The sequence below is a fragment of the Leptodactylus fuscus genome, chromosome 4 (assembly GCF_031893055.1).
Source record: "Leptodactylus fuscus isolate aLepFus1 chromosome 4, aLepFus1.hap2, whole genome shotgun sequence".
NCBI lineage: Eukaryota > Metazoa > Chordata > Amphibia > Anura > Leptodactylidae > Leptodactylus > Leptodactylus fuscus.
The window spans coordinates 216,251,338-216,539,695 of NC_134268.1; the positions used below are offsets into that span (position 1 = coordinate 216,251,338).

Sequence of the window (288,358 nt, forward strand, 5' to 3'; positions counted from 1 at the left end):
AGCCTAACTACAATATTGGGTTCTGAAACTACCTGCACTGATTACTTAGGAATGGTGGGGGCTAGAGAAAAATTCCAACTGTGCTGGAAACAGTGGAGCAGAGAATATTGAAGGGCACAAAGAGTAGAAGTTTGTAGAGGAGGTGAAAGGTCCTCTTTAAGCAATGTTGTCCCTGGAAATATCCTGCCCAGGCCAGAATTGCAGGGGCTCAGGTAACCATTGTGGCCAATAATTAGTCTTGGTGGTTACATGTTCATTATAGATGCTATGTCACCGACACCCAACATGTGACCACCGAGGCCATTGATTGGTTACAGCAGCTCCATGTTTCTCCTCTCTGACTTGTCACCCCTCTGCAGCCGACATCCTCTCCAAGTGATATAGTACTTCTGTGACTGACCTGCACAGACACTGGACATCTGCTATGTAGTGACTGCAGATAAGTGATATAGTAGTTCTGTGACTGACCTGCACAGACACTGGACATCTGCTATGTAGTGACTGCAGATAAGTGATATAGTACTTCTGTGACTGACCTGCACAGACACTGGACATCTGCTATGTGAGTGACTGCAGATAGGTGATATAGTACTTCTGTGACTGACCTGCACAGACACTGGACATCTGCTATGTGAGTGACTGCAGATAGGTGATATAGTACTTCTGTGACTGACCTGCACAGACACTGGACATCTGCTATGTAGTGACTGCAGATAAGTGATATAGTACTTCTGTGACTGACCTGCACAGACACTGGACATCTGCTATGTAGTGACTGCAGATAGGTAATAGATAAGCAGTGACACTGTGAAGGTTATAATAATGTAATGTATGAAAAACATTGTTATTGAGCAGCTATAGATCCAACCAGTGCTCACATTACTGTATGAGTCAGGCTAGGTTCACACTGCCGCTCTTCAGGCCGTTGTTCTGATTGATTGACAGCTGCAGACAGTTCACCCTCCATTTGCATCCATTCACTGTACTACTACACACAAATTGGAAACTTTCTTCCATCCAATTTGTTATTGTGTTGAACAGAAGATAGAATCCGAGGAGAAAGAGCAGATATGATGTTCTGTATGAATCCCAGCTCTTGCAGGATGTGACTCTTACCGTGACTGACAGGAGGCCCGCTGAGACACCGACTCCCAGGGGCCCACCAAATCCTGAAGTTGCCCTGAGGCTGGTTGTCCATGTTGATCATGTGATGTGTATGGCCAGTCTTTCTTGGTGGGCTATGGTAGTGAAGCAGTTCATTTCAGTATCGCCGTGGTCTAGGACAGTGAAGGGGTTAATGTCAGTATACCTCTTGGTTTAGAACAGCTAAAAGCTTAATTTTAAAGGGAACCGATCAGCAGATTGTAGGCACGAAAGCCAAGAATAGTATCTGCACGAAAACAGCTTTTATTCCTTATGTAAATTGGCTGCATAAAGTCACCGGGGCAGAGACTTAGCATTAGAAGTAACTCAGCCCCGAGTCTTCCCCTCTGCTGTGAAGGAGCCTCAGCCTCTCCGACGTCAGCTCACTGGTGCTTGTAAATCCTCTGCTTGCACTGACATCACTCCGGTGCATTTGCTAGGATGCCCTGAAGCCTGGAATATTTTTTTAATTTTTTACACCTCCCCTGGACCTCCACCTATTATACCCGGGGTCTGATGCGATAATTATTTACCACAATGCATACTGCAACAGCCATTCTAGTTTGTGCCGAGACGAGTCCCAAATTATTCAACTGAACAATTTGGAATATTCTGGTGGAATCCAATTTATTATGAATGGATTCGCCCATAGTGTTAAGCATCACTTACTCTCCAACTAAGGACAACAATGAGGTCTGGTCTGCAATGTGAGCTTGATCCCCTCTGTCCTGTGAAAATGCAATCATGGCTCCATCGCCTCACTCACATTCTGGAACAGTGGACAACTTCTAGAACAGCAGGGCCATCTAGGTCCCAAGCACTGGTGCTGCATATTGGACTCTGCAGCCTTGGCTGTTGGCATCTCCTCCCTTACTTCAACAAATTTAGAGTGGCTGTGTTATTCATACATAGGGAGAGCATGCCCATAGGGTGAGCGTACCCATAGGACAATGTTAGCCTTCACACTGAGTATATGCTCCGCTTATTCTGAGCAGAGTGTATACTTAGAGTGAAGGCTCCGCTGTGGTTCCATAGGAATGAATGGAAGCAGCCGGCACACATCCTTAACTCCCTGCGCGCCGGCTGTGTCCATTCATTCTACTGGGAGACTAGCTAACATCTCTAGTAGCTACTTACTTGCAGAGATGGCTGGTCCAGTGCCCGGTGTTCTCGTTCTTCTTCGCCTCGCTTCCCCCGTCTCCCAGGTTAGTGTTAAAGAGCTAGGAAAAAGGGGGGGCTTGTGGCTTAGGAGAGTGTAGGCAGGTACTGGGAGGGGAAACGTCACGTCTCCTCGCCCTGTACCCGCCCACACTCTCCTAACCTGGGAGGCGGGGGCAGCGAGGCGAAGAAGAACGAGAACACCGGGCACCGGAGCAGCCATCTCTTCAGATAAATGGACACCAGGGGGGACTAAGTAGCCAGAGGATTAAAAAAAAATCACTACACAGTGTGGATTCTAACAATTAAAGCGTTCACTTGTTAGATTCCATGCTGTATAGTGAATAGGAGTGTTTTTAAAATCCGATCTCTGATTTGTAAAAGAGTCCCATTGACTTGCATTGGGATTGGAATTGGGATCGAGATCGGGTTCGAATGAAAAATGATCGGAAATCGGATTTAAAAATCGATCCTGAAAAGTCAAGATCGGCTCAACCCTAGTTAGGACTCTACAAAGAAAATGTATTGCAGGCCATGGCTCCTTTCAGAAATAATTGCTAAGGTCCCTAGGATAGTCCGTAAATATTTGACCAGTTGGGAACCAACAGGCAACTTCCTCCTATATAGTGCATGGAACCGAATGTAGATGACTCTGTGCCTTGTATAGTGGCGTCGTATCAAATCCCATCGAGCTCCCCACTGATCCGTTATAGGCTAGGACATGAATCGTAAAAGACTGACCAATCCCTTTAAATCTGAACTGTTGTTTATTTGCATAAAAGAAAAAAATAAATTTACAAAAAATTCTATGTGTTGTCAGAAGGCGTTGGTGTGCGGCCCTCGGCAGTCGGGCACACTTCCATCCCCCGTCCTCTTCACGGGCTCCTATAACATTATAGTATAGCAAATTCCATTTGAATATAATCACTTCCAATAGAGTAGTATAATAATGCCTGAATATTTCATGAGGCCGTCAAGGAAATATTGATATCTTATAGTCCTTAAATTCTTAATATTGTGCTAAGTAAAATAAATGAGGTCTTTTAAGTATTTCATAGACTGAAATAGCGAGAAAATTAGGGAGAAAAGCGTTTAGGATGAAGAATCGCTTCTGCTGACTCCTTCCATTTATCCATTCATTATATAAGAAAAAAAAAATATATATATATCTACATTAATTAGGTGGAAGGCCACCCTCGTGGAAGGGGAGGAAAGTGGAACGAAATTAATACCAAACAATTGAACAGATTTATTAAAAGTCAAAGTGAGAATAGAAATGATGGAAGGATTGTAAAGAGGAGAAGATCTGTCAAGATTAGGATTATATTTATTTTTTTATTATATTATATTCTTGAATTTTAATATTGCTATTTTTACTATTATAATTATTTCATTTTTTATTACAATTGTTCTTGACTTATTGTAACTATTTTACTATCATTATAATTATTTAATCTTTTGTTACGCTTTATTTTTGACTATTATTATCGCTATTTTTATTGGGCCTCATCATGTGTGGATGGCACGCCAACGTCATGATTGAGTCATGATGCCATTTTGCCCCACGTGACACTAGGATATGTGACATCGGTGAAACGTAGACACTGGAAGGGAAAATGGGACACCCAGGAGAGATGACTTGACTTCGGCACATCGTACTGTAGGGTCTGAACAGTAATAATTAGAGATGAGCGAACAGTAAAATGCTCGAGGTTCGATATTCGTTTCGAGTAGCCCCTCAATATTAGACTACTCGAATCGAATATCGAACCCTATTATACTCTATGGAGGAAAAATGCTCGTTTCAGGGGTAGGCAACGTTCGATAAATTTATACTTACCAAGTCCATGAGTGAGGGTCGGGCTGGATCCTCCGAGAAGTCTTCTCCGTGCAGCGTCCCCGCGGCGTCTTCCGGCTCTGAATTCACTCTGCCAGGCATCGGGCCTGGGCAGAGCCGACTGCGCATGCCCGCACTACAAGCCAACATGCGCAGTCGGCTCTGCCCAGGCCCGATGCCTGGCAGAGTGAATGAAGAGCCGGAGGACGCCGTGGGGAAGCTGCACGGAGAAGACTTCTAAAGGTAGGAGAAGAATTAGCGTTGATTGGCTGACTGTATAGCATTCGGCCAATCAATGCTGGTTCTGCATCGAACTTTTACATTCGAACAGCGAGTGGTACTCGATCGAGTACGAGTATTTAGAATACCGTAGTATTCAATCGAATACCTACTCGATCGAGTACTACTCGCTCATTTCTAGTAATAATAGGACTAATAGAACCGAAAACAAATCTTGTGAGGTTCGCCCATCTCTATGCTTAGATGTACCACGAGAGAAGTTGTCAGGAGTAGGTTAGTGGTTAGGGTTGAGCGATCGGGATCGGAAAAGATCGGATTCCAATTCCGATCTTTTCCCGCGGGATCGAGGTCGGAGGTTATTTCCCACAATGCTTGGCTACTGGCCAATCATTGTGGGAAAAGCTAACAATGATTGGCCAGTAGCCAAGCATTGTGGGAAATAACCTCCGAACTCGATCCCGTGTGAAAAGATCGGAATCAGAATCCGATCTTTTCCGATCCCGATCGTTCAACCCTATTAGTGGTATGACCCCATGATGTTTGGTTACCCTGATGTGACAACTCATAAATAGGAAGGCCTTTTGTACCTTTTCAGGAGACAACATTGGGCGAGTCTGTTGTGATGGTCAACCCACACCATCCCAGAAAGCAACTACTGTGTCCCAAGGAACAGAAGATCTAGTCCATGTGACAGGTAAGGGGTCTCACCTATGGGAACAGGAGTGATGCCAGCCAACTCGTGTGTAGGCTCCAGTTGAAAAACAGTTATTTCCCAAAGTGTGCTTTACCTTGTATGTGTGTTGGCCACATGTCTTGTGCACCTACAACCAAGACTAGGAAAGTTTTGATTCGGTATACAAGAACATCTCGTGGATTTCCTTCACCACCAGGTCTGTGCGGGGATCAGGTCAGCCACTGGCTGGGCTATGACAGCTGACTCAATATCTGCAGAAAACCTTGAAGATCTAACAAATATTTAGCAATTTTTTTTTAATGGGTTTCATGTCACTTTAATTCTCAAAATAGAAAATATTCCATTAGAATCTGGGTGTAGGAGCCGAGCGTCTCCCTGGCAGAGGATGTGTTGTGATAGTGACTGGTTCCCTCCGAGCCCACAGGCGTATGACACCACCTCGGGCAAAAATGAAATGGCGTTTCAGTTCTATCTGTAAACACCGGACTCTGACTGCTATGAAATGTCAGTAAATATTGGCGTCTTTAGGCTACAATGTGGTTATAAGAAAAAAACAGGAGCATTTACTCAGTGTGAAATTGAATGGACTCAGAGATTAGTTGCCGCTTACAAGATGTATTTTCCTCTCTGCTACATTAATTTTTATTCCGGAGTGTTATAAAGCGGGGTATTATATCTTTTATTGACATTAACATAAGAATATTTTCATTGTCTGTTGAATTTGTCTTTCATTTCATAGGAAGGTTAGAGGAGGATTTCTGAAACAAAATTATACACAAAAAATTACCATAAGTAGAAGATTCTTAGTGGGGTCAGGAACCAGGAACAAAATTCAATGCAATCGTGATCTGTCCAATTTCAAAGAGTCAACTTGGATACCAAGTTGTGGAGGAATCTTACCGAGGGAAGTTCTACAACAGTCGAATGATATTTTCTTATACTTGCCAACCTTGATGTTGGGAAAATAGACAATCCTGGCCCCCGACCACAAAAGCCTTATACTAAACCAAGTTGGACCATGCACCATGTTTTATAAACTACACCTGCAGGACATGCACACATTTTCTAAAAATTAGGTGCTGTCTCTGCAAATTTGGCAACAAAGTTTACTATTTAGTCCCAGTAGAGTCTCATAAGCTCCATTAAGAGGGTTGTCCATGAATTACATAATCTACAGAGGGGCCCGGGGCAGCTGTCCCATTGCCCACTGCCAAAGTCTGTTTTGCATTGTGCCTTGGTCCCCAGAAGTCCCACGTGTCACTTGAATACTGAGACCAATCAGGGGCCTCAGTGGTCACTAAGAAGGCGACGTTGATGTCACTCATATACATCACCAGCACCTGTCTCAGGTCTTGTGACGTGCAGGGCTCCCAGGGACCGAGGCATGGTACGCGACCAAATGGACTGCTGTAATGGACAACGCAGCCTTGGGAACGGATGAGTATGTTTGGTTTTGTTTGTTATGTCTTACCCCAACCCCTTCGTAGTTTGTCCAATTCCTGGACAATACCTTTAAAATGCCAGAAAAAAATAAGGCAGCTTGTGGTAGTATTTTTGCCATTAAAATGGTAGCCAACATGGATGAAACCGGATGACTCATTAGCCAATGTGGTTTGTCAGGCACCATTGGTGTCCATCATGTACCACATCTGATTCTGCCATCAATTTTCATCATGGAACACAACAAGAAACTGGTCAACACTAGGGTTGAGCGATCGTGTTCGTAAAAGATCGGATTCCGATCGGCGATCGAGAAAATTTCACGATCACGATCGGAATTCCAAACACGATCTATTTAGGTGGGATCGAGATCGAGGATTATTTCCCCACTATTTCCCCTTAGCCTTCACGCTGAGTATATAGTGTATACTCAGTGTGAAGGCTCCGCTGCGGTTCCATAGTAATGAATGGAAGCAGCCGGCACACAGCCTTAACCCCCTGTGCGCCGGCTGCCTCCATTCATTCTAAAGGGAAACTAAACTAACATGTCTCGTAGCTACTTACCTCCAGAGATGGCTGCTGCGGTGTTCTTCTCGCTGCCGCTCCACGCTGCTCTTCTTTGCCTCACTGCCCCGCCTCCCAGGTTAGTGTTTAAAGAGCTAGGAAGGCGGGGCTTGTGGCTTAGGAGAGTTTGGTCGGGTACAGGGCAGGGAGACGTGACGTCTCCCCTCCCAGTACCCGCCCACACTCTCCTAACCCGCCCACACTCTCCTAACCTGGGACGCAGGGGGCAGCGAGGAAAAGAAGACGGCAGCTGGTGCGGCAGCGAGGCGAAGAAGAACACCTGAGCACCGGAGCAGCCATCTTTGGAGGTAAGTGGACACAAGGGGAGACTAAGTAGCCAGAGGATTAAAAAAAAATCCTCTGGCTACTTAGTGATTCACTACACAGCCTGGATTCTAACAATTAAAGCGTTCAATTGTTAGATTCCATGCTGTATAGTGAATAGGATTGCTTTTAAAATCCGATCTCCGACAAATAAAAAAATCCCATTGACTTGCATTGAGATCGGAATTGGGATCGAGATCGGGTTCGAATGAAAAATGATCGGAAATCGGATTTTAAAATCGATCCTGAAAAGTCAAGATCGGCTCAACCCTAGTCAACACAGATTATTTAAGGTATGCTATATGGTGGGGAAGATTCACAGAGAGAATAGTGATGGATCGGTGGTGATAGCCCCTGGAGCGAGGTCTAATCAGGAAAAGAAGCAAGGGTCATCTCCAAGATTTCAGACAGATTAAGATACAGTCCAAGCGTTGTCCGGAGCAAGACAGGTCTTAAAAAAAACTCAAGGGAGCAGGGGTAGTATTCAAGGGTCCAGGCAGGAATACAGATAGTAGCAGTCAGGACCAGAAGTACTGCAAGCATCAAGTCTAGTCTCCAAGGGACAAAATAGAAATGTAGGAAGCAAGACCGAGGTCAAGAACAGTCAACAAAATAACAATCTAAAAGTATCAAGGGTAGTTTTCAGGGTTCTTGGCAGAAATAGAGTTGGTAGTAGCCAAAAAGGAAGATTCCCTCAAGCACCAGGTGTAGTCTCCATGGGACAAGTCAGAAACATAAGAAAACAAGGCCAAGGTCAGGAACAAAAGCAACAAAATAGAAATCCAACAACACCATGAACATAGAATTTAGGAAGAAAGGACCTTAATCACCAGGAAACCTACTTTGCAGAGTGAGGGCACAACTTGGGGCACCCACTAAGTACGAGAACAGGAGCCTACAGCGACGGTATGACAATCACTCCCCAGCTCCATTCATTTTAATGTAACTATCGAATCTCTAGAATTCCCAATTAAATAAATGAAGTGAGGGCACATCACCGCTCCATTGAGACGACGGAGCAAAATACCCCCATTCTTATGATCAGTGGGAGAACCCAGCAGTCTGACCCCACCAACCTGCAACTGATCCTGGAGAGTAAATGAATTGCACAGATTGGAAAACATACAGTCCTATGAAAAAGTTTGGGCACCCCTATTAATCTTAATCATTTTTTGTTCTAAATATTTTGGTGTTTGCAACAGCCATTTCAGTTTGATATATCTAATAACTGATGGACACAGTAATATTTCAGGATTGAAATGAGGTTTATTGTACTAACAGAAAATGTGCAATATGCATTAAACCAAAATTTGACCGGTGCAAAAATATGGGCACCTCAACAGAAAAGTGACATTAATATTTAGTACATCCTCCTTTTGCAAAGATAACAGCCTCTAGTCGCTTCCTGTAGCTTTTAATCAGTTCCTGGATCCTGGATGAAGGTATTTTGGACCATTTCTTTCTACAAAACAATTCAAGTTCAGTTAAGTTTGATGGTCGCCGAACATGGACAGCCCGCTCTCAAATGATCTGAAAACAAAGATTGTTCAACATAGTTGTTCAGGGGAAGGATACAAAACGTTGTCTCAGAGATTTAACCTGTCAGTTTCCACTGTGAGGAACATAGTAAGGAAATGGAAGAGCACAGGGACAGTTCTTGTTAAGCCCAGAAGTGGCAGGCCAAGAAAAATATCAGAAAGGCAGAGAAGAAGAATGGTGAGAACAGTCAAGGACAATCCACAGACCACCTCCAAAGAGCTGCAGCATCATCTTGCTGCAGATGGTGTCACTGTGCATCGGTCAACAATACAGCGCACTTTGCACAAGGAGAAGCTGTATGGGAGACTGATGAGAAAGAAGCCGTTTCTGCACGTACGCCACAAATAGAGTTGCCTGAGGGATGCAAAAGCACATTTGGAGAAGCCAACTTCATTTTGGAAACAAAGATTGAGTTGTTTGGTTATAAAAAAAAGGCGTTATGCATGGCGTCCAAAAAGAAACAGCATTCCAAGAAAAACACTTGCTACCCACTGTAAAATTTGGTGGAGGTTCCATCATGCTTTGGGGCTGTGTAGCCAATGCTGGCACTGGGAATCTTGTTAAAGTTGAGGATCGCATGGATTCCACTCAGTATCAGCAGATTCTTGAGAATAATGTTCAAGAATCAGTGACGAAGTTGAAGTTACGCCGGGGATGGATATTTCAGCAAGACAATGATCCAAAACACCGCTCCAAATCCTCAGGCATGGCCATCCTCAGGAATGGCCATCCCAGTCCCCAGACCTGAATATCATTGAACATCTGTGGGATGATTTGAAGCGGGCTGTCCATGCTCGGCGACCATCTAACTTAACTGAACTTGAATTGTTTGTCCAAAATACCTTTATCCAGGATCCAGGAACTGATTAAAAGCTACAGGAAGCGACTAGAGGCTGTTATCTTTGCAAAAGGAGGATGTACTAAATATTAATGTCACTTTTCTGTTGAGGTGCCCATACTTTTGCACCGGTCAAATTTTGGTTTAATGCATATTGCACATTTTCTGTTAGTACAATAAACCTCATTTCACTCCTGAAATATTACTGTGTCCATCAGTTATTAGATATATCAAACTGAAATGGCTGTTGCAAATACCAAAATATTTAGAACTAAAAATGATTAAGATTAATAGGGGTGCCCAAACTTTTTCATAGGACTGTATATACAATGCCCAAACAGTAAGTTATTACATTAAAAAATTATACAATAAACCCCCCGAACTGGCACTATTGCTGAGTAATTGCCCCGCCGCGCTTGTAATATCGCCCTGTTATAAAGTGTTACATTTATGTTTGCAGCCGCTGCATCTTCCAGGAACGCTGCGACTGTAAGAATAAAATAAGGCCTCAACATCAATTTCTATTATTATAATTGCATCGTGTATTGCGGCTATAAATTATCTCGGTACAGAAGCAATCTTCACTGTCATGTGCTAATAGAAACATATAACCCCGCCGTAGATCTCCCCCAAATACCCCATTTATTTCTTCTGTTATTGGGAAATGATTTTAATCGCAGATTTACCCGTCATCATATGTTACTTTATACCATTAACCAAAATATTCTGTCCAAAATATAAAAAAAATCTCAGGAAATAGAAGAGCTTATATCTGACAGAGGCAGTATTATAGTGGTAACAGTAGTCAGGGCGCAGTATCATAGTAGGGATCTGGTTAGATTTCTAATTGTAGGGAATTTATTTCTTGTACAGTTTCTATGATGATGGATTCACGACTGGAACTGGTGAAGATGTTTTGGTGTCTGAGACCTGTCACAGCGCTGTATATGATTTACACCGCTAGTTCTACAGCTCTCTGTTATCAACCGGATCCTGCTATTTTCTGATATTTACTTACATTCTTGTACATAGGAGGCAGTATTATAGCAGTTATATTCTTGTACATAAGAGGTAGTATTATACTAGTTATATTCTTGTACATAGGAGTAGTATTATAGCAGTTATATTCTTGTACATAAGAGGTAGTATTATAGTAGTTATATTCTTGTACATAAGAGGTAGTATTATAGTAGTTATATTCTTGTACATAGGAGTAGTATTATAGCAGTTATATTCTTGTACATAAGAGGTAGTATTATACTAGTTATATTCTTGTACATAGGAGTAGTATTATACTAGTTATATTCTTGTACATAAGAGTAGTATTATAGTAGTTATATTCTTGTACATAGGAGCAGTATTATAGTAGTTATATGCTTGTACATAGGAGTAGTATTATAGTAGTTATATTCTTGTACATAGGAGTAGTATTATAGTAGTTATATTCTTGTACATAGGAGCAGTATTATAGTAGTTATATTCTTGTACATAGGAGCAGTATTATAGTAGTTATATTCTTGTACATAGGAGGTAGTATTATAGTAGTTATATTCTTGTACATAGGAGGCAGTATTATAGTAGTTATATTCTTGTACATAAGAGGTAGTATTATACTAGTTATATTCTTGTACATAGGAGTAGTATTATAGTAGTTATATTCTTGTACATAGGAGCAGTATTATAGTAGTTATATTCTTGTACATAGGAGCAGTATTATAGTAGTTATATTCTTGTACATAGGAGGTAGTATTATACTAGTTATATTCTTGTACATAGGAGTAGTATTATACTAGTTATATTCTTGTACATAAGAGTAGTATTATAGTAGTTATATTCTTGTACATAGGAGCAGTATTATAGTAGTTATATGCTTGTACAGAGGAGTAGTATTATAGTAGTTATATTCTTGTACATAGGAGCAGTATTATAGTAGTTATATTCTTGTACATAGGAGCAGTATTATAGTAGTTATATTCTTGTACATAGGAGGTAGTATTATAGTAGTTATATTCTTGTACATAGGAGGCAGTATTATAGTAGTTATATTCTTGTACATAAGAGGTAGTATTATACTAGTTATATTCTTGTACATAGGAGTAGTATTATAGTAGTTATATTCTTGTACATAGGAGCAGTATTATAGTAGTTATATTCTTGTACATAGGAGCAGTATTATAGTAGTTATATTCTTGTACATAGGAGGTAGTATTATAGTAGTTATATTCTTGTACATAGGAGTAGTATTATAGTAGTTATATTCTTGTACATAGGAGGTAGTATTATAGTAGTTATATTCTTGTACATAGGAGCAGTATTATAGTAGTTATATTCTTGTACATAGGAGTAGTATTAGAGTAGTTATATTCTTGTACATAGGAGGTAGTATTATAGTAGTTATATTCTTGTACATAGGAGGTAGTATTATAGTAGTTATATTCTTGTACATAGGAGCAGTATTATAGTAGTTATATTCTTGTACATAGGAGGTAGTATTATAGTAGTTATATTCTTGTACATAGGAGCTGTATTATAGTAGTTATATTCTTGTATATAGGAGTAGTATTATAGTAGTTATATTCTTGTATATAGGAGTAGTATTATAGTAGTTATATTCTTGTACATAGGAGTAGTATTATAGTAGTTATATTCTTGTACGTAGGAGTAGTATTATAGTAGTTATATTCTTGTACATAGGAGCGAGCAGTATTATAGTAGTTATATTCTTGTACATAGGAGCAGTATTATAGTAGTTATATTCTTGTACATAGGAGCAGTATTATAGTAGTTATATCCTTGTACATAGGAGCAGTATTATAGTAGTTATATTCTTGTACATAGGAGGCAGTATTATAGTAGTTATATTCTTGTACATAGGAGCAGTATTATAGTAGTTATATTCTTGTACATAGGGGGCAGTATTATAGTAGTTATATTCTTGTACATAGGAGCAGTATTATAGTAGTTATATTCTTGTATATAGGAGGTAGTATTACAGTAGTTATATTCTTGTACATAGGAGGTAGTATTATAGTAGTTATATACCTCTGTATAGGAGCAGTATTATAGTAGTTATATTCTTGTACATAGGAGTAGTATTATAGTAGTTATATTCTTGTACATAGGAGGTAGTATTATAGTAGTTATATTCTTGTACATAGGAGGTAGTATTATAGTAGTTATATTCTTGTACATAGGAGCAGTATTATAGTAGTTATATTCTTGTACATAGGAGTAGTATTAGAGTAGTTATATTCTTGTACATAGGAGGTAGTATTATAGTAGTTATATTCTTGTACATAGGAGGTAGTATTATAGTAGTTATATTCTTGTACATAGGAGCAGTATTATAGTAGTTATATTCTTGTACATAGGGGCAGTATTATAGTAGTTATATTCTTGTACATAGGAGGTAGTATTATAGTAGTTATATTCTTGTACATAGGAGCAGTATTATAGTAGTTATATTCTTGTACATAGGAGGTAGTATTATAGTAGTTATATTCTTGTACATAGGAGGCAGTATTATAGTAGTTATATTCTTGTACATAAGAGGTAGTATTATACTAGTTATATTCTTGTACATAGGAGTAGTATTATAGTAGTTATATTCTTGTACATAGGAGCAGTATTATAGTAGTTATATTCTTGTACATAGGAGCAGTATTATAGTAGTTATATTCTTGTACATAGGAGGTAGTATTATAGTAGTTATATTCTTGTACATAGGAGTAGTATTATAGTAGTTATATTCTTGTACATAGGAGGTAGTATTATAGTAGTTATATTCTTGTACATAGGAGCAGTATTATAGTAGTTATATTCTTGTACATAGGAGTAGTATTATAGTAGTTATATTCTTGTACATAGGAGGTAGTATTATAGTAGTTATATTCTTGTACATAGGAGGTAGTATTATAGTAGTTATATTCTTGTACATAGGAGCAGTATTATAGTAGTTATATTCTTGTACATAGGAGTAGTATTAGAGTAGTTATATTCTTGTACATAGGAGGTAGTATTATAGTAGTTATATTCTTGTACATAGGAGCAGTATTATAGTAGTTATATTCTTGTACATAGGAGGTAGTATTATAGTAGTTATATTCTTGTACATAGGAGCTGTATTATAGTAGTTATATTCTTGTATATAGGAGTAGTATTATAGTAGTTATATTCTTGTATATAGGAGTAGTATTATAGTAGTTATATTCTTGTACATAGGAGTAGTATTATAGTAGTTATATTCTTGTACGTAGGAGTAGTATTATAGTAGTTATATTCTTGTACATAGGAGCGAGCAGTATTATAGTAGTTATATTCTTGTACATAGGAGCAGTATTATAGTAGTTATATTCTTGTACATAGGAGCAGTATTATAGTAGTTATATCCTTGTACATAGGAGCAGTATTATAGTAGTTATATTCTTGTACATAGGAGGCAGTATTATAGTAGTTATATTCTTGTACATAGGAGCAGTATTATAGTAGTTATATTCTTGTACATAGGGGGCAGTATTATAGTAGTTATATTCTTGTACATAGGAGCAGTATTATAGTAGTTATATTCTTGTATATAGGAGGTAGTATTACAGTAGTTATATTCTTGTACATAGGAGGTAGTATTATAGTAGTTATATACCTCTGTATAGGAGCAGTATTATAGTAGTTATATTCTTGTACATAGGAGTAGTATTATAGTAGTTATATTCTTGTACATAGGAGGTAGTATTATAGTAGTTATATACCTCTGTATAGGAGCAGTATTATAGTAGTTATATTCTTGCACATAGGAGCAGTATTATAGTAGTTATATTCTTGTACATAGGAGCAGTATTATAGTAGTTATATTCTTGTACATAGGAGCAGTATAATAGTAGTTATATTCTTGTATATAGGAGCAGTATTACAGTACTTAGGTTTGTGTACACAATGGCAGTGTGACAGTACTTTTATTCTTGTACACAGGGATGAAGGGAAAAAAATCTTCTGAAGTACTGTAAAGGGAATGTGAATTCTCTGCTCTTTTCTGGGGAATGATGTTAGTCAGTTCTAGTCTAAGATAAAAAAGACTCAGTAAAATGTATTTACTGCACCTCTTATGGCAATATCAATAGTGAGTGGATTTTTGCATTAAGCCAACATTGCTATGGTATAATAAACATTCTGCTTAACATTTGGATAGTTAAGGTCGCTCCATGTGAAAGAAGATGAAGGTTCGACATTGTGGAGGATACGAGTGCATTTATAAAGCACATATTAAAAGGACATTTTCAGCGGCCGCTTTTATAGAGAGTGAATTAGACATTGCCGTCATTCGGCGTCTTAACTCCCACGGTCTATAAAGAGTAGAGGATGAAAGTGGATGAAAATACAAGGTAACATGATAGAGTCAAGGTTTTGGGGAACAGAAGAATGAAGAAAGATGGCCTCTTTTGTAGAGTAGCACATTGAAGTTGGTAGGAAACTGGGTTCACCTGTGGATTTTTATCTCATTATCATTTACGGTGAGACCCTCTTCTAGTGCCATTAGGGCCAGAAGATCTCAGGTTTTTGTTCAGTCTTTTTTGTATTAAGAAGCTTTATAGATGGTTTTTCTATTGAGAGCCATTTGGATGGACTGACACGTCACGCAGAGATGTCTGCAGAAATTTGCATCTTCTCATAGGAAGGAAGCAGGCGAGAGAAGCTACGAGTGGAAGGATGGATGATGGAAGAAAACCAAAATGAGGAACGGCAATGTTATGAGGGTATATAATAATATTAATACATTTTTATTCATATAGTGCCAACATATTCTGTAGAACTTTGCAAATGATAAGGTTCACATAAAGACAACTGAGGAAGGTTAGTTTGGTAAACCGTTGTAGTGACTGGCACAGACCGTAGGTATCATTGTAGTGACTGGCACAGACCACAGGTATTGGTGTAGTGACTGGCACAGACCAGAGGTATCAGTGTAGTGACTGGCACAGACTGGAGGTAGATGTGTAGTGACTGGCACAGACCGCAGGTAGATGTGTAGTGACTGGCACAGACTGGAGGTAGCGGTGTAGTGATTGGCACAGACCAGAGGTATTTATGTAGTGACTGACATAGACCGGAGGTAGTGGTGTAATGACTGGCACAGACAGGAGGTAGTGGTACAGTGACTGGCATAGATCAGAGGTATCAGTGTAGTGACTGGCACAGACCAGAGGTATCAGTGTAGTGACTGGCATAGATCGGAGGTATCAGTGTAGTGACTGGCACAGACCAGAGGTATCAGTGTAGTGACTGGCACAGACCAGAGGTATCAGTGTAATGACTGGCACAGACCAGAGGTATCAGTGTAGTGGCTGGCACAGACCGGAGGTAGATGTGTAGTGACTGGCACAGACCGGAGGTATCGGTGTAGTGACTGGCATAGACCGCAGGTATCAGTGTAGTGACTGGCACAGACCAGAGGTATCAGTGTAGTGACTGGCACAGACCAGAGTTATCAGTGTAGTGACTGGCACAGACCAGAGGTATCAGTGTAGTGACTGGCACAGACCGGAGGTAGATGTGTAGTGACTGGCACAGACTGGAGGTAGCGGTGTAGTGATTGGCACAGACCAGAGGTATTTATGTAGTGACTGACATAGACCGGAGGTAGTGGTGTAATGACTGGCACAGACAGGAGGTAGTGGTACAGTGACTGGCATAGATCAGAGATATCAGTGTAGTGACTGGCATAGATCGGAGGTATCAGTGTAGTGACTGGCACAGACCAGAGGTATCAGTGTAGTGACTGGCATAGATCGGAGGTATCAGTGTAGTGACTGGCACAGACCAGAGGTATCAGTGTAGTGACTGGCACAGACCAAAGGTATCAGTGTAATGACTGGCACAGACCGGAGGTATCAGTGTAATGACTGGTACAGACCGGAGGTATCGGTGTAGTGACTGGCACAGACCAGAGGTATCGGTGTAGTGACTGGCACAGACCAGAGGTATCAGTGTAGTGACTGGCACAGACCGGAGGTATCGGTGTAGTGACTGGCACAGACCAGAGGTATCAGTGTAGTGACTGGCACAGACCGGAGGTATCAGTGTAGTGACTGGCACAGACCAGAGGTATCAGTGTAGTGACTGGCACAGACCAGAGGTATCAGTGTAGTGACTGGCACAGACCAGAGGTATCAGTGTAGTGACTGGCACAGACCGGAGGTAGATGTGTAGTGATTGGCACAGATTGGAGGTAGCGGTGTAGTGGCTGGTACTGACTGGAGTTACTGTTGTAGTGACTGACATAGACCGGAGGTAGTGGTGTAATGACTTGCACAGACTGAAGGTAGCAGTGTAGTGACTGGCACAGACCGGAGGTATTGTTGTAGTTACTGGCATAGACGTTTTTTAGCTTGTGATTTGCTACATGTCACCTTAGTCTACAGAGAATGTCTTGGTAAACAAACAAACAAAATATTGGCCTATTGGAAGGAAGGTGTAAATTAAAAAATAGGTGTTATTCACTAATCCATTGCCCGGTACTCTCTGTGGGTCTGTGATATGGTTCCCCAGTGATATCATTGTCAAAAATGGCCCCCGTTACGATACCGGTATAGATGGCTGGAATCTGGTGGCCAGATGAAATAAGCCAGGAGCAGATAGGTAATGAAGAGTAGTAGTTCTAGGTGTGGCTGGAAGTGGAGATCGCAAGGGTAATGTAGCAATGGAGCAGAAATAGTCTGGGAAAGACAGTTCTGAGGAAACTGGAACAAGTCACAATACTCGAGAAAAGGCTGTGCTGCCTCATGGTTATATATAGGCCCAAACAGAAAACAAGATGGCGTCACACGTGTCCGCTGCAGCCATTGACTGGTCATACTGGTCAGCGGTGGTAGTCGGTTATACCAGAAAATTTGCAGTGCTGATGTAACTGACCACTGAGAGCTGTGACTCGCAGCCACGGCCACGTGGAGGCCACTAATATTATTGCTGGTGCACTTAGAATGGGAGATTAACATCAAGAATTGGGCCCTGTCTCTGGGATGGAAGGGCAACAAGGTAGAGAGTGACTTTTTATTTTTTACTCTTTTCCGTCCTCAGCATTTTTTATTCAAATTTGTATTCAACATAATTTTTTGGCATCGCAGTTTATGAAATTCAGGATGATTTTTAAATTCATCCAATTTTTTTAATGGGAATTTTTTTTACTGTTTTTATGTTTTTAATGATTTTTAAAATTTTTTTAAAGAATTTTTCTTGATTTTTTTTTTTTTTTTTCAATTTTCTCTTCCACTGGTTGGGACATCATGAAGGGAGGCAGAGGAGGGTCCGTGGGGTATTCTTCCTCCTCTGATAACCCTTCCCGATGTTGCGCCAGGTGATGAACACTAATATAGCACTGCTGATTTGGACTAAGAATCCGGTTACCCACTACACCACTAAGCCTTGTATACGACCTTCCTGTGGAGTGGGAGAATTTCCAATGTATGCCCCTGAGCATGACCACCGCTCTGCTTCATCGCCACACTACCGTAGCTCTGCTACATCACTGCACAAGTATGGCTCTCCTTCATTGCTGTACTACCACAGCTCTGCCATATCCACTGTCACCCAGCATTGCTACACACTGGAGTAAAAATTTATAGTGTAACAGTAACACACTACAAACTATGCTGTCCCTGAAAAAAGTGCCACGGTTACTCTTAGAGATGGTCGAATTGGTTCCCTTCCTTCACTCCTTTCGGGCCTCCTTGCAGCGTCTAGTGCTCTTCTATGATGTCACTGATGCACCGAACTGTGAAATATGAACTTGGAGGTTAGGACTAGGATTGAGCGATCGTGTTTGGAAAAGATCAGATTCCGATCGGCGATTGAGAAAATTTCACGATCGTGATCGGAATTCCGAACACAATCTTTTTAGGAGGGATCGAGATCAGTGATTATTTCCCACAATGCTTTGCTACTGGCCAAGCATTGTGGGAAAAATCTAACAATGTTAGCCTTCACACTGAGTATACGCTCCTCTCATTCTGAGTGGAGTGTATACTCAGTATGAAGGCTCTGCTGTGGTTCCATAGGAATGAATGGAAGCAGCCAGCACACAGCCTTAACCCCCTGCGCGCCAGCTGCGTCCATTCATTCTACTGGAAGACTAGCTAACATCTCTATTAGCTACTTACCTACAGAGATGGCTGGTTCGGTGCCCGGTGTTCTCATTCTTCTTCTCCTCGCTGCCCCCACCTCCCAGGTTAGTGTTAAAGAGCTAGGAAGAAGGCGGGGCTTGTAGCTTAGGAGAGTGTGGGCAGGTACTCTGGAGGAGAAACGTCACGTGTATCCGCCCACACTCTCCTAACCTGGGAGGCGGGGGCAATGAGGCGAAGAAGAACGAGAACACCGGGCACCAGACCAGCCATCTCTGCAGGTAAATGGACATCAGGGGGGACTAAGTTGCCAGAGGATTAAGAAAAAAATCCTCAGGCTACTTAGTGATTTAAAAAAAAAAAATCACTACACAGCCTGGATTCTAACAATTAAAGTGTCCAATTGTTAGATTCCATGCTGTATAGTGAATAGGAGTGTTTTTAACATCCGATCTCCGATTAGTAAAAAAATCCCATTGACTTGCATTGGGATCGGAATTGGGATCAAGATCGGGTTCGAATGAAAAATGATCGGAAATCGGATTTCAAAATTGATCCTGAAAAGTCAAGATCGACTCAACCCTAGTCACTGGCTAGGCACACCAAGTGTCATGACATCACCGTGACCACAGACAAAGAGAATATGGGGAATGTGGTGAGGAGAGTCTTAGTGTTTTTGTGTTTTGATCCATCATACTATGTGAGCAACTGAAGGGGGCCATTAAATTGTGGGGGCACTTGAAGGGAGACATTATACTGGAGGGGTATATTAAATTGTGGGGACAACTGAAAGGGGGCATTATATTGTGAAAGGCAATTGGAGTTTGCAATTAAGCTTGGGGAAACAGGAGAACATTATACTGTGGTGGGCAACTGGAGGGGGACATTAAATTGGGAGCCCAACTGGAGGGGCCATTAAACTTGAGGGGGCCATTAAATGGGGGGAACTGGAGGGGGGCATTATACTGTGGAGGGCAACTGGAAAGGGCAAGAAACTGTGAAAGCAGTTGGAGGGGGATATTATACTTTAGGGGCCACTAGAAGAGGACATTATAATGTGGGGCAACTGGAGCTCCTGCACCTGATCGCTCAGTGCCGAGTATTGTTTGAAGCTTCAATCAGTCCCTGAGTTGGGGTGATTGTTCCTAATTGGTTCTATATTACTGCTGCACTGCACGTCCCAGCTACTACCTGTTGTACTATAGACCCTGTTTTTCCTTTTTTTGAAGACATGGAACATTGTGTCTTTTATCGCTTTTTATTTTGGATGGGAACAATAAAAGATACATTTGATTTTTGATAAATCTGGATCTTCCTTTTTCACTTGCTTCTGGTTTCTAGTACCGCCATGATAGATTCAGGAGCCAGTGGAAACTTTATAGACTTTTCATTTGCTAAGAAGCATGGGATGAAATTTCAAAAGAGGGTTTAATCGGTGGTGTTGGAGATGGTGGAAAGTCTCCACCGTCCTACGATCCGTCTTAGGAGGGATATTTCCATCTTTGGTCCTTGTATCTGTAGCTCTCAGTTCTTGAGCTGGATCGGGCTGATCACCTGGAGGCGCTGCACAGAAAGGGCCACAGCAGACTCTACCTGATCAGGAGGCCGAGGGCCTTCGGAGTCCAGGGGACACTTCTTAGGGCCTTCTTCAACTCTGTGGTTGCCTCAGCCATCTTTTTCGGTGTGGCCTGCAGGGGGAGCAGTATATCAACCAGGGACAGAAATAGACAAACAACCCAGATTCTTCCATTAACATCGCAGTGATTTATAGATGAAAATGTCACATAAATGCCACAATGACCCCGGAAAGAAGCTTAAGCAATTCCACACATATAATAAAATAGCAATGATAAAATCCATCCTCACTATGGCTTTTCTATAGGTGACTACTATTAGAATAAGCCCTAGGAACTCTTTGCCCTTTTCAAAAATGGCTACACAACAATACGCTGCAGTATGCTGATAAACGCTGCCCTCTTTAAAGATGGCGGCTCCGGCGCAGCGTCTCCGCATCACGTGCCCCAATCCTGTTCTTTTGATTGCAGCATGTTTTCCTAGTCACGGGGACGTAGTAAGCCATATGGTCTGGAGAGGCGGGGCCGCGCCTGCGCAGTGACTTGGTTGATGTCTGGCCCTATTGTGCTGTGTATTGGAGTGTGTGACCGGCTTTCTGCTCTTACCTGTGTATTGTGACGTCCGTCCCTGCAAGTGAGTGATATACCGCACACATGTGACCGCTCGCCGCCTCCCACCGTACACACGAGGCGTCCATTCATAGCTATATCATGTAGCCATCTACCTGTATATATGTAACATACCTGCCGGGATCCAGAGGTCTCAACCTCTGCTACACATGGGATGAGCAGTGTCCGAGTCATGTGTACAGCTATCCGAGTCATAAACTGATACATATATGATATGTGATACATATATGGTGGGTGTATGATATGTGGTACATATATGATGGGTGTAGGATATAGGGTGTATGATATGTGATACACTATATCCTACACCCATCATATATGCACCACATATCCTACACCCATTATATATGTATCACATACCACATACACTATATCATACACCCATCGTAAATGTATGTGGTATGTGATACATATATGATGGGTGTAGGATATAGTGTATAACATATCATACACCCTATATCCTACACCCATCATATATGCACCACATAGCCTACACCCACTCACCCATCATAAATGTATCACATATCCTACACCCATCATATATGTATCACATACCACATACACTATATCATACACCCATCATAAATGTATGTGGTATGTGATACATATATCATGGGTGTATGATATGTGATACATTTATGATGGGTGTAGGATATGTGGTGCATATATGATGGGTGTAGGATATAGGGTGTATGATATGTTATACACTATATCATACACCCATCATAAATGTATCACATATCCTACAACCATCATATATGTATCACATACCACATACACTATATCATACACCCATCATAAATGTATGTGGTATGTGATACATATATCATGGGTGTATGATATGTGATACATTTATGATGGGTGAATGGGTGTAGGATATGTGGTGCATATATGATGGGTGTATGATATGTTATACACTATATCATACACCCATCATAAATGTATCACATATCCTACACCCATCATATATGTATCACATACCACATACATTTATGATGGGTGTATGATATAGTGTATCACATATCATACACCCTATATCCTACACCCATTATATATGCACCACATATCCTACACCCATTCACCCTTCATAAATATATCACATATCATACACCCATCATATATGTATGACATACCACATACACTATATCATACACCCATCATAAATGTATGTGATACATTTATGATGGGTGTATGATATGTGATACATATATGATGGGTGTAGGATATGTGTTACATATATGATGGGTGTAGGATATGTGTTACATATATGATGGGTGTAGGATATGTGTTACATATATGATGGGTGTAGGATATGTAAGTTATAGGGTATATGATACGTAATACATACATATATGATGGAAGTAGGATATAGAATATAGGACTGGCACTTGTGATACTTATGACACCCCAATTGTTTATGGATGAGATATGTTATACATAGTACAGATATGTCCAGGGAATATGAGATATATATATAATATAGCACCTACATGTCTTTGGCAAATTACATGTGGACAGATGCTGTTCTCTCATCAGGATTTATCTTGACTTCATTCAACTGTAGCAAATCCTCAGCTGTGAGAAGTATTCGGTTTGAGCAGGTTTTTTAGCCTCACAATATTAATGCTTTTTTTCGTTGACAGCAAGCAGAGGTCCTTCATGAGGTGATTGCATAGTCCTAGGATCTGCCATACCTGTATGACTGGTAGGGGTCTGACCCATGGGGCCCCACTGACTGTATCAGGGCACTGTGCTGTATCGGGGGTAATATCCCTGATGATAATAGTTCGGCACAGACTATGTAACTTCTGTTGGGAATGCAAAATGTGCAAAAAACCGGCAATGGGACTTAGTGGCAACAAAAAGTTGCAGCTTCACCGTGCCAGAATTGACCATGGACTTCAGAAGAAGGATTAAGACGCCATCCAAACCCCTTTAACAAGTCACCGCATCTAAGGCCTTAGTGCCTTGGTCTCTAACAGAAGAGATTGTACTGTATATGTGACACTACCCAGTGTCCGATCGGCCCACCAGAGTACCAGAGGATCCTCCTGGGGGGCTCAGGCCCTAACACAGTAATGGTCTAGCAGGAGACACCCACATTAGTTGGATACTATGGTCTATTCATAAAGGTTCTTAATGAGCCTCAAAAATAATTTTCTTTGGTGGGCCCAAGGAACCTCATTCCAACACAGACACCTGCTCAATGTCTGTATAGATATTCTCTATAACTATGACTGATGATCCCTGAGTTTTAGAATTGTCCCACCAAAAGTCTGCACCTCAGTACGATGAACCTTCCTGGTATTTCCCATCTGGGCAGATTCTGGAACCACAGGTGGGTTTGGACCCATAGGTTGTGTGTATCTGCCCCATGATATATGCAGTCCTGGCAGAAGTTGGCTTGGGGTTGGGTGGAGGTTCCGGGAGGACTAGACTATACGTTTGATGACCTTCCGATCTCTGGTGGCCAACTTTTCTAAGTTATGGAAGTATCAGATGAAGACCAAGTTGTTCTGGTGAGTTATGACAAAGATGGGCCAAATACTGTAGACTGGAGCCACCAGATAGACCACACCTGGAGCCAGTCTGACATTTTTAGGTCAGTCAGAAAGCACCTTCAGAAAAAAAATCAAAAAGTTGAACACTAGTAGGAAACTTCTCAGAATGTTTCTGGTCAACGGTGGGATTCAGAACTCAAAAACTGGTTTGGACCCATAGGTTGTGTGTATCTGCCCCATGATATACGTAGTCATGACAGAAGTTGGCTTGGGTGGGGGTTCCTGGAGGACTAGACTATACGCTTGATGACCTTCCGATCTGTGGTGGCCAACTTTTCTAAGTTATGGAAGTATCAGATGAAGACCAAGTTGTTCTGGTGAGTTATGACAAAGATGGGCCAAATACTGTGGACTGGAGCCACCAGATAAAGCACACCTGGAGCCAGTCAGACATTTTTAGGTCAGTCAGAAAGCACCTTCAGAAAAAAAAAATCAAAAAGTTGAACACTAGTAAGAAACTTCTCAGAATATTTCTGGTCAACGATGGGATTCAGAACTCAAAAACTGGTTTGGACCCATAGGTTGTGTGTATCTGCCCCATGATATATGTAGTCATGGCAGACATTGGATTGGGTGGGGGTTCCTGGAGGACTAGACTATACGCTTGATGACCTTCTGATCTCTGGTGGCCAACTTTTGTAAGTTATGGAAGTATCAGATGAAGACCAAGGTGTTCTGGTGAGTTATGACAAAGATGGGCCAACGACTGTAGACTGGAGCCACCAGATAGACCACACCTGGAGCCAGTCTGAAAAAAAATCAAAAAGTTGAACACTAGTAGGGAACTCCTCAGAATATTTCTGATCATCGGTGGGTTCAGAATTCAAACACTGTAAGTGAACATACCTTGAGTCAATGGTGGGGCAAACGTTATTAGAGGTGATATTTAATGGAAGGTTTGTGTTGACCTGAGGCGCAGTAACAAAACCTCATGTCTCATTGTATGAATGTCGATTCCGTTCTTGGGCATGGAGCATCGTGTAACCACAACATACGATATGGCTTTGCTTTGCCCTACAGCCCTAACCCCTCGGCTCTTCCCATCGCTTGCCGACTCATTACTCATATATTGCATTTGCGTTAATACAATAACCTTGTATCTGCAGAATTGTGTATTTAATGTGATGATGATCTGAATTATTGCATGGACAAGCCGCTAATAAGGATACAGTCAATGTAATACAGCGTTAAGGGCACTCCCCAAAAATGGAAAAAAATCCCAAATGTGAGTCCTTGAAATCTCGTCTTCTGTCAAGTTGTATTTTTGGTATGTCTATGGTGTATTCAACCTAATCCTGATTGAAGTTGAAGCTCTGCCACTAGAGGTCTACAATAAATTTGACCTTCGCTAGATCTCATTCAATAGTGTCAACTTTTGGCTGCTTGAAAAGAGAGACCCAACTCAACCATATTCCCCTTTTCCATGAATTGTGTGAACCCATATAGATCACCCTACCAATGTGTCCTGAGCAGTAGGTTCCTGAGTACGGAACACCCCAATGTTTTTATCACCTTTTGCTGGACCTTTATGGCCTAAACGGAACCTTGCAATTTTTGACATGGGTGCCATGGCCTCAAACTTAGGGGGGAATCTGTTTTGGTACCCAAAAAGTGGGCTAAGAAGTGGGAATGACTTTGGAAAGGGAGCAAGGGAGAATAGGAAGGCCTGAAATGTTCTTCAGGGTTCATCAGAATCGCCCATAATGGTGGGGAAGTCTAGAACTTGCTTCTTCGCACTTGTCTTGGGAGTTCTTATTCTTCCAGACTTTTTCTCCCATTTTTGGTCTCAACTAGGGTAGGGTTTGCTCACATTTGCAACTTTGTTTTGGATTCCTCCGAAGCCCCATTAATTATAGTTATTTCTAGAAAGTTGTGGGTCAACTCTGAGTCTGTACAACTTTTGATCCAACTTTTGGCCACCTAATAATATGAGGGGGGGGGGGGGTGTTGTGTGACTACTTAGAGTATCGTTGGGACAACCCCTTGGATATCATAGAGAGTAGACCAACACTTGGGAGGTCACAAAGTATCAGCAGCTCCAATTCTGGCATACCTACATGATTGCCATGTAATACTACTTTTGCCCTGTAGTGGCCACTGCAGCGAAAGTGTATGGCTCACCACAGATTTCTCTGGCGATCACTGCTGATCACATACAGAGATCACTTGATCTCTACTTCATTTTTTTTTTTTTTTTTTTTTTTTTGTATTTTCACCTTTAGCCTGTCCAACGACCCAAATTGTTGAATAAAATTTCTGACTTGACAGAAGAAGACATCTTGAGAACTTAAATTTGTTGTTGATCTTTTTGTTTTTTTGGGGGGTAATGCTGTTTAACGCTGCTTTATCTGTAATTTTTTATACCTGTCTTGGTGATAGCCCTTAAAATGAAGTGTCAGCATAAAAGAAACAGATCAAATATGTCTGCCGCTGGGCAACGGTGGTGTCCTCGTAGGTATATATATTTTTTTATTCATTTTAATTAAGAAATTTTATTGGATGCCACGTTTAATCCATGAAACAAAAAAACCAAAACGAAAAATTCCAAAAACAAAAACCAACTTTCGTTACAGTGGACCGGAGTTCGAAAAGACGACAAGTGAAGCCTTTGGCAACCTCCCTTCTTGAAGCATTGGATTATGATAGCTCAGATGACAGTGATTTTAAAGTTGGAGATGCCTCAGGTATTTTTTCAAAAATTTTTTCTCTAAAACTTTGTTCATTACGTTGCTTGGTAAAGAGTCGAATGGTGAAGATTTTCTGATTTACCGGGATTTTCAAAAATTTGTACTGTCTGAAAAGGCCAATTTTCGATCTGTTTGGTATAAGTCAGCGGGTTACAAGGGCATTTACCTTCAGGGCTTGTAACCTTGTAGCGCCTAGACTGGGCCAATGCTGACACTGTATATACCCGGGCTATCATTTCTTGCCTAAGCTTTCATTTGTGTCTAATGATAAAGTTGATCTTGGCTATGTTTGCCGCTGTGCTTTTTAGTCTAGCATGCTGTGGTGTTTTTATATCACTGTAGTACCAAAGAAGAATGTTTTTGGAAAAATAATGTCAAATTTTACAGAGTAAAGGTGAAACAGGTCCTCCATCGATTCACAAGTCTAAAATTCCATATTGCTCTTAGAACCCTTTTACAATGGGTGGGGACTCTTGCTCGGTACATTTCGATCCAAAAATTGAAGAGTATCCTTGCCAAAAACCATATCTTGGGGTTAGATTTCCCCAAATATACAAGTCCCAGCCACCTGTACTATAGGACATCTTCATGTCTACATCTTCCCTAGCTTAAGAACAAAAATTTGATCAAATTCAGGAAAAGTGATGTAAAACCTGTACTAACCTCTTCATCTCACCCACAACTCTGGTGGTTCCAGCCTTGCTCTGGTTATTTTCTGCATCCATGATACTGTATCTTGTATATGTCCCTATGACTGTGTAGACTAAATGACTGCAGGAGGCAAACTGGGAACGGTTTGGGCCATCCGAGCATCTGCGGGTGTTTAAAGAGGTGAATATAGGTTTCTTTCGATAGCATTTCCTGCACTTGGACAATTTTTTTTTTATTTTTTTTTTAAAAAATCCCAGTTAACCCATAACATGAAATAAAAATCCCTGTTCTAGGATAAAAAGATAAATAAAAATAAGCATAGTATAAACAAAACAAAAAACAAAAACTCCCCTCCCCTTATCGAGCAAATAACAATTGTACCAAACACACTGGGCAAATTTAGTAAGCTAAATATTACAGAATTTTTAATTTATTAGTACCAAAAAAAAATTGACCTACGTTTTGTGTCCCAGAATTTTTGCGTTATTGGGTCCAAAACATTGACCCTTTTATTTTTGACTTGCTCAAAAATGGCCATGTTAAATGATTGGGCTTGATGAAACGAGACATGCTCACGTCTTAACCCTGTCTGAATATTCTTGCGCAAAGTAAACCAACTCATAGGTGGTGTAAATTTAGACTAGACAGAGCGGGGTTGCCAAATTTTAAGCCTGCTTAGGGTAAGTTTGCAGTATCTAAAAATTAGACAAAATTAATACATTTTCCCCATTTCTTTAAAAAATATTTAGAAAAAAAAAAAAAAGCGCTTACATAGATGCCTCCACCATGACTCCACCGGCGTCTAACCAGCAGTGTTGTAGATGACCAGCATAGTGGATAAAATGTTACCAATTCCCATCCATATGTTGTAACTGGAACCCCAAGTGCAAACCGACCCACAGAACTGGCCATGGTAAAACTTGAGCAGCCGAGCTGTCCTACATGGACATGCCAAAACAACCCCAAAATGATACTTGCAAAATGTCCCACAAAAACCAAGACCTTATACTCCTGCCTAAAGAAGTTATTAGTTGAGATCCAAAAACTTTGTATGGTCCTAAATACCAAAAATTTCTGGCTAAGACTCCCAATGTTCGCCGAAACCAAGAGGCAGAAGCTGTTATCTCGGTGCTTAGCTCGCCTCTCCGGGCAAGTAGAACAAAGCCATTCAGAGCTCAGCCCAACATATCTGCCCCTTTGTTTCAGGGATCATTGGCAGTCTCGATGCCTAAACCCATCCAACCTTCTAACATGGTACAGTGAGTTCCATGATAGACCCCTTTAAGTCAGGTCTAGTCATCACACCTATTCCTCAACGCCAGGTTGGGGTATCCACCAAATGTTCTAACACTGAGGAACCTTCTTGGCAACTCTCGATGGCCATCAATAAAAACTTTTTGAGAACTGGTTTGGCTAGATTTCGCCACCGAGACCTCTGATCTACAAAACATTGATGTGTTTTTTTACGGGTCTGTTTTCTACTTGTCGGACATCGTGTATGTGTTTTATTTACAGATTCTGAAGGGAGCATCCTTGGTAGCGACGATGGGTCAAAAGACAGTGGTGAATGTTCAGGCACCGACTCAGAAGACAGCCTAAAGGACGACGACATGTCTACAGTTGTTCCCGAGGAAGAAGAAGAAAGGAAGGCCCCTGAAGGAGAAGAAGCAGGGACCGGCTACAGCCGAAATGAAGACAAAGCTACAGACGAGCAACCCGTTAAAGACGCGACGAAGAAAGACGAGACCGACAAACCCCAGAAGAAGAAGGAGGCCGACGTCACCCCTGAAGACCAAGCGAACGAACCCAAGAAATGGAACCTGCGAAGGAACCGGCCAATGCTGGACTTCATCACCATAAATGAGTTAAACGCCATGGATGACTATGACAGCGAAGATGACAATGACTGGAGACCCACAAGCGGCAAGAAGAAAGGAAAATCGTCTACCGGGGAGGGCAGCGATGGGGAGGACGATGAAGAAGAAGATGGAAGCGAAGAGGAATCAAATCACCATGCCGGCAATAAAGACGACAGCTGCAGTTCAAGTGACGAGGAAGGGAAGAAGAAAAAAATCAAGATTCCCAGTAGGAACAGCGGCGATGATGAGGAGCTGACGAATGACAGCTTGACATTGTCTCAAAGCAAAAGTAATGAGGTAATTTATAAAGTGTCCTGACAGGTTCATCAAGATGTGAAAACTCCGAGTGCGAGGAGCCGCAGAGACATCTCCTCGTAGATTATTACCTGGATTTCCTTTGTAGGGCCGTTTTTGAAATTTGAGATTGAGAAAGGCTTCATGTTTCCACTCGAAATCCAAAAAATGACCAGTTAAAGGGGAATTCTCTTCATCGCCTCCAAAAATTAGCAATTAAAGGGGTCACTGAAAATCCAAAAGTATCTAAATTTAAAGGGGCATTTACACCAAAAAATTAGCGATCGGAGGGGTATTCTGTTCATTTCCACCAAAAATCCAAAAATTTTCTTAATTTCCAATGAAAATACAAAAATGGCTGATTTAGGCTAAGGCCGCATGCGGCGTCTTGAAGCAAAAAAAGCGTTGTGGGCAGTGGTGTAACTAGGAATGGCGGGGCCCCATGGCGAACGTTTGACATGGCCCCCCCCCCCCTGATTGACGCCTGCCAACCCCTACCTACCGACCCCCCCCCCTGCATTCCTACGTTCTCTGTTATACCCCATAGTGGCCCCTGCACACAGTATTATCCCCCATAGTGGCTCCTGCACACAGTATTATGCCCCATAGTGGCCCCTGCACACAGTATTATCCCCCATAGTGGCTCCTGCACACAGTATTATGCCCCATAGTGTTCCCTGCACACAGTATTATCCCCCATAGTGGCCCCTGCACACAGTATTATCCCCCATAGTGGCCCCTGCACACAGTATTATGCCCCATAGTGTTCCCTGCACACAGTATTATCCCCCATAGTGGCCCCTGCACACAGTATTATCCCCCATAGTGGCCCCTGCACACAGTATTATGCCCCATAGTGTTCCCTGCACACAGTATTATGTCCCATAGTGGCCCCTGCACACAGTATTATCCCCCATAGTGGCCCCTGCACACAGTATTATCCCCCATAGTGGCCCCTGCACACAGTATTATCCCCCATAGTGGCCCCTGCACACAGTATTATGTCCCATAGTGGCCCCTGCACACAGTATTATGTCCCATAGTGGCCCCTGCACACAGTATTATGCCCCATAGTGGCCCCTGCACACAGTATTATGTCCCATAGTGGCCCCTGCACACAGTATTGTGCCCCATAGTGGCCCCTGCACACAGTATTGTGCCCCATAGTGGCCCCTGCACACAGTATTATGCCCCATAGTGGCCCCTGCACACAGTATTATCCCCCATAGTGGCTCCTGCACACAGTATTATGCCCCATAGTGTTCCCTGCACACAGTATTATCCCCCATAGTGGCCCCTGCACACAGTATTATGCCCCATAGTGACCCCTGCACACAGTATTATGTCCCATAGTGGCCCCTGCACACAGTATTATGTCCCATAGTGGCCCCTGCACACAGTATTATACCCCATAGTGGCCCCTGCACACAGTATTATGTCCCATAGTGGCCCCTGCACACAGTATTATGTCCCATAGTAGCCCCTGCACACAGTATAATGTCCCATAGTGGCCCCTGCACACAGTATAATGTCCCATAGTGGCCCCTGCACACAGTATTATGCCCCATAGTGTTCCCTGCACACAGGATTGTTCTGGACTCTGGACACCCAGGAACAATTATTATACTCTTTTCAGAGGGGATTCCCACATAAAACCACTGTCACTTACCTATCCCTGGCTCCTCTGCACTCCTCAGTGTTGTCGGCCATCCTCGATGACATCCGGAACGTCACATGACCCAGGATGCAGTCCCCGGTCATGTGACGTCAGGGACGTTACAGTAGTAGGCCTGAAGCCTGTCTGGAGCCCGGAGCGGTAAGTAACAGTGTTTTTAATGTTCTCTTACCACTCCTGGGCCTCCGATCATTATACCTGGGGGTCTGAAAGGACTCCTGAATATAATAATAGTGTTTGTGGGGCCCACAGCGTCACTTACCGATTTCAGCCCCTGCCATGATCGGTAAGTAAATAGGGCCTGTTAAAAATAGGGCCGCCTTTTAAGAAAAGAAAAAAAAAAACAGCAGTAGCAGTTGTTGCCGGGCCCCTAATGTCCCGGGCCCTGTGGCAGCCGCTACCCCTGATACCCCGGTAGTTACGCCACTGGCTGTGGGGAGAAACCATGGCAGCAACGCATTGCGGAGCTTCCCGCAGCGCTTTAGACAGAAACTTTGCAGAAGTTTCCTCTGCAAACTTTCTGTTTAAATTATACTTGTGAAGAAACAGACGACATTTCCGTAGGTTAATGGACATGCTGTGATTTCCAAAAATTTTGGAAATTGCAGCGTGTCCACAGCACGGTTTTTACCCCAAAGTGGGCGTGGGATTTAATAGAATCCCATCCACTTTGCCCAATTTTTTTTGCAGTGTTTCCGCAGGGGGCGAATCACGGTGTTTACGCCGTGTGGGGACCCTGGCCTAAAGGGGTATTCTCTTCATTTCCACCCAAAAGAAATTGTATTCGGAGGGGTATTCTTTTAATTTTCACTAAAAATCCAAAAATTTCCAGTGTAAAGGGATATTTCATAATTTCAACAAAAAATTCAAAACGGATATTCGCTTAATTTCCACCGAAAATCCAAAAATGACCGACTAAAGGGGTATTCTCTTCATTTCTACCGAAAATGACTAATTAAAGGAGAACTCTCTTCCACTGAAAATCTAAAAATTATTCAAGGGGTATTCTCTTTATTCCCACCAAAAATTTAAATCTTACCAATTAGCGGAATATTCAGTTTTACCAAAAATCCCAAAAATTATTGATTAAGGCCGAGGCCACTTTTCCCTATGCTTAGCCTCGGCCCAGTGTTCTCTTCATTTCTGCTGAAAATCTACCGGTTAAAGTGGGATTCTCGCCATAAGGGCATAGCCATTTGATATACTAGAGATACTTTATGGGTTCGGGTCCCACCTCGGAGACCCTCTCCTAGGGAAAGAACAGGGGTCCGGTGATTTCGGTCAACCCTATCCATTCAGGTCTATAGGCATGTTGGACCTGCCCCATCCCGTGGCTTTGTCACTAATGTTTATCCTGGGATTAACCCTTTAAAGAAGACGTTGCCTCTCTTGACATGTCTGTTATGGCATCTTTTCTTAGAGCACTGCATTGAGCCGTTCCTCTGTTATTCCTCCTGGAAAAAAAAAATTGCCATCTTGTTGTACATATGCAGCATGACACTGTCCAGTTAGCACTGGTAAGGACGCACCTCTTTGCTAGGCAAAGTTGTAGCACCCAATTAGCTCATGCATTACCAGGAGGAATAACAGAGGGAAAAAAAAAAAAAGTTTGATCTTCTTACAAATAGAAATTGCAGTCTCGGGATCTTCGAGGATCTCGGTGTGACTTCACTCATTCGCGTTCACTCACACTAAAGTAGTTGTGTCCAAATTTGGCCCAGCCTTAAGGACGTGATACCGAGACAAATACCCGGGTGACCCTAATCCATATTTTCTGTATAGGGGAATACAAGGTATTGTTACTTATTAGTGCGCCCCATCCAAATCCCGACCCGATGATGACTACTTTGTCACTTGTTATGGACTTCTAAGGAGAATCTGTCCCTCCTCTTTAGGATTCCCCATGAGACAAGAAGTCGGGATCATCTTCCATCATTCTTCATTATGCCGTTCCTCTGCTACCACTCTGGGAAATTTAGGCATTTATTTCCATTTCTCTGATCAAAGGGTTATTTCCTTACAGTCTTATAGGATATTTTCAGAGTGTGCAGGGACACCCCCTAACTGGTAGCCCCTAGATGTCACCGTATTGATCCATTTCCAGGAGGAATACAAGAGGTACATCACACTTGCAGCATTAATCAGGAATAGATGTATTAAAATGGGCACGTCAGGTGAGCGGACAGGTATACGGAAAGGGTTTACCGATGACCTAACCTTATAGGATCAGTGGGGGTCCGATACTGAAATCCCCAGCCGATGAGCTGTGGCCTGTTTGCAGCTCAGTCCCATTCAAGTGAATGGGGCTGAGCTGCAATATCAAGAACAGCCACTATACAATGTACGGCGCTGTTCTTGGTAAGTAGTGAAGAGGTCGCAGCACTCTCCCGAACCCTGATCTTTTCAAACAGCGGACCCATGGACGTCCAGGGGTATCCGGATCCCTGTAAAGACACCTCTTAAAGCTCAGTCATCCATTAATAAATCCAGTAAACCCCTTTAAGGGTCACACAGGGTGCACAGACTGGTGACTAACCATTTTCAATCTACTCATGTGAACACCTAACATAACACCTCTATAGATCCACCACTGAGCCATCATTACATCACTACTGACAATAGATGATGTCACAACTTGTCTCCTCCCCCTAGAAAACTCTCCCATAGACCTCAATGAGTCGGCTCCAGTCTATTGCTACCTATGGCCATGACCGTGCTGTAAAGCAGGTCACTAAATGCTGTTGACAGATCAGAGGAGAAGCTCAGACAAGATGGCCGCCCCCATGATCATGGACAGGAAATAAAATTAAAAAAAAATTACAATCAGAAAATAAAAACAGATTAGATAAAAAGTGATGTCATAGATTTAACCCTGGCAGATCTGACGGGAGTGAACAAATCCATAGGTAAAGCCAGGACAGGCATCAGAGCGCTGGGGGGATGACGTCACCGGTTTATCTGTGACAGCTCAATGTGATATATACCGCCGCGTGTAACATTATGGCGCATTTCTAATTTCGTTTCTTGAATATTTAATAGGATTCGCTGATCCTGGAGAAAAGTGACAAGTGGTGCTCGCAGAAAATGGATCACATATTAATATGCTGCGTGTGTCTGGGGGACAATAGTGAAGACGCCGATGAGATCATCCAGTGCGATAACTGCGGTATAACCGTACACGAAGGTAACAGCCCGCGCTCGGCTCCTCTATTAAAGGGATTGTGTGGGATGTTAAAGGGATATCCTGACATATTGCCTAACACAATAACATGGACGTGTGTGGGGGTCTGACTACTGTAACAGTCCTCCAAGTCTGAGGGCAGAAGCGGGGACATGAAAATAAGCAGTGACAATAAAAGTATAAAACTTACTCTATGAAAAAATAATAAAACGCAAAAAAATCCCAGAGGTTTCTTTCACCACATCATAAGGGTTGTTGTAATACACACAGTGATGTCACAGTACAGGATAATACACACAGTGATGTCACAGTACAGAGATAATACACACAGTGATGTCACAGTACAGAGATAATACACAGTGATGTCACAGTACAGGGATAATACACACAGTGATGTCACAGTACAGAGATAATACACACAGTGATGTCACAGTACAGAGATAATACACACAGTGATGTCACAGTACAGGATAATACACACAGTGATGTCACAGTACAGAGATAATACACACAGTGATGTCACAGTACAGGGATAATACACACAGTGATGTCACAGTACAGAATAATACACACAGTGATGTCACAGTACAGGATAATACACACAGTGATGTCACAGTACAGGGATAATACACACAGTGATGTCACAGTACAGAGATAATACACACAGTGATGTCACAGTACAGGATAATACACACAGTGATGTCACAGTACAGGATAATACACACAGTGATGTCACAGTACAGGGATAATACACACAGTGATGTCACAGTACAGGGATAATACACACAGTGATGTCACAGTACAGGATAATGCACACAGTGATGTCACAGTACAGGGATAATACACACAGTGATGTCACAGTACAGGATAATACACACAGTGATGTCACAGTACAGAGATAATACACGCAGTGATGTCACAGTAGAGATAATACACGTAGTGATGTCACAGTACAGAGATAATACACGCAGTGATGTCACAGTACAGAGATAATACACACAGTGATGTCACAGTACAGAGATAATATTTTGTAGCCCTTCTTTATTACCTGTATTTCGCCATCATATTCCGCAGCGCTTTACATACATTTTACAGTCACTGTCCCATATAGGGATCACAATCTACATTCCCTATCAGTATGTCTTTAGTGTGTGGGTGGAAACAAAGTACCTGGAGGAAACCCACACAAACATAGGGAGAACATACAAACTCCTTGCAGATGCTGTTCTTTCTTGGATTCGAACCCAGGATTCCAGTGCTGCAGTGCTAACCACTGAGCCCCCATGCTGCTCTAGCCCTGTGTGTGCAGTGCCGTATCTATGGCTGTAGTATAGAGGGTGGAGTTGTGGATACTTGCTGCTTATCTTGCTCCTTATCCTATACCTTTCCCTATTCCTGCTCCTTATCCTCAATTCCCCCTATTTCTTCTTATTCTTTGTATACATAGAGCAATATACCAGATTTTCTTGATTAAGTAGAGCCGTATACATGGGTCACATACATTCTATTTAAGACGCTGTTATCTGGCAGGATCAGTCTTGAGAATAAAAGCCTCCTCCTTGACCTGTCACTCAGACAGATCTGTTTGTGCCAAGTGGCTGGCTGTGGCCTGTCATGGCGCAGAGACCCAGCCGCGTTGTCACTCCTTTTGACATCTTGATTGCAGCGTGTCTACAGAAATATGCCTTGTGCATGTTCTCGCTCATGTCAGTGTTCTCCGGCGTCTCTGCTTGTGTGAGACGTTACTCTGTAACCTCCAGGAGCTGAATAAGTGCCGCGGTGCGGTGCTGCAGCGCAGGAAGTCCCACGAGTGCACAACAGCAATATGGCAGCTGCCACGTCTCCAAGATCTGACCTCATGGGGTTTCTTAAAGAGGTCCTGGTTGGAAGATTTACTGAAATTTTGTTTATCTGCTAATTGTAAAAGTTTGATAAACTGGGACTTGTCTTTGGCCCAAAATTTGCATTGCAGTGTAAATTTTACAAGATATGAAATTGAAAAAAAGGAAAAATTCTCCTGAAGAAACCCCTCCACCCAAAAAAGAACATGTCCTCCTTCCCTGCCACCTCTTGTCTTCAAAAACTCAACACTGTCATAACCAAATTCATCTTCTTTCCATCATGCCCTTTACTGTAACCGCCCACCAGACTTATCAATTACAGTAAATGGCTCCATATTTTCTTCAAGTCTCGCTTCCATATACCATAGTCTTGCTATATACCATACAGACCTGTATATACCTCCATGTCCAGCCATATCTCATCTTGTATCCAGACTACAGGTGTAACATCTGTGGTAAATGTACTGCTATATACCATACACAGCCTGTATATACCTCCATGTCCTGCCGTATCTCATCTTGTATCCAGACTACAGGTGTAACATCTGTGGTAAATGTACTGCTATATACCATACAGAGCCTGTATATACCTCCATGTCCTGCCGTATCTCATCTTGTATCCAGACTACAGGTGTAACATCTGTGGTAACTGTACTGCTATATACCATACAGATCCTGTATATACCTCCATGTCCTGCCGTATCTCATCTTGTATCCAGACTACAGGTGTAACATCTGTGGTAAATGTACTGCTATATACCATACAGAGCCTGTATATACCTCCATGTCCTGCCGTATCTCATCTTGTATCCAGACTACAGGTGTAACATCTGTGGTAACTGTACTGCTATATACCATACAGATCCTGTATATACCTCCATGTCCTGCCGTATCTCATCTTGTATCCAGACTACAGGTGTAACATCTGTGGTAAATGTACTGCTATATACCATACAGAGCCTGTATATACCTCCATGTCCTGCCGTATCTCATCTTGTATCCAGACTACAGGTGTAACATCTGTGGTAAATGTACTGCTATATACCATACACAGCCTGTATATACCTCCATGTCCTGCCGTATCTCATCTTGTATCCAGACTACAGGTGTAACATCTGTGGTAAATGTACTGCTATATACCATACACAGCCTGTATATACCTCCATGTCCTGCCGTATCTCATCTTGTATCCAGACTACAGGTGTAACATCTGTGGTAAATGTACTGCTATATACCATACAGATCCTGTATATACCTCCATGTCCTGCCGTATCTCATCTTGTATCCAGACTACAGGTGTAACATCTGTGGTAAATGTACTGCTATATACCATACAGAGCCTGTATATACCTCCATGTCCTGCTGTATCTCATCTTGTATCCAGACTACAGGTGTAACATCTGTGGTAAATGTACTGCTATATACCATACAGAGCCTATATATACCTCCATGTCCTGCCGTATCTCATCTTGTATCCAGGCTACAGGTGTAACATCTGTGGTAAATGTACTGCTATATAACATACACAGCCTGTATATACCTCCATGTCCTGCCGTATCTCATCTTGTATCCAGACTACAGGTGTAACATCTGTGGTAAATGTACTGCTATATACCATACACAGCCTGTATATACCTCCATGTCCTGCCGTATCTCATCTTGTATCCAGACTACCGGTGTAACATCTGTGGTAAATGTACTGCTATATACCATACACAGGCTGTATATACCTCCATGTCCTGCTATATACCATACACAGCCTGTATATACCTCCATGTCCTGCCGTATCTCATCTTGTACCCAGACTACAGGTGTAACATCTGTGGTAAATGTACTGCTATATACCATACAGACCTGTATATACCTCCATGTCCTGCCGTATCTCATCTTGTATCCAGACTACAGGGGTAACATCTGTGGTAAATGTACTGCTATATACCATACAGAGCCTGTATATACCTCCATGTCCTGCCGTATCTCATCTTGTATCCAGACTACAGGTGTAACATCTGTGGTAAATGTACTGCTATATACCATACACAGCCTGTATATACCTCCATGTCCTGCTGTATCTCATCTTGTATCCAGACTACAGGTGTAACATCTGTGGTAAATGTACTGCTATATACCATACAGAATTGTATATACCTCCATGTCCTGCTGTATCTCATCTTGTATCCAGACTACAGGTGTAACATCTGTGGTAAATGTACTGCTATATACCATACACAGCCTGTATATACCTCCATGTCCTGCTGTATCTCATCTTGTATCCAGACTACAGGTGTAACATCTGTGGTAAATGTACTGCTATATACCATACAGAGCCTGTATATACCTCCATGTCCTGCTGTATCTCATCTTGTATCCAGACTACAGGTGTAACATCTGTGGTAAATGTACTGCTATATACCATACAGATCCTGTATATACCTCCATGTCCTGCTGTATCTCATCTTGTATCCAGACTACAGGTGTAACATCTGTGGTAAATGTACTGCTATATACCATACAGAGCCTGTATATACCTCCATGTCCTGCCGTATCTCATCTTGTATCCAGACTACAGGTGTAACATCTGTGGTAAATGTACTGCTATATACCATACACAGGCTGTATATACCTCCATGTCCTGCTATATACCATACACAGCCTGTATATACCTCCATGTCCTGCCGTATCTCATCTTGTACCCAGACTACAGGTGTAACATCTGTGGTAAATGTACTGCTATATACCATACACAGCCTGTATATACCTCCATGTCCTGCTGTATCTCATCTTGTATCCAGACTACAGGTGTAACATCTGTGGTAAATGTACTGCTATATACCATACAGAATTGTATATACCTCCATGTCCTGCTGTATCTCATCTTGTATCCAGACTACAGGTGTAACATCTGTGGTAAATGTACTGCTATATACCATACAGAGCCTGTATATACCTCCATGTCCTGCTGTATCTCATCTTGTATCCAGACTACAGGTGTAACATCTGTGGTAAATGTACTGCTATATACCATACAGAGCCTGTATATACCTCCATGTCCTGCCGTATCTCATCTTGTATCCAGACTACAGGTGTAACATCTGTGGTAAATGTACTGCTATATACCATACAGAGCCTGTATATACCTCCATGTCCTGCCGTATCTCATCTTGTATCCAGACTACGGGTGTAACATCTGTGGTAAATGTACTGCTATATACCATACAGAGCCTGTATATACCTCCATGTCCTGCCGTATCTCATCTTGTATCCAGACTACAGGTGTAACATCTGTGGTAAATGTACTGCTATATACCATACACAGGCTGTATATACCTCCATGTCCTGCTATATACCATACACAGCCTGTATATACCTCCATGTCCTGCCGTATCTCATCTTGTACCCAGACTACAGGTGTAACATCTGTGGTAAATGTACTGCTATATACCATACACAGCCTGTATATACCTCCATGTCCTGCTGTATCTCATCTTGTATCCAGACTACAGGTGTAACATCTGTGGTAAATGTACTGCTATATACCATACAGAATTGTATATACCTCCATGTCCTGCTGTATCTCATCTTGTATCCAGACTACAGGTGTAACATCTGTGGTAAATGTACTGCTATATACCATACAGAGCCTGTATATACCTCCATGTCCTGCCGTATCTCATCTTGTATCCAGACTACGGGTGTAACATCTGTGGTAAATGTACTGCTATATACCATACAGAATTGTATATACCTCCATGTCCTGCCGTATCTCTTCTTGTATGTCACCTGGTCAAAGAAAACCTCATGTCCCCCCTTTAAGCGTCTTACTCCTTTAAACGCGCTCGGCCCTCTCCACCGCACCAGTAACATATACATTTATTGTCACTCTTGTCACCGCGTGAACTGACAGATAATTCTGCGCCCATTTTGTGTTCCCAAAAGCAATTACAAGGGTAAAATCACAACATATAATTTGAGGGAGCAGATGAATAAAGAACATTTGTGTGCCGGACAAATTAATATCAAATAGTTCAATTTATGTATTCATGTTTCATTTCTTTTATTGAATGTTAATATTTCCCAATTACTTTTCCTTTTTTTCGTCCGTGTTATTTTGTGCTTGAGAGGAAAATAAACGCTTTTCAACCTCCGAGCGAAATATGTTTTCATTCGGGGGAAACTGTGTTCTGGTTTGGTAAAAGAAAAAAACATAAAAAATAACAAAGTAAATTACTTTTACTAAACCTTTAACATTGGCATTTATTTATTTTTATTTTTTATTTATTTTTTTAAATTTGAGATGTGAAAATGTTTACACACCGACCGCGGGGCGAGAATTATGTTCTGTGACGTCCACTTTAATTTTAAGTGCATATTTACAATTTTACAGTTTACATATAGAATCTATTCATATAGGTAGAATGTTCTGTCACTATGTAAATGCATTGTATTACTTACCTTGTACTGACCCTTATTATACTCCAGAGCTGCGCTCACTATTCTGCTGGTACAGTCACTGTGTACATACATTACATTAATTATCCTGTATTATACTCCAGAGCTGCGCTCACTATTCTGCTGGTACAGTCACTGTGTACATACATTACATTACTTATCCTGTATTATACTCCAGAGCTGCGCTCACTATTCTGCTGGTACAGTCACTGTGTACATACATTACATTACTTATCCTGTATTATACTCCAGAGCTGCGCTCACTATTCTGCTGGTACAGTCACTGTGTACATACATTACATTACTTATCCTGTATTATACTCCAGAGCTGCGCTCACTATTCTGCTGGTACAGTCACTGTGTACATACATTACATTACTTATCCTGTATTATACTTCAGAGCTGCGCTCACTATTCTGCTGGTGCAGTCACTGTGTACATACATTACATTACTTATCCTGTATTATACTCCAGAGCTGCGCTCACTATTCTGCTGGTGCAGTCACTGTGTACATACATTACATTACTTATCCTGTATTATACTCCAGAGCTGCGCTCACTATTCTGCTGGTACAGTCACTGTGTACATACATTCCATTACTTATCCTGTATTATACTCCAGAGCTGCGCTCACTATTCTGCTGGTACAGTCACTGTGTACATACATTACATTACTTATCCTGTATTATACTCCAGAGCTGCGCTCACTATTCTGCTGGTACAGTCACTGTGTACATACATTACATTACTTATCCTGTATTATACTCCAGAGCTGCCCTCACTATTCTGCTGGTACAGTCACTGTGTGCATACATTACATTACTTATCCTGTATTATACTCCAGAGCTGCGCTCACTATTCTGCTGGTACAGTCACTGTGTACATACATTACATTAATTATCCTGTATTATACTCCAGAGCTGCGCTCACTATTCTGCTGGTACAGTCACTGTGTACATACATTACATTACTTATCCTGTATTATACTCCAGAGCTGCGCTCACTATTCTGCTGGTACAGTCACTGTGTACATACATTACATTACTTATCCTGTATTATACTCCAGAGCTGCGCTCACTATTCTGCTGGTACAGTCACTGTGTACATACATTACATTACTTATCCTGTATTATACTCCAGAGCTGCGCTCACTATTCTGCTGGTACAGTCACTGTGTACATACATTACATTACTTATCCTGTATTATACTCCAGAGCTGCGCTCACTATTCTGCTGGTACAGTCACTGTGTACATACATTACATTACTTATCCTGTATTATACTCCAGAGCTGCGCTCACTATTCTGCTGGTGCAGTCACTGTGTACATACATTACATTACTTATCCTGTATTATACTCCAGAGCTGCGCTCACGATTCTGCTGGTGCAGTCACTGTGTACATACATTACATTACTTATCCTGTATTATACTCCAGAGCTGCGCTCACGATTCTGCTGGTACAGTCACTGTGTGCATACATTACATTACTTATCCTGTATTATACTCCAGAGCTGCGCTCACTATTCCGCTGGTACAGTCACTGTGTACATACATTACATTACTTATCCTGTATTATACTCCAGAGCTGCCCTCACTATTCCGCTGGTACAGTCACTGTGTACATACATTACATTACTTATCCTGTATTATACTCCAGAGCTGCGCTCACTATTCTGCTGGTACAGTCACTGTGTGCATACATTACATTACTTATCCTGTATTATACTCCAGAGCTGCGCTCACTATTCCGCTGGTACAGTCACTGTGTACATACATTACATTACTTATCCTGTATTATACTCCAGAGCTGCGCTCACTATTCCGCTGGTACAGTCACTGTGTACATACATTACATTACTTATCCTGTATTATACTCCAGAGCTGCGCTCACTATTCTGCTGGTTTACATCGTTAATGTCTTTCTCTTCCTTCAGGCTGTTATGGTGTAGATGGTGAAAGTGATTCCATTATGAGTTCGGCTTCTGAGAACTCTACAGAGCCTTGGTTTTGTGATGCCTGCAAGTGCGGAGTGTCCCCGAGCTGTGAGCTCTGTCCAAACCAAGATGGTATATTTAAGGAGACCGATGCAGGAAGGTGAGACTGATGTTTTTTTCCCCTCATGCTTTACACTGCATCTCTGCTTATTCTAGCTATGTATGAAGAAGTGACTGGTCAGGAGTTGGGGTTCTTCTTGGTGATCCCCTCATGTAAGCGAGCGACGTGCTAGGGTGCATTAGAGTATAATGTTACATATATAGTAGCATGAACCGAACATTCCGTGTGTGCATGTAATCTATTTTGTCACCCTATTTGCCTTGTTGTTTGTGTCGGGCCGCTCGCTCTTCTGATGTAGATTCTGCTCCTCGCTCACTGTCTACTTCAACATCTGTCATCATAGCTGTAAGTGAAATAGATGAGGAACTAAAAGGCAGGATTATTCTTCTCTGATTACCCAATTTGTCTTAATTACGAGATTTTGGACCATGTGGCACCCAAACAAGCCAGCAAGGCGATGCAGTAAACAGCTGATGGCACATCTGCCCCCGAACTGGAAGACTCTGCCCTGACTGCTTTTTATTTCACTGAAGTCTTGAGATGCGGTTCTAGTAACATTAAATAAAAAAAAAAATATAATAAAAAAGAAAAATCAGTTGTTTAAAAAAAAAAAAAAAAAATCCCCAAAAATTCAAAAGAATAGAAAAAAATAAATAAAACTATTAAAAGAAGAGCAAAGGCTAAAGAAAATAAGGTAAAAATAGCAAAAGTCTAAAAGAACAAAAAAAATTAGGTCAAAAGCTAAAGAAAAATAAATAAAAAATGAGCAAAAAAAATATATTAAAAAATTAAAAACTTACCATATTTTTCGGACTATGAGATGCACTGGACTATAAGATGCACCTAGGTTTTCGAGGAGGAAAATAGGGGGAAAAATTTTTTTTTGAAGCACGAAATGGTACAATATTTAATATATAGGAGTTTTGCCACATTGACAGGTGACCCTGCAGCTGTACGGGGACGCATAGAGCGTTTTTTTGCGGGGTCCGATGTGCTTTTTAGTTCTACAATTTTGGGAAATGTTTATTGCTTAGATCACCTTTTATTTAAGTCAGAGGCAAAACGGTAAAAAAAACCCCCGGCGGTTTGGCACTTTTGATTTTGATGTTCACCGTACAGGAAAAATATTAGCAGAGCGGGCATTTTCGGACACAGGGATTCCTAATGTGTATGTGTTTCACAGTAATTTTTTACTTTTATATGTATTCTTGGGAAGGGAGGTGATTTAGAACTTTTATTTATTTATTAGTTTAAAAACAATTTATTACTATCCCCCCCCCTCCCCCAGGGGACTTGAACCTGCAGTCATTTGATTGCAAGTCCCATAGATGGCAATACAAGTGTCATCTATGGGAGATTCTATACATTACTATTGCGGCTGGTCATGGACCAGCCGCAATAGTAATATAGAAGTGACAGGCCTGGGAGCCTTCAGTAGGCTCTGGGCTGTCACCAGAACAGGTCGGCTCCTACGATATCGCCACACAGGAGCTGCCCTGCAACTTTACAGGTATGGGGTCGGTGGGGACCGGCCCTGGGGGTATTTTACACTTTGGGGGGAAGGGGGGTTAAGTTTTTATGTCCACAATTAGAATGCATTCTTATTGCGGGCATTAGCTGCGGGCCTCCGCGCATAGCGGAAATCCGGTTGCTGTGGCGGACGCTCTGCAGCAGAGCGGCCGCCATGACAGATCCAGCAACCGCTATAATAGAAAGACGGATGCTGGGGAGAGTTTTAGACGCCGACACAGGTGCCGGGGCCTGCGGCATCACTACACTCCTGTCCTGCAGGAAGGCAGCAGTTTGGCGATGCTGCAATTCCGCTCTGCTCCTCCACATTCGGACTATAAGGCGCACCCTCATTTTCCCCAAAAATTTTTGGGAAAAAAAGTGCATCTTATAGTCCGAAAAATGCAAAATATATTTTGCACGTGTATTATGGCTTGAGTAACAGCAACGCATGATGGATTCCATTCATTCCCAGGTTACATTATAAAAAAAAAAAAAAAAAAAAAAAAAAAAAATTGGGAAAAAAATTAAATAAAAAATATGAAACTCCATTTACACGCCTTGTGGCTTTCGTTGGTAACCGCCATTAGCAGTGCTCTAGAACTGTTCCTGGTGACGTCAGGGTTCCCGGTGTCTGTAATGATGTGTGCAGCCATATTAATGTGAACAGATTGCAAGAAATTTTAAAAAAAAAAGATAAAAAATAAAGCAAATCATATTAGATTCAGTTTCCAACCGTGCTTGATGGACCGCACCGACTTTGGTGCTGCGGTGTGATGTGTCCTATTGCCGGCAGTGCCGTTCCAACCAAAATAGATTGGAATCACAAACAAGACCGTATTAAAAAAAATTCATAAAAGACAAACAAAAAATAAAATCTTGACTCTGTTTACCTTCATGGCCATGGATATTAACACCATCTGTCGGGCCCTGTTGCACAAAGAGTCAAAAAGAAAATGGTAAGACAAATTTTAAAAATTATGGAAAAAATTTGAGTAAATTAACAAAATGTTTCAAAATAAAAAAGACAAAAAGAACAAAAATAAAAAATAAGGCAAATCATATTAGATTCTATTTCCAACCATGCCCGATGGACCGCACCGACTTTGGTGTCGCGTTGTGATCTGTCCTTTTGCCTGCAGCACCGTTCCAACCAAAATAAATTGGAATCACAAACGATCGTATAAAAATTTTTTAATAAAAGACAAAACAAAAAATAAAATCTAGACTCTTTTTACCTTCATGGCCACGGATATTAATACCAGCCATCAGGCCTCGTTGCACAAAGAGTCAAAAAGAAAATGGGAAGACAAATTTTAAAAAATTATGGAAAAAATTTGAGTAAATTTAACAAAATGTTTTAAAAAAAAGAGCAAAAAAAAATTAAAAAATAAGGCAAATTGTATTAGGTTCCGTTTTCAACCATGCCCCATGGACCGCACCGACTTTGGTGTTGTGTTGTGATTTGTCTTTTTGCCTGCAGCGCCGTTCCAACCAAAACAAATTGGAATTACAAACAAGATCGTATTAAAAAAATTTCATAAAAGACAAAACAAAAAATAAAATCTAGACTCTGTTTACCTTCATGGCCACGGATATTAATACCAGCACAAAGAGTCAAAAAGAAAATGGGAAGACAATTTTAAAAAATTATGGAAAAAATTTGAGTAAATTAACAAAATGTTTCAAAATAAAAAAATTCAAAATTGTAAAATTTGTTAGGAAAATAGCATCTTTAGCTTTTAGTGCGGGCAGGACACGCGGGAAGCCATTGGAAGAAGGTCAGTATGAAGGATTCAGCCAGCTGGTAGGTTTATCACAGTAAACTCCTACGGAGTGAAGCAGCATTTAATATACCAGCGGAGCATGAACAGAATGTGCAAATTAAATTGAGAAGCAGCTGCTTGTTGAAGATGTGTATCTTTATATTGAAGTCTGCAGGATACCAACCCGGGCTTGTATTAACCTCCTATCATACATCTCGAAAAAAAGCAAAATCCCCCTGCCCTGGCTTTTTTAGATTCCTCTTCCTTTTTATTTTTCCCCCCTCTCTATAATATGAAGGGACATTAGGCCGAGCGGTGGCGGCTAATTCTGCCTGTCTTAGGTTCCCCTTATAGATATGTATTCTGTTGTATCATTTATCGGAACCAATTGTGTGGAACGTCAGGGAAAAATTACATTTGTGCTAGGACGTTTTAAGCGGGTAAGCAGATCGTTGCGCGTGGTTTTTTTTTTTTTTGTTCTGTTTTTTTTTTATGTTTGAGGATGGAAATTTTGCTGTTCTGGTTTATTATCCTTATAATTAGGAATTTTTGTTCAATGTCAACTTCCTATTGGTATATACCATTGTTCTCTGGCGAGGTTTGCTTTTGGGCCCGTACAAGGTGAAATTTTATAGTCTGGAAAAAAAAAAAAAAAAAAAAAAATACAAGGCGCACTGGAGTTTAGGGTTCCGCCATGTTGCACGCAGCCCTATCAATCCTGACAAGTAATAACATTTTTTTTTTTTTTTATTAAAAGGCACCAAACTAAAAAAAAATAAGACTGCATAAAAGGTAGGAAAGAAGAAAAAAATTTCAACCAGCAAAATGAAACGAAATCAAAGAAAACGGGGGGAAAAATATAGTTAGGATAAAAAATCTAAGTCCAAAAAATGAAGCCAAATAAAAGAAAATGAGAAAAAAAAATGGTCAAAATAAAAGATAATGGGGTAAAAGTAAAAAACAACAAAATGAGGCCAAATAAAAGATTAAACAGAAAAAAAAATTAGTAAGAATAAAAAAACTAAATCTTCAACATAAGAAGAAATAAAAGATGAGGAAAACATAATATAAGGAAAAATGTCTTTGTACCGTGTTAGCCAGTGGATATGAAGATATGAGTCTTCAGTAATTGATACCTTTTTTTAATGGCGAACTAAAAGTGATGACATATTGTGAGCTTTCGGGACTACTAATATGGTCCCTTCATCAGGCTGGAAGGGAACATTTTAGTAGTCCCGAAAGCTCGAAATAGGTCATCACTTTTAGTTCGCCATTAAAAAAAAGGTATCAATTACTGAAGACTCCTTGAAAAAATAATAGTAACAATAAAAACATTAAACAAACAAAATAAAACAAAACAAAGGATAAACAGGAAAAAAATACTCAAAATAAAAGCAAAAAACAGTGAAAAAAATAGTACAAATTAAAAAAAACAAAAAAACAATCTACAACATTAGAACATATAAAAGATAGTGGGGTAAAAATAAAAACACTAAACCAACAAAATGAGACAGAGCAAACGATAAACAGGAAAAAATACTTAAAACCAAAAAGCAAAAAACTGTAAAAAATAAAAAATAAAATAGTACAAATAAAAAAAACAATCTATAACATTAGAACATATAAAAGATAATGGGGTAAAAATAATAGTAAAAATAAAAACACTAAACCAACAAAATAAGACAAAGCAAAGGATAAACAGGAAAAAACCCCAGTAAAACTAAAAACAAAAAACAACAAAATAAGGCCAAACAAAAAGGTAACCAGGTAAATTTTTTTTGTAAAAATAGACTAACAAAATAAGTCCTCGTAAAATATAAAATAAAACCTAAAGACACCAATCCAATCAAAAAAATAAAATAAAAAAATAGAGCTATTTTTCACAGCAGTTTCGCACCCGTTTTCATGGACCCATCACAGATTTGAGTCTGTTGAGGGATCTGTGAAAATGGGCAAAAATAGGACATTGTCCTATATTTGGCCGGGACCCCACAGGATGGAAACACCACCGCGGGAAAAATCATGGTGCTTTACAGTACGGCAAAGTGGATAGGATTCTAGCGAACTTTGGGGTAAAAACCGCCATGTGGACACGCTGCGATTTCAAAAAAAAATTAAAAATCGACCCAATACATTAGTGATACAGCATTGGGATGTTCAGACAACCAGATGTCGTGAACTCAGGAGTAGGGTTTGAATTTTTTTTTTTTTTAGGTTTTTTTTTTTTCTTTCCAACTTTGCAAAATATTGAACAATAAGTTCCAAGATATAAATTTTACGTCATTTCTCTTTCTTTTTTTTTTTAATAGATGGGTCCACATCGTCTGTGCTCTGTACGTTCCTGGGGTCGCTTTTGGAGATATTGACAAATTGCGCCCGGTGACCCTGACAGAAATGAACTATTCCAAGTATGGGGCAAAGGTAAGTCCAGGAAAATAGTGTTGTCCAGAACCGGGCTGCCTAAAAAAAAAAAAAAAAAAAAAAGTTCCTCCATATTAAAGGAGCGCTAAGTTCAGATATGATGATACTGGTATTTGTCAATCTGCAGAATTTTTGGTATGTTCCTGAAACAAAAAGTAGAAATTCTGCAGAAAAAAGTGGTAATATCTTCTCATCTGCTCCACTTTTGGGGTGTCAACAGTTTTTGTATCCTATTGCACACATGGCAGATGGGGGGAGGCTCCTGCTGCAGCCAGTTGTCTTACAGCCTGAAACAGGGTTGTGACTCGGAAGTTGATGGGCCCAGCTGAACTCCTGGCGCTCATAAAGAGGATTTATTTATAGTTATGTTGGCCTTAGTTGTAATATGAGACTCCGTTGGATCCAAGAACAAGAAACAATTGAGAGAGGACGGGTTCTCCAATTCAATGGGAGTTCCAGAGATAGCAGAGTGTTGTACTTTGGCCCTCCCATGGGGCCATTGTCCACCACTAGACATGCCTACATTCAACCTGGCTGTGGTTGGGATTGGCAGGGGTCTTGGTAGTCAGACCCCACGGAGCAGGTATTTATCTTCTATCCTATGGAGATACATTTTTTTTTTTTGGGGGGGGGCTTAATCCCTTTAATATATTACTGGGCCATTCTATGACTTCCTAATTGGCGGATGTTCAAGTGCAAGACCCCTACCGATCCTCAGAATAAGGCTGGGTCTCCATAGGGACATTAGTGTCACGTGGCAATCCAACACTGTTGTCCTGGACTCAGCAATGTGTGGCTCGCAACACATCCCCAATGACTATAACACTGCAAACTTATGTTACATCACCGCAAGTCACCACGTAACCCGAGCTTTTATAGAGCCGCGACACAAGCCTGTCCCTTTGTTCTTGGTGGTCATTGTGGGCCAGAAGGTCAGTTCCTCCTCCGGTGGGCGACATATTTTAGTGATATGCCATCTCTTTAAATGAACATTTGCATAACATTTCCTATGAAGGATAAGGTGATGTGCTGCTATTAGGAGATATACGGTAGCTTGTTATCTGAGCCCTGCATGGCGACTACATGAAGTCAGCAGTCTGTAGTCAGGGGGGATGGGCAACTACATTCTTTAAAGGGATCCTATCGTTGGACACCCTTTTTTCTGCCTAACACATAGGAATAGCCTTAAGAAAGGCTATTCTTCTCCTACCTTTAGATGTCTTCTCCGTGCCGCTGTTTGGTAGAAAACCGGGTTTTCTTCAGTATGCAAATGAGTTCTCTTGCAGCACTGGAGGCGGGCCCCAGCATTCAAACAGCACCGGGGCTGCAACAGCGCCGCCTCCATCTTCTTCAGGAACGGCCTCTCCCTGCGTCTTCTTCCGTCCTGGGTTTCAATCTTCTAGGCCTCGGGCAGAGCCGACTGCGCATGCCTGGGCCACAAGAAAATGGCCGCTTACGCAGTAAGCTGGTGTAAGCGGCCATTTTCTTGTTGCCGCTTACACAGTAAGCTGTTACATAAGGGGTGTCTTGAGGACACTCCTTATGTGAATATATAAATTTTGCTCCTAGATCCGGTGATATTACACAGTAAGCTGTGTAAGCGGCCATTTTCTTGTGGCCATGGGCATGTGCAGTCAGCTCTGCCTGAGGCCGGAGGCCTAGCAGATTGAAACCCAGGACGGAAGAAGATGCAGGAAGAGGCTGTTCCTGAAGTAGATGGAGGCGTCGCTGGAGATTTCTCTTGCAGCATTGGGACCGCCCTCAGTGCTGTGAGAGAACTCATTTGCATACAGACAAAAACCGGGATTTCTACTGAATGGCGGCGCGGAGAAGACATCTAAAGGTAGGAGATGAATAGCCTTTCTTAAGGCTATTCCTACGTGTGATTTTAATGGTAGAGTCCCTTTAATTCTAGAAGTTGGGGAAAGATTTAGGAACTATCCACCAGCAGAACTATATTAAGTGTCGGCATTAAAAGCAGACACTTCCAGTGAAAATGCAACTTGAAGATGGAGCGCCCCTTGAAGACCTATTTCTCCCAGAAGATATTTTCCTTGCCTCCTTTAATGGCAGCAGACTTAAGTAAACCTCACTAATGTCTCCCGTTCTCAGATGTCGTGTTAAATCCGGTCTGGTAAGCGTAGATCTCTCTCTTTCTATGTTTTGCGTAGGAATGTAGCTTCTGTGAAGATCCGCGATTTGCCAGGACGGGAGTGTGTATCAGCTGCGACGCAGGGATGTGCCGAGCTTACTTTCATGTGACTTGTGCCCAGAAGGAAGGCTTGCTCTCGGAAGCCGCCGCTGAAGAGGTAAATGAACAGACGCACTTCTTTTGAAGATCGCTTAAGAAACTGTAAGCAAAGCATGAAAAAAACCTAAAATAACGCACCGCATCCTGATAAAAAAAAAATTAAGCCGGGCGGTAGACAGAGGAGCGAAACCGTCCCGAGTATCAGCGGTAAATGGTAGGGATGTGCGACGGAGATGAAAGCGCTCTCCTCTGAAGCGCCGCCGCATCTTCTGTATTTTACTTTACTGTGGAAAGTTCAATGGAAAATTAAGTTTTTCTGGTGTGTATTGGAGTCGGAGGAGCGGCCGCGGGCACACGCCATTACCTCGGGACTTCAAGGGGAAGAAATGTATAATCTGTAGACATAAGTTCTTGGTGCGGCTCCTTGTTGTATGGCTTTGTCTTCTTGCTCTTGTGTTGGCAGCTTTATGACTGGTTTTATTATATTGACTCCTCCATTATGGCGTCTTCTCGCCCTTGTGCACACTGTGACACCTTCTCGTGTTATCCTGTAGCATCTCTTACATGTCTCACCCTTGTCATAATCCGTCACCTGACTCTCCTCATTATTTACGTTCTTCTTTTCATTCCTTCTCCCTTACTTTTGACCCCACTTCTCACCTCTCCCTTCTTATGACCCCACTTCTCTCCTCTCCCTTCTTATGACTCCACTTCTCTCCTCTCCCTTCTTATGACCTCACTTCTCTCCTCTCCCTTCTTATGACCCCACTTCTCACCTCTCCCTTCTTATGACTCCACTTCTCTCCTCTCCCTTCTTATGACTCCACTTCTCTCCTCTCCCTTCTTATGACTCCACTTCTCTCCTCTCCCTTCTTATGACCCCACTTCTCACCCCTCCCTTCTTATGACCCCACTTCTCTCCTCTCCCTACTTATGACCCCACTTCTCTCCTTCCCCTTCTTATGACCCCACTTCTCACCCCTCCCTTCTTATGACCCCACTTCTCTCCTCTCCCTTCTTATGACCCCACTTCTCTCCTTCCCCTTCTTATGACCCAACTTCTCTCCTCTCCCTTCTTATGACCCCACTTCTCACCTCTCCCTTCTTATGACCCCACTTCTCACCTCTCCCTTCTTATGACCCCACTTCTCTCCTTCCCCTTCTTATGACCTCACTTCTCTCCTTCCCCTTCTTATGACCCAACTTCTCTCCTTCCCCTTCTTATGACCCCACTTCTCACCTCTCCCTTCTTATGACTCCACTTCTCTCCTCTCCCTTCTTATGACTCCACTTCTCTCCTCTCCCATCTTATGACTCCACTTCTCTCCTCTCCCTTCTTATGACCCCACTTCTCACCCCTCCCTTCTTATGACCCCACTTCTCTCCTCTCCCTTCTTATGACCCCACTTCTCTCCTTCCCCTTCTTATGACCCCACTTCTCACCCCTCCCTTCTTATGACCCCACTTCTCTCCTCTCCCTTCTTATGACCCCACTTCTCTCCTCTCCCTTCTTATGACCCCACTTCTCTCCTTCCCCTTCTTATGACCCCACTTCTCTCCTTCCGCTTCTTATGACCCCACTTCTCTCCTTCCCCTTCTTATGACCCCACTTCTCACCTCTCCCTTCTTATGACCCCACTTCTCTCCTTCCCCTTCTTATGACCTCACTTCTCTCCTTCCCCTTCTTATGACCCAACTTCTCTCCTTCCCCTTCTTATGACCCCACTTCTCACCTCTCCCTTCTTATGACCCCACTTCTCTCCTTCCGCTTCTTATGACCCCACTTCTCTCCTCTCCCTTCTTATGACCCCACTTCTCTCCTTCCGCTTCTTATGACCCCACTTCTCTCCTTCCCCTTCTTATGTCCCCACTTCTCACCTCTCCCTTCTTATGACCCCACTTCTCTCCTTCCGCTTCTTATGACCCCACTTCTCTCCTTCCCCTTCTTATGAGCCCACTTCTCACCTCTCCCTTCTTATGACCCCACTTCTCTCCTTCCCCTTCTTATGTCCCCACTTCTCTCCTTCCCCTTCTTATGACCCCACTTCTCTCCTTACCCTTCTTATGACCCCACTTCTCTCCTTCCCCTTCTTATGTCCCCACTTCTCTCCTTCCGCTTCTTATGACCCCACTTCTCACCTCTCCCTTCTTATGACCTCACTTCTCTCCTTCCGCTTCTTATGACCCCACTTCTCTCCTTCCCCTTCTTATGAGCCCACTTCTCACCTCTCCCTTCTTATGACCCCACTTCTCTCCTTCCCCTTCTTATGTCCCCACTTCTCTCCTTCCCCTTCTTATGACCCCACTTCTCACCTCTCCCTTCTTATGACCCCACTTCTCTCCTCTCCCTTCTTTTGACCCCACTTCTCACCTCTCCCTTCTTATGACCCCACTTCTCTCCTCTCCCTTCTTATGACCCCACTTCTCACCTCTCCCTTCTTATGACTCCACTTCTCTCCTCTCCCTTCTTATGACTCCACTTCTCTCCTCTCCCTTCTTATGACTCCACTTCTCTCCTCTCCCTTCTTATGACCCCACTTCTCACCCCTCCCTTCTTATGACCCCACTTCTCTCCTCTCCCTTCTTATGACCCCACTTCTCTCCTCCCCCTTCTTATGACCCCACTTCTCTCCTTCCCCTTCTTATGACCCCACTTCTCACCCCTCCCTTCTTATGACCCCACTTCTCTCCTTCCCCTTCTTATGACCCCACTTCTCTCCTTCCGCTTCTTATGACCCCACTTCTCACCTTCCCCTTCTTATGACCCCACTTCTCACCTCTCCCTTCTTATGACCCCACTTCTCTCCTTCCGCTTCTTATGACCCCACTTCTCTCCTTCCCCTTCTTATGTCCCCACTTCTCACCTCTCCCTTCTTATGACCCCACTTCTCTCCTTCCGCTTCTTATGACCCCACTTCTCTCCTTCCCCTTCTTATGAGCCCACTTCTCACCTCTCCCTTCTTATGACCCCACTTCTCTCCTTCCCCTTCTTATGACCCCACTTCTCACCTCTCCCTTCTTATGACCCCACTTCTCTCCTTCCCCTTCTTATGACCCCACTTCCCACCCCTCCCTTCTTATGACCCCACTTCTCACCTCTCCATTCTTATGACCCCACTTCTCACCTCTCCCTTCTTATGACCCCACTTCTCTCCTTCCCCTTCTTATGACCCCACTTCCCACCTCTCCCTTCTTATGACCCCACTTCTCTCCTTCCCCTTCTTATGTCCCCACTTCTCTCCTTCCGCTTCTTATGACCCCACTTCTCTCCTCTCCCTTCTTATGACCTCACTTCTCTCCTTACCCTTCTTATGTCCCCACTTCTCTCCTTCCGCTTCTTATGTCCCCACTTCTCTCCTTCCGCTTCTTATGACCCCACTTCTCTCCTCTCCCTTCTTATGACCCCACTTCTCTCCTTCCCCTTCTTATGACCCCACTTCTCTCCTTCCGCTTCTTATGACCCCACTTCTCTCCTCTCCCTTCTTATGACCTCACTTCTCTCCTTACCCTTCTTATGACCCCACTTCTCTCCTTCCCCTTCTTATGACCCCACTTCTCACCTCTCCCTTCTTATGACCCCACTTCTCACCTTCCCCTTCTTATGACCTCACTTCTCTCCTTCCCCTTCTTATGACCCCACTTCTCACCTCTCCCTTCTTATGACCCCACTTCTCACCTCTCCCTTCTTATGACTCCACTTCTCTCCTCTCCCTTCTTATGACTCCACTTCTCTCCTCTCCCATCTTATGACTCCACTTCTCTCCTCTCCCTTCTTATGACCCCACTTCTCACCCCTCCCTTCTTATGACCCCACTTCTCTCCTCTCCCTTCTTATGACCCCACTTCTCTCCTTCCCCTTCTTATGACCCCACTTCTCACCCCTCCCTTCTTATGACCCCACTTCTCTCCTCTCCCTTCTTATGACCCCACTTCTCTCCTCTCCCTTCTTATGACCCCACTTCTCTCCTTCCCCTTCTTATGACCCCACTTCTCTCCTTCCGCTTCTTATGACCCCACTTCTCTCCTTCCCCTTCTTATGACCCCACTTCTCACCTCTACCTTCTTATGACCCAACTTCTCTCCTTCCCCTTCTTATGACCCAACTTCTCTCCTCTCCCTTCTTATGACCCCACTTCTCTCCTTCCGCTTCTTATGACCCCACTTCTCTCCTCTCCCTTCTTATGACCCCACTTCTCTCCTTCCGCTTCTTATGACCCCACTTCTCTCCTTCCCCTTCTTATGTCCCCACTTCTCACCTTCCCCTTCTTATGAGCCCACTTCTCACCTCTCCCTTCTTATGACCCCACTTCTCTCCTTCCCCTTCTTATGTCCCCACTTCTCTCCTTCCCCTTCTTATGACCCCACTTCTCTCCTTACCCTTCTTATGACCCCACTTCTCTCCTTCCCCTTCTTATGTCCCCACTTCTCTCCTTCCGCTTCTTATGACCCCACTTCTCACCTCTCCCTTCTTATGACCTCACTTCTCTCCTTCCGCTTCTTATGACCCCACTTCTCTCCTTCCCCTTCTTATGAGCCCACTTCTCACCTCTCCCTTCTTATGACCCCACTTCTCTCCTTCCCCTTCTTATGTCCCCACTTCTCTCCTTCCCCTTCTTATGACCCCACTTCTCACCTCTCCCTTCTTATGACCCCACTTCTCTCCTCTCCCTTCTTTTGACCCCACTTCTCTCCTTCCCCTTCTTATGACCCCACTTCTCACCCCTCCCTTCTTATGACCCCACTTCTCACCTCTCCCTTCTTATGACCCCACTTCTCTCCTCTCCCTTCTTATGACCCCACTTCTCTCCTCTCCCTTCTTATGACCCCACTTCTCTCCTCTCCCTTCTTATGACCCCACTTCTCACCCCTCCCTTCTTATGACCCCACTTCTCACCTCTCCCTTCTTATGACCCCACTTCTCTCCTCTCCCTTCTTATGACCCCACTTCTCACCCCTCCCTTCTTATGACCCCACTTCTCACCTCTCCCTTCTTATGACCCCACTTCTCTCCTCTCCCTTCTTATGACTCCACTTCTCTCCTCTCCCTTCTTATGACTCCACTTCTCTCCTCTCCCTTCTTATGACCCCACTTCTCACCCCTCCCTTCTTATGACCCCACTTCTCTCCTCTCCCTTCTTATGACCCCACTTCTCTCCTCTCCCTTCTTATGACCCCACTTCTCTCCTTCCCCTTCTTATGACCCCACTTCTCTCCTTCCGCTTCTTATGACCCCACTTCTCACCTTCCCCTTCTTATGACCCCACTTCTCACCTCTCCCTTCTTATGACCCCACTTCTCTCCTTCCGCTTCTTATGACCCCACTTCTCTCCTTCCCCTTCTTATGTCCCCACTTCTCACCTCTCCCTTCTTATGACCCCACTTCTCTCCTTCCGCTTCTTATGACCCCACTTCTCTCCTTCCCCTTCTTATGAGCCCACTTCTCACCTCTCCCTTCTTATGACCCCACTTCTCTCCTTCCCCTTCTTATGACCCCACTTCTCTCCTTCCCCTTCTTATGACCCCACTTCTCACCTCTCCCTTCTTATGACCCCATTTCTCTCCTTCCCCTTCTTATGACCCCACTTCCCACCCCTCCCTTCTTATGACCCCACTTCTCACCTCTCCATTCTTATGACCCCACTTCTCACCTCTCCATTCTTATGACCCCACTTCTCACCTCTCCCTTCTTATGACCCCACTTCTCTCCTTCCCCTTCTTATGACCCCACTTCCCACCTCTCCCTTCTTATGACCCCACTTCTCTCCTTCCCCTTCTTATGTCCCCACTTCTCTCCTTCCCCTTCTTATGACCCCACTTCTCACCTCTCCCTTCTTATGACCCCACTTCTCTCCTTCCCCTTCTTATGACCCCACTTCCCACCCCTCCCTTCTTATGACCCCACTTCTCACCTCTCCCTTCTTATGACCCCACTTCCCACCCCTCCCTTCTTATGACCCCACTTCCCACCCCTCCCTTCTTATGACCCCACTTCCCACCTCTCCATTCTTATGACCCCACTTCTCACCTCTCCCTTCTTATGACCCCACTTCTCTCCTTCCCCTTCTTATGTCCCCACTTCTCTCCTTCCCCTTCTTATGACCCCACTTCTCTCCTCCCCCTTCTTATGACCCCACTTCTCTCCTTCCCCTTCTTATGTCCCCACTTCTCTCCTTCCCCTTCTTATGACCCCACTTCTCACCTCTCCCTTCTTATGACCCCACTTCTCACCTCTCCCTTCTTATGACCCCACTTCTCTCCTTCCCCTTCTTATGACCCCACTTCTCTCCTCTCCCTTCTTATGACCCCACTTCTCTCCTTCCCCTTCTTATGACCCCACTTCTCACCCCTCCCTTCTTATGACCCCACTTCTCTCCTCTCCCTTCTTATGACCCCACTTCTCTCCTCTCCCTTCTTATGACCCCACTTCTCTCCTTCCCCTTCTTATGACCCGACTTCTCTCCTTCCGCTTCTTATGACCCCACTTCTCTCCTTCCCCTTCTTATGACCCCACTTCTCACCTCTCCCTTCTTATGACCCCACTTCTCTCCTTCCCCTTCTTATGACCTCACTTCTCTCCTTCCCCTTCTTATGACCCAACTTCTCTCCTTCCCCTTCTTATGACCCCACTTCTCACCTCTCCCTTCTTATGACCCCACTTCTCTCCTTCCGCTTCTTATGACCCCACTTCTCTCCTCTCCCTTCTTATGACCCCACTTCTCTCCTTCCGCTTCTTATGACCCCACTTCTCTCCTTCCCCTTCTTATGTCCCCACTTCTCACCTCTCCCTTCTTATGACCCCACTTCTCTCCTTCCGCTTCTTATGACCCCACTTCTCTCCTTTCCCTTCTTATGAGCCCACTTCTCACCTCTCCCTTCTTATGACCCCACTTCTCTCCTTCCCCTTCTTATGTCCCCACTTCTCTCCTTCCCCTTCTTATGACCCCACTTCTCTCCTTACCCTTCTTATGACCCCACTTCTCTCCTTCCCCTTCTTATGTCCCCACTTCTCTCCTTCCGCTTCTTATGACCCCACTTCTCACCTCTCCCTTCTTATGACCTCACTTCTCTCCTTCCCCTTCTTATGAGCCCACTTCTCACCTCTCCCTTCTTATGACCCCACTTCTCTCCTTCCCCTTCTTATGTCCCCACTTCTCTCCTTCCCCTTCTTATGACCCCACTTCTCACCTCTCCCTTCTTATGACCCCACTTCTCTCCTCTCCCTTCTTATGACCCCACTTCTCTCCTCTCCCTTCTTTTGACCCCACTTCTCACCTCTCCCTTCTTATGACCCCACTTCTCTCCTCTCCCTTCTTATGACCCCACTTCTCACCTCTCCCCTCTTATGACTCCACTTCTCTCCTCTCCCTTCTTATGACTCCACTTCTCTCCTCTCCCTTCTTATGACCCCACTTCTCACCCCTCCCTTCTTATGACCCCACTTCTCTCCTCTCCCTTCTTATGACCCCACTTCTCTCCTCCCCCTTCTTATGACCCCACTTCTCTCCTTCCCCTTCTTATGACCCCACTTCTCACCCCTCCCTTCTTATGACCCCACTTCTCTCCTCTCCCTTCTTATGACCCCACTTCTCTCCTCTCCCTTCTTATGACCCCACTTCTCTCCTTCCCCTTCTTATGACCCCACTTCTCTCCTTCCGCTTCTTATGACCCCACTTCTCACCTTCCCCTTCTTATGACCCCACTTCTCACCTCTCCCTTCTTATGACCCCACTTCTCTCCTCTCCCTTCTTATGACCCCACTTCTCACCTCTCCCCTCTTATGACTCCACTTCTCTCCTCTCCCTTCTTATGACTCCACTTCTCTCCTCTCCCTTCTTATGACCCCACTTCTCACCCCTCCCTTCTTATGACCCCACTTCTCTCCTCTCCCTTCTTATGACCCCACTTCTCTCCTCCCCCTTCTTATGACCCCACTTCTCTCCTTCCCCTTCTTATGACCCCACTTCTCACCCCTCCCTTCTTATGACCCCACTTCTCTCCTCTCCCTTCTTATGACCCCACTTCTCTCCTCTCCCTTCTTATGACCCCACTTCTCTCCTTCCCCTTCTTATGACCCCACTTCTCTCCTTCCGCTTCTTATGACCCCACTTCTCACCTTCCCCCTCTTATGACCCCACTTCTCTCCTCTCCCTTCTTATGACCCCACTTCTCTCCTTCCCCTTCTTATGACCCCACTTCTCTCCTTCCGCTTCTTATGACCCCACTTCTCACCTTCCCCTTCTTATGACCCCACTTCTCACCTCTCCCTTCTTATGACCCCACTTCTCTCCTTCCGCTTCTTATGACCCCACTTCTCTCCTTCCCCTTCTTATGAGCCCACTTCTCACCTCTCCCTTCTTATGACCCCACTTCTCTCCTTCCCCTTCTTATGACCCCACTTCTCTCCTTCCCCTTCTTATGACCCCACTTCTCACCTCTCCCTTCTTATGACCCCACTTCTCTCCTTCCCCTTCTTATGACCCCACTTCCCACCCCTCCCTTCTTATGACCCCACTTCTCACCTCTCCATTCTTATGACCCCACTTCTCACCTCTCCCTTCTTATGACCCCACTTCTCTCCTTCCCCTTCTTATGACCCCACTTCCCACCTCTCCCTTCTTATGACCCCACTTCTCTCCTTCCCCTTCTTATGTCCCCACTTCTCTCCTTCCGCTTCTTATGACCCCACTTCTCTCCTCTCCCTTCTTATGACCTCACTTCTCTCCTTACCCTTCTTATGTCCCCACTTCTCTCCTTCCGCTTCTTATGACCCCACTTCTCTCCTCTCCCTTCTTATGACCCCACTTCTCTCCTTCCCCTTCTTATGACCCCACTTCTCTCCTTCCGCTTCTTATGACCCCACTTCTCTCCTCTCCCTTCTTATGACCTCACTTCTCTCCTTACCCTTCTTATGACCCCACTTCTCTCCTTCCCCTTCTTATGACCCCACTTCTCTCCTTCCCCTTCTTATGACCCCACTTCTCACCTCTCCCTTCTTATGACCCCACTTCTCACCTTCCCCTTCTTATGACCTCACTTCTCTCCTTACCCTTCTTATGACCCCACTTCTCTCCTTCCCCTTCTTATGACCCAACTTCTCTCCTTCCCCTTCTTATGACCCCACTTCTCACCTCTCCCTTCTTATGACTCCACTTCTCTCCTCTCCCTTCTTATGACTCCACTTCTCTCCTCTCCCATCTTATGACTCCACTTCTCTCCTCTCCCTTCTTATGACCCCACTTCTCTCCTTCCCCTTCTTATGACCCCACTTCTCACCCCTCCCTTCTTATGACCCCACTTCTCTCCTCTCCCTTCTTATGACCCCACTTCTCTCCTCTCCCTTCTTATGACCCCACTTCTCTCCTTCCCCTTCTTATGACCCCACTTCTCTCCTTCCGCTTCTTATGACCCCACTTCTCTCCTTCCCCTTCTTATGACCCCACTTCTCACCTCTCCCTTCTTATGACCCCACTTCTCTCCTTCCCCTTCTTGTGACCTCACTTCTCTCCTTCCCCTTCTTGTGACCCAACTTCTCTCCTTCCTCTTCTTGTGACCCCACTTCTCACCTCTCCCTTCTTATGACCCCACTTCTCTCCTTCCGCTTCTTATGACCCCACTTCTCTCCTCTCCCTTCTTATGACCCCACTTCTCTCCTCTCCCTTCTTATGACCCCACTTCTCTCCTTCCCCTTCTTATGTCCCCACTTCTCACCTTCCCCTTCTTATGAGCCCACTTCTCACCTCTCCCTTCTTATGACCCCACTTCTCTCCTTCCCCTTCTTATGTCCCCACTTCTCTCCTTCCCCTTCTTATGACCCCACTTCTCTCCTTACCCTTCTTATGACCCCACTTCTCTCCTTCCCCTTCTTATGTCCCCACTTCTCTCCTTCCGCTTCTTATGACCCCACTTCTCACCTCTCCCTTCTTATGACCTCACTTCTCTCCTTCCGCTTCTTATGACCCCACTTCTCTCCTTCCCCTTCTTATGAGCCCACTTCTCACCTCTCCCTTCTTATGACCCCACTTCTCTCCTTCCCCTTCTTATGTCCCCACTTCTCTCCTTCCCCTTCTTATGACCCCACTTCTCACCTCTCCCTTCTTATGACCCCACTTCTCTCCTCTCCCTTCTTTTGACCCCACTTCTCTCCTTCCCCTTCTTATGACCCCACTTCTCACCCCTCCCTTCTTATGACCCCACTTCTCACCTCTCCCTTCTTATAACCCCACTTCTCTCCTCTCCCTTCTTATGACCCCACTTCTCACCTCTCCCTTCTTATGACCCCACTTCTCTCCTCTCCCTTCTTATGACTCCACTTCTCTCCTCTCCCTTCTTATGACTCCACTTCTCTCCTCTCCCTTCTTATGACCCCACTTCTCACCCCTCCCTTCTTATGACCCCACTTCTCTCCTCTCCCTTCTTATGACCCCACTTCTCTCCTCTCCCTTCTTATGACCCCACTTCTCTCCTTCCCCTTCTTATGACCCCACTTCTCTCCTTCCGCTTCTTATGACCCCACTTCTCACCTTCCCCTTCTTATGACCCCACTTCTCACCTCTCCCTTCTTATGACCCCACTTCTCTCCTTCCGCTTCTTATGACCCCACTTCTCTCCTTCCCCTTCTTATGAGCCCACTTCTCACCTCTCCCTTCTTATGACCCCACTTCTCTCCTCTCCCTTCTTATGACCCCACTTCTCTCCTCTCCCTTCTTATGACCCCACTTCTCTCCTTCCCCTTCTTATGACCTCACTTCTCTCCTTCCGCTTCTTATGACCCCACTTCTCACCTCTCCCTTCTTATGACCCCACTTCTCTCCTTCCCCTTCTTATGACCTCACTTCTCTCCTTCCCCTTCTTATGACCCAACTTCTCTCCTTCCCCTTCTTATGAGCCCACTTCTCACCTCTCCCTTCTTATGACCCCACTTCTCTCCTTCCGCTTCTTATGACCCCACTTCTCTCCTTCCCCTTCTTATGAGCCCACTTCTCACCTCTCCCTTCTTATGACCCCACTTCTCTCCTTCCGCTTCTTATGACCCCACTTCTCTCCTTCCCCTTCTTATGAGCCCACTTCTCACCTCTTCCTTCTTATGACCCCACTTCTCTCCTTCCGCTTCTTATGACCCCACTTCTCTCCTTCCCCTTCTTATGAGCCCACTTCTCACCTCTCCCTTCTTATGACCCCACTTCTCTCCTTCCCCTTCTTATGACCCCACTTCTCTCCTTCCCCTTCTTATGACCCCACTTCTCACCTCTCCCTTCTTATGACCTCACTTCTCTCCTTCCCCTTCTTATGACCCCACTTCCCACCCCTCCCTTCTTATGACCCCACTTCTCACCTCTCCATTCTTATGACCCCACTTCTCACCTCTCCCTTCTTATGACCCCACTTCTCTCCTTCCCCTTCTTATGACCCCACTTCCCACCTCTCCCTTCTTATGACCCCACTTCTCTCCTTCCCCTTCTTATGTCCCCACTTCTCTCCTTCCCCTTCTTATGACCCCACTTCTCACCTCTCCCTTCTTATGACCCCACTTCTCTCCTTCCCCTTCTTATGACCCCACTTCCCACCCCTCCCTTCTTATGACCCCACTTCTCACCTCTCCCTTCTTATGACCCCACTTCCCACCCCTCCCTTCTTATGACCCCACTTCCCACCCCTCCCTTCTTATGACCCCACTTCTCACCTCTCCATTCTTATGACCCCACTTCTCACCTCTCCCTTCTTATGACTCCACTTCTCTCCTTCCCCTTCTTATGTCCCCACTTCTCTCCTTCCCCTTCTTATGACCCCACTTCTCTCCTCCCCCTTCTTATGACCCCACTTCTCTCCTTCCCCTTCTTATGTCCCCACTTCTCTCCTTCCCCTTCTTATGACCCCACTTCTCACCTCTCCCTTCTTATGACCCCACTTCTCTCCTTCCCCTTCTTATGACCCCACTTCTCTCCTCCCCCTTCTTATGACCCCACTTCTCTCCTTCCCCTTCTTATGACCCCACTTCTCACCTCTCCCTTCTTATGACCCCACTTCTCACCTCTCCCTTCTTATGACCCCACTTCTCTCCTTCCCCTTCTTATGTCCCCACTTCTCTCCTTCCGCTTCTTTTGACCCCACTTCTCACCTCTCCCTTCTTATGACCTCACTTCTCTCCTTCCGCTTCTTATGACCCCACTTCTCTCCTTCCCCTTCTTATGAGCCCACTTCTCACCTCTCCCTTCTTATGACCCCACTTCTCTCCTTCCCCTTCTTATGACCCCACTTCTCACCTCTCCCTTCTTATGACTCCACTTCTCTCCTCCCCCTTCTTATGACCCCACTTCTCTCCTTCCCCTTCTTATGACCCCACTTCTCTCCTTCCGCTTCTTATGACCCCACTTCTCTCCTCTCCCTTCTTATGACCTCACTTCTCTCCTTACCCTTCTTATGACCCCACTTCTCTCCTTCCCCTTCTTATGACCCCACTTCTCTCCTTCCCCTTCTTATGACCCCACTTCTCACCTCTCCCTTCTTATGACCCCACTTCTCACCTTCCCCTTCTTATGACCTCACTTCTCTCCTTCCCCTTCTTATGACCCCACTTCTCACCTCTCCCTTCTTATGACCCCACTTCTCTCCTTCCCCTTCTTATGACCTCACTTCTCTCCTTCCCCTTCTTATGACCCAACTTCTCTCCTTCCCCTTCTTATGACCCCACTTCTCACCTCTCCCTTCTTATGACCCCACTTCTCTCCTTCCCCTTCTTATGACCTCACTTCTCTCCTTCCGCTTCTTATGACCCCACTTCTCTCCTCTCCCTTCTTATGACCCCACTTCTCTCCTTCCGCTTCTTATGACCCCACTTCTCTCCTTCCCCTTCTTATGTCCCCACTTCTCTCCTTCCCCTTCTTATGACCCCACTTCTCTCCTTCCCCTTCTTATGACCTCACTTCTCTCCTTCCGCTTCTTATGACCCCACTTCTCTCCTCTCCCTTCTTATGACCCCACTTCTCTCCTTCCCCTTCTTATGACCCCACTTCTCTCCTTCCCCTTCTTATGACCTCACTTCTCTCCTTCCCCTTCTTATGACCCAACTTCTCTCCTTCCCCTTCTTATGTCCCCACTTCTCACCTCTCCCTTCTTATGACCCCACTTCTCTCCTTCCGCTTCTTATGACCCCACTTCTCTCCTTCCCCTTCTTATGAGCCCACTTCTCACCTCTCCCTTCTTATGACCCCACTTCTCTCCTTCCCCTTCTTATGTCCCCACTTCTCTCCTTCCCCTTCTTATGACCCCACTTCTCTCCTTACCCTTCTTATGACCCCACTTCTCTCCTTCCCCTTCTTATGTCCCCACTTCTCTCCTTCCGCTTCTTATGACCCCACTTCTCACCTCTCCCTTCTTATGACCTCACTTCTCTCCTTCCGCTTCTTATGACCCCACTTCTCTCCTTCCCCTTCTTATGAGCCCACTTCTCACCTCTCCCTTCTTATGACCCCACTTCTCTCCTTCCCCTTCTTATGTCCCCACTTCTCTCCTTCCCCTTCTTATGACCCCACTTCTCACCTCTCCCTTCTTATGACCCCACTTCTCTCCTCTCCCTTCTTTTGACCCCACTTCTCACCTCTCCCTTCTTATGACCCCACTTCTCTCCTCTCCCTTCTTATGACCCCACTTCTCACCTCTCCCTTCTTATGACTCCACTTCTCTCCTCTCCCTTCTTATGACTCCACTTCTCTCCTCTCCCTTCTTATGACTCCACTTCTCTCCTCTCCCTTCTTATGACCCCACTTCTCACCCCTCCCTTCTTATGACCCCACTTCTCTCCTCTCCCTTCTTATGACCCCACTTCTCTCCTCCCCCTTCTTATGACCCCACTTCTCTCCTTCCCCTTCTTATGACCCCACTTCTCACCCCTCCCTTCTTATGACCCCACTTCTCTCCTCTCCCTTCTTATGACCCCACTTCTCTCCTCTCCCTTCTTATGACCCCACTTCTCTCCTTCCCCTTCTTATGACCCCACTTCTCTCCTTCCGCTTCTTATGACCCCACTTCTCACCTTCCCCTTCTTATGACCCCACTTCTCACCTCTCCCTTCTTATGACCCCACTTCTCTCCTTCCGCTTCTTATGACCCCACTTCTCTCCTTCCCCTTCTTATGTCCCCACTTCTCACCTCTCCCTTCTTATGACCCCACTTCTCTCCTTCCGCTTCTTATGACCCCACTTCTCTCCTTCCCCTTCTTATGAGCCCACTTCTCACCTCTCCCTTCTTATGACCCCACTTCTCTCCTTCCCCTTCTTATGACCCCACTTCTCTCCTTATCCTTCTTATGACCCCACTTCTCACCTCTCCCTTCTTATGACCCCACTTCTCTCCTTCCCCTTCTTATGACCCCACTTCCCACCCCTCCCTTCTTATGACCCCACTTCTCACCTCTCCATTCTTATGACCCCACTTCTCACCTCTCCCTTCTTATGACCCCACTTCTCTCCTTCCCCTTCTTATGACCCCACTTCCCACCTCTCCCTTCTTATGACCCCACTTCTCTCCTTCCCCTTCTTATGTCCCCACTTCTCTCCTTCCGCTTCTTATGACCCCACTTCTCTCCTCTCCCTTCTTATGACCTCACTTCTCTCCTTACCCTTCTTATGTCCCCACTTCTCTCCTTCCGCTTCTTATGTCCCCACTTCTCTCCTTCCGCTTCTTATGACCCCACTTCTCTCCTCTCCCTTCTTATGACCCCACTTCTCTCCTTCCCCTTCTTATGACCCCACTTCTCTCCTTCCGCTTCTTATGACCCCACTTCTCTCCTCTCCCTTCTTATGACCTCACTTCTCTCCTTACCCTTCTTATGACCCCACTTCTCTCCTTCCCCTTCTTATGACCCCACTTCTCTCCTTCCCCTTCTTATGACCCCACTTCTCACCTCTCCCTTCTTATGACCCCACTTCTCACCTTCCCCTTCTTATGACCTCACTTCTCTCCTTCCCCTTCTTATGACCCCACTTCTCACCTCTCCCTTCTTATGACCCCACTTCTCACCTCTCCCTTCTTATGACTCCACTTCTCTCCTCTCCCTTCTTATGACTCCACTTCTCTCCTCTCCCATCTTATGACTCCACTTCTCTCCTCTCCCTTCTTATGACCCCACTTCTCACCCCTCCCTTCTTATGACCCCACTTCTCTCCTCTCCCTTCTTATGACCCCACTTCTCTCCTTCCCCTTCTTATGACCCCACTTCTCACCCCTCCCTTCTTATGACCCCACTTCTCTCCTCTCCCTTCTTATGACCCCACTTCTCTCCTCTCCCTTCTTATGACCCCACTTCTCTCCTTCCCCTTCTTATGACCCCACTTCTCTCCTTCCGCTTCTTATGACCCCACTTCTCTCCTTCCCCTTCTTATGACCCCACTTCTCACCTCTACCTTCTTATGACCCAACTTCTCTCCTTCCCCTTCTTATGACCCAACTTCTCTCCTCTCCCTTCTTATGACCCCACTTCTCTCCTTCCGCTTCTTATTACCCCACTTCTCTCCTCTCCCTTCTTATGACCCCACTTCTCTCCTTCCGCTTCTTATGACCCCACTTCTCTCCTTCCCCTTCTTATGTCCCCACTTCTCACCTTCCCCTTCTTATGAGCCCACTTCTCACCTCTCCCTTCTTATGACCCCACTTCTCTCCTTCCCCTTCTTATGTCCCCACTTCTCTCCTTCCCCTTCTTATGACCCCACTTCTCTCCTTCCCCTTCTTATGTCCCCACTTCTCTCCTTCCCCTTCTTATGACCCCACTTCTCACCTCTCCCTTCTTATGACCCCACTTCTCTCCTCTCCCTTCTTTTGACCCCACTTCTCTCCTTCCCCTTCTTATGACCCCACTTCTCACCTCTCCCTTCTTATGACCCCACTTCTCTCCTCTCCCTTCTTATGACCCCACTTCTCTCCTCTCCCTTCTTATGACCCCACTTCTCACCCCTCCCTTCTTATGACCCCACTTCTCACCTCTCCCTTCTTATGACCCCACTTCTCTCCTCTCCCTTCTTATGACCCCACTTCTCACCCCTCCCTTCTTATGACCCCACTTCTCACCTCTCCCTTCTTATGACCCCACTTCTCTCCTCTCCCTTCTTATGACTCCACTTCTCTCCTCTCCCTTCTTATGACTCCACTTCTCTCCTCTCCCTTCTTATGACCCCACTTCTCACCCCTCCCTTCTTATGACCCCACTTCTCTCCTCTCCCTTCTTATGACCCCACTTCTCTCCTCTCCCTTCTTATGACCCCACTTCTCTCCTTCCCCTTCTTATGACCCCACTTCTCTCCTTCCGCTTCTTATGACCCCACTTCTCACCTTCCCCTTCTTATGACCCCACTTCTCACCTCTCCCTTCTTATGACCCCACTTCTCTCCTTCCGCTTCTTATGACCCCACTTCTCTCCTTCCCCTTCTTATGTCCCCACTTCTCACCTCTCCCTTCTTATGACCCCACTTCTCTCCTTCCGCTTCTTATGACCCCACTTCTCTCCTTCCCCTTCTTATGAGCCCACTTCTCACCTCTCCCTTCTTATGACCCCACTTCTCTCCTTCCCCTTCTTATGACCCCACTTCTCTCCTTCCCCTTCTTATGACCCCACTTCTCACCTCTCCCTTCTTATGACCCCATTTCTCTCCTTCCCCTTCTTATGACCCCACTTCCCACCCCTCCCTTCTTATGACCCCACTTCTCACCTCTCCATTCTTATGACCCCACTTCTCACCTCTCCCTTCTTATGACCCCACTTCTCTCCTTCCCCTTCTTATGACCCCACTTCCCACCTCTCCCTTCTTATGACCCCACTTCTCTCCTTCCCCTTCTTATGTCCCCACTTCTCTCCTTCCCCTTCTTATGACCCCACTTCTCACCTCTCCCTTCTTATGACCCCACTTCTCTCCTTCCCCTTCTTATGACCCCACTTCCCACCCCTCCCTTCTTATGACCCCACTTCTCACCTCTCCCTTCTTATGACCCCACTTCCCACCCCTCCCTTCTTATGACCCCACTTCCCACCCCTCCCTTCTTATGACCCCACTTCTCACCTCTCCATTCTTATGACCCCACTTCTCACCTCTCCCTTCTTATGACCCCACTTCTCTCCTTCCCCTTCTTATGTCCCCACTTCTCTCCTTCCCCTTCTTATGACCCCACTTCTCTCCTCCCCCTTCTTATGACCCCACTTCTCTCCTTCCCCTTCTTATGTCCCCACTTCTCTCCTTCCCCTTCTTATGACCCCACTTCTCACCTCTCCCTTCTTATGACCCCACTTCTCACCTCTCCCTTCTTATGACCCCACTTCTCTCCTTCCCCTTCTTATGACCCCACTTCTCTCCTCTCCCTTCTTATGACCCCACTTCTCTCCTTCCCCTTCTTATGACCCCACTTCTCACCCCTCCCTTCTTATGACCCCACTTCTCTCCTCTCCCTTCTTATGACCCCACTTCTCTCCTCTCCCTTCTTATGACCCCACTTCTCTCCTTCCCCTTCTTATGACCCCACTTCTCTCCTTCCGCTTCTTATGACCCCACTTCTCTCCTTCCCCTTCTTATGACCCCACTTCTCACCTCTCCCTTCTTATGACCCCACTTCTCTCCTTCCCCTTCTTATGACCTCACTTCTCTCCTTCCCCTTCTTATGACCCAACTTCTCTCCTTCCCCTTCTTATGACCCCACTTCTCACCTCTCCCTTCTTATGACCCCACTTCTCTCCTTCCGCTTCTTATGACCCCACTTCTCTCCTCTCCCTTCTTATGACCCCACTTCTCTCCTTCCGCTTCTTATGACCCCACTTCTCTCCTTCCCCTTCTTATGTCCCCACTTCTCACCTCTCCCTTCTTATGACCCCACTTCTCTCCTTCCGCTTCTTATGACCCCACTTCTCTCCTTTCCCTTCTTATGAGCCCACTTCTCACCTCTCCCTTCTTATGACCCCACTTCTCTCCTTCCCCTTCTTATGTCCCCACTTCTCTCCTTCCCCTTCTTATGACCCCACTTCTCTCCTTACCCTTCTTATGACCCCACTTCTCTCCTTCCCCTTCTTATGTCCCCACTTCTCTCCTTCCGCTTCTTATGACCCCACTTCTCACCTCTCCCTTCTTATGACCTCACTTCTCTCCTTCCGCTTCTTATGACCCCACTTCTCTCCTTCCCCTTCTTATGAGCCCACTTCTCACCTCTCCCTTCTTATGACCCCACTTCTCTCCTTCCCCTTCTTATGTCCCCACTTCTCTCCTTCCCCTTCTTATGACCCCACTTCTCACCTCTCCCTTCTTATGACCCCACTTCTCTCCTCTCCCTTCTTATGACCCCACTTCTCTCCTCTCCCTTCTTTTGACCCCACTTCTCACCTCTCCCTTCTTATGACCCCACTTCTCTCCTCTCCCTTCTTATGACCCCACTTCTCACCTCTCCCTTCTTATGACTCCACTTCTCTCCTCTCCCTTCTTATGACTCCACTTCTCTCCTCTCCCTTCTTATGACCCCACTTCTCACCCCTCCCTTCTTATGACCCCACTTCTCTCCTCTCCCTTCTTATGACCCCACTTCTCTCCTCCCCCTTCTTATGACCCCACTTCTCTCCTTCCCCTTCTTATGACCCCACTTCTCACCCCTCCCTTCTTATGACCCCACTTCTCTCCTCTCCCTTCTTATGACCCCACTTCTCTCCTCTCCCTTCTTATGACCTCACTTCTCTCCTTCCCCTTCTTATGACCCCACTTCTCTCCTTCCGCTTCTTATGACCCCACTTCTCACCTTCCCCTTCTTATGACCCCACTTCTCACCTCTCCCTTCTTATGACCCCACTTCTCTCCTTCCGCTTCTTATGACCCCACTTCTCTCCTTCCCCTTCTTATGTCCCCACTTCTCACCTCTCCCTTCTTATGACCCCACTTCTCTCCTTCCGCTTCTTATGACCCCACTTCTCTCCTTCCCCTTCTTATGAGCCCACTTCTCACCTCTCCCTTCTTATGACCCCACTTCTCTCCTTCCCCTTCTTATGACCCCACTTCTCTCCTTCCCCTTCTTATGACCCCACTTCTCACCTCTCCCTTCTTATGACCCCACTTCTCTCCTTCCCCTTCTTATGACCCCACTTCCCACCCCTCCCTTCTTATGACCCCACTTCTCACCTCTCCATTCTTATGACCCCACTTCTCACCTCTCCCTTCTTATGACCCCACTTCTCTCCTTCCCCTTCTTATGACCCCACTTCCCACCTCTCCCTTCTTATGACCCCACTTCTCTCCTCTCCCTTCTTATGACCTCACTTCTCTCCTTACCCTTCTTATGTCCCCACTTCTCTCCTTCCGCTTCTTATGACCCCACTTCTCTCCTCTCCCTTCTTATGACCCCACTTCTCTCCTTCCCCTTCTTATGACCCCACTTCTCTCCTTCCGCTTCTTATGACCCCACTTCTCTCCTCTCCCTTCTTATGACCTCACTTCTCTCCTTACCCTTCTTATGACCCCACTTCTCTCCTTCCCCTTCTTATGACCCCACTTCTCTCCTTCCCCTTCTTATGACCCCACTTCTCACCTCTCCCTTCTTATGACCCCACTTCTCACCTTCCCCTTCTTATGACCTCACTTCTCTCCTTCCCCTTCTTATGACCCCACTTCTCACCTCTCCCTTCTTATGACCCCACTTCTCTCCTTCCCCTTCTTATGACCCCACTTCTCTCCTTCCCCTTCTTATGACCCAACTTTTCTCTTTCCCCTTCTTATGACCCCACTTCTCACCTCTCCCTTCTTATGACTCCACTTCTCTCCTCTCCCTTCTTATGACTCCACTTCTCTCCTCTCCCATCTTATGACTCCACTTCTCTCCTCTCCCTTCTTATGACCCCACTTCTCTCCTTCCCCTTCTTATGACCCCACTTCTCACCCCTCCCTTCTTATGACCCCACTTCTCTCCTCTCCCTTCTTATGACCCCACTTCTCTCCTCTCCCTTCTTATGACCCCACTTCTCTCCTTCCCCTTCTTATGACCCCACTTCTCTCCTTCCGCTTCTTATGACCCCACTTCTCTCCTTCCCCTTCTTATGACCCCACTTCTCACCTCTCCCTTCTTATGACCCCACTTCTCTCCTTCCCCTTCTTATGACCTCACTTCTCTCCTTCCCCTTCTTGTGACCCAACTTCTCTCCTTCCTCTTCTTATGACCCCACTTCTCACCTCTCCCTTCTTATGACCCCACTTCTCTCCTTCCGCTTCTTATGACCCCACTTCTCTCCTCTCCCTTCTTATGACCCCACTTCTCTCCTCTCCCTTCTTATGACCCCACTTCTCTCCTTCCCCTTCTTATGTCCCCACTTCTCACCTTCCCCTTCTTATGAGCCCACTTCTCACCTCTCCCTTCTTATAACCCCACTTCTCTCCTTCCCCTTCTTATGTCCCCACTTCTCTCCTTCCCCTTCTTATGACCCCACTTCTCTCCTTACCCTTCTTATGACCCCACTTCTCTCCTTCCCCTTCTTATGTCCCCACTTCTCTCCTTCCGCTTCTTATGACCCCACTTCTCACCTCTCCCTTCTTATGACCTCACTTCTCTCCTTCCGCTTCTTATGACCCCACTTCTCTCCTTCCCCTTCTTATGAGCCCACTTCTCACCTCTCCCTTCTTATGACCCCACTTCTCTCCTTCCCCTTCTTATGTCCCCACTTCTCTCCTTCCCCTTCTTATGACCCCACTTCTCACCTCTCCCTTCTTATGACCCCACTTCTCTCCTCTCCCTTCTTTTGACCCCACTTCTCTCCTTCCCCTTCTTATGACCCCACTTCTCACCCCTCCCTTCTTATGACCCCACTTCTCACCTCTCCCTTCTTATGACCCCACTTCTCTCCTCTCCCTTCTTATGACCCCACTTCTCACCTCTCCCTTCTTATGACCCCACTTCTCTCCTCTCCCTTCTTATGACTCCACTTCTCTCCTCTCCCTTCTTATGACTCCACTTCTCTCCTCTCCCTTCTTATGACCCCACTTCTCACCCCTCCCTTCTTATGACCCCACTTCTCTCCTCTCCCTTCTTATGACCCCACTTCTCTCCTCTCCCTTCTTATGACCCCACTTCTCTCCTTCCCCTTCTTATGACCCCACTTCTCTCCTTCCGCTTCTTATGACCCCACTTCTCACCTTCCCCTTCTTATGACCCCACTTCTCACCTCTCCCTTCTTATGACCCCACTTCTCTCCTTCCGCTTCTTATGACCCCACTTCTCTCCTTCCCCTTCTTATGTCCCCACTTCTCACCTCTCCCTTCTTATGACCCCACTTCTCTCCTTCCGCTTCTTATGACCCCACTTCTCTCCTTCCCCTTCTTATGAGCCCACTTCTCACCTCTCCCTTCTTATGACCCCACTTCTCTCCTTCCCCTTCTTATGACCCCACTTCTCTCCTTCCCCTTCTTATGACCCCACTTCTCACCTCTCCCTTCTTATGACCTCACTTCTCTCCTTCCCCTTCTTATGACCCCACTTCCCACCCCTCCCTTCTTATGACCCCACTTCTCACCTCTCCATTCTTATGACCCCACTTCTCACCTCTCCCTTCTTATGACCCCACTTCTCTCCTTCCCCTTCTTATGACCCCACTTCCCACCTCTCCCTTCTTATGACCCCACTTCTCTCCTTCCCCTTCTTATGTCCCCACTTCTCTCCTTCCCCTTCTTATGACCCCACTTCTCACCTCTCCCTTCTTATGACCCCACTTCTCTCCTTCCCCTTCTTATGACCCCACTTCCCACCCCTCCCTTCTTATGACCCCACTTCTCACCTCTCCCTTCTTATGACCCCACTTCCCACCCCTCCCTTCTTATGACCCCACTTCTCTCCTCCCCCTTCTTATGACCCCACTTCTCTCCTTCCCCTTCTTATGACCCCACTTCTCACCCCTCCCTTCTTATGACCCCACTTCTCTCCTCTCCCTTCTTATGACCCCACTTCTCTCCTCTCCCTTCTTATGACCCCACTTCTCTCCTTCCCCTTCTTATGACCCCACTTCTCTCCTTCCGCTTCTTATGACCCCACTTCTCACCTTCCCCTTCTTATGACCCCACTTCTCACCTCTCCCTTCTTATGACCCCACTTCTCTCCTTCCGCTTCTTATGACCCCACTTCTCTCCTTCCCCTTCTTATGTCCCCACTTCTCACCTCTCCCTTCTTATGACCCCACTTCTCTCCTTCCGCTTCTTATGACCCCACTTCTCTCCTTCCCCTTCTTATGAGCCCACTTCTCACCTCTCCCTTCTTATGACCCCACTTCTCTCCTTCCCCTTCTTATGACCCCACTTCTCTCCTTCCCCTTCTTATGACCCCACTTCCCACCTCTCCCTTCTTATGACCCCACTTCTCTCCTTCCCCTTCTTATGACCCCACTTCTCACCTCTCCCTTCTTATGACCCCACTTCTCTCCTTCCCCTTCTTATGACCCCACTTCCCACCTCTCCCTTCTTATGACCCCACTTCTCTCCTTCCCCTTCTTATGTCCCCACTTCTCTCCTTCCGCTTCTTATGACCCCACTTCTCTCCTCTCCCTTCTTATGACCTCACTTCTCTCCTTACCCTTCTTATGTCCCCACTTCTCTCCTTCCGCTTCTTATGACCCCACTTCTCTCCTCTCCCTTCTTATGACCCCACTTCTCTCCTTCCCCTTCTTATGACCCCACTTCTCTCCTTCCGCTTCTTATGACCCCACTTCTCTCCTCTCCCTTCTTATGACCTCACTTCTCTCCTTACCCTTCTTATGACCCCACTTCTCTCCTTCCCCTTCTTATGACCCCACTTCTCTCCTTCCCCTTCTTATGACCCCACTTCTCACCTCTCCCTTCTTATGACCCCACTTCTCACCTTCCCCTTCTTATGACCTCACTTCTCTCCTTCCCCTTCTTATGACCCCACTTCTCACCTCTCCCTTCTTATGACCCCACTTCTCTCCTTCCCCTTCTTATGACCCCACTTCTCTCCTTCCCCTTCTTATGACCCAACTTCTCTCCTTCCCCTTCTTATGACCCCACTTCTCACCTCTCCCTTCTTATGACTCCACTTCTCTCCTCTCCCTTCTTATGACTCCACTTCTCTCCTCTCCCATCTTTTGACTCCACTTCTCTCCTCTCCCTTCTTATGACCCCACTTCTCTCCTTCCCCTTCTTATGACCCCACTTCTCACCCCTCCCTTCTTATGACCCCACTTCTCTCCTCTCCCTTCTTATGACCCCACTTCTCTCCTCTCCCTTCTTATGACCCCACTTCTCTCCTTCCCCTTCTTATGACCCCACTTCTCTCCTTCTGCTTCTTATGACCCCACTTCTCTCCTTCCCCTTCTTATGACCCCACTTCTCACCTCTCCCTTCTTATGACCCCACTTCTCTCCTTCCCCTTCTTATGACCTCACTTCTCTCCTTCCCCTTCTTGTGACCCAACTTCTCTGCTTCCTCTTCTTATGACCCCACTTCTCACCTCTCCCTTCTTATGACCCCACTTCTCTCCTTCCGCTTCTTATGACCCCACTTCTCTCCTCTCCCTTCTTATGACCCCACTTCTCTCCTCTCCCTTCTTATGACCCCACTTCTCTCCTTCCCCTTCTTATGTCCCCACTTCTCACCTTCCCCTTCTTATGAGCCCACTTCTCACCTCTCCCTTCTTATAACCCCACTTCTCTCCTTCCCCTTCTTATGTCCCCACTTCTCTCCTTCCCCTTCTTATGACCCCACTTCTCTCCTTACCCTTCTTATGACCCCACTTCTCTCCTTCCCCTTCTTATGTCCCCACTTCTCTCCTTCCGCTTCTTATGACCCCACTTCTCACCTCTCCCTTCTTATGACCTCACTTCTCTCCTTCCGCTTCTTATGACCCCACTTCTCTCCTTCCCCTTCTTATGAGCCCACTTCTCACCTCTCCCTTCTTATGACCCCACTTCTCTCCTTCCCCTTCTTATGTCCCCACTTCTCTCCTTCCCCTTCTTATGACCCCACTTCTCACCTCTCCCTTCTTATGACCCCACTTCTCTCCTCTCCCTTCTTTTGACCCCACTTCTCTCCTTCCCCTTCTTATGACCCCACTTCTCACCCCTCCCTTCTTATGACCCCACTTCTCACCTCTCCCTTCTTATGACCCCACTTCTCTCCTCTCCCTTCTTATGACCCCACTTCTCACCTCTCCCTTCTTATGACCCCACTTCTCTCCTCTCCCTTCTTATGACTCCACTTCTCTCCTCTCCCTTCTTATGACTCCACTTCTCTCCTCTCCCTTCTTATGACCCCACTTCTCACCCCTCCCTTCTTATGACCCCACTTCTCTCCTCTCCCTTCTTATGACCCCACTTCTCTCCTCTCCCTTCTTATGACCCCACTTCTCTCCTTCCCCTTCTTATGACCCCACTTCTCTCCTTCCGCTTCTTATGACCCCACTTCTCACCTTCCCCTTCTTATGACCCCACTTCTCACCTCTCCCTTCTTATGACCCCACTTCTCTCCTTCCGCTTCTTATGACCCCACTTCTCTCCTTCCCCTTCTTATGTCCCCACTTCTCACCTCTCCCTTCTTATGACCCCACTTCTCTCCTTCCGCTTCTTATGACCCCACTTCTCTCCTTCCCCTTCTTATGAGCCCACTTCTCACCTCTCCCTTCTTATGACCCCACTTCTCTCCTTCCCCTTCTTATGACCCCACTTCTCTCCTTCCCCTTCTTATGACCCCACTTCTCACCTCTCCCTTCTTATGACCTCACTTCTCTCCTTCCCCTTCTTATGACCCCACTTCCCACCCCTCCCTTCTTATGACCCCACTTCTCACCTCTCCATTCTTATGACCCCACTTCTCACCTCTCCCTTCTTATGACCCCACTTCTCTCCTTCCCCTTCTTATGACCCCACTTCCCACCTCTCCCTTCTTATGACCCCACTTCTCTCCTTCCCCTTCTTATGTCCCCACTTCTCTCCTTCCCCTTCTTATGACCCCACTTCTCACCTCTCCCTTCTTATGACCCCACTTCTCTCCTTCCCCTTCTTATGACCCCACTTCCCACCCCTCCCTTCTTATGACCCCACTTCTCACCTCTCCCTTCTTATGACCCCACTTCCCACCCCTCCCTTCTTATGACCCCACTTCCCACCCCTCCCTTCTTATGACCCCACTTCTCACCTCTCCATTCTTATGACCCCACTTCTCACCTCTCCCTTCTTATGACTCCACTTCTCTCCTTCCCCTTCTTATGTCCCCACTTCTCTCCTTCCCCTTCTTATGACCCCACTTCTCTCCTCCCCCTTCTTATGACCCCACTTCTCTCCTTCCCCTTCTTATGTCCCCACTTCTCTCCTTCCCCTTCTTATGACCCCACTTCTCACCTCTCCCTTCTTATGACCCCACTTCTCTCCTTCCCCTTCTTATGACCCCACTTCTCTCCTCCCCCTTCTTATGACCCCACTTCTCTCCTTCCCCTTCTTATGACCCCACTTCTCACCTCTCCCTTCTTATGACCCCACTTCTCTCCTTCCCCTTCTTATGACCCCACTTCTCTCCTTCCCCTTCTTATGTCCCCACTTCTCTCCTCTCCCTTCTTTTGACCCCACTTCTCTCCTTCCCCTTCTTATGACCCCACTTCTCACCCCTCCCTTCTTATGACCCCACTTCTCACCTCTCCCTTCTTATGACCCCACTTCTCTCCTCTCCCTTCTTATGACCCCACTTCTCACCTCTCCCTTCTTATGACCCCACTTCTCTCCTCTCCCTTCTTATGACTCCACTTCTCTCCTCTCCCTTCTTATGACTCCACTTCTCTCCTCTCCCTTCTTATGACCCCACTTCTCACCCCTCCCTTCTTATGACCCCACTTCTCTCCTCTCCCTTCTTATGACCCCACTTCTCTCCTCTCCCTTCTTATGACCCCACTTCTCTCCTTCCCCTTCTTATGACCCCACTTCTCTCCTTCCGCTTCTTATGACCCCACTTCTCACCTTCCCCTTCTTATGACCCCACTTCTCACCTCTCCCTTCTTATGACCCCACTTCTCTCCTTCCGCTTCTTATGACCCCACTTCTCTCCTTCCCCTTCTTATGTCCCCACTTCTCACCTCTCCCTTCTTATGACCCCACTTCTCTCCTTCCGCTTCTTATGACCCCACTTCTCTCCTTCCCCTTCTTATGAGCCCACTTCTCACCTCTCCCTTCTTATGACCCCACTTCTCTCCTTCCCCTTCTTATGACCCCACTTCTCTCCTTCCCCTTCTTATGACCCCACTTCTCACCTCTCCCTTCTTATGACCTCACTTCTCTCCTTCCCCTTCTTATGACCCCACTTCCCACCCCTCCCTTCTTATGACCCCACTTCTCACCTCTCCATTCTTATGACCCCACTTCTCACCTCTCCCTTCTTATGACCCCACTTCTCTCCTTCCCCTTCTTATGACCCCACTTCCCACCTCTCCCTTCTTATGACCCCACTTCTCTCCTTCCCCTTCTTATGTCCCCACTTCTCTCCTTCCCCTTCTTATGACCCCACTTCTCACCTCTCCCTTCTTATGACCCCACTTCTCTCCTTCCCCTTCTTATGACCCCACTTCCCACCCCTCCCTTCTTATGACCCCACTTCTCACCTCTCCCTTCTTATGACCCCACTTCCCACCCCTCCCTTCTTATGACCCCACTTCCCACCCCTCCCTTCTTATGACCCCACTTCTCACCTCTCCATTCTTATGACCCCACTTCTCACCTCTCCCTTCTTATGACTCCACTTCTCTCCTTCCCCTTCTTATGTCCCCACTTCTCTCCTTCCCCTTCTTATGACCCCACTTCTCTCCTCACCCTTCTTATGACCCCACTTCTCTCCTTCCCCTTCTTATGTCCCCACTTCTCTCCTTCCCCTTCTTATGACCCCACTTCTCACCTCTCCCTTCTTATGACCCCACTTCTCTCCTTCCCCTTCTTATGACCCCACTTCTCTCCTCCCCCTTCTTATGACCCCACTTCTCTCCTTCCCCTTCTTATGACCCCACTTCTCACCTCTCCCTTCTTATGACCCCACTTCTCTCCTTCCCCTTCTTATGACCCCACTTCTCTCCTTCCCCTTCTTATGTCCCCACTTCTCTCCTTCCGCTTCTTTTGACCCCACTTCTCACCTCTCCCTTCTTATGACCTCACTTCTCTCCTTCCGCTTCTTATGACCCCACTTCTCTCCTTCCCCTTCTTATGAGCCCACTTCTCACCTCTCCCTTCTTATGACCCCACTTCTCTCCTTCCCCTTCTTATGACCCCACTTCTCACCTCTCCCTTCTTATGACTCCACTTCTCTCCTCCCCCTTCTTATGACCCCACTTCTCTCCTTCCCCTTCTTATGACCCCACTTCTCTCCTTCCGCTTCTTATGACCCCACTTCTCTCCTCTCCCTTCTTATGACCTCACTTCTCTCCTTACCCTTCTTATGACCCCACTTCTCTCCTTCCCCTTCTTATGACCCCACTTCTCTCCTTCCCCTTCTTATGACCCCACTTCTCACCTCTCCCTTCTTATGACCCCACTTCTCACCTTCCCCTTCTTATGACCTCACTTCTCTCCTTCCCCTTCTTATGACCCCACTTCTCACCTCTCCCTTCTTATGACCCCACTTCTCTCCTCTCCCTTCTTATGACTCCACTTCTCTCCTCTCCCATCTTATGACTCCACTTCTCTCCTCTCCCTTCTTATGACCCCACTTCTCACCCCTCCCTTCTTATGACCCCACTTCTCTCCTCTCCCTTCTTATGACCCCACTTCTCTCCTTCCCCTTCTTATGACCCCACTTCTCACCCCTCCCTTCTTATGACCCCACTTCTCTCCTCTCCCTTCTTATGACCCCACTTCTCTCCTCTCCCTTCTTATGACCCCACTTCTCTCCTTCCCCTTCTTATGACCCCACTTCTCTCCTTCCGCTTCTTATGACCCCACTTCTCTCCTTCCCCTTCTTATGACCCCACTTCTCACCTCTCCCTTCTTATGACCCCACTTCTCTCCTTCCCCTTCTTATGACCTCACTTCTCTCCTTCCCCTTCTTATGACCCAACTTCTCTCCTTCCCCTTCTTATGACCCCACTTCTCACCTCTCCCTTCTTATGACCCCACTTCTCTCCTTCCGCTTCTTATGACCCCACTTCTCTCCTCTCCCTTCTTATGACCCCACTTCTCTCCTTCCGCTTCTTATGACCCCACTTCTCTCCTTCCCCTTCTTATGACCCCACTTCTCACCTCTCCCTTCTTATGACCCCACTTCTCTCCTTCCCCTTCTTATGTCCCCACTTCTCTCCTTCCCCTTCTTATGACCCCACTTCTCACCTCTCCCTTCTTATGACCCCACTTCTCTCCTTCCCCTTCTTATGACCCCACTTCTCACCTCTCCCTTCTTATGACCCCACTTCTCTCCTTCCCCTTCTTATGTCCCCACTTCTCTCCTTCCCCTTCTTATGACCCCACTTCTCTCCTTACCCTTCTTATGACCCCACTTCTCTCCTTCCCCTTCTTATGTCCCCACTTCTCTCCTTCCGCTTTTTATGACCCCACTTCTCACCTCTCCCTTCTTATGACCTCACTTCTCTCCTTCCGCTTCTTATGACCCCACTTCTCTCCTTCCCCTTCTTATGAGCCCACTTCTCACCTCTCCCTTCTTATGACCCCACTTCTCTCCTTCCCCTTCTTATGTCCCCACTTCTCTCCTTCCCCTTCTTATGACCCCACTTCTCACCTCTCCCTTCTTATGACCCCACTTCTCTCCTCTCCCTTCTTTTGACCCCACTTCTCTCCTTCCCCTTCTTATGACCCCACTTCTCACCTCTCCCTTCTTATGACCCCACTTCTCTCCTCTCCCTTCTTTTGACCCCACTTCTCTCCTTCCCCTTCTTATGACCCCACTTCTCACCCCTCCCTTCTTATGACTCCACTTCTCTCCTCTCCCTTCTTATGACCCCACTTCTCTCCTCTCCCTTCTTATGACCCCACTTCTCTCCTTCCCCTTCTTATGACCCCACTTCTCTCCTCTCCCTTCTTATGACCCCACTTCTCTCCTCTCCCTTCTTATGACCCCACTTCTCTCCTTCCCCTTCTTATGACCCCACTTCTCTCCTTCCGCTTCTTATGACCCCACTTCTCACCTTCCCCTTCTTATGACCCCACTTCTCACCTCTCCCTTCTTATGACCCCACTTCTCTCCTTCCGCTTCTTATGACCCCACTTCTCTCCTTCCCCTTCTTATGTCCCCACTTCTCACCTCTCCCTTCTTATGACCCCACTTCTCTCCTTCCGCTTCTTATGACCCCACTTCTCTCCTTCCCCTTCTTATGAGCCCACTTCTCACCTCTCCCTTCTTATGACCCCACTTCTCTCCTTCCCCTTCTTATGACCCCACTTCTCTCCTTCCCCTTCTTATGACCCCACTTCTCACCTCTCCCTTCTTATGACCCCACTTCTCTCCTTCCCCTTCTTATGACCCCTCTTCCCACCCCTCCCTTCTTATGACCCCACTTCTCACCTCTCCATTCTTATGACCCCACTTCTCACCTCTCCCTTCTTATGACCCCACTTCTCTCCTTCCCCTTCTTATGACCCCACTTCCCACCCCTCCCTTCTTATGACCCCACTTCTCACCTCTCCCTTCTTATGACCCCACTTCTCACCTCTCCCTTCTTATGACCCCACTTCTCTCCTTCCCCTTCTTATGTCCCCACTTCTCTCCTTCCCCTTCTTATGACCCCACTTCCCACCCCTCCCTTCTTATGACCCCACTTCCCACCCCTCCCTTCTTATGACCCCACTTCTCACCTCTCCATTCTTATGACCCCACTTCTCACCTCTCCCTTCTTATGACCCCACTTCTCTCCTTCCCCTTCTTATGTCCCCACTTCTCTCCTTCCCCTTCTTATGACCCCACTTCTCACCTCTCCCTTCTTATGACCCCACTTCTCTCCTTCCCCTTCTTATGACCCCACTTCTCACCTCTCCCTTCTTATGACCCCACTTCTCTCCTTCCCCTTCTTATGACCCCACTTCTCACCTCTCTCTTCTTATGACCCCACTTCTCTCCTTCCCCTTCTTATGTCCCCACTTCTCTCCTTCCCCTTCTTATGACCCCACTTCCCACCCCTCCCTTCTTATGACCCCACTTCCCACCCCTCCCTTCTTATGACCCCACTTCTCACCTCTCCATTCTTATGACCCCACTTCTCACCTCTCCCTTCTTATGACCCCACTTCTCTCCTTCCCCTTCTTATGTCCCCACTTCTCTCCTTCCCCTTCTTATGACCCCACTTCTCACCTCTCCCTTCTTATGACCCCACTTCTCTCCTTCCCCTTCTTATGACCCCACTTCTCTCCTCCCCCTTCTTATGACCCCACTTCTCTCCTTCCCCTTCTTATGACCCCACTTCTCTCCTTCCCCTTCTTATGACCCCACTTCTCACCTCTCCCTTCTTATGACCCCACTTCTCTCCTTCCCCTTCTTATGACCCCACTTCTCTCCTTCCCCTTCTTATGTCCCCACTTCTCTCCTTCCGCTTCTTATGACCCCACTTCTCACCTCTCCCTTCTTATGACCTCACTTCTCTCCTTCTGCTTCTTATGACCCCACTTCTCTCCTTCCCCTTCTTATGAGCCCACTTCTCACCTCTCCCTTCTTATGACCCCACTTCTCTCCTTCCCCTTCTTATGTCCCCACTTCTCTCCTTCCCCTTCTTATGACCCCACTTCTCACCTCTCCCTTCTTATGACTCCACTTCTCTCCTCTCCCTTCTTATGACTCCACTTCTCTCCTCTCCCATCTTATGACTCCACTTCTCTCCTCTCCCTTCTTATGACCCCACTTCTCTCCTCTCCCTTCTTATGACCCCACTTCTCTCCTTCCCCTTCTTATGACCCCACTTCTCACCCCTCCCTTCTTATGACCCCACTTCTCTCCTCTCCCTTCTTATGACCCCACTTCTCTCCTCTCCCTTCTTATGACCCCACTTCTCTCCTTCCCCTTCTTATGACCCCACTTCTCTCCTTCCGCTTCTTATGACCCCACTTCTCTCCTTCCCCTTCTTATGACCCCACTTCTCACCTCTCCCTTCTTATGACCCCACTTCTCACCTCTCCCTTCTTATGACCCCACTTCTCTCCTTCCCCTTCTTATGACCTCACTTCTCTCCTTCCCCTTCTTATGACCCAACTTCTCTCCTTCCCTTTCTTATGACCCCACTTCTCACCTCTCCCTTCTTATGACCCCACTTCTCTCCTTCCGCTTCTTATGACCCCACTTCTCTCCTCTCCCTTCTTATGACCCCACTTCTCTCCTTCCGCTTCTTATGACCCCACTTCTCTCCTTCCCCTTCTTATGTCCCCACTTCTCACCTTCCCCTTCTTATGAGCCCACTTCTCACCTCTCCCTTCTTATGACCCCACTTCTCTCCTTCCCCTTCTTATGTCCCCACTTCTCTCCTTCCCCTTCTTATGACCCCACTTCTCTCCTTACCCTTCTTATGACCCCACTTCTCTCCTTCCCCTTCTTATGTCCCCACTTCTCTCCTTCCGCTTCTTATGACCCCACTTCTCACCTCTCCCTTCTTATGACCTCACTTCTCTCCTTCCGCTTCTTATGACCCCACTTCTCTCCTTCCCCTTCTTATGAGCCCACTTCTCACCTCTCCCTTCTTATGACCCCACTTCTCTCCTTCCCCTTCTTATGTCCCCACTTCTCTCCTTCCCCTTCTTATGACCCCACTTCTCACCTCTCCCTTCTTATGACTCCACTTCTCTCCTCTCCCTTCTTTTGACCCCACTTCTCTCCTTCCCCTTCTTATGACCCCACTTCTCACCCCTCCCTTCTTATGACCCCACTTCTCACCTCTCCCTTCTTATGACCCCACTTCTCTCCTCTCCCTTCTTATGACCCCACTTCTCACCTCTCCCTTCTTATGACTCCACTTCTCTCCTCTCCCTTCTTATGACTCCACTTCTCTCCTCTCCCTTCTTATGACTCCACTTCTCTCCTCTCCCTTCTTATGACCCCACTTCTCACCCCTCCCTTCTTATGACCCCACTTCTCTCCTCTCCCTTCTTATGACCCCACTTCTCTCCTCTCCCTTTTTATGACCCCACTTCTCTCCTTCCCCTTCTTATGACCCCACTTCTCTCCTTCCGCTTCTTATGACCCCACTTCTCACCTTCCCCTTCTTATGACCCCACTTCTCACCTCTCCCTTCTTATGACCCCACTTCTCTCCTCTCCCTTCTTATGACCCCACTTCTCTCCTTCCCCTTCTTATGTCCCCACTTCTCACCTCTCCCTTCTTATGACCCCACTTCTCTCCTTCCGCTTCTTATGACCCCACTTCTCACCTTCCCCTTCTTATGACCCCACTTCTCACCTCTCCCTTCTTATGACCCCACTTCTCTCCTTCCGCTTCTTATGATCCCACTTCTCTCCTTCCCCTTCTTATGTCCCCACTTCTCACCTCTCCCTTCTTATGACCCCACTTCTCTCCTTCCGCTTCTTATGACCCCACTTCTCTCCTTCCCCTTCTTATGAGCCCACTTCTCACCTCTCCCTTCTTATGACCCCACTTCTCTCCTTCCCCTTCTTATGACCCCACTTCTCTCCTTCCCCTTCTTATGACCCCACTTCTCACCTCTCCCTTCTTATGACCCCACTTCTCTCCTTCCCCTTCTTATGACCCCACTTCCCACCCCTCCCTTCTTATGACCCCACTTCTCACCTCTCCCTTCTTATGACCCCACTTCCCACCCCTCCCTTCTTATGACCCCACTTCCCACCCCTCCCTTCTTATGACCCCACTTCTCACCTCTCCATTCTTATGACCCCACTTCTCACCTCTCCCTTCTTATGACCCCACTTCTCTCCTTCCCCTTCTTATGTCCCCACTTCTCTCCTTCCCCTTCTTATGACCCCACTTCTCTCCTCCCCCTTCTTATGACCCCACTTCTCTCCTTCCCCTTCTTATGTCCCCACTTCTCTCCTTCCCCTTCTTATGACCCCACTTCTCACCTCTCCCTTCTTATGACCCCACTTCTCTCCTTCCCCTTCCTATGACCCCACTTCTCTCCTTCCCCTTCCTATGACCCCACTTCTCTCCTCCCCCTTCTTATGACCCCACTTCTCACCTCTCCCTTCTTATGACCCCACTTCTCTCCTTCCCCTTCCTATGACCCCACTTCTCACCTCTCCCTTCTTATGACCTCACTTCTCTCCTTCCGCTTCTTATGACCCCACTTCTCTCCTTCCCCTTCTTATGTCCCCACTTCTCACCTCTCCCTTCTTATGACCCCACTTCTCTCCTTCCGCTTCTTATGACCCCACTTCTCTCCTTCCCCTTCTTATGAGCCCACTTCTCACCTCTCCCTTCTTATGACCCCACTTCTCACCTCTCCCTTCTTATGACCCCACTTCTCTCCTTCCCCTTCTTATGACCCCACTTCTCACCTCTCCCTTCTTATGACCCCACTTCTCTCCTTCCCCTTCTTATGACCCCACTTCCCACCCCTCCCTTCTTATAACCCCACTTCTCACCTCTCCATTCTTATGACCCCACTTCTCACCTCTCCCTTCTTATGACCCCACTTCTCTCCTTCCCCTTCTTATGACCCCACTTCCCACCTCTCCCTTCTTATGACCCCACTTCTCTCCTTCCCCTTCTTATGTCCCCACTTCTCTCCTTCCCCTTCTTATGACCCCACTTCTCACCTCTCCCTTCTTATGACCCCACTTCTCTCCTTCCCCTTCTTATGACCCCACTTCCCACCTCTCCCTTCTTATGACCCCACTTCTCACCTCTCCCTTCTTATGACCCCACTTCTCTCCTTCCCCTTCTTATGACCCCACTTCTCACCTCTCCCTTCTTATGACCCCACTTCTCTCCTTCCCCTTCTTATGACCCCACTTCCCACCCCTCCCTTCTTATGACCCCACTTCTCACCTCTCCATTCTTATGACCCCACTTCTCACCTCTCCCTTCTTATGACCCCACTTCTCTCCTTCCCCTTCTTATGACCCCACTTCCCACCTCTCCCTTCTTATGACCCCACTTCTCTCCTTCCCCTTCTTATGTCCCCACTTCTCTCCTTCCCCTTCTTATGACCCCACTTCTCACCTCTCCCTTCTTATGACCCCACTTCTCTCCTTCCCCTTCTTATGACCCCACTTCCCACCCCTCCCTTCTTATGACCCCACTTCTCACCTCTCCCTTCTTATGACCCCACTTCCCACCCCTCCCTTCTTATGACCCCACTTCTCACCTCTCCCTTCTTATGACCCCACTTCTCACCTCTCCCTTCTTATGACCCCACTTCTCTCCTTCCCCTTCTTATGTCCCCACTTCTCTCCTTCCCCTTCTTATGACCCCACTTCTCACCTCTCCCTTCTTATGACCCCACTTCTCTCCTTCCCCTTCTTATGACCCCACTTCTCTCCTCCCCCTTCTTATGACCCCACTTCTCTCCTTCCCCTTCTTATGACCCCACTTCTCACCTCTCCCTTCTTATGACCCCACTTCTCTCCTTCCCCTTCTTATGACCCCACTTCTCTCCTTCCCCTTCTTATGACCCCACTTCTCACCTTTCCCTTCTTATGACCCCACTTTCCTCTTTCCCCTTCTTTCGAACCATTTTCTTACCCTTCCCTTCTTTCGATCATTTTTACCCCATCTTTTGCCCCCCTTCTTATTTCACCCCCTCCTCTTTCCTCCCTGCTTTCATATTTCTCCTGTGTTTCGATGATTTCCTCATCTCCTGACCCCTTTATCACTTCCCCTTTCTTTTGATGCTTTTCTCCCCTCCCTTATTTCGCTGCCCCTCTCTCCTCCTCCTTCTTCTTTTTCCTTCCTTCGCCCCTTCTTGGTTATATGGCTTTTCTGCCTTGCCCTTCCTTCTTTCCTACCCCTTACCCCCTTCTTTCATACCGTACCCTCCTCACTTCTATGGCTGCCCCACCCTATCACCTCCGCATTCGGTTGCATCCTCGCCCTCTCCTTTTAGTGCAGCCTTTTCACCTTCCATTCTTGGTTTGATGCCCTTTTTTTGTTTGTTTTGCCTCTTTGCTTCCACCTCTGATTGTTTTCCTCTACCCACCAACCTCTTGCTTCCTCCTTTCACCATTGTCCTACTTATTTGCATTGGAGGGGGTCATTGTTTGCTACTCTCACCAGACTGACACAAAGTTGCCCCCTGTTGCACCATTTGGTTGCCCCCTTTCCCCCATTTCGTGCCTTTTTGCCGCTTCTTGTCCACTCTGGATGGAGGACAAGGAAATTATTTGAGCTGCGCGTGCTCCTTGGTGGATCCAAGTGTGAACTTTGTAGCAATCTGACACTTCTATCTGATAGACCGAACCAGGCATGCATGTGGAAGGGTGAGTCAAGAGGAATATCTGTTGACTGACTGTGCATTGCGTGTGAAAATTTGCAGTCCCTGCACTTGATCTCTGACTTGTATTATTGATCTACCTAATTTCTAGGACTATAATCAGGTATTCTTATTCTCTTAAACAGGATATCGCGGATCCCTTCTTTGCCTACTGCAAGCAGCACGCCGACCGCTTTGATAGAAAATGGAAGAGGAAGAACTACCTGGCCCTGCAATCCTACTGCAAGATGTCCTTGAAGGAAAGAGAGAAGCACATCACGCCGGAAGCCCAGGTATTAGCATCTCCTTCTGTCATGTGTCCCTAAGAAACAAGGCAGAGCAAATGTAAATCCAGAGCGAAGGTCACTGACTTCAGAGGGGACGGCGGTGTTTACCTCTGATCACAGGAGGCTTTGAGTAGGAGCTTATATTAGGTCTGCAGAAGATTACAAAGACTTCATTAAACCCCTGAATGTCATAGGAAGCCATAACAACCTTCATTAGAGCTGTGCATGTGTGCTATACCCTGAGGAGGACTGTGACCTATATGTGTCCACGGACCCCTGATCTTAATCATTGTATATAGTGTGTATACTATAGAAGTGAACAGCTGAGTTACTTATGTCATATTATACTCCAGAGCTGCACTCACTATTCTGCTGGTGCAGTCCCTGTGTACATACATTACATTACTTATCCTGTATTATACTCCAGAGCTGCGCTCACTATTCTGCTGATGCAGTCACTGTGTACATACATTACATTACTTATCCTGTATTATACTCCAGAGCTGCGCTCACTATTCCGCTGGTACAGTCACTGTGTACATACATTACATTACTTATCCTGTATTATACTCCAGAGCTGCGCTCACTATTCTGCTGGTACAGTCACTGTGTACATACATTACATTACTTATCCTGTATTATACTCCAGAGCTGCGCTCACTATTCTGCTGGTGCAGTCACTGTGTACATACATTACATTACTTATCCTGTATTATACTCCAGAGCTGCGCTCACTATTCTGCTGGTGCAGTCACTGTGTACATACATTACATTACTTATCCTGTATTATACTCCAGAGCTGCGCTCACTACTCTGCTGGTGCAGTCCCTGTGTACATACATTACATTACTTATCTTGTATTATACTCCAGAGCTGCGCTCACTATTCTGCTGGTACAGTCACTGTGTACATACATTACATTACTTATCCTGTATTATACTCCAGAGCTGCGCTCACTATTCTGCTGGTGCAGTCACTGTGTACATACATTACATTACTTATCCTGTATTATACTCCAGAGCTACGCTCACTATTCTGCTGGTACAGTCACTGTGTACATACATTACATTACTTTTCCTGTATTATACTGCAGAGCTGCGCTCATTATTCTGCTGGTGCAGTCACTGTGTATATACAGTCCTATGAAAAAGTTTGGGCACCCCTATTAATCTTAATCATTTTTAGTTATAAATATTTTGGTGTTTGCAGTAGCCATTTCAGTTTGATATATCTAATAACTGATGGACACAGTAATATTTCAGGATTGTAATGAGGTTTATTGTACTAACAGAAAATGCGCAATATGCATTAAACCACAATTTGACTGGTGCAAAAGTATGGGCACCTCAACAGAAAAGTGACATTAATATTTAGTAGATCCTCCTTTTGCAAAGATAACAGCCTCTAGTCGCTTCCTGTAGCTTTTAATCAGTTCCTGGATCCTGGATGAAGGGATTTTGGACCATTTCTTTCTACAAAACAATTCAAGTTCAGTTAAGTTTGATGGTGGCCGAGCATGGACAGCCCGCTCTCAAATGATCTGAAAACAAAGATTGTTCAACATAGTTGTTCAGGGGAAGGATACAAAACGTTGTCTCAGAGATTTAACCTGTCAGTTTCCACTGTGAGGAACATAGTAAGGAAATGGAAGACCACAGGGACAGTTCTTGTTAAGCCCAGAAGTGGCAGGCCAAGAAAAATATCAGAAAGGCAGAGAAGAAGAATGGTGAGAAGAGTCAAGGACAATCCACAGACCACCTCCAAAGAGCTGCAGCATCATCTTGCTGCAGATGGTGTCACTGTGCATCGGTCAACTATACAGCGCACTTTGCACAAATAGAAGCTGTATGGGAGAGTGATGAGAAAGAAGCCGTTTCTGCACGTACGCCACAAATAGAGTTGCCTGAGGTATGAAAAAGCACATTTGGACAAGGCAGCTTCATTTTGGAAACAAAGATTGAGTTGTTTGGTTATAAAAAAAGGCGTTATGCATGGCGTCCAAAAAGAAACAGCATTCCAAGAAAAACACTTGCTACCCACTGTAAAATTTGGTGGAGGTTCCATCATGCTTTGGGGCTGTGTGGCCAATGCCGGCACCGGGAATCTTGTTAAAGTTGAGGGTCGCATGGATTCCACTCAGTATCAGCAGATTCTTGAGAATAATGTTCAAGAATCAGTGACGAAGTTGAAGTTACGCCGGGGATGGATATTTCAGCAAGACAATGATCCAAAACACCGCTCCAAATCCTCAGGCATTCATGCAGAGGAACAATTACAATGTTCTGGAATGGCCATCCCAGTCCCCAGACCTGAATATCATTGAACATCTGTGGGATGATTTGAAGCGGGCTGTCCATGCTCGGCGACCATCTAACTTAACTGAACTTGAATTGTTTGTCCAAAATACCTTTATCCAGGATCCAGGAACTGATTAAAAGCTACAGGAAGCGACTAGAGGCTGTTATCTTTGCAAAAGGAGGATGTACTAAATATTAATGTCACTTTTCTGTTGAGGTGCCCATACTTTTGCACCGGTCAAATTGTGGTTTAATGCATATTGCACATTTTCTGTTAGTACAATAAACCTCATTTCAATCCTGAAATATTACTGTGTCCATCAGTTATTAGATATATCAAACTGAAATGGCTGTTGCAAACACCAAAATATTTAGAACTAAAAATGATTAAGATTAATAGGGGTGCCCAAACTTTTTCATAGGACTGTACATTACATTACATTACATTACATATCCTGTATTATACTCCAGAGCTGCGCTCACTATTCTGCTGCTACAGTCACTGTGTACATACATTACATTACTTATCCTGTATTATACTCCAGAGCTGCGCTCACTATTCTGCTGGTACAGTCACTGTGTACATACATTACATCACTTATCCTGTATTATACTCCAGAGCTGCGCTCACTATTCTGCTGGTACAGTCACTGTGTACATACATTACATCACTTATCCTGTATTATACTCCAGAGCTGCGCTCACTATTCTGCTGGTGCAGTCACTGTGTACATACATTACATTACTTATCCTGTATTATACTCCAGAGCTGCACTCACTATTCTGCTGGTGCAGTCACTGTGTACATACATTACATTACTTATCCTGTATTATACTCCAGAGCTGCGCTCACTATTCTGCTGGTACAGTCACTGTGTACATACATTACATTACTTATCCTGTATTATGCTCCAGAGCTGCGCTCACTATTCTGCTGGTACAGTCACTGTGTACATACATTACATTACTTATCCTGTATTATACTCCAGAGCTGCGCTCACTATTCTGCTATTATATCTTCATATAGAAAAGTTCTCCTTTAACCATTTAATTGCCATGACATTGTACATTCTATCTATATCTGAGTGTATACAGTGTATTCCTAGCATGTGTCGGGGTGGGGGTTGCACTGGGGTCTTATACTGCTTGTCTATGTCATTGTGTATATATCACCCCATATGATGACTATATACTCCGCCATTTATGACATTCTATAATCCGCTGCTGGTTTCTTAGGGAACCGTTTCTGTATCTCTTCAGACTCGTATCACCACCAGACTCCAGCAGTACCGAGTGAAGTCAGAGCTGGCCCGTAACACCCGACCTCAGGCCTGGGTCCCCCGAGAGAAGCTGCCGCGCCCCCTGACCAGCAGCGCCTCCGCCATACGGAAACTGATGCGCAAAGCAGAACTGATGGGGATCAGCACCGACATCTTTCCTGTGGACAATTCGGACACGAGCTCCAGCGTGGACGGCAGAAGGAAGCACAAGCAGCCCGCCCTCACTTCTGACTTTGTCAACTACTACTTAGGTAAGGCGACCTTATGTTACCACCATACCCAAATTATAATTGAACCCTTAAAGGGTTAATAATTGATCAGTTGTTGGGGGTCTGATACCCGGGCCTCTGCCTGATCCTCTTTTTGAAGATGCGACAACACTCGGTTGAGTGTTGCGACCTCTTCACTTCTTACCAAGTACAGCGCCGTTCATTGTCTAGTGGCTGTTTTTGGTATTGCAGCCATTATGAATGTTACTGAGCTGTGAACAGGCCACGTGACCGATGAACGTGACGTCGCATTACCTATGAAGTGGTAGTAGCCTTCAGGGAGCACTGTTGTTAGTTCACACGGCTGATCCATGGGGTCCCTTGTGTCGGACCCTACTGAAGGATCATGGACCCTTCTTCAGATAAGTGCAATTTAAAGGATTTTTCCAGGACTGCTGTATCCTTAGGACCCATGGTTGTGGGTGTCTGACCCCCAGGCCTCTTCCTTGTGCCGATGACATCACCTTCATTGGTCACATGGTATATCCGCAGTCTAGTCCTATTCAAGTGAATGGGGCTGAGCTGCAATACCAAGCACAGCCACTATACAACGTACGGCACTGTGCTTGGTATTCAGTGAAGAGTAAACAGTCCTGTGTTTCGATGGCTGATCCTATGGTACTTCTGGAAAACCCCTTTAAGGCATTTTATTCCTATATGTCATATTCCCACAAATCCAACATTGCAAAGTTTTATCTATTGTTTTCAGAGAATTAATCTGATTAAATTAATGATTCATTTTTTTGGGATTTTTCTGTCCGTCAGAGAGGAACATGCGGATGATGCAGCTGCAGGAAAACATGGCCGAACAGAAGAATATCAAAGACAAACTGGAGAACGAGCAGGAGAAGCTCCACATTGAGTATAACAAGGTCTGTAGTTTGTGTCTCCTCCGCTCCGGGCCACTCGCCCTCCCCCGCCCGGAATATTAATGCCGCCGCGTACAGGCCGCTGTGATTTATGGCCGCCCGCTTTGAAGGATTATTTTCTGTTATCCCTTTGAAATCTGCTTTATCAGCGACTTTACAATGACAAGGCTCAGACTCCGGGGTGTCCGCCAGTAAAACAGACCATTGACAACTCACAGCCCGTGCAGGCCGCCCATTACTTCCACATCTCTTACTGTTTCCTCTCCAGATAGAAATGAAATGATAGGTCTGTAAAAGAGTCCGAGAGGGGACGGGGCGGCCATGTGGTCTAAATGTGTGTGCGGGGGGCGATTGTGAGGAAGCGACATAGATACAAGGGTGATGGGTATGATAGGGGTGTAGAGAGACTTATGCACTTGGGTCATATTGGTGGAACAACCCCAGTGGATTAGTTCTAGTGTGGGTTTGCATTGCTTGTCCTGTGTTATGTGGTTGGGGTATTATGGGGTAATTGCATTAATGCCATTGGGGTATAATGGGGTAATTGCATTCATGCCATTGGGGTATAATGGGGTAATTGCATTCATGCCATTGGGGTATAATGGGGTAATTGCATTAATGCCATTGGGGTATAATGGGGTAATTGCAATAATGCCATTGGGGTATAATGGGTAATTGCATTAATGCCATTGGGGTATAATGGGGTAATTGCATTAATGTCATTGGGTTATAATGGGGTAATTGCATTAATGCCATTGGGGTATAATGGGGTAATTGCATTAATGCTATTGGGGTATAATGGGGTAATTGCATTAATGCCATTGAGGTATAATGGGGTAATTGCATTCATGCCATTGGGGTATAATGGGGTAATTACATTAATGCCATTGGGGTATAATGGGGTAATTACATTAATGCCATTGGGGTATAATGGGGTAATTGCATTAATGCCATTGGGGTATAATGGGGTAATTGCATTAATGCCATTGGGGTATAATGGGTAATTGCATGAATGCCATTGGGGTATAATGGGGTAATTGCATTAATGCCATTGAGTTATAATGGGGTAATTGCATTAATGCCATTGGGGTATAATGGGGTAATTGCATTAATGCCATTGGGGTATAATGGGGTAATTGCATTAATGCTATTGGGGTATAATGGGGTAATTGCATTAATGCCATTGGGGTATAATGGGGTACTTTTGTGATGTCACTGGGGTATAATGGTGTAATATGGCTATTTTCTTGCTTTGTAGCTCTGTGAAGCTCTGGATGATTTGCAGAACGTCAGCGGTAACCTGCGGAGCGAGGGGCAGAGCCTGTGGGTTATGATGTGTAAGGTCGCAGGGCAGGTACGTCTTTGATTTTTACCATTTTTCTGATCTTCTTATTGTATGAAAGCTGCAAAGACATTGAAACACATTTCAGAAATCATTAATCAGACATGACGGTAAAACCTTAAAGGGATTGTGCCATTATGGACACTTGTTCTCTATCCACAGAACAGGGAATAAGTGTCTGATCACTGGGGACCTGAATGCCGGACCCCCTGTGATCAAGAGGGTGGGGGACAGAGAGTCCCTTTAAAGCCTCCTTGTGAATGGTGCACTTGCATGGCTGGTGCTCCATTAACTTCATTGGGGCTGCTGGACGTCAGATGACCCTAATGGCAGTGGCTTCCTGCGGATAGGTGATCAACTATAATATTACTACAATCCCTTTAATCTGGAGCTTAATACGGAAAACTTTAGTTCCAATAAATTCTGCTGTTTTTCTATGTTTAGTGAAGTTGAAGAAGGAACAACCCGTAACCATCAGCCTTCAGATAGCTGCGATTTCTATTTACCAGCTTGTCAAGTAGCTCAGCAGACGTCTTGCTCTTCTTCCCTGTGACCTCTCTCTTGAATCTTTTGCCTTTCACAGTGCAGGAGTTCTTAGCCACTGAGATCCCCGATGGCCGATCAACTGTCTAAAAGTATTCTGCAATTTGTCATGACTTCCAGGCTGAATTCTGTAGTGAAAACTTCTTCATCATGTTTAAAGCGGAAGAAATCCTGTTCATGCAGATTCTACACATAATCGACTGTAGTCACAAGTTGTGATCTAGAGCCGTCTACTCAATGTAACCGATGGCTGAACAGTGTAGTTATAAAGGCTATAAGTGATAGAACACTGCCCCCTATGTACAAGAATATAACTACTATAATACTGCTCCTATATACAAGAATGTAACTACTATAATACTACCTCCTATGTACAAGAATATAACTACTATAATACTGCTCCTATATACAAGAATATAACTACTATAATACTACTCCTGTGTACAAGAATATAACTACTATAATACTACTCCTATGTACAAGAATATAACTACTATAATACTACTCCTATGTACAAGAAAATCACTACTATAATACTACTCCTATGTACAAGAATATAACTACTATAATACTACTCCTATGTACAAGAATATAACTACTATAATACTACTCCTATGTACAAGAATATAACTACTATAATACTACCTCCTATGTACAAGAATATAACTACTATAATACTATCTCCTATGTACAAGAATATAACTACTATAATACTACCTCCTATGTACAAGAATATAACTACTATAATACTGCTCCTATGTACAAGAATATAACTACTATAATACTACTCCTATGTACAAGAATATAACTACTATAATACTGCTCCTATGTACAAGAATATAACTACTATAATACTACCTCCTATGTACAAGAATATAACTACTATAATACTACCTCCTATGTACAAGAATATAACTACTATAATACTGCTCCTATGTACAAGAATATAACTACTATAATACTACCTCCTATGTTCAAGAATATAACTACTATAATACTACTCCTATGTACAAGAATATAACTACTATAATACTGCTCCTATGTATAAGAATATAACTACTATAATACTGCTCCTATGTACAAGAATATAACTACTATAATACTGCCCTTATGTACAAGAATATAACTACTATAATACTACTCCTATGTACAAGAATATAACTACTATAATACTGCTCCTATGTACAAGAATATAACTACTATAATACTAGCAGAGTGTATATTGACATGTACCTGACTACACTGTATCACACTTCTGTATCTCCTTTCGTCCTGTATACAGTAGTAAGTTATCACGCTGCAGTAGGGTGTCGGTGTCAGGTTGTACATTGCTGTATCTGTAGTTACTGCTCCTATTCCGGTCTTTCCTTCTGTATAACCTCTTGCCGGTAGTATTTCCAGGTAAGTATGTCGGTAATCCTCCTCCTGACTACAGAGACTTTCTTTCCTAGATAATAAATATGACTTGAAGTCTTCCTGACATTTTCCTGCTCAGCCTTTCCATTGATTTAATCAGTCGGTGTGAGATTCTGCCGGTGCTGCCAGTTTGGCCACGGCTTTGTTGGCCACCGGTTCTTTTCCTTACCGAGCAGCTTTTCTGATAATTACAGTCACCAACGAGAAGACTTCACATCCGTCAGCTCCGAATAGGACAAGCCTGAACGGCTCGGCCTTAAAGGAGCACTACGCCTAAACTAGGAGACGCATGTTGGGGTGTCTTGAGGTTTTTGGGACCGATGATCGCGGGGGCATGGAGTCTTTTTGGACCTTCTTTTCTTGGTTTGCCGAAATGGTGATTAGGGATTCCCCACCCTCTGGCCGAAAATTTTTGGTTATCAAGGAGCCGCCTATTTCTGTCAATTGGGAAGCCCCATTCTTTTTTTTTTTTTTTTTTGCTGAACCACTTGTGTCTTGAGAACATGGAGCCCCGAATGTTGGGTGATTAGGGATCCCCCTATTTCTGTCCATTGTTGAGCCCCATTGCTGGCGACCAGGGAGTCCCATGTTTCTGGTGTTCAGGGAACACAATGTTTCTAGCGATTGGGGAGCCCCATATTGGTTTCTTACAGTTGGGGTGCCCCATATTTATGTCGTTCAGGGATGTCCATATTTCTGTTGATCGCGGAGCCTTATATATCAGATGATCCCCCTATTTCTGACCATCAATGAGGCTGATAACTGGGCATCAGGAAGTCCAATATATTTTCCATATGGGGACCCCATTCTTCTACTGATTGGGATACTCCTATATCTGTTTATGACAATCTGGGAGCTCCATATCTCTGGCGTTCTGGGATTTCTGTATTTTTGTTGATCACGGAGCCCCATATTTTTGGCGTTCATTCGTCTCCATATCTCTGCTGATTGAGGATTCGCATTTTGGCCTCCAGTGTCGATCCCATCAGTTGGATCCCCTCTAAGGTAAATACTTGTACTGGAATACGCCATTCCCCCTTCCGACCAGCACCAATTTTCATTTTTGTATTTCCACTTTTTAATTCGCTCATCATTCCTTTTTTTTCCTGTGTTAGGGCTTATTTTTTATGGGACAATTTGTAGTTCCTAGTGTTTCCATTAAATATTCCGTACATTGTACTGTACTTCGAAAATATTTAATGTGGTGGAATTGGAAAGAAAAAAATTGCAATGGCCCGTTTTGGTTTTTTTTCCATTTTTTTTTTAATTTTTTTCCCCCGTGTAGCGCTAATATTACCTGTACTCTGTGGCTTGTACAATTATGAGGAGAGAAAACTCCTTTAAAGGGATCCTATCATTAGAATCTAACCCTTAGGAATAGCCTTAAGAAAGGCTGTTCTCCTACCTTTTGATGTCTTCTCCGCACCCCCGTTGGGTAGATATTCCGTTTTCCGTCTGTATGCAAATGAGTTCTCTCACAGCACTTGGGGGCGGCAAACAGCACTGGGGGTCGTCTTCAGTGTTGCGAGAGAACTCTCCAGCGCCGCCTCCATCTTCTTCAGGAATCGGCCTCTACGCGGTGTCTCCGGCCTGGCTTTCAATCTTCTACACATGCGCACTCGGCCAGCAGGCCTTGGGCAGAGCCGACTGCACCTGTGTGCAACCATTTTTTGTGGCGGCCTACGCGAGCTTTTGTAGTAAGCGGCCACAAAAAATGGCCGTGTGCAGGTGCAGTCGGCTCTGCCCATTCTACAGCCTTGTAACATACTTTGTGTATTTTGATTCTTCACCATTTCCAAGATCTCTGTTTGTTGTCAGTGACTGAGAACCTTCTAGATCTTGGACCGTTGGGATTTCCTGACTTTTGTAGCACGTGCTAAAAAAAACTTAGTAAAAAAAACCAAATTCCCAGCCTTATGTAAAAGACAGCTCCCTCTCCCCTCTCGCAGCAGCTCGACTCCCTAGGATAACAGTGAGGTCATGTCCCCTTTAATTGTGATAGTCTGGTATTGGACAGCTATCTATAGACATGCACACATATGGAAACGGGTTTTTTCGTCCCCGTACAAGGCGCCGGCATGTGCGCGTGTGGCTGTAATGATAGTGGCAGGAGCAGAATTCATTTACACAGCTTGCATGACATTTTTTTTCCAGTTGGTTGAACAGATGTAGACCCACGGGGCCCTCGAGAAATGACTTTGATAGATGGCTGCTGTCTGAGACGCTAGCGTACAACAGATTAGTGCAAACCCAAAGAGAATCTCGTCTGCTTTGTAGAGAGTTTGGTCCAATAAGATAATGTTTCTAATTAACCTATAGAGCACTGACGGAGCGAGGACGCCGGGCGCAAGCAACAGCCGCACTCTTCTATTGTCAGGCAAGCTGGAGAGTCGCTCTGGGCTCGTGGCCGGGCCAAACCATCATTTTTTTATTTTTTATAGAATTACATTTTTGTTTTGTTTTTTGTTTTTTTGCTTCGTTCCAGTGACGTGGCCATCAGATTTTTTTTTTTATTCCTCCAATGAACGATATTTAACCCTTCGAAGGACGTTGTATGTTAATGATCCGCAACTATGTTTCATATTTTCCTTTGCCGCCTTCCAAGATTCTTACTTTTTTTATTTATTTATTTTTTTCTGTGAATTTTCCTATTTGGGCTTATTTTTTGCCTGATGACCTGTACTTTAATTTTGTACCATTCTGGGTACATCTAAAGTTTTGATGAGCTTTTATTAAAGTTTTTATGTTTTACTACTTTTACAAATATAACGTGACGTTTTGAAAATTAACAATTTTCCTTCTTTTTTAATTTTTATTGTACTGTTGACCGAGATTTGTCAGGGCTCTGCATTTGCGGGACAAGTTGTATTTTTATTGGTACCAGTGTTTGCTATGTATGAGGTTTTGATCACTTTTTTTATTGCTATTTTTGGGGAAAGCAAGGTGACGAAATTTTATTTTGCGCATTGCAGTGTGTGTGTGTGTGTGTGTGTTTGTGTATATTTAATTTTTATTTAACACCATTCACCTAAAGGGAACAATAACACTATTTGTGGTTAGTGTGGACTTATACGTACGTGGAGATACCTGGCGTATAGAGATGAGCGAACAGTGTTCTATCGAACTCATGTTCGATCGGATATTAGGCTGTTCGGCATGTTCGAATCGAATCGAACACCACGTGGTAAAGTGCGCCATTACTCGATTCCCCTCCCACCTTCCCTGGCGCCTTTTTTGCTCCAATAACAGCGCAGGGTAGGTGGGACAGGAACTACGACACCGGTGACGTTGAGAAAAGTAGGCAAAACCCATTGGCTGCCGAAAACATGTGACCTCTAATTTAAAAGAACAGCGCCGCCCAGGTTCGCGTCATTCTGAGCTTGCAATTCACCGGGGACGGAGGTTTCCGTCCAGTTAGCTAGGGGTTAGATTCTGGGTAGGCAGGGACAGGCTAGGATAGGAAGGAGAAGACAACCAACAGCTCTTATAAGAGCTAAATTCCAGGGAGAAGCTTGTCAGTGTAACGTGGCACTGACGGGCTCAATCGCCGCAACCCAGCTTTCCCAGGATCCTGAATGGAATACACTGTCAGTGTATTCCCGTATACCCGATATATACCCCGATACCCGTTCCAACGGTGTGCCCCCCCCACCTTCACCCCAGAAATACCCTGCAAGTCCCCTAGCAATAGAATTGGGGCTATATACACCCACAATTTTTACTACTGGTATACAGTGCCATTGTCTGACTGGGAATTCAAAGAATATATTGGGAATACAAATACCCTCATTTCTTGCTACTGCCATATAGTGCCAGTGTCTGACTGGGAATTCAAAGAATATATTGGGGTTACGTGCACCCACAATTTTTACTACTGGTATACAGTGCCATTGTCTGACTGGGAATTCAAAGAATATATTGGGAATACAAATACCCTCATTTCTTGCTACTGCCATATAGTGCCAGTTTCTGACTGGTAATTCAAAGAATATATTGGGGTTACGTGCACACACAATTTTTACTACTGGTATACAGTGCCATTGTCTGACTGGGAATTCAAAGAATATATTGGGAATACAAATACCCTCATTTCTTGCTACTGCCATATAGTGCCAGTTTCTGACTGGTAATTCAAAGAATATATTGGGGTTACGTGCACCCACAATTTTTACTACTGGTATACAGTGCCAATTTCTAACTAGGAATTCAAAATGCGCAAGGCTCCCGGAAAGGGACGTGGACGAGGCCGTGGGCGAGGTCGAGGGAATGGTTCTGGGGAGCAAGGTAGCAGTGAAGCCACAGGGCGTCCCGTGCCTACTCCTGTGGGGCAGCAAGCATTGCGCCACTCCACAGTGCCAGGGTTGCTTGCCACATTAACTAAACTGCAGGGTACAAACCTTAGTAGGCCCGAGAACCAGGAACAGGTCTTGCAATGGCTGTCAGAGAACGCTTACAGCACATTGTCCAGCAGCCAGTCAGACTCTGCCTCCTCTCCTCCTATTACCCAACAGTCTTGTCTTCCTTCCTCCCAAAATTCCGAAGCTTTACAGAACAATAACCCAAACTGTCCCTGCTCCCCAGAGCTGTTCTCCGCTCCTTTCATTGTCCCTCAACCTGCCTCTCCACGTCACGATTCCACGAACCTAACAGAGGAGCATCTGTGTCCAGATGCTCAAACACTAGAGTCTCCTCCATCTCCGTTCGATTTGGTGGTGGATGACCAGCAACCCACCCTCATCGACGATGATGTGACGCAGTTGCCGTCAGGGCATCCAGTTGACCGGCGCATTGTGCGGGAGGAGGAGATGAGACAGGAGTTGGAAGAGGAAGTGGTGGATGATGAGGACACTGACCCGACCTGGACAGGGGGGATGTCAAGCGGGGAAAGTAGTGTGGATGTTGAGGCAGGTGCAGCACCAAAAAGGGTAGCTAGAGGCAGAGGCAGAGGTCAGCAGCTTAGGCGAAGCCAGGCCACACCCGGAATCTCCCAAGATGTTCCAGTTCGTACCCAGCCCCGAAAAACTCCCACCTCGAGGGCACGTTTCTCGAAGGTGTGGAGTTTTTTCAAGGAATGCGCCGAGGACAGATATAGTGTTGTCTGCACAATTTGCCTCTCGAAATTGATTAGGGGCTCTGAGAAGAGCAACCTGTCCACCACTTCAATGCGCCGTCATTTGGAATCCAAGCACTGGAATCAGTGGCAGGCAGCAACGGCAGGACAAAGGCCGCCTGCCGTTCACGCCACTGCCACTGCCTCTGCCACTGCCTCTGCCACTGCCACTGCTGACTGTGCTGGCGATGCACTCCAGAGGACGAGCCAGGACACCACTTCATCTGCCTCCGCCACTTTGTTGACTTCTACCTCATCCTCCCCTGGTCCTGTCTTATCTCCTTCTCCTGCACCATCAAAGGCACCATCAGGCGTTTCTTTACAACAACCCACCATCTCTCAGACATTGGAGCGGCGGCAGAAATACACTGCTAACCACCCACACGCGCAAGCCTTGAACGCCAACATCGCTAAACTGCTGGCCCAGGAGATGTTGGCGTTCCGGCTTGTTGAAACTCCCGCCTTCCTGGACCTGATGGCAACTGCGGCACCTCGCTATGCCGTCCCTAGCCGTCACTACTTCTCCCGGTGTGCCGTCCCCGCCTTGCACCAGCACGTGTCACTCAACATCAGGCGGGCCCTTAGTTCCGCGCTTTGCACAAAGGTCCACTTGACCACCGACGCGTGGACAAGTGCATGCGGACAGGGACGCTACATTTCACTGACGGCACACTGGGTGAATGTAGTTGAGGCTGGGACTGCTTCCCAAACTGGCCCGGTGTACCTCGTCTCCCCGCCTAACATTCCTGGCAGGGACACGAGAAGAACACCCCCCCCCCCTCCTCCTCCTCTACCGCCTCCTCCTCCGCCACCGCCTCCTCCTCCTCCGCCACCGCCTCCTCCTCCGCTGTTAGATTGACCCCAGCTACGAGTTGGAAACGTTGCAGCACTGGCGTTGGTAGACGTCAGCAGGCTGTGCTGAAGCTGATCAGCTTGGGGGACAGACAGCACACTGCCTCCGAGGTGAGGGATGCCCTCCTCGATGAGACGGCAATATGGTTTGAGCCGCTGCACCTGGGCCCAGGCATGGTCGTTTGTGATAACGGCCGGAACCTGGTAGCAGCTCTGGAGCTTGCCGGACTCCAACATGTTCCATGCCTGGCCCACGTCTTCAACCTAGTGGTGCAACGTTTCCTAAAGAGCTACCCCAATGTTCCAGAGCTACTGGTGAAAGTGCGGCGCATGTGCGCCCACTTTCGCAAGTCGACAGTAGCCGCTGCTAGCTTAAAATCTCTCCAGCAACGCCTGCATGTGCCACAACACCGGCTTTTGTGCGACGTCCCCACACGCTGGAACTCAACGTTTCAGATGTTGAATAGAGTGGTTGAGCAGCAGAGACCTTTGATGGAATACCAGCTACAAAACCCTAGGGTGCCACAAAGTCAGCTGCCTCAGTTTCACATCCATGAGTGGCCATGGATGAGAGACCTTTGTGACATCCTACGGGTCTTTGAGGAGTCCACAAGGAGGGTGAGCTCTGAGGATGCGATGGTGAGCCTTACAATCCCGCTCTTGTGTGTTCTGAGAGAATCCCTGATTGACATCAGGGATAACTCAGATCACACAGAGGAGTTAGGGATAGCATCCGATCCGTCACAGCTGGAGAGTAGGTCCACACATCTGTCCGCTTCATCGCGTTTAATGGAGGAGGAGGAGGAGGAAGAAGAGTTGTCCGATGATGTGATGGTGATACAGGAGGCTTCCGGGCAACTTCGAATCGTCCCATTGTTGCAGCGCGGATGGGTAGACATGGAGGATGAGGAGGAAATGGAGATTGAACTTTCCGGTGGGGCCAGAGGAGTCATGCCAACTAACACTGTGGCAGACATGGCTGAGTTCATGTTGGGGTGCTTTACAACCGACAAGCGTATTGTCAAAATCATGGAGGACAACCAGTACTGGATCTTTGCTATCCTTGACCCCCGGTATAAAAACATCTCGTCTTTTATTCCAGTAGAGGGGAGGGCCAATCGCATCAATGCTTGCCACAGGCAATTGGTGCAGAATATGATGGAGATGTTTCCAGCATGTGACGTTGGCGGCAGGGAGGGCAGTTCCTCCAGTAGGCAACCAAGTTCTCACTGGTCCACACAAACGAGGGGCACACTGTCTAAGGTCTGGGACACCTTGATGGCACCCCCTCGCCAAAGTGCCGCCACGGAGGGTCCTAGTGTCACCAGGCGTGAGAAGTATAGGCACATGTTGCGGGAATACCTTTCCGACCACAGCCCTGTCCTCTCCGACCCCTCTGCGCCCTACACGTATTGGGTGTCGAAGTTGGACCTGTGGCTTGAACTTGCCCTATATGCCTTGGAGGTGCTGTCCTGTCCTGCCGCCAGCGTCCTATCTGAGAGGGTGTTCAGTGCAGCCGGTGGCATCATCACTGACAAGCGCACCCGTCTGTCAGCTGAGAGTGCCGACCGGCTCACTTTGATAAAAATGAACCACCACTGGGTAGAGCCGTCATTTTTGTGCCCACCTGTGTAAAGCACCCCAACATGAAACTCCATGTCTGTACTCAACCTCTCCAATTCCTCCGCATCCTCATACTCATCCACCATAAGCGTTGCACAATTCTGCTAATACTAGGCTCCCTCCACCCTGATTTCCCCCAACTCTGCTGGTTAGAGGCTCCCTCCACCCTGATTTCCACCAACTCTGCTGGTTAGAGGCTCCCTCCACCATTAATTGGTCCAAACTGGGCTGGTTAGAGGCTCCCTCCACCATGAATTGGTCCAAACTGGGCTGTTTAGAGGCTCCCTCCACCATGAATTGGTCCAAACTGGGGTTTTTAGAGGCTCCCTCCACCATGAATTGGTCCAAACTGGGCTGTTTAGCGGCTCCCTCCACCATTAATTGGTCCAAACTGGGGTTTTTAGAGGCTCCCTCCACCATGAATTTGCCCAAACTGGGCTGTTTAGAGGCTCCCTCCACCATGAATTTGCCCAAACTGGGCTGGTTAGAGGCTCCCTCCACCATGAATTTGCCCAAACTGGGCTGTTTAGAGGCTCCCTCCACCATGAATTTGCCCAAACTGGGCTGGTTAGAGGCTCCCTCCACCATGAATTGGTCCAAACTGGGCTGTTTAGCGGCTCCCTCCACCATTAATTGGTCCAAACTGGGCTGGTTAGAGGCTCCCTCCACCATGAATTTGCCCAAACTGGGCTGTTTAGAGGCTCCCTCCACCATGAATTGGTCCAAACTGGGTTTTTTAGAGGCTCCCTCCACCATGAATTGGTCCAAACTGGGCTGTTTAGAGTCTCCCTCCACCATGAATTTGCCCAAACTGGGCTGGTTAGAGGCTCCCTCCACCATGAATTGGTCCAAACTGGGCTGGTTAGAGGCTCCCTCCACCATGAATTTGCCCAAACTGGGCTGTTTAGAGGCTCCCTCCACCATGAATTGGTCCAAACTGGGTTTTTTAGAGGCTCCCTCCACCATGAATTTGCCCACACTGGGCTGGTTAGAGGCTCCCTCCACCATTAATTGGTCCAAACTGGGCTGGTTAGAGGCTCCCTCCACCATGAATTTGCCCAAACTGGGCTGTTTAGAGGCTCCCTCCACCATGAATTGGCCCAAACTGGGCTGTTTAGAGGCTCCCTCCACCATGAATTTGCCCAAACTGGGCTGGTTAGAGGCTCCCTCCACCATGAATTGGTCCAAACTGGGTTTTTTAGAGGCTCCCTCCACCATGAATTTGCCCAAACTGGGCTGGTTAGAGGCTCCCTCCACCATGAATTGGTCCAAACTGGGTTTTTTAGAGGCTCCCTCCACCATGAATTTGCCCAAACTGGGCTGGTTAGAGGCTCCCTCCACCATGAATTGGTCCAAACTGGGTTTTTTAGAGGCTCCCTCCACCATGAATTGGTCCAAACTGGGGTTTTTAGAGGCTCCCTCCACCATGAATTGGTCCAAACTGGGCTGTTTAGCGGCTCCCTCCACCATTAATTGGTCCAAACTGGGCTGGTTAGAGGCTCCCTCCACCATGAATTTGCCCAAACTGGGCTGTTTAGAGGCTCCCTCCACCATGAATTTGCCCAAACTGGGCTGGTTAGAGGCTCCCTCCACCATGAATTGGTCCAAACTGGGGTTTTTAGAGGCTCCCTCCACCATGAATTGGTCCAAACTTGGCTGTTTAGAGGCTCCCTCCACCATTAATTGGTCCAAACTGGGCTGGTTAGAGGCTCCCTCCACCATGAATTGGTCCAAACTGGGTTTTTTAGAGGCTCCCTCCACCATGAATTGGTCCAAACTGGGGTTTTTAGAGGCTCCCTCCACCATGAATTGGTCCAAACTGGGCTGTTTAGCGGCTCCCTCCACCATTAATTGGTCCAAACTGGGCTGGTTAGAGGCTCCCTCCACCATGAATTTGCCCAAACTGGGCTGTTTAGAGGCTCCCTCCACCATGAATTTGCCCAAACTGGGCTGGTTAGAGGCTCCCTCCACCATGAATTGGTCCAAACTGGGGTTTTTAGAGGCTCCCTCCACCATGAATTGGTCCAAACTGGGCTGTTTAGCGGCTCCCTCCACCATTAATTGGTCCAAACTGGGCTGGTTAGAGGCTCCCTCCACCATGAATTTGCCCAAACTGGGCTGTTTAGAGGCTCCCTCCACCATGAATTGGTCCAAACTGGGTTTTTTAGAGGCTCCCTCCACCATGAATTGGTCCAAACTGGGCTGTTTAGAGTCTCCCTCCACCATGAATTTGCCCAAACTGGGCTGGTTAGAGGCTCCCTCCACCATGAATTGGTCCAAACTGGGCTGGTTAGAGGCTCCCTCCACCATGAATTTGCCCAAACTGGGCTGTTTAGAGGCTCCCTCCACCATGAATTGGTCCAAACTGGGTTTTTTAGAGGCTCCCTCCACCATGAATTTGCCCACACTGGGCTGGTTAGAGGCTCCCTCCACCATTAATTGGTCCAAACTGGGCTGGTTAGAGGCTCCCTCCACCATGAATTGGTCCAAACTGGGTTTTTTAGAGGCTCCCTCCACCATGAATTTGCCCAAACTGGGCTGTTTAGAGGCTCCCTCCACCATGAATTGGTCCAAACTGGGGTGGTTAGAGGCTCCCTCCACCATTAATTGGTCCAAACTGGGCTGGTTAGAGGCTCCCTCCACCATTAATTGGTCCAAACTGGGCTGGTTAGAGGCTCCCTCCACCATGAATTTGCCCAAACTGGGCTGGTTAGAGGCTCCCTCCACCATGAATTGGTCCAAACTGGGTTTTTTAGAGGCTCCCTCCACCATGAATTTGCCCAAACTGGGCTGGTTAGAGGCTCCCTCCACCATGAATTGGTCCAAACTGGGGTTTTTAGAGGCTCCCTCCACCATGAATTTGCCCAAACTCTGCTGGTTAGAGGCTCAATCCACCCTGATTTTCAAAACAAATGTTGGTGCCAACCTCAACTTACTACAAGGGCCAAATTCACTGCTGGTGACAAGCTCTCCTCACTGCAAGTGCCAAATACACATGTTTCAAGGTGTTTTCCTACTGTCAGAGAGGTGGTATTGAGTGTGTAAAGTGTGTAGTTGTTAGGCTGTGATGTTGGGGTAATAGAGGGTCTTTGGTGTGTTAGATGCCCCCAGACATGCTTCCCCTGCTGTCCCAGTGTCATTCCAGAGGTGTTGGCATCATTTCCTGGGGTGTCATAGTGGACTTGGTGACCCTCCAGACACGGATTTGGGTTTCCCCCTTAACGAGTATCTGTTCCCCATAGACTATAATGGGGTTCGAAACCCATTCGAACACACGAACATTGAGCGGCTGTTCGAATCGAATTTCGAACCTCGAACATTTTAGTGTTCGCTCATCTCTACTGGCGTATTTATTTTTTTATATGTTTGTGGTTTTTTAAAAAAAATCTTATTGTTTTTTATTCTTAATATTTATTTATTTTAAAATATTTTTCCATGTCCCACAAGGGGACTTGAACCTGTGTCTCAGATCCCCCGTGATCAATATATGGTAATACATATTGCTATTGATCACAGCATCCAGAGAGTCAGGGCTCGGAGGAAGAGGGGGCGGATTTTGGCGCTTAATCCTCCGCGTAGCTAGCCGCGATGGGATGCCGATGCAACACCATCACCATTCCGTCACGGCATCAAGTGTGACCCTAGTGTGATCCCAGCTTAACAGAGAAGAGGAGAAGCTCACTCAAAATGGCCGACCCCATAAAATTACATAAAAATAGAATGTAAAGAAATCTGCAATCAGAGAATAAAAATGCATAAGAAAAATGTGATAGATGTCACAATCTGGTTTTAATAAATAAAGGTTTTTGGGGTTGTTTTTTTTTTTTGCAGTTTTCCCATTGGCCTCTAGATCTTGTTCACAGACGCTTCCTATTTTCTGCAGCTCACGTGACAGCTTAACCGTATAGACTTGGACAATATAATAGTGTGTTTATTATGAAATTATGATTGAGAAGCAGAGGGTCACTTTATAGGGGTTGTATAAAATTATAAAGCCATGGACTATTACTGTTTTCACACTGGCCACTAGAGCAGACTCATTGGCGCCCCCTGGTTTCTGGAGGTCACTTGACAGCTTAGCTATATAGACTGGTGCGGATAATAAGAGTATTTATTGATATATTCTTGTTGAGAAGCGGAGGGTCTCTTTAAAGGGTTTAAGGGGGGCGCCAGTGAAGGTAGTGTAGGAAGTGGGCACCATTACAGGTATATAACAGCAGGGGGTGCCATCACTAGTATGTAACAGCGGGGGGCGCCAGTGAAGGTATTGTAACAAGTGGGCACCATTACAGGTATATAACAGAAGGGGGTGCTATCACTAGTATGTAACTGCAGGGGTTACCATGACTATGATGTATCTGAAGGGGGCACCATAACAAGTATATAGGGGTACCAACACGGTTAAGGGGTACCAGCACAAACATGTAACATGGGGTGTCATGACAAGTATATAACAGCAGGGGGTGCTATAACTATGTAACAACAAGGGGGCACTATAACACAGTATATAATGGGGGACACCATAAGAAGTATATAATAGCAGGGGGCGCCATAACAAGTCTATAACAGAAGGGGGCGTCGTAACACGTAAATAACAGTAGGCAGTTCCATAACAAGTAGGTAACAACAGGGGTCACCGTACCAATTATAGCACCCTCTTCTGTTATATAACTATGTAACTGCAAGGGGGAGGGGGCACCATTACAAGTTTATAACACCAGGGGGTGCCATAGCAAGTACATAACAGCAGGGGGGGCTATAAGAAATATGTTATAGTTAATGTAACCTCTAACCGTGGTCCAACCTCATGACTTAACCCTTTCATTGATGACATTTTTAGGTCGGGGGGGTCGGGTGTATACCTCTTACAGTCTCACCATTTATTTCCTTCCATCAGAAACTGAATCTCCCGGCCATCCTGCGGGCGCCGAAAGAAAGAAAACCCAGTAAGAGAGAAGGGGGGGCGCAGAAGACGTTACCGTTGCCGGCGGTCCTCTACAGGTAATTGTCAGCCATATTTTCATTAGCATTTGCAATTTCATTTCCCCCTGGAAAAGGTTGTTAATGTTTTAAGTGGGAGCAGCAGGATCCGTGTTTGTGGCGGCGGCGCTCTCTGCTAGCCCGGCGTTGTGATAATTTTTTTCCATGGCCGCAGGGCAGACGTCTGTGATTGACGCGTTTCTCGGCTCATTCTGTGTTGTTCTGTTTTTTTTTTTTCTTAAAGTTGTGGAATATGTAAGAAGAACCACGACCAGCATCTGCTTCTGCTGTGTGATACCTGCAAGCTACACTATCACCTGGGGTGCCTGGACCCCCCACTCACAAGGATGCCGAAGAAAACCAAGAACAGCTACTGGTGAGTGCGTCTGCCCCGAATATCTGCACCAGGGGCTCCAAACATGGCCTGATAGCCAGAGTGCCATAGAAATCCTCGAGATTACGTTCTACAAGCCCAATGTATTTGTCCGGCGATATCTGGGCAAAAAGTAACAGGAGCCCGACACACCCCAGGATAGTCAGTGGAGTCCAAGACCATGTTAGCCATTCTTCTGGTCCTGCAACAGACCAGAACAGCCGAGATAGTGGCACAGATGTGAACCTTAAACTATTTCTGCCCAATTTCTCACTTGTAGCAGTTTTCCCCTCTAGAGACTATCAGTAATTCTCAGTTCTCCCTGAGCTGGTGCAATCTGCTATGTACTATGTTGTCAGAATAGACTGCTGTGTGTGTACATGAGGAGTAACACTATTCCTGCCCAATATATCTCTTGTATCCACTTGTAGCAGTTTTCCCCTCTGCTGAGACTATATGTAATTCTCAGTTCTCCCTGAGCTGGTGATAGTGACTAGCTGCAGGATGTTAGGATAGACTGTCGTGTGTACTTGGAGGAGTAATGTTAGTTTAATATATAATTTGTATCCTCTTGTAACAGTTTTCCCCTCTGCAGATTTTATCTGTAATTGTCAGTTTTCCCTGATCTGGTGGTAGAGACTAGCTGCTATGATGCCGAGAGGTTGTGGTGTGTGTAAATATGAGGAGTAGACTTATATCTACCCAGTTTTCCCTTCTGCAGACTGTCTGTACGTCTCAGGTCACTCTGAGCTGGTGGTGGAGACTAGCTGCTGTGATGTCTCCCTTAGACAAAACATGGAGAAAGCGGGAGATTCTGAATACGCAGATCTCTCTCAGGAGCAGCATGGAGGACATAATATAGCTCTGCTGAACAGTATTGGGGAGCTAGAAAACTCACTATTAGCTGCAGCAGATTGCCTTGGTGTTTGCTTCTTTTTCATTTGGCTCGGTCTCCCTTTGTCCTCTCCATAGATTTGTATGGACACGTGATTTGATATCTCACTGAGCAGTACAGAGGTTGTCACCACCCACATTGGTCACCGTCGCCACTGAGGATTATAATCTAAGTACTAAATTAACCTATAAATAGTGTTTTTATTTTTTTGTTGTTTTTCTAATGTGGAAGGAAACCCAAAAAAACCCGAGGAGGGCATAGACAGTTAGTTGGATCACCAACATGCCCACTTTAGCTGTGCTAACCACTGAGCCACTGTGTCGCCCACACAGTGAACTCAAGCCTGTGCTACATGGAGGAATAGGGGAGGGGAGGGGCTGATTGTCAGACTCCTCCCCCCACCCTCATTTAATTTCTCTGCAATTCACCATCCTCTCTGCTTGTGAGTAGGCCGCATCTAGGTTTTGATAGTCCCCTTTCTATGTGCTCTGCTGCCTATCAGCACAGCATCATATGAGCAGCTACAGACAGTACCATCCTGGTCCGCTGGTGGATGTTAGCTCCTACATTCAGTCCCCTTCATCAGCCGTGACTGTGATAGGAGTTGTGTCCTCTTTGTGGATAGTCTCTGTGCAACAGTCCCATGTCGTTTCATTATACAGGTTCTGAGATTGTAACTTTTGGAGAGAACAGTCATGGTTTTTAGATTCTGTGTCTGATCAACATCACAATGGCAGCTACAGTCAGCGCCATCTCTGCCTGCTGAGGGAACCAATCTGTGAATATGATAATGAAATAATGTGCACTTTATTGTGTGTGAGTGTACATATATATATATATATATATATATATATATATATATATATATATATATTATACTTTTTTTTTTTTTTTTTTTTTTTACACACACTGTATAGTAACAGGTAAGATACATAAGAAAATAAAAATAAGTCACCGGAGTGTCGCTTTAATAAGGGCCGACCAAGCAACAGGGGGGATGATCCATTTGTGTCATTTTGGACCAGCTACTCTGTCTCCAAAATTGTGGGGTGGTAAATCTGTAATTTTTTTTCTTCTCTTTTTCTTGCTTTTTGTTCTGCCTTTTAAGTAAATTGTAAGGAGCATTAAGTGTCATCTGTGGAGAGGATAAAAAGGCAGCGTGGCGGTTGGGGGCCAGGTAGAGTAGGTCACATCCTTTTATTTTCTGCTTACAACCTGCCTTTGCCCTGGGTTATAAGCACAAGCTCTTTTCATCTTGGTTGTTGCGCTTGGTTAATTTTATTCTCTTTGCTTTTAATTAGTCCAAATGTTCTGGGACGGAGTAGGGTTTTGGTGAGGCTGAGCCGCGCACATTGCGTCTCTTCATTATACTAAGCCAGGCTAGGCCGTGACAACAGAAAATACCTCAAAAAAATAAAATAAAAAATCCCCTTAAATTTTTGTTATTTATTTCTGGGTAATTTTGGCCTTCTATAGATAACGTGCAGGATGTCTACGACTAATGGCCGCCATTACAGCGCCCGCAGGGCTTAGTGTCAGAGCAGCGAGAACTGCACGACTACTGCTGCAATGTCTGTCTCTCTTACACTCTCAGGCGCTGTCTCACGTTATCGTTGTGTCTGTCACTTTATGTCTCTGTCACTTTGGGTCTCTTTCAGTCTCTTACATTCAGTCTTTCTTACTTTCAGTTTTTCATTCTTTTTGTCTCTGTCTCTTTTTTTTTTTTTTTTTTTTTACTTTGTCACACTCTTTTTCTTTTTCACTCTCTGTCTTTGTGTTTCATGTATTCTCTTGTGTTTAGTCTCTGTTTTAGTCTTTCGCCTCGCTCTCTGCCGGTCTTTCGCTTGCTCTCTGCCGGTCTTTCACCTCGCTCTCTGCCCGTCTTTCGCCTCGCTCTCTGCCCGTCTTTCGCTCGCTCTCTGCCCGTCTTTTGCCTCGCTCTTTGCCCATCTTTCGCCTTGCTCTCTGTCCGTCTTTCGCTCGCTCTCTGTCAGTCTTTCGCCCGCTCTCTGTCAGTCTTTCGCCTCGCTCTCTGCTAGTCTTTCACTCGCTCTCTGCCAGTCTTTCACCTCGCTCTCTGCCGGTCTTTCACCTCGCTCTCTGCCGGTCTTTCACCTCGCTCTCTGCCGGTCTTTCACCTCGCTCTCTGCCGGTCTTTCACCTCGCTCTCTGCCGGTCTTACACCTCGCTCTCTGCCCGTCTTTCGCTCGCTCTCTGCCCGTCTTTTGCCTTGTTCTCTGCCCGTCTTTCCCTCGCTCTCTGCCCGTTTTTTGCCTCGCTCTCTGCCTATCTTTTGCCTCGCTCTCTGCCTCTCTTTTGCCTCGTTCTCTGCCGGTCTTTCGCTCGCTCTCTGCCCGTCTTTTGCCTTGTTCTCTGCCCGTCTTTCCCTCGCTCTCTGCCCGTTTTTTGCCTCGCTCTCTGCCTATCTTTTGCCTCGCTCTCTGCCTATCTTTTGCCTCGCTCTCTGCCTCTCTTTTGCCTCGTTCTCTGCCCGTCTTTCCCTCGCTCTCTGCCCGTTTTTTGCCTCGCTCTCTGCCTATCTTTTGCCTCGCTCTCTGCCTCTCTTTTGCCTCGTTCTCTGCCGGTCTTTCGCTCGCTCTCTGCCGGTCTTTCGCCTCGCTCTCTGCCGGTCTTTCGCTTCGCTTTCTGCCGGTCTTTCGCCTTGCTCTCTGCCCCTCTTTCGCCTCGCTCTCTGCCTCTCTTTCGCCTCGCTCTCTGCCCGTCTTTCGCTTTTAGTCTTTCTCTAGTCTCTTCCACCCTTTCAGTTCCTCTCTTCTTCCATTTTTTTGTCTCTTCTTGATCAGACCCCAACATTTTATGTATTTACTTTAGTAGACTCGGGACTCCAGATCAAAATGGTTACAAATACAGCCAAAAAGTATAATTTGGCTTCTCCAGTCTTGAGCACGCTTGGTATTTTTTGTCATATTCTGGAGCCATGAGGGGACTCTGATATTCCGATATGGCCGGATATTCTTGTGTTGTCTAAGAGCATTACCGCACGACCAAAAATTTTTGATGAAATGTCACCCCCGCCCACTTTACTTTTCTTCCTACTTTTTACTAAGTGGCAATGCATAAAATCTACCGGCCGACGTCTAAAAATATCCCTGGCCTTTTTTAGTTATCGTTACCGGATCCTGAAGCTAGTAATCTAGTATGATTAGTTCTGGTTTTTACTCTTGTGTACAGACCTTTGGAAGGCGCAACCAAATTTTTTTTATTAGATTTTTTTTTTTTTTTTGGATGATTTCCTGGTATACACTGATCACTGGATCCAGTAGATCACCTGTCTGCCCGGTTAGGAGGAAACCACATCCCAGAGTCTTCCATAGCTGTACATACTGTGTATACGCAGATCGGGAAAGTTGGGATGGTAACAAAACCGCCCCTGTGTTCTCTATTGGATGTCCGGTTGTCTCCATGCTTCTCCCGCAGCTACTTAACTCTGCAAGGTTGTGCAGAGTTAATCGTTGACCGTCTGGGCCGTAGATAGTCAACGATTGGTCGGAAATCAGTTGTAAAAAAAAAAACAATCCTGACTTCCATTGCTCTGTGCCCCTCTAGGCAGTGCTCGGAGTGTGACCAGGCCGGGAGCAGCGACATCGAAGCCGATTTTGCTATGGAAACTTTACCAAATGGGACTAAGAGATCGAGAAGGCAAATAAAAGAACCAGTGAAGTTTGTATCGCAGGACGTCCCGCAAGACACCAAGAAAACCCCTTTAAGGAGCACAGTAAGTAACGACCGCTCGTCTGATTGACCTATAAGTGGTTGTCTGACAGGGGGACTGAGACTTTTGGGTTTATGGGGCCCTTTAATTCTGCAGTTGCCATTTTTGGTGTTACTATTCCATAATTCCATCCATTTTCTCCTGTTCTCTATAGGGCTCGTTCACACGGGGCAAGAGGGGGCGGATTTTGGCACTGATTCGCCCCCTCACAATAGAGGTCTACGTAGACCGCTAGCTTCCTTTTTTCCGTGAGAGGCTTCCCACGTCAAAATCAGGACCAAAATACGCCATCCCGTGCCTCATGTGAACAGGGCCTTACTCTGCATAGAATAGACGTTTTAAGAAGCTGCAGCCATTTTGAAGACTCTGGTGAACGACCTTTGGTCACCCACCTGCATAGTAGTTTATACGGAATCTTTTCTGTCCTCCCCTTTATCTGTCAATACTTTGTATGTAACTTCCGTTGGTCACACGCCTTCCCTAAAGTAGAACTATCCAAACGAAAGCCTACCTATCTCCTAGTTCTTGACTTTAGGTCATTGGGAAGGGGGTGGTGGTTCGCAAAGGCCTCTGCCTTAAAGTCAGCCTTTCATCACCTCCACCAAATCTACATCATTTAATAGTTGCCGTTCCACCGTTTCTGGCACAGTTGAAATTTTTTCTCTAGCCCCCACCGTTCCTGAGCAATCAGAGTTGTTAGTTTCAGTGCCAATTATACTAATTAGGTTCTTTATTGTCAGGTGGGCGGTCCTGAGCCTGAGAAGTTTGAGACCGCCCGCTTGACAGTTGAAAGCCTACTATTCTTTTGGGTTCCAACATGAACAGCTTCAATTGCTCAGGAATGGCGGGGACTAGAGAAAAAATTCCAAATGTACCAGAATCATTGGATCAAATCCTATTGAAAGGTGCAAAAAGGTGCAAGGCCCTTTTTAGCTCTGCGGTCTGGGGCTACACGGTGACTTTGGGTCACCCTGCGACTTCTTCACTAATATTAGTGAATAGATTTGCATTGTGGTGCAGTCGCTGCAATCTCAGGGTCGCAATGCAAATCCATTCTCCGACATTGTTGATGGAGTTACCGGGCGAGCCAACTAGCTTTGGTTGCGCGATGGTCAAGTCAACATGTAGCCCCGATCTAAGTAATTCCCGTATGCTACCTGCTTCTCTCTTGGTGTTACCGTCCCTTTAAGTGAAGATTCTCTGTATTTTGCTGACTGGTGCTTTATCCCATAGTGAATTCATTATTCTATTTTATATGTTTATAGAGCCAGATGAAATGGTTTTTTGCTGTGTTTCGGGTGTAAAATCAATAACAATAAAACGGAATCGCTAGACCGCAACATTGCCGTACATATAGCAAATTAATTACACCTAATTTCAATTTTAAGTGAAATGAATAGGCTTCGCCTTTATCGGGAAATCCATATTACTAAGGAGTATGACCAGCTGTAGCGCGCAGATTGATCACATCTGCTGCTCCTGTGGAGAGGGCTTAGTTGTCGTGACAGGGGATGTTTTTTTCGGGAATAGATGAATTTGGAGCTCTTAAAGGGGAAGTTGGTATTAGAGTCTAATAAGGATGTGGGACCAGTCCACAATTCCTAGTTGTTCCTTCCTTGCAGTTATGTCCACAGGTCGCCAGAAGCTAGTTGCTTTTTCTGTCATTGAGATAGCATTGCTGCCTGCAAAAGAGCCCCACAGTGGCTTATATGGTTGACTGCTCTGTGCAGACCTGAACAGAGTCTGCAGAGTTATCTCGCCATCAGAAAGCAAGGTATTTAGAAACAAGTGACAGCTTGATCCGTTGTTGGAGGCCTAAATAAGACAGAACAGGAAAAAAAATAGATAAGGCTTTGTATACAGCTCCCCTGCCACTCCTGGTTGTATGGGGCTGGAGAAGCTATATACTTTGTCATTCATTCCCACTAGTGAGTCACTGCTAGGAAGAACTTAAAGAGGGAAGGGACTCCGTGTTCTGGTTGAAAATGGGACAGAACAAGGAGTCCCATGAGTAATTAAATGGTTGACTGTTTGGTGTAGACCTGAACAGAATCAGTGGAGTCATCTCATCATTAGAGGACAGGGTATTAAATAACACATAACAGCTCTGTTATATTGCTGTTCTAAGAGAACAGTAGCAATAAACAAACAGATAATGCTTTGTAGACACCTATCATGAAACTCCTGGTTATCTGGAGTACATGGTTGACTGTTCTGTGTTGACCTAAACAGAGCCAGCAGAGTCATCTCATGATTAGAGGACCAAATGGTGAGCCTAACAGCTCTGTTGAATCGTTGGAAGCCTAAATAAAGCAAAACTGTATCACTATATAAACAGGTAAGGTTTGTATACGGCCCCCCTATCACTCCTGGTTATGTGGAGGAGGATAATTAAAAAGAAGGCAGCTACTTTTTCTTTTATTCACATAATGATTCACCACAAGGAAGAACTTTGAAAGCTAATGTAGGGGTTTCTCTGGTTCACCAGAATACAGAGTGGAGATTTCCTTGATTGCCTATGTGATAGACTTTGCTGTGTAGAATGGGTCAGAAAATTAATCTTCTCATTAGAGGCTGACATGACCGTTCTAGTTTTTTCATCGTTGACATAGTGATTCATTTGGATTTCATAGAGAAGGAAGTTAGCACTTGCTTTAGTTCACAAGGAGACAGAGCAAAGATCCCCATGAAAGTTTGTTTGGTTGACTGGTCTGTGTAGACTTAGTCAGAGTCAACAGCCATCTCCTCATTAGAGGACAGGGTTATACATAACAATTGACAGCCGTGTTGTACTGTTGGAGACCTAGATAAGGCAGAATTGTCCCACTAAACAGACGAGGCTTTCAGTGCTGCTTTCCTTCACTCCCTTTCATTTTTGAGGGAGGAGAAGCTAGCCACTTTTACTTACTCTGGTTGACATATAGACACAGCAAGTAGCCCTATGGCTCCTATATGGCTGACAATGCTGTGTAGACTGGGACAGATTCATCAGAGACCTCTTATGATTAGAGGACGGTATGACCTGGGACATGACTCTTTCAGCAGCCATTTATTACACCGCAGCTCTGCTTGTTCTGATTGGCTGCTGTGTGTAGCACAGGCTCTGCAGGAAGTCAGTACGTTAAAAGCTGATTTCAATTACCTTGAGGACCGAGGGATCGTAACTTCAAGTAGATAAACTACCAGTGAGAAAGATGAGATTATTAAGGAACTCCTGCACAAACACACCAGAGGGCGAGCCTCAAAGGGACGGGGTGCAGATCTGCTGTAATTGTGACCCACATAAGTTTGTTTAGTTTTTCGTAACATATTGTCTGTGCCGTGTCCTGGCATTCAGGAGAGAGTTCATTATCTGTATTTGTGCTTACAAACGCACATTGTCAGGGTTTCAAGCACAATGTTAGTTTTCAGATATTCCACCTCCCAGAAGACCCTAAGGGGAAAAAAACAGGTGCGGGAACTCGAACAACAGACACTGTTAAACTCATTAAAAATAAGAGTTACGTATCCACACAGACAACATTACCGACTAACAGATGTACTGTACGGGGATGGGAATACGACTCCTCACACTCTAGTATGGGCCAAAATATTCCAGAACCTGTTTGTACAGTAGATATTCTACTAATAGAGCGAATGCATTCATTATCTCCCATTGATCCTACTTTATAGCCTGAATATACTCCAGAGCTGGAATCACTAATCTCCTTGTGGACTCGGTATACCTGCATTACATTACTTATCCTGTACTGATCCTGAGTTACATCCTGTATTATACTTCAGAGCTGCGCTCATTATTCTGCTGGTGCAGTCACTGTGTACATACATTACATTACTTATCCTGTATTATACTTCAGAGCTGCGCTCACTATTCCGCTGGTGCAGTCACTGTGTACATACATTACATTACTTATCCTGTATTATACTTCAGAGCTGCGCTCACTATTCTGCTGGTACAGTCACTGTGTACATTACATTACATTACTTATCCTGTATTATACTCCAGAGCTCCGCTCACTATTCTGCTGGTACAGACACTGTGTACATACATTACTTATCCTGTATTATACTCCAGAGCTGCGCTCACTATTCTGCTGGTACAGTCACTGTGTACATACATTACATTACTTATCCTGTATTATACTTCAGAGCTGCGCTCACTATTCTGCTGGTGCAGTCACTGTGTACATTACATTACATTACTTATCCTGTATTATACTCCAGAGCTGCGCTCACTATTCTGCTGGTACAGTCACTGTGTACATACATTACATTACTTATCCTGTATTATACTTCAGAGCTGCGCTCACTATTCTGCTGGTGCAGTCACTGTGTACATACATTACATTACTTATCCTGTATTATACTTCAGAGCTGCGCTCACTATTCTGCTGGTACAGTCACTGTGTACTTTACATTACATTACTTATCCTGTATTATACTCCAGAGCTGCGCTCACTATTCTGCTGGTGCAGTCACTGTGTACATACATTACATTACTTATCCTGTATTATACTTCAGAGCTGCGCTCATTATTCTGCTGGTGCAGTCACTGTGTACATACATTACATTACTTATCCTGTATTATACTTCAGAGCTGCGCTCACTATTCCGCTGGTGCAGTCACTGTGTACATACATTACATTACTTATCCTGTATTATACTTCAGAGCTGTGCTCACTATTCTGCTGGTACAGTCACTGTGTACATTACATTACATTACTTATCCTGTATTATACTCCAGAGCTCCGCTCACTATTCTGCTGGTACAGACACTGTGTACATACATTACTTATCCTGTATTATACTCCAGAGCTGCGCTCACTATTCTGCTGGTACAGTCACTGTGTACATACATTACATTACTTATCCTGTATTATACTTCAGAGCTGCGCTCACTATTCTGCTGGTGCAGTCACTGTGTACATTACATTACATTACTTATCCTGTATTATACTCCAGAGCTGCGCTCACTATTCTGCTGGTACAGTCACTGTGTACATACATTACATTACTTATCCTGTATTATACTTCAGAGCTGCGCTCACTATTCTGCTGGTGCAGTCACTGTGTACATACATTACATTACTTATCCTGTATTATACTCCAGAGCTGCGCTCACTATTCTGCTGGTACAGTCACTGTGTACATACATTACATTACTTATCCTGTATTATACTTCAGAGCTGCGCTCACTATTCTGCTGGTGCAGTCACTGTGTACATACATTACATTACTTATCCTGTATTATACTTCAGAGCTGCGCTCACTATTCTGCTGGTACAGTCACTGTGTACATTACATTACATTACTTATCCTGTATTATACTTCAGAGCTGCGCTCACTATTCTGCTGGTACAGTCACTGTGTACATACATTACATTACTTATCCTGTATTATACTCCAGAGCTGCGCTCACTATTCTGCTGGTACAGTCACTGTGTACATACATTACATTACTTATCCTGTATTATACTTCAGAGCTGCGCTCACTATTCTGCTGGTACAGTCACTGTGTACATTACATTACATTACTTATCCTGTATTATACTCCAGAGCTGCGCTCACTATTCTGCTGGTACAGTCACTGTGTACATTACATTACATTACTTATCCTGTATTATACTCCAGAGCTCCGCTCACTATTCTGCTGGTGCAGTCACTGTGTACATACATTACATTACTTATCCTGTATTATACCCCAGAGCTGCGCTCACTATTCTGCTGGTACAGTCACTGTGTACATACATTACATTACTTATCCTGTATTATACCCCAGAGCTGCGCTCACTATTCTGCTGGTACAGTCACTGTGTACATACATTACATTACTTATCCTGTATTATACTCCAGAGCTGCGCTCACTATTCTGCTGGTACAGTCACTGTGTACATACATTACATTACTTATCCTGTACTGATCCTGAGTTACATCCTGTATTATACTCCAGAGCTGCGCTCACTAATCTGCAGGAGCCTGAACTAGATTCTCCCAGCGTTCCCTGCTTGTCCAGTCTTTGCATTCTGAGTAGTGTTCTCTCTTCTAGACATTGCTTTATAGGATCCTACCTAATCTGTTAGGGAATACGACAGTTATTGACTGTGTCCAAGAGCAACAAACAGAATTATTACAGTGACTCAGGACCGCACTGTAGTGGATATGTGGACTATTAAGTTCCGGCTCCTTCAGTATCTGCTGAATGTGGGGGCATTTAGGGTGGAAGGATCCGAATTTGCACTTTGTTGCATTTTGTATATTGTCTTGTGGGTTCCTTTTCAGTACCTTCCCAAGTTCCTACCTACATAGTAAGGTGGTGTCCGGGCTTAAGTTTTTATGGTTTATTCTCAGGATAGGCCATAAATACCTGATCTGTAGGGGGTTGACACCCAGGCCCCAGACTGATCAGCTGTACTGTGCTTCCAATACACCATACAGGGTCAGTAGAAAGCTCCATCTGCTGTATAGCGGCGGGGTGCCTACACTGACGTCAATGGGAGGTGAGTTGCATTGGTGGTGCCCGGCCGTGATGCAGCAGACAAAGCTTTCTGCTCCCGATCCTGTGTCCTCAGAATAGGCCATCAAAAAAAATTAAGCCCAGACAATTCCTTAAAGGGATTCTACCATTAAAAACTTTTTTTTTCTGGTTGACACTTCGGAATAGCCTTAAGAAAGCCTATTCTTCTCCTACCTTTAGATGTCTTCTTCGCCCCGCCATTCGGTTAAAATTCTGTTTTCCGTTGGTATGCAAATGAGTTCTCTCACAGCACTGGGGGCGGGCCTCAGCACTCAAACAGCATTGGGGGCGCCCCCAATGCTGCGAGAGAACTCTCCAGGTTTTAATGGTAGAATCCCTTTAAAGGGGTGGGAATTATACTGTGTGGGGATCACAAGGAGCTTGATATCATGTCGGGGGCCACTAAAGAGGCGTTATATTACTTTGGGATACGGTCGGGGTCAGAGACCTAACATAAAATACCTAAATTCAGATTTTTGTCCCTCTTTCAATTCTTTAACATTTGGGCGTTACGAAGCCGTTTTGGTCCTGACTAGAGATGAGCGAGTAGTATTCTCCCCGCCATAGGTATTCGTGTAAGCGGCCGAACACCAAGGGGTTAAACGCATTGAATATTCGATGCATTTAACCCCTTGGTTTTCAGCCGCTTACACCAGGGGTCCCCAACCGCCAGCCCGCAGACCAGTATCGGGCCGCAGGGCATGTTGCAACGGTCCGTCATCAGTAGCCATCTTCATAACCTGCAGAGTCCATCATCCGTAATCTACACCCCCATGCTTAACCCCGCCCCCAACCACACCCATATCCACACCCCTTCCCGCCCTCATCGGGCCATAGAAAAATTGTCTTGCTGAAACCGGTCCCCGGTGGAAAGAAAGTTGGGGACCACTATCTTTACACGAACACCTATGGCGGGGAGGTATTCGATGGAACACTACTCGCTCATCTCTAGTCCTGACCTCGCCCGAACAGATACAAAAAGATTCTATTGACTTTTTAACGCGTCCAGTGGAGAAATTTCCCAGCGATTTTAGACTTTTTATGGCCATGCCCTTTAAGCCTCTTCTAATTGTTCCATGTTCTGTATTGTTGTTTCTTTTGGCCGGCGTTGTTACATTGCGTTATTGGAATTAAATAACCAGCGCTCCGTGAAATGCTTTTTAACCTTTTTTATTTTTATTTTTTTTCCCCCGTGTCCTGTTTTCACACTTTCTGAAAATGCCAATAATCCAGGCGCCGCGCACGGTGCGCTGACTTTACCGATGTTCAACTTTCATCCCGCCGCCCGCTCTGGTCTTTAAGTGCAGATTGTACCTTCTGATGCATGTTGACTCAATTCCCGGCCTCATTGATTTGATCTTTAACTTTTTTTTTTCACCCTCTCAGTTCCTTTTGGCTCCGAGATAAACCTTGAAGAGCGTCTTGTAAAGAGGACGCAGCACCTTTAATAGGTTCTGTTATAATGAATTTAGGACGAGGGAGGGTCACTTATCGGCGAGCTTTATAGATCAAGAGGGCTCGTTTGTACAAAGACATGAAAGGTCACGGGGATTATGGGAAAATCAGATATTTGTAGCTTTCGGCTTTGGAAATCATTACGAAAGTTTTTTTTTTTCTTTTTCCGACGCTCTTCTTCTTCTTGGTTCAAAATGGGTCACTACTCAAGTGGACTTATATTCAGTGAGAGGAGCTGAGCCGGCGATGCCAAGACTCTTAGGAAGGAAATAAGATTTTATCCTTCTTGCCTTTTCAGGTTTTTTGGATTTTAAAGGACCGCTGCACATTTGGCAGACGGCTCGTGACAGTAAAGCTTAGAATAAAGTGACAGGGAAGAGTCGGGAAATTACAAGTAGCCTCCTTGTGGTCCAAAATGGCTGATAGCAGAGACCAATAGGAGACAAAATTGTATTCTAGACTAGTCTCTGCCCGTGACTTCGCCTGCATGTTGTTGGCGGCGATGATCCGTCTATATTCAGCAAATTGCTGCCGTTGATGGTTCGCCTGCTCCAGTGTTTCGGCAGCTCTTAAGCTGTCCTGCTGCTGAACTTGTTCCTCACGCCGTGCCTGTGATTGTTCCGGCATCTCAGGAGCTCGTTGGGAATCCATATAATGAGCGTGTTGTTGGCGTCGATGATCCACCTGCTTCAGCATTTCGGCAGCTGTCAAGTTAGCCTGCCATTAAACTTGTTCCTCGCACTGTGCCCGTGATTATTCCGGCATCTCAGCAACTCGCTGGGACGCCATATATAATGAGCGGGTTGTTGGCACCGATGAACCCCATTAGAGATGAGCAAGTACTGTTTGGATCAGCCGATCCGAACAGCACGCTCCATAGAAATGAATGGATGCACCCGGTACTTCCGCTTGGACGTAGCCGGCGCGCTTAAGCCCCCCGCGTGCCGGGTACGTCCATTCATTTCTATGCGAGCGTGCTGTTCGGATCAGCTGATCCAAACAGTACTCGCTCATCTCTAATCCCTATCAGCTCTGCTTGAGGAGAACTCTGTGACTTCTGGCTTCTTCATAGCTCTCATTGTTTTAGAATTTTGCAACAAATTAGATTTTCTTTTTCCCGGTTTAACAGTAGCAAACTCACAATTTGGATTAAAGGTGTTTTCCCATTCAGTGTGTCAGCACTGCTTGGAACAGATCAGATAATATACAAATGCTTGTACACAATCCACTGAGGGTTAGCTGAGTGTTTACACAGAGAGATAACAGACCTGGGACCTGAGATAAGCTGCTGCAGGAGCAGTGTAATATAGTATGTGAACATAAATTCATAACAGTCGTGAAGCCATGTCATTTACCGGGATAAAAAGTAGCCGATGTGTTAATCGAGGTTATAAACTATCTATGTGCCAAATTTCATTCAAATCCATTCAACCGTCTTTGCGTGATTGAGGAACAAACATTCAAACACACAAACCTTCACATAATATTAGGATATTTTTCTCTAGTTCTGTCCCGGGTCTCAAACCCAGGACCTTGTGTATGGAGGGCCGGCACCTTACAGTTAAGCCACAGATTCAACTGTTAGAGAGCAGTAGAAGACATTCCGCTGTACAATATGCTACGCTCACGTCTGCGACAGGTGGTCCGGAAAAATGTACTGTGAAAATAATGAACATGAACGGAGCCCAAGCGGCATCATTTTCTAAAGTGGGGTCTGTTGGGTGTCCGTTTTTCACCAAATGAAAAAGTGAGGTATGCAACACGATTTCATCCAGGAATCTTTGACGGCTGCGCCAGGCAGATACCAAGTAGAAGTGCGAATGGAGATTTAGGTTTGTGTTCTTTTAAGGCAATGTATCCACAATCTATTTATTAAAACAAAGGGGGTTTTTTTATCTATTTTCTTAGAGTTGGCAAGTGCCAGTCTATTATTAGGCTTAATGGTCAGAGTGACAATTGCAGGGTACCATGCATTTAAAAATGTGCAATAAGATAAAAAATAAAAAAAAAATAAAAAAAAAAAATCATCTATACTGCGCAGACTAAAGAGCCCTATATAATGTCTAATGCTTTTTCTCCCGATGTCTTCCAGAAACATTGCTTTAGAGGAAGGAGGAAGAGCTCGCAGCTACAGTACGGACTTTCAGAAGACCTAAAAGAGAAGCAGCCAGTAGATACCACCAAGCAAGTAGAGATCCTTCCTGAGCACCCTCCGAGGAGCGAACTGTTGTCGGTAACGTGAACACTTTCACTATCACTAGTAACAAGATGCTTCAATAGCACAGCTTCTTGATGTTCAAGAATATTCCCATCGTATAAAGTGGTAGAATATGGCTAGCCTACAGTTGGGCTAAAAAGTATGGCGTCTATGTCTGGTGCGGTTACAACCTCTAGGGCCACCACCCATCCTGAAAATGAAGGGGCCGTAGATGATAAATATCGATACATTGTGTCGTGTTGTTTATTAAAGCTGTGGAATGTTCTGAAGGAACCTACTTGTAAGTGCCACCTTTCTGGTCAAAGCCTTGACCTCCCACCCATGTGTGACCCTCGGGTGCCTCACCTCCACCTTTGGTGGTAATTCGTTTGATGTCTGGCCAGTTGTTTGGAGGAAGTCAGGGCCCATGCAAAAACCAAGGCGTGTGCAATAAATGAGCGCATACCTCTGGTGCCTTCATATCTTAGATATGTGTCTCAGTGTGAATATAGAGTACTTATAATAAAAGTACAAAAGGCATGTTGAAAATTGGCAAACTGCCAATATGGATTAAAGGTGTTTGCCCATGTCAGTGTGTCAGTAGTGCCTGGAGCAGATCAAATAATATGCAAATGCTTGTACACAATCCATTGAGGGTTAGCGTGTGTTTACATAGAGAGATAACAGCCCTGGGACCTGAGATAAGGCTGCTGCAGGAACAATGTAATATAGTATGTGAACATAAATTCATAACAGTCGTGAAGCCATGTAATTTACCGGGATAAAAAGTAACCTATGTGTTAATCGAGGTTACAAACTATATGCCAAATTTCATTCAAATCTGTTCAGCCATTTTTGCGTGATCGAGGAACAAACATCCAAACTTTCACATTTAAAATAATAGTAGGAGTAGGATAGGATAGGATAGGATAGAATCTAATAATAGTAGGATGTGAACATAAATTCATAACAGTCGTGAAGCCATGTCATTTACTGGGATAAAAAGTAACCTATGTGTTAATCGAGGTTACAAACTATATGCCGAATTTCATTCAAATCTGTTCAGCCGTTTTTGCGTGATCGAGGAACAAACATCCAAACTTTCACATTTAAAATAATAGTAGGAGTAGGATAGGATAGGATAGGATAGAATCTAATAATAGTAGGATGTGAACATAAATTCATAACAGTCGTGAAGCCATGTCATTTACTGGGATAAAAAGTAACCTATGTGTTAATCGAGGTTACAAACTATATGCCGAATTTCATTCAAATCTGTTCAGCCGTTTTTGCATGATCGAGGAACAAACATAATAATTAATAATAATAATAATAATAATATAGGAAGGATAGGATAGGATTCAGGGTGAAGCATTCAGATTGAGAGGAGTTTGCTGCATCCCTTTACTTCCTCCCTGCTATCTGCTGCAAGAGCACATAAGTTTTTATGCAGGTGTGGAAAGTTAGATCGCTTATTAATTAAGATTGCAAATTAATAAAAATTAAGTGAACGAACAGCAAATCAATATTTGATGTGACCTTTGCCCTTCGGAGGAAGAGTCCTGGAAGGGGTGAACCGGCCCCCACAGATATAGCCCTGATCTCCAAATCATTCAATCTGTCCAGGATGACTTGAAGAGACAGAAGGATTGGAGCAAGTAACATCCACAGAAGATCTGGGCTTAGTTCTCCAAGATGGCGGTGGCTACCGCGTACCGAGAAGAACTGATGGAAGGCAAAGAGCAAACGCCACACCAAATATTAATTTGATTTAGATTTCTTTTGTTTCTTGACTTCATGTTGTTAATTGACTAATAAACTATTGCCTCTACTTTTGAAAGCATTCATACGTTGCAGGATTCCCCTGCCTATAACTTTTGAACAGTGCTGTAGATACAGACATAGTTAGAGAGAGTTAAAGGGATCCTATCAGTCAGACACAATTTTTTGTAGGTACCACATCGGAATAGCCTTAAGAAAGGCTATTTGTCTCCTACCTTTCGTCATCTTCTCCACGCCGCCATTTGCCTACAATCCTGGTTCTTGTCGGAATGTAAATGAGTTCTTTCACAGCACTGGGGGCGACCCCAATGCTGCGAGGGAACTCTCTCCAGTGCCGCCTCCTCCTCTTCAGCAACATCATCTTCAGCCTCTTCTTCCGGCGATGGCTTGTATCTCCTAAGCCTTGGGCAGAGCAGACTGCGCATGCCCACAGGCCACGAGAAAATGGCCGCTTGCACAGTATTGTAAGCGGCCATTTTCTCGTGACCTGTGGGCATGCGCAGTCTGCTCGGCCCGAGGCCTAGAAGTAACAAGCCATCACCGGAAGAAGGAGAGGAAGAGGACTCTCCTGATGAAGATGGAGGCGTTGCTGGAGAGAGTTCTCTCGCAACATTTGGGACGCCCCCCGTGCTGTCTGAGCACTGGGGCCCACCCCCAGTGCTGCGAAAGAACTCATTTACATACCGACAAGAACTGGGATTGTAGGCGAATGGTGGCGCCGAGAACACGACGAAAGGTAGAAGACGAATAGCCTTTCTTAAGGCTATTCCGACGTGGTACCTACAAAAAATTGTGTCTGACTGATAGGATCCCTTTAAAGGGATCCTATAATCAAAATGCAATTTTTTTTCTCCTTAACACGTAGGAATAGCCTTAAGAGAGGCTATTCTATTAAGAGAGGCTATCCTACCTTTAGATGCCTTCTCCGCGCCACCGTTCGGTAGAAATCCTGTTTTTCTACATTCTGCAAATGAGTTCTCTCGCAGCACTGAGGGCGGTCCTCAGCGCTCAAACAGCACTTGTGGGCGTCCCCAATGCTGCGAGAGAAATCTCCAGCGCTGCCTTCATCTTCTTCTGGAACGGCCTCTTTGCACGTCTTCTTCCGGCCTTGGCTTGAATCTTCTACGCATGCGCAAGTTAGCTCTGTTGTCGAGCTTGGGCAGAGCCGACTGCACATGCCCGCCTGGTGTAAGCGGCCACAAGAAAATGGCTCCCTTTAAGATAAAAATCGCTTGAATTTCCTAACCCGACGGGGAATTGCAAACACTGTGTGTAGTAGAGACCTTCTGGTTAGTGAGGTCTTGGGATTACAGCAGCCTCTGCGCCTATTCAATCAATGTGTAGGACTGGACTAACACAGCAGTTGGGCTTGTAGAAGTGTTGACCAGGGTGCGGATGTACTAAATCTATAACATGGCAGACATTGATAAGAAGTTACTGTGCGTTGTAGACACCTTCTGTTTAATGAATTCTGGGGATCACAGCATCCTCTGCACCTATTCAGATAATGTGTAGGATTTGCTTATGGGCTTGTAGAAGTGTTGACCAGGGTGCGGATCTGCTAAATCTATAACGTGGCAGACATTGATAAGACATTAGCTAAGGGAAGAAGGTGATCTCTACAGCACTAATGATCGAACATTGGAAGGAAAGACTCCATGGAGGTTCTAGGAAGATCTCCATCGATGTCTGAAGGAACTAATGTGCCAACCCATAACCTGCACTGTGAGATACCGATCCTACCAGTCAGTCTTGAGATCTCTTGTTCTTGCTCTTCTGACTTCTCACATTCCGGGCCCTTCACATGAACCCTTAGAGAAAGCATTTGTGCTGAGCTCTGAATTGTGTTGTCTGTTCTGATGCGTCTGTAGAAATTCTTCCAAAAATAAAAAAAATCCAAGTTCCCAATCAGCCGCTATTCTTCTGCCGTTACCCCGCTGCGCGCGCTAATAAATAGATGTGGCCTCTACGCGAAGAAAGCCTTCGCCTTGTTAATTTGTTTGGTTGTCTATTTTGCTGTCGCATGGATTTTACTTTATTTATGTTTGCTTTGCTTTCTTTTAGTACGAAGATTATTTTATGCATTTTACATAGAACGCAAAAGTTTTGACAACCTCTAATACAAAGTGTGTCTTGACATTGAGCTGGTCTTGTCATCGAACTCCCCGACCACTTGTTGACTTTCTGAATCACTTGCCACTTTTTGAAAAAGTAGTAGGAGTGGGTGGGGGGTCAGAGGTCGGAAGCTTGAATGACTCGGCCCGGCATACTAGAGCTGAAATCCGTTCCAGCCCGTCGCGCCAATGCTCACAATATTAAGACATGATCATTCGACAGGTTGTGCTTTGTATTGTAGCTTAGCTTCATCCAAAGGAGCTGCAATTCCATTCCTGGCCCAGGGAAAGGTGGGGTGCTGTTTCTAAAAGGGATGGGGTTAGTACCAAGGTTCCTCATTGTTTAAAGCAGTGAATCGGGTAATAAAAGTTTTGTATAGGGTTAATATATAACATCAACTTCACCTGCCTATAGTGCCATGTAATATAGGTGAGATGCACTATAGCTGTGTGAGAAGGGATACACCCCATGGACGTTTTCTTCCAGACCCTGTTCATTCTTGCTCCATTTTCTTTACTTTTGTCTTTATAGTGTTAACCATGAAGTAGGAAGTAGCTAACTTCTCCTCCTTAGAGCAAAAAGTAATAAACTGAGATGTACTTTTCCTCTTATGGAGTTACTCTATATTATGGAGGTTTTATTCTACGCCTTGTTCGTTCTTTTTCTATATTCTTTACTTTGGTCTTTCTAGCATCAACCATGAAGTAGGAAGTAGCTAACTTCTCCTTCTTAGAGTAAAAAGTAATCTGAGAGATACTTTCCTTATTATGTAGTTATTGTATATTATAGAGGTTTCATTCTAGACCCTGTTTGTTCTTGTTCCATGTTCTTTACAACATCAACCATGAAGTAGGAGGTAGCTAACTTCTCCCCCATACAGTTAAAAGTAATCTAACTGAGAGATACTTACCTTGTAATGCAGTTACTGTATATAATGGTGGTTTCATTCTAGACCGTTTGTTCTTGTTCCATGTTCTTTATTTTGGTCTTTACAACATCAACCATTTAGTAGGAAGAAGCTAACTTCTCCCCCATAGAGTTAAAAGTAATATAAGTGCAAGATTCTTACCTTGTAATATAGTTACTGTATATTATGGTGGTTTTATTCTAGACCCTGTTTGTTCTTGTTCCATATTCTTTACTTTGATCTTTATAGCATCAACCATGAAGTAGGAAGTAGCTAACTTCTCCTCCATACAGTCAAAATTAATCTGATACTTTCCTTATCATGCAGTGACTGTATATTATAGAGGTTTAATTATAGACCATGTTTGTTCTTGTTCCATGTTCTTTACCTTGACTTTCCAATGTCAACCAGGAAGGAGCTAACTTCTCTCCCCCATAGAGTCAAAAGTAATCTAACTAGGAGATACTTACCTTGTAATGCAGTTACTATATATTATGGTGCTTTCATTCTAGACCCTGCTCGTTCTTGTTACATGTTCTTTACTTTGGCCTTTCTAGCATCAATCATGAAGTACGAAGTCGCTAACTTCTCCCCCATAGATTCAAAAGTAATCTAGCTGGGAGATATTTTCCTTATCATGCAGTTACTGTATATTCTGGAAGTTTAATTCTACACCCTGATTGTTTTTGTTCCATGTTCTTTACTTTGACTTTCCAGGAAGTAGCTAACTTCTCTCCCCCATAGAGTTAAAAGTAATATAACTGAGAGATACTTGACTTGTAATGCAATTACTATATATTATGGTGGTTTTATTCTGGACCCTGTTCGTTCTTGTTCCATGTTCTTTACTTTGATCTCTAGCATCAACTAGGAAGTAGCTAGCTTCTCCTCCATAGAGTCAAAAGTAATCTGAGAGATACTTTCCTTATTATGCAGTTACTGTATATTATAGAGGTTTAATTCTAGGCCCTGTTTGTTCTTGTTCCATGTTCTTTACAGCGTTAACCATGAAGTAGGAAGTAGCTAACTTCTCCCCATACAGTTAAAAGTAATATAACTGAGAGATACTTACCTTGTAATGCAGTTACGGTATATTATTGTGGTTTCATTCTAGACCCTGTTTGTTCTTGTTCCATGTTCTTTACTTTGGTCTTTACAACATCAACCATGAAGTAGGAAGTAGCTAACTTCTCCTCCATAGAGTCAAATGTAATCTAACTGATACTTTCTTTATCATACAGTTACTGTATATTATAGAGGTTTAATTCTAGACCCTGTTTGTTCTTGTTCCATGTTCTTTACCTTGACTTTCCAATGTCAACCAGGAAGTAGCTAACTTCTCTCCCCCATAGATTCAAAAGCAATATAACTGAGAGATACTTGACTTGTAATGCAATTACTATATATTATGGTGGTTTTATTCTGGACCCTGTTCATTCTTGTTCCACGTTCTTTACTTTGATCTCTAGCATCAACTAGGAAGTAGCTAACTTCTCCTCCATACAGTCAAAAGTAATCTAACTGAGAGATACTTTCCTTATCATGCGGTTACTGTATATTATAGAGGTTTAATTCTAGACCCTGTTTGTTCTTGTTCCATGTTCTTTACAGTGTCAACCATGAAGTAGGAAGTAGCTAACTTCTCTCCATACAGTTAAAAGTAATATAACTGAGAGATACTTACCTTGTAATGCAGTTACTGTATATTATGGTGGTTTTATTCTAGACCCAGTTTGGTCTTGTTCCATGTTCTTTACGTCAGTCATGAAGTAGGAAGTAGCTAACTTCTCCCCCATAGAGTAAAAGCGATATAACTGAATGTACTTCTCATACAGTTACCGCATATTGTGGACGTTTTCTTCCGGACCCTGTTAGTTTTTCTTCCATCCTCCTTAAACCTACTCTTCTGTATTTTTGTAACTGAAACATGAAGTTCTGATAAGTAATTAAGTTCTTCTATAGAAAATCCGTCCTTCCTCTCCCCCTCGCATAAAGAGTCCTCCGCCATGAACACAGATCTCATTTCCACTCCAGTCGTGAATCTGATTTATAGCAAGACCACAAAAATCTGAGCTGTAATTAAATTAAGTCTGAAGCCTCTTTCTGCTTTCTCTTCATATATTCGCAACCTTTTTTTTTATGTCGCCGCCGCACATTCAGTATTTTTTAAGTCTGTGACTTAAATGTAATAACTTTTAATCCCCAACAATCTTCCTTGGCTTTTATGGACTCTAATTACCGGATGTAAAATGCCGTATTTAAAGCGATGTCACGAAAATAAAATAAATGAAATTATTAGCTGCTGGCCGCGTTACGATGCGCTCTTCGCTTAGGATAACTACCCTCCATTAGCGATATGACATTTGTATTCTAGGATGAAGAAAGTGGGTCATGATGCCATTATGTGCATTGTGGGACTCGGTGGCGATAGTTGGCCTTGGAGTTGTAAGCGGTTTGATGAATATTGCAAAAAGTTGCACAAAGTTGGAATCTGGGTCATTTTTGTTCTTCTGCAGCCTTGTATCCCAATTGGTAAAATTACACACTGCACTACCTTCATGTCTCGTATATTATGTCTCGTATTGTATTTTGTAATTCAGTCTCACAAATTTTCTGCAAAACAAGTCTATGTAAAACAGAGAGGCCGCCTGTGACACAATGACCCGAACTTCTCCAATTACGTTGTTAGTAAAAGATCTTCTGCCAGAATTGGAAAGATTGAGAGGGTTAAAGGGATCCAGAAAAATTAGAGAGATGTTGTGGTAGAGAGAGATGAGTGGGTAGAGCAAGGAATAAAGAGAGATGGGAGGGTAGAGCGAGGGATAGAGAGAAAGATGGGAGGGTAGAGCGAGGAATGGAGAGAGAGATGGGAGGATAGAGCGAGGAATATAGAGAGATGAGAGGGTAGAGCGAGGAATAGAGAAAGATGGGAGGGTAGAGCGAGGAATGGAGAAAGATGGGATGGTAGAACGAGGAATATAGAGAGATGAGAAGGTAGAGCGAGGAATAGAGAAAGATGGGAGGGTAGAGCGAGGAATAGAGAAAGATGGGACGGTAGAGCGAGGAATAGAGAGAGATGGGAGGGTAGAGCGAGGGATAGAGAGAGAGATGGGAGGGTAGAGTGAGGAATAGAGAGAGATGGGAGGGTAGAGCAAGGAATATAGAGAGATGAGAGGGTAGAGCAAGAAATAGAGAGAGATGGGAGGGTAGTCGAAGAATATAGAGAGATGAGAGGGTAGAGCGAGGAATAGAGAGAGATGGGAGGGTATTGCGAGGAATGGAGAGAGAGATGGGAGGGTAGAGTGAGGAATATAGAGAGATGAGAGGGTAGAGCGAGGAATATAGAGAGATGAAAGGGTAGAGCGAGGAATAGAGAAAGATGGGAGGGTAGAGCGAGGAATGGAGAGAGAGATGGGAGGATAGAGCGAGGAATATAGAGAGATGAGAGGGTAGAGCGAGGAATAGAGAAAGATGGGAGGGTAGAGCGAGGAATGGAGAGAGAGATGGGAGGATAGAGCGAGGAATATAGAGAGATGAGAGGGTAGAGCGAGGAATAGAGAAAGATGGGAGGGTAGAGCGAGGAATAGAGAAAGATGGGAGGGTAGAGCGAGGAATAGAGAAAGATCGGACGGTAGAGCGAGGAATAGAGAGAGATGGGAGGGTAGAGTGAGGAATAGAGAGAGATGGGAGGGTAGAGTGAGGAATAGAGAAAATGGGAGGGTAGAGCGAGGAATAGAGAGAGCTGGGAGGGTAGAGCGAGGAATAGAGAGAGCTGGGAGGGTAGAAGGAGGAACAGAAAAGTGAATGAAGATATACAAATGAGGAGCAGAGATGAATAGAGTAATGAATGTCGAGGACTAAAGAGAAGGAAAGCAAATGGGAGGATTGTGAGGTGAATAAAGATATAGAAATGGAGATAGAGGGATGAATAAAGAAAAATAGAGCAGGGGAGAGAGCGTGAAATAAAGTGAGGAAGAGGAAGGTAAAGACAGAGAAATGGAAGAACAGAGGGAATGAGACAGAGGGACGGTAGAGAGAGATGAGAGGATTAGAAGGATGACTAGACAGAGAAGACAATAAGAATATAAAGAGATGGGAGAGAGAAATTGACAAAGAAGTATTTGCAGAAATTTTCTTCCATCCAACAACATCCAACCTTTGTTTTTGTTTCAGAGAACCCGAGGACAGAAAAGGAAGAGAAGTTACCTGTGTGAGGATGACAAGCCAGAGGTCAGGGCAAGATGATCTAAGGAACTGGTAGAAATCTCCTGACCTTTATGTGTAGAGTTTCTCATGTTTATCTCTGGTTGTGTCAGGAGCGGTCACCGAGGGCGAGGAGGAGACGACAACCCATGGCGCTGCATAAAAAGCTAAAATCTGAGGATCTGAGAACTGAATGTGCGTCATGTAAAGGCATTGGAGACAACGAAAACCTTGTCAGGTACCCAATGTTTGGTCTTCTAATGTATTTGTAGAACCACAGGACCTTCACACCTCGAGGAGTTTGTTACTCATCACATTCCAAAATTTTATATAACTTTGAGCTTGGCAACCTTCACTCTCTTGGGAAGACTTTCCACAAAATTCGGAGGTCCGTACCTTGTGAGGTCAGGCATTGATGTTTTTAATATCAAAAAACATTCTCTGGACACACCTGACATGTGGACTATGAAGGGTTAATCCAATTGGTCCTGATCTTGTTTTGGGCTTTTTTTTGTGTTCTTGTAACCCCATGGGCCATATTGAGCGTAGTCAGTCATTCATTTACTGGTCATACCTCAGGGGACACTTGGTGTTATCTATTGGTGGTTTTTACATCACCTCTCACATATTTCAATTGTAATGTGTAATTGATATGTCGGTCTTCAATAATTGGAAGTCATTTATATCTCACATCTGATCCCCGTCACAGGCAATTAATGAGGAATTTGTGATTTATCGCTTAATACCTCAAGAAAACCGGATAAAAGAAACCATAGTTACACAGTAGAATAACTAATATATAGGTAGCATTTTCTACATATGGAGCAGTATTATAGTAGTTATATTCTTGTACATAGGAGCAGTATTATAGTAGTTATATTCTTGTACATTGGAGGTAGTATTATAGTAGTTATATTCTTGTACACAGGAGTAATATTATAGTAGTTATATTCTTGTACATAGGAGTAGTATTATAGTAGTTATATTCTTGTACATAGGAGCAGTATTATAGTAGTTATATTCTTGTACATAGGAGGTAGTATTATAGTAGCTATATTCTTGTACATAGGAGTAGTATTATAGTAGTTATATTCTTGTACATAGGAGTAGTATTATAGTAGTTATATTCTTGTACATAGGAGTAGTATTATAGTAGTTATATTCTTGTACATAGGAGTAGTATTATAGTAGTTATATTCTTATACATAGTAGTATTATAGTAGTTATATTCTTGTACATAGGAGTAGTATTATAGTAGTTATATTCTTGTACATAGGGGTATTATAGTAGTTATATTCTTGTATATAGGAGCAGTATTATAGTAGCTATATTCTTGTACATAGGAGTGGTATTATAGTAGTTATATTCTTGTACATAGGAGTAGTATTATAGTAGTTATATTCTTGTACATAGGAGTAGTATTATTGTAGTTATATTCTTGTACATAGGAGGTAGTATTATAGTAGTTATATTCTTGTACATAGGAGGTAGTATTATAGTAGTTATATTCTTGTACATAGTAGTATTATAGTAGTTATATTCTTGTACATAGTAGTAGCATTATAGTAGTTATATTCTTGTACATAGGAGCAGTATTATAGTAGTTATATTCTTGTACATAGTAGTATTATAGTAGTTATATTCTTGTACATAGGAGCAGTATTATAGTAGTTATATTCTTGTACATAGTAGTAGCATTATAGTAGTTATATTCTTGTACATAGGAGCAGTATTATAGTAGTTATATTCTTGTACATAGTAGTATTATAGTAGTTATATTCTTGTACATAGGAGCAGTATTATAGTAGTTATATTCTTGTACATAGGAGCAGTATTATAGTAATTATATTCTTGTACATAGGAGGTAGTATTATAGTAGTTATATTCTTGTACATAGGAGTAGTATTATAGTAGTTATATTCTTGTACATAGGAACAGTATTATTGTAGTTATATTCTTGTACATAGGAGGTAGTATTATAGTAGTTATATTCTTGTACATAGTAGTATTATAGTAGTTATATTCTTGTACATAGTAGTAGCATTATAGTAGTTATATTCTTGTACATAGGAGTAGTATTATAGTAGTTATATTCTTGTACATAGCAGTAGTATTATAGTAGTTATATTCTTGTACATAGGAGCAGTATTATAGTAGTTATATTCTTGTACATAGGAGCAGTATTATAGTAATTATATTCTTGTACATAGGAGGTAGTATTATAGTAGTTATATTCTTGTACATAGGAGTAGTATTATAGTAGTTATATTCTTGTACATAGGAACAGTATTATTGTAGTTATATTCTTGTACATAGGAGGTAGTATTATAGTAGTTATATTCTTGTACATAGTAGTATTATAGTAGTTATATTCTTGTACATAGTAGTAGCATTATAGTAGTTATATTCTTGTACATAGGAGTAGTATTATAGTAATTATATTCTTGTACATAGTAGTAGTATTATAGTAGTTATATTCTTGTACATAGGAAGTAGTATTATAGTAGTTATATTCTTTTACATAGGAGTAGTATTATAGTGGTTATATTCTTATACATAGGAGTAGTATTATAGTAGTTATATTCTTGTACATAGGAGCAGTATTATAGTAGTTATATTCTTGTACATAGGAACAGTATTATAGTAGTTATATTCTTGTACATAGGAGTAGTATTATAGTAGTTATATTCTTGTACATAGGAAGTAGTATTATAGTAGTTATATTCTTTTACATAGGAGTAGTATTATAGTGGTTATATTCTTATACATAGGAGTAGTATTATAGTAGTTATATTCTTGTACATAGGAGGTAGTATTATAGTAGTTATATTCTTGTACATAGGAGGTAGTATTATAGTAGTTATATTCTTGTACATAGGAGTTGTATTATAGTAGTTATATTCTTGTACATAGGAGCAGTATTATAGTAGTTATATTCTTATACATAGGAGGTACTATTATAGTAGTTATATTCTTGTACATAGGAGGTAGTATTATAGTAGTTATATTCTTATACATAGGAGTAGTATTATAGTAGTTATATTCTTGTACATAGGAGTAGTATTATAGTAGTTCTATTCTTGTACATAGGAGCAGTATTATAGTAGTTATATTCTTGTACATAGGAGCAGTATTATAGTAGTTATATTCTTATACATAGGAGTAGTATTATAGTAGTTATATTCTTGTACATAGGGACAGTATTATAGTAGATATATTCTTGTACATAGGAGGTAGTATTATAGTAGTTATATTCTTGTACATAGGAATAGTGTTATAGTAGTTCTATTCTTGTACATAGGAGTTGTATTATAGTAGTTATATTCTTGTACATAGGAGGCAGTATTATAGTAGTTATATTCTTATACATAAGAGGTAGTATGATAGTAGTTATATTCTTGTACATAGGGACAGTATTATAGTAGATATATTCTTGTACATAGGAGGTAGTATTATAGTAGTTATATTCTTGTACATAGGGACAGTATTATAGTACTTATATTCTTGTACATAGGAGCAGTATTATAGTAGTTATATTCTTGTACATAGGAGCAGTATTATAGTAGTTATATTCTTGTACATAGGAGTAGTATTATAGTAGTTATACTCTTGTACATAGGAGTAGTATTATAGTAGTTATATTCTTGTACATAGCAGCAGTATTATAGTAGTTATATTCTTGTACATAGGAGTAGTATTATAGTAGTTATATTCTTGTACATAGGAGTAGTATTATAGTAGTTATATTCTTGTACATAGGAACAGTATTATAGTAGTTATATTCTTGTACATAGGAGCAGTATTATAGTAGTTATATTCTTATACATAGGAGTAGTATTATAGTAGTTATATTCTTGTACATAGGAATAGTGTTATAGTAGTTCTATTCTTGTACATAGGAGTTGTATTATAGTAGTTATATTCTTGTACATAGGAGCAGTATAATAGTAGTTATATTCTTATACATGAGAGGTAGTATGATAGTAGTTATATTCTTGTACATAGGGACAGTATTATAGTAGATATATTCTTGTACATAGGAGGTAGTATTATAGTAGTTATATTCTTGTACATAGGGACAGTATTATAGTAGTTATATTCTTGTACATAGGAGCAGTATTATAGTAGTTATATTCTTGTACATAGGAGCAGTATTATAGTAGTTATATTCTTGTACATAGGAGTAGTATTATAGTAGTTATACTCTTGTACATAGGAGTAGTATTATAGTAGTTATATTCTTGTACATAGCAGCAGTATTATAGTAGTTATATTCTTGTACATAGGAGTACTATTATAGTAGTTATATTCTTGTACATAGGAGTAGTATTATAGTAGTTATATTCTTGTACATAGGAGTAGTATTATAGTAGTTATATTCTTGTACATAGGAGTAGTATTATAGTAGTTATATTCTTGTACATAGGAGTAGTATTATAGTAGTTATATTCTTGTACATAGGAGTAGTATTATAGTAGTTATATTCTTGTACATAGGAGGTAGTATTATAGTAGTTATATTCTTGTACATAGGAGTAGTATTATAGTAGTTATATTCTTGCACATAGGAGAAGTATTATAGTAGTTATATTCTTGTACATAGCAGCAGTATTATAGTAGTTATATCCTTGTACATAGGAGCAGTATTATAGTAGTTATATTCTTGTACATAGGAGGTAGTATTATAGTAGTTATATCCTTGTACATAGGAGTAGTATTATAGTAGTTATATTCTTGTACATAGGAGTAGTATTATAGTAGTTATATTCTTGTACATAGGAGGTAGTATTATAGTAGTTATATTCTTGTACATAGAGGGCAGTATTATAGTAGTTATATTCTTGTACATAGGAGTAGTATTATAGTAGTTATATTCTTGTACATAGGAGCAGTGTTATAGTAGTTATATTCTTGTATAATAGTAGCTTTATTCTTGTACAATAGGGGGCAGTATTATATCATGCTGTCTGGTGCTGGGAGAAAAGCAGTATAAAATTATTGTACTACATGCAGTTTTCAGTTCAGAAAATATATATATAACTTTAATGTTGCATCCGGCAGACAGATCTTCAGGAAACCTACAAATAACTGGAAGTCCATCTTAAAGTATGGTCATTGTTTTCTTTAACCGTTCATCTGCTTTGCATCAATCTCTTACGTTTCTGATTTGTTCGCATCAAACGCATTTCCTACACCGAACGCACTCAACAATGCGAGCTCGCTGCTGTCTGACTTTTCCCAATCCTCATAAACACAGTAGTTATCCTGAATCATAGAATTGCTTTCGCCCAGATAGCCGGTAAAATTACCGCTCTGTGGTTTCCTCAAAATGCCGTAATCCGTCAGCTGCCACATTAAGTCCAGGGAGGGAAGCAGTCAGTAGGGCTCCTTGAGCCGTTATGTAGAGAGATGTGCCTTTAACCACAGGATGGGATGTGCTGGATGAAACCCTAACCTTTCTTATTTCAGTCTAGACATGAGCGGCTGTGCACTGATTTAATGCTGGCATTTGTTTTTGCTGATTTATTTTTTTCTTACCATTTCTTTTGCTCTTTTTTTTTTTTCTCACCATCCCCCATAATAAAAAAAAAATAAAAAACGTGTGTCCAAATGTGATGTCACATGTCATTGGCTCTGCTACATCGCTGCATATTCGTAGGATACCCAGCTGTATGTACATGTTTGCATATGGAGAGCCTACAGAGGTGTGCTACAGCGCCGCATAAGCTCTGCTACATCGGTCAGTTGTGATTACAGGGGTTTTGTTATGTGACTGTCTGAGCAGCTTCTGTGTTACAAAGGGCTGAACAGATGTTGCTAAAATGTGCCAAAGGTCTCCCCCATCAGAGCCAGAACAACGCATTCCCTGTCGTACTCACTGAAACTCTACACCAGATATACTCCTCTTGCCCACACACAGTCTGCATGTTCTGTAGTCTCCTGATCTTCCATGAGACTCCATTTTCTTCAGCTTTCACACTATCCAGCTTCATCCTATATAGCTCCGCCCACTGCCTAGCATGATCCTATCCTAGAATGGCTCAAGGACCTGTGATGATGTCATCACAGGTCCTTTAGTGTTGTGTGAACCTAAATTCCTTCACTGCGATCGTGTAGTGACGTCTTTTACTGGGGTAAAAAGTAGTCTATGTTTTAATCGGGGTTCCTATCTATGTGTGTGGCAAATTTCAGGCAAATCCGTTCAGCTGTTTTTGCGTGATTGAGGAACAAACATCCAAACTAACAAACATCCAAACCCCAAAACTTTCATATTTATAATATTAGTAGGATGGTCAAGGCTCCATTTTATTGGGTAAATTTAACATACATTGTTTTTCAAAAACACACTCTTTTTTGAACACTTTTTTTTTTTTTTTTTACATTGTGGAGTTGAGTTTGGCAACAAGCTAAAATCCTTCTTTTGCACAACACGCGACCTTAGCCTAAGCGTGTCCCATATAGAGACAATAGGCTAAACTACTACTAAGTTCTAGGGAGCTCCGCGATCAGGAAACCGGGGACCGATAGTCCCCCTACTTTCTCCATGTGAATGGATCACCAGTGCGTTGCCCGACCAGTTCTCCATTCATACCGGTGCCGCTCACCATTCCCACTGATGCTCTGGAATTGGTGGCGAGCGCGAGGACGATGGCGATAAGTCAAGAGAACCTTGCGTGGCGAGGTTTGCCTTGCACCACCTGTCCGCGGCTGGGACCGCACAGCTGAATGTAAGGTGCGAGCGGGGAGAGAAGAAGAAGATGAGAGCACATCCTGCAGACGGGAAGGCATTTCTTTTTAGGTTTTAATTTATGTTGTTCCTCGGCAGTAATTGCATACTAGGGAGAAATCTAAATCAGTGAAGCATTCTTTCTAATTAAAATTTACAGAGAGCGCAGTCATGAGATATACGGCGCGACGCTTGTCATTTGTTGAGGCGCATTACCAGGAAGCGAGCGATGTACTGGTGTAGAGCGCAGCCCCCCGAAAGGTCACTGACTGCCTGTCGCTAAAGGATAAATTGTTATAGGGAGCAAATGCATAAAACCCGGCCTGCATTAATATCTATCCAGGACACCGTACCTGCAGGAACGCGGTTTTTGAAAAATTTTGGAGATGATTCGGTAGCAGATACGCCGTCCATCATCGCCCTTGAAGGAAAGATTGGAAATCCTCTGTGTGCCTGGGAAGTCTGGAGAGTTTCAGGAGCTGGGCTTGTGTATGAGCAGCCAGATAACAGCTAATTAAAGCCATATATTTAGCGAATCCTATATGCGGTATTAACGTGCCGAGCAATAACAGGAATGGTTGAATATCCCCTCCAAGAATTACAGTAGGTAGACACTTACATCAGTGTTATTTGTGGTTCAATTGATGTAACAGAATTGGAGATGTCATATGGGGACGACATTGTGTTTGTTTTTTTTCTTTGTGTTGAAGTAATGCCATTGAAACAAACAACTATGTCTGCTATACCGCATGTGACACTCAGCTCTATACTAAACTGTAATAGTTATGGTGGTCACAGTGAGTGTGAGAGCGAGATCAGGAGATGTCTGCAGCCTATTGACCCATGGTGCACAAGAATATAACTACTATAATACTACTCCTATGTACAAGAATATAACTACTATAATACTGCTCCTATGTACAAGAATATAACTACTATAATACTACTCCTATGCACAAGAATATAACTACTATAATACTACCTCTTATGTACAAGAATATAACTACTATAATACTACTCCTATGTACAAGAATATAACTACTATAATACTGCTCCTATGTACAAGAATATAACTACTATAATACTACTCCTATGTACAAGAATATAACTACTATAATACTACTCCTATGTACAAGAATATAACTACTATAATACTACTCCTATGTACAAGAATATAACTACTATAATACTACTCCTATGTACAAGAATATAACTACTATAATACTGCCCCCTATGTACAAGAATATAACTACTATAATACTGCTCCTATGTACAAGAATATAACTACTATAATACTACCTCCTATGTACAAGAATATAACTACTATAATACTACCTCCTATGTACAAGAATATAACTACTATAATACTGCCCCCTATGTACAAGAATATAACTACTATAATACTACCTCCTATGTACAAGAATATAACTACTATAATACTACCTCCTATGTACAAGAATATAACTACTATAATACTACCTCCTATGTACAAGAATATAACTACTATAATACTGCTCCTATGTACAAGAATATAACTACTATAATACTGCCTCCTATGTACAAGAATATAACTACTATAATACTACTCCTATGTACAAGAATATAACTACTATAATACTACTCCTATGTACAAGAATATAACTACTACAGTATAATATTACCTCCTATGTACAAGAATATAACTACTATAATACTGCTCCTATGTACAAGAATATAACTACTATAATACTACCTCCTATGTACAAGAATATAACTACTATAATACTGCTCCTATGTACAAGAATATAACTACTATAATACTGTCTCCTATGTACAAGAATATAACTTCTATAATACTACCTCCTATGTACAAGAATATAACTACTATAATACTGCTCCTATGTACAAGAATATAACTACTATAATACTGCTCCTATGCACAAGAATATAACTACTATAATACTACCTCCTATGTACAAGAATATAACTACTATAATACTACCTCCTATGTACAAGAATATAACTACTATAATACTACCTCCTATGTACAAGAATATAACTACTATAATACTGCCTCCTATGTACAAGAATATAACTACTATAATACTACTCCTATGTACAAGAATATAACTACTATAATACTGCTCCTATGTACAAGAATATAACTACTATAATACTGCCTCCTATGTACAAGAATATAACTACTATAATACTACTCCTATGTACAAGAATATAACTACTATAATACTGCTCCTATGTACAGGAATATAACTACTACAGTATAATATTACCTCCTATGTACAAGAATATAACTACTATAATACTGCTCCTATGTACAAGAATATAACTACTATAATACTGCTCCTATGTACAAGAACATAACTTCTATAATACCGCTCCTATGTACAAGAATATAACTACTATAATACTACTAGGTACAAGAATATCACTTCTATAATACTACCTCCTATGTACAAGAATATAACTACTATAATACTGCTCCTATGTACATGAATATAACTACTACACTACTGCTCCTATGTACAAGAATATAACTACTATAATACTACTCCTATGTACAAGAATATAACTACTATAATACTACCTCCTATGTACAAGAATATAACTACTATAATACTGCTCCTATGTACAAGAATATAACTACTATAATACTACCTCCTATGTACAAGAATATAACTACTATAATACTGCTCCTATGTACAAGAATATAACTACTATAATACTACTCCTATGTACAAGAATATAACTACTATAATACTACCTCCTATGTACAAGAATATAACTACTATAATACTACCTCCTATGTACAAGAATATAACTACTATAATACTGCTCCTATGTACAAGAATATAACTACTATAATACTACCTCCTATGTACAAGAATATAACTACTATAATACTGCTCCTATGTACAAGAATATAACTACTATAATACTGCCTCCTATGTACAAGAATATAACTACTATAATACTACTCCTATGTACAAGAATATAACTACTATAATACTGCTCCTATGTACAAGAATATAACTACTATAATACTACTAGGTACAAGAATATAACTACTATAATACTACTAGGTACAAGAATATCACTTCTATAATACTACCTCCTATGTACAAGAATATAACTACTATAATACTACTCCTATGTACAGGAATATAACTACTATAATACTGCTCCTATGTACAAGAATATAACTACTATAATACTCCAAATAGAAGGCCTATGCTATAGATCAGCTTTCTGCTCTTTCCCCGGGTACAGATGTGGTGTCCCATAGACTGGTTCAGTAGTGGATAGATATGGCGGTAGAATGTAATATACACGTATAACTATGTGTCTATGTAGTGTGTGTGTGTGTGTGTGTATAGCATATATGTATATACACACATGAATCAGTCATCCTTCATCTCCGGCCAACAAGGCGCACTCCCCGTCTTCCCTGTGAACCTTCAAGTGGCGTTCTCCTCCAGACACCATCAAGCCGTCTCACTGCATCCGTCTCCGCGGCTGTTCCTTTCAGATACAGGACGGCGTATTAAAATTTTTTCAATATTATGTCATAGATGAAGGAGAAATCTTGTTTTGCTTTGGTTCTTATTTGCATAGAGACAGCTTGCGCTCGTTCGGAACACACGGAAACAGCTTGTAATATTTCTCGCTGTGAAATAGAGATAAGTGAGCCAACAGGATTCGAAAAAACACCAGTGGCAATGCGAGCTGTGTGCATGAAGGAAACAATGCACCAACCAAAGGCAGCCAATTTGCATTTTCTAATGCCGTACTTGTGCGCTTATCAAAGCGCCTTCCTTTATATAGTTTTTTTTTTTTTTCTAGAATATTGTAAACCAATTTACATCGACTGTAACGTTGCTGCCTACAGTTACCATGTTTGTTTCCCCCCCTCCCCCCCACTCGCTCTACATCTGCAAAGAACTAGGAATCAAGCGAGCGTTTCAGCTCTAATGCCTTTTGTTTTTGGAAGTTATTTTAAGGAGTTTGCGGTAATTATCCTACCAAGGACGTAATTATAGCAGGTGTTTTTTCTACCGCTCAACTGGAAGAGAACGCCGTGCCCCGGCATTGGACAAGAGATATAGCGTGCAGGTGTGTGCATCGGGAAAAGGGCAGAACGAGAGCAGAGACGTTGTCATGGGGCATGCACCTTGTGAGATCGGGATTTGGTAGTATACGGTAGAGAGCGTTGCGGACGTATCAAAGCAGGGGAAGGTTTTTCTTGATTTTTATTGTACAGGTATCGGAGCAAATTGGAATCTTTTGTGATTCGTTCCGGACAAATCTTGTAAAACGTTTAGGGTTGGAGTTCTGAACGTTTTTGGAAGCCCAAGAAAGGAATACGACCGAGGGAGGGACCGGAACATAGGAAATAGACTGGAAGTGCGGTGAGACAATGTTGCAAAGAACTTTTCGACTTAGAATTTATCGCAGGAGAACGACCTAGATATATGATTATTGGGAGACCCAACGATCACTAGAGGGGGGTCCTGAGCCTCTTGTTCTGGAGGTTAAAGGATCAGTAATTATTATGTTACTATAACTTTTACTATGAGATGAATAGAGATTGATGACAACGTGTTAAAGGGATTGTGTCATCAAAGCAAGTTAAAGGGATCCTATCAATAAAAGTCACTTTTTTTTGTCTCTAACACGTAGGAATAGTCTTAAGAGGCTATTCTTTTCCTACCTTTAGATGTCTTCTCCGTGCCGCCATTCGGTATATAATCCGGTTTTCGTCGGTATGCAAATGAGTTCTCTTGCAGCACTGGGGGCGTCCCCAAGGCTGCGAGAGAAATCTCCAGCGCCGCCTCCATCTTCGTCTGGAATGGCCTATCTCCGTATATTTTTCCAGTGCTGGCTTCAAACTTCTAGACCACGGGCAGAGCCGACTGCACTTGCCCAGCTTACTATGTAAACAGCCACAAAAAAATGACCATGGCCATGTGCAGTCGGCTCTGTCCAAGGCCCGATGGCATTGCCGACTGCGCGTAGAGGTTTGAACCCAGCTTCAGAAGAAGAGGGGTCATTCCTGAAGAAGATGGAGGCGGCGCTGGAGAGTTCTCTCGCAGCATTGGGACCGCCCCCAGTGCTGCGAGAGAACTCATTTGCATACCGAAGAAAACCCGGATTTCTGCCGAACGGCGGCGCAGAGAAGAAATCTAAAGATAGGAGAAGAATAGCCTTCCTTCAGGCTATTCCAACGTGTTAGTGAGAAAAAATAGCATTTTAATGATAGAATCCCTTTAAGTTGCTGATTATTTCGGGTCTGACAGATTTGAAGAACAGTAACCCATCCGCCCTGTGTATGGAGTTTCAACTCGCGAGTGTGCATTGCCGAGTGCAGTGCTTAGCTATCTCCTATCAAGAAGAAACAATGGTGACCGTACCCCGTTCTCAGGCCCACCATGATTGGATTCCCATAGTTCATAAGTTGGTTTAGTGGCACTCCGATGATTTTTCGCACTTGAGACACTTAGTACATAACCGCATGGTTTGCCATAGATTTCTGCCACGCGGTAGTCTCACATCTATGACCACCATCCATAGTCACCTGACTGCATACAGGTGGAGATTCATGAAGACATGGCCGTATACCCTGACGTCGATTATCAGTACCTCTTGCCATTTTCCTTGGTTTCACCTCCGTTTCTCTTGTAAGTGGGGTAGCGCGTGTTTCAGTAATATTTGGCATATGCCTTGAGTAACCAAGAGAACCCCAAAACTTTCCCTATTGATGGTGTATCTTATTTTGTACGGCGAGTCGTCTTGGCTTCCTTGCCTTGCAGCGGGGTTCAGATACCTTCCTTGGGGTAGTGTAACCTTCTTCACGTGTCGTTGCTTCAACCACAAACAAATGTTATGATTAGTCCAAGAAATCTGTTTTTCATGGGGCTTTTAAGTGCAGTCACAGAAAGGATAATTAAAGAAATTACCGCCTTGCAAACTTCTAATTGTGAGCAGAGAACCGCTGTGTTGATTTCGGTAATTTGTCCTCCGCGCTGTAGAAGGTATTGTAAGGTAGACGCGCCGATTCTGCTCCTGCCTGCCTGATACCATTTTGTTCACCCACAACACGGTGAAAACAAAGGTTTATCAGGTGCTGGTTTGGGTTCATGTTGTCAGTCCCTGATAATGTATCAGGTTTAGAGTATTCTTAGAAGGTGCGCAAATCATTTACATGTAACTGAGCGCAGGAAGTGGTCGATCCCTGATCTCTGATTGTGGAGATCGCTGCCATGGGGGAGGGGTAATCTGTGTTTACAGGCTGCATATACATCTAGCCTTTCTTTTTTCCTATTCCTAACCATTATTCTAGAAATAAATTTATTATTTATTATTATTATTCTTCCTTATACCAAGCCGCTCTCTATTCTCTAGCCGTCCCCTTTCCCTATCTGTAGTCTTCCCCTTTTCCTATCCCTAGCCTTCCTCATTTCTCTACTTCCAGTCATTCTCCTTTTCCCCTTACCCTATTCATATCCTTTCCTTTTTCTGTAGCCTTTCTCTTTTCCCTACTTCCAATCATTATCTTTTTCCCTCCCCCTTTTCCTATCCCCCTACTCTTTCCCCTAAACTTGGCTGTTCTCTTTTTCATATCCTTTTCACTTTCCCCTATACCTGACCATATTATTTTCCTTTCCCTGTCTCCTTGCCCTCTTTATGGTCTTTTCCCCACATGTAACCTTTCCCTTTTCTCTATCTCTAGCCTTTCTCCCTTTCCCTCCTTCTACCCTTTTCCCTTACACTTGGCCCTTCTCCCTTTCCCTCCCCCTACCCTTTTCCCCTATACTTGGCCTTTCTCCCTTTCCCTCCTTCTACCATTTTCCCCTATACTTGACCTTTCTCCCTTTCCCTCCCTCTACCCTTTTCCCCTATACTTGGCCTTTCTCCCTTTCCCTCCTTCTACCATTTTCCCCTATACTTGACCTTTCTCCCTTTCCCTCCCTCTACCCTTTTCCCCTATACTTGGCCTTTCTCCCTTTCCTTCTATCCTTTTCCCCTATACTTGGCCTTTCTACCTTTCCCTTTATCCCCTTCCCCTATACTTGGCCTTTCTCCCTTTCCCTCCTTCTACCCTTTTCCCCTATACTTGGCCTTTCTCCCTTTCCCTCTATCCTTTTCCCCTATACTTGGCCTTTCTCCCTTTCCCTCCTTCTACCCTTTTCCCCTATACTTGGCCTTTCTCCCTTTCCCTCTATCCTTTTCCCCTATACTTGGTCTTTCTCCCTTTCCCTCCCTCTACCCTTTTCCCCTATACTTGGCCTTTCTCCCTTTCCCTCTATCCTTTTCCCCTATACTTAGCCTTTCTCCCTTTCCCTCCTTCTATCCTTTTCCCCTATACTTGGCCTTTCTCCCTTTCCCTCCTTCTACCCTTTTCCCCTATACTTGGCCTTTCTCCCTTTCCCTCTATCCTTTTCCCCTATACTTGGCCTTTCTCCCTTTCCCTCTATCCTTTTCCCCTATACTTGGCCTTTCTCCCTTTCCCTCCTTCTATCCTTTTCCCCTATACTTGGCCTTTCTCCCTTTCTCTCCCCTTACCCTTTTCCCCTATACTTGGCCTTTCTGCCTTTCCCTCCTTCTACCATTTTCCTCTATACTTGGCCTTTCTCCCTTTCCCTCCTTCTACCATTTTCCTCTATACTTGGCCTTTCTCCCTTTCCCTCCTTCTACCATTTTCCCCTATACTTGGCCTTTCTCCCTTTCCCTCCTTCTACCATTTTCCCCCTATACTTGGCCTTTCTCATTTTGGAGTTATCGATTCCCCTCCTTTATATTTTCCTCTCTGTTTTCTCTCCCCTTATCTTTATCTATCTCCCTTTTATGTTCCTTTCATGTCCCTTCTTCCTCCTTGTATTGTGTCTTCTACATTTTCTCCTATTCTTTCCCTTTTCTTTATCCCGTCCCTTCTTCTTCTTCCCTTTCTTTGTCCTTTCTCTTCCCTTTCGCCATCTTGTTACCTTTCCCTTTCCTTCCTCTGTCCTCCTTTTCCCTTCTTCTCTTTTTCCTTTTCTTTACGTTCCTTCCACTTTCCTTGACTTTTATCCGTTTCCTTTCTATTTTTCCATAGTATCACAGTAGATGCGGTTGGATGAAGACGCATCAAGTCCAACCTATAACCCTACAGTGTTGATCCAAAGGAAGGCAAAGCATGACCCTGTGGCTGGTTACAATTGACCCTTCTCAGGGGGAACAAAAATCCTTCCTGACTCCAAATCTGGCAATAACTATAAACCCTGAATCTTGTCTGTACCAAAATCTACTCCGTAAGCTGTAATATTTTTCCCATAAGACCCCTCTTGGACTTGTCCCATCCCATCACTTTCTCCCTCTTTCATTAGGTTTATCATTTCTCCCCTGATTTTTGTCTTTTCCTCTTCTTACATTTCAGTTTTTCTTTTTACTATCTTATCCCGTTCCTGCCGCCCCATTATTCCTTTCTTTGTCATTTTTTTCTTCCATTGATCCCCCCTCCTGATCGTTGATCTTCTTTTGCCCCATTATTCTACGTGCACATGGGTTTGTGCCTTGTTAATGTGCCAACTGTGTTTTTAACATTGTTTTTTACACTGACCTATCCATTTATATGGCTAAGTTTGGGCCAGTGGTCCCAGTGCAAAACCCAGGACCGCTCCTACATCTGTCTGTTTTGCAGCCCACTGAGAACAATCAATGATGCCGCTAAGGTTCAGGCCGCGTACCGATATCATCCATGTGTTCAATCACGACCAGGCCCCATGCATGTAGCCTAAGTCTTCTTTGCCCCCTTCATCCTCCCTATGCCCCTCCCTCCCGCTTTCTGTCTATATTTCTCCGTCTTCCTGCCATTACCCCCTTCTCGCCCCCCCATTGGACCCTCTCACACATTCGTCTTCCTGTCCTCGCGGAGTTAATAAATGGCTCTTACTAGACTTCCGCATGTTCTATTGATTCTTTTTGTTACATTGTTTGGAATGAATGTCTCTGTGCCTGTGGCTTGTCCTATAGCAGGGGGTCCGGGACGGTCCGTTCCGAGCAGGCACGAGCCGCTACTTGTTGCAGTAGGCGGCGGTTTCCTTACATGCCACTGGTACGAATCAATTCCTGAGTGCGTTTTATCTTATTGATTGTATCAGGCAGCGACTCTTGGCTTAATTATGTCCCGGCCGCGGTGATAAAGCCGCTCCGCTTATCTCGCCAACTTAAAAGACCATTATTATTGATGATTAAAAGGGGAGATTGGATTGACCTATCGAGGGGAAGTTTGTGTGTTGTGTTTTTTTTTTTTTTTTTTTTCCAGCTAATTAATTTGATAAAGTTTTTTTTTTTCCCTTGTCAGTTCAGGGACACGCAGTGCATGACAATGCCGAACTTTATCAGCAACGTCCCCCCTGACTGCTAAGTTTAGGAGTTCATTTGTAAATTTAAAGAAATGGCTCACCAATTTTAACATTTTACTGATCACCTTTTTTTTTCAAATTTTTTTCTATTTTTTTTAATTCTATTTTCTGGTTCGTACCACAGCATTGGGGTGAGGGGGAATATCTCTATTTCTTCCTCCCCCCCTGCTTTTTTTCATTTTCCTGGGAAACCCCATGAATGTAATTTTCCACTTAGAGCATTGGAGAATTGGTTTTCCAATCCGGACCATCCCCTTAAATTCTGTGTATTTTTCTAGTCCTATCCGGAATATTAAGAAAAAAAAATCAGGCACCTTCTAGTAGAAATTTTTTTTTAAATTGTATCAAATTTGCATATCCCCCCCCCCACTCTATTTTCGGACACACTCCAAGGGGTTGTCCAGAATTATTTTTTTTATTTATAGCCTATCCTCAACCCATAAGCTACCATTGAAGTCAATGGGCGAAAACCTGCTAAAAAAGTATTTAGCCACTATAAAGAATGCGAAACCTTCTTCTGGCTCTGTGTACTGTATAGTATGGGGAGCAGATGTACCCCAAAACTGATTGGACCGATTAGATCTATATGGCCTATCCTGAGGATAAGGCTGGTCATACAGTTTAGAACTACGTTCAGTTTATCTGGTGTTAGTCTAAAAAAATACTGCAGTTCTGACTCTGACCACTAAGCCAAATAATAGCAGGCCACTTCCTATTTTCTGTATGGGGCGTCTTTGTGGCAGTGGCTCACTTATCAGTACTTTGTATATTTAGATATTACACCGTCTGAATAGGTGATACCACAGATTTTGTGCGGACATTAGCATCGGACACTAGCTGTCGGACACCGACGCTAGTGTGAACCCTGCCTTAGGCTTAGTGGCAAGAGTTGGAACTGCAACATTTTTAGGCTTTTTTTTTTTTTAAATGTGCAAAATTAAAAACATCACCTTTGTACAAAAAAATATGATTTAGACATGGGGACGCCTGTCCATACAGAGTTCATAGATTCCAATAGACTGCCGGCAGAGTTTTGAGCGCAGCTCTGGATGACTCTCTAAGTAACTTACAAAATTTACTTTATTTCAAACGTGATAACACAATGTAAGATAGTTAAGTCATCCTAGAAGTGTCTTCTATCCGAGTAGATCAGGATACCATCAGACTATGGTGGATTGCCCCCTCCCCCCCACTTCTATCCAGTTAGTATGAATGTAATTGATTAGTTTGCTACTTAGAATGACAAAGCTCTCTATTTTCTTGTTCGGTTTTCCCCGCACTCATCAAGAATGTTTGATATGTGCATTGTTAGAAAATAGCGGATAAATGCCTTGTCAGACTTGTCCTAATAAATAATGTCTCTTTCCCCGGTTTGTCTGGCAATTGATGACTCGCTGTACTTGAATCCACTGGAAAGTGACAGAAGCCTGGGAGAGTCAAAAGCAATGTGTTCCTTTGTTATCCTTGGATAGAAATAGCAACCTCTCTTTATCAGTCGTACGCCGTGATTTCCCGCAGCGGTTTTTGTGGCGACGTTTTATTAAAGATGTTATTCAAAATCACATTTAATCAAGAGCAACAAACGGGAGGAACACAAAAAAAGAGATTATTAATCGCCGGCTAAATGCACCTTATCTCTGCAGAATCGGCACGAGGCGAGGTGTCAAGATGCGTTCAGACGTTATTCTACAAACATGAATTATTCATGACTTCTATAGAAAAAAATATATTTAATGTCCCTCTAATTGTAGTTATGAACATAAGGACATTGCTTTAGTTAATATTTCTTCCAGTGTGCCTGGTAATAAGCTGTAGAGGTGATCAGGATAATATGTACAGGAGGAGGGAGCAAAACCCTGCAGATAATAACATCAACCATACACATAGACTGGTATAACTACTATAATACTGCTCCTATGTACAAGAATATAACTACTATAATACTGCTCCTATGTACAAGAATATAACTACTATAATACTACTCCTATGTACAAGAATATAACTACTATAATACTACTCCTATGTACAAGAATATAACTACTATAATACTGCTCCTATATACAAGAATATAACTACTATAATACTACCTCCTATGTACAAGAATATAACTACTATAATACTACTCCTATGTACAAGAATATAACTACTATAATACTACCTCCTATGTACAAGAATATAACTACTATAATACTGCTCCTATGTACAAGAATATAACTACTATAATACTGCTCCTATGTACAAGAATATAACTACTATAATACTGCTCCTATGTACAAGAATATAACTACTATAATACTGCTCCTATGTACAAGAATATAACTACTGTAATACTACCTCCTATGTACAAGAATATAACTACTATAATACTGCTCCTATGTACAAGAATATAACTACTGTAATACTACCTCCTATGTACAAGAATATAACTACTATAATACTGCCTCCTATGTACAAGAATATAACTACTATAATACTACTCCTATGTACAAGAATATAACTACTATAATACTACTTCTATGTACAAGAATATAACTACTATAATACTACCCCCTATGTACAAGAATATAACTACTATAATACTACTCCTATGTACAAGAATATAACTACTATAATACTACTTCTATGTACAAGAATATAACTACTATAATACTGCTCCTATGTACAAGAATATAACTACTATAATACTGCTCCTATGTACAAGAATATAACTATTATAATACTGCTCCTATGTACAAGAATATAATAATAATAATACATTTTATTTATATAGCGCCAACATATTCCGCAGCACTGTACAATTTATAGGGTTCAGATACAGACATACATAACAAAGAACGTCATTTCACACAATGGGACTGAGGGCCCTGCTCAAAAGAGCTTACAATCTATGAGGTAGAGGGGGTGACACAAGAGGTAGCAGGGGTGGCATTGCTTATACAGTGTTCAGACAATTTTGTGCATTAGGAATTGTGATAGGCTTGTCTGAAAAGATGCGTCTTTAGTTTGCGTTTGAAACTGTAGAAGTTGGGAGTTAATCTGATTGTCCGGGGTAGAGCATTCCAGAGAAGTGGTGCAGCTCGGGAGAAGTCTTGTATACGAGCGTGGGAGGTTCTGATAATAGAGGATGTAAGTGTTAGATCATTGAGTGAGCGGAGAACACGGGTTGGGCGGTAGACAGAGATGAGGGAAGAAATGTAGGGAGGTGCGGCTTTATGGAGAGCCTTGTGGATGAGAGTAAATAACTTTATATTTTATTCTATAATGAATAGGCAGCCAGTGTAGTGACTGGCACAGACCAGAGGCATCGCTGTAGCGTCTAGCCTGATATATAACTAATATAATACTGCTATGTACAAGAATATAACTACTATAATACTGCTGCTATGTACAAGAATATAACTACTATAATACTACTCCTATGTACAAGAATATAACTACTATAATACTACCTCCTATGTACAAGAATATAACTACAATAATACTACCTCAAATGTACAAGAATATAACTACTATAATACTACTCCTATGTACAAGAATATAACTACTATAATACTGCTCTTTATGTACAAGAATATAACTACTATAATACTGCTCCTATGTACAAGAATATAACTACTGTAATACTACCTCCTATGTACAAGAATATAACTACTATAATACTGCTCCTATATACAAGAATATAACTACTATAATACTACTCCTATGTACAAGAATATAACTACTATAATACTACCTCCTATGTACAAGAATATAACTACTATAATACTACTCCTATGTATAAGAATATAACTACTATAATACTACCTCCTATGTATAAGAATATAACTACTATAATACTGCTCCTATGTACAAGAATATAACTACTATAATACTGCCCTCTATGTACAAGAATATAACTGCTATAATACTACCTCCTATGTATAAGAATATAACTACTATAATACTACCTCCTATGTATAAGAATATAACTACTATAATACTGCTCCTATGTACAAGAATATAACTACTATAATACTACCTCCTATGTACAAGAATATAACTATTATAATACTACTCCTATGTACAAGAATATAACTACTATAATACTACTCCTATGTACAAGAATATAACTACTATAATACTGCTCCTATGTACAAGAATATAACTACTGTAATACTACCTCCTATGTACAAGAATATAACTACTATAATACTGCCTCCTATGTACAAGAATATAACTACTGTAATACTACTCCTATGTACAAGAATATAACTACTATAATACTGCCTCCTATGTACAAGAATATAACTACTATAATACTGCCTCCTATGTACAAGAATATAACTACTATAATACTACTTCTATGTACAAGAATATAACTACTATAATACTACTCCTATGTACAAGAATATAACTACTATAATACTACCTCCTATGTACAATAATATAACTATTATAATACTACTCCTATGTACAAGAATATAACTACTATAATACTACTCCTATGTACAAGAATATAACTACTATAATACTGCTCCTATGTACAAGAATATAACTATTATAATACTGCTCCTATGTACAAGAATATAATAATAATAATACATTTTATTTATATAGCGCCAACATATTCCGCAGCACTGTACAATTTATAGGGTTCAGATACAGACATACATAACAAAGAACGTCATTTCACACAATGGGACTGAGGGCCCTGCTCAAAAGAGCTTACAATCTATGAGGTAGAGGGGGTGACACAAGAGGTAGCAGGGGCGGCATTGCTTATACAGTGTTCAGACAATTTTGTGCATTAGGAATTGTGATAGGCTTGTCTGAAAAGATGCGTCTTTAGTTTGCGTTTGAAACTGTAGAAGTTGGGAGTTAATCTGATTGTCCGGGGTAGAGCATTCCAGAGAAGTGGTGCAGCTCGGGAGAAGTCTTGTATACGAGCGTGGGAGGTTCTGATAATAGAGGATGTAAGTGTTAGATCATTGAGTGAGCGGAGAACACGGGTTGGGCGGTAGACAGAGATGAGGGAAGAAATGTAGGGAGGTGCGGCTTTATGGAGAGCCTTGTGGATGAGAGTAAATAACTTTATATTTTATTCTATAATGAATAGGCAGCCAGTGTAGTGACTGGCACAGACCAGAGGCATCGCTGTAGCGTCTAGCCTGATATATAACTAATATAATACTGCTATGTACAAGAATATAACTACTATAATACTGCTGCTATGTACAAGAATATAACTACTATAATACTACTCCTATGTACAAGAATATAACTACTATAATACTACCTCCTATGTACAAGAATATAACTACTATAATACTACCTCAAATGTACAAAAATATAACTACTATAATACTACTCCTATGTACAAGAATATAACTACTATAATATTGCTCCTATGTACAAGAATATAACTACTGTAATACTACCTCCTATGTACAAGAATATAACTACTATAATACTGCTCCTATATACAAGAATATAACTACTATAATACTACTCCTATGTACAAGAATATAACTACTATAATACTACCTCCTATGTACAAGAATATAACTACTATAATACTACTCCTATGTACAAGAATATAACTACTATAATACTGCCCTCTATGTACAAGAATATAACTGCTATAATACTACCTCCTATGTATAAGAATATAACTACTATAATACTACCTCCTATGTATAAGAATATAACTACTATAATACTGCTCCTATGTACAAGAATATAACTACTATAATACTACCTCCTATGTACAAGAATATAACTATTATAATACTACTCCTATGTACAAGAATATAACTACTATAATACTACTCCTATGTACAAGAATATAACTACTATAATACTGCTCCTATGTACAAGAATATAACTACTATAATACTACTCCTATGTACAAGAATATAACTACTATAATACTACCTCCTATGTACAAGAATATAACTATTATAATACTACTCCTATGTACAAGAATATAACTACTATAATACTACTCCTATGTACAAGAATATAACTACTATAATACTGCTCCTATGTACAAGAATATAACTACTATAATACTGCTCCTATGTACGAGAATATAACTACTATAATACTACTCCTATGTACAAGAATATAACTACTATAATACTACCTCCTATGTACAAGAATATAACTACTATAATACTACTCCTATGTACAAGAATATAACTACTATAATACTGCTCCTATGTACAAGAATATAACTACTATAATACTGCTCCTATGTACGAGAATATAACTACTATAATACTACTCCTATGTACAAGAATATAACTACTATAATACTACCTCCTATGTACAAGAATATAACTACTATAATACTACTCCTATGTACAAGAATATAATTACTATAATACTGCTATGTACAAGAATATAACTACTATAATACTGCTCCTATGTACAAGAATATAACTACTATAATACTACCTCCTATGTACAAGAATATAACTATTATAATACTACTCCTATGTACAAGAATATAACTACTATAATACTACTCCTATGTACAAGAATATAACTACTATAATACTGCTCCTATGTACAAGAATATAACTTCTATAATACTGCTCCTATGTACGAGAATATAACTACTATAATACTACTCCTATGTACAAGAATATAACTACTATAATACTACCTCCTATGTACAAGAGTATAACTACTATAATACTACTCCTATGTACAAGAATATAACTACTATAATACTACCTCCTATGTACAAGAATATAACTATTATAATACTACTCCTATGTACAAGACTATAACTACTATAATACTACTCCTATGTACAAGAATATAATTACTATAATACTGCTATGTACAAGAATATAACTACTATAATACTGCTCCTATGTACAAGAATATAACTACTATAATACTACCTCCTATGTACAAGAATATAACTATTATAATACTACTCCTATGTACAAGAATATAACTACTATAATACTGCTGCTATGTACAAGAATATAACTACTATAATACTATCTCCTATGTACAAGAATATAACTACTATAATACTACTCCTATGTACAAGAATATAACTACTATAATACTGCCCCCTATGTACAAGAATATAACTACTATAATACTGCTGCTATGTACAAGAATATAACTACTATAATACTACTCCTATGTACAAGAATATAACTACTATAATGCTACCTTCTATGTACAAGAATATAACTACTATAATACTGCTCCTATGTACAAGAATATAACTACTATAATACTACTCCTATGTACAAGAATATAACTACTATAATACTAATCCTATGTACAAGAATATAACTACTATAATACTACCTCCTATGTACAAGAATATAACTACTATAATACTACTCCTATGTACAAGAATATAACTACTATAATACTACTATGTACAAGAATATAACTACTATAATACTACTCCTATGTACAAGAATATAACTACTATAATACTACTCCTATGTACAAGAATATAACTACTATAATACTACTCCTATGTACAAGAATATAACTACTATAATACTACCTCGTATGTACAAGAATATAACTACTATAATACTACTCCTATGTACAAGAATATAACTACTATAATACTACTCCTATGTACAAGAATATAACTACTATAATACTGCTCCTATGTACAAGAATATAACTACTATAATACTACCTCCTATGTACAAGAATATAACTACTATAATACTGCTCCTATGTACAAGAATATAACTACTATAATACTGCTCCTATGTACAAGAATATAACTACTATAATACTACCTCCTATGGATTGGCGGTCGGTTTCGGTTATTTTTGTAATTGCCTCGTTTTTCTCTCTGTACGTGTAATCTGAATATGTAGGGTTAGCTTCCTCTTCCAAAATTTAGTTTTCCTATTGTCTCTTTCCTATTACATAGTACTGGAGATATACATATGTGCTGTGTGTACACATGTGCTGTGTCCAGATGTTAATGATGTCATCAGTGTGAGCCTCGGCCATGTGTTTGTCGTGCTCGGAGGCCATGAATCATTAGTTTAATTAGAGGCCGAGTCCCCGGCAGAGGTGATGTAGTGTTGGCCTCATTTGGTTTGGTTTCTTTCCTTTTGCTTCATTGATCTCTTGTATCTTTGTCTTTTCCTTCCTCCTCCACCTACTAATTAAAGATACATTCACTTAATGTTCCGGAGACGTCCCGGCCGCGTACAATGGAGGATGAGGCTGCAGCTTCTATTATTACATCCTCACAATTCCTCTGGTCTTGATAATACAAATTTTCCAAGACCAATCTTGAAGTCTGGTTATTTGGATGATTGTGATTTATTTTGCAGGTTTATACCTGTTATCTGTGCTGTTTAGAGATGAGCGAGTAGTGAAACATTCAAGATTCGATATTCGTTTCGAGTAGAGCCTCAATATTAGACTACTCGATCGTATATCGAATCCCATTATAGTCTATGGGAAAAAATGCTCGTTTAAGGGGAACCCACCATTCAACTAAAGGAGAGTCACCAAGTCCACGAGTAGCAGGAGAGTGTTTAGGAGGAGCGCTGTGCAGTTAAAGCGCACGGACCCCATAGACTATGGGCCGGTTCACATTAGCGCTTGCCTCCCATCCGGAAGGAGTCCGAAATTTCATTGGTTTCCATGGAACACAGCAATAGTCGCCAGTTTATTCAGGGTTCGGGGGATATTGTCACTCCTTAGGGAGAGACCACCAACTGTCTTCCTAATTACATCATGGACGGCAGATTTGCATATTCTTCCCATAGTTCCTTGCAAAGTGGAGTGCTAAAGGCTTAACAAGTCTCCACACACCTATATGGTGGTCTCTCACTAAGGAGTGACAATATCCCCCGAACCCTGTCTAAGCCTCTCACCTATACCAGGTTATAGTCCTCTCTACATCGGGCTGAAGAGATCCAACCAGATCGAAACAGCTGTCCTCAATTGAGAGACTATACCTGGTAATATTCCCAGCGTCATTGCTAAACAAAGGCCTCTTGGAAGGTCGGGCATGAGGCTAAAGGGAGCAGCCATTATTGGGTTATTTCACTGGAATCCTGTCTTAAGACAGGCTTGCACATTCCAGTGAGCGCCCTCTATTGGTTTGCAACACTGAGGCAGCAACTGTCTTCCTAATTACATCATGGAAGGCAGATTTGCATGTTCTTCCCACTGTTTATTCAGGACACTGAAAAGAGACACAACCTACTTCATCGTATCATGGATTGTGTGGTTAATTTTGGCCACAGAATCCATTGAGCAGGGCACACGATTATTTCCGCTGTATCGAGGACCAGTGAGCCTTGCCGCGGCAGAAAGTCAAAGCTCAACTTTGTGTCTTTCCACCGTTGGTTTCAAAGGGCTCATATCTGGATATGAATCTGAAGCAGAAGACCTGAAATCCCTCTCCATATTCCATTGTGTGAGCTAGCCTTAGGCTATGTTCACATCTGTCTTGTAGTTTCCATTAGGAGCCTCCATTGCAGATTTCCTGAAAAATTATTGACCGAAAAATTTATCAATGATGGACAAAATAATGGAACCATGACACGCCCCCATTATAGAATCATGGATCTGACCTTGCATGGATTTCCAATTTTCTATCCTTTATAAGGGACTGTTCACACAGTTGAACATTAGGAGGAATTTAAGGTGAACTTCTGACTCAGGTTCCTCTTCATTTTCCATGCCCTCAGCATCCTGCTGCAGAAAGACGAAGTAGAGCTTTGACTTTATACCGCAACATTTCCTAGCTATTTAGATCCAGATGGATGGGGCTAATAAGTGGCCAGATTGTGTAGGAAACTTGTTTTTTTTTTTTGGCGTTCTGATGTGAAATCTGCCTTTCCCCTCTTTCACCACTACAGTGTATGGAGCCAGAAACTGTATACAGTGCACAGAGCCATATACTGTATTGGTGGTGCTGGAAAACTGCAACTGCTCCCATTCACTTCACTTGTACACAGCTTGTATATGGTCTGGGTGTTAGACCCCGACCGATCTGATACCGATGACCAATCCTGTATTAAACAGCTTTATTTATATAATGCCGAGTTGGTGAAGGACTCCGCTGTAGTGTTCCTTGAAGTGCGGACATATATGTAGTATCTTACTGTAGTCACTCTCAGTCAGTTCCTCATCCCTTCTCCTAGATTCGTTGCCGCCGCTCCTCGCCTCATTCCTCATGTCATGTTGTGTTCTTGGCTCGGCAGCAGCTTTGTCCATGCACGTCGTGTAGTCCGGCCCCTGGTGTGCGCTTGTAGCCTTCTGCAGCCTGACTGATAAGATATCCTCCACTGTAATGAAATTGGATGGGCTTAGGAAGCACAGTAAATAAAATGCCCCCCCCCCACGTCCCCCCCGCCGCCGCTTCCTTGTCTCAGCCATTATCTTGTTTATCTCATTTACATTGTACAATTAGGATCAACTGGATCGATCAAGAAACTACGTAACTCATTTTGAGCGGAAAATTACATGACATTCGGTCTCGGGACGACGCGCTTCCTGTTGGCGAGTGCAGATCTCCCTCACTACTGTACGGATATGGGGGGATTTGGAGAATTTTATGTACTTATATGTATCTGTAGCTTTTTTTTCGCTATCTGTGATCTAGAGCAGTCCGTTCGGTGGTGGCCCAGGCTCTGCAGTCTTTCAGTCCTTGGTGACCACCATGTTGTGCGGTGAGGATCTGCAGTTATCCTTCACCAGTGTGTTCATGTCTCTGTTCCTCATCATCCTCAGTGGTGTTCTTCACCCCCTGCTGGTCACTATCCTGTACAACTTATAGATGAAGCCTATACACTCAGATAATTTTTACCGTCATACCTATTTTGGATACATGAGTGTAGATGTAGGCGCCATGTTGCAGAAGTAGCATGCAACTGAATACGAGAGAGAGTGAGGTTATAACGTTCTAATGGACTCTATAGAAGAGAGTAGTGGGTGTGCTCTGTGACTTTAGTTTTACAGGAGCTATATGGGACTTGTATAAACAAGGCCATCAAATATTTCATTAACGTGTATAGTGAGCATGCTCTGTCATATGTACAGAGGGAGATATAAGTTGAGCCAAAATGTCTTCATCTCATCTCCTTCAGAGATTTTGCTTTGTTACTTGCAGATAATATAGGAAAAACAATGTCTAATTGACTTCCATGGGGAGAGTATAGTGGGCATGCTCTGTGATATGTGCAGAGGCCACATCATAGGGCGAAGGAGCGGAACTTTCTCCTCCCCCTGAGCTCCTCAAAAGATTTAGTTTCCCATAAGACATGTGGAAACCAGGGCAAGTAATGTCTCATCAACTTGCATAGGAGAGTATAGTGAGCATGCTCTTTGACATGTACAGAGTTCATTATGCAGGCCGATGGGGAAGAAGTTGAAATGTCTTCGGCTTATCTCCTTCAAGGATTTGGCTTCAAGGGAAACACATGGGCATAAAAGTGTAGGGTTCAGAAATGTCTTCTGGATGTCTATGGGAGAGTATAGTGGGCATGCTCTGTGTCACATCAGAAGTCACTGTGCAAGGAGATGGAGGGGAAGCTAAACTGTCTGTCTCCTGCTCATCCCTTACAGAGATTTTGTTTTGTGCAGACACTTAAATGGGTTATCCAGGTACTGGTAATTTATTTACCTGCCCCGGGTTTATTGATCCGGAGCGACTGTCACTCTCTGGGGTTGCTCCACCCCCTCCTCAACTGATCTTATTATCACATGACCTGGGGGTTGTCAGCTGAAAGAACGCAAGGCAGTTAAGTAAATTATCAGTCCCTGGACAACCCCTTTAAGAAACCTCAATCAGAACATTTCACACAGATTTATATGGAAGAATATAGTGGGCATGCTTTGTGACATGACAGAGATCACTGTGCGTGGAGGGAAAACTGAACAGTCCTGATCCTAGAGTTCGTGTGTGGGTTTCTTATCACCCTTCCAAAAACAAGTTTGTAAACCCCAGTGGGGACAGGGGTCAGTGTAGAATCTGTGCAGCACTGCGGAATATGTTGGAGCTATAATAATACAACGATCTACATTCTGCTAAGTCTATGTTGAAAATTGCGTCCTGGACAGGCCATTTTGAGCTCCTCCATAAGGGAGGAGAAATCGGAAACTGCACCCATCCTGCTTCCTATACTAGAACTTGTAATTAAAGCGCCGCATCCCTTTAATTACTGTCAGTAATGGCTCCGTCAATAAGAGTCGGACCAGAAAATCTTGCTCTCGAGCTTCCTGAATTACAGTAGAGCGCACACATCATTCCAGCTTTATTAATAGGCGCAGAGAGGTGATGTGTACGGCATAAAAATCCTGCCGTGTAATGAGAGGAGGAACGGCCACATATATTTCCAGCAGGATGACCTTTCTAAAGCTCATTGTAGAATATTGAAATATATAACCGCTCACTTGTCCTTTCCCTGTGCCAGGATATTGCCGCTGTCTTTTCTTCCGTGTTTCCTCCACCTACTTATAATTATTGCTTGTTTGCCAATATGTCGCCTGCCTTAAAACCAGCAACAAATACTCTGTGATAGTTGTGTATTATATAATAGCATAGCAGAAGGGTAGTAATGTAAGTTCTATCTCCTATCTATCTATCTCCTATCTATCTATCTATCTATCTATCTCCTATCTATCTATATCTATCTCTCTATCTATCTGTCTCACCATTGGCATTAGCTGTGGTAAAAGCTTGTCCGCTTCGTTGAGAGCCTGTGTGGTCAGTCATATCAGAGCAGAGAGACAAATATATAATGTGACTACTGAAGAGAAGGAGCCCATAAATTTACTGATACAGTAAAGTGTCTTCATTATTATACCTGTGTGACGGGAGTGGTCTCATCATTATTATACCTGTGTGACGGGAGCGGTCTCATCATTATTATAACTGTGTGACGGGAGTGGTCTCATCATTATTATAACTGTGTGACGGGAGTGGTCTCATCATTATTATAACTGTATGACGGGAGTGGTCTCATCATTATTATAACTGTGTGACGGGAGTGGTCTCATCATTATTATAACTGTGTGACGGGAGAGGTCTCATCATTATTATAACTGTGTGACAGGAGAGGTCTCATCATTATTATAACTGTGTGACGGGAGAGGTCTCATCATTATTATAACTGTGTGACGGGAGTGGTCTCATCATTATACCTGTGTGACAGGAGCGGTCTCTTCATTATTATAACTGTGTGACGGGAGCGGTCTCATCATTATTATAACTGTGTGACGGGAGCGGTCTCATCATTATTATAACTGTGTGACGGGAGCGGTCTCTTAATTAGCATCTATCTGTACTAAGGTTGCGTTATCCTATTTACATTACATACATTGTATCATACATTTCCTTCTCTCACAGGTGCGATGAATGTAAGCTCTGCTACCACTTTGGCTGCCTGGACCCTCCCCTGAAAAAGTCCCCAAAGCAGACGGGATATGGATGGATTTGTCAGGAGTGTGACTCCTCTTCTTCAAAAGTAAGTCCTAAAGACAGTATCGGGAAATCTGAGGCTCCGGCCTTGGGACCTGTGTCTATGACATTTCTGGAGAGTGCTGGTGTAGTTCCCATTTAAAGGGGTTGTGCAGGACTTGGCTGCTTTCTTCTGCTGAGGAAGTGAGAACATCTCCATTGGTCACATGTCAATCCCTTTTCTCCATCTTGTGAACTGAGCTGCAGCATGGCCATTTGACCAAAGAACGTGATATCACTTTCTGAGAAGAAGAAGAAGAAGAAAGCAGCCATGTTGTTGAAGTCTTGCCAAACCCCTTTAAGGGAGGGTTTCTATTCTTATATGAAAGTCACCTTGCTTAACTTAAACCCGATTTAGCATTGTGACAGTTGTTTAGACATGCCCTGTTTATGTAAATTTTTCCAACTTGTCATCTATTTCTGGAAAATTTAGCTGCGACCGCCATAAAAAAGGGCAATGTAGGGATTGATGACTTGTGGCTAAAATACATCTGCACAACAGTAATATAATAGGTCGTTCATATCCTCTAAGCCAGGTTGTAGGAACATATGAGATCCATCAACAGCAGCAAGTTGATGATTTCTGCTGAACATTGTTTTCAAATGGGTAAAAAACCATTTTGCTCAGTTGAAGATTTTCTATAAAATATACAGTACTCAATAGCGGGGATTGGCTTCTAAGCGATATGAAATCCTGAGATACCTAGCGGGTCGTTTCATCGATCCTGAAGTTATTTTGGGTGTTCTCAGCTAATGTACAGATTTCTAGTCCTCTATTACCCTGTATCCACAACTGTGAGTAGAGAACAAAAAAATCTACCTAAAAGGTTGAATGAGACATTTGTAAATACATTACATTACTTATCCTGTACTGATCCTGCGTTACATCCTGTATTATACTCCAGAGCTGCACTCACTATTCTGCTGGTACAGTCACTGTGTACATACATTACATTACTTATCCTGTACTGATCCTGCGTTACATCCTGTATTATACTCCAGAGCTGTGCTCACTATTCTGCTGGTGCAGTCACTGTGTACATACATTACATTACTTATCCTGTATTATACTCCAGAGCTGCACTCACTATTCTGCTGGTACAGTCACTGTGTACATACATTACATTACTTATCCTGTATTATACTCCAGAGCTGCGCTCACTATTCTGCTGGTACAGTCACTGTGTACATACATTACATTACTTATCCTGTATTACACTCCAGAGCTGTGCTCACTATTTTGCTGGTGCAGTCACTGTGTACATACATTACATTACTTATCCTGTATTATACTCCAGAGCTGCGCTCACTATTCTGCTGGTACAGTCACTGTGTACATACATTACATTACTTATCCTGTATTATTCTCCAGAGCTGCACTCACTATTCTGCTGGTACAGTCACTGTGTACATACATTACATTACTTATCCTGTATTATACTCCAGAGCTGCGCTCACTATTCTGCTGGTACAGTCACTGTGTACATACATTACATTACTTATCCTGTATTATACTCCAGAGCTGCGCTCACTATTCTGCTGGTGCAGTCACTGTGTACATACATTACATTACTTATCCTGTATTATACTCCAGAGCTGCGCTCACTATTCTGCTGGTGCAGTCACTGTGTACATACATTACATTACTTATCCTGTATTATACTCCAGAGCTGCGCTCTCTATTCTGCTGATACAGTCACTGTGTACATACATTACATTACTTATCCTGTATTATACTCCAGCGCTGCGCTCACTATTCTGCTGGTGCAGTCACTGTGTACATACATTACTTATCCTGTATTATACTCCAGAGCTGCGCTCACTATTCTGCTGGTACAGTCACTGTGTACATACATTACATTACTTATCCTGTATTATACTCCAGAGCTGCGCTCACTATTCTGCTGGTGCAGTCACCGTGTACATACATTACATTACTTATCCTGTATTATACTCCAGAGCTGCGCTCACTATTCTGCTGGTACAGTCACTGTGTACATACAATACATTACTTATCCTGTATTATACTCCAGAGCTGCGCTCACTATTCTGCTGGTGCAGTCACTGTGTACATACAATACATTACTTATCCTGTATTATACTCCAGAGCTGCGCTCACTATTCTGCTGGTGCAGTCACTGTGTACATACATTACATTACTTATCCTGTATTATACTCCAGAGCTGCACTCACTATTCTGCTGGTACAGTCACTGTGTACATACATTACATTACTTATCCTGTATTATACTCCAGAGCTGCGCTCTCTATTCTGCTGGTGCAGTCACTGTGTACATACATTACATTACTTATCCTGTATTATACTCCAGAGCTGCGCTCACTATTCTGCTGGTACAGTCACTGTGTACATACATTACATTACTTATCCTGTATTATACTCCAGAGCTGCGCTCACTATTCTGCTGGTACAGTCACTGTGTACATACATTACTTATCCTGTATTATACTCCAGAGCTGCGCTCACTATTCTGCTGGTACAGTCACTGTGTACATACATTACATTACTTATCCTGTATTATACTCCAGAGCTGCGCTCACTATTCTGCTGGTACAGTCACTGTGTACATACATTACATTACTTATCCTGTATTATACTCCAGCGCTGCGCTCACTATTCTGCTGGTACAGTCACTGTGTACATACATTACTTATCCTGTATTATACTCCAGAGCTGCGCTCACTATTCTGCTGGTACAGTCACTGTGTACATACATTACATTACTTATCCTGTATTATACTCCAGAGCTGCGCTCACTATTCTGCTGGTACAGTCACTGTGTACATACATTACATTACTTATCCTGTATTATACTCCAGCGCTGCGCTCACTATTCTGCTTGCACAGTCACTTTGCATAAACCAACAGTGTACACTCCTCTCTGAGCAGGAAGGTGGAGACTAGCAGCTATATATATGTCACGCAAAAAGTACAGGAGAATCTGCTTTAGAACGGTCTCTACTGCACTGAGAACATTCTCTAGAAGCATGCAGGAAATATGTTGAGAAGTACTGACATGATTACAGTCCATTAGTTGTGTTAAAAGCTTCTATTTAGCTCCAGCATCACAGTAACCCTCTGTTCTATAGACATGTTATATGACACATGTCAACTGCAGGCTTTGAAAGAGCGGTTAGAGGATTTGTCTCTAAGATATATTACAGCAGGTTTTTTGTTTGTTTGTTTTTTATAATTGCTTGTACTATTAATTTATGCAAAGTTTGGTAAAAAGTTGATGACCATGTAAAGTTTGCATAGAGACACCTCTTTGGATAACTTTTCAAGGTTAAAGAGGTTTTCCAGTCTTTCCAAGTGAAATGCAAATGGTTTACATATAGTAATACTTGTCTATCGGTACTTGGAATTCCCCCATTATATAAGCCAATAATGTCTGTCGGTGATGCATCTGCCACAGTGGATTCCATTATATACTGAAGCCTCAGTGCCGATGTGAATGAGTCCATACTCTGAACACTTGAAGGAAAATCACACATCACATGTCTCTGATCTCCATTGCTCCCTGTCTCCCCCCTATTACTGCCTTTCTCTGCAGGGATTGTGTTTCACATGCTGGGCAGGAGACAATGCAGAGTCAATGAGCGACTGAATACAGAGTAGAGTAGATAGGGAGTAATAACACCAATACTCTTAACATTTACACAGAGGGATATGCAGATAGCTATTGTCTATGGGAAGAAAGAGAAATTATGAGCTAAGTAAGCCCTGGCAGCATCAAAGCAAAGGTGCTGTGCAGGATATTGGAAATGCAATGTACTTGCTAATGTAGAGTGACTTCATCGGGTGGACACCCGGACACATATAATGTATGGAAAACCACAACACCATTGGTGACAACTTATAGTGTAGTCTGTGAACCAGCAGTGCAGTTGTCTCCGCTCCGGGGCTCCATTCATTTCAATGGCTGGTACAGCATAGTCTTCGTAGTTCACCCAGAGACACATCTCTACCAGACATAAAGAAATCCAAATAAGTCCGCCTTAAGGTAGAACTTGGAAGGATCCTCCGAGTCACAACTAACCAAAATTAAAAGTTCATTGCTTTCTATAATGGGCACGGGCAACGGAAGTGACCGCGGCAATGAACTGGGGCAGGTGGATGCGGGAAATGAACTGTCGGCCCTTGTTTGCAGCTGTCGGATCTCTCGCCTCTACCTCCTAAGTATGTTGGGCACCCCTTGAGTGAATAAGAATTGGTATTGAATTCCTGTCAGGGGCTTCTAATAGAAGGGATTTACCATTAGTTAAAAAGGGTTTCATTGTCATTCAGAATCTATCCAAAATAATTTATTGGGAGATCACAGATGGGAACATTCTCAAATGTAATGGGAAGGAGGGAGATCTATAAATCGAACCCTGAGGTGTAAATTTTCCACCTATATACATATACAGTATATCATGTTCATCCTCTATATACAGTAACCCTTGCATATTCCGCACCACTGCAATGATATTGCTCTTATATGGATACATTCATGTAACACTGCAGTAACCCTATAGACATATAGTATATACTGTAAGTATTAGACTACGGTCACACGTTCCAGAACTGGTGGGAAGCATTATACACCATGTGGTGCTTTTCTTAACTTCAGACCATTAGGAACTACAGCGGAGCCCGAGAAACTTCATCGTAAGTCAGAAGGATTCACTTGGTGACATCGGGTTCCATTGTGTAACAAGTTTGGTGCATTCCGGTGTATTGCAACGTGAAGAGGACCTGACCCTAAATTCTGTCTACGTGTTAAGTCCTTAGCACTAAGCCTGACCAGGTTCTTAAGGCAATTCCAACCAGACCCTCAGATTAGACCCTTAAATTTGTTCATTGTGGATATCAGACCTTTACATTCACTGGGAACCCAAACCAGACCCTTTAAATTAATTCTCACCGGGTCAGACCCCAAAAATTGTTTAAAATCTTAGACCTCAAAAAATAGTGCAGACCAGATCCCAGATCAGACCCCTAAAACTGAGGCTAGTTTCACTTACACCAGCCTCTCATCATCTGGATTTGCCGGGGGACCCGAATGACGGAGAGCCTGTCCTCTACAAACAGAGGCTGCAGATCCTATAGACTACTACAGTGGGGTCTGCAGGGTATCCTCGGATTTCCGCCAGTTTTAGCAGTGAGCTTTCTTTTTCTCCCAATTTTCGGCAGAATCTGCGACCGAAAGATGTGTGCATAGCCTAGTTCACACACCAGACCGAACCACTAAAATTATTTCAGTCCCCAAGACATCAAAAGATAGTTCAGACCAAGATCCCAGTTCAGTTCTCTAAAGTTATTTCAATCTCCAAGACTTGTGTCCAGACTGTCGACATCTCTGTTTCGAATTCAGATCATGGTCCCCCTTTGAGGACATCTGCCTTAGTTTCTTATTTCCGGTTTCTTACTACTTGACTCTCACTCTAGGTGACCACCTTCAAGTAGTTACATTGACTGAGTTAGTTACAGACAGCAGTTCTGTTTGCTGTACTATAGACTGCTTCTTCACACCGCACAGACTTGTTTTAGGTCCTTTCTAGTCATTGTAACTGGGAAGAACTTTGGTTATTAACGTGTGCTGGTCTGGATCAACAACTTTGTAGACAAGAGGGAAGGAACCTGTGAAGGAACAAGTACAGCTATGTTCTGAGCACCAAGGGAAGGTTTAATGGTAGAACTCATATAGTTAGGAGATACAGATTGTAAGGACTCATTCCTAACAATTATATCTCAATGGCCTTGACCAAAAAGAAACTTGTGTCATACTCCATCTATTGCACCACAAGCAAGACGGGGGAGAGCTCAGACTTAAACAAAAGTGTCAGACAGTAAATGACAATCTTCAGACGTTGAGTAATTACATACAATGTAACGTCTCGCCACGTGTGATGTTAAAACAGTTTGGTTGAAAGTAGGACCTTCATGACTTCACATGGGAGACCGAAGGCCAGTCCATGGACAGTACGGCAAGGACCTTCCGTCTCCTTATTGGGTGACGTAGAAGGGGCACCACTACAGCTACATACTATACACAGTACTTTCTTAGTTTGGAGTACTTCCGAAAATGGGGTTGATATTCACCTATCCTGGTCCTTGGGTCAAGTGATGCATTTCTACTCCCACCAGCCTCATTGGTCACATGCTTAATACTGGTGACTTATTAGTAGTGACTAGGGTTGAGCAATCGGGATCAGAAAAGATCGGATCCCGATCTGTTTGCTTTTCCCACAATGATTGGCCAGTAGCCAAGCATTGTGGGAACTAACGTAAGACCTCGATCCCACCAAAACATATAGGTATCGGAATCCGATCTTTTCCGATCCCGATCACTCAACCCTAGTGGTGACCTCATCAGTATCCAGTATAGGACCGTTGAGGCCAATGATCATTTGACCCTCTGCACTTCCGGCCCTGGCAGTTCATAGACCACAGGGAACAGGTTTGGGGGGGTGGGAGAGAGTATCATTCCCTTTATTTTACTCCTTCCCGTCCCCCTGTAAGATTTTAGTTTAGACTTTATACCCTTTACATTAGTTACATATCTTTAGCAGTGTATGTATTATCCAAGACCATACTGAGACTTGTAGCAACTTTTTGTAAAATTTCGATACATTATAAAAGAAAAAAAATAAAATTGTCGAAAAATCTCATAAAAGCTGTGGTCCAGCTGCACTGTGCATCCCAATGGCTTGTGTCCTCCATGTCTGCTTCCTTTCTTCCCCCCCTGTCTAATTCTCTCCTCCTTCTAGAATCTCCTTAGACTTTAACTCCAAAATGTCTCTTCCCTCCTTCTCTATTTAAACCACATTTCTGCAGGAGGGGCCACATTGAATGTTCTGTGAAGAATGTGTCACATTGCTGCAGTCCCACGTCAGTCTGCAGCCACAAGGTACGGCAGGGTCTTTTTTTCCCCCTCTATGTGTTTTGCTTTATCATCATCTGAATTAAAGGGATTTTCCCACGAAAGACATTTATGACAAATCCACAGGATAAAGGGTCCCATCCTGAGGACCTGCACATCTCTTACATGGAGCCCCTAGGTCCTGTGTCTTGGCTCTTGCCCGACTGTGACCTCGCTGATGGTGAAGTCCTCAATGGTTATGGAAACAGCGTAGCTCTCTTTGTAAAGCCCCCAACCATTGATGACTTCACTGTTGTCGAAGTCATGGTCATGTAAGAGCTGGGGAATGGAACCCGGAGGCTTCATTTTAGGGGTGGGACCCGAATCTGTCAGACATATATGGCACAGCCATAAATTTCTTATGTAGGAATACCCCTTTAAAGCCCATGTATCATTCTGTACCTGTATGAGATTTTGTGGCCAGAAATGTCCTGTCTAACCTCCATCTTTTCCCATCTCTTTGCTTGGCTCCTGTTTACAGTATGTATCACTTTTTCTTGCATGCTCTCTTAGTGGGCATGCTCTTCCTGATGTGATGTTTGTCCTTACTTTGGTGGTGTTTCCTGCGGCCCACACTTCCCTACTTAAGCTCCCCCTTCCCTCGCACAACATTCAGAGGTTTACTTTACTGTAGCCACATGGACAAAAGACCTGAGATGAATTCTATGGGAGACTGTTGTGGGCATGCTCTGTGAACCGTGCAGGGAGAGGGAGGAAGTGAGCTGTGATCATTACCTATTGTGAATGGGATCCTGTGTTATTTATATGTAAGCGTACAAATAAAACATAAGTAATAAAATACCTAGCATTCTATTCCTGTCTGGTGGTGAGGAGTGATCTCTGCATATCAGGAAGTTTTGTGCAGTGTTTATCAAATACCTTTCCACTTAAGTCCCCCCTTTCCCTCTCACAACATTCAGAGATTTGCTTTATGGTAGCTACATAGAACTGAAAGAACCCATAGATTAGAGATAACTCGTTGAGTTCTGTGGGAGAGTGTTGTGGGCATACTCTGTAACCTGTGCAAGGGGTGGGAAGCGAGCCGTGACCATTAACTATTGTGAACGGTAGACCTGTGCTATATGGGGTTAAGTGTTACCTATCATTCTATTGCTGAGTGTGATGATAATGAGGAGACTGCTGAGAAGTGATCTCTACAGAACAGGCAGTGTTATATACAGTATTCTGAGCCACTCCACTCTCACAATGTAGACAGAGTTACTGTTGCTTCATGGATTAAAGAAGTCAGTACAGTGGAAATTACTCCTTGAGGTCTAAGGGAGAGAATTGTGGGCATGCTTTGTGAACTGTGCAGGGAGGGGGATGAGGTATGGCCATATACGCATATGATATAACGCATCAAAAGTAATTTTCACATAACAGGAAGTATCAAGGTATTGTGATGTTCCGTGGTTAGACAGTTCTATTCGTCTTTAGGGAAAACCTTTGTGATTTTGTTTTTGTTTTTTTTCCCCTTTAAGGGATCCTATCATTAAAAGTAATTTTTTTTTTGTCCCTAACACATTGGAATAGCCTTAAGAAAGGCTATACTTCTCCTACCTTTAGATGTCTTCTCTGCGCCACCGTTTGGTATATAATCCGGTTTTAGTCGGTATGCAAATGAGTTCTCTCGCAGCACTGGGGGCGGTCCTCAGCACTCAAACAGCACTGAGGGCGTCCCCAATGCTGTGAGAGAACTCTCCAGCGCCGCCTCCATCTTCATCAGGAACGTCCTCTTCACGCGTCTTCCTCCGGCACTGGCTTCAAACATCTAGACCTCCGGCTTAGAGCAAGCTGACTGCACATGCCTGCTGGCCACAAGAAGATGGCCGCTTAAAATACTGTGTATGCGGCCATTTTCTTGTGGCGGGCAGGCACGAGCAGTCGGCTTTGCCCTAGGCCTGAGACCTAGAAATTTGAAGCCACTGCTGGAAGAAGACACAGGAAGAGGCCGTCCCTGAAGAAGATAAAGGCAGCACTGGAGAGTTCTCTCGCAGCATTGGGGACACCCCCAGTGCTGCGAGAGAATTCATTTGCATACCAGCGAAAACCAGGATTTCTACCGAACGGTGGCCTGGGGAAGACATCTAAAGGTAGGAGAAGTATAGCTTTCCTTAAGGCTATTCCTACGTGGTAGGAACAAAAAATTGATTTTTAACGATAGGATCCCTTTAGTCCTACTAACAAAAATCCAAAAAGTCTGATTGTCGCCCTGACTTGTGACCATGTATCCGATCTCCGATGCCATTTTTTAAAAAAGTTTTTCTAAATGACAAGAAGATACCGTACGCAAAGCAGCGACTAAGAAGCAGAACTTAATATATGGAGGTTGTTTTCTTGAGGGGTCGTCAGAATAAGGGAATACAGTGACCTTTCCTTCTTTCCTCCCGGTGACCAGTTCCGTTCTGTTCCATCTGAGAGAGATATTGCCGATCCCCTGACAACATTGACAGTCGGAACTGTTAGATTTCTAAAACAAGCCGCGGAGTTTTCAGGTTCATGTCCGCGCCTTTTATCTTTTTTGACAGCGTGCATAGGGATTTAATAGGAGTCATGTTGGTTTTAAGCAGTGTAATATACTTCTTTTTACCCTGCGTGTCAAGCACTAGATAGACAGTGACTGCGGGGCATGAAATCTGCTTTTTTCACAATTGGTAATATTGCCTGTCACCCCGGAGCCAGAGGTGTTGATCACGGCTGTGACAAGGTTTCTCTTATGACAACGCTGCATTTGTAGCCTTCTGGAAAATCAGATCTCACTTAGATTTACAAAAAAAAATAAAATAAAATAAAAAAAAGTTGATACAAAATGGAATGAATAAGATGATTTAGGATTCTTGTTAATATATACATTTGTGACACAGATGACATCTGTAATCTGATATATCATCCTGCAACAGTAATGTTTTTGTTTTATGTGTATTCTAGGGATATGGGGGTGATTGAACTCTATATATATATATATATATATATATATATATATATATATATTGAACTTGCAATCATTTCATTGCAAGTACCATAGACTGCAGCCTATGGGAGATGCTCAATATTACTATTGAGGCTGGTCAGGGGAGGCCCCGCATGGCACAGTAACAGGTCGGCCACTCTTGCTCTATAGGTTCTCCTGTATAGCGGTGACTCGGTAGCTATGGCCGCCATCTTTAAGACCCCCCACCCACCCAGTCCACTCCTCTATCCTTCTCATGTCTTCAGAGCGCCCTTCCCGCCCCCACCTCCCTAGACTACAGTAGTATTGTAGAGATGCAGGGAGTAGGTGGGGCTTGGTGTGGCTGGAGAGTGTGGGCGGGGAGACTTGAGTGCATCACTCACGTCTCCCCTCCCAGTACCTGCCCACACTCTCCTAAGTCCCGCCCTCTCTATAATACTAGTCTAGGGGGCAGGGCGCAGGGCTCACTGAAGCCACATGAAGGACAGAGGACCGGACCAGCAGAGGGCAGTGGCAGCAGGTAAGTTGAGTGAAGTTCACAAGTAGATAGGTAGAAGTCAATGTACAGTAGTATCTACTCGTCGTCCTCACAGCAGCACAGCACACCTGCTGCATTCGGACTATAAGACGCACCCCCATTTTCCTCCCATATTTTTTGGGAAAAAAGTGTGTCTTCTAGTCCGAAAAATACGGTATATTTTGGGTTCTTAAAATTTATTGGTTGTTGTAAAAAAAAAAAAAAAAAAAAAAAAATTGGTGTAATAGTTGTGTGTAAATTAAAGTAAAAAAAAAAAATCTTTATTCAGTTATAATTTTTTTATATACTGGAACAGCTCAGTGACTCAATGGTTGGGCCTGTTGCCCCGCAGTGCTGGGGTCCTGGGCTCGAATCTGCATGGAGTCGGTATGTTCTCCCTGTGTTTGCGTGACTTTCCTTCGGGTACCCCGGCTTCCTCCCACATGCCAAAAATATACTGATGGGTAAATTGATTCCCCGTACAAACAACTGACCCTTGTGGGTTTCCGGGATGTGCACCTGTACATCAGCCCCTTACTCCTCTACTCCACGTTGCTCCCTGTACTTTGAGTCTCCGTCAGAAAAGCGTATTACAAAGGTTTGTCATTGATGTTTAAAAAAAAACAAAAAACTTTTTGAAAAAAAAAAAACGTTACATTTTTATTTTTGTAACAAAAGGTGAAAAAAGAGTCTGTATATGGATATAAGGATGATATGTGTTCCATAATTTTGAAAATTAATATAAAAAATTCACTTTTAATAATAAATTTTGTTCGAGGGACTCCTTATGGCTATGTTTTTGTTTTTGTAGATTCTGAATAAAATGTCACAAATAGTGCACGATAAAATGTTTACCATCTCGGATGGAGCCCATTATAATCAGTGGGATTTATTGGTCACCATTGGTGATGGGGAGTGACCGATACTTCCTGTCCTCTATTTTGTTTTTGATTTCTCTGCAGCACCACCACTGGACAAACTAAGGATTACAAGGTGTCCATTGAAATCAATGAATTGTCCATGTAATGCCTGGACATGTTGGGTCCTCCAGAGAGAGAGACTCTCTTTATAGCCAATCCAGCCCGTTAAAAGATATTCGTTTTTAGTAGGGAATTTTAATTTTTCTTTTTATACTAGCCACTCCCTGTAATATTTTTATATGTCTCGTTTGTTTTAATCTTTAAATTATTTATTTTTTTTTTTTTTTAGTGTATTTTAAGTATTTGATATTTAGATATAGGATATTTACATATAGACCCCTTATTACAAATTTAAATATTGTGTTTTTTTTTTTAATAAAATGTAACATTAGACATTTGAGCTCACGTTTATTTTTGTCTCACACTTTATTATGGTTTCTGTAAAATTCCAAATTAAGATTTTTTTTGTATTTTATATTTTTTTTTACAACTCCTCTATATTGTTAACTGTAAAAAAAAAAAATGTAAACCATCAATTTTTCTTTGGCTTAAAGTGGGAAGTTAAGAGGCTTCTCGGTAATTTACTGCCGCATGCACCCTTTTAAATTATTCCAAACCTGTAAATCAGTTTTATTGAAATGTTCTCTGCCTCGGGCTGGGTATTTTTTTTCTCTTGACAGTTGCCCTTCTGCATTCTGATAAGATATTACAGTCACTGTCTTCTCACCTTTTTGCCAATGTTGTTAATTTTTACTCCTGTAAAGCGATTTCTCGGCATTGTCTTAGTTCTATTAATAGTTTCACTTTTCAAAAAAAAATTTAAAAAAAATCCATATTTTTTTTAAATTTGTATAATTTATTTTCTACAGATTTTCTTTCTGTGATACGGACCTAAGACCAAATATTAAAATGGCCACCACTGGTATCAGTGGTCACTTCATTGGTGCTACAGTCATTTGTCTCCATAGTTTATGTTTCAGAGAGACCCAGTGAACAAAAATTTTAGCATGGTCGATGCCCCTGTGTACTAAAGTCCCACCCCTTTTGTGGAATACATAATGTGCCCATAAAACTTTTTGGATGTGAGGTGCAAAAAGAAACGGGAAATTGTATAAGCGCTACTGTGGAAGGATGGAACTCCAAAAAGTAACTTAAGGGTGGAAGGCCGTTTTGATTCAGTTCCAATGACAGTGGAGACAAGGCGACGCGTTTCTACACTGGGTGGGTGTCTTCTTCAGGCCAAACATGAGGTTCCAGCAATAGCAATTTGGATTTGGTTCTAAGGCTATTGCTGGACACCTCCTGCTTGGACTGAAGAAGACAGCCACCTGGTGTTAAAACGCGTATCCTTGTCTCCACTGTCATTGGAACTGAATAAACACGGCCTTCCAGCCTTAAGTTAATTTTTGTGTTGCATCCTTCAACAGTAGCGCTCTATACAATTTCCCTTTGGTTTTTTCGCACCTCATTTTCTGTTTCCACCACCCTTCTTGGCTGGTGTCCAGGTAGGAGCTGCAACTGTCACCATTGGGTCCACACCAGAACCCATCTAGGGGCGCCAGGTTTTCTTTTTATAGGCCCACTTTTTGGAAGTGACAGGCACATAAAGTACCCACGTTACTTATGATAGAGGGCATCTGCCAGGCCTGGGAGATTTGCCCACTCTTCCGGAACACTTTTTTTCTTTGCGGGAACCTAAAAGACTTTTGGGAAGAGTTGACAAGTCTGTCTTCACTATAGCAAAAGATTTCCCCCCTTCAAAAGCCAGCACATAGGCCAGTATAACCAATATGGACCATCATCTGTTACAAGTGGTGTATATTTTTGGAAAGACTTGCCCCTGCCCCGCCAATTATTCCACTTATAGTCATACTGGGCTACTCTCCATCATTGCTGGTAACGACCCAATATTAAGGGGCTCTCTTTAGGACAGGTCATCAGCTCAAGATCGGTGAAAGTCCAGCACCCATAAAACTTTTTGAAGAAGCAGACAACATTTTGACAGTAACATAATTCTTGTGACTCTTCATACAAAAAAAAAAAAAAAAATCTCCCATTTTTACCCTTTGGAACCATGAGACCTCTTCCCCAAAATTTTTACTTGGAATATAATTTTTTTTTGTTTTTTTTCTACTCTTGTGTCAACCGGTGTTGAACATCGATGGCAGGAAACTGACACAAGGACAGATATGTATTTATTTATTTATAAGAGATTTTTTTTTGTGTTCTTGTTTTGCTGAGTCAAGTTTTATTTTTAAGTTATGAGTTACCTAGAGTGCGTCTTGTGAGAAAGACCTTATTGAGGCTGGAGATGTTCACATTTAATCTTTCCCTGCATAGACAGCCTGAAGACTGCTGTGATTTGTGCCTTGTCAGCCACTCTGCAGCAAAGGAAAGTCTGAATGTTTTTGCTTCTACTTGAGAATCCGCATTCTGCCTTTTAACCCTGCAAGTACCTTCTTCAGGCCTCGCATGGTGGACTTTTTGCTTCAGTTGAGGTCTGTCGTTGGATCAAACGCCATGCCACCAAAGAGAAAAGTCAACGTACGTAAAGAACGTCAAACTATCGGCAAACATCTGGCCAATGTCTTTACAACGCAAAGGCTAAAAAAATTCCCAAAAACTTTTACCTATGGGGCACATAAGACAGAATGACGCCAACATTTTGACAAGGATTTGAGGATTAAAGTAGTTTTCCGCGACTTGGATATTGATGACCTCTTCTTAGGTCATCCGTATGTGATCGGTGGACTGAAACTGGTTGAAGAGGCCGTTTCGGATGAGGCCACGGTGCCTGTAAACACCACCATTTTGGGGGTTCCAGGTGTCAGACCAGCACCGATCACTTAAATAGATTTTCAATGGGTAATTTCCAGAATATCCCTTCATTGCTCTAGGTTTCACCTGAAACGGGGGGCCAGCCAAGCCCTGCCTCATGACCGCTATGAGTGGAGACTGTTGGGTACAAGCCGAGCTCTGGTGATACATGTTCCTTGCCATAAATGTCTGAATATATAATATAGAAGCTGTAGTACTTGGCCTAGTCAATGGAACCAAATGTGATAGGTGACCAGTGAGACGCCCCACAGATGACCGGAATGAAAGCTCCATGTTTTAGACAGTTGCCCGTCATGTGTGGTGCCTTTGCGTCCAAGGTCTATGGAAGAGGGGGGGGGGGGATCTTCGGAAACCTCGTAGACATTCAATGTAACTAAAGCACACAGGCCTGACCACAACTCCATTTACTTGGGGCAAGGTGGGAATAGACAGGGGATAAGCCATAAGTATGTGATGGGTGAGGGGCCGACAGCCAGTTTTTGCATGGATTAGTGGTTACTTTAACTCCTATACCATACACAACACAGAGACAGTTGACGCTGGTTCTTGTATAGTGGTGGGTGCCGATACTGCAACCTAGTTGAGTTGCAGTATTGGCGCCCATGCACTATACAGGGATTGGAGTCATCTGCTCTGGCTCTGTGCAGTATATGAAACAGGTATTAGAAGCAACCCCAAACAGCTGATCTGTGAAGGGGCTGTCTGTTGACCCTCCCCCACCGATCGGACATTTATGGCCCATCTTAAGGAAAGGCCATCAATAAAATTCCTAGATCAAACTTACGAGGTTTAGGGTGGTTTGTATGAGACAACTGTAAAAAAAAACAAAAAAAAAAAAACGTATTACATGAATGGGGCTAGGTTGCAATACCAGACAGATCCTTACAGAGAAGGGTGGTGCTGTTCCTGGCAGTAGTCATGACCTTTTATAAAGTCCTGGCTGCCATAGTACACTACAGCGCATTACACAGACTCCCATTTACAGGATTATAAAATATGTTCTATCATTTAATAGGAATGGGAAGATTATTAAGTTTTGCCGTTGCGTTAATTGGAAATGAAGGTTGTCATGAAGTAAAATATCCTTTTTATCAGAATGTAATTTGCGGCAGACGTCGCTTTATCTTCTATAGACTCTATATATAAAGGTTTGCTTATTAAGGAAAATAATTACAACTTCATGTGGCGTCCTCCGAATGGAAACATCATTCCTGCTTTTAATAAAACTGCTTGTTTGATTTGTTAGTAAACTTCTCACTTTTTACAGAGAAAAAAAAAATATAAAGAGACATAAATACCGACACCCCCCCCCCCCCAAATTAAGAATTGTCCCTCTCCATTCTCTGTAGCTGCATGAAAATCTAGTTATAGTGCAGTTTATAAGGATCATGTACTTGTTGTGTGTGAACCACAACAGTAGTTATGTTGTTATACAGTATTATAGTAGTTATATTCTTGTACATAGGGGGTAGTATTATAGTAGTTATATTCTTGTACATAGGAGTAGTATTATAGTAGTTATATTCTTGTACATAGGGGGCAGTATTATAGTAGTTATATTCTTGTACATAGGAGCAGTATTATAGTAGTTATATTCTTGTACATAGGAGTAGTATTATAGTAGTTATATTCTTGTTCATAGGAGCAGTATTATAGTAGTTATATTCTTGTACATAGGGGGTAGTATTATAGTAGTTATATTCTTGTACATAGGAGCAGTATTATAGTAGTTATATTCTTGTACATAGGAGTAGTATTATAGTAGTTATATTCTTGTTCATAGGAGCAGTATTATAGTAGTTATATTCTTGTACATAGGAGGTAGTATTATAGTAGTTATATTCTTGTACATAGGAGTAGTATTACAGCAGTTATATTCTTGTACATAGGGGGTAGTATTATAGTAGTTATATTCCTGTACATAGGAGCAGTATTATAGTAGTTATATTCTTGTACATAGGGGGTAGTATTATAGTAGTTATATTCTTGTACATAGGAGCAGTATTATAGTAGTTATATTCTTGTACATAGGGGGTAGTATTATAGTAGTTATATTCTTGTACATAGGGGGTAGTATTATAGTAGTTATATTCTTGTACATAGGGGGTAGTATTATAGTAGTTATATTCTTGTACATAGGAGTAGTATTATAGTAGTTATATTCTTGTACATAGGGGGTAGTATTATAGTAGTTATATTCCTGTACATAGGAGTAGTATTATAGTAGTTATATTCTTGTACATAGGGGGTAGTATTATAGTAGTTATATTCTTGTACATAGGAGTAGTATTATAGTAGTTATATTCCTGTACATAGAAGGAGTATTATAGTAGTTATATTCTTGTACATAGGAGCAGTATTATAGTAGTTATATTCTTGTACATAGGAGGTAGTATTATAGTAGTTATATTCTTGTACATAGGAGGTAGTATTATAGTAGTTATATTCTTGTACATAGGAGGTAGTATTATAGTAGTTATATTCTTGTACATAGGAGCAGTATTATAGTAGTTATATTCTTGTATATAGGAGTAGTATTATAGTAGTTATATTCTTGTATATAGGAGTAGTATTATAGTAGTTATATTCTTGTATATAGGAGTAGTATTATAGTAGTTATATTCTTGTACATAGGAGTAGTATTATAGTAGTTATATTCTTGTACATAGGAGCAGTATTATAGTAGTTATATTCTTGTACATAGGAGGTAGTATTATAGTAGTTATATTCTTGTACATAGGAGGTAGTATTATAGTAGTTATATTCTTGTACATAGGAGTAGTATTATAGTAGTTATATTCTTGTACATAGGAGGTAGTATTATAGTAGTTATATTCTTGTACATAGAGGGCAGTATTATAGTAGTTATATTCTTGTACATAGGAGGTAGTATTATAGTAGTTATATTCCTGTACATAGAAGGAGTATTATAGTAGTTATATTCTTGTACATAGGAGGTAGTATTATAGTAGTTATATTCTTGTACATAGGAGGTAGTATTATAGTAGTTATATTCTTGTACATAGGAGCAGTATTATAGTAGTTATATTCTTGTATATAGGAGTAGTATTATAGTAGTTATATTCTTGTATATAGGAGTAGTATTATAGTAGTTATATTCTTGTATATAGGAGTAGTATTATAGTAGTTATATTCTTGTTCATAGGAGCAGTATTATAGTAGTTATATTCTTGTACATAGGGGGTAGTATTATAGTAGTTATATTCTTGTACATAGGAGTAGTATTATAGTAGTTATATTCTTGTACATAGGGGGTAGTATTATAGTAGTTATATTCCTGTACATAGGAGTAGTATTATAGTAGTTATATTCTTGTACATAGGGGGTAGTATTATAGTAGTTATATTCTTGTACATAGGAGTAGTATTATAGTAGTTATATTCCTGTACATAGAAGGAGTATTATAGTAGTTATATTCTTGTACATAGGAGCAGTATTATAGTAGTTATATTCTTGTACATAGGAGGTAGTATTATAGTAGTTATATTCTTGTACATAGGAGGTAGTATTATAGTAGTTATATTCTTGTACATAGGAGGTAGTATTATAGTAGTTATATTCTTGTACATAGGAGCAGTATTATAGTAGTTATATTCTTGTATATAGGAGTAGTATTATAGTAGTTATATTCTTGTATATAGGAGTAGTATTATAGTAGTTATATTCTTGTATATAGGAGTAGTATTATAGTAGTTATATTCTTGTACATAGGAGTAGTATTATAGTAGTTATATTCTTGTACATAGGAGCAGTATTATAGTAGTTATATTCTTGTACATAGGAGGTAGTATTATAGTAGTTATATTCTTGTACATAGGAGGTAGTATTATAGTAGTTATATTCTTGTACATAGGAGTAGTATTATAGTAGTTATATTCTTGTACATAGGAGGTAGTATTATAGTAGTTATATTCTTGTACATAGAGGGCAGTATTATAGTAGTTATATTCTTGTACATAGGAGGTAGTATTATAGTAGTTATATTCTTGTACATAGGAGCAGTATTATAGTACTTATATTCTTGTACATAGGAGGTAGTATTATAGTAGTTATATTCTTGTACATAGAGGGCAGTATTATAGTAGTTATATTCTTGTACATAGGAGTAGTATTATAGTAGTTATATTCTTGTACATAGGAGTAGTATTATAGTAGTTATATTCTTGTATATAGGAGTAGTATTATAGTAGTTATATTCTTGTACATAGGAGTAGTATTATAGTAGTTATATTCTTGTACATAGGAGTAGTATTATAGTAGTTATATTCTTGTACATAGGAGTAGTATTATAGTAGTTATATTCTTGTACATAGGAGTAGTATTATAGTAGTTATATTCTTGTACATAGGAGGTAGTATTATAGTAGCTATATTCTTGTACATAGGAGTAGTATTATAGTAGTTATATTCTTGTACATAGGAGGTAGTATTATAGTAGTTATATTCTTGTACATAGGAGTAGTATTATAGTAGTTATATTCTTGTACATAGGAGGTAGTATTATAGTAGTTATATTCTTGTACATAGGAGTAGTATTATAGTAGTTATATTCTTGTACATAGGAGGTAGTATTATAGTAGTTATATTCTTGTACATAGGAGTAGTATTATAGTAGTTATATTCTTGTACATAGGAGGTAGTATTATAGTAGTTATATTCTTGTACATAGGAGCAGTATTATAGTAGTTATATTCTTGTACATAGGAGTAGTATTATAGTAGTTATATTCTTGTACATAGGAGGTAGTATTATAGTAGTTATATTATTGTACATAGGAGTAGTATTATAGTAGTTATATTCTTGTACATAGGAGTAGTATTATAGTAGTTATATTCTTGTACATAGGAGTAGTATTATAGTAGTTATATTCTTGTACATAGGAGTAGTATTATAGTAGTTATATTCTTGTACATAGGAGTAGTATTATAGTAGTTATATTCTTGTACATAGGAGTAGTATTATAGTAGTTATATTCTTGTACATAGGGGGTAGTATTATAGTAGTTATATTCCTGTACATAGGAGTAGTATTATAGTAGTTATATTCTTGTACATAGGGGGTAGTATTATAGTAGTTATATTCTTGTACATAGGAGTAGTATTATAGTAGTTATATTCCTGTACATAGAAGGAGTATTATAGTAGTTATATTCTTGTACATAGGAGCAGTATTATAGTAGTTATATTCTTGTACATAGGAGGTAGTATTATAGTAGTTATATTCTTGTACATAGGAGGTAGTATTATAGTAGTTATATTCTTGTACATAGGAGGTAGTATTATAGTAGTTATATTCTTGTACATAGGAGCAGTATTATAGTAGTTATATTCTTGTATATAGGAGTAGTATTATAGTAGTTATATTCTTGTATATAGGAGTAGTATTATAGTAGTTATATTCTTGTATATAGGAGTAGTATTATAGTAGTTATATTCTTGTACATAGGAGTAGTATTATAGTAGTTATATTCTTGTACATAGGAGCAGTATTATAGTAGTTATATTCTTGTACATAGGAGGTAGTATTATAGTAGTTATATTCTTGTACATAGGAGGTAGTATTATAGTAGTTATATTCTTGTACATAGGAGTAGTATTATAGTAGTTATATTCTTGTACATAGGAGGTAGTATTATAGTAGTTATATTCTTGTACATAGAGGGCAGTATTATAGTAGTTATATTCTTGTACATAGGAGGTAGTATTATAGTAGTTATATTCTTGTACATAGGAGCAGTATTATAGTACTTATATTCTTGTACATAGGAGGTAGTATTATAGTAGTTATATTCTTGTACATAGAGGGCAGTATTATAGTAGTTATATTCTTGTACATAGGAGTAGTATTATAGTAGTTATATTCTTGTACATAGGAGTAGTATTATAGTAGTTATATTCTTGTACATAGGAGCAGTATTATAGTAGTTATAGTCTTGTACATAGGAGGTAGTATTATAGTAGTTATATTCTTGTACATAGGAGTAGTATTATAGTAGTTATATTCTTGTACATAGGAGGTAGTATTATAGTAGTTATATTCTTGTACATAGGAGTAGTATTATAGTAGTTATATTCTTGTACATAGGAGGTAGTATTATAGTAGTTATATTCTTGTACATAGGAGTAGTATTATAGTAGTTATATTCTTGTACATAGGAGGTAGTATTATAGTAGTTATATTCTTGTACATAGGAGTAGTATTATAGTAGTTATATTCTTGTACATAGGAGGTAGTATTATAGTAGTTATATTCTTGTACATAGGAGCAGTATTATAGTAGTTATATTCTTGTACATAGGAGTAGTATTATAGTAGTTATATTCTTGTACATAGGAGGTAGTATTATAGTAGTTATATTATTGTACATAGGAGTAGTATTATAGTAGTTATATTCTTGTACATAGGAGTAGTATTATAGTAGTTATATTCTTGTACATAGGAGTAGTATTATAGTAGTTATATTCTTGTATATAGGAGCAGTATTATAGTAGTTATATTCTTGTACATAGCAGTATTATAGTAGTTATATTCTTGTACATAGGAGTAGTATTATAGTAGTTATATTCTTGTACATAGGAGGTAGTATTATAGTAGTTATATTCTTGTATATAGGAGTAGTATTATAGTAGTTATATTCTTGTACATAGGAGTAGTATTATAGTAGTTATATTCTTGTACATAGGAGCAGTATTATAGTAGTTATATTCTTGTACATAGGAGGTAGTATTATAGTAGTTATATTCTTGTACATAGGAGGTAGTATTATAGTAGTTATATTCTTGTACATAGGAGTAGTATTATAGTAGTTATATTCTTGTACATAGGAGGTAGTATTATAGTAGTTATATTCTTGTACATAGAGGGCAGTATTATAGTAGTTATATTCTTGTACATAGGAGGTAGTATTATAGTAGTTATATTCTTGTACATAGGAGCAGTATTATAGTACTTATATTCTTGTACATAGGAGGTAGTATTATAGTAGTTATATTCTTGTACATAGAGGGCAGTATTATAGTAGTTATATTCTTGTACATAGGAGTAGTATTATAGTAGTTATATTCTTGTACATAGGAGTAGTATTATAGTAGTTATATTCTTGTACATAGGAGCAGTATTATAGTAGTTATAGTCTTGTACATAGGAGGTAGTATTATAGTAGTTATATTCTTGTACATAGGAGTAGTATTATAGTAGTTATATTCTTGTACATAGGAGGTAGTATTATAGTAGTTATATTCTTGTACATAGGAGTAGTATTATAGTAGTTATATTCTTGTACATAGGAGGTAGTATTATAGTAGTTATATTCTTGTACATAGGAGTAGTATTATAGTAGTTATATTCTTGTACATAGGAGGTAGTATTATAGTAGTTATATTCTTGTACATAGGAGTAGTATTATAGTAGTTATATTCTTGTACATAGGAGGTAGTATTATAGTAGTTATATTCTTGTACATAGGAGCAGTATTATAGTAGTTATATTCTTGTACATAGGAGTAGTATTATAGTAGTTATATTCTTGTACATAGGAGGTAGTATTATAGTAGTTATATTATTGTACATAGGAGTAGTATTATAGTAGTTATATTCTTGTACATAGGAGTAGTATTATAGTAGTTATATTCTTGTACATAGGAGTAGTATTATAGTAGTTATATTCTTGTATATAGGAGCAGTATTATAGTAGTTATATTCTTGTACATAGCAGTATTATAGTAGTTATATTCTTGTACATAGGAGTAGTATTATAGTAGTTATATTCTTGTACATAGGAGGTAGTATTATAGTAGTTATATTCTTGTACATAGGAGTAGTATTATAGTAGTTATATTCTTGTACATATGAGTAGTATTATAGTAGTTATATTCTTGTACATAGGAGGTAGTATTATAGTAGTTATATTCTTGTACATAGGAGTAGTATTATAGTAGTTATATTCTTGTACATAGGGGGCAGTATTATAGTAGTTATATTCTTGTACATAGGGGGCAGTATTATAGTAGTTATATTCTTGTACATAGGAGTAGTATTATAGTAGTTATATTCTTGTACATAGGAGCAGTATTATAGTAGTTATATTCTTGTACATAGGAGGTAGTATTATAGTAGTTATATTCTTGTACATAGGAGTAGTATTATAGTAGTTATATTCTTGTACATAGGGGGCAGTATTATAGTAGTTATATTCTTGTACATAGGGGGCAGTATTATAGTAGTTATATTCTTGTACATAGGAGTAGTATTATAGTAGTTATATTCTTGTACATAGGAGCAGTATTATAGTAGTTATATTCTTGTACATAGGAGGTAGTATTATAGTAGTTATATTCTTGTACATAGGAGTAGTATTGTAGTAGTTATATTCTTGTACATAGGAGCAGTATTATAGTAGTTATATTCTTGTACATAGGAGCAGTATTATAGTAGTTATATTCTTGTACATAGGAGTAGTATTATAGTAGTTATATTCTTGTACATAGGGGGCAGTATTATAGTAGTTATATTCTTGCACACATTAGGCAATACAGTACTCATATCATGTAACTATGTAATATTTGAAGACATAATATTTTTTGGGTTTTTTTCTCTCGATGAAACATGACATTACTTTGTGTTTATTTTACTTTTCCATCATTGCGGTTTTCTCTGTGTGCCGCCAAGCATCATTTAAAAGCTATTAAATACAATTAAAATTAAGTTCACATTTTTAGATTTCTGTTGTCATGGCAACAATTAAACTTTTTTTTTTCCGTTCCTTAGCGGCTTGTTGTGTTTATTTTCTGCTTGGCTTTATTCCAGTTATAAGACCCTTAGTCGTAATTTTCATATGCTGTGTATCTCGTGGGCTATATTTAGTTCCTGAAGTGAATGCCACATTTCCCTTCTATTCAGTTTTTCACGTAAATGTTTGATGTAAGTAGTAAGTTGACCCCAAAAATCAGAGAAGGTCGTACTTGTAATTCTTCCTAATATATTCTTTTATCATCTATGTATTTTCTGCATTTTCATATGCAGCAAATACATTGGTAACATGTTTTCATCCATTCATATCTGAATCATATCATTACACTACCTGGTATGGGTGCGGGTAAGGTTTTCGTACTGTGTATAAGGTATGGGATATGAAATGTAACTTTGTATCTTGTTGTTGCTGTAATTCAGAGAATACGTGAGACTGTTGTGTTGCAGTTACTTTGTATTTGAGCCGCTATATATTCGGTGTTGTGAGAAACTTTACATAGTGACTTTGGGACAGAAGTATTTGAAGTTAACCCTTTCCCGCCGATGGCATTTTTTGATTTTCGTTTTTGACTCCCCTCCTTCTAAACCCCATAACTTTTTTATTTCTCCGCTCCCAGAGTCATATGAGGTCTTAATTTTTCCTGGGACAAATTTTTCTTCATGATGCCACCATTATTTATTCTATATAATGTACTGGGAAGCAGGGAAAAAATTCAGAATGGAGTGGATTTGAAGAAAAAATGCATTTCTGCGACTTTCTTACGGGCTTTGGTTTTACGGCGTTCACTGTGCAACCAAAATGACCTGTCCCCTGTATTCTGTGTTTCGTTACGATTCCGGGGATACCAAATTTCTATGGTTTTATTTACATTTTGACCCCTTAAAAAAAAATCCAAAACTGTGTTAAAAAAATTTTTTTTGAAAATTTGCCAAATTCCGACAGCTGTAACTTTTTTATACGTCCATGTATGGGGATGCATAGGGCGTCTTTTTTTGCGGGACCGGGTGTAGTTTGTAGTTCTTCCATTTTCGAGAAATGTTATTGCTTTGATCACTTTTTATTCAAATTTTTATCAGAATCAAAACAGTGAAAAAACGGCGGTTTGGCACTTTTGACCATTTTTCCCGCTACGGCGTTTACCGAACAGGAAAAATATTTGTATAGCTTTGTAGAGCAGGCGATTTCGGACGTGGGGATACCTAACATGTATGTGTTTCACAGTTTTTAACTACTTTTATATGTGTTCTAGGGAAAGGGGGGTGATTTGAATTTTTAATCCTTTTTTTTATATTTTTTTTTACTTTTTTTAAACTTTTTTTTTTGCATTTATTAGACTTCCTAGGGGTATTGACATGGGTGGGTGGTGTCGCGGATTGTCAGAGCGGTGGGGGTCGGCAAACATGGCTGCTCCGGAGCGTTAAAGAGGTAGCCTCCTGGAGTATTGGTAAGGTGAGGGGCAAAGTGGTAAAGTATATGTATATGTGATTGTGTGGGGTTAGGGGCGAGGCTGTAGAGGGCAATATGAAGTTTTAGGGCTTCCTATGGTCCAAAGTGTGTGAGATTGCTGAGATGGTGATGTGAGTTTGGGTTTTGTGGGGGTCCTGGGAAAAACGTATGTGCGCTATTGTGACGAAAAGTAGCCTATTGCACAATCGGTTGTAGTAACTATGTTTGTGGAAAATTTCAGCCATATCGGTGGAGCGGTTCCGTGATTGAGGAACAAACATCTGAACATGCAAACATCCAAACAAACAAACCCACAAACTCACAAACTTTCACATTTATAATATTAATAGGATTATAATATAAAGTTATCGATTTTCTATGAATGTGAAGTTTGTGATTTTGTCAGTCTTCACTTCGGTTCTGACATTATATTCGTGAAGTCACTAGGGTCTGGATGACCCAAACATTGCTTTTCCCACTTACTAACACTTTAGCGCTATCATGCTTTGCTTTATATGTGCATTGTATAGTAGCAGAGTTTCCCGTGTAGAAGATTCTTACATGGCCCTTAAAATGCTGCAGCATCTTTCCTTAGAACCCTGAATTGGGAAATCCCTCTGTTTATTCCTCCTGGAAATGTATGATCAAACTGACAATTGTACTTTAGTATTTCTTGCGCCAATTTAGAATGTCCGGTCAGTTTCTGAATGGAGACAGGATTAATGCAGCACTCAGTTGTGAATGTATTTGGATATTTCCAGGAAGAATAACAGAGGCTCAAGACAATCCAGACATATTATTTTTTTTAAATGGTCCTCATATGTAATGGTGGATTAAAATGTTGAACCTGACCTGTCCCCTTAAACAACTTGCCGTCTTCCTGTTGACTTTACACCTCTGGGCTGTCGGAAGTTATTTCTTCAAGGCCATAATTGTACAAGATTGTGACGTTGGAGGATCGGGCAGGCGGTGTTTATAATGGATGGAGTTGTCAGAGAGAAGGTAGGAGCAATTTATTATCGCCCCTGCCTTATCACTCACTGTATACCTGTGTATACAGCTATGGAAGCCTTTGTGATATGAACAGGCGGTCATTTGATCGGCCAGGGGCTACAGGGTCCTCTTGTAACTGGGGCCCCATGAGATACTGGGAAAATAATTTTTTTAAAATACAGTAATCTTAAAATGACCCCCCTCAAAAAACAATAAAATAAAATTCTAAATTAGTATCATAATAATTAAAAAAATATATAAATTAAATTAGTATCATAATAATTAAAAGAATATATAAATTTAATTAGTATCATAATAATTAAAAAAATATATAAATTTAATTAGTATCATAATTAAAAAAATATATAAATTTCATTAGTATCATAATAATTAAAAATATATATAAATTTAATTATTTTAAAAAATATATATATTTATAAATTTTAAATTTTATAAATGTTAAGAAAAAAAAATTGTAATAAATATATAGAACCTCTATGAGTCACCTACATAAAACTATAACAGACAGGGGAAACTATTAAAGGAAAAAATTCTGTGGTACGGCTTTAAAAAAAAAAAAAAAAACTGAAAAAAATGTAAAAAAAAAAATAAATAAAAATTGCCTCCTCTTTTTTTCTACATTGATACAGATATTTAAAATTAACACTTAAAAAATTAAATTTTAAAATACAATTTAAATTTAAAAAAAAATCCCCAATGTATCACTTAGAAAAAAAAATCTTGAAAAAACAATTTAAATAACCTGAACAAAAAAAAATTAAAAACATTCTAGCCTTAATAGCTGTGTACCAAAAAATTAAAAGCATCATAATTCAGCAATATTATAAATTTACACAAATTTAAAATTTAAAAAAGTTTTTTTACTTTATATTTTTTATTTTTTTTATTTTTTGGGGTTTTTTTTTTTGCGAATCTTTGTCCCTTCTAGTATTTTTCCAGATCTTTTCCTCTCTACAACCTATTTAACAGACCGCAAGCATCCAATCGAGCGATTCATTGCTGTCGCCATGGCGACCGTTCTTCGCGGCCTCGGCTAGACAGTATTTTGACACTATCTTCGCAATTTTTTTTATTCCGCGGAACGGTTCACACGCGGCGTAATCTTCTGATACATTCCCAACTCCTTTTGTGTTTTTAAAAAGTCGTCGAAACTCTGCAAAAAGTACTCAAAATAGAGATCTCGAGGAAGATTAAAGTCGGCGCTCATTAATCTGTTTCAGAGCTATTAAGCATTCAGCTCGCAGCACGAGCGTGTAAGGTGCAGACTTCGCCCATCAGTAATTCACAGCTGCAGAGCAGCGCTCTGTTTTATGGGTAAAAATGTGCCATGTTCTTAAGTCGACTGCCATTAGTCATAAGTACTCTACAAGCAGCTTAAAAGGATTAGGGACATTGGCAAGTGCCTTGTGAGGCATTAAATTCATTCCATTAATGTTGTAAAGGCGAGAGGAGACGCAGACATTTTTAACTCAGCCGGTACAGTGTAGTGTGACCACAGATCAACCTCACGTCTGTACAGCCTGACAAGTGACACTTTATTTCCTATGACATGTCCTAGGGTCAGATCTCCCCATAAATCGTAATCCAGGTGAAGGATTAGGGAATGAATTCTATACTGTAGACACTATACATAATATTATACTGTTTATAAAAAATTGTTATTGAATAAATCATATATTACCTGTGCACGCGCTCATGATCTCCTCCAGCGGGCAGCTGTAACAGAAGCGACAATGGCTACGAGTAGGTTTTAGGTTCATAAAAGTGTCATCTATATTTTAAAACTCTTTTTTTGCAAGACAATATAAATATTTATTAGCGATTACAACTGTACTATGGCTACTGACTGATAGACTGTGCGAGAATATAACTGACATTATACTGCCTCATATGTACAAGAATATAACTACTATAATACTGCTCCTATGTACAAGAATATAACTACTATAATACTTCTCCTATGTACAAGAATATAACTACTATAATACTGCCCCCTAAGTACAAGAATATAACTACTATAATACTACTCCTATGTACAAGAATATAACTACTATAATACTGCTCCTATGTACAAGAATATAACTACTATAATACTGCTCCTATATACAAGAATATAACTACTATAATACTACTCCTATGTACAAGAATATAACTACTATAATACTGCTCCTATGTACAAGAATATAACTACTATAATACTGCCCCCTAAGTACAAGAATATAACTACTATAATACTTCTCCTATGTACAAGAATATAACTACTATAATACTGCCCCCTAAGTACAAGAATATAACTACTATAATACTACTCCTATGTACAAGAATATAACTACTATAATACTGCTCCTATGTACAAGAATATAACTACTATAATACTGCTCCTATGTACAAGAATATAACTACTATAATACTACCTCCTATGTACAAGAATATAACTACTATAATACTGCTCCTATGTACAAGAATATAACTACTATAATACTACTCCTATGTACAAGAATATAACTACTATAATACTACTCCTATGTACAAGAATATAACTACTATAATACTGCTCCTATGTACAAGAATATAACTACTATAATACTGCTCCTATGTACAAGAATATAACTACTATAATACTACTCCTATGTACAAGAATATAACTACTATAATACCACTCCTATGTACAAGAATATAACTACTATAATACTACCTCCTATGTACAAGAATATAACTACTATAATACTGCTCCTATGTACAAGAATATAACTACTATAATACTGCTCATATGTACAAGAATATAACTACTATAATACTACTCCTATGTACAAGAATATAACTACTATAATACTACTCCTATATACAAGAATATAACTACTATAATACTGCTCATATGTACAAGAATATAACTACTATAATACTACCTCCTACATTTTATTTTATTAGTATATAACGTAATTTTTGAACATGTTCATTTGTATAATTATTAGATTTCCTATAATCCCGTCATTCCTCCCCTCCTCGCTTCCTATCGGGTTTCCTAGCAGCCATGTTGTTGACGGCCCATGTCACCCCCTCCCCCCCTCTAGTCTTACACAGATTCTCTTCACCGTGGTATAATTTGCCTCATATAAGCAGATTAACTTTACAAGCTCGCTGTTAATCGCCGTGACTTTATATATTGACCTACGATAGAGCGTAATTTACTTAGTGTAATTAAGTTAATTAATTGTCACACACTGATGAGTGAAATATTAAGAGGAAAGGAAAAGCAAACAGAATCAACATCTGTTTGGTTCCCATCATATTGTTGAGGATTTTCTTAAGATGGAGCACATTAGAGCTGAGGAGGAGCGGGCAGCGTTCATGGAGGAAGCCTTGACCTGTTTTTGGTAGCCATTCCCAGATTGGTCACCCCTATGTGCTGAGCTGATATCATCTTGACAACATTCTTTGTTGTATTATTAGGGGCGCTGCGGTGTTATTTTTGGGTCATTTTTGGCCCTGGCCTGCAAAAACAGAAATATTGTCTGTGTCCGGGGCAAGAGGGGTTTTTTTTTGCCTTAATTTACTGCAACTTAACGGAACGTTCTAAAAATATGACAGTCAGAGAGATTTGATGGGGGATTACCATCTTAGACATTTAAGGCATATCCCAAGGATGTCTATGTGCAGAGCGTGTGTTCTCCAATACCCTTCGCACCTGATAACGTAACCACTTTCCCCTGCGTTCCGGTGGAAAATGAAGAGTCAGCTACATTCTCTGTTCATTTCCATGGCTGTCTCAGAAGTATTGGATCATTCCTGCTTGGTTAATTCCATTAAAAAAAATTACATCAGCATCCCCTCTTTCTTTTTCTACTTGGATGCCGTGGCCACCTCACCAGGTGTGGGATCAGGATCTCTTATTATGCACTTTAATGTGTGTCCCCAAGTTGGAACCCACATCCATCTTGTGAAATGTGACTAAAACTGGAATACTCTTGTAACGAGAGTCTGTCACCAGAGCCAGCATATCACCCCAGCCCTGCAGATAGATAGGTTACTGTCACCAGAACCAGCATATCACCCCAGTCCTGCAGATAGATAGGTTACTGTCACCAGAGCCAGCATATCACCCCAGCCCTGCAGATAGATAGGTTACTGTCACCAGAACCAGCATATCACCCCAGCCCTGCAGATAGATAGGTTACTGTCACCAGACCCAGCATATCACCCCAGTCCTGCAGATAGATAGGTTACTGTCACCAGAACCAGCATATCACCCCAGCCCTGCAGATAGATTGGTTAGTGTCACCAGAACCTACATATCACCCCAACCTTGCAGATAGATAGGTTACTGTCACTAGACCCAGTATATCACCCCAGCCCTGCAGATAGATAGGTTAGTGTCACCAGGACCAGTATATCACCCCAGTCCTGCAGATAGATAGGTTACTGTCACCAGACCCAGCATATCACCCCAGCCCTGCAGATAGATAGGTTACTATCACCAGGACCAGCATATCACCCCAGCCCTGCAGATAGATAGGTTAGTGTCACCAGAACCAGCATATCACCCCAGTCCTGAAGATAGATAGGTTAGTGTCACCAGAACCAGCATATCACCCCAGCCCTGCAGATAGATAGGTTACTGTCCCAGAACCAGCATATCACCCCAGCCCTGCAGATAGATAGGTTACTGTCACCAGAACCAGCATATCACCCAAGCCCTGCAGATAGAAAGGTTAGGGTCACCAGTACCAGCATATCACCCCAGCCCTGCAGATAGATAGGTTAGTGTCACCAGACCCAGTATATCACCCCAGCCCTGCAGATAGATAGGTTACTGTCACCAGACCCAGCATATCACCCCAGCCCTGCAGATAGATAGGTTACTGTCACCAGAACCAGCATATCACCCCAGCCCTGCAGATAGATAGGTTAGTGTCACCAGAGCCAGCATATCACCCCAGCCCTGCAGATAGATAGGTTACTGTCACCTAAATAACTTCCTATCAGCCTGTGTGTTTCTTTTTTAGTGTGCGCAGGTCCTTTTACTGCTATAAGTAGACACAACTGCATGACTTAGGATGGTTCAACAAGAAAGCAGGAAAATGACTGTTTTACATTTATGTAGACTGGGAGACTTATGGCAGTTCTTCTTGGTTTCCACTTTTTGTCCCAATTACCATAGGACAGCTGTGGGACATATTCTTCATCATGGAGATTTTATTATGGATATATTTTTGCTTTCCCCTTTTACGGAGTTCTTACCTTTTTTTTTTTTTTTTAATAACCTACAAAATTGTGCAATCTTGTAAACTGTCCCGCATTCTCCACCGTTGTGTGTTGCTCTCCAGCTCACTTACACTGTAGCATTCAGTTGATTCTTGTTCTCTAGACATTTGCACATTTGGCAGTGGCCGTGCTTTACTGTTGTGCGGAGGGACGCCTTACCCTCCCTCCCAATATTAAGTTGATGATGAGCGGCTCATCTAGCCCGAGCTGCTCTATACTAAGTCTATTAGATGTTGAATTCAGAGCTGCGTGAACTTTTCTTTATTATGTTGAATCTATAATATAATTGCTCGTCCTTAAAACCCCATGTACTTCTTAAAGAGGCTTGTGCTAATCGATGTGCTCCGAGGATACAGGCCATATGTTGTAAATCCTAATTGCTATGTATAGATAGAGATTTAATAATCTGTGCAGAATATTCCGTTTTCCCACTCCTGCCTTTTGCTGCACCTTCGCTGCAAGGTCAATTCGAGAACATCCAGTTACACACTTAATTTCCTCAATATCTTGGCTTTAAATTGAATTAACCTCGCTTAGCTTATATCTCGCTTGCTCTTATGTTATCAGTTAAGGAGACCTTTTTCGTGAAATAGCGGCAGCAAGTCCATCAGAGGAAGATTCCAACTTGTAATGCTAATAAATGAGGCTGGTTTAAAGTGCTACGGACATGCAAAGATCTTGTCGTTGTGGTCATGTTGATTGCAAACCATTGCTTTATATCACGAACCAACGTCTGGTTACTTCTGTACCGGTAAACGAAAAAGAGTCCCATTGTCTTGCAGTGACACAAAAACAAAGAGAAGAGCACCGAGTGGATCCTCGTGTATTACCACTGGATGTAGTAGATAATAGAAGAACAAGTAGCTTCTCACCTGGTGGTCTTGTGATGCGTCACAACAACCATGGAAGCATGGAACACCTATGTGGTGGAAAGTTGGGGCAGCTGCTGTATCAACGTCACGAAGACGTCAAGACAATGGGACAATAAGGACCAGCCTCCTCAGAAGATTCAGCAAAAAACAGCGCTCACCCGGAATTAACTGGAAGTACTTTATTAGACAATGCACACAACGCGTTTCGGGTTGTTGTAGACCCTTTCTCAAGTGTAGATAATCTTTCCCCGATACTCTTGTGTCCTGGGACATGTGGGAGGACACTAGAGTATTGGGAACAGATTATCTACACTTGAGAGAGGGTCTTCAATGACCCGAAACGCGTTGTGTTTTGTCTAATAAAGTACTTCTAGTTTATTACGGGCGAGTGCTGTTTTTTGCTGAATCTTCCGAGGAGGCTGGTCTTATTGTCCCATTGACTTGCAACTAAGGGAGTCAGTCACCATCACCCAACATATTGAGCCCCACATGTAGACTACGGGCCCCTGAATTGAATGGTATTTCCCCCATCTGATTCGTTGCGTCCGTTGCCAAGATATTGCTGTTTTTTTGTCAATATGCACAAGAGATCTTTGGAGCAACAAGAGCACGGTCATTGCTCCAAGGGGGTAAGTGGCAACAATGGCAATATCTGGTGTCAGGCTTCCTTTAATTCCGACCATCGATATCTGTAGATGAGGTCAGAATTATTTAGGTGTTTAAAAATTGTACCTTATAAACCCTAACTTCAAGAGGTCGCCCCGTTTGTAAAACCCAGTTTCATACACCCTGTAAAGTTTCTATTCACATCTGTCTAAACTCACGGATGAAAAAATACTGCAAGAAGAATTTTTTCATCTGGCAATATAACAACGAAAACACGCAATATATTGACATTATAATCGATGGGGTCCCTCGGGATCCTTTGTTGTCGGTCATTAGATCTGGATCTGTTTAGTCCATTCCTCTGGTCATATGAGAGAACAGACCAAAACAACACGAAGGCAAAAATGCCCGTATAGAATTCCTCGATGTGTTTGTTTTTGTTTTTTTTGAAGACCTACATCAGTATCTGATGAGTGAGGTCTGACCCCTGGATTTTGCACCGATCAGCTGATTCGACTGCCTCTGGGTGCCGGGAACTACTGATGTGTACGGACCCAAAGGCACGTCAGCTCCTATTCAGGTGAGACTCGGTCCAGATCTTTGCCAGAGTCTCTGTCACCGAAAGTGCTGAAATTTGGCAAAGAGAAAATTCCTTTTCTCCCCATTGCTTTCGGTTTGCAAAAGGGCATGCCCCATTGCAGTCAATAGGGTCCAGCGGTGTCTGTCTGTTAGCTCTCTCTTTGCAGTCCCGTTCTTCATTGTTTGTACTCCAATGATGGAGATTACAACATTAGTGTGAACCTAGCATAACAGGTGCAAAACTGTCCACTCTATGGTGGAGGCGCCAGAGTACTGGAGCTCTGAGCCTATCACTTGAAAAGGAGCAGCGTTTCCTCTGGTCCCTAATTATAGCTGATCGGTATGGGGGCCAGGAGGTGAACCTCCACAGATCAGCATAAAAAACTCTGGGTGCTCAGAACCCCTCTAAACCCTCAATTTTTTTCCCACTGAATTAAAGCTAGTCGCTGGATGTCCCAGTAGGGTAACACTTTGTGATCTGTGATATTGTCAAGGGACCCTTAGACTTGTCCAAAGTGTAGGTGACCTTTACGGCCTTTATTTCGGCCAGGACAACATACTAGCTGTAGAACTGTGTCCACCCCTACTGTAGCTCATATATCTGTGTATGTTCTATGAAGTATTTCTGTAATTTCCATTCTCATGAATTTCCTATCCGCGCCGGTGTCTTCTGTTGTCCTCGGCTGTATCCTTATTATTTAGTCCGATGTTGTTAGCCGTACATCATTAAGATTTAACATTTGGTATCAGGTCTACAGTGTACTCAGAAATCCGCAGAGGATCTCTTTGATCTGTCCTCCGGTGTATGGGTTTTCTCTGGGGGTAGCCTGCGGCCGTAGTCCTTATGTAAGCAGAATCCACCAGCCCTCGGGGACCTTTATGGACTAATAGGCAAGCAGAACAGTGCTGTATATACGTATGTTTTACAGAATTCTACTCACCTCAGAATTTTTTAAAGTTTAGCTACAATTTAATACAAAATAGCACAAATCAAATCAGATCTTACTAGGAGTCAAAAACTTGTGATATCCTTTATTAAAGGACCCCTTGTAAGCTTGTGAATCCAATAGAAATCTAGCAGAATTCTTTTAAGTCTTTGCTTATTCACATCATCTTTTGGCCTTCAGTCACAGGACTATGTCTGATACCCAAAAATGGTATACAGAGGTAACCCACAGGGGATCTATTGTCTTGAGGCAAAAAAGAGAGAGTCTCCAGTCATCTGCATTTTGTCTATGTACGTGTTTTTGCCGGGCACAAACAATATAGTCTACCCTACTTTGTATCCTGCCCAAAACGTGTATATTGGTCTAAAAGTTGGCCTGGACATCTTGGGGCACAGTAGAGACGATGGATGTCCTTGTTAATTGGACTGAAAACTCTAATGGATAGTGTCTATATTCCGTGTCTATAGGCAGTGTCTATCCTATGGATAGGCCTGTTGGTGTAGTGGTGGTATAAGTTGAGTCCTCAGACCAGTCCAACTATGGTTTTCCACATGTGACAATATGACTGTAATTTATCTTTTTGATTTTTTTTTTAATTTTTATGGTGATCTAATGAAGCAAAGAGGACATGCATAGGCTACTTTCCATCCTCTAATTTGCCTCTTGGAGTTCTTGTAAGAACTATACCTATGAAGTCTCCAAAAATAATAAAAACTGCTCCTCTAGTGCTGCTTTTAGTTGGCTACCCTGTAAGTCAACATCTGATGAGGAATATAAGCCAAACCAAACATACCGGGAGGAATTTACTATTCCCTCTATGCCAGAAAACTGCCCTAGATGGGAATAGTTGTGGGACATCTTTTGCCCCAAAGTTGCACCACTTCCTTCTTTATATGCCTTGTTCATTATTTCTATAAAAGTGGGAAGGGATGTCCTTGACCCAACTGAATTACTGGATTAAAACTGTCCTTAGTCATATAGGAGAAATATACCAGTTCTTGACTGGCGTAGATTTCCATTCTGGTGGTGCAAATCTGCTCTGACCTCTTGGGGGATTGTATTAAGACTGGTATACAGAATATAATATTTTGTAAAAAAATTTCTACATTTTCCACGGAGTGATGCTGATCTTCATCCTTTGTTGATTACCCATAATATTTTGTAGTCTTCACTCATCCTCCCTTGGTAGATCCTGGGAGTGAGAGGCAGTGCTTGGGTCTGTCCTGATGCACTGAGAGCCTGGATTTGAAGTGATGAACTTACTAAAGTCAATAAGGAACCTTCCAAATCCCTGCCGCTGGTACTGAGAAATTTTGCACCTGAGGTGCTTGTGGAGCTCGAAACGCGTTGTGCAGTAATTTTCGGTTCAATAAAGGTCATCAATTTTATTCATCATTTTGTCATTTGTGGACCAGAGAGCGCAGATTCCCATTTCCAGTGGTCCTTGGTGACCAGTCTGCGTAATCTGCGGCCACCGCTACCTTCGAGGCTCTACCGGTGTTATGACCCTATCACAACACCCGAAGGTGAGGAACCATCTGGTTCATTTTTGTTCACTTCTATTTCCAGCCATTCATTACCAATACCTACACTATGGGCATGCTCGGTGTTCTCCCCTATTTTTTTTGTGTCGCCATAAGACATCGTTGTAATTTCCTTTTACGTACTGTCATTTTTTTTTTAAATGTTTGGGCAACTTTTTGAAACATTTCTACAAAGTTAATTATAAGTAAGTAAAAGAGGGAATATGAATAGAGTCGCTGCAGACGTTCCTCCTTTTTGCAGGTTACTTTCATTAAAGTCAAAAAAAACTTGGAAGTTTCTTTTTGGTTTCAAAGGGCTTCAGTAGGCCCGACGCGGAATCATTACAGCGCACGTGTCAAACTCGAAAGTAGAAACTTTATTGAAAAATTCAATGTCACCTTTAAGTTGGTGGAGATAAGGAGAGGTCACCCGACAGTCATTAATAATGCAGCTGTATAGATTTTCCTTTCCTTGTTTCTGGGTTATCTCAACATTGCAACAGACCGAATGTCACATAGTCGCAGACTCTCATTAGTACACTCGCCCATATGTTAACAAAATAGATTAGATAATAAGCGAATGCAAACGCAATTGTCGCTATTCAAAATGTTAAGCATCAAATGGCAAAAGGCGTCTTCTGATGTAAAGCAATGGGGGGATATTGAACGGGATCTAACTATTTACTTAATGTTTGCTGTTCTGATGGTATATAGTATATAGAGTCAAATATCTGGTACCATATAGACCTTTCTTCTGCCTCATTCCTATGTCTCATTTCCAAGCATGGTAGGTTTCCTATGTATTGTCAAGTCAAGTTGCCTTCTCGAAGGACCTGACCATTTTCAAAAATTTCCTAAGATCCAATGGGTTGGAAGTGGTAGAGTCCAACTTAAATTCTCCTAAATGACCATGGGAGTTCATTTCATGACAAAAAGTGAACAGACACTGGAAAATTCCCATGCTCCTTAGAGGTTGGGTGTGACTGTCACCAATGAATCGCCAGGTACAAACCCAAGTTGGCCTGGCCAGTGTCTGTAAAACGTTTCCAAAGGTGTTTCCAACAGGTACTCTGTCAGAAGCTGTTCCACACTGAACCAGAAATTGGCTGTACCCATTAATTTTTTTTTTATTTTTTTTTGACTGCCCATCCCACATTTGGAGAGGAGGAGATTAGGGACACTTCTATAAACGTTAAATGGTTGGTTGCTTCCGATAGAGTGGTTGACCTTCATATCATGTTCATAGCCACTTAAGAAGAGCAAAGAACCAATGCAAATTGAAGTTATTGCTCTGAAGGACTTTGTACCTTCTTGCTCTGTGAGTGGCTTCTGTTGGGTACTTGGGTTGCTTGACTTGGACATCTTTGTTGGCTGTCTCGAAATTGATGCTTTCCATGACCTTCTGATTAAGGCTATACAAAACTGACTTGACCCAAAAAAGTACTATTCTCTGAAGAACGACAGAGTCCCTCATAATACTCTTGATCGTAGTGGACCCTCCACCATTTCTTTGTGACATGTCAGCAGGAATTAGTAGGAGTGACTTGGTTCAGAAAGCTCACCCCCATAGAGTATCGTCTAAGACTGTCATGTATCAGCTAGTGGATGACCCATTACATGGACAATCCATTGAACTCTAAGGCCGGGTTCACACGGAGTATTCTGGCTCGTCATTTGGTACGTAGACGCAAAATAGCGCCGCGTGTACGGTACCGGCTCCCATTGAAAACAATGGGAGCGTATACGGCCCGCAAATCCTCCCGCAGCATCTACGTACCAAATGACGAGCCAGAATACTCCGTGTGAACCCGGCCTAAGAGCAATATCAAGGTCAGTGGTTTATGGACCCGCTGTGCTATCAAATCAGGTTGACTTTGGGCCATCTCTAAGGAGACTCTCCAGTATTTACTTGACTTCACTGCCAGGTTTATAACTCCTGATCTGGAACGTGCACCCTACTGGAAGCTTTCCTCATTGGGCAGAGGTGGAGAGGAGCCCAATGGAGGATAAGAGCATGAGGCAGAACACCAGTAGCAGTGAGCCACCAGGCTGGTCCGACTTATTGCTAGGGGTCTCAACATTGGGACGCCCTGTGATTATCTTATGGGAGCCTTCTAATAAGAAGACAACCCCTTCAATAGATCGATGTGGATGCTAACCGCAATCTAAGTCAACAGTTTTCTTGGTCTTCCTATGTTAGGAGAAGTGGGTGAGTAAAATAGATACAAGCTGGCAGTAATTTGATGAAGGCTATATATACCGTTTCAGTGTCTTGCTCCTTTTTGAAGTTATTTTGTTCAATACCTCGGAGTCATTTAATGTAGTAAAATCTTGTTTTATGTTCTGTAACCTGCGGTGAACCTTGGCAAACTTTCCATTAGTTTGTGGCATTCCGCTTTCTACATAGAGAATGCTTGACCTTGACAACGAAACCCACTACATAAAGCGACGTTCCGTTAGATTAATGTGCCTTCCTGAGACTTTCAAGGTTAGGAACAGCATTTTTTTTTCCAAAATCATGTATAAATTCATGGAAGCAAATCTTGTCACATCAGGCAAAAAAAAAAAAAAAAAAAGCGTAGCCCAAGATTTATTGTATCAGGAATACCTTCAGAAGTTCTGTGATATTTTCTCTGAAGAAGAGGAATGTAGACGCTAATATGGGGGGAGGGGTCTGGAATCATAGTAGACCTTAGTAGTACAAAAAAGATAAATTCTTGCCTGTTCGAGCTCCTGCTTTCACCATACGGAATTTTTTTCCCTCCCGTAAGAAGCCATACATTTTCCTTGTCCAAGAAAGAACCCATTTGACAAGCAAGTCGAATTCTGCAATTGCCACTTAATTCCCAAAAGTTAATGCAATTGCTACTTAAGCAGTTTCCTAATACACAGCAGGTAATGGATAAGACCAACAGACAGCAGGTCAACAAGCCACCTATAATCCTAACCACTGGTTTGCAGAATTTAAGGTCACCAACCCACAGCAAGGCAGGATGGACTTTGCCACCTCGGGACCCAGGTTGTAACCACAGAACAAGGAGCCAGAAAACAGGTCACTCATGGACTAAGGATCAGATCAAAAACCGTGGACAGGAGAGTATTGCCTTATTCACACGACCATTACAACGGATGTAAATTCTCAAAAATAGAAGAATTTCATGTGTCTTCCTTTTTTTGCCCAACCCACTGATCCATCTTTTATGGATGTTCAATCCCATTTTCATCCATTGAACTGATGCGTTGATTTCTACTGGGTCCATGAAAACAGACCAACATGCAGTATGTCTGTTTTTTTTTATAGCTGCGAAAAACAGTCCATCAAAAAAAAAAAAAAAAAATTAACATATGAAGAAACATTGAAATCACAGTATTCTAAAAGCTGTCATCACACAGCTATATTCCACTGTCATGTCAAGCAGAGGAATATCAGAGGTCCTGGCCATGGTCAAGTCAAAGAGGTTACAGATAAAACTAAATCGGCAAGAAAGGGGATAACAGGAGCAAGCCAAGAATAGTAGAGGCTCAAAAACTAGCGTAAGCAAGGCACCTGAGTCAGGAAATTGTTGGATTAAAATACCCCGCCTCAGTCCTAGATTGGATGCGGAACTACATCCCTGACTGGCTCTGCCAGAAGTCCCATAGAGAAGGAGAAGGGATGGTTTAAAAAACGTAAAAAACAGAAGACATGTTTCTCTTTCTTTTTTACATTTTCTCCAATATTTCAAAAAATTAACTTGAGAAAATAAAAATTAAGCCTCAAAAATTTGAAAATTTTTTTTGTAACTCTCAAAATTACATGAACCACAAAACCTAAAAATGTGTTCAGTCATGAACCAGGTAAAATGATCCTGTCATGAAGTGGTTAAAATCTTGCATAGTTCATATGTCGTATGTCAGAGGCATTTCAAAAAGTTACCTCAACTTGAAAAACCGTATTACTATTGATTCTGAAACAGTGCCACACTTCTGTTTGGGTTGCACCTGGTATTATAAGTAGGGTTGAGCCGATCTTGAGATTTCAGGATCGGTTTTAAAAATCCGATTTCCGATCATTTTCCAGCTGATCGTGAAATTTGCTCGATCGCCGATCAGAATACGATCTTTTCCAATCCCGATTGCTCAACCCCAGTCTATGCTTCTCTATGGGAAAAGCCAATCTTGAGATAACCTCCGACCTCGTTCCCGGTGGAAAAGATCGGAATTCCGATCACGATCGTAAAATTTACTCGCTCGGAATCCGATCCCGATCGCTCAACCCTAGTCAATGCTTCTCTATGGGAAAAGTCACTTTTAGGGTTGAGCCAATCTTGAGATAACCTCCAACCTCGATCCCGCTGTAGAAGATTGGGATCGGAATTACGATCGTGAAATTTACTTGATCGCCAATCGGAAACTGATCTTTTCAGATCCTGATCGCTCAACCCTAATTACAAGTCTTAATGTAAATGGGGCCTTGTTGCATTTCCTCCTACGACCCATGGGTAAGAGGGTTGCCTTGTCGGGGGGGGGGGAATAAATGGACAGCCCCTTCATTTGTCGAATTCTTCTAGACCTGTTTACTTTTTGAACTTTTTTGCAAGTTCTCCGCGTCGGTAAAGCATTATTCTCCGAGATCCATTCCCGCTTCAAAATGTCACGTCCTCCATTTATGAGAATGTTAACGATGATGATGCTATTTAAAAAAAAAAGAAGAAAAAAAAATACCGCCGCTTGTCTTGTCGCATCACAACGCCGCAGAATATCCGGTAAAGTCTCCGTTCTCCGAGTTAATCAAAGCCGAAAGTCAATGCTTTTTTTTTGTTTCATCCAAGCGGGACCAGTAATATGAGTAACAAGGATTTATCTCGCCGCCGTGAATCATTTTTTATCAGGGATTTTTTTTTTTTTTTTCTCTCCAGTTTGTGTAAAATAAATATTTTGTTTTCCTCATTTTTCTGACCTAGAAGATACAGATAAAATGGGCTCCAAGTGTCAAATATAATGCATTGCCTGCGTGGAGAGGCCGTAGAGTTCTATTGGGCAGAGAGGAAATCTAAATCATTTAGGTGGCAAGCTTATAAGCCCGATAACATCAGCAGTTTCCTCCTAGAAAATATATCTGCGGTAAATTAAAAGAAGTTGTATTTTATGAAAATGCGAGTGCCAGGGTTTAACTCTGCTGGCGTGTCACCTCGGCCGCTGCGTTCTCATCCATTACGCCATTTATAGAGCTTGTAGCTTAATAGAAACTTGTTGTTAAAGTAATCCAGGCGCGCTGGAGGAGCCCAGAGTGAACCCTTAGACGGGAGTGGAAGTTTATAGACTCTTTCTTACCATACAAACCCTCAAACTTATGTTATTGTTTTGCTTACTCAATGAGCGGTATATAGCGCCCCCTATTAAAGCTGTATAGCAATGTAGTCAAAGGCAGCTTGGTTTTGTTATATGGAGTGTCCTCTATTAAAGTTGTGTACTCTGAAACTTAAAGGGATTCTATCATTAAAATGCTATTTTTTTTCTAACACGTAGAAATAGCTTTAAGAAAGGCTATTCTTCTCCTATCTTTAGATGTCTTCTCTGCGCCACCGTTCAGTAGAAATCCTGGTTTTCTCTGGTATGCTAATGAGTTCTCTCACAGCACTGGAGGCGGTCCCCAGCGCTCAAACAGTACTGGGGGCATCCCCAATGCTGCGAGAGAACTCTCCAGCACTGCCTCCATCTTCGTCAGGAATGTCCTCTCTCCGGCGCCAGGTTCAAACTTCTAGGCATGCTCAGTCAGCTCTGCCGTTGGGCCTTGAGCACAGATCACTGCACATGTCTGCGGTCATTTTTTACACAGTAAGCTGGAGTAAGCGGCCACAAGAAAATGGCTGTGGGCAGGTGCGGTCAGCTCTGACCGAGACCCAATGGCAGAGTCAACTGCCTATGCCTAGAAGTTTGAAGCCGTAAGGAGAGGCCGTTCCAGAAGAAGATGGAGGTGGCACTGGAGATTTCTATCGCAGCATTGGGGACGCCTCTAGTGCTGTTTGATCACTGGAGACGCCCCCAGTCCTGCGAGAGAACTCATTTGTATACAGAAGAAAACCAGGATTTCTACTGAACGGCGGCATGGAGAAGACAACGAAAGGTAGGAGAAGAATAGCCTTTCTTAAGGCTATTCCTACGTTTTAGTCAGAAAAAATGTCATTTTAATGATAGGATCTCTTTGTTATAACAAGAATCTGAACCTTGCCTTATAACAGTCTGGTTGTCTTCTCTGAAGAGCCCCCTATATCGGTTTGGCAATGTAGCCCGGACCTCTCCCGTAATAGCAGTCTGACACTGTGTGATGAAAGAAGCCGACTTGTGTATGGATTATTACTGAATCATATTATTCATGTATATTTATACATGTCTAATCAATATACTATATTATGTGTGTATACAAGCAAGGTCAGAAGGGGGGAGGTCAACGTTAAGACCATTAACTTCCTGCAGCCCAAAAATACATGTCCAAAGAAGTGCATTCTTCCGGTTTATGACTAGTTGAAGTTAACCAAACTGGTCAGGCATGTAGGTGGAGGGGTGAAGTCATGACCAGAGGTAACCTCAAATATACAGCTCTACAAGGCAAAGATAGAACAATTCATTCTCCAGCTTTTCCGGATGAAGATGAGTTGTTCATTTCCCACCTCTAGGAGTGTAGTCTGAACTTCACCCCAATAACGGCCATCTGGATGTTTAGTCTATGCTGACTCCATGTAAAAGCAGTGTGCCTTGGTAGTCTGATCCTTTACCCCCATAACAGCCATGTTCTTGTGTTGTCTGGAGTGCCCAAAATAACAGCAGTTCAACTGGGTGGCCTGGAGGTCCCCCAATAATAATAGCACCCCTTCATCAGTCTTGCTTTGCTGTCAGATCCGCCATATGTGAACAGGCCATATGACTCAGGATAGATCATCATTTGCTAAACCTGGAAAATCCCTTTAATTTCGGTCTTGGGTAACCCTTTAACTATTTTTGCTGATCTGCGATATATATTGAAGTGAAGTCTACATGGTTGATGATATATTGTAGACCGTCACAAATATTCTAACTCTACTCCGGCAATATCCACTTGGGGCATTAGGCAAAGGCCGTCAAATCCCACAGATTATTGGAAAGGCAGATTCATCTGGATGCCTTTAAGAAGTTTTCATTTTTGGTCTGTGGAGTGACATGGCGGATTCTTACGAGTTCCATGTTTTTGATATGTTACTTATGCAATAATATAATGAGATCTGTTACCGCTGCACCGTCCGGTAGGGTCTGAGGGGGGCACAGACGGGTACGTTCCATATCCTTTCCTCTTCTTTCCGAATTGCTGCCATTTGTTAGGTGGGCGTTAGTCTAATGACAGAGAGCAGCTGATGGGAACGAACGGTGACAAGTAACAATTTCCATACACTGTATCGTCTCGTACTGTAAATAATAGGCTGTCTGCAGTAAGCGGCGTATGGCTGTCACTTTGTGTTTTCGTCTTGTTACTGACTTTATTGTGAGGTTGTTCTTTTATGTCATATGGGAGGTCATCATGGAAAATGAGAGGAGGAGGGAATAAAACTTAGAAATGTGCGATGTCCTTGTCACTAACATAACTTACTGGTGGAGCTATATATTCAGCTTTCTTAGGTTTCCTATGTATTGCTAGTTGTTTCAGCGTGTGTGTATATGTATGTATATGTGTGTTATATATGTGTGAAGTCTGCCACTCCATCAGGACGATTGTTTGTTTGTTTGATCCAGGTGGTTGGACCCACACCAGTCATGAAGTTGTTCCCTATCCTATTGGTAAAGGATAACTTCAAAAGTTAGTATAGTCTCTGTAAAGGGGCTTCCAGGACTTCACTTCTTCTTCTAAGGCAATGACATCATGTTTCTCGGTCATGAATATAACTACTATAATACTGCTCCTATGTACAAGAATATAACTACTATAATACTGCTCCTATGTACAAGAATATAACCACTATAATACTGCTCCTATGTACAAGAATATAACTACTATAATACTACTCCTATGTACAAGAATATAACTACTATAATACTACCTCCTATGTACAAGAATATAACTACTATAATACTGCTCCTATGTACAAGAATATAACTACTATAATACTACTCCTATGTACAAGAATATAACTACTATAATACTGCTCCTATGTACAAGAATATAACGACTATAATACTGCTCCTATGTACAAGAATATAACTACTATAATACTACCTCCTATGTACAAGAATATAACTACTATAATACTGCTCCTATGTACAAGAATATAACTACTATAATACTACTCCTATGTACAAGAATATAACTACTATAATACAGCTCCTATGTACAAGAATATAACTACTATAATACTGCTCCTATGTACAAGAATATAACTACTATAATACTACCTCCTATGTACAAGAATATAACTACTATAATACTACTCCTATGTACAAGAATATAACTACTATAATACTGCTCCTATGTACAAGAATATAATTACTATAATACTACTCCTATGTACAAGAATATAACTACTATAATACTGCTCCTATGTACAAGAATATAACTACTATAATACTACCTCCTATGTACAAGAATATAACTACTATAATACTGCTCCTATGTACAAGAATATAACTACTATAATACTGCTCCTATGTACAAGAATATAACTACTATAATACTACCTACTATGTACAAGAATATAACTACTATAATACTGCCTCCTATGTACAAGAATATAACTACTATAATACTACTCCTATGTACAAGAATATAACTACTATAATACTGCTCCTATGTACAAGAATATAACTACTATAATACTGCTCCTATGTGTAAGAATATAACTACTATAATACTGCTCCTATGTACAATACTATGTACTATGTATGGGGACCCCATCTGACCTGGACACATTCCAAGCTTCCACCTTCTGACCTGGATACATTCCAAGCTTCCACCTTCCACAATACTCCACCGACAAACTGAAGAAGGTCTGTATATGACCGAAACGTCTTTTGTCGGATGTAAATAAAAGTTCACAGTATTTGGAAGCATAAATTCGAGTGCAGGAAATTCATTTATTTATGTGTATTATGGCTATGAGAAGCCTTTTCCTGGCACCGAACGCCTTGACCGAGTGACGGTACACTAAGATTAGAAAGGACTACCTTTAATACTATACACAGTATATGTGCTGTACCTGCGGCATTATCTTTGCCAGAAATACAAATTACAAAAACTTATGATAGATCTGTGAGGGGAGGAGGAAAATATGAAAAAAGTCACCAAACCTTTCCATACAAACTGCTCTGCATCCTTAATGTATTAATATAAATAAATGTAAATATTTAGAATATAATCTGTATTGAACATTTATTGTGTTTCTTCCGAATATTAGAACAACATTAGCGTTCCGATGTTCACATTCTGTATCTTGTTAGTTAGTATGTGGACTGTATACAACATAAAAGTGAAAGTTTATGAGCCCTCCCATACAACAAATTGTTCTTGTCTATTAATGATTCCGTCATCTTATTCCTCTTCTTGCGTGTCTTCAGCAATTAAAGATCACAGCCTCCGGGCTTTTCACAAGACCTGGCCTGTAGGGGTCACTGGACAATTATTATCCAACATGTTTATAAAAATATTACCGAGGTCTTGATAACGGGATATTTGATAACCAGCTGGCTAGACATGGCGGTCATTGTAGTAATTATACGAATGTACTCGTCTAGAAATTAGAAATTTTTCATAAGATTTATTTATTTATTTTTTTCTACGGTTGATGGTCCGTTTGGGGAAAAATTTTGATATACGCTACGGACAAATGCAGCATCAGGGACAGAGTGTTTTTGATTTATTATTTTACTTTTACACTTTACCTGACCCAAATGGTTACTCTAAATCATAGGCCACCCCTTTAACCTAGTAGAACACAGGCTCTAAAGTTATCCCTAGCGGAAGTCATTATTTCCTATTGACGGGATTTTTTTAGTTGTTTTTTTTCCCATATATTTCATAATATAAAATGGTCTAAAAAAATGCATTCAGTACAAGGCCTTTTTCAGACAATTGGTACCTACACCGCAGACCCCTGGAACCTGAGAAGTTGGTGTTTGACTACACAACAGGCTCTTGCACTTTGTTTAATTACAGCTGAGCGGAACAAGAAAATGCACCGAGGCCCCGCACAATCGCGTTTCAAAGCTGCAGCGAGCCAGCCAAAATGCCTACTGTGAACTTCACATTCGGTTTTCTTTTGTTAATCTCTTTCATGTTGTTTTGGTACATGATGTAAAAGTAAAGATCACATTATGCCACTAGGAAATAAGTCGCTCATTTTATTTTGGGAATATTCACAGTTCTGTTTGATGTATTGGCTTGCACATGGAATATGTATTTTTACTCCTTGGGTTTATTCTGTCATGTCCTTCATTTGGATTTTTCCCTATTGTATAGTAATGGTATATTGCTACATTATGCCCTTGCGTTACAATTGTGGGGGGTCTGATTTCTTAAAGTCAAGTCTCTCCTTTGCTTTCTTTGTCCTTAGTAGTGGCTTTCCATCTTGCAAGGAACTGGAGTACGCCTCCATGCCAATGGCTTTGAGCCTGACTTTGTTGGGTACACTTAGAAGGGAACACATCATTCTCAGACTCATTAGGGGTCCCTGAGGTCAGATCCAAACTCTTCATTAAAGGGATTCTATCATTAAAAGTCTATTTTTTCTGCCTACCACGTTGGAATAGCCTTAAGAAAGGCTATTCTTCTCCTACATTTAGATGTCTTCTCCGGGCCGCCGTTCGGTAGAAATCCCGGTTTTCGTCAGTATGCAAATGAGTTCTCTCGCAGCACTGGGGGCGTCCCCAATGCTGCGAGAGTACTCTCCAGCGCCGCCTTCATCTTTGTCTGGAACAGCCTCTCTTGACGTCTTCCTCCGAAGCTGGGTTCAAACTTCTAGGCCTCGGGCAAAGCCAAAGGCGCATGCCCGCCAGTCATAAGAATATGGCCGCTTGCACAGTAAGTGTAAGCGGCCATTTTCTTGTGGCCAGCGGACATGCACAGTTTGAACTCAGCGCCAGAAGAAGACGCAAATAGACTGTTCCAGATGAAGATGGAGGCGACACTGGAGAGTTCTCTCGCAGCATTGAGGACGCCCCCAGTGCTGCGAGAGAACTCATTTGCATACCGACGAAAACCCGGATTTCTAACGAACGGCAGCGCGGAGCAGACATCTAAAGGTAGGAGAAGAATAGGCTTTCTTAAGGCTATTCCAACATCTTAAGCAGAAAAAATACTATTTTAATGATAGAATCCCTTTAAAGGGGTTGTCCAGGATATTTTTTGTTTTAGGCTGGTGAAGGTGTTAAACAAAACAAACATGTCCTTTCCTTAGGCCACTGAGGCGATTCTCTTCTTTCTTGTTTTCCACTGATGCTCCCCTTTTCCTCTTGCTCCTCCTTCTCTACTCTTCCTTCTCTTCCTTATCATCATTTTTTTCTTCTTCTTCCTTTTCTTATTTCTGTATGCTCACACATTTTTTGTTTGTTCAAAATGCTCTCCATGTGACATTCTATGTATTTAATGTATACATGAATAATATGTTATGGCAAATCTGATTGGAAGATGTGCTCTAAAGGCATCATTTCCATTGAATGGAGCCTACTTTAAATTAGAAGGTCTGCTATTATAAAATACAGTTGCAGTAATGTCACACATGCCATATCGCTCTGTGACTTGTCTTCTCCTGGAATTAGTCAATCGTTCCTACCCCCACAAAGTAGGAATTGGAAGCTCACAGATCCCTAGTGTGGGGATTATTACAACATCTAGCAGTCCCTATGAAATGAATGGAGTACTAAGTAATGGAGTACTCTTGTCCAACCAAAGTTTAATTCAGAACTGGAGTAAAACCTCATTCTAGCTGTTGGTGAGGACACCAATGAACAACAATTCCCCCCCCCCCCCCCCGAAATGCAACTTATCCTTTATCTTCTTTCTTATCTTGTAAATAGGTCAGAAGATTATAACCCCCATTTAAGTCGAGTTAGAGCCCCAGTGTCCAAAATAAGTTTTTTCACTGTTTTGGTCTTGAAGATGTCTATGTTTTTCATGAGCCACCTTTTTGTTGGTTTCCCTCTTCTTTATCTCCTTTTCAAGCTTCTAATCAGGACGATGGTGTTGGTATAGCCCAGGGGTAGGGAACGTACGGCTCTCCAGCTGTTACAAAACTACAACTCCCAGCATGCATACTTGCTCTGCTGTTCTTGGAACACTGATGGAAGTGAATGGAGCATGATGGGAGTTGTAGTTTCACAGCAGCTGGAGAGCCGAAGGTTCCCTACCCCGGGTATAGCCCATCAACACTGACTCTTTTATTTTTCCACTGCCCAACTCTGGCTCCTTTATAAATGGCTGACAGCCATGGACAAACCAAAGCAGTAAAGCTCCTCTAATTCTGGTGCTCCCATAGTCTTGAGTAAAAAATATGCAAATCTATTCTCCAGGATGTAATTAGGAGAACAGTGCCCTCTAGAGGGCAGCCTCCTTAACATCATGCATGACTCCGTTAACAAGCCTACTAACATGATGCGGATTTAATTGCTAAATTAGTATTTCTATTCCAAAAGGAACAGATTCCCAGCTATGGACAGCGCTGTTTCTGTCTTTTGGACCTCCTCAGCATAGCTCAGGGATACTGATTTGGCAGAGTGAGAGACTATAGACCAGGGTCAGGGGATAATCGTACACATCAGGGAGAGTGTGTGCCTACATAGGCATACGGAGACTTAAGTAGAGAGATGTCTACTAAAAATTTTATAGACTCCTCCAACCACCTTGTCTGGGGACATTGGTCGGGGGACTTAGGTTCTTCAAGTATGCAGAGGTTCCATTGGTGTAGTCCTAATGGTGTATCCATACCCTGTAGAAAAAAACTAAAAAAACTTTGGGTGGTAAACCCTCGGAGGACCCTAGTAGTACTGAATGGATTGGTTTTAATTCGGGTTACCCAACACCAAACTAAGCCTTAATAGATTGGAATTTAAGGGCGACAACTCGATGATATTTTTAGTCTTAGAATTTTCTTTTCTATTAACTTTTTAATAAAATAAGACCCGTTCTAGTTTTGCCGCTTCCCAAGAGCCTTTAATTTTTTTCAGTGATTTGCTTCTCTGCAGACTGTAGCTCGCTGTTATAAATACTGTTAACAACACTGTTTTGAGTTCTAAAAATATATTTGGATTTTTTTTTTCTGTGTTGGTTGATTTGTCTATTAATTTTCCACTTTAATTCCTCTGTATCTTAGTTTGCGTAAGATTTTGTGTTTTGCTGGTAAGACTAATTTATCGGTGAGTGGGTTTAGTAAATTAGCTCGCTTTGCATACCTGTACGAAGATTGCATTTAGAAATATGAATCCTATTTCCTAAGAAGCGTCTGATTAGAAGACTCCGAGTTGTATCAGCAAAACGGCAATGAAGGTTCCAGATGCTTTTAGTGAACTGTGTTTATAAATTACATTACTTTAATGCAACGGAATACGCTCGACATCAGGATTTTCTTAAAGGATTGATTATAGTGTTTATAGAGTTTGTGGATGTGCATCAAAATACTCTAGAGAGGAGCAGGGTGTGAAATTACTCATGGCGAAGGCAAAGCTGTAAGTCTCGTCAAAGTTTTGGGTTTTTTTTGTCAGTATGTTTTTTTGCTTTTTTACACCATGGATTCAAGTTAGAAAGCTGGAATATTAATATATCATAGCACCCCAGCCCTACAGATAGGTTAGTGTTAACAGACCCAGCATATCACCCCAGTCCTGAAGATAGATAGGTTAGTGCCACCAGAAACAGCATATCACCCCAGTCCTGCAGATAGATAGGTTAGTGTCACCAGAAACAGCATATCACCCCAGCCCCACAGATAGATAGGTTACTGTCACCAGAACCAGCATATCACCCCAGCCCTGCAGATAGATAGGTTACTGTCACCAGAACCAGCATATCACCCCAGTCCTGCAGATAGATAGGTTACTGTCACCAGACCCAGCATATCACCCCAGCCCTGCAGATAGATAGGTTACTGTCACCAGACCCAGCATATCACCCCAGTCCTGCAGATAGATAGGTTACTGTCACCAGACCCAGCATATCACCCCAGCCCCACAGATAGATAGGTTACTGTCACCAGAACCAGCATATCACCCCAGCCCTGCAGATAGATAGGTTACTGTCACCAGAACCAGCATATCACCCCAGTCCTGAAGATAGATAGGTTACTGTCACCAGAACCAGCATATCACCCCAGCCCTGCAGATAGATAGGTTAGTGTCACCAGAACCAGCATATCACCCCAGTCCTGCAGATAGATAGGTTAGTGTCACCAGAACCAGCACCTTAAGGACAACGGAGAATTAGAGATACAGTGGAATATAGGGTACAAATCATAAAATGGCCAGCAATAGTGTTATTCCTTTTGTATGCAAAAGACAATTTATCTGGAAAATTAATCCAAAATATTAGATAAACTGAACAGGTTTGAGGGCTACGTAGCTACCTACCCTTTTGTATGGAAGTTTAAGATCATAGACTACATCTGTAACATGGCAGAGAGAAATCCTGATGGGCTTCCTTGGTAGAAATAGCTATTTTACTCTAACAACTTGACTGGTATAGGTTGAGGTCTCCTTTGGCCTGCAATGCGCCATCTTCCTTTGTGTGTCCATGTGTGGTCTTATTGACTTGGTACAGTCAAATCTAGAATAAGTTGTCGATCTAACTGAACCGACTGGGGAGAAGCCCTTGGGAAGCTACCCAAAGGCCACTTTCTCCCCATCCATATTGGGATGATATTCTGCCCACACATCGGGAAGCATGAACTTCCTATTGGCTCCCATTTAGGTCCTAATATACACAAGTGGACGCAGCAGGATTGTTCATCTTGCTCCTGACGAAGAAGTCTCCCATAGATTATCTACCTTCTTATTCAACCATGCTGAAGTAAGATGATTCACGAGTCATTTCTGTGCTGTTTTGGACGTGACATACTGGAATTATCGCCACCACTTGATGCCTCGTTGAGTGGCGAGGTCACGTTATGGATCATTGACGGACAGGTGAAGAGGAACGTGCACACTCCATGTGAGTAATTGACCGTGACAGTGGCAAATCATGTAACATTCATGGTCTGTCTGGTTCTTCATTGTATATACACCATCCATATCCGCTACCAGTCAGTGATCCAATATAAAGTGCACACCGAGATACAGGTTATATAGCATTTAGAGCCACAGCGGAGGACCCTCTATATTGGCCCTTCGCACCACAAGCAAAACTTGTAGAATCCTCCCCCCACCACCACCTTCCAAGGTTGTGAAGGTGTTTGTTTTATCAATATGCAAGTTAGTCTTTGGAGCAGTGAGGGTGTTGTGTTGGTATACTCCATTATTTTGGAAAGGAGCTGTGCACTTGAAACGGCAGGAGGCTGTCTGACTATTGTTAAGCCGCGCTCCATAGCACAGGTAGCTATTGGTGGAGGAGATGCTTGTTGCGATTATAGGACCTGGGGTTGGAACAACTAAGTCCATCATCTTACAAACCCCTGGAAGAAATAAATAGAAAGAAAAAACTCCCTGGACATCCCTTTTGAAGTAGTGTCTGTTAATAGCCCCATCTCTACTGATTCTAGCACAGTTGGGATTTTTTCCCTAGCTCCCACCATTCCTGAGCAACAAGCGCAGGTAGTTTTGGTGCCAGATCTACTAGTTAAGCTGTGTAATGTCAGATGGGGCAGTGTCAGGCCAGGGAGGAAGGGATTCAGACCTCCAATCAGAGGCAACAGTGTCAGAGCTCAAGAGAAACTACCCCTAGCTCGACACTGCTTGCCTGACAGTACAGAATCTAAATAGCATATCCGGCACCAAAACCTACAGCGCTGATTGCTCAGGAACGGTGGGGTCTAGAGAGAAAATTCCAGTGACTCATAATTAATTGAATTGGGTGCTGCTGCAGTACTGGAAACCACCACTACTAAATGTAGGGCACTTGAGCAGCTACCAGCATGTAAACCATGTCAGGAGCTACACGCTCCACTAAATTGCTGATCTGCGGGGTTCCTACCAGTCTGACCCTTGCCTCTTTTAATATAAATCTGTATAAACCCTTTAACCCTTTCTATGAAAGCATAACCCTGTAGGAAACTTAAAATGGACTCCAAACCCCATTTTGTATAGGTTAAAGGTTATCCCCTCCCTCATCGTGTAGTCTACAACAGGAGAAGACTCTGAAACGAAATGCTTTTCACCCATGGGCAAGTTTAGGATTATTATGTACTGTAGGTTTTTAGTATTTGGGGGCCAGACTTGTACTGTTCCCGCAGCCACGTAGAGATCCGTGCAGGTCAAAGTCGTCGCTCGTTGCTCTTTTTCGTTCTCCTTTTTCCGTCCGCAAAATACAGAGTTAATTTTTTCCGCGTTCACCTGCAGATGTAGAAATGGTTGGCGTCAGGCGGAGACGAGCCTCCTATAATAATCACCTGTGTAAACCTCACAGTTAATTACAGTGTTTGCGGAGAGGGGAATCTATTTCTCCGGAGACGCACTTTGACTAATGACTAGCCATTGGATCAGCAGGTCAAACTAATTCCTTCTGACTCGTAGCAGCCAGTAATCTGACAGGAGCTCCTGTCCCTCGGTGGCAGAAAAGCCTCCTGTATTCCAGCCAGTGCTAATCAGATTTTATCTCCATACCCAAGGCCATTCCTCATGTTGTTCACTTTATCGCTTCATAAAGTATTTTGGACTCGAGCTGGAAGAAGCATACAGTTGCTAATTGCAAGCAATGGCGGAACGGCTTACACATTATGCGTTTTGCTTGCGGGCATCGATAAGCAGGCTGTAGGTTTAAGTGGACTCCATTAGGTTAATAGCGGTGGTCGCCCAGCTTTCCGCACACCCTGAAAGGTATCTGGAAATCTAGATTGTATTGGTATTGTTTCACCCTACGTTCTTTCTTTGCGGTACATGTGCTTCACTCCGTTTCGATTTTATATCCACTAGGGTTCATGATCTGTCCCACCAGGTTTCCGCTTTGTGATTGAATCAGTTGCCAAATCTGGTAAGATAGGGCAGGAAACTTATTTTTTCAGCCTCCTGCTTCCATCTTTCTCAGATTTCGTCAGGGTTGCGACAACACCAAGAGGACTGTAGACTTAGTAGAGGTGGCCAACCATCATTGTACCCCGGATCTCCTTCTGAGCCTGGATGCCAAAAAGGCTTTTGACTGCCTAGATTGGCCGTTCATTGGCCGTTCTACACTCAGGACATTTGGGTTCTCGGGACCCTACTTTATGGTGATCTAGGCCCTCTATTCCCACCCTTGGCAGCGGTTAGGCTCTTTCATGCTTCCTCTTCCTCATTCTCTGTTCGTCATGGTACTAGGCATGGCTGACCTTTCTCCTATCATCTTCACTCCTGGCATTCAACCCTTGGTGGCTAAGATAAGGCGGGACCCTACTGTTAGGGGAGTCAAAGTCTGAGAGTCATTTTGACTATTTTCCTTAATGCTTTTGTTTTGAGGAAAATGGTTGTATTGTATGTTCCACTAATAAATCTGCAAAGGTTTGTCACTGTCCGGTCCCTTGCCATTTCAGCAGCGTTCCATAGCAGCCAAGTGTAGTGATTGTCTCCCCCTGGTGACCGGAAGCAGCACAATGCTCAGGCTGGAGGGTGGAGTAATGCCAGCAGGACTTCCCCGATCTGCATGTGAGAGCCCGGCAATACTGGTGGTCAACCATTAGTGTTGTAGAGAACTATCTCACTAGCGCCATCTAGTACAGATATCTCCTATAAGGTCAATGTCCAGTTATTTTAGGGGTGTCTGCTTTCTTTTGATGGTGTTTTTTTTTCTTTTAGGGGAGGTGTCTGATTTGTCTGAGGGCCTACTAGATCTGTTCTACTATAATCTTGTATTTAATTATTTTTTACATGTATAGTTGCCTGGACACTATTTTTAATGAACTGCAACTAGGGCTTACTTTTGGAGCAGGGCTTTCAAGCATACTGTAAGACTAATAATCTCCCTATATAAAATAATTTAGCTACTTTAATACCGCCCCATATAGAATATAACTACTATAATACTCCTATGTAAAAGAATATAACAACTATAATACTACTCCTATGTACAAGAATATAACTACTATAATACTGCTCCTATGTACAAGAACATAACTACTATAATACTACCTCCTATGTACAAGAATATAACTACTATAATACTACTCCTATGTACAAGAGTATAACTACTATAATACTTCTCCTATGTACAAGAATATAACTACTATAATACTGCTCCTATGTACAAGAATATAACTACTATAATACTACCTCCTATGTACAAGAATATAACTACTATAATACTACCTCCTATGTACAAGAATATAACTACTATAATACTACCTCCTATGTACAAGAATATAACTACTATAATACTGCCTCCTATGTACAAGAATATAACTACTATAACACTACTCCTATGTACAAGAATATAACTATTATAATACTGCTCCTATGTACAAGAATATAACTACTATAATACTGCTCCTATGTACAAGAATATAACTACTATAATACTACTCCTATGTACAAGAACATAACTACTATAATACTACCTCCTATGTACAAGAATATAACTACTATAATACTACTCCTATGTACAAGAGTATAACTACTATAATACTTCTCCTATGTACAAGAATATAACTACTATAATACTGCTCCTATGTACAAGAATATAACTACTATAATACTACCTCCTATGTACAAGAATATAACTACTATAATACTACCTCCTATGTACAAGAATATAACTACTATAATACTACCTCCTATGTACAAGAATATAACTACTATAATACTACCTCCTATGTACAAGAATATAACTACTATAATACTACTCCTATGTACAAGAGTATAACTACTATAATACTTCTCCTATGTACAAGAATATAACTACTATAATACTGCTCCTATGTACAAGAATATAACTACTATAATACTACCTCCTATGTACAAGAATATAACTACTATAATACTACCTCCTATGTACAAGAATATAACTACTATAATACTGCTCCTATGTACACGAATATAATTACTATAATACTACTCCTATGTACAAGAATATAACTACTATAATACTACTCCTATGTACAAGAATATAACTACTATAATACTACTCCTATGTACAAGAATATAACTACTATAATACTACTCCTATGTACAAGAATATAACTACTATAATACTGCTCCTATATACAAGAATATAACTACTATAATACTACTCTTATGTACAAGAATATAACTACTATAATACCGCCCCCTATGTACAAGAATATAACTACTATAATACTGCCCCTATGCTGGGTTTCCTGACATTCTTATACATTTATATATTGTATATTACTTTATGATTTTACCTTTGTTCCTTGCTCTCTTTCTGTCGTAATCACAAGTACTAATTGACTAATCATGGGTGACTTTTGGCCCCGTTCCTCGTATTCGCAGTAAGTTTAATTATGCGTTTCCTGTCAGGTCATCTTCAGACATATCATGAAGCGCGTAGATTGGGGAACGGTTTACTAATTGTCCTTTGTATTCGGAGACCTAAGATTCCCCCATATGCGTCTTCAGGACAGATAATTGCTTCTTCTCGATTGCTTTTGCAAAGGAAAAGTGAATGAAGAAACACGGAAGTGCGGGGCCGCGGGGGCTTAATGTAGCGCGTAACACGCATTTTGAACTTTATTTAATGAACCGAATGCTGAAAGCTATAAAGTAAATGCTCCATTTAAAGAATTATGGGGAAACCATAGAACATTAAAATTTTAATTAATTTTGATCAGGAGCAATGAAATTACCCATTTTCCCTCAGACATTTTTTTTTTGATATAAAGTGTTCATAATTTGGCTGAAATTGGAGTCGCCATTTTGACGGCCCAAACTGTAATATTTACAGACCTCTCCGACCTCTTTCAGTTGTTTTTTTTCTCATAATTATTTTTTTTTTATGTTTTTATATTTTTGCAACTAATTTTATTCATACATCTCTAATATATTTTAAAAACTTTTAAGATTTATTTTACAAGTTGTATTCAAATAATTTAAAAATATAAAAATGTATGGAAAAAAATATTAAAATTTCAAATAATTTTTGTTTTTTATCTTATTGTTTTTTGTTGTGTTTTATTTTATTTGCAAATAGTTATAGTTGGGAAATATGTGCGGTGTGTTTCAGGTTATGAGGCTCATTATTATTATCATCATTAATGTTAATTATTATTATTATTTTATTTATTTTATTATTTTTTTATTATTATTGTTTTATTTATTATTTTATATATTTTAATTAATATTGTTATTATTATTATTTTTTATTATTATTATTATTATTATTATTTTATATTTTTTATTGTTCTTTTGTGTTGTTTTTATAGTGTTATAACGAGAAGAAATCACTAAAATAGTATCCAGTGAGAGAGTTGGTTTGGATATTGATATATATCATACATATGATGTCATACATATCATGGATGCCTTTGCCTTCTCCCATGTCAGCTGTCCTTTTTGAATTTTTTTTTTTTTTAGTTAAAAAAATATATGCAGATTTTTTTTTTTTTTTGTTTAATTAGCTGTTTTTATTGTATTTTTATAACTATACGAAATAAATGTTTTGTTAACCAGCGCAAAACGGATATGTGTTTATTATATATTATTTAATTTCTAAATTAATTTCAAAATTTTTATTTATTTTTTGCTTATTTCATGAATACATAGTTTATATATATATTTTTTTTTTTTGTTATTTTTTGTAATTTATTGGAGCCGTAGACAAAGCAGTGACCCGTCCTTGTTTAAACTTCCCTAAAAATGCGTCCCAGCCGATAGGGAAGGGTGAAACGGACGGCGATGCATTAAGAAGTATTATCATGGAGGCAAGTGCTGATTTTTGAAGGCCTTTCTCTCTTCCTATAGCAGCCGGCCCAGTGTTGGGAAATGGAAGGCAGCTGATAACAAAAATCACACTTAATAGAAATCCTGAGTGTCACACAGCACTGCTCCGAGTAACTAACTGCTTTCTTATTAAAGCGTTGCTATATATATATAGATATATAAAAATAAAAAAATTAGTCTGATCCTCTACTGCCACCTACAGGTTCAGCCTAGCGTTGCATGCAGCATTCCGGCCAATGCTAAATAGGTTTTTATTTTCTCGGCACACAAATACCGGAATGGAAAGATTTTGGTTGATATAAATGTGTTGAATTTGTCGTAGGGTTTTTGGGGTTTAAGTGTGTTTTTTTTATTCCCTATGTATGTAGGGAGGATTAATGGAAAGAAATCCAGGCTGACATGTCCCGGGTGGTCCCAGTGGGGACACTTTCTTGATGACTGCTTCAGAATTCGTCACGAAGCAAATGTCAAACTTGTCGACGCTGCCGCTATGAAAATGATCCATGTCGCTCGGTCTATTTTCCTAGGGAAACAAACAGCTGTCTTATTGCCGTGATCCTCCGGTGACAGAATCTGCCATTTATCATGAGGAATGAATATCTGCCTATTAATAGCCACCACCAGAGAGCCGGCACCGTTCTACCTGTTAAATATTGCAGACCGCAGCTGTGGACCCGCAGAATATTTACTGTCACATGATTTAGTAGAGCAAATCTAAGGTCTTGTGCTAGAAACTCCCCCCGATGTATCCGCTGTCTATTCCTGTCGTACCGGCTTCGTGTTTTCCACGAATCAATTCTTAGAGCCCATTCCCACGACCGAGCTTGCATCCACTTTGGGGCCAAATTTGCAGAAGAATCTGAGTTTTATGTGGGCATCCGATCCGTTCTGTTCCGATGAAATGGAACGGGATATGACCTGCTTTATTTTCATCGGAATGGACCATCGGATGGCGCACTCGGATGTGAGCATGGAGCCTTAGTCTTTGTATCATAGAAGCTCATTATCCGTGAACTAAAATGGACACTTCACCAACTCTACCTCATTGTGTAGACATTTTACGAGGACATTTGACCACCTCCACCTCTTTCCATTCCTCAATACGCTCCGCCCCACTGATTCTGCAGCATTTGGAATTTTTCCTCTAGCCCCCACCATTCCTGAGCAATCGGTACTGATAGCTCAGGAATGGTGAGAGAGTTGTGCTCTACTGTCAGGTGGGTGATCCTGAGCTTCAACAGAAAAACAAGGACCGCCCACCTGACAGCAAATGGTTTAATTGTGAACAGCAGTGTTTGCTGGGGATCATGTGAGCTAGGAAAAAAAATTCCAACTATGCCAGAATCCTTGGAGCGGAGCCTATTGAGGAATACAAAGAAGTGGGAGTGATGAAAGGTCCCCTCTCAAACCAATTATACTGCTGAGCAAAAAGCTTGGGAGACAGAAAATGATGGAAAAATTCAGAGAAAATCAACTTTTTGGTTTTTAGCCAATTAGCCAGCAAGTGCTTTGGGGACGGGGACGATCTGGGAAGTGCACCAGCCATGATTGACATCCTCGGTCTCTGCCTGTGTCATGACTGCTTGAGTGTACGTATGGTGCATGCACGTGGTGACACATGAACTGTGGAGGTAGGATTAGTTTTTGGTAGAGGAGTAGGAGTCGATGGAAATGCTCTTTCATAAAAATTTGGAAGTTTCTTAAAATCCTATAAATATACACTGTTTTATCGATCTCAGATGTATCAAAAATAACCATTTATGGTCAAGATGAAGATAGTTGAGTTATGGAACAGTAACAGTAGTGGATGCAGAGTCGGAAGTAAAATTTGGCTGACTCCACAGCTGTGCTGATCACGGTCATCAATGATATGGCCAAGACCAAGGACCATACAGGACATTTTCCTCTTTCGCAGCCTCTCGTCTCCTTGGAGGAATGAGGGCGAGACCAACCAAAGCTAGACTCCATTAGTCGAAGGGTCACATGGAAGCCTTATGCTCTACCTCTATAGTACATAGGCCATAATCGATATAATACCATCAGGGGAAAATTACAGATTCTCTAATACGAGACTGGGCAAAGTCCTGCGACACGGACTGAACCATCCCCATGTAAGGTAGGAAAAGTGACAACTTCTCTGAATGCTAAAAATACCGATAAAAACTGGTTCACGTCAAGCCGAGTCAGGATCCATCTTTCTGGCATGTGTCTAATTTGCATTTGTGACACAAAAGGGTATTTTTGGCCCTTATGACCTCTATAGAGCAGCAGTATATGAGAACTAGACTGACATTGGTGGTTCATGAGAAATATTTGACACAAATTGAAATCTTCTTTATCCGTAATCCCAGAACCACACAAGATGGAGAACCAGCCTAAGCCGTACTTGTCGATAATTCCGGAATGTCCTGGAGACTCCCAAAATATGGTCAGAGTTCCTGGACTGGAAGAGCTGGCAAAGTCTCCAGGGCACGACCTGTGTCACATGGTCAGGTCGCGAAAACGGACATGGCTGCCAAAGGCTGCCAAATTTTCATGCTTGTGTCCCAAAATATTCAACATTGTTACGGTCTCATGGGAAGGGAGTATGGCTGCCTGTAGACGTGTTGTCCTAAGAAATTTTGCAAATAATTTTGTTAAAAAAATTAAAAAAAACTTGCTGTTTTGTGTATGCAGCTCCTAGGCATTCCTATGTATCTCCATGGTTATAGACTACGAAAAGAAACCCTGTGTCGTTATACCCTGGATTCAGGAATTTCTTCATTCAGTCTGATGCCTTTAGTGGTGGCACCTGGAACTGCAGCCGCATGCGCATTCACTTGAATTGGAACAGGTCCGGTGGCCAAAACACATGATCGGGACAAGGTCCAGGTGACGCGCCCCAGCTGATCTGATACTATTACTACGTATAAATTACCTTCAGGTCTTGGACAACCCATGAAAAAGTATTCGCTATTGTGCCATGTGGAGTGCGGGCATGCGTCACCCGGTCGGTGAGATGGCCACCATCTTTGGACCCACATTCTGTTTGGACGTTATAGCCATTGTGACCTCTTTTCTTCCCAGACAGTCCAGGTGCAGAGCATAAAAAAAAACCCGTAAACCCGATGTTGGCAGCTCCATTTTTTAGCTTCTAAGAGTCGGCGTTCATTAAAGTTTTCCTTCTAATTGTCTATGAAGTGCTCCTATAAATCTTCCTTAAATTAGCGGCAAGTAAAGAGGGAAGTGTCAGCGGCGCATCCTTGTATGCAATGTGATTTATTGATCCGTCAGACTGATATTAACGTCTGCAACACTCTGTGAGTTGACCACTGACATTAACAAAGTTCCTTGTTTTACATAAAGTCTTACCGCTCTTGTTTTTGGTTCATTCTTCCCCCTTCAGTGATTACGGAGAAGGCTGCAAAAAATTAATTGTGGCAGGATTTGTGGATTAACCCTTCCCGCTGCCAACGGCTTAGAGTACGACAGCAAAAACATACAAGAAGACAGCCAAAAAGTTTCATTTGGAGAATGTGGAGTAATTTTGTACTCAAGTGGGTTATTCGTTTTTTCAAGATCCTTAAGCCGGGCCATAAATGTTTAGACGGGGGGGGGGGGGGGGGGGGGATTCTTGGACCTGAATAGTGCAACACTGCAATACCTAGAACGCTCGCTACAAAAAGTACTGACCGCATTGCTCAGGAATGGTGGGGGCTAGAGAAAAAATTTCAACTGTGCCACAATCGGGGAGGTAGAAGCAATTCATTGATCTAACTGGACTTGTTGGAGGGTGTGAAAGGTCCTTGTAAAGAAATGTAGAAGCTACAATGCCTACATAAGTTCTGTGGCCCCATCAAACAGCTGTTCGGCATCCAAGAGATAAGCCACCACCCATCTAAAATTGATGGTCAATGAAATGGCCACAGCATTTGCATAAGTTTCATGGTGTATATCAAATATCAATTGGATTACCAAGAGTTTGGCCAAATGTCCAGCTCAGATTCATGAAATTTTTGAGGTTCTTGGTTATCCTACCCTTAGACCTTACCATATGATGTCACCTGTTGATGTCATCAGCAAACTCCTTGTTAAATCCTCTGGAGAATCAAATCTTCTCGCAACGGTTTATTTACTACCTTTAGACTTCACCGATCCTGAGATAACGTATGTCCTCACAGGTAATTGGAAAATTGACAACGATGTTGAGAAAATATGCGCAGCGGGACAAAAATATGATTGTGCCGTACATGAGGCGTCTGCGGCGTGGAATTTATTGTCGTAACAAATGATAAAGTAAAGAGGATCTCGTTACAGAAGTGAAATGACGGCTCCACTTCTGTCTTATGATTTACACTCCGGGAAATAGAACGACAAGATGCAAACACACAAATCAGAACGATGCAGATGTCAGATGACTGATCGGTGTGGAGACATGCAGTAGTATTAATGAGAAACTTCAGTCTTCTATCATATAACATGTATGGAGTGCAACCAGTCCCATGTTATATGGCATATCTAATGTAAATGACCCCCCCCTCCCCATTGCATCCCAGGAAGCAACACCTATTTCTTATTCTCTTAGCAAATGTAATGCTGCCCCCATAAACTAGAAACTAATTAGTGTAACACAGCACTCCATGTATATAAATATACCTGCTATAATACTGCCCCTATGTACAAGAATATAACTACTATAATACTACTCCTATGTACAAGAATATAACTACTATAATACTGCTCCTATATACAAGAATATAACTACTATAATACTACTCCTATGTACAAGAATATAACTACTATAATACTGCTCCTATGTACAAGAATATAACTGCTATAATACTGCTCCTATGTACAAGAATATAACTACTATAATACTACTCTTATGTACAAAAATATAGCTACTATAATACTACTCCTATGTACAAGAATATAACTACTATAATACTACTCCTATGTACAAGAATATAACTACTATAATACTGCTCCTATGTACAAGAATATAACTACTATAATACTACTCCTATGTACAAAAATATAGCTACTATAATACTACTCCTATGTACAAGAATATAACTACTATAATACTACCTCCTATGTACAAGAATATAACTACTATAATACTACCTCCTATGTACAAGAATATAACTACTATAATACTACCTCCTATGTACAAGAATATAACTACTATAATACTACCTCCTATGTACAAGAATGTAACTACTATAATACTACCTCCTATGTACACAAATATAGCTACTATAATACTACTCCTATGTACAAGAATATAACTACTATAATACTACTCCTATGTACAAGAATATAACTACTATAATACTACCTCCTATGTACAAGAATATAACTACTATAATACTGCTCCTATGTACAAGAATATAACTACTATAATACTTCTCCTATGTAGAAGAATAAAACTACTATAATACTACTCCTATGTACAAGAATATACAATAATACTACCTCCTATGTACAAGAATATAACTACTATAATACTGCTCCTATGTACAAGAATATAACTACTATAATACCGCTCGTATGTACAAGAATATAACTACTACAATACTACTCCTATGTACAAGAATATAACTACTATAATACCGCTCCTATGTACAAGAATAAAACTACTATAATACTACTCCTATGTACAAGAATATAACTACAATAATACTACCTCCTATGTTCAAGAATTTAACTACTATTATACTGCTCCTATGTACAAGAATATAACTACTATAATACTACTATGTACAAGAATATAACTACTATAATACTACTCCTATGTACAAGAATATAACTACTATAATACTACTCCTATGTACAAGAATATAACTACTAAAATACTACCTCCTATGTACAAGAATATACATACTATAATACTACCTCCTATGTACAAGAATATAACTACTATAATACTGCTCCTACTGTATGTACAAGAATATAACTACTATAATGCTACTCCTATGTACAAGAATATAACTACTATAATACTGCCCCCTATGTACAAGAATATAACTACTAAAATACTACCTCCTATGTATAAGAATATAACTAGAATAATACTACTCCTATGTACAAGAATATAACTACTATAATACTACTCCTATGTACAAGAATATAACTACTATAATACTACTCCTATGTACAAGAATATAACTACTATAATACTGCTCCTATGTACAAGAATATAACTACTATAATACTACTCCTATGTACAAAAATATAGCTACTATAATACTACTCCTATGTACAAGAATATAACTACTATAATACTACCTCCTATGTACAAGAATATAACTACTATAATACTACTCCTATGTACAAGAGTATAACTACTATAATACTGCTCCTGTGTACAAGAATATAACTACTATAATACTACCTCCTATGTGCAAGGATATAACTACTATAATACTGCCCCTATGTACAAGTATATAACTACTATAATACTGCTCCTATGTACAAGAATATAACTGCTATAATACTGCTCCTATGTACAAGAATATAACTACTATAATACTACTCCTATGTGCAAGGATATAACTACTATAATACTGCCCCTATGTACAAGAATATAACTACTATAATACTGCTCCTGTGTACAAGTATATAACTACTATAATACTACTCCTATGTACAAGAATATAACTAATATTCTGATAACACTGCAAATAAGTCTGTTCATTTATTTATGGATTTATTTTTTTCCCTTCTTTTTTCCTGCTAGTAATGGACTCTTAAGTTAAAGTAATTATCAGTTTTGTTCTCTGACGGACATGTCTGATTTATGTTATATTATTATTAGTTATTCTGCTGGAAAGTAATGTATTTTTGTTTTGTTTTTACTAATAAAAATTACCTCCTATATACAAGAATATAGCTACTATAATACTACTCCTATGTATAAGAATATAACTACTATAATACTGCTCCTATGTACAAGAATATAACTACTATAATACTGCTCCTATGTACAAGAATATACCTACTATAATACTACCTCCTATGTACAAGAATATAACTACTATAATACTACTCCTATATACAAGAAAGTAACTACTATAATACTGCTCCTATGTACAAGAATATAACTACTATAATACTACCTCCTATATACAAGAAAGTAACTACTATAATACTGCTCCTATGTACAAGAATATAACTACTATAATACTGCTCCTATATACAAGAATGTAACTACTATAATACTACTCCTATGTACAAGAATATAACTACTATAATACTGCTCCTATGTACAAGAATATAACTACTATAATACTGCTCCTATATACAAGAATATAACTACTATAATACTACTCATATGTACAAGAATATAACTACTATAATACTGCTCCTATATACAAGAATGTAACTACTATAATACTACTCCTATGTACAAGAATATAACTACTATAATACTGCTCCTATGTACAAGAATATAACTACTATAATACTACTCCTATGTACAAGAATATAACTACTATAATACTACTCCTATGTACAAGAATATAACTGCTATAATACTGCTCCTATGTACAAGAATATAACTACTATAATACTAGTCCTATGTACAAGAATATAACTACTATAATACTACTCCTATGTACAAGAATATAACTACTATAATACTACTCCTATGTACAAGAATATAACTACTATAATACTACTCCTATGTACAAGAATATAACTACTATAATACTACTCCTATGTACAAGAATATAACTACTATAATACTGCTCCTATGTACAAGAATATACCTACTATAATACTACCTCCTATATACAAGAAAGTAACTACTATAATACTGCTCCTATGTACAAGAATATAACTACTATAATACTACCTCCTATATACAAGAAAGTAACTACTATAATACTGCTCCTATGTACAAGAATATAACTACTATAATACTGCTCCTATATACAAGAATATAACTACTATAATACTACTCATATGTACAAGAATATAACTACTATAATACTGCTCCTATATACAAGAATGTAACTACTATAATACTACTCCTATGTACAAGAATATAACTACTATAATACTGCTCCTATGTACAAGAATATAACTACTATAATACTACTCCTATGTACAAGAATATAACTACTATAATACTACTCCTATGTACAAGAATATAACTGCTATAATACTGCTCCTATGTACAAGAATATAACTACTATAATACTAGTCCTATGTACAAGAATATAACTACTATAATACTACTCCTATGTACAAGAATATAACTACTATAATACTACTCCTATGTACAAGAATATAACTACTATAATACTACTCCTATGTACAAGAATATAACTACTATAGTACTACTCCTATGTACAAGGATATAACTACTATAATACTGCCCCTATGTACAAGAATATAACTACTATAATACTGCTCCTGTGTACAAGTATATAACTACTATAATACTACTCCTATGTACAAGAATATAACTAATATTCTGATAACACTGCAAATAAGTCTGTTCATTTATTTATGGATTTATTTTTTTCCCTTCTTTTTTCCTGCTAGTAATGGACTCTTAAGTTAAAGTAATTATCAGTTTTGTTCTCTGACGGACATGTCTGATTTATGTTATATTATTATTAGTTATTCTGCTGGAAAGTAATGTATTTTTGTTTTGTTTTTACTAATAAAAATTACCTCCTATGTACAAGAATATAGCTACTATAATACTACTCCTATGTATAAGAATATAACTACTATAATACTGCTCCTATGTACAAGAATATAACTACTATAATACTGCTCCTATGTACAAGAATATACCTACTATAATACTACCTCCTATGTACAAGAATATAACTACTATAATACTACTCCTATATACAAGAAAGTAACTACTATAATACTGCTCCTATGTACAAGAATATAACTACTATAATACTACCTCCTATATACAAGAAAGTAACTACTATAATACTGCTCCTATGTACAAGAATATAACTACTATAATACTGCTCCTATATACAAGAATGTAACTACTATAATACTACTCCTATGTACAAGAATATAACTACTATAATACTGCTCCTATGTACAAGAATATAACTACTATAATACTGCTCCTATATACAAGAATATAACTACTATAATACTACTCATATGTACAAGAATATAACTACTATAATACTGCTCCTATATACAAGAATGTAACTACTATAATACTACTCCTATGTACAAGAATATAACTACTATAATACTGCTCCTATGTACAAGAATATAACTACTATAATACTACTCCTATGTACAAGAATATAACTACTATAATACTACTCCTATGTACAAGAATATAACTGCTATAATACTGCTCCTATGTACAAGAATATAACTACTATAATACTAGTCCTATGTACAAGAATATAACTACTATAATACTACTCCTATGTACAAGAATATAACTACTATAATACTACTCCTATGTACAAGAATATAACTACTATAATACTACTCCTATGTACAAGAATATAACTACTATAATACTACTCCTATGTACAAGAATATAACTACTATAATACTGCTCCTATGTACAAGAATATACCTACTATAATACTACCTCCTATATACAAGAAAGTAACTACTATAATACTGCTCCTATGTACAAGAATATAACTACTATAATACTACCTCCTATATACAAGAAAGTAACTACTATAATACTGCTCCTATGTACAAGAATATAACTACTATAATACTGCTCCTATATACAAGAATATAACTACTATAATACTACTCATATGTACAAGAATATAACTACTATAATACTGCTCCTATATACAAGAATGTAACTACTATAATACTACTCCTATGTACAAGAATATAACTACTATAATACTACTCCTATGTACAAGAATATAACTACTATAGTACTACTCCTATGTACAAGAATATAACTACTATAATACTACTCCTATGTACAAGAATATAACTACTATAATACTGCTCCTATGTACAAGAATATAACTACTATAATACTACTCCTATGTACAAGAATATAACTGCTATAATACTACTCCTATGTACAAGAATATAACTGCTATAATACTGTGGTTTATTGAACAATAACATCCATAACTTGCCAGATTCCGTTAGTGACAACTTTGGATGTTAGTGGCTGTATTTCTACAGTCTGTATTAGTCTAGAGACAAGTGTGAACTTTTTGTCGACCATGGGTGTGTTTTCACTAGTGACGGTGTTGGGATTACTATTTGTCCTCTTAGATTTCGAGAATTCACATGAAACGTATAATTGCCTGTATGTTTTCATAACACTTATGTGTTTTCATATTTATCTTGTAGGAAGATGAAACTGAAAAGCCGGAGATAGACGCTCAACAGCAAGTACTAGAAATGGTGTGAAAACAACATTGAATCTTGTCAAATTTGGGAAAACATTTTGGAAAAAAAAATTCTATTAAAATTAAAAATAGAGAACACTGATAACCTTGTAAAAAAGAAAAAAATAGTAAAACAGAAACAATGCACTGGCTACTGAGGGGGTTTTACTGCTTGTATGGAACGTCTTTGAAATCCTCATGTAAGCTGCTAAGCAGTGTTGGATGGAAGTTTCTTGGGGCCACCAAATAAGATGTTTTTGGAGATGCACCCTCTTAAAATCCATAGTCTATAGACCATACTTCCCTTCAAATTTGGTTGTCTACTGGTGGACCATGTTTGTGGCCCACTGGAGGATCTTCTGGGACTCTGTTGGCCAGGCCTGTCACTACTGCTAAGGCTCGTGAACATCGCTCGAATTCCTCTTCAGGTCTTCGAGGCCATACAATGACTCCATATCCCTCCGGTTTCGTACAGGGGTGAGGTCACTTGTGTAGACGTGATTCTGTGGGACTTCCTAGGAATATGTAAAAAAAATCTTGTAACGCTAAAGGAGAATTTTGTTCCATATCAAGATATCATACAGAAAGCCTACAACTCTCTATAGAGACCTGCAAGGACTCCATGTGTCTCGGTGCAGACTGTGCACTTCACAGGCCTTATGCCGAGTGCCCGGTTTGGCCGGCCAACTACTTCCCTTTAAAGGAAGTCTCTAAGGTCCGCAATGCCTCCGTAGATGATAATAGTGCTGCCTGGGGGCCTTTAACAGAAACAAAACATCACTTTGTGCCCACAAACCAATTAAGAGATTACCATAATTTTCTACATATCAATCAGGTAAGTGCACTGGAGGCGGGCCTAGTTTTGCCGATTTGATTCCCGACACCCTCAAGTGTTCCGGCTTTCCTCTGGAATCCCCTCCCGTGAATGACATTTCAGCCTCTGCCTACAACACAGTGTAGCAAATATGGAAAATTAGACCCCGCCCCCGATGCACTTACAGGATATTCATAAACGCATCATTATCTTTGCATTGTGGATCAGAAATTACGTTTCCGCTATTATTAAAGGCCTTTGCTTTGGGAGGCGTTTCAAACCTGATGGTGTCTTTAACAAAAACAAAATTAAATTAAAAAAATTTAATGGTTAAAACATCTTTTCTGTGATCAGTTGCATCTGTCTTATTTATATATACTGTATAGATTCTTTTGTATTCTTTTATGTAATGGTCAGTGCAGTGTTTTGTTTTTTTGGGGGGGTGTTAGAATTTTTCTTTTTTAAACCCCCAAAAAGTTGTGGATAATAAATATGGTAATTAAAGTCATATTAAATATTTTATGTTCGGGGGGGGGGGGCAATTGCCAATGCCAGAAATGGATCTGAAATATTTAGTGAATTTTCTTTTCCATCTCCACAACTTTTTGAATCTAACGAAAAACCTTCAAAAACTGCACTGTGAGAACTTGACCCCAACATTCTTTTGCAAGTTCTGTCGGCTGCCATATAAGTCCATATTGTCAAGTTAAAAATCGGTCATTGTGAGACGGAGTATCTGCCGATTGCCGTTTCTCTGCCGTAATACGTCTGGCAAATTTATTTGTATTGATAAATACAAAAAGTGGCAATTTTTTTTGTATAGTTTTTAGACTGTCCGCTATGGCCGAGCTATCGTAATAGATGAATATTAGTTATTGGTTTACTTGTTTATGAAATTTCCAGTTTCTCTGTGACTGTGCTCTCGTACTCTGTTTTTGGAAATATTTTTGTACTGTAACGTGTCATTGTGCGTTCCGTGCATGCTGCTTATTTTTTATGCCTGCCAAGTATTTTTTTTTTTCATTTCTGAAAACCTATGATTTTGTAATACCGTTACCATGACTGTACATTTATCAACCGTTTTATGCCAAAAACAAGGAGAATACAATAAACAATATTTTTTTCAGTCTTATTTTTGTTGCTATTGATTTATTCAGGGGGTACAGAGGGGCAGTGATCGCATCGATTCCCGTAAGATACGTTGCAATTCTAGGACTACATTAAAATGGAGCAATGTATATAAATACGGAATCGCCTATACAAACAGGATTCAGGTCTACATCTTGCCAATTTATAAAAAAATTAAAAAATTCAATATATAATTACTGACGCCAAGTATCCGCCTATGAGAAAAGAAAATTCAAGTAATTGAATGGAAAGCTGGAGTTGGACCTGCTACCTTGCGTCAGGGTTCCGGCTTTATGAGGGTAAGTTCACACAGAGGTTTTTGGTAAGGGTTTTGAGGCCGTATCGGCCTCAAAACCCTGACCAAAAAGACCGCTCCCATTGAAATCAATGGGAGCCACTCAGGTCTCCGGGAGCCGTTTCTTCCGGCTCCTGGAAAAAAGAGGCGAGGTGCTCATTCTTGAGGCCGAGTCGCCTCACAACATCCGCCTGAAGACACTCCCTCCTCCAGACTAGGCCCACCCATGAAGTGCACCGGCTTTCAGTCACGGCTACCCGGTCTTTGGATCGGAACCTGGGGCGGCCTTCAGCTCCAGCTCTTCGGTCCGTGTTGAGGTCTTGTTTGGGTTCTCGGGAAGGAACGGGTGGTATTATGGCTTAAAATCTGGCCCCAAAGTCTAATAACTAGAACTAGCGAGATCCTATATCCTCTAATACTCCTAGTTCAGGCTATTAGAGCTGTGGTCTGCACAGGATTTGCAGCCGTAATATATACCGTATAATACCGCTGTCTGAATTCGGCATTACCCACCAAAAATCTTAGCAAAAGCTCCTGCAAAATGTGATCCTTACTGAGATTGTCAGGAGGATGCTTTAAAGGCAGACGTTTCTAAGAAATCTTCCTTGACTGGAATCCTTGAAAAATGTTCTCTGGATTTTTTGACCCTCCAAAAAGAACAAAATAGGTCATGTGTGAACCTGGCCTTAAAGGAGTTGTCTCATCGGCACAAACCCTATTCCATACTAGGACTCTGTGATCGGCTGTTGTCGTTGGGGAATTTGTGGCCAATCTAAGACACGTATGATATCATGTGATCCCTTTTAATGGGCGACTACATCACAGTCTTCCTGAGCATGAGCTGTTCTTTACAACTGTGGGTTATGGGGATGGTCCTAGTTGGGGTAACTCTGCATGGCCACTATACAGTGGACAGAGATATCTGCTTCCGGCTCCATATACTGTATAGTAAGAGGGATCATATGCATATCCCTTAGTAGCTGATCTGTGTGGAGTCGGTTGTCAGACCATAAACATCAGTATAGTGAAGGGGCTACATCTAATACCTAGTACTATACAGTGTACGGAGCCAGAAGCAGATAACTTCATACACTGTATAGTAACATTGATCATATGCAACCCGTAATAGCTGATCTGTGTAGAGTTGGTTGTCAGGTCAAAACTATCAGTATAGTGAGGGGCTTCATCTAATCCCTACTACTATACAGTGTATGGAGCCGGAAGCAGATAACTGTATACACTGTATGGGGTTGAGCCGATCTTGAGGTTTCAGGATCGATTTTAAAATCCGATTTCCGATCATTTTCCAGCAGATCGCGATCATAAAATTTGCTCGATCGCCGATCGGGATCTGATCTTTCCTGATCGCTCAACCCCAATTGTATATTATATATACGGTAGGGTTAAGCTGATCTTGAGATTTCAAAATCCGATTTTTGATTATTTTCCAGCCGATCCCGATCGTGAAATTTCCTCGATCGCCAATCGGGATCTGATCTTTCCTGATCGCTCAACCCTAATTGTATATTATATATATGGTAGGGTTGAGTGATCTTGAGATTTCAAAATTTGATTTTCGATCATTTTCCAGCCTATCCCGATCGTGAAATTTGCTCGATCGCCGATCAGGATCCGATCTTTCCCAATTGCTCAACTGGGCAGATAGCCGAACTCTACACAGACCAGTTGTTGGGTGCTGCCTCTGATCCCCGATACTATACAGTGTATGGAGCCAGAAGCAGATAGCGCCGTATAGTGGAAGGGTGCTGTTACTGCTGCTCTGTTCCCGTTGACTTCAATGGAAACTAAGATATACAATGTATGGAGCCAGAAGTTCCATTGGGTACAACAGAAACAAAATATAGTACACAGTATGCTCCGCGGTGGAATCCTGTAGATACAATAAAATCCAAAGGAAACGGGAAGACAAAGTGACTCTTCCTGAATGTTTTTAGAGCTCAACTTGGTTAAGAAGATTTCTTAAAACCAAAAATACAGGAATCGTGCGACGCGTTTCATCGATAATCCTCAACATCGGGAACATAGAAGTGCGAATACAGGTGGGGATTAAATCCCCTTCCCCCAGCACAAACCCAATGAATCTACATAATCCACATCATAAATGAAGGATAAAATACCTATGTGAGTAAGAGATCACTTCTTAAAACCTAAAGCAACAATTGATATCCGGCCCAAACTATCAGGGAAATAAGTTTAAAATCTTCCTATATCATTGTGATGTCACAGAGTCCCATTATGATGGTATAAAGCCCCTCTGTAATGTTACAGGGACCCATTACGATGTCACAATGTCCTATGGTGGTGTCAAAGAACCTCATTGTAAACACAGAGTGTCTCTGTTATATCAAAATGACATTTGTGATGTTACAATGCCTCAATATCATGTCACAGAGCCCTACTGTGATGTCACGCTGCCTCTTTGTGATGTCATAAAGCCCCATTGCGATGTCACAATGCCCTTATTATGATGGCACGATACTCCACTGTAACATAAGAAAGTCCCATTATAATGTTGCAATGCAATGTCGTGTCAGAATTCTTTACTATTATGTCAATATGCCTCTATGATGTCACAATAGCTTATTGTGATATCAGAATGCTTCTCTGTGATGTCATAAGGCTCCAATGCAATGTCACAATGCCTCACTGCGTTGTCACAAAGTCCCTTTATAATGGTATCATGTGTCCCAATGCTCCAGTGCTAGTCACCATTGTTTCATGTGATGTTACAATGCGCTTATTAGGATGATACAATGTTCCATTGTGATGTCATAATTGTTTTCTCTGATGTCACTATGGTCTATGATGTCATAACTAGAGATGAGCGAACAGTAAAATGTTCGATATTCGTTTAGAGTAGCCGCTCAATATTCGACTACTCGAATCGAATATCGAATCCTATTATACTCTACGGGGGAAATGCTCGTTTCAGGGGTAGGCAACATTCGATCAAATTATACTTACCAAGTCCACGAGTGAGGGTCGGGCTGGATCCTCCGAGAAGTCTTCTCCGTGCAGCGTCCCTGTGGCATCTTCTGGCTCTGAATTCACTCTGCCAGGCATCGGGCCTGGGCAGAGCCGACAGCGCATGCCCACACTACAAGAAAATGGCCGCTTACAGTCAAAGCGGCCATTTTCTTGTAGCGCGGGCATGCGCAGTCAGCTCTGCCCAGGCCCGATGCCTGGCAGAGTGAATTCAGGCCGGAAGACGCCGCGGGGACGCTGCGCGGAGAAGACTTCTAAAGGTAGGAGAAGAACCAGCGTTGATTGGCCGACTGTATAGCATTCGGTCAATCAATGCTGGTTCTGCATCGAACTTTTCCATTCGAATAGTGAGTGGTACTCGATTGAGTACAAGTATTTTGAATACCGTAGTATTCCATCGAATACCTACTCGATCGGATACCACTCGCTCATCTCTTGTCATAACGTCTATTGGGGAGTATAGTCAAGGGCCACATCTAAGCGTCCGCCATGTGCTAGGCTGGCACCGACTACTTCAAGGGCTCCCTTAGGTTACATCACGTTGTCTCTCGTTTCCATTACCTCTATAGAAATAGAGAAGAAAAAAAAGTCAAAAACATTCAAGACCTTAAAATTTTTGAATGTGAAAACGGAACTTTTATCTGGTATTAACGCAACCCATTGACCGTCTCTCAGCTGTTTGTTCTTCTTCCCTAAATTGAACCTATACAGAAAAAAAAAACAAGACTAAAGTTAAAATTTCGACTAAAATAACAAGCAAATGAACCTAAAATGCAACGCGTCTCGAAAGCGCTTCCTCCATTCACCCGTCGCCCGTAGCGGAGCCGTTTGGCGTCATTCTTCCATATATTAAGCATTTCTCCTTTGTCATTATCGCCTCGGTTCTCTCTCGGCTCTCGAGTGACATTTACCTTTAAAAATGTGCAGTCGTCTGCATCCTAGAATTTCGTTCTTTTATCCCGCAATTGAAAGTTTAGAGAGAACCCCTCCCCCCCCCTCTATTGACGCGCAGGTTCATTGCACCAGTGCATCTAATGTGAGATTGAAAGGAAGCCAAATGATTTTTGTTTAGCCTTCACTAAAGCTATATGCTCAAGTAGATAAGAGAAATCCCAATTAATCGCGGACGCCGCTTCTTTTTTTTTTTTTCCTCTTCCCTATATTTGTCTGTTAAGAATCTCCAGAGAGCCGTAGCAGCTCGCTTGTTCATTCTACATCTGCCCGGAAAAAAACTAATTCTGCCTGACATTAGACTGAATAGGCTTCACTCTGTGCAAAGTGAAGGTTGATTACAATCCAACTCAATTGCACATGACCTAAAGAAAACAATTTTTACATAGCAATGAGCGCGCCGCGCGCGATCCGACGCCTATCAAACTGTTTTGCAATCATAGCAGGTAATAAACATTTCCCAACGAGGGGGACTCTACGGAATCAAGGCTTAAAAAAAAAATTCCTTCCATGACGGTCCCTTCGTTCCAATTAGTTTTAAAGGTCCATTAATTTTCTAGTTCCGGGAAGGGAAAAAAAAAAAAAAAAAAAAAAAAGTTAGAGCAACCCTTTAAACCCAGTGAACCGTAAAAGCCATTTTCCTTAAAGGTTTTAAATTTGGGAAGAGTCTCGTGAAATTTATTGCCTTGATGAGATATTCTTTGCCTGCAGTCAGAACGAGAATCAGATCATTGCTCTCTCTGCGTGACACCTATGTATTCTTGTGCACATCGGATATCATTAGACTGGTAATAACACAGCCATCATCGCATTAATGTCTGAAAGGCTGGCTTTTTTTTATTTATTTTTTTTGCAAATTTTTTTTTTATTTATTTAATTATTTTGCTCATTTACACCTACAATGTAATAAAAAAGTAGAGAATGAATGCAAAAAGGAAGAATAAACAAGATGTACATAAAATGTGTCAATCTGTGTCGGGTCTGGGAAACAGGAGGGATCTGGAGGACTAATGCTGCCCGCATGAAGATCATGAAAGGGCATCGATTCCGAGCCACAGCCAAAAAAAAATCCAAAACAGAACAACAAAAATCTGAGATGAAATCAAAAATAAAATGTATCAATCTGTGGTCGGGTCATGGATCATGAACACTGATGTTGCCTGCATGAAGACCGTGACGGGGCATTGATTTAGAGCTGCGGCCAAAAAAAAAATCTACCCCCCACCCATTTAAACAGCATAATAAAAAACTGAGATTTAATACAACAACAAATCAATTGTATATAAAATGTATCAATCTGTGCCGGGTCTAGTAAACAGAAGGGGTTCCAAGCACTAATGTTGTTTGCATGAAGATCATGAAAGGGCATTGATTCGGAGCCACAGCCAAAAAATGTTAAAAAAAAAAAAAAAAAAAAAAAAAAGCAAAACCGCCCCCCAAAAATAAACAAAATGTACATAAAAAGTATCAATCTGTGCTCTGTTCTAATACACAGAATGGATCCTGAGCAACAAGACCATGAAAGGGCATTGATTTAGAGCTGCAGCCAGAAAAAAAAAAAAAAAATCCCACCCCCCAAAAAAACATAATAAAAAGCTGAGATTTAATTTAAAAAAAAAAAAAAAAAATTTACATAAAATGTATCAATCTGTGCCATAGGTCTAGTAAACAGAAGGAATCTCGAGCATTAATGCTTCCTGCATGAAGACTATGAAAGGGCATTGACTCTAAGCCATAGCCAGTGGCGTAACTACCGGAGTAGCAGGGCTGCCACCGGGCCCAGGACATTAGGGGCCTGGCAACAACCGCTACCTCTGCATTTTTTTTTTCCAAAATAGGCTCTTACAGGCAAGGGCCACTATGGGACATAATACTGTGTACTGGGCCCACTATGGGGCATAATACTGTGTACTGGGGCCACTATGGGCATAATACTGTGTACTGGGGCCACTATGGGACTTAATACTGTGTGCAAGGGCCACTATGGGGTATAATATTATGTGCAGGGGCCACTATGTGGGATAATACTGTGTGCAGGGGCCACTATGGGGCATAATACTGTGTACTGGGGCCACTATGGGACATAATACTGTGTGCAGGGGCCACTATGGGACATAATACTGTGTGCAGGGGCCACTATGGGGGATAATACTGTGTGCAGGGGCCACTATGGGGCATAATACTGTGTGCAGGGGCCACTATGGGATATAATACTGTGTGCAGGGGGCCACTATGGGACATAATACTGTGTGCAGGGGCCACTATGGGGCATAATACTGTGTGCAGGGGCCACTATGGGACATAATACTGTGTACTGGGGCCACTATGGGGCATAATACTGTGTGCAGGGGCCACTATGGAACATAATACTGTGTACTGGGGCCACTATGGAACATAATACTGTGTACTGGGGCCACTATGGAACATAATACTGTGTGGAGGGGCCACTATGGGGCATAATACTGTGTACTGGGGCCACTATGGGACATAATACTGTGTGCAAGGGCCACTATGGGCATAATATGGTGTACTGGGGCCACTATGGGGGATAATACTGTGTGCAGGGGCCACTATGGGGCATAAAAGTGTGTGCAGGGCCACTATGGGGCATAATAGTGTGTGCAGGGGCCACTATGTGCATAATACTGTGTACTGGGGCCACTATGGGGGATAATACTGTGTACTGGGGCCACTATGGGCATAATACTGTGTAGTCGGACCACTATGGGCATAATACTGTGTAGTCGGACCACTATGGGCATAATACTGTGTGCAGGGGCCACTATAAGGCATAATAGAGCATGCAGGAATGCGGCGGGGGGTTGGTTGGTTGAGGTCTTCAGTGTCAGTCAGGAAGGTGGGGGGGGGTCATGTCAGAAGTTTGTCACGGGGCCCCGCCATTCCTAGTTATGCCACTAGCCACAGCCAAAAAAAATCCCCCCTCCCTCAAAAAAAAACATTTAAAAAACCCAGACATTTAATGAAAAAAAAAAAATCTAAATGTACATAAAATGTATCACTCTGCGCTCACTTCTAATAACCAGAATGGATCTTGAGCACCGATGTTCCCTGCACGAAGACCATGAAAGGCCATTGATTCTGAGCAGCAGCCAAAAAAAAAAAAAAAAATCTAAAACAAAAAAATTTGAAAAGCTTCTTGTCTCTTAAATGCCGATGCCAAAAGGGAGCACCCCGGCCCCATCATGTATAGAACGCATTCCCTTGCTAATTACAACCCTCATTTGCACTGCGTGAAAGTCGATGCAGGGAATTATAGAAACGCTGATATCGGTGATGCAGGAAAATGGTTAAAATAAAGCGGCTGATGTATGAGGCGTTAAGTAGTTATCTCCTGTTTAATGGGACTTTGTAAGACGGAGGTGGAATAGTCGATGGAAGTGAGGAGAAGTCTGGAATGTAAAACAAGAAGGATGTGTAACTACCTGTAACAGAAAAGTAGCAATGTGGATTAGCACAAAAATTCCTATAGGTGGCGCCCTATAAATTTGATCATAGGAAGTACCATCATGTTGTGATAAGGCGACTTCAATCCTGGGTATGAAGGTGCTGCAGTCTAGATAGAGCCATCACATAGCACTACCATTGATTCCTTCCTTACCTTCCTCCTTAGAAGGACATGTCCAGGTATGTGTGTCATAAGATGATCAGCTTTTCAAGACAATATGATTGTGCTATACTCTAAGACAAAATGTCTATTCTATAAGTGTCTATGTAGAGCCACCAAGTGGTTATGTTAGGTTATATACGCTTTATACCCCAGATAAACATAAACCCTTATACTCACCTCTCCTCACTTCTCCTAGGCCACCCCATAGTGCTCTTCGGTTGTTTTTCAGTTTACTGGGTGACATCACAAGCCTCTGGAAATGGGGAGTCCTGTGATTGAGCCTCAGTAGTTACAAGGGTTGTGCCATGGAATAACTGAAACCCAGTTACAGGCCTCAGCGTTCCCCGGGGCTGCGGGTCACTCAGGAGGATGATAGCTGGCCAGAACCCCAAGGGAACACTGCATGCCATGCCATGCTTTGTCCTACTGAAGAGACCTCGGAGTAGAATGATACCACTTCTGGTTCGGACCGAACAAGTTTGGTAAGTTAGTGTAGATACTTAGTGGTAGAGCTTTAGGGTGCACAGTGATAACTGATATAACTGGGCCACTAACTGAAATGGGCCCACTGGCATCCCAGAAGTGATATAAGAGAACGTGACCCATAATTACCCATCAGGGTTGATCATATATTACTTCTATTTAGCACCCACCAACAAGTGGTGATACCGGGGGTAGGATGCAGCCGCTTCTTCCCAACTTGACTGACTTACTTGTTAAACATACCGAAAAGCTACTCATGACCCCGGCAGAGCAGGAAGCCATAGGTTTCCTGCCCTACCACTTTTCAACCTGTAGCTGTTTTAGGCCTACATGTCATGGCAACCCCTCAGAACACGTGGTCTTATCGCAAAGGGGGGGGCGTCCAATGGGTAACGGGGAGGTGATTTTGCCCCAGGAACCCCTGGATGCTGTGATCATTATTGATCATGGCACTCAGGAGGTTAATCCGCCAGAGTGGAAGTATCTTCCGACTCCGGGGATTGATCTCGTCCATCGGCTGTGTTACATAGCCAAGAGTAGGAAGTCATGCCGCGAGCACGGCAGGTATTATTACAGTCCTGGGCATTAACTATATGCTCAGCGTGATGTAATAGTATGGAGCAGAGCAGGAAGGGGTTAACTATGTGTTTGTACATTTTGCAAACCCTGCCTTTTGAGCCTCATTCCTGCACCTACCACCATGGATACCCCAACCACCAACAGGCTCAGGCAGGCTTAGTACTTCGAGGATATGCCCCGTGGAAACACTGCAACCATCACCAGACACTCTGCAGGCGCCCATAGCGTTGCACCAGCCTAGGAGGAGCCCTGGAGGTCACACAATGATTACTACTCTCAACCTCATGGTCTTCCTCCCAACAAACAAATATTCTTGCACCTTTGATACCTTTATTAGAACACTTAGAACATGCCTAGTCTAAAGTAAGACCACCCACATGACTGCCCACGTATGTTGACACGCTGTTACCCAATAATTCCGTCTTTGGATTTTGCATTCATCTCAATAAATTGAGAAAAAAAATTGCTAAAAAACATGGCAAAAACATGCAATTTTTTACCATGATCAATACCGTCCACATCCGCCAGCGCTACTGATACCATTACCCGATTGTTCCAGCCCTCCTGGAACGGAACAGGCTCTAATAATAGGTCTGTATCTGCTTAACAGATTCGAGACGAGTACATTCAATAGCTCCATAATGGACTTAGGACCATTTGATGCCTTAAATATGATCTGTTGTGCCCCGGAGAGCATATTAAATGGATAAGACTCCACTGAATGGATCGGTGAGAGGTATTTAATCAGGGCTGATTTGCCACTTTAATTGCTTTTTTTGCTTCCTTTTTTGGATTAGGGGTTATTAATCTACTGCATTATGTACAGTATGTACATTGTGCGAATGGCAGGGATTCCGCGCCTTCTGTACGGTTAATGGCATTACTACTGGGCTGTAAATGAAAGCTTATGGGACAGATCTGGGAGTCTGAATGTCAGCATACAATTAGAAATGTCAGTGCACTTCATGCATATTAGCCCTCCTCTCCTTACAATCAAATAGTTAATATCATGTGGGTGGAGGATGCGGGCAGCGCCGAGTAGTTGCTGGGATACAAGGAGAGAACATAAAAATCTACTGAAGGAGGCTTTACTGAGGCAAGAGGGGAGGATTGTCACATGCAGATCTTAATCACTAAGACGCCGTTTATTGTTTTAACAAGAAGGGGGGAAAAAATTGCATTTTGGGAATTAAATTTTTGAATTTGTAATGTCTATCGATGTAAAATTCATTGGTGATGAGAAGTCAACGTTACAAAATAATGAATAAGAAGAAGCGTAAAAAATAGCAAAAATAATAACTATAAATTTTTTTTACATTCAAAGCAATCTCAACAATCCACTAAGTCAAGGGCGTATCTAAAGGATTGAGAGCCCCCGACCAAAAACTCAGCTTCAATTCCTCTGCACAACTTTTCCTCCCAATTGTTCGCTATGTCCCATCTGTGCATTGTAGCATCATTTACATTCCCCTTTACTTCTCTATCTGGCCCAGAGCACCATGATGACTTCTTCACTTCACCCAGCTTCCCATCATGTCCTCCTTAAGTCAAAAGACTGAAGAGGCCCCCCGACTGTTATACTAGTCATGAGTTGAGAACCCAAATTTTTGGAAAATTCATAATGAACCCAACTCATTATGAATGAGTCCCCTCAACTCTAGAAATCAGTAAGGAGGTGAAAGAAGTTTAACCAGTCCTAGTGTTGAAGGGAACTTGGGTCTCCCTTGCCTTTTGGAGACCTTTCATTACATAATGACGCATGTGCCAGATGTCGCGAGGAAGAAGATAGAGATGCCATGAGGAGGCCCAAAAAAAGGTAATGGAAGGTGAGTATAAATGTTTGGTTTTTTTATTTGTGTCACCTCCCTGGGCCTCCAGCTATTATAGGATGTAATAACTTACCAGCGGCGGCCATTTTAGTTTATCCAAGACAAATCCCAAAGGGTTGTCTGTGTAAAGCAGGACAGGAGAAGTGCCCCAGAATGAGAGATGCTCTAACAGCTCTCCACTGTAACAGTGACATGAGGATCCTGAATGGGGCTCCCACTCCATTAACCTGAATAAGAGGTTTGAAAATAGATTTTCTAAAGTAGAAAAAATCTTGAACAGTGGGTGCAATGAAATAGACCAAAGTTCCATAGATTTACATAAAATGCGTCACTTTTTTTTACTATTTAAAATGAGATACAATTGCTTCCAAAATCCTGTGAAGCTGTTATCTAGTATCAACAGAAACAATACATATCAAGCTCTTCCCCTGACTCCACCCCCGAGGATCTCCGTCCACACATAACTAGTCCTAATTAGGATCTAGTATGAATTTCACATAAAGGGTGGCACTGGTCTTATTGAGCACTCTTTTTTTGTGTGTGGGTAAAGCGAGGCCCACTCTTCTACTGTGTGTCCACTATGTAATCTCAGTCTTAGATTATTTTCAAAATTACCTGTATTTCATTTTAGAAAATGTAAGAGATTAACTTTTTTTTAGTTTCTGGGCTTTTTTTTTTTTTTTTTGCTGAAATGCATAATTTATTTGTGAGCGAGAACAGAGATTAGCGTGAGCCCACACACGTACATTACCTCCATATTTACATAAACACGCCTCTCACTACCCTGCCACGAAATGGAAGTCAAGTGTGTTTTAAAAGCCTGGTGTATTTTTGTGTTGTTTTTTTTCCTTCAAAACCTTTTATGTTACAAGCCATGAAATTAAACCAGCTGAAGATGGAGCAAATTGGGTTTTGTAGGCGTCATTGCAATACGCTGCGAGTTTCGGAAGACTTTTAAAAATTTTTTACTTTGTTAAAGTATTACCATGCCAGCACTAGTGGATAATGGACAGAATAGGGGAAAAAAATTACCATATTGTAGCGATAAAAATGTGCATGTAAAATAGAAGAACTACAGAAATATAGCGTAATATCTTTCATGTAAACTAAAATATGTAGAAATTTATTAGAAATTGTTAAATTTATGGTTCATCTTGAGCACGGGAATAGAATTCTAGAATTACAGTGAAGACTGACACACAGAGTAGCAAGAGAAAGGATTGAAGGTAACTATGTATGCAATGTAGATTCGTATACAAATTGAGATCTAGGAGATAGGACATCTGCCCATAAGTTGCGTGCGGTATTGCTCCTGAGCCCCATATTTTTTGGTCAATTAATAACTGATTTAATAAAATAACTTAGTGTCCCCCCTAATTTTCATACCCAGGCAGATACAATATAGCAGCAGGCTGGCACAACCAGAGTTTTGGGGCATTTTCAGCCTAATAATACCAGCGTGCAGTTGCTCAATACATGATCATTACTAGATGGTCGGGTATTAGATCATACCCAGCTCTTCCCTGCACCTCTGATAACAGTTGGTGCCTGTGTAATAATCAGTAAGTTTTCACCACATGGCCAAAGGCATTTATTTTCCCATTCTGATTCTTTTCTCACCTTTCCAGGACATCCATAACCTAGATGGGAAGTTCCAGGGTTTCTGGGCATTCCCAGCCTAATAATACCAGCATGATCATCACTAGCTGGTCGGGTATTGGATCATACCCAGCTCTTCCCTGCACCTCTGATAGAGGTTGGTGCCTGTGTAATAGTAAGTTTTCACAACATGGCCAAATGCATTTCTTTTCTAAATTCACCCCATTCTGATTCTTTTCTCCGCTTTCCAGGACATTGTATGGAATATTAAATGGTTCCATTATAAAGTATAATAAATCTCACAAAATGTAAGCCTGTGAATGGTAAAATAAAAAAAAGTTATGGTTTCTGTAACAAAGAAAAGTACAAAAATTGAAACAAAAATTAGAAAGAGCACAGAATAGGAGTCTGATCACTAAGGGTCCCACCACGACGCCCCCTACAGATCACAAAATGGGGGTCCACCTATTATAAGGCGCTGTCTGATCCTCTCCATTCTATTTTCTAAAAACTTTGATGGTGTTTTCCATTCAGTAATCTTCCTATGAAGTCATTCACGGTGTTCTTAGTTCATGTCTTAGAAATGACGCTGTTTTCTTGACATTGTCACAATGAAGGAATGATTTCTAAGGGAATTGTTTCTCGTTAACCCGGGAAGCCCTTTCATTGTCGGCTATAGATTACACAATACAATTATGAAGAATTTATGATTAACCCTTTTAGCGGGGCCCATAATATGACATATAATTAGAGTTAAACACTGTTTTATGTGATGAATAATTATCAAAGAATAGAAGAATGTGCAAATATGCTGTGACACAATACAATGCAGTGGGTGAAGGTTGGCAGAGCCATCCATGTGATTAAAGTAATATGTCTATGGGACTTGTAGAGAGTAAAATATGCCTTCTGGAGAGAAAAGGGGCCCTATAGCAAAAGTGACAACGGGGCCCCTATTTAGGTTTCTGCATTTTTGGGGCAAATATTGTTCTACGCTATAGACAGGGTAGGTAGAAGTGAAACCTGGTCTTGTTTTCTACATTTATTTATGTTGCTTAGCCTGGAAGTGGGAAAGCTAATGAGGAGAAACCAAGCTCGGCCCCTTCCCGTGGAGCCTGTAAAAGCTGCATGGAGGGGCACAAATTAATGTTTTCTACTGTTTTTATTTTAATTGCTTCCCACCACACATTTTTTATTTTTTGCATTTCTGTTTTTTTTTTTTACTTCGGACCTTCCAAAAACATTCAGGTTCTGCAAGGCCTTATTTTTTGTAGGACACATTGTACTTCATAATGGAACCATTTAATATTCTATAATATAAATAATATATAATAATTAGAGATGAGCGAACAGTAAAATATTTGAGGTTCGATATTCGTTTTGAGTAGCCCCTCAATATTCGACTACTCGAATCGAATATTGAATCCTATTATAGTCTATGGGGGGGAAATGCTTGTTTCAGGGGTAGGCAACATTCGATCAAATTACACTTACCAAGTCCACGAGTGAGGGTCGGGCTGGATCCTCCGAGAAGTCTTCTCCGTGCAGCGTCCCCGCGGCATCTTCCGGCTCTGAATTCATTCTGCCAGGCATCGGGCCTGGGCAGAGCCGACTGCGTATGCCTGCACTACAAGAAAATGGCCGCTTACAGTCAGAGTGAATTCAGAGCCTGAAGACGCTGCGGGGACGCAGCGAGGAGAAGACTTCTAAAGGTAGGAGAAGAACCAGCGTTGTTTGGCCGACTGTATAGCATTCGGCCAATCAATGTTGGTTCTGCATCGAACTTTTCCATTCGAATAGTGAGTGGTACTCGATCGAGTACTACTCGCTCATCTCTAATAATAATATAATAAAAACTGCAGTTCTGCCATTTTCTTAACAATTTCCATTTTATAACATACATGACATTTTCTGTAGGTCGGCACAATCACAGTGATACTAAATTTCAGTTTGGTCATCCTATGTGTACACAGTTGTGTAAAGCGTAATTTTTTGCAGCACAAGATACATTTTTTATTTTCACCTTTTTGGTTCATTTTTTGATAATTTTTTAATTGTTTCTTGGAAGGTAAATTGATGAAGAAAAACAAAAACACACTTCAGCTATTTTATTTTTTTTTTACTGCTACTAGGTACCATGTGAGATAAATATTTTTAGAATTTAGTCATTTTTGGACACGGGGGGGCATACCTAATTAGTTTATGTTTGATGAGATGAGCAAGTAGTACTCGATCGAGTAGGCATTCGATTGAATACTACGGTATTCGAAATACTCGTACTCGATCGAGTACCACTCGCTATTTGAATGTAAAAGTTGCTATACAGTCGGCCAATCAACGCTGGTTCTTCTCCTACCTTTAGAAGTCTTCTCTGTGCAGTTTCAAGTAGTCGACTATTGAGGGGCTACTCGAAACGAATATCGAACTTTGAATGTTTTACTGTTCGCTCATCTCTATTAGTGCCTGTAATCTGAGAGAACTAGTGGAAGCTCAATGGTTATGGTGCTCGCTCAACTTCAAATTGTAAAGCTGAAAGGAATATATTACTGGTTGGTTTTCTTTTAATGTAACTTCAAGGCAATATACTGTGGGGGGGGGGGATAAAACATAAAACCCAAGAGAAGAAAGAAGCAGCATATGTGCAGGGAATGGAAGAGAGTTTTAGGCATGGTGAGGACTGGATCTACTATAGTACAGCTCTGGACAATAGAACTTCTGCATATAAGGGGTGCTTATACACACTGCTATATAATAGAACATGAAAATTTGTTTCCAATATAATTTTTTTTTCATTAATTACATGCCTATTCCCCCAATATACAAGTCATGTGATATTCACTTTGACCTGATAAAATCTATAGGAGTAGTAAGCTGACTTCTTGCATGTTTCACAAGGTTCTTCACATGGGGAGAGAGAAATATCTGCCACTGACTACCAATGAGCAGACAGTTGCTGTCACACAGGTATAATGTAGAGTATACAGCCTGCCTAGCTATATACTTATAGTCTCAGATTATTTAGCAGAATATATAGAGAAAGATAACTAGACTGACCCCCAGCAGGTAGATATAGTGCAGTCTCTAGCTGCTCATGTGATGCTCTGCTGATGCTTCATGGAATGGATAGCAAACAGAGATGAGTGAAGTAATTCAGTTAGAACCTGATTCCACCCAAATTTTCCAAAACTTCAGGTTCAAGCCAAACCTGAAACTTTTGGGGTTCATCATCCCCGAAACACTATCATATTAATATACATTTTTTTTTTATTTTCCAGTGCCCCCAGAATTTTCTAAACGTTATTCAGGGGCCATCCCCTTTAACTCTAAGGATATTTTTCTAAGGACTTTTTTTGTGTTAGGGTTTGAAGCCGTTTGCAAGTCAAAATTCTGTTTCAAATCAGTGGAAGTCTACAGCACATCTTGTCTTCTGATTTTTTTCAGCTAGAGAAAAGAAAAAGTCCTGACCTACTGTTATGGAATTGCTAGGACAGCAATTCCCCAGTAGCTGCTGGAAACCCTGGGGCGGGACACAAGAGACAGTGACCCCTAAGCTGAAGCCCCCAACTGTCCCTTCCTCTTGCCAGGCCCTATTCTACGTAATAGGTGACAACTTGAAGACGATCCCTTCCTATATATGTGATACACAAAACGCAGACAAGACGAGCAACAACAAAGGGAGGTCAGCTAGCCAAGGGTCAGTAACAGTCGAGCAATGCAGTGCCAAATTGAAGTCCAAAAGAATAGTCAGTAGGGAAAGCCAGAGATCAAGGATAAGAATACAAGAATAACAGCGACAGAAAAAAGCAAGTACGCACAAGGCAATAGCAAGCACCAGTGTGAATGTGGGCCTAGAATAAATAGAGAGGAACCCGCCCAGAACCTGATAGGAAGGCAGCTGTCAATCACAGGGCAAGGCAAAAATTAACCACTTAATGGACATCGGCAACAACGGCAGAAGACGGGTGTGGTGCAAATTCAATTACAGAACGAGAGCTGAGTTCACACAGTGCAACTAAAAACTCTAAGCAAATTATGAGACTGCACACACCTCCTGCGCCGCAGCACGCGAGCAGAGGGTGGCGCAGAGGCCCGAACAGGCAGAAATGTTACACCTATCTTCTGGAGGCTTCCACCTGAAACTCCCATAAAAATGAATGGGAATCAGAAAAATACATTCTGAAGAGGGTGAAGAAATTTTTTAAGGTGTTTTTGCAAAAATGCTAGAGGGTAGGAAGCAGAACGCTGTATGCTAGGCAAAAAAAATGCTTCAAAAAACTGCTTGACAAACCTCTTCAAAAACAGCTTCACAATCCTGAAAACATAATGATGTTAGAACTTCTCCTTACAAGGTGGTGAGCCCTGAGATTTTGTAGGATTCCTACATATAGGAGAGACATATCCTGAAGAATGGCGATGGGAAAACATCTGAAGATTCTCTTTGGGTTCGAATAAGTCACAAACCGGACGTGAAACTATTACACTCTGAGGTCTCTTCAGACCCCAAAATAAGGTCAGTGGAGGCCCAGGAGAGGTGAAAAAAAAACATAATAAACAGTGCAGAGAACAACAAAAAGATTCCGGGAATAAAAAATGCTGTAAATTTCAATTCTTTATTGGATCAATGGCAACACGTTGGAAAGACCCGGGAAGGAAAAGAAGTGACTGGGTCTGTCCTAGAGAGTTGAGTTTTTGTTGGCCTGATGAAGACACCAGACTAGGTGTCGAAACGCGTTGCCATTGATCCAATAAAGAATTGAAATTTACAGCAGCACATTTTTTATTCCTGGAATCATTGTTGTTCTCTTCACTCAATATTGACCAACAATCTGTGGTTGCTTGGTCCCTGGGCAATGCAGCAGCTGTTCAATGAGCCACGTCAGGATCTACTATGACTTTATTCAGGTGCCATTTTTTTTTCCGCACTGCCTCGAGGGTCCTCTTCCTTTTGTGGGCCTCAGCAGTCACATGGGGCATGTCAATGTCATGAACCCAGAGTAGAATATTTTCTCTAACGGTTTGCAGGCAACAAACACAAAAAATTTTGGGAGTGTTTTTGAAAAATTTAGGTCAAATCCGATTCATTCCGAACCAGTTTGCCAATCTCTACTCAAGATGTAAATCTGCACCATCTTTCTGGTAATCCTCTCCACAGTAGCCTCCTCCATTGTGGTAGTGAGTGGCCCCCAGACCTTTATGGCCCCTATGCAGCTGCCTACCCCTACTGTGAAGAAGCAAAGTATATGCCACCGATGTGTAGAACATGGGCCAACGCTTATGAGGGTAGATACTCTACCCACCTGACCTGCCTGTACACTATTGTCATCTCCCCATTGTCTGCCCTTCCATCTACCCATCCTAAATTTCTCCGCCATACCCAATTAAAATGCTCCCGACACATCCTCATTAGAACAATGCCGTTCTCTTTTGTACATCAGGTGATAACAAGGATGATAGATCTCCGTAGTTAAGCAAAGAGAAAAAGTGCTAATTGAGATTTGGATTATTATATATATTTTTTTTACTTTTGATGCCATTGAGCTAATTGCGTCTTTCTACCACCGATAAAGAAATGACAGAAAGTCAAGGCTCTTAATTAAATCGAGCACTTACATCATCATTAGGGCCCTTAATATTCTATTTGGCTAGAACTTAGTAAGAAGGTGAATTATAGGACATTGTGCCGGGCACCGGAGGAAGAATATATCGAGAGATAAGGAGTCGTGTCAGTCGGCGGGAGCATGGCGGGGACACGGAGGTCAGGCGGGAAAATAATGGCCCCTCTACTCTTTACAGCTGCGTGGGAGATAAGTTAGGATTTCCCACCTCACTCAGTCTCTAAGCCAAGATACTTATAGGAATTATTACCTAGAGATAAAAGGAATAATTGCTAAGAATGAGATGACTTTCATCGCCTGGCAAGTGGCCATACCGGAGAACTTTATAATTTAACTAATGGCCTAGCGAAACCGCGGCTTCCTGTAACCTCAGATGATGCCGCTCCGTGATCCGAGATGTACAGTATATATACCGTAAGATGAAGTTCACATCTATATGGGACGGAAGAGAAACTGATCCATTGGTGCACAATGGACCTCAATGAGTAACATGGTCAGTGGCCTGAAGGAGGATAAATATCCATCAAATATAAGGGAACAAGTGCAATTTGCCCAAACTTTTTCATAGGACTGTATATTCTTGTACATAGGAGTAGTATTATAGTAGTTATATTCTTGTACATATGAGTAGTATTATAGTAGTTATATTCTTGTACATAGGAGCAGTATTATAGTAGTTATATTCTTGTACATAGGAGTAGTATTATAGTAGTTATATTCTTGTACATATGAGTAGTATTATAGTAGTTATATTCTTGTACATAGGAGTAGTATTATAGTAGTTATATTCTTGTACATAGGGGGCAGTATTATAGTAGTTATATTCTTGTACATAGGAGTAGTATTATAGTAGTTATATTCTTGTACATAGGGGGCAGTATTATAGTAGTTATATTCTTGTACATAGGGGGTAGTATTATAGTAGTTATATTCTTGTACATAGGGGCAGTATTATAGTAGTTATATTCTTGTACATAGGAGTAGTATTATAGTAGTTATATTCTTGTACATAGGAGGTAGTATTATAGTAATTATATTCTTGTACATAGGAGTAGAATTATAGTAGTTATATTCTTGTACATAGGAGGTAGTATTATAGTAGTTATATTCTTGTACATAGGAGCAGTATTATAGCAGTTATATTCTTGTACATAGGAGTAGTATTATAGTAGTTATATTCTTGAACATAGGAGCAGTATTATAGTAGTTATATTCTTGTACATAGGAGCAGTATTATAGTAGTTATATTCTTGTACATAGGAGTAGTATTATAGTAGTTATATTCTTGTACATAGGAGTAGTATTATAGTAGTTATATTCTTGAACATAGGAGCAGTATTATAGTAGTAATATTCTTGTACATAGGAGCAGTATTATAGCAGTTATATTCTTGTACATAGGAGTAGTATTATAGTAGTTATATTCTTGTACATAGGAGTAGTATTATAGTAGTTATATTCTTGTACATAGGAGCAGTATTATAGCAGTTATATTGTTGTACATAGGAGGTAGTATTATAGTAGTTATATTCTTGTACACAGGAGGTAGTATTATAGTAGTAATATTCTTGTACATAGGAGTAGTATTATAGTAGTTATATTCTTGTACATAGGAGTAGTATTATAGTAGTTATATTCTTGTACATAGGAGTAGTATTATAGTAGTTATATTCTTGTACATAGGGGGCAGTATTATAGTAGTTATATTCTTGTACATAGGAGTAGTATTATAGTAGTTATATTCTTGTACATAGGAGCAGTATTATAGCAGTTATATTGTTGTACATAGGAGGTAGTATTATAGTAGTTATATTCTTGTACACAGGAGGTAGTATTATAGTAGTTATATTCTTGTACATAGGAGTAGAATTATAGTAGTTATATTCTTGTACATAGGGGGCAGTTTGATAGTAGTTATATTCTTGTACATAGGGGCAGTATTATAGTAGTTATATTCTTGTACATACAGTCCTATGAAAAAGTTTGGGCACCCCTATTAATCTTAATCATTTTTAGTTCTAAATATTTTGGTGTTTATAACAGCCATTTCAGTTTGATATATCTAATAACTGATGGACACAGTAATATTTCAGGATTGAAATGAGGTTTATTGTACTAACAGAAAATGTGCAATATGCATTAAACCAAAATTTGACCGGTGCAAAAATATGGGCACCTCAACAGAAAAGTGACATTAATATTTAGTACATCCTCCTTTTGCAAAGATAACAGCCTCTAGTCGCTTCCTGTAGCTTTTAATCAGTTCCTGGATCCTGGATGAAGGCATTTTGGACCATTTCTTTCTACAAAACAATTCAAGTTCAGTTAAGTTTGATGGTCGCCGAGCATGGACAGCCCGCTCTCAAATGATCTGAAAACAAAGATTGTTCAACATAGTTGTTCAGGGGAAGGATACAAAACGTTGTCTCAGAGATTTAACCTGTCAGTTTCCACTGTGAGGAACATAGTAAGGAAATGGAAGACCACAGGGACAGTTCTTGTTAAGCCCAGAAGTGGCAGGCCAAGAAAAATATCAGAAAGGCAGAGAAGAAGAATGGTGAGAACAGTCAAGGACAATCCACAGACCACCTCCAAAGAGCTGCAGCATCATCTTGCTGCAGATGGTGTCACTGTGCATCGGTCAACTATACAGCGCACTTTGCACAAATAGAAGCTGTATGGGAGAGTGATGAGAAAGAAGCCGTTTCTGCACGTACGCCACAAACAGAGTTGCCTGATGTATGCAAAAGCACATTTGGACAAGGCAGCTTCATTTTGGAAACAAAAATTGAGTTGTTTGGTTATAAAAAAAGGCGTTATGCATGGCGTCCAAAAAGAAACAGCATTCCAAGAAAAACACTTGCTACCCACTGTAAAATTTGGTGGAGGTTCCATCATGCTTTGGGGCTGTGTGGCCAATGCCGGCATCGGGAATCTTGTTAAAGTTGAGGGTCGCATGGATTCCACTCAGTATCAGCAGATTCTTGAGAATAATGTTCAAGAATCAGTGACAAAGTTGAAGTTACGCCGGGGATGGATATTTCAGCAAGACAATGATCCAAAACACTGCTCCAAATCGACTCAGGCATTCATGCAGAGGAACAATTACAATGTTCTGGAATGGCCATCCCAGTCCCCAGACCTGAATATCATTGAACATCTGTGAGATGATTTGAAGCAGGCTGTCCATGCTCGGCGACCATCTAACTTAACTGAACTTGAATTGTTTGTCCAAAATACCTTTATCCAGGATCCAGGAACTGATTAAAAGCTACAGGAAGCGACTAGAGGCTGTTATCTTTGCAAAAGGAGGATCTACTAAATATTAATGTCACTTTTCTGTTGAGGTGCCCATACTTTTGCACCGGTCAAATTTTGGTTTAATGCATATTGCACATTTTCTGTTAGTACAATAAACCTCATTTCAATCCTGAAATATTACTGTGTCCATCAGTTATTAGATATATCAAACTGAAATGGCTGTTGCAAATACCAAAATATTTAGAACTAAAAATGATTAAGATTAATAGGGGTGCCCAAACTTTTTCAAAGGACTGTAGGAGCACTATTATAGTAGTTATATTCTTGTACATAGGAGCAGTATTATAGTAGTTATATTCTTGTACATAGGAGTAGTATTATAGTAGTTATATTCTTGTACATAGGAACAGTATTATAGCAGTTATATTCTTGTACATAGGAGCAGTATTATAGTAGTTATATTCTTGTACATAGGAGTAGCATTATAGTAGTTATATTCTTGTACATAGGAGTAGCATTATAGTAGTTATATTCTTGTACATAGGAGTAGTATTATACTAGTTGTATTCTTGTACATAGGAGCAGTATTATAGTAGTTATATTCTTGTACATAGGAGGTAGTTTTATAGTAGTTATATTCTTGTACATAGGAGTAGTATTATAGTAGTTATATTCCTGTACACAGGAGGTAGTATTATAGTACTAATATTCTTGTACATAGGAGTAGTATTATAGTAGTTATATTCTTGTACATAGGAGTAGTATTATAGTAGTTATATTCTTGAACATAGGAGCAGTATTTTAGTAGTTATATTCTTGTACATAGGAGCAGTATTATAGTAGTAATATTCTTGTACATAGGAGTAGTATTATAGTAGTTATATTCTTGTACATAGGAGTAGTATTATACTAGTTATATTCTTGTACATAGGAGCAGTATTATAGCAGTTATATTCTTGTACATAGGAGCAGTATTATAGCAGTTATATTCTTGTACATAGGAGGTAGTTTTATAGTAGTTATATTCTTGTACATAGGAGTAGTATTATACTAGTTATATTCCTGTACACAGGAGGTAGTATTATAGTAGTAATATTCTTGTACATAGGAGTAGTATTATAGTAGTTATATTCTTGTACATAGGAGTAGTATTATAGTAGTTATATTCTTGTACATAGGAGTAGTATTATACTAGTTATATTCCTGTACACAGGAGGTAGTATTATAGTAGTAATATTCTTGTACATAGGAGTAGTATTATAGTAGTAATATTCTTGTACATAGGAGTAGTATTATAGTAGTAATATTCTTGCACATAGGAGCAGTATTTTAGTAGTTATATTCTTGTACATAGGAGCAGTATTATAGTAGTTATATTCTTGTACATAGGAGTAGTATTATAGTAGTTATGTTCTTGTACATAGGGGGCAGTATTATAGTAGTTATATTCTTGTACATAGGAGTAGTATTACAGTAGTTATATTCCTGTACATAGGAGCAGTATTATAGTAGTCATATTCTTGAAAATAGGAGCGGTATTATAGTAGTTATATTCTTGTACATAGGAGGTAGTATTATAGTAGTTATATTCTTCTACATAGGATTAGTATTATAGTAGTTATATTCTTGTACATAGGAGTAGTATTACAGTAGTTATATTCCTGTACATAGGAGCAGTATTATAGTAGTCATATTCTTGAAAATAGGAGCGGTATTATAGTAGTTATATTCTTGTACATAGGAGGTAGTATTATAGTAGTTATATTCTTCTACATAGGATTAGTATTATAGTAGTTATATTCTTGTACATAGGAGTAGTATTATAGTAGTTACATTCTTGTACATAGGAGCAGTATTATAGTAGTTATATTCTTGTACATAGGAGGTAGTATTATAGTAGTTATATTCTTGTACATAGGAGTAGTATTATAGTAGTTATATTCTTGTACATAGGAGGTAGTATTATAGTAGTTATATTCTTGTACATAGGAGTAGTATTATAGTAGTTATATTCTTGTACATAGGAGTAGTATTATAGTAGTTATATTCTTGTACATAGGGGGCAGTATTATAGTAGTTATATTCTTGTACATAGGAGTAGTATTACAGTAGTTATATTCCTGTACATAGGAGCAGTATTATAGTAGTCATATTCTTGTAAATAGGAGGTAGTATTATAGTAGTTATATTCTTGTAAATAGGAGCGGTATTATAGTAGTTATATTCTTGTACATAGGAGGTAGTATTATAGTAGTTATATTCTTCTACATAGGATTAGTATTATAGTAGTTATATTCTTGTACATAGGAGTAGTATTATAGTAGTTATATTCTTGTACATAGGAGTAGTATTATAGTAGTTATATTCTTGTACATAGGAGTAGCATTATAGTAGTTATATTCTTGTACATAGGAGTAGTATTATAGCAGTTATATTCTTGTACATAGGAGCAGTATTATAGTAGTTATATTCTTGTACATAGGAGGTAGTTTTATAGTAGTTATATTCTTGTACATAGGAGTAGTATTATAGTAGTTATATTCCTGTACACAGGAGGTAGTATTATAGTAGTAATATTTTTGTACATAGGAGTAGTATTATAGTAGTTATATTCTTGTACATAGGAGTAGTATTATAGTAGTTATATTCTTGAACATAGGAGCAGTATTTTAGTAGTTATATTCTTGTACATAGGAGCAGTATTATAGTAGTAATATTCTTGTACATAGGAGTAGTATTATAGTAGTTATATTCTTGTACATAGGAGTAGTATTATAGTAGTTATATTCTTGTACATAGGAGTAGTATTATAGTAGTTATATTCTTGTACATAGGAGCAGTATTATAGCAGTTATATTCTTGTACATAGGAGCAGTATTTTAGCAGTTATATTCTTGTACATAGGAGTAGTATTATAGTAGTTATATTCTTGTACATAGGAGTAGTATTATACTAGTTATATTCCTGTACACAGGAGGTAGTATTATAGTAGTAATATTCTTGAAAATAGGAGTAGTATTATAGTAGTAATATTCTTGTACATAGGAGTAGTATTATAGTAGTTATATTCTTGTACATAGGAGTAGTATTATAGTAGTAATATTCTTGCACATAGGAGCAGTATTTTAGTAGTTATATTCTTGTACATAGGAGCAGTATTATAGTAGTTATATTCTTGTACATAGGAGTAGTATTATAGTGGTTATATTCTTGTACATAGGAGTAGTATTATAGTAGGTATATTCTTGTACATAGGAGGTAGTATTATAGTAGTTATATTCTTGTACATAGGAGTAGTATTACAGTAGTTATATTCCTGTACATAGAAGCAGTATTATAGTAGTCATATTCTTGTACATAGGAGTAGTATTATAGTAGTTATATTCTTGTACATAGGAGTAGTATTATAGTAGTTATATTCTTGTACATAGGGGGCAGTATTATAGTAGTTATATTCTTGTACATAGGAGTAGTATTACAGTAGTTATATTCCTGTACATAGGAGTAGTATTATAGTAGTTACATTCTTGTATATAGGAGCAGTATTATAGTAGTTATATTCTTGTACATAGGAGGTAGTATTATAGTAGTTATATTCTTGTACATAGGAGTAGTATTATAGTAGTTATATTCTTGTACATAGGAGGTAGTATTATAGTAGTTATATTCTTGTACATAGGAGTAGTATTATAGTAGTTATATTTTTGTACATAGGAGCAGTATTATAGTAGTTATATTCTTGTACATAGGAGTAGTATTACAGTAGTTATATTCCTGTACATAGGAGGTAGTATTATAGTAGTTATATTCTTGTACATAGGAGGTAGTGTTATAGTAGTTATATTCTTGTACATAGGAGCAGTATTATAGTAGTTATATTCTTGTACATAGGAGTAGTATTATAGTAGTTATATTCTTGTACATAGGAGTAGTATTATAGTAGTTATATTCCTGTACACAGGAGGTAGTATTATAGTAGTAATATTCTTGTACATAGGAGTAGTATTATAGTAGTTATATTCTTGAACATAGGAGCAGTATTATAGTAGTTATATTCTTGTACATAGGAGCAGTATTATAGTAGTTATATTCTTGTACATAGGAGTAGTATTATAGTAGTTATATTCTTGAACATAGGAGCAGTATTATAGTAGTAATATTCTTGTACATAGGAGTAGTATTATTGTAGTTATATTCTTGTACATAGGAGTAGTATTATAGTAGTTATATTCTTGTACATAGGAGTAGTATTATAGCAGTTATATTCTTGTACATAGTAGTATTATAGTAGTTATATTCTTGTACATAGGAGTAGTATTATAGTAGTTATATTCTTGTACATAGGGGGCAGTATTATAGTAGTTATATTCTTGTAAATAGGAGCGGTATTATAGTAGTTATATTCTTGTACATAGGAGGTAGTATTATAGTAGTTATATTCTTGTACATAGGATTAGTATTATAGTAGTTATATTCTTGTACATAGGAGTAGTATTACAGTAGTTATATTCCTGTACATAGGAGTAGTATTATAGTAGTTACATTCTTGTACATAGGAGCAGTATTATAGTAGTTATATTCTTGTACATAGGAGGTAGTATTATAGTAGTTATATTCTTGTACATAGGAGTAGTATTATAGTAGTTATATTCTTGTACATAGAAGTAGTATTATAGTAGTTATATTCTTGTACATAGGAGCAGTATTATAGTAGTTATATTCTTGTACATAGGAGTAGTATTATAGTAGTTATATTCTTGTACATAGGAGTAGTATTATAGTAGTTATATTCTTGTACATAGGAGCAGTATTATGGTAGTTATATTCTTGTACATAGGAGTAGTATTATAATAGTTATATTCTTGTACATAGGAGGTAGTATTATAGTAGTTATATTCTGTATGAGCCAGTACAGTAGTTATTCTATAAGGTCGTATTGGTGACATTCCGATCATACACTATATACTGTTATCAGTTTACATAAACAAGCCGCATCTTTCTTAGTTTCCGCTTTACTCTGAGCAGATGACCCTGAGTGTTATTTAGAATGAAAGCATAGAATATTCGCTGCGGTATTGATGGTGAACAATGTAACACACAGTAATTGTTTTCATTTAGTCAGTGTGTCCTTTAAAGCATCTCACGACTCATAATTGATGGCCTCAATCTGATGACTAGCGGACATGTTTACATGCATTAATACATTCAAGGCTCAATGAATAAGCCTCATTTCTACAAAGACTTTGTTATTTAATTATGCTCTACTTTAAAAAAAAAAAAAAGAAATCAAACTAGTAAATTTTTTCAGCTAATAAATAGAGATGAGCGAATAGTGAAATATTCGAGATTTGATATTCGTTTTGAGTAGAGCCTCAATATTTGACTGCTTGATCGAATGTCGAATCCTATTATAGTCTATAGGAAAAAATACTTGTTTCAGGGGAAACCAATATTTGACTAAAGGAGAGTCACCAAGTCCACGAATAGCAGGAGGAGAGTGTTTAGGAGGAGTGCTGTGCAGTTAAAGCGCTCGAACCCCATTATAGTCTATGGGGTCTGTGCGCTTCAACTGCACAGCACTTGCAGTTGCACTGATAAAAAGTAAGCTTCTTCGAAACCGTAAGCTGCCAGCTCTCCTGACTACCAAAGACGAGCCTGCGGCAAATCAACGCTGGTTCTGCAGCAGGCCCGTCCTTGCTAGTCGGGGGAGCTAGCAGCTTGCTGTAACGAGGGAGCTGACTTTTTCTCATAGGAATGCATTGACCAGCGTTGATTGGCCAGTGTACAACATTAGGCCAATCAACGCTAGTTCTGCCGGAGGCTCGTCTGTGAGGAGGCGGAGTCTAAGATCGGACCACAATGGAGACTGCTGTGGTCCGATCTTAGACTCCGCCTCCTCACAGATGTTGTTTGAAGAATATAACTACTATAATACTACTCCTATGTACAAGAATATAACTGCTATAATACTGCTCCTATGTACAAGAATATAACTACTATAATACTGCTCCTATGTACAAGAATATAATTACTATAATACTACCTCCTATGTACAAGAATATAACTACTATAATACCGCTCCTATGTACAAGAATATAACTACTATAATGCTACCTCCTATGTATAAGAATATAACTACTATAATATTACCTCCTATGTACAAAAATATAACTACTATAATACTACCTCCTATGTACTAGAATATAACTACTATAATACTACTCCTATGTAGAAGAATAAAACTACTATAATACTACTCCTATGTACAAGAATATACAATAATACTACCTCCTATGTACAAGAATATAACTACTATGATACTGCTCCTATGTACAAGAATATAACTACTATAATACTACCTCCTATGTACAAGAATATAACTACTATTATACTACTCCTATGTACAAGAATATAACTACTATGATACTACTCCTATGTACAAGAATATAACTACTATAATACTACTCCTATGTAGAAGAATAAAACTACTATAATACTACTCCTATGTACAAGAATATACAATAATACTACCTCCTATGTACAAGAATATAACTACTATAATACTGCTCCTATGTACAAGAATATAACTACTATAATACCGCTCCTATGTACAAGAATATAACTACTACAATACTACTCCTATGTACAAGAATATAACTACTATAATACCGCTCCTATGTACAAGAATAAAACTACTATAATACTACTCCTATGTACAAGAATATAACTACAATAATACTACCTCCTATGTTCAAGAATTTAACTACTATAATACTGCTCCTATGTACAAGAATATAACTACTATAATACTACTATGTACAAGAATATAACTACTATAATACTACTCCTATGTACAAGAATATAACTACTATAATACTACTCCTATGTACAAGAATATAACTACTATAATACTACTCCTATGTACAAGAATATAACTACTATAATACTACTCCTATGTACAAGAATATAACTACTATAATACTACTCTTATGTACAAAAATATAGCTACTATAATACTACTCCTATGTACAAGAATATAACTGCTATAATACTACTCCTATGTACAAGAATATAACTACTATAATACTACCTCCTATGTACAAGAATATAACTACTATAATACTACTCCTATGTACAAGAATAAAACTACTATAATACTACTCCTATGTACAAGAATATAACTACTATAATACTACTCCTATGTACAAGAATATAACTACTATAATACTACTCCTATGTACAAGAATATAAGTACTATAATACTACTCTTATGTACAAAAATATAGCTACTATAATACTACTCCTATGTACAAGAATATAACTACTATAATACTACTCCTATGTACAAGAATATAACTACTATAATACTACTCCTATGTACAAGAATATAACTACTATAATACTACTCCTATGTACAAGAATATAACTACTATAATACTACTCCTATGTACAAGAATATAACTACTATAATACTACTCCTATGTACAAGAATATAACTACTATACTACTACTCCTATGTACAAGAATATAACTACTATAATACTACTCCTATGTACAAGAATATAACTACTATAATACTACTCTTATGTACAAAAATATAGCTACTATAATACTACTCCTATGTACAAGAATATAACTACTATAATACTACTCCTATGTACAAGAATATAACTACTATAATACTACCTGCTATGTACAAGAATATAACTACTATAATACTACTCCTATGTACAAGAATATAACTACTATAATACTACTCCTATGTACAAGAATATAACTACTATAATACTACTCCTATGTACAAGAATATAACTACTATAATACTACTCCTATGTACATGAATATAACTACTATAATACTACCTCCTATGTACAAGAATATAACTACTATAATACTACCTCCTATGTATAAGAATATAACTACTATAATACTACCTCCTATGTATAAGAATATAACTACTATAATACTGCTCCTATGTACAAGAATATAACTACTATAATACTACCTCCTATGTACAAGAATATAACTACTATGATACTGCTCCTATGTACAAGAATATAACAACTATAATACTACCTCCTATGTACAAGAATATAACTACTATAATACTACTCCTATGTACAAGAATATAACTACTATGATACTACTCCTATGTACAAGAATATAACTACTATAATACTACTCCTATGTAGAAGAATAAAACTACTATAATACTACTCCTATGTACAAGAATATACAATAATACTACCTCCTATGTACAAGAATATAACTACTATAATACTGCTCCTATGTACAAGAATATAACTACTATAATACCGCTCCTATGTACAAGAATATAACTACTACAATACTACTCCTATGTACAAGAATATAACTACTATAATACCGCTCCTATGTACAAGAATAAAACTACTATAATATTACTCCTATGTACAAGAATATAACTACAATAATACTACCTCCTATGTTCAAGAATTTAACTACTATTATACTGCTCCTATGTACAAGAATATAACTACTATAATACTACTATGTACAAGAATATAACTACTATAATACTACTCCTATGTACAAGAATATAACTACTATAATACTACTCCTATGTACAAGAATATAACTACTAAAATACTACCTCCTATGTACAAGAATATACATACTATAATACTACCTCCTATGTACAAGAATATAACTACTATAATACTGCTCCTACTGTATGTACAAGAATATAACTACTATAATGCTACTCATATGTACAAGAATATAACTACTATAATACTGCCCCCTATGTACAAGAATATAACTACTAAAATACTACCTCCTATGTATAAGAATATAACTACTATAATACTACTCCTATGTACAAGAATATAACTACTATAATACTACTCCTATGTACAAGAATATAACTATTATAATACTACTCCTATGTACAAGAATATAACTACTATAATACTGCTCCTATGTACAAGAATATAACTACTATAATACTACCTCCTATGTACAAGAATATAACTACTATAATACTACCTCCTATGTACAAGAATATAACTACTATAATACTACCTCCTATGTACAAGAATATAACTACTATAATACTACCTCCTATGTACAAGAATATAACTACTATAATACTACCTCCTATGTACACAAATATAGCTACTATAATACTACTCCTATGTACAAGAATATAACTACTATAATACTACTCCTATGTACAAGAATATAACTACTATAATACTACCTCCTATGTACAAGAATATAACTACTATAATACTACTCCTATGTACAAGAATAAAACTACTATAATACTACTCCTATGTACAAGAACATAACTACTATACTACTACTCCTATGTACAAGAATATAACTACTATAATACTACTCCTATGTACAAGAATATAACTACTATAATACTACTCTTATGTACAAAAATATAGCTACTATAATACTACTCCTATGTACAAGAATATAACTACTATAATACTACTCCTATGTACAAGAATATAACTACTATAATACTACCTGCTATGTACAAGAATATAACTACTATAATACTACTCCTATGTACAAGAATATAACTACTATAATACTACTCCTATGTACAAGAATATAACTACTATAATACTACTCCTATGTACAAGAATATAACTACTATAATACTACTCCTATGTACATGAATATAACTACTATAATACTACCTCCTATGTACAAGAATATAACTACTATAATACTACCTCCTATGTATAAGAATATAACTACTATAATACTACCTCCTATGTATAAGAATATAACTACTATAATACTGCTCCTATGTACAAGAATATAACTACTATAATACTACCTCCTATGTACAAGAATATAACTACTATGATACTGCTCATATGTACAAGAATATAACTACTATAATACTACCTCCTATGTACAAGAATATAACTACTATAATACTACTCCTATGTACAAGAATATAACTACTATAATACTAATCCTATGTACAAGAATATAACTACTATAATACTACTCCTATGTAGAAGAATAAAACTACTATAATACTACTCCTATGTACAAGAATATACAATAATACTACCTCCTATGTACAAGAATATAACTACTATAATACTGCTCCTATGTACAAGAATATAACTACTATAATACCGCTCCTATGTACAAGAATATAACTACTACAATACTACTCCTATGTACAAGAATATAACTACTATAATACCGCTCCTATGTACAAGAATAAAACTACTATAATACTACTCCTATGTACAAGAATATAACTACAATAATACTACCTCCTATGTTCAAGAATTTAACTACTATTATACTGCTCCTATGTACAAGAATATAACTACTATAATACTACTATGTACAAGAATATAACTACTATAATACTACTCCTATGTACAAGAATATAACTACTATAATACTACTCCTATGTACAAGAATATAACTACTAAAATACTACCTCCTATGTACAAGAATATACATACTATAATACTACCTCCTATGTACAAGAATATAACTACTATAATACTGCTCCTACTGTATGTACAAGAATATAACTACTATAATGCTACTCCTATGTACAAGAATATAACTACTATAATACTGCCCCCTATGTACAAGAATATAACTACTAAAATACTACCTCCTATGTATAAGAATATAACTACTATAATACTACTCCTATGTACAAGAATATAACTACTATAATACTACTCCTATGTACAAGAATATAAGTACTATAATACTACTCCTATGTACAAGAATATAACTACTATAATACTGCTCCTATGTACAAGAATATAACTACTATAATACTACTCCTATGTACAAAAATATAGCTACTATAATACTACTCCTATGTACAAGAATATAACTACTATAATACTACCTCCTATGTACAAGAATATAACTACTATAATACTACCTCCTATGTACAAGAATATAACTACTATAATACTACCTCCTATGTACAAGAATATAACTACTATAATACTACCTCCTATTTACAAGAATATAACTACTATAATACTACCTCCTATGTACACAAATATAGCTACTATAATACTACTCCTATGTACAAGAATATAACTACTATAATACTACTCCTATGTACAAGAATATAACTACTATAATACTACCTCCTATGTACAAGAATATAACTACTATAATACTACTCCCATGTACAAGAATAAAACTACTATAATACTACTCCTATGTACAAGAATATAACTACTATACTACTACTCCTATGTACAAGAATATAACTACTATAATACTACTCCTATGTACAAGAATATAACTACTATAATACTACTCTTTTGTACAAAAATATAGCTACTATAATACTACTCCTATGTACAAGAATATAACTACTATAATACTACTCCTATGTACAAGAATATAACTACTATAATACTACCTGCTATGTACAAGAATATAACTACTATAATACTACTCCTATGTACAAGAATATAACTACTATAATACTACTCCTATGTACAAGAATATAACTACTATAATACTACTCCTATGTACAAGAATATAACTACTATAATACTACTCCTATGTACATGAATATAACTACTATAATACTACCTCCTATGTACAAGAATATAACTACTATAATACTACCTCCTATGTATAAGAATATAACTACTATAATACTACCTCCTATGTATAAGAATATAACTACTATAATACTGCTCGTATGTACAAGAATATAACTACTATAATACTACTCCTATGTACAAGAATATAACTACTATAATACTACTCCTATGTACAAGAATATAACTACTATAATACTACTCCTATGTACAAGAATATAACTACTATAATACTGCTCCTATGTACAAGAATATAACTACTATAATACTACTCCTATGTGCAAAAATATAGCTACTATAATACTACTCCTATGTACAAGAATATAACTACTATAATACTACTCCTATGTACAAGAATATAACTACTATAATACTACCTCCTATGTACAAGAATATAACTACTATAATACTACTCCTATGTACAAGAATAAAACTACTATAATACTACTCCTATGTACAAGAATATAACTACTATAATACTACTCCTATGTACAAGAATATAACTACTATAATACTACCTCCTATGTACAAGAATATAACTACTATAATACTACCTCCTATGTACAAGAATATAACTACTATAATACTACCTCCTATGTACACAAATATAGCTACTATAATACTACTCCTATGTACAAGAATATAACTACTATAATACTACCTCCTATGTACAAGAATATAACTACTATAATACTACCTCCTATGTACAAGAATATAACTACTATAATACTACCTCCTATGTACAAGAATATAACTACTATAATACTACCTCCTATGTACACAAATATAGCTACTATAATACTACTCCTATGTACAAGAATATAACTACTATAATACTACTCCTATGTAGAAGAATATAACTACTATAATACTACCTCCTATGTACAAGAATATAACTACTATAATACTACTCCTATGTACAAGAATAAAACTACTATAATACTACTCCTATGTACAAGAATATAACTACTATAATACTACTCCTATGTACAAGAATATAACTACTATAATACTACTCCTATGTACAAGAATATAACTACTATAATACTACTCTTATGTACAAAAATATAGCTACTATAATACTACTCCTATGTACAAGAATATAACTACTATAATACTACTCCTATGTACAAGAATATAACTACTATAATACTACCTCCTATGTACAAGAATATAACTACTATAATACTACTCCTATGTACAAGAATATAACTACTATAATACTACTCCTATGTACAAGAATATAACTACAATAATACTACCTCCTATGTTCAAGAATTTAACTACTATTATACTGCTCCTATGTACAAGAATATAACTACTATAATACTACTATGTACAAGAATATAACTACTATAATACTACTCCTATGTACAAGAATATAACTACTATAATACTACTCCTATGTACAAGAATATAACTACTAAAATACTACCTCCTATGTACAAGAATATACATACTATAATACTACCTCCTATGTACAAGAATATAACTACTATAATACTGCTCCTACTGTATGTACAAGAATATAACTACTATAATGCTACTCCTATGTACAAGAATATAACTACTATAATACTGCCCCCTATGTACAAGAATATAACTACTAAAATACTACCTCCTATGTATAAGAATATAACTACTATAATACTACTCCTATGTACAAGAATATAACTACTATAATACTACTCCTATGTACAAGAATATAAGTACTATAATACTACTCCTATGTACAAGAATATAACTACTATAATACTGCTCCTATGTACAAGAATATAACTACTATAATACTACTCCTATGTACAAAAATATAGCTACTATAATACTACTCCTATGTACAAGAATATAACTACTATAATACTACCTCCTATGTACAAGAATATAACTACTATAATACTACCTCCTATGTACAAGAATATAACTACTATAATACTACCTCCTATGTACAAGAATATAACTACTATAATACTACCTCCTATTTACAAGAATATAACTACTATAATACTACCTCCTATGTACACAAATATAGCTACTATAATACTACTCCTATGTACAAGAATATAACTACTATAATACTACTCCTATGTACAAGAATATAACTACTATAATACTACCTCCTATGTACAAGAATATAACTACTATAATACTACTCCCATGTACAAGAATAAAACTACTATAATACTACTCCTATGTACAAGAATATAACTACTATACTACTACTCCTATGTACAAGAATATAACTACTATAATACTACTCCTATGTACAAGAATATAACTACTATAATACTACTCTTTTGTACAAAAATATAGCTACTATAATACTACTCCTATGTACAAGAATATAACTACTATAATACTACTCCTATGTACAAGAATATAACTACTATAATACTACCTGCTATGTACAAGAATATAACTACTATAATACTACTCCTATGTACAAGAATATAACTACTATAATACTACTCCTATGTACAAGAATATAACTACTATAATACTACTCCTATGTACAAGAATATAACTACTATAATACTACTCCTATGTACATGAATATAACTACTATAATACTACCTCCTATGTACAAGAATATAACTACTATAATACTACCTCCTATGTATAAGAATATAACTACTATAATACTACCTCCTATGTATAAGAATATAACTACTATAATACTGCTCGTATGTACAAGAATATAACTACTATAATACTACTCCTATGTACAAGAATATAACTACTATAATACTACTCCTATGTACAAGAATATAACTACTATAATACTACTCCTATGTACAAGAATATAACTACTATAATACTGCTCCTATGTACAAGAATATAACTACTATAATACTACTCCTATGTGCAAAAATATAGCTACTATAATACTACTCCTATGTACAAGAATATAACTACTATAATACTACTCCTATGTACAAGAATATAACTACTATAATACTACCTCCTATGTACAAGAATATAACTACTATAATACTACTCCTATGTACAAGAATAAAACTACTATAATACTACTCCTATGTACAAGAATATAACTACTATAATACTACTCCTATGTACAAGAATATAACTACTATAATACTACCTCCTATGTACAAGAATATAACTACTATAATACTACCTCCTATGTACAAGAATATAACTACTATAATACTACCTCCTATGTACACAAATATAGCTACTATAATACTACTCCTATGTACAAGAATATAACTACTATAATACTACCTCCTATGTACAAGAATATAACTACTATAATACTACCTCCTATGTACAAGAATATAACTACTATAATACTACCTCCTATGTACAAGAATATAACTACTATAATACTACCTCCTATGTACACAAATATAGCTACTATAATACTACTCCTATGTACAAGAATATAACTACTATAATACTACTCCTATGTAGAAGAATATAACTACTATAATACTACCTCCTATGTACAAGAATATAACTACTATAATACTACTCCTATGTACAAGAATAAAACTACTATAATACTACTCCTATGTACAAGAATATAACTACTATAATACTACTCCTATGTACAAGAATATAACTACTATAATACTACTCCTATGTACAAGAATATAACTACTATAATACTACTCTTATGTACAAAAATATAGCTACTATAATACTACTCCTATGTACAAGAATATAACTACTATAATACTACTCCTATGTACAAGAATATAACTACTATAATACTACCTCCTATGTACAAGAATATAACTACTATAATACTACTCCTATGTACAAGAATATAACTACTATAATACTACTCCTATGTACATGAATATAACTACTATAATACTACCTCCTATGTACAAGAATATAACTACTATAATACTACCTCCTATGTATAAGAATATAACTACTATAATACTACCTCCTATGTATAAGAATATAACTACTATAATACTGCTCCTATGTACAAGAATATAACTACTATAATACTACTCCTATGTACAAGTATATAACTACTATAATACTACTCCTATGTACAAGAATATAACTACTATAATACTGCTCCTATGTACAAGAATATAACTACTATAATACTACTCCTATGTGCAAAAATATAGCTACTATAATACTACTCCTATGTACAAGAATATAACTACTATAATACTACTCCTATGTACAAGAATATAACTACTATAATACTACCTCCTATGTACAAGAATATAACTACTATAATACTGCTCCTATGTACAAGAATATAACTACTATAATACTACGCCTATGTAGAAGAATAAAACTACTATAATACTACTCCTATGTACAAGAATATACAATAATACTACCTCCTATGTACAAGAATATAACTACTATAATACTGCTCCTATGTACAAGAATATAACTACTATAATACCGCTCCTATGTACAAGAATATAACTACTACAATACTACTCCTATGTACAAGAATATAACTACTATAATACCGCTCCTATGTACAAGAATAAAACTACTATAATACTACTCCTATGTACAAGAATATAACTACAATAATACTACCTCCTATGTTCAAGAATTTAACTACTATTATACTGCTCCTATGTACAAGAAAATAACTACTATAATACTACTATGTACAAGAATATAACTACTATAATACTACTCCTATGTACAAGAATATAACTACTATAATACTACTCCTATGTACAAGAATATAACTACTAAAATACTACCTCCTATGTACAAGAATATACATACTATAATACTACCTCCTATGTACAAGAATATAACTACTATAATACTGCTCCTACTGTATGTACAAGAATATAACTACTATAATGCTACTCCTATGTACAAGAATATAACTACTATAATACTGCCCCCTATGTACAAGAATATAACTACTAAAATACTACCTCCTATGTATAAGAATATAACTAGAATAATACTACTCCTATGTACAAGAATATAACTACTATAATACTACTCCTATGTACAAGAATATAACTACTATAATACTACTCCTATGTACAAGAATATAACTACTATAATACTGCTCCTATGTACAAGAATATAACTACTATAATACTACTCCTATGTACAAAAATATAGCTACTATAATACTACTCCTATGTACAAGAATATAACTACTATAATACTACCTCCTATGTACAAGAATATAACTACTATAATACTACCTCCTATGTACAAGAATATAACTACTATAATACTACCTCCTATGTACAAGAATATAACTACTATAATACTACCTCCTATTTACAAGAATATAACTACTATAATACTACCTCCTATGTACACAAATATAGCTACTATAATACTACTCCTATGTACAAGAATATAACTACTATAATACTACTCCTATGTACAAGAATATAACTACTATAATACTACCTCCTATGTACAAGAATATAACTACTATAATACTACTCCCATGTACAAGAATAAAACTACTATAATACTACTCCTATGTACAAGAATATAACTACTATACTACTACTCCTATGTACAAGAATATAACTACTATAATACTACTCCTATGTACAAGAATATAACTACTATAATACTACTCTTTTGTACAAAAATATAGCTACTATAATACTACTCCTATGTACAAGAATATAACTACTATAATACTACTCCTATGTACAAGAATATAACTACTATAATACTACTCCTATGTACATGAATATAACTACTATAATACTACCTCCTATGTACAAGAATATAACTACTATAATACTACCTCCTATGTATAAGAATATAACTACTATAATACTACCTCCTATGTATAAGAATATAACTACTATAATACTGCTCGTATGTACAAGAATATAACTACTATAATACTACTCCTATGTACAAGAATATAACTACTATAATACTACTCCTATGTACAAGAATATAACTACTATAATACTACTCCTATGTACAAGAATATAACTACTATAATACTGCTCCTATGTACAAGAATATAACTACTATAATACTACTCCTATGTGCAAAAATATAGCTACTATAATACTACTCCTATGTACAAGAATATAACTACTATAATACTACTCCTATGTACAAGAATATAACTACTATAATACTACCTCCTATGTACAAGAATATAACTACTATAATACTACTCCTATGTACAAGAATAAAACTACTATAATACTACCTCCTATGTACAAGAATATAACTACTATAATACTACCTCCTATGTACAAGAATATAACTACTATAATACTACCTCCTATGTACACAAATATAGCTACTATAATACTACTCCTATGTACAAGAATATAACTACTATAATACTACCTCCTATGTACAAGAATATAACTACTATAATACTACCTCCTATGTACAAGAATATAACTACTATAATACTACCTCCTATGTACAAGAATATAACTACTATAATACTACCTCCTATGTACACAAATATAGCTACTATAATACTACTCCTATGTACAAGAATATAACTACTATAATACTACTCCTATGTACAAGAATATAACTACTATAATACTACCTCCTATGTACAAGAATATAACTACTATAATACTACTCCTATGTACAAGAATAAAACTACTATAATACTACTCCTATGTACAAGAATATAACTACTATAATACTACTCCTATGTACAAGAATATAACTACTATAATACTACTCCTATGTACAAGAATATAACTACTATAATACTACTCTTATGTACAAAAATATAGCTACTATAATACTACTCCTATGTACAAGAATATAACTACTATAATACTACTCCTATGTACAAGAATATAACTACTATAATACTACCTCCTATGTACAAGAATATAACTACTATAATACTACTCCTATGTACAAGAATATAACTACTATAATACTACTCCTATGTACATGAATATAACTACTATAATACTACCTCCTATGTACAAGAATATAACTACTATAATACTACCTCCTATGTATAAGAATATAACTACTATAATACTACCTCCTAGGTATAAGAATATAACTACTATAATACTGCTCCTATGTACAAGAATATAACTACTATAATACTACTCCTATGTACAAGAATATAACTACTATAATACTACTCCTATGTACAAGAACATAACTACTATAATACTACCTCCTATGTACAAGAATATAACTACTATAATACTACCTCCTATGTACAAGAATATAACTACTATAATACTACCTCCTATGTACAAGAATATAACTACTATAATACTACCTCCTATGTACACAAATATAGCTACTATAATACTACTCCTATGTACAAGAATATAACTACTATAATACTAATCCTATGTACAAGAATATAACTACTATAATACTACCTCCTATGTACAAGAATATAACTACTATAATACTACTCCTATGTACAAGAATATAACTACTATAATACTACTCCTATGTACAAGAATATAACTACTATAATACTACTCTTATGTACAAAAATATAGCTACTATAATACTACTCCTATGTACAAGAATATAACTACTATAATACTACTCCTATGTACAAGAATATAACTACTATAATACTACTCCTATGTACAAGAATATAACTACTATAATACTACTCTTATGTACAAAAATATAGCTACTATAATACTACTCCTATGTACAAGAATATAACTGCTATAATACTACTCCTATGTACAAGAATATAACTACTATAATACTACCTCCTATGTACAAGAATATAACTACTATAATACTACTCCTATGTACAAGAATAAAACTACTATAATACTACTCCTATGTACAAGAATATAACTACTATAATACTACTCCTATGTACAAGAATATAACTACTATAATACTACTCCTATGTACAAGAATATAAGTACTATAATACTACTCTTATGTACAAAAATATAGCTACTATAATACTACTCCTATGTACAAGAATATAACTACTATAATACTACTCCTATGTACAAGAATATAACTACTATAATACTACTCCTATGTACAAGAATATAACTACTATAATACTACTCCTATGTACAAGAATATAACTACTATAATACTACTCCTATGTACAAGAATATAACTACTATAATACTACTCCTATGTACAAGAATATAACTACTATACTACTACTCCTATGTACAAGAATATAACTACTATAATACTACTCCTATGTACAAGAATATAACTACTATAATACTACTCTTATGTACAAAAATATAGCTACTATAATACTACTCCTATGTACAAGAATATAACTACTATAATACTACTCCTATGTACAAGAATATAACTACTATAATACTACTCCTATGTACATGAATATAACTACTATAATACTACTCCTATGTACAAGAATATAACTACTATAATACTGCTCCTATGTACAAGAATATAACTACTATAATACTACTCCTATGTACATGAATATAACTACTATGATACTACTCCTATGTACAAGAATATAACTACTATGATACTACTCCTATGTACAAGAATATAACTACTATAATACTACTCCTATGTAGAAGAATAAAACTACTATAATACTACTCCTATGTACAAGAATATACAATAATACTACCTCCTATGTACAAGAATATAACTACTATAATACTGCTCCTATGTACAAGAATATAACTACTATAATACCGCTCGTATGTACAAGAATATAACTACTACAATACTACTCCTATGTACAAGAATATAACTACTATAATACCGCTCCTATGTACAAGAATAAAACTACTATAATACTACTCCTATGTACAAGAATATAACTACAATAATACTACCTCCTATGTTCAAGAATTTAACTACTATTATACTGCTCCTATGTACAAGAATATAACTACTATAATACTACTATGTACAAGAATATAACTACTATAATACTACTCCTATGTACAAGAATATAACTACTATAATACTACTCCTATGTACAAGAATATAACTACTAAAATACTACCTCCTATGTACAAGAATATACATACTATAATACTACCTCCTATGTACAAGAATATAACTACTATAATACTGCTCCTACTGTATGTACAAGAATATAACTACTATAATGCTACTCATATGTACAAGAATATAACTACTATAATACTGCCCCCTATGTACAAGAATATAACTACTAAAATACTACCTCCTATGTATAAGAATATAACTACTATAATACTACTCCTATGTACAAGAATATAACTACTATAATACTACTCCTATGTACAAGAATATAACTATTATAATACTACTCCTATGTACAAGAATATAACTACTATAATACTGCTCCTATGTACAAGAATATAACTACTATAATACTACTCCTATGTACAAAAATATAGCTACTATAATACTACTCCTATGTACAAGAATATAACTACTATAATACTACCTCCTATGTACAAGAATATAACTACTATAATACTACCTCCTATGTACAAGAATATAACTACTATAATACTACCTCCTATGTACAAGAATATAACTACTATAATACTACCTCCTATGTACAAGAATATAACTACTATAATACTACCTCCTATGTACACAAATATAGCTACTATAATACTACTCCTATGTACAAGAATATAACTACTATAATACTACTCCTATGTACAAGAATATAACTACTATAATACTACCTCCTATGTACAAGAATATAACTACTATAATACTACTCCTATGTACAAGAATAAAACTACTATAATACTACTCCTATGTACAAGAACATAACTACTATACTACTACTCCTATGTACAAGAATATAACTACTATAATACTACTCCTATGTACAAGAATATAACTACTATAATACTACTCTTATGTACAAAAATATAGCTACTATAATACTACTCCTATGTACAAGAATATAACTACTATAATACTACTCCTATGTACAAGAATATAACTACTATAATACTACCTGCTATGTACAAGAATATAACTACTATAATACTACTCCTATGTACAAGAATATAACTACTATAATACTACTCCTATGTACAAGAATATAACTACTATAATACTACTCCTATGTACAAGAATATAACTACTATAATACTACTCCTATGTACATGAATATAACTACTATAATACTACCTCCTATGTACAAGAATATAACTACTATAATACTACCTCCTATGTATAAGAATATAACTACTATAATACTACCTCCTATGTATAAGAATATAACTACTATAATACTGCTCCTATGTACAAGAATATAACTACTATAATACTACCTCCTATGTACAAGAATATAACTACTATGATACTGCTCATATGTACAAGAATATAACTACTATAATACTACCTCCTATGTACAAGAATATAACTACTATAATACTACTCCTATGTACAAGAATATAACTACTATAATACTACTCCTATGTACAAGAATATAACTACTATAATACTACTCCTATGTAGAAGAATAAAACTACTATAATACTACTCCTATGTACAAGAATATACAATAATACTACCTCCTATGTACAAGAATATAACTACTATAATACTGCTCCTATGTACAAGAATATAACTACTATAATACCGCTCCTATGTACAAGAATATAACTACTACAATACTACTCCTATGTACAAGAATATAACTACTATAATACCGCTCCTATGTACAAGAATAAAACTACTATAATACTACTCCTATGTACAAGAATATAACTACAATAATACTACCTCCTATGTTCAAGAATTTAACTACTATTATACTGCTCCTATGTACAAGAATATAACTACTATAATACTACTATGTACAAGAATATAACTACTATAATACTACTCCTATGTACAAGAATATAACTACTATAATACTACTCCTATGTACAAGAATATAACTACTAAAATACTACCTCCTATGTACAAGAATATACATACTATAATACTACCTCCTATGTACAAGAATATAACTACTATAATACTGCTCCTACTGTATGTACAAGAATATAACTACTATAATGCTACTCCTATGTACAAGAATATAACTACTATAATACTGCCCCCTATGTACAAGAATATAACTACTAAAATACTACCTCCTATGTATAAGAATATAACTACTATAATACTACTCCTATGTACAAGAATATAACTACTATAATACTACTCCTATGTACAAGAATATAAGTACTATAATACTACTCCTATGTACAAGAATATAACTACTATAATACTGCTCCTATGTACAAGAATATAACTACTATAATACTACTCCTATGTACAAAAATATAGCTACTATAATACTACTCCTATGTACAAGAATATAACTACTATAATACTACCTCCTATGTACAAGAATATAACTACTATAATACTACCTCCTATGTACAAGAATATAACTACTATAATACTACCTCCTATGTACAAGAATATAACTACTATAATACTACCTCCTATTTACAAGAATATAACTACTATAATACTACCTCCTATGTACACAAATATAGCTACTATAATACTACTCCTATGTACAAGAATATAACTACTATAATACTACTCCTATGTACAAGAATATAACTACTATAATACTACCTCCTATGTACAAGAATATAACTACTATAATACTACTCCCATGTACAAGAATAAAACTACTATAATACTACTCCTATGTACAAGAATATAACTACTATACTACTACTCCTATGTACAAGAATATAACTACTATAATACTACTCCTATGTACAAGAATATAACTACTATAATACTACTCTTTTGTACAAAAATATAGCTACTATAATACTACTCCTATGTACAAGAATATAACTACTATAATACTACTCCTATGTACAAGAATATAACTACTATAATACTACCTGCTATGTACAAGAATATAACTACTATAATACTACTCCTATGTACAAGAATATAACTACTATAATACTACTCCTATGTACAAGAATATAACTACTATAATACTACTCCTATGTACAAGAATATAACTACTATAATACTACTCCTATGTACATGAATATAACTACTATAATACTACCTCCTATGTACAAGAATATAACTACTATAATACTACCTCCTATGTATAAGAATATAACTACTATAATACTACCTCCTATGTATAAGAATATAACTACTATAATACTGCTCGTATGTACAAGAATATAACTACTATAATACTACTCCTATGTACAAGAATATAACTACTATAATACTACTCCTATGTACAAGAATATAACTACTATAATACTACTCCTATGTACAAGAATATAACTACTATAATACTGCTCCTATGTACAAGAATATAACTACTATAATACTACTCCTATGTGCAAAAATATAGCTACTATAATACTACTCCTATGTACAAGAATATAACTACTATAATACTACTCCTATGTACAAGAATATAACTACTATAATACTACCTCCTATGTACAAGAATATAACTACTATAATACTACTCCTATGTACAAGAATAAAACTACTATAATACTACTCCTATGTACAAGAATATAACTACTATAATACTACTCCTATGTACAAGAATATAACTACTATAATACTACCTCCTATGTACAAGAATATAACTACTATAATACTACCTCCTATGTACAAGAATATAACTACTATAATACTACCTCCTATGTACACAAATATAGCTACTATAATACTACTCCTATGTACAAGAATATAACTACTATAATACTACCTCCTATGTACAAGAATATAACTACTATAATACTACCTCCTATGTACAAGAATATAACTACTATAATACTACCTCCTATGTACAAGAATATAACTACTATAATACTACCTCCTATGTACACAAATATAGCTACTATAATACTACTCCTATGTACAAGAATATAACTACTATAATACTACTCCTATGTACAAGAATATAACTACTATAATACTACCTCCTATGTACAAGAATATAACTACTATAATACTACTCCTATGTACAAGAATAAAACTACTATAATACTACTCCTATGTACAAGAATATAACTACTATAATACTACTCCTATGTACAAGAATATAACTACTATAATACTACTCCTATGTACAAGAATATAACTACTATAATACTACTCTTATGTACAAAAATATAGCTACTATAATACTACTCCTATGTACAAGAATATAACTACTATAATACTACTCCTATGTACAAGAATATAACTACTATAATACTACCTCCTATGTACAAGAATATAACTACTATAATACTACTCCTATGTACAAGAATATAACTACTATAATACTACTCCTATGTACATGAATATAACTACTATAATACTACCTCCTATGTACAAGAATATAACTACTATAATACTACCTCCTATGTATAAGAATATAACTACTATAATACTACCTCCTATGTATAAGAATATAACTACTATAATACTGCTCCTATGTACAAGAATATAACTACTATAATACTACTCCTATGTACAAGTATATAACTACTATAATACTACTCCTATGTACAAGAATATAACTACTATAATACTGCTCCTATGTACAAGAATATAACTACTATAATACTACTCCTATGTGCAAAAATATAGCTACTATAATACTACTCCTATGTACAAGAATATAACTACTATAATACTATTCCTATGTACAAGAACATAACTACTATAATACTACCTCCTATGTACAAGAATATAACTACTATAATACTACCTCCTATGTACAAGAATATAACTACTATAATACTACCTCCTATGTACAAGAATATAACTACTATAATACTACCTCCTATGTACACAAATATAGCTACTATAATACTACTCCTATGTACAAGAATATAACTACTATAATACTAATCCTATGTACAAGAATATAACTACTATAATACTACCTCCTATGTACAAGAATATAACTACTATAATACTACTCCTATGTACAAGAATATAACTACTATAATACTAATCCTATGTACAAGAATATAACTACTATAATACTACTCCTATGTACAAGAATATAACTACTATAATACTACTCTTATGTACAAAAATATAGCTACTATAATACTACTCCTATGTACAAGAATATAACTACTATAATACTACTCCTATGTACAAGAATATAACTACTATAATACTACTCCTATGTACAAGAATATAACTACTATAATACTACTCTTATGTACAAAAATATAGCTACTATAATACTACTCCTATGTACAAGAATATAACTGCTATAATACTACTCCTATGTACAAGAATATAACTACTATAATACTACCTCCTATGTACAAGAATATAACTACTATAATACTACTCCTATGTACAAGAATAAAACTACTATAATACTACTCCTATGTACAAGAATATAACTACTATAATACTACTCCTATGTACAAGAATATAACTACTATAATACTACTCCTATGTACAAGAATATAACTACTATAATACTACTCCTATGTACAAGAATATAACTACTATAATACTACTCCTATGTACAAGAATATAACTACTATAATACTACTCCTATGTACATGAATATAACTACTATAATACTACCTCCTATGTACAAGAATATAACTACTATAATACTACCTCCTATGTATAAGAATATAACTACTATAATACTACCTCCTATGTATAAGAATATAACTACTATAATACTGCTCGTATGTACAAGAATATAACTACTATAATACTACTCCTATGTACAAGAATATAACTACTATAATACTACTCCTATGTACAAGAATATAACTACTATAATACTACTCATATGTACAAGAATATAACTACTATAATACTGCTCCTATGTACAAGAATATAACTACTATAATACTACTCCTATGTGCAAAAATATAGCTACTATAATACTACTCCTATGTACAAGAATATAACTACTATAATACTACTCCTATGTACAAGAATATAACTACTATAATACTACCTCCTATGTACAAGAATATAACTACTATAATACTACTCCTATGTACAAGAATAAAACTACTATAATACTACTCCTATGTACAAGAATATAACTACTATAATACTACTCCTATGTACAAGAATATAACTACTATAATACTACCTCCTATGTACAAGAATATAACTACTATAATACTACCTCCTATGTACAAGAATATAACTACTATAATACTACCTCCTATGTACACAAATATAGCTACTATAATACTACTCCTATGTACAAGAATATAACTACTATAATACTACCTCCTATGTACAAGAATATAACTACTATAATACTACCTCCTATGTACAAGAATATAACTACTATAATACTACCTCCTATGTACAAGAATATAACTACTATAATACTACCTCCTATGTACACAAATATAGCTACTATAATACTACTCCTATGTACAAGAATATAACTACTATAATACTACTCCTATGTACAAGAATATAACTACTATAATACTACCTCCTATGTACAAGAATATAACTACTATAATACTACTCCTATGTACAAGAATAAAACTACTATAATACTACTCCTATGTACAAGAATATAACTACTATAATACTACTCCTATGTACAAGAATATAACTACTATAATACTACTCCTATGTACAAGAATATAACTACTATAATACTACTCTTATGTACAAAAATATAGCTACTATAATACTACTCCTATGTACAAGAATATAACTACTATAATACTACTCCTATGTACAAGAATATAACTACTATAATACTACCTCCTATGTACAAGAATATAACTACTATAATACTACTCCTATGTACAAGAATATAACTACTATAATACTACTCCTATGTACATGAATATAACTACTATAATACTACCTCCTATGTACAAGAATATAACTACTATAATACTGCTCCTATGTACAAGAATATAACTACTATAATACTACTCCTATGTACAAGTATATAACTACTATAATACTACTCCTATGTACAAGAATATAACTACTATAATACTGCTCCTATGTACAAGAATATAACTACTATAATACTACTCCTATGTGCAAAAATATAGCTACTATAATACTACTCCTAAGTACAAGAATATAACTACTATAATACTATTCCTATGTACAAGAACATAACTACTATAATACTACCTCCTATGTACAAGAATATAACTACTATAATACTACCTCCTATGTACAAGAATATAACTACTATAATACTACCTCCTATGTACAAGAATATAACTACTATAATACTACCTCCTATGTACACAAATATAGCTACTATAATACTACTCCTATGTACAAGAATATAACTACTATAATACTACTCCTATGTACAAGAATATAACTACTATAATACTAATCCTATGTACAAGAATATAACTACTATAATACTACCTCCTATGTACAAGAATATAACTACTATAATACTACCTCCTATGTACAAGAATATAACTACTATAATACTACCTCCTATGTACACAAATATAGCTACTATAATACTACTCCTATGTACAAGAATATAACTACTATAATACTACTCCTATGTACAAGAATATAACTACTATAATACTACCTCCTATGTACAAGAATATAACTACTATAATACTACTCCTATGTACAAGAATATAACTACTATAATACTACTCCTATGTACAAGAATATAACTACTATAATACTACCTCCTAGCTGTGAGGACGTGTTTTTGTAGCTCTCCTGAGGCTCCTGATGTCTGGAGATAGCCCAGGGCGGGGCCACCCTGGGTGGGGAAGTTCCCCTGCCAAGGCCCAGGCTCCAAGGCCTTCTCTGGGAAGCAATTCCCAGACAACTAAAAAAATGGATGGAAATCCTAAAGTCCCCAGTAATGGGAATCGTGTCCAGTGTGTCAGCAGTCCTAGTGCAGCAAGCCAAGATGGGAAGAAAGTTGTAAAGGAAGAAGTAACGGAAGCAAGCAGTAGTACGGTGCAACAACCAAGCAAAATGGTTGAATGTAAGGAGCAAACTTTGCAGCCTGTGCAGACTCCATTGCAGGTTGCAGGTGTCCAGTCCACCCCACCCTCCTGCAGACAGAGGAGAACATCCCTGGAGAAGCAGACCATGCAGGAGAACATGCAGCAGTCTGTATTGGTACGGTCTGAGCGGACAAGATCTGGAAGCGGTAACTACAAAAATGTAGTGAAGGCAGTGGAGGAGATCAAAGGGAGACCAGCGGGGAAGCTTCAAGGTACCAGCAGTACAGTCACTGGAAATAAACTGGGACATAGTCCCCAGTCTGGACATTGTGGGCCCATGGCAGTGACAACAGCCGTAGCATGTCAGAAATCACAGGCTACACCAACCAGAAGCCATACTGGGGGTAACCAACCTGCAAAGCTCTCCAACAATGCACAGACTGTCACAGCTACTGAGCGAGCACCAGAACTGCGCCTGGCAGATGAGATCCCAGCACTGGTCAAGCGACTGGAGACATTGAAGGCCAGTAAAATATATCTGCAGAGACAGATTGAATGTGCGTATAATCTAAAAAAGTCTGCATGCCCTGAGAAACTGGTGTTACTGGACAGGAAGCTGAGCGCACTGGCGAAAGAGCTCGCCGAGAACGTACGGGAGACCGAGACTGTACTGGAGCAAATGGGACCGGTGGGAGAATCATACAGAAACCAGCAGCGGTTCCAGGAATACCAGAAGTCACCATCACCTTGTGCCAAAGCTGGGTCTGAACCCTCTCAAGGTGGCAGCCAGCAGTCCCATGTAAAACCAGTTCTGCAGCCAGCAAGTTTCCCTTTTAAGGAAGGGAATTTGTACGGGAAAGCGACCAGTGTTCAGCAACAGCAAAAACCTGCAGCAGTTCTCAGCAAGGCACCACAAGTCCCAGCAACCAGCACTTTGCAACCAGGTCATGGACCCCTGCCTAATGGTAATGAAGTAGCAGCTGTGCAGACACCACAAGTCCCAGGAGACAAGTCATTGCAGCAGGACTATGGACTCTTACCTGAAGGTACTGGGGGAGTAACATATTTGGGGTTACAGGTTGTGGACTCTGCTGTGCAGGACTCTGCTGCCGCTGACTGTAGTGGTAATATGGACTCTGCTATGCAGGACTCTGCTGCCGCTGACTATAATACTAATATGGACTCTGCTGTGCAGGACTCTGCTGCCGCTGATTGTCTGACTAATGTGCCTGATATTATGGATATTCCTGTATGTGATAGCGGCCCAGCAGGGGAAGGTGTCTCTGGGGGGGATCCTTCACGATCTATGGCGTCAGACCCCTCTGCAGTCCAGTCTCTGGAGTCTGGTGATATTGCAGACATAGAGGTTGATGGTGGGGCGGACACAGGACAGTCCAGTGTGCAGGACTTTCCCCCTCTAGATACTCGCGCAGTAGCAGAACCACATGGTACAGGTGCTCAGCAGCGCACACAGCGCCCACAAACACGCCAAGATGGCGGATCCGGCCGTACCTCCTCAGGGAATGCCTGGAGCCGCGGTGCTCCATCTTTTGCATCAAACTCCAATTATACAGGCCAGGCTTTCAGGAGGAGGAATGTAGTCAGGTTTAGGCACGGAGGTGCCAAGGAGGATCTGCCGGATAGGAGGTTTGTGGTCCGAGAGCTCCTATGTACCCAGATGGGCTTTGTGCCGACTGATATCCTGGCCGTCATAAACCTTCCTGACCGCCAGGGGTATGATGTTAGTTTTAAGCTGATGTCTGATCTGGACCGGTTCTGGGCCAATCTCACCAGGTTGAGAGATACGGAAGGTTGGGATAAGTTCAGTTTCATCCCCATCTCTAGGCCAGATACAGCCTCTGTCACAATTGTATTTTGGAATGAAGCCGTTCCCCCTCAGGACATAGTCATCTGGCTCAGGAGGCATTGTGACCTCATGTCCGATCTTAGTAAGAACAGGGATGAAGACGGGGTCTGGACCGGTGGGTGGAGGGTCCTGGTGAAGTTGCGTCAGCAGAACAACATAACCCAACATCTGCCCAATTCGTTCTTTATAGGCCGAGAAAAAGGGATCTGCTTCTATGCGGGTCAGCCTCGCCGGTGCTTCAAGTGTGGGAAGGCCGGCCATGTGGCCAGTGTATGCTCCATGGTAAAGTGTAGCCTATGTAATGAAATGGGCCACGTGAGTGCCACATGCCAAAACATTAGGTGTAACCTGTGCGGTCGGATCGGTCACCCCCACAGAGATTGTCCTGATGCCTGGCATAACATCTGTAAGGATAGCCCTGATGAGGACTTGCTGGCAGCGGCTGATGACATACAGGAGGAGGAGGAGGCGCTATTGTCAGGGTCAGTAGTCACGGAGGCGGAGCCTCAACCACATACAGGTGATACCACCCAAGACCAGGCCGAGTCAGGTCCCATTGAGACGACCATGGAGGTTGTCGAGCAGGTTGTACAACCCTCAGTGGTCGTCTCTTCTCCTGCCCGATCATCCAACAATAATAAAAGGAGGAAGAAGGATAAAGCCAGCCGTAAGCCTGAGGGTGAGTGGACCACGGTAGAAAAGCCTACAAAGATGAGAGTAAGTAGTGCAGGCGAGGTCACTGCAACGGGGAATAGATTTAGTGTCCTATCAGAGTCAGACGGAGAAGCAGAACTAGACAGAGAACTCTCACGAATGATGGCGGAGTATGAGGATGAACCAGAGGGCGATCCTCCCAATAAGAGGAGACCCCACCGAGATGAGGGGCAGTCCGAATCAGACATGGAAACAGCTGGTCACCAGGACACCTCTGACTCTGATCTATGACAATGGGGCCCATCTCTCTGTTTCTCATATTCCTAGTTGTTCTGATGGCAGGTTTCTATCTTAAAGTTATCTCTAGTAATGTGAATAGCATCCGAGCAAGGAGGACAAGACACGCAGTGTATGAACATCTGAGATATCTTGATGCCGATGTCTATTTCTTACAAGAAACCCGTTTAAATACTTTAGGACTAATACGAGAAGCAGAGAGAGAATGGAAATCTGGCCCGTCCTTTTGGTCTCTGGCTGTGGAACCTTATGCCGGGGTTTCTATACTGTTTAACACCCCTGATGTCACCATACACAGACTAACTGAGGTTCTGAGGGGAGGTGCCTGGTTTTAGAAGTTACCATCCGAGGCAGAAGGCTCCGACTCATTAATATCTATGGTCCACCGCAGTCGGTGATGGAAAGGGCACGTCTGTTTGATGAAGTCAAGCAGTACTTGTTTACATCTGTTCCGGTAGTCATGGCAGGGGACTTCAATGCCACCATGTCATCCAGTGACAGACCTACTGGTAGGCCTCTCACCAGGGACTGCAAGGTCTTAAGCAGAATTATTTCACAGGCTGGTCTGTCTGATGTGTTTACTGAGGGTGGTAGGAAACCAAAATTCACTTACTCCTGCGCTGGTAGATGCAGTCGGATAGACTTAGCTCTGGTCAGTCCCGCTGAGCATGTTAGTGAGAAAAGTGAAAAGACAGTCCCTTATTCTGACCATCTGGCTTTGTATTTTTGCTTGGGCTCCACAAAACGCCCTGATATTGGGAGAGGCCTATGGAAGCTCAATTCCAGCCTCTTGGACGATGACTGTGTCCGGAGTTGTGTCCACTCTCTATTTCAGAACCAGCTTGAGAGAGTGGTGTTTTATGACAACATGGCAGACTGGTGGGAGGATGTCAAGGAGGAGATCAGATCCCTCTTAAGGAGACTGTCAGTTAAGAAGGGGAAGAGTAAGTATAGCCAGTATCTCAGGCTGCGGAAAGAATTAGAGTCACTCTATTCGGCGGGCGGGGATAACCAACAGAAGATTGACCGGCTGAAATCTGAGATCAGTCAGTATCAGTACCGCAGGTATACATCCCTGGTTCTTGAACGGGATTATGGGTCCTTAGGGGCTCCGGATCCTTTTGAGAATTGCAGGGAGCGGGTGGCAAATAAATCGGTCACAGGTCTCACTGACTCCCAGGGTGTTTTACAGGAGTCTCGGGAGGGTATCCTGGGGGTGGTGAGAACTTACTATGCTGACTTGTTTCAGAAGAAGGTTTTGGATAGAGAGAAGGTGGCTCAATTCTTGGAGGCAACTCCAGGTCCTGATACTAATGATTTGGACTTTTCTCCTTTGACAGCAGAGTTAACAGTGGAGGAGGTGAAAGAGGCCATAGATAAGTTACATCTGAAGAAGGCACCAGGTCCAGATGGGATTACAGCTGAGTTCTATAAGAAATTCCGAGACCTCTTGGCACCAATTCTCGTGGATGTATACAAAACTAGTCTAGAAAACCACCTGATGCCTCCATCCATGAGAGTGTCCTCCCTGATCCTGCTGTCTAAAGGTAAAGAGCCTAGTGACATCAAGAACTGGAGGCCGATTGCCCTCTTGAATGTCGATAGGAAGATTCTTGCAAAAATTCTGTTCTCTAGATTAGTTTGTTTGTCCTCGGCACTGTTGGCAGGCTCTCAGTTTGGCACAGTTAAAGGGCGGAACATCTCTGGAGCAGTTATCTCGATAAGGGAGATGTTTGAGAGATGTAAAGCTCTGAGGTGTGGGAGATATGTTGTGAGTCTTGACCAGGCTAAGGCCTTTGACAGAGTAGACCATGAGTATCTATGGGCGACTTTGACAAAGTACGGTATTCCGGGACAATTTGTGGATTGGCTGAGAACTTTGTACCGTGAGGCGGAGAGCTTTCCTCTGATTAATGGTTGGCAGGGTGATGCTTTCAGGGTTGAGGCAGGGGTGAGACAAGGTTGCCCACTGAGTCCATTACTGTATGTGTTTGCCATAGACCCGTTTCTTAGGTCACTGCAGGAGTGTGATTTTCAGGGGGCACCGGTCCCCCACTGCTTGCCCCTGAGAGTTGTTGCCTACGCGGATGATGTGACTGTGGTGATATCTGAGCCTCGTGAGGTGGAGATGTTGTCTGCAGCCATCAGAAGTTACTCAGAGGCCTCCGGGTCTCTTGTCAACCTTGAGAAGAGTCAAGCTCTCTGGACGGGTCATACTGGTCCTACATTTGATCTGCCGCAGTTTGCCCAGGCCTCCTCCTATATTAAGATCCTTGGGGTGAAATTCGGGAGGGATGATAATTGCAGACTAAATTGGGAAGAAAAGTTGGAATCCGGAAATGCAAAGGTTCAGCGATGGAAGAACTGGAGGCTGACCTATAGAGAAAGGGTTAAAATGTTGAAGACTTACCTGGTCCCTGTCTTCTTGTACGTCTCTGTTGTCTTTCCTTTGCCAGAATCTTTCTCCGCTAGGCTCTTTAGCCTGTTCTTCCAACTTTTGTGGGGGAACAGGTTGAACCCAGTAAAAAGAGGGATAACCTACCTACAGAGGAGAGAGGGTGGGCTGGATATGTTAAATCCAAGGGTGTTTTTTGACTCCATGTTTCTAAAAGTAAATTTTGGTTGCCTGGACTCAGATAACAGCTCCCTGTGGGTAAATAGTATCAGGGACTGGATATTGCCTTTTGCAGAATCCTGGGTGCGAGGCGGCAGCCTTAAGAGGGGTCGATCGACTCGTGACTACCTCCCCCAGTATCTGGACTATGGCATAAGGTGCCTGAAAAAATGGGGTATTGAAAAGACCTATCTGGTGAGTAAGACCAGGAGAGATCTATACACCAGGGTATGTAAGACCTTCTATTGTCTCCAGCCGGCATTGAGGGACTGCACATCTATAACCCTGCAGGATAGTCTGAGGCTCCTCACTGGTCTGAGGCTCCCTGCAAAGTTCTTTGACATTGCCTGGCTATCTCTGCATGGGAAACTTTTTGTAAGAGGCAACCTAAAACATCTCAGTGTGACAGATCGGGCATGTCCATTAGGTTGTCAGCAGGAGGAGACCATGGCACATTTTATATCAGAGTGCGGGGGAGGGCGAAAGATCTGGCAGGAAATATCCCGGAGGCTGAAAATTCCCCGATTACAATCACTCAAATACCCCGAAATCATATATGGCATCCCAACTAATATAGGTGACATTAACCGGGAGACCCTGTATATTATTATTACTGTCATCAAATATTATCACTGGCATACGAGGACCCAGGTGTCCCTACACAGAGAGCCCTTCCGTCATATGACCGCTGTCACATATATCATGTCTGAACTGAGGTGGATAAAGTCTCTGGAGGTCAGAAAAAAGTCTGATAATGTAAAATTGTGGAGAAATGTATATATCGATTGCTGAATATTCTGATAACACTGCAAATAAGTCTGTTCATTTATTTATGGATTTATTTTTTTTCCCCCCTCTTTATCCTGCCAGCAATGGACTCTTAAGTTAAAGTGATTCTCATTTTTGTTATCTGACAGACATGTCTGATTTATGTTATATTATTATTATTATTAGTTATTAATTCTGCTGGAATGTAATGTATTTTTGTTTTGTTTTTACTAATAAAAATTACCTCCTATGTACAAGAATATAACTACTATAATACTACTCCTATGTACAAGAATATAACTACTATAATACTACTCCTATGTACAAGAATATAACTACTATAATACTACTCTTATGTACAAAAATATAGCTACTATAATACTACTCCTATGTACAAGAATATAACTACTATAATACTACTCCTATGTACAAGAATATAACTACTATAATACTACTCCTATGTACAAGAATATAACTACTATAATACTACTCTTATGTACAAAAATATAGCTACTATAATACTACTCCTATGTACAAGAATATAACTGCTATAATACTACTCCTATGTACAAGAATATAACTACTATAATACTACCTCCTATGTACAAGAATATAACTACTATAATACTACTCCTATGTACAAGAATAAAACTACTATAATACTACTCCTATGTACAAGAATATAACTACTATAATACTACTCCTATGTACAAGAATATAAGTACTATAATACTACTCTTATGTACAAAAATATAGCTACTATAATACTACTCCTATGTACAAGAATATAACTACTATAATACTACTCCTATGTACAAGAATATAACTACTATAATACTACTCCTATGTACAAGAATATAACTACTATAATACTACTCCTATGTACAAGAATATAACTACTATAATACTACTCCTATGTACAAGAATATAACTACTATAATACTACCTCCTATGTACAAGAATATAACTACTATAATACTACCTCCTATGTATAAGAATATAACTACTATAATACTACTCCTATGTACAAGAATATAACTACTATAATACTGCTCCTATGTACAAGAATATAACTACTATAATACTACCTCCTATGTACAAGAATATAACTACTATAATACTACCTCCTATGTACAAGAATATAACTACTATAATACTACCTCCTATGTACAAGAATATAACTACTATAATACTACCTCCTATGTACACGAATATAGCTACTATAATACTACTCCTATGTACAAGAATATAACTACTATAATACTACTCCTATGTACAAGAATATAACTACTATAATACTACCTCCTATGTACAAGAATATAACTACTATAATACTACTCCTATGTACAAGATTAAAACTACTATAATACTACTCCTATGTACAAGAATATAACTACTATAATACTACTCTTATGTACAAAAATATAGCTACTATAATACTACTCCTATGTACAAGAATATAACTACTATAATACTACTCCTATGTACAAGAATATAACTACTATAATACTGCTCCTATGTACAAGAATATAACTACTATAATACTACTCCTATGTACAAAAATATAGCTACTATAATACTACTCCTATGTACAAGAATATAACTACTATAATACTACCTCCTATGTACAAGAATATAACTACTATAATACTACCTCCTATGTACAAGAATATAACTACTATAATACTACCTCCTATGTACAAGAATATAACTACTATAATACTACCTCCTATGTACAAGAATGTAACTACTATAATACTACCTCCTATGTACACAAATATAGCTACTATAATACTACTCCTATGTACAAGAATATAACTACTATAATACTACTCCTATGTACAAGAATATAACTACTATAATACTACCTCCTATGTACAAGAATATAACTACTATAATACTGCTCCTATGTACAAGAATATAACTACTATAATACTTCTCCTATGTAGAAGAATAAAACTACTATAATACTACTCCTATGTACAAGAATATACAATAATACTACCTCCTATGTACAAGAATATAACTACTATAATACTGCTCCTATGTACAAGAATATAACTACTATAATACCGCTCGTATGTACAAGAATATAACTACTACAATACTACTCCTATGTACAAGAATATAACTACTATAATACCGCTCCTATGTACAAGAATAAAACTACTATAATACTACTCCTATGTACAAGAATATAACTACAATAATACTACCTCCTATGTTCAAGAATTTAACTACTATTATACTGCTCCTATGTACAAGAATATAACTACTATAATACTACTATGTACAAGAATATAACTACTATAATACTACTCCTATGTACAAGAATATAACTACTATAATACTACTCCTATGTACAAGAATATAACTACTAAAATACTACCTCCTATGTACAAGAATATACATACTATAATACTACCTCCTATGTACAAGAATATAACTACTATAATACTGCTCCTACTGTATGTACAAGAATATAACTACTATAATGCTACTCCTATGTACAAGAATATAACTACTATAATACTGCCCCCTATGTACAAGAATATAACTACTAAAATACTACCTCCTATGTATAAGAATATAACTAGAATAATACTACTCCTATGTACAAGAATATAACTACTATAATACTACTCCTATGTACAAGAATATAACTACTATAATACTACTCCTATGTACAAGAATATAACTACTATAATACTGCTCCTATGTACAAGAATATAACTACTATAATACTACTCCTATGTACAAAAATATAGCTACTATAATACTACTCCTATGTACAAGAATATAACTACTATAATACTACCTCCTATGTACAAGAATATAACTACTATAATACTACTCCTATGTACAAGAATATAACTACTATAATACTGCTCCTATGTACAAGAATATAACTACTATACTACTACTCCTATGTACAAGAATATAACTACTATAATACTACTCCTATGTACAAGAATATAACTACTATAATACTACTCTTTTGTACAAAAATATAGCTACTATAATACTACTCCTATGTACAAGAATATAACTACTATAATACTACTCCTATGTACAAGAATATAACTACTATAATACTACCTGCTATGTATAAGAATATAACTACTATAATACTACTCCTATGTACAAGAATATAACTACTATAATACTACTCCTATGTACAAGAATATAACTACTATAATACTACTCCTATGTACAAGAATATAACTACTATAATACTACCTCCTATGTATAAGAATATAACTACTATAATACTACCTCCTATGTATAAGAATATAACTACTATAATACTGCTCGTATGTACAAGAATATAACTACTATAATACTACTCCTATGTACAAGAATATAACTACTATAATACTACTCCTATGTACAAGAATATAACTACTATAATACTACTCCTATGTACAAGAATATAACTACTATAATACTGCTCCTATGTACAAGAATATAACTACTATAATACTACTCCTATGTGCAAAAATATAGCTACTATAATACTACTCCTATGTACAAGAATATAACTACTATAATACTACTCCTATGTACAAGAATATAACTACTATAATACTACCTCCTATGTACAAGAATATAACTACTATAATACTACTCCTATGTACAAGAATAAAACTACTATAATACTACTCCTATGTACAAGAATATAACTACTATAATACTACTCCTATGTA

At 40.5% G+C, this 288,358-nt stretch overlaps 1 protein-coding gene across 4 annotated transcripts; it reads left to right on the forward strand.

The window, feature by feature from the left end:
- Window positions 1-20,981: 20,981 nt before the first annotated feature.
- PHF14 (PHD finger protein 14) lies at window positions 20,982-228,702 on the forward strand. Of its 4 annotated transcripts, none has more exons than XR_012715478.1 (20): window positions 20,982-21,092; window positions 26,223-26,333; window positions 28,503-29,143; window positions 33,855-33,999; window positions 42,222-42,381; window positions 47,927-48,038; window positions 50,210-50,347; window positions 85,782-85,928; window positions 89,456-89,750; window positions 90,534-90,640; window positions 91,896-91,991; window positions 106,421-106,524; window positions 106,748-106,879; window positions 111,339-111,507; window positions 121,566-121,706; window positions 130,648-130,704; window positions 130,791-130,915; window positions 160,156-160,273; window positions 167,104-167,176; window positions 226,756-226,812. XR_012715478.1 is itself a non-coding variant. In XM_075271805.1 (19 exons), coding segments are annotated over exons 1-19 (2,859 nt in total). In that variant the 5' UTR covers window positions 20,982-21,091; the 3' UTR covers window positions 226,816-228,702. The 4 variants fall into 4 exon arrangements, 2 of the variants coding, with proteins under 2 accessions (XP_075127906.1, XP_075127907.1); XR_012715479.1 differs by lacking the exon at window positions 226,756-226,812 and adding an exon at window positions 167,670-167,761; XM_075271805.1 differs by lacking the exon at window positions 167,104-167,176 and having other exon boundaries at window positions 226,756-228,702.
- The last annotated feature ends 59,656 nt before the right edge of the window (window positions 228,703-288,358 follow it).

Bases quoted from the DNA above. Each gene is read 5' to 3' on its own strand.
- PHF14 (XM_075271805.1), top strand. The intron at 89,751-90,533 runs GTAAGGCGACCT...TCTGTCCGTCAG, and splicing joins CTTTGTCAACTACTACTTAG to AGAGGAACATGCGGATGATG. The intron at 90,641-91,895 runs GTCTGTAGTTTG...CTTGCTTTGTAG, and splicing joins TCCACATTGAGTATAACAAG to CTCTGTGAAGCTCTGGATGA.